This window comes from Antechinus flavipes, chromosome 5 (assembly GCF_016432865.1).
Source record: "Antechinus flavipes isolate AdamAnt ecotype Samford, QLD, Australia chromosome 5, AdamAnt_v2, whole genome shotgun sequence".
In the NCBI taxonomy this organism is placed as follows: domain Eukaryota; kingdom Metazoa; phylum Chordata; class Mammalia; order Dasyuromorphia; family Dasyuridae; genus Antechinus; species Antechinus flavipes.
Window position 1 is genome coordinate 246,375,308 of NC_067402.1, and position 288,358 is coordinate 246,663,665.

At 34.1% G+C, this 288,358-nt stretch overlaps 1 protein-coding gene across 6 annotated transcripts; it reads right to left on the reverse strand.

The window, feature by feature from the left end:
- Window positions 1–72,532: 72,532 nt before the first annotated feature.
- On the reverse strand, window positions 72,533–235,224 carry PPP1R12A (protein phosphatase 1 regulatory subunit 12A). Of its 6 annotated transcripts, none has more exons than XM_052000376.1 (26): window positions 234,958–235,220; window positions 172,832–172,962; window positions 153,712–153,830; window positions 144,786–144,945; window positions 141,988–142,132; window positions 137,068–137,142; window positions 136,393–136,481; window positions 136,104–136,261; window positions 130,999–131,123; window positions 123,063–123,275; window positions 119,658–119,752; window positions 117,772–117,891; window positions 116,429–116,596; window positions 115,822–115,998; window positions 109,873–109,963; window positions 107,662–107,862; window positions 107,364–107,535; window positions 102,624–102,742; window positions 100,857–100,919; window positions 94,761–94,777; window positions 82,728–82,863; window positions 81,484–81,588; window positions 80,560–80,607; window positions 78,009–78,021; window positions 77,165–77,215; window positions 74,657–74,757 (listed from the first exon to the last, which is right to left on the reverse strand). In XM_052000376.1, the coding sequence occupies exons 1-25, from the start codon at window positions 235,192–235,194 to the stop codon at window positions 77,184–77,186; spliced, it is 3,009 nt and encodes a 1,002-aa protein (XP_051856336.1). In that variant the 5' UTR covers window positions 235,195–235,220; the 3' UTR covers window positions 74,657–74,757; window positions 77,165–77,183. The 6 variants fall into 6 exon arrangements, with proteins under 6 accessions (XP_051856333.1, XP_051856332.1, XP_051856337.1 ...); XM_052000374.1 differs by having other exon boundaries at window positions 77,991–78,021; XM_052000373.1 differs by lacking the exon at window positions 78,009–78,021 and having other exon boundaries at window positions 72,533–74,757; window positions 116,429–116,554.
- Window positions 235,225–288,358: the final 53,134 nt, after the last annotated feature.

A 288,358-nucleotide genomic window follows, 5' to 3' on the forward strand; every position in this document is an offset into this window, starting at 1 on the left:
TGAGAACCTAAAAAAAGAAATTAGTGATTACTGGAATTTAGCACAAATTCCCTAAAAATTACATCTTGGAAGATAGTCAGATATAATGATTATGATCTTAACTTTCTGTCTTTTTGAAGGTACTAGATCACCAAGTGGTGCAGTGAATAAAATGCTGGTCCTGAGTTCAAGAAAATTAATCTTCTTGAGTTCAAAGGTGGCCTCAGATATTTACTGGCTGTATGATCCCATATAAGTCAATTAACACTCTTTGCCTAAGTTCTTCACTTGTAAAATGAACTTGGAGAAGGAAATGGCATACCACTCCACTATCTTTGCCAAGAAAGAACCAAATGATTTTATGAAAAAGAGTAAGACATGACTGAATTGATACAACAATAATATTAACAAGATCACAGAAATAATATTCTAAATGTAATTCAGCAAGGCATTTAACAAAGTTTCACATAGTAACCTTGTGTACAAGATGGAAAATGTGGTTTAGAAGGTGATACAGTTAATAGAATTGATGAATAAATAACCTTATCAGTCAACCAACAAGTATTTATTTAGCACATTTTGGGGCACTAGAAATAAAAATTTTAAAATGAAAGAATTCCTGCCCTCAGGGAACTAACATTCTACTAAAATGATACAACATTTTCAGAGATAAGAAAGTACAAAAGTACAACAAAAATTTAAAAATAAAAACATGGGGTTCAGTAATGTTTATTTAATACTTTTATAAAAAATTTGGTGGTGCATCTGGCACACGTATGTTTTAGAGCTGAAAGGAACTTAATTCTTATCACAGAAGATGAAATAGGGAATAAAACAAAATTACACAAAAAGCCTGAAGGCATGAGCATAGGTCATGAGGAAACAAATCTATCACCTTTTTTTGCAGATGATATGATTTACTTAGAAAATTCTATTGAGCCAAATAAAAAAACCACTCAAAACAATAAGTTCTGCAAAGTTGGAGGATATGAAATAACCCACATAAATCATAAACATTTCTGCATGTTACCAACAAAACCCAGCAGGAATAAATAGAAAGAGAAATTCCATTAAAAAAAAAAAAAAAACTATAGACAGTTTAGAATGCTTGGGAATCTACCTTCCAAAACATACATAAAAATATTTTTACAAAACACTCCATACCAAAAAAAGACAGTTCTAAGTAACTGGGGAAATATTATTTGCTCACAAGTAGGTCAAACCAATAAAATAAAAATGACAATAATATATAAATTAATTCATTTATTACAGCTATGCCAATCAAATGACCAAAGAATTAGTTTATAGAGCTAGAAAAAAATTAAACTCATATGGAGGAGGAAGAGTCCAGAATATCAAGTGAATAAATGAAAAAACAACAACAAGAAGGAAAGTAGTTTAGCAATACCAGATCTCAAAGTATACAACAAAGCTATAATTAGCAAAACAATCTGGTACAGAATAAGAAATAGAGAAGTTGTTCAGTGGAATAATTTAGATATGCAATCAATAGATGCAAATGAACACAGTAATCTAGTGCTTGATAAATACAAAGATTCCAGCTTTTGGAGCAAGAATTCACTACCTGACAAAAATTGAAGGGAAACTTGGAAAGGAGTCTGGCAGAAACTAGGCATTGATCAACATCTTATACCAAATACCACCAAATTTGCTCAAAATGGATACACAATTTAGACACACAGAGTAATATCATGAATAAATAAGTGAATCTCAGAAGAAATTAACTTTTCAGATTAACTTTTCAGGATAAGTGAGGAACTCATGACCAAACAATAAGATAATTCTAATTACCTAAAGCTAAAATATTTTGCATAAATAAAATCAATGAAATTAAATTAGAAGAAAAATAGAAAATGGGGTGGAGCTTTGTTGTAGGTTTCTCTGATAAACAGCTCATTTCTAAAATACATAGGGAACTGAGTCAATTTACAAGAATTAGAGTCATTTTCCAGATGACAAATGTACAAGGGTTTTGAACACACATTTTTCAGAGGAAGATATCAAAGTTATCATTAGCCATATGAAAAAGTGCTCTAAATCACTAATAATTATAGAAATGCAAATTAAAATAACTCCAAGGTACTGCCTCCTACTCCTAGATTGGCTAAGATGACAGAAAAGGAAAATGACAAATTTATGAGAAACAAGTAACCAAACCTTTTAGTGGAGCTATAAACTAATCCAAGAAAGGAATTTGGGACTATTCTCAAAGAGCTATTAAACTACATACTAATACTGCTAATAGGTCTATACCCCAAAGAGAGCAAGTAAAGAGAAAAGGAACAAGCTATGATATATTAATCTTATGACTATTATGCTGTAAGAAATAATGAAGAAGGTGGTTTCAGAATTATATGAATTGATGTAAAATAAAGTTAGTAAAACCAAGAGTGTGGAATGCACAACCTGTGAAAATGCCAGAAATCAGGCCAGCTGTTGTGGCTCTCACAAAGACCATGAAAAGCGAGAGAAAAGAAAGACAAACAGACACCGGTGTTCTTTCAAAGTGAAGTCATCACAAGAATAAAGTCGAGCTTTTTATTATCATTAATTGTACCCTTAAATGCTTTCTAACCACAATGTTTCTAAGGAAACACAAATGTAAACAAAAAATAGATAAATCAGTCAGTGTATGAAGGGACTATGAGAAAGCTAGGTTCAAGGAGAAACTTTAGCACTCAGACAAACTGTCTCTTCTCCTATCTGGGCAGGTGGCTTATCATTCCTGCAAACTCTGTTCTCATAACATCTCAATACTCCTGAAGCTTCCCGGCCTCTGCCGGCCAGTGAGCAGACTGAAATGGGGATTTGTGCCAGGTCAGAATGACAAGAATTACTGCAAACTGAGTGCAGATTGAGCAGGCCAGAGATGCCTGGGAAAGTACAGCTTGGAAATAGCAAGCTATGCACAGGCTAGGCGGGTGTGATGAAATCACTAAGGCAAGTATGATTACCTGGGAGGTCACACAAGAGCACTATACAGTAACCATAATATTATATTGACAAATATCTTTGAAAGACTTAGAAACTCTTATCAACACAATGAGCAACCACAATTTCAAAAGTATAAAAAAGAGGGGAAAGATATTTTCAGAGAATTATGGGAATTAAAACTGATTCATAGTAATATAAGGAAAAAGAAACATGCTATCCACTTCCAGAAATAGAATCAATATACTCAGAGTGCAGACTGAAGTATATTTTCTTCTATATTTTTTCTTTTTGCTTTTTGGGGGGACAGAAAGGTGGAGAATATGGTCAATGCAGAAATTTGTTTTGCACTTCTATACATATTTGTAATGGATTTTAGTCTTCTTGTCTTGTCAATAGGTGGGGAAGGAAAGGAAGAATGAAGAGATTTTTGGAACTGAAGGTAAAATAGAATTTAATTTTTAAAAAGTGAGGTGAGTAAGAAGAGCAAACAAACATGGATAAGGAGATGAGGGGACTTTGAATCATCTTACTCTTATGTAAACCTGACAAAGAAGAATGGAAAACATACATATGGACAGAGTTTTGTTTAGAAATGCATCAAACTCAGTAGAAAAAACAATTGAAGATATGGAGAGAAGGTGCTAGTAGTAAATATATTACCAGGGAGAGAATGATCACAATTAAAATTTCCTAAATTTGGAAAAGAGATTAAAAAGAAAGAAAAGGGGGAAAAACTGGAGTCTAAAAGGGTGCCTATTTAATAGAGGAATAGCTGAACAAGTGGTTATTTATGAATGTAATGGAACATTATTATAGTATAAGAAACTAGGGGAAAATATTTTCAGAAAATCCTGGGAATCCTGAACAATTCATAGTGAAATAAAGAGAATCAGGAGAACAATTTATATAACATTGTAATAGTAAAAACAAAACAAAACAAGACAAAACAAACCCTAAAAGACTTAAGAACTCTGCACAGCAATGACTCATCATGGTTTCTGAGAGCCTGTGATGAAGTCACCCATCTTCTCACAGAAAGAGGTAAAGAAAGAGATTTTTTAAACATGATCTGTTTTACTTGACTGTGCTAATTTTTTCTCCCCTCTCCACCACTGCTACCCTATTTCTAAAGGAAGGAGGAAATTTGGGGAGAGGGAAATACTTGTGATGACAAATAACAGGAAACTGAAGGGGTGCCTATAAGTTGGAGAATATCTGAACAAATTATAGTGAGTAAAAATAATAGAAGAAAGCAGCTAAATGGTTCGAAAACCTGAGTTCAAATTTGGCCTCAGACACTTACTAGTTATATGATCTTAGGATCTTAGTCAACTCACTTAATTTCTGTTTATCTATGAGGTAGCTAGGTGCTCACTGGATAAAGAACTGCACCTGGAGTCTGGAACACCGAAGTTCAAATCCAACTTTAGACATTTACCAGCTGTGTGACCCTAAGCAAGACAATTAACCTGATTGCCTTAACGCTTTACTTCCGAGAAAGAAATGATAAACTACTCCAATATCTTTGTCAAGGAAACCCCATGGATAGTATGATTCACAAAGTCATATAGAATCAGACATGACTGAAAAATGGAAAATTAATAACAAAATATAACAGAATAATTGTGTATAAAATATGATGCAGTAGTTATGGAGAAGCCTAGGAAAACTATATGTAAACATTTAATGTAAAATAAAATGAGCAGAACCAGAACAATAGCACATACAATAACATTGTAAAAAATGAACAATTTTGAAATCTTTAAAAACTCTAATCAATGCAAAGATCATCCAGAGGACGGATAAGAAACATGCCATCTACCTCTTAATAGACAAGTAATGGACCACATATGCAAAATAAGACATTTTTTGACATAGCCACAGGAGGACTTTTTTTAAGTCTATATATTTTTTAACAGGATTTTTTTCCCCCTACTGGGAGAGGGAAGCAGGAGAGAAAAATGAATGTTTGATAATTAAAAACAACAACAACAACATTAATTTTAAAAATTAAGTGATAAGAATGGAGACTTATAACTTCATATAAAACTCTCTTTTGGATCCTTCTATGTATATAGAAATGCTCCTTTTATGGTTTTTAAGTTCAGAATTTAAAAAAAATTTTTTAAAACAAAACAAGTCATCTGTGTGATCATAATCAAATCAATTAACCTCTCAGAGTTTGCTTCTTTAACTATAAAAGCAGCACAATAATACTATACTACTTATATCATAGAATTGTGAGGCAAGCTCTTTATAAAATGGAAAATATCATGTAAATGTGAGTTATTGAATTTATCAATAGACTGAAGAAGACCAGTCACTGAAGATGTGGGAATGATCCTCATGCTGATTCAGGAATAACACAAATGTCACAGTGATAGGGGCTCAGCCACAAAAGAAGAGCTTGGTGGTACCCTTGCCTAAGCATAATGAACTAAAAGGTAGTGTAGAAAGCCATAGGCATGACCATCAGCAGTCCCAAAATGCCTTGAAAATAAAGGATCATCCAATTCTCCCTGTGTAGCGGGAGAACTGTTCGGTTCTGCAAATGTGTATTGTATCTAGGATATACTGCAACATAATTAACATATATAGGACTGCTTGCCATCTTGGGGGGGGGGGAGGGAGGGAAGGGAAAAAATGAAACATAAGTGATTTCAAGGGATAATGCTGTGTAAAAATTATCCTGGCATGGATTCTGTCAATACAAAGTTATTATTAAATAAAATTAAAAAAAAAAAAGCGATTAGGAGAATAGGAAGATAAAAAAAAAAAAAAGAAAATAAAGGATCATAAGGATAGCAAGTGAAACAAAGTTTCACATGACAGCATCAGAATGTGCAGTATTCCTAATGATTCTAATTAGACTGATCATTTTATTCAGAAACAGCCAAAGTAAGCTAGTAAATTGATGAGGTCACATTTTAAAAAAGAAATTGGTAAATTTGGTTATGAAATATGGACAATATGAATAGCAAGAGGATTTGAAGTCCCAACATAGGAAGAATGACTAAAGAAACTGGAACTTTTTAGTTCAAATATGAAAAACTTTAAAAAGATGTGATAGTTCTTTTTAAACATTCAAACAGATTTAGAACTGGGAGTAACTTTAGATACCAGCTAGTCCAATCCCTTCATTTTACAGATAAGGAAACCAAAGACTCAGAAAGATCAAAATATTTGCCCAAGGTTATACAAGTAATATCTGAACAGAGTTGAGATTCATATCCTGTTTCTCTGATGTCAAGTTTAGCCCTTTTTCCACTATATCGTTTGCTACAATGGGCAAAAATAGGAGCAATGGATAGAAGGCATTGTGTTGTAAGATTTTGGCACCATGTTCTTTATATATCATTCCTAACCTTATGGGTTTTTTTTTTAACCCCTTAAAACATCAATCACTGTGAATTATGGGATTGTTATGTTTAGGAAGGAGGGGTTGCCTAATGAAAGAATTCCTAAAACTTAAAACTGTTGAAATGGATTACATGCATTGTCTTCTGTAAGAGGGAGTTCCTGTTACTGTAAGGTGTTTAAGCAGAGGCTCCATGAAGGAGAAAAATTTGGAACACAAGGTTGAATGGAACTGATTGAATGAAGTATGTTTTAGTATTGAGACTAAGTCACATGATCCCTGTTCCCAGACCTGGGAGATCGGGTCTTGGACTCTGGGTCTGAGAGGAGCTCTGGGGGATCACATGATCTCTGGAGGGTCAGGCCCTGGGTTGCCGGAAATGACAGGAAGCAGTAAATGACGTGACCTGTGGGAGGCAGACAACATTGGTGACCACTGGTCAAGGACGGTTACTTCCTTTTAGTCTATCCAATGAAAAGGCTTGGGTCTTTTGTTATTTAAACCTGAGAAGGCAGAAGCTGGTCAAGTTCAGGAGCACTTGGCAGGGGTTAGGATTGCTCCTAGGTGTGTGTCTGGGCCTCTCACTGCAGGGATTAAATAAATGCTTTCTCTTTGTACCTGAAGTTACTTTGATTAATTAATTTGGGAAAGGGGATCAAGCACCCATCCCACACAAGGTTTTTCAAGAAGTACAGTTGAAAATTATCTTTGCATGTGTTTTGAAAAATAAAAACCTATCATTATAAAAAAATAATATTTTATTTATCCAAATATATGTAAAGGTAATTTTTAATATTCCTTTTTTTATTCAGTGACTATTTTATTTTTCCAATTACATATAAAGATAGTTTTCAACATTTGTTTTTGTAAAACTATGTGTTCCAAATTTTTCTCCCTCCCTCCTTTTTTGACTCCTTCCCCTAGACAGCAAACAATCCAATATAGGTTAAACATGTGCAATTCTTCTAAACATAATTTCACATTTGTCATGCTATGCAAGAAAAATCAGATCAAAAGGGGGAAAACAACAACAACAACAACAACAAGCTAACAAACAATAACAACAATAAAAAAATGAAAATATTATGTTTTGATCCACATCCAGTCTCCACACTTCTCTCTCTGGATGTGGATGGCTCTTTCCATCACAAGTCTATTGGAATTGCCTTGAATCGCCTCATTGTTGAAAAGAGCCAAATCAATCACAATTGATTATCACATAATCTTCTTATTGTGTACAATGTTCTCTTACTTTTATTCACTTCACTTAGCATCACTTCATGTATGTCTAATAAAATACTATTAAAAGTGAAAAGTGGTCCCTACACCAAAAACTCTGACAATCATTGATATAGGGAAGTGCCAGATTAAAAAAAAAAAAAAAAAAAAACACTTCTTTTTACTAAAAACAAATTAGCACCTTTTCTGCAATTTATCATCTTAAAGTGGTTAAAGCATTGAAAAAATTAAGTGATTTGCCTGGGATCACATGTCAATATATGTTAGGCATGGACTTTGAAATCAGGAGTTTCTCTTCAGGATCACCACTCTATCTACTACAGCACACTGTCTTTGTATTTATAGTATTTATAGAAGGCACTCAATAAATGTTGATGGATAGATATTTGCACTGAAGGGAGATGCTGTGATGTTATTTAAATAATGAAAAGATTTTGGTTTGGTTGACTAAAGCTTCAAATATATACAAAAAAGAAGAGATTCTCTTTAGTAGTTGGGGTAGTGGCTTAGCCAGGGTTACACAACTAGTAAGTGAAAAGTGTCTGAGGACTGATTTTAATTCAAATATTCCCGACTCCAGAACAGCGTACTTCAGAGCCACCAACTGCCCCAAAGTAATATCATTGTCATGTACATATTTATAGATGATTATCAATGGGATTTTTGAATTACAATAATGAATGACTAAATCCCTAGGCAGGTAGGTGGTGCAGTATTTAATGTGCTGGGTCTACAGTCTGGAAGACTTGTCTTCCTGAGTTCAAATCTGTCCTCAAGCACAAACTAGCTGTGTGACCTTGACCTTAACCCTATGTGCCTCAGTTTCTCAACTGTAAAATGAACCAAAGAAGGAAATAGTAAACCACTCCAGTATCTTTGTCAAGAAAACCCCCAAAGGGGTAGAAGGACTGAACATTTTTCTCATAGTTAAATTTCATTCTATTTCCCTATCTGTTTCATAAAAATAAATAAATAAAATTTAAAAGTTGCTCTTCAAATATCAAAAAAGGCATTGAAATCTTATTAACTAACTGATGGGAAGACTATTTCAAGTGCCCAGCGCAAAAACACTGACATTCAGCTATTTGCATTCCAATGGAATCATTATTTATTCTAGATGGAATTTCAGAAATAAAGTACCAAATAATTTACAGTATCATTTTACATAAATTGAGAGAAACATAACAACCTTGAAAATGTTTTTAACATATCTTTTCTGACTTACTGAACTTCTTAAAAGTCAAATACTTTCTAGACTTGAAGATGCATTGCTTTAAGGAAGTCCTTGCCAACAGAGGCTAAACATTATAGAATTCTGGAACTTAGTGAGTCCTTAGACATCCTGAGTCTGGTGCTTCTTAGCACCCCCCCTTTTTGGGAGGAGGGGGAGATACTACAAACTCTTTGGCAATCTGGAAAAATCTATGAAATCTTTCTCAGAATAATATTTTTGAATGATTGAAGGAAAGGTTGAAATTTCAGTGAGAAGATAGTAAAAATAAATTTTCTTTTTTTTTTTTTTTTTTTGCCCTTGCAAGTTTATGGATTATTTGAAATCTATTGACAAATTTCTTAGAGAGGGTGTCCTTGGATATAATCTCCCTCCTAATTTCAGATGAGATAACAGGCAAAGATGACTGAAGCACCTGTCCAATGGCAAGGATCTTGGGCTCCTAGATTAGCTCAGTGCCCCTTCCATAATTTCTCCAATCCTAAAAACATGAATTATGTGTAATTCATTATTATTTCAATATGTAAAGTCATAGAGTAGGATTTTAATACTTTTTTAAATAAATGATTGAATTAATGTGAAGATCAATTAACTTGACATACTTTTAGCTAGAAAATTTAGTTTTTCCTATTTCATTATAGAACTCAAACTCAGTAGCTTCTCCTAATCTGATTTGATAATTTAATACAACTGGCAATGTAGGTACTGCTTCCAATGGAGTGCAACTCATCCTATCTTGTAGTTAACATTTAGGGTGTGCACAATTCTTTATATCTGTCATTTCCTCCTGCCTTTCCTTGGGCATAAATTCTTAAATTCTTGCTTAAATTCTCCATAATGGGACCACCCAATGTGCTGAGAACCTGGCTAGGTTGCTAATGTATGGATACCAGTGGAACAGACAAGTTAACCATTGGTTATCCCTTATTTCACTACAGGACTGGTCCACCTTCTTTTTGATTTACTAATGTCTTTGATGATCTCTTTGATTTCATTCGCTCATATCTTCATTGATAATATTCTACAGCTTATTTAATGTCAGCTTAGTGGTATAGTAATAGTGTTGGGCTTGGATTTAGGCAGTCTTAACTTCAAATCCTGCTTCAGTAAATAGTAAGAACTAGTTATTTGATGCTAACAAGTCATTAGGCATCTGTCTGTCTCAGTGTCCTCAGTTGTAAAGTGAGGATGATAATAATAGCACCCACTACTTAGAGTTGTTTTCAGGTTCAAAAGAATTAGTATTTATAAAGCATTTAACAGAGTGGTTCCTACATAACAGGCATTCAATAAATGCTTGTACCAAAAAAATCTGCATCACCTTTCTTTAACCTTGCAACGGTAATTCTTCCAAGATTATAGCATTCTATTTGCAGTCATGCAACACGCAGGAAAATATTGTTAAAAATATAAGTCCTTGTTTCAGGGAGGAGCTGGGAAAGAACCTTGCAGAGTCTCCTAAATCCCAGCTTTTTAAACTGTGGATTGTGACTCATTTGAGATCTTCTAACTGAATATGCTAAATCATGATTTATTATTAACAAATGTTTTATTTGCATACCTATTTTATATACCTATATACCTAGAATCATGTAAAAATTTCTAAGATGATAGAGTAACTAGTAAAAAAGTTTAAGAAGACCTGTCTTAAACGACAATCAAAATTGCCAAAAAAGTCTTTTCCTATTTACTCTTATCTCTAGCTTTACTTCTTGATTTAAGATTTTGTGATGGAGCCAGGAGCTCTGGCACTTTTAGATGGAGTAGTCTGTTTGATCTGACCTTACTTTCCTGAGTTCCCAAACATTGGCTTCCAATTCTGCTATATCTGCTTTCAGAATACTGGTAGACTTCAATATTCCCAATCAACTCTAGAGTTGACTGTCTATGGTCAAGATTTTCACTCCAGCTAGAAGTTCTTATATAAGGTGCTGGCTGATTTGTTGCCCCTGGATCTTACTCAGTCTGTGTGCGGGGTAAGGTTCTATCATCCCTGGGACTTACTTGCTCAGAATATTTCCTGATCTTCTTTGCTATTGTTGTTGTCGTCCTCCTCCTCCTCCTCCTCTTCCTTCTCCCCCTTCTTCTTCTTCTTCTCCTCCTTCTCCTTCTTCCTCTCCCTCTCCTTCTCCCTCTCCCTCTCCCTCTCTTTCTCCTTTTCCTTCTCCTTCTCCTTCTCCTCCTTCTTCCTTCTTCCTTCTCCTGTTTACTACTCTTTGTCTTTAGCTTTCTTGATCATTATTAAATTTCAATCACTATTTATTAATATGTGCCAGACACTGAGATACATTTAGTGATCTTTTTGGATCATCAGGAATAGAAACTGGACCTCTGGTTGTATTGCTATAGAGAATTCTAAGGTAAGGAAACTCCCTCTACCATTGCAGATTGGTATCTTCTCTGCAACATTTGAGAGTTACTTAGTGCAGGTCGGGTGTGAAGTCATACAGCAAGTATGAATTAGAGATAGACTCAAACCTGTCTTCCTGATATACTATATACTATTATACTATATACCGTGTGCATATATATATATATATACATATATGTATATATGTATACTATCCCTATATACACATTATATAGACACATATACTTCACATGTGTGTAAATGTGTGCACATATATGTATTATATATGATAGATTGCATATATGCATGTATGAATATATATACTCTGAGTTCATGTCTATACAATATACTGTATGTACCATACTTTATGCATACACTCTATATATGTATACTTTACACATATATATATGTTTGTGTATATATGTTTACATATATACATGTTTGTATATGTATGTAGTACACACATTTATATATATACACACATATATACTGTAATCATTAGTATGTCTTTTAGATCAATGATGGAGTAAAAGTGGGAGTGTTGAATTTCCCTATGATTTTTCATACTGCCATCTTAACTAGAAACCTACCTCATTGAAAAGTTTTTAAGCTAATTACACACACAGGGAAAACAAAGTGGATGAAGAATACCTATGATTCAAACAATGATATGCAGCTAAATGAATGATCCATAGAATTGATTCATTTGTACATCTCTTCAACAGAATTTGAAGATGGACAATGATCTGGGCTCAGAAACAAGGAGAGGGAGAGTAGAGTAGATTGAAATGAAGTAATAAGCTTCACTTTTTAATAACCTGATTTTAACTCAGTTAAATTCACAATAAGTGTGTCTATTCCAATGTCTCTTGTCACAAAAGCAACATCTGTCTCACACAGGCTGGACTGAATTTTCCAGAAAAGTATTGAAACCATACTTGAAATTTAATTAGTGCAGGGAGTTAAGGCTAGAGCCACTGAAGTGACTTTTCAGTCTTAAGTAAAAGTAATTAGTGCCCGATGAGTCAGGAAAGCAAAAACAAAAGAAGGGCAGCTTTGCCATGTTGAATCGATGTAGTAGCCCTGATGAATATCCTTTCTGTACTATGGCTAAATAAACTTCCTTTGGTTGAATATTAGCTAGTCCATGAGAATTTCATTTCCTCCCAGTACCAATACCAAAACCATAAGATCAGCCTGAGTCAGGTCTGTCCATCACATCTATGTGTCAGGGACTGTGCTAGGCGCCAGATAGATAAATAGATATAAATTACCATGCACACCTTAAATGTGATATATAAGCCAATATAAATATGAGCTGCTGATGTGTTGTTGTAAGATCCACTAGGTGGCATAATGGAGTAAGTATTCCATGTGGAGTCAGAATTAATTTTGAATTCTTGTCCAGTGTAACCCTGGGCAAGTTATTTAAACTTTCTCAGCCTCAGTTTTCTCATATTTAAAATGGGGATAAGTCACAAGGCTGTTGTGAGGATCAAATAAGTTGACATGTAGAAAACACTTTGCAAATCTTAAAGCACAATATAAATGCTAGATATTGTTATTATCATTATTAATATCATATGAAACATTTGTCAAGCATTTAGCACAGGGCCTGGCCCTTAATAAATGATTGTTTCTATTTTATTATTTTTACAAAGTTAAATAGTCTGTTCCTTCAAGGAACTTAGACTGTATAATGGTAGAGAAACATTTACAATAAAGTTTTATTTAAAATAATACACATATGTGTGCACATAGTTATCTAAGTAGATATTAGATAGATAGAGAGATGGCTAAATACATGGATGGCTAGATGAATGGATAGATGGATAGTGGACAGATAGATAGATTTGGACCTGTGATTTCATCATTATGCATTACTCCTAACAAGGAAATTCCTTTTACTAAAATGAAGTGGCAATGACCCTACAAGTAATAATTCTGAAGAGCTGCCTGGAGCAATCTTGAGAGGCAGAGTTATATAATCAATATGTACCAGAGGCAGGATTTAAATTCTAGTCATTTAGATTTGGAGGGAAATTTTCTCTGCACTATACCAATCTGCTTCTCCTTCTATTTAGTAAAATTTATTATTGTTCAGTAGTGCCCAGCTCTTTATGACTTCATGGACCATATTGTCCAGTGGGTTTACTTGATAATGATATTAGAATGGTTTGCCTTATCCTTCTCCATTATAATAATACAGCAAATAACATACAAATAAGTATTAATGTTGAGCTTCTGAGTTATCTTAAGAAAGATAAATTCTAATTTGAAACTATGTCCAAAGGGCAATCAAAGTGTAATTCAAAAAAGCCACTACTAGATCTGAATCCCAAAGAGACCTTAAAAACCCAGGGAAGGGGAGATGAGAATTGAAGGACTATGCATACAAAAACATTTATAGGGACTCTTTTTGTAGTGGCAAAGAATTGGAAATTGAGAGGATGCTCATCGTTTGGAAAAAGGCTGAACAAGTTGTAGTATATGATTGTGATAGATTATTGTCCTTTAAGAAATAATGAGCATAATGATTTCAGAAAAAACATGGAAAGACTTATATGAATCGATGCGAAATTAAATGAGAACCAGAAGAAAATCATACACTATAACAGCAATGTTGTACAATGATCAACTGTGAATGACTTGGCCATTTTGAGTAATACAATGATCAAAGAGAATTCCAAAGTACTCATGATGAAAATAACTATTCACATCCAGAGAAAGTATTGATGGAGTCTGAATGAAGATTGAAGCATGCTATTTTTCACTTTTCCCCATTTTTTTTGTTTTGTGTTTTCTTAAACATCATGACTAATATAGAAATGTTTCACATGACTGCACATGCATAACCTATATCAAATTGTTTATTGTCATAGAGAAAGGGCAGGTGACAGAAAGAGAGAGAAAATCTGTAATTAATTTTTTAAAAGATTTAAAAGAAGATTAAAGAAAGCAGAATCATGAGAACAATATTTCCACAGAAATCATGGCTTCAACTTCTGCCTCAGTTACTTACTAGCTAGATAATCCATTATATGTTAAATATGGCAAAAATATATGTTAAATCCAATATATGCATACATATTTATACAATTATCTTGCCACACAAGAAAAATCAAATCAAAAGAAAAAAATGAGAAAAAAAATGCAAGCAAAATCCATATTTAGTTCCCCATAGTCCTCTCTCTGGGTGTAAATGGCTTTCTTCATCACAAGATCATTGGAACTGGCCAGGCTTTGTTGAAAAGAGCCACATTCATCAGAATTGATCATTGTGTAATCTTGTTTTTTGTACAATGATCTCTTGGTTCTGCTCATTTCCCTTAGCATCAGTTCATATAAAATTCTCCAGGCCTCTCCAAAATCATCCTGTTGATTGTTTCTTGTAGAACAATAATATTCCATGACATTCATATACCATAACTTATTCAGCCATTCTCCAACTGATGGGCATCCACTCAGTTTCTAGTTTCTTGTCACTACAAAAAGGCCTGCCACAAACATAAAATTAATATTTTAAAAACATGGAATGTTTAACAATTATTCTTTGAATTTGGCCATCCAACCAATTATGAATCTATTTATTAATATTATAACCTAATTTGCATCTCTACATATTCTTTTCAAGGAGAGCATGAAATTATTTGTTAAAAGCTTTGCTAAAAATCCAAGCAAACTGTTCCTAAAGCTATATCCCCCCTTACATTTTTAACTGATCCTATCCAAAACAAACAAAAAAAAAGGATGTGAAATTAATTTGATATGACCTGTTCTTGTCTTTATAACTACTGTAGCTTTTACTAGATGTAGACCAATGATCTCTTAAGTGATCTGTTCTAGAATTTTCCCAGGAAATTCAAGAACCCCAAAGTTTGATCATTTCCTCTTTTCATATTTTTTCTATTTGTAATTTAGTAATTCTTAAAGATTAGCCATTTAACTATTTCACCAGCCTGAAAAATGCCTTTAACATTTCTGAGAATGTATTTCTACCTTTTTTTCCTTTCCTTCCTTTCTTTCTTCATAATTATTTGAAGTTACTGTCATGTTTCCTGCTATCTTTGCCAGTTGATACCTTGCTAACTTGTTGAATTATCCTTGGGCTAAGGAGTCAGTAGAGCTGAAGTCTGAAATGTTACATCCTTACACGACAAAGAAAGCTCATCCAAATGTCTGTTGAACCACATGCAGAAAATTAGTTTAGGGGTTCCCTCTTCCCTCAGAATAATGGTTTATTTTTTCTGATAACTACTATACTTGTTATTTGAATTTAGCAAAATAGCATTTAGTTTAGCTGACAAAAATGGTGATTTTTTTTTATAGGACCTATCTGTTATCAAAGTTTGGACAGAGAAACCTGAAGGCAGGGACTGTCCTGGTCTCTACTCCCTTTATAATTACAGCCCTTTCAGATTTCCTATAACAGTTTGTTTCATAAACCATTAATGCATTTCTCACGCAATATCCTGATACCTATATTATAGCTATTTATTATGGTGTTTCAGATCCCAACTAGACTGGAGCTTCTTGAGGAAAGGGAATTAAATCTTACTACATTTTGTATATCTGTCAGTACTTAGCATGGTATAAATATGTTTGTGTATATAGGTCCTATTTTAGATATTAATCTATCACAGTTATCCTTATTTCACACTCTTTAATTTAATTTTTTTTAGATATCATTTCATCATAGTCAACTCACAGCCATGCCCTCTGACTATTCTCCTTCTAATTGTCCTAATAATGAGAAAGTTCTTAGGAGTTATAAGTATCAGTAATATAAATACTTTAGCCTTATTCAATCTCTCATGATTTCTCTTTCCTGTTTTCCTTTTTAATGTTTCTCTTGGGTTTGTATTTGAAAAAGTCACATTTTCCATTCAACTCTGGTCTTTTTATCAGGAATGCTTGAAAATTTTCTGTTTCATTAAATATACATTTTCTCTCCTGAAGGATTATACTCATTTTTTTCTGCTTAAGTGATTCTTTGTTGTAATCTTAGCTCTTTTGCTCTCTGGAATAATGTATTCTGTCTCTAGTCCTTTAATGTAGCAGCTGCAAAATCTGGTGTTACACTGATATTTGAATTTTTTATTTTTGGTTGCTTGCTTGACCCAGGAACCCTGTATTTTGGCCATAATATTACCAAGAATTTTCATTTTGGGATTTCTTTCAGGAGGTATTCTTTCAATTTCTATTTTACCCTCTGGTTCTATAGTATCAGGGAAGTTTTCCTTGATAATTTCTTCAAAGATGATGTCAAGGTTATTTTTTTTTATCATAACTTTCAAGTAGATGATCAAGAGATCATCTCTCTTCAATCTATTCTCTAGGCAATTTCTTTTTCCAATAAAAATATTCCATGTTTTCTTATTTTTGTTGTTCTTTTAATTTTTTGGATTGTTTCTTGATGTCTTATAAAGTCATTAGCTTTCATTTGTCCAATTCTAATTTTTAATGAATAATTTTCTTCAGCGAATTCTATCTTCTTTCCCATGTCACCAATTCTACTTTTTAAAAGGTATTCTTTTCTTCAGTGAATTTTTTTGTACATCTTTTTTTTTTTTATTTGACCAGTTCTGCTTTTTAAGGAGTTCTCTACTTTATTGGGTTTTTATGCTTCTTTTACCATTTGGCCCAGTTTTTTGTTTTATTGTTATTGCTGAAGCAATTGGGGTTAAGTGACTTGCTCAGAGTCACATAGCCAGGAAGTATTAAGTATCTAGGGCCACTTTTGAAATCAGGTCCTCATGACTTCAGGGCTGGTGTTCTATCCACTATACCAACTAGATGTCCTAGGTCCAATCTGTTTTTAATGTGTATGTTTTTTAAGATGTTTTTTGACCTTTTATTAGATATTATTATATGTCTTAGTATTACAGAGAATCTAAGTTTTCAGTTCTTCCAACATGGTTGTTGGAAGAAATCCAACTTGGTATGATTTAAGGAGAAGTATGGTCACTGTTCTCCTGGCCTGTCCTCTAATCTGTTAAGCAACAACAAATACTTTTTTCCATTCCAGCTTTTTTTTTTTTCTTTTTTGGCCAAGGCATTTGGGATTAAGTGACTTGCCCAGGGTCACACAGCTAGGAAGTGTTAAGGGTCTGAGACCAGATTTGAACTCAGGTCCTTCTGACTTCAGGACTGGTGCTCTATCCACTGTGCCACCTAGCTGCCCCTTTTTTTCCATTCTAAAACTGGTTGACCAGGACCTGTGTTCTCTTGTACCTAAAAGCTCTAATGTGCTAATTCTCTTCCTTGTCCTGAGACCTGCAACCAAGAACCATATACGGGCAATGCAATTGAGACTTGCCCCCAATGCCAATAATTTGGCTTCTATAACGTATTGACCAGTTATCTTTTGTCATTTACCATTTGTGAGCTGAGAGTTTTGGAAGCTACCACTGCATTCTCGAAGTCATTCTCTAAGCTTGTGGGTTCAACCTGAGCTGCCTTACATTTCATTCTCATCCCAATGAGACAAATCTTTCTTGTCAACTTCTAAGTTGTCTTAGGCTGGAAAATTATTTTAGTCTATCCTTTTGTTAGTTCTACCACACCAGAATTTATTTTGAGAAATTATTTTAAAGTTGTTTGGAGGGGAATTTGGGAGAGCTCAGGTAAGTCCCTGCCTTTACTCTGCCATTCTGTTACCGGAGGCTTTTTTAAAACACTGTCCTCCACTCCCCACTTCTGATTTAAAATTTATATCCAAAGAGGCTGCCATTCACTACATTGTTAGCAGGATAAAACCAATCATAGACTGTTTGTTTTTGATAGCTTTCCAAGATACTTCAATTACACAGTCATTATGAGTCTCCCAGAAGATTCCCAGCCTCTTCCATATGAGATGGCTATTAGTCCTTGTTAAACAAGGTCCTGTTGGTAGTTAATAAATGTCAGAAGATGGATTTGAACGCACATCCCTTGATTCCAAAGCCAGCATTTTTTCACTGTATCTACCACATCATCAACTTAAAATGAACAAACAAAAAAATTGGCTATGGCATTTCATTTGACAACCTACACCAACGAGTTTATCCATCAATAGCACCTACCTTGAAACTGGTAGAGTTCCCTAGACTTGTCCACATGTAATAAAGGAAAACAAAATAGAAGAGGTAAGGCCAAGTTTTCCAAACAGGCTAGATTGCTAGCGGTGCATGGACAAAGAGATACTTTTCTTTATTTTGTAAATTTGGGCCACACCACACACAGCCAGGTACCCCATGGGCATCAAATACATTGTTAATTGAATAATGTTGAAAGGACAAAACCACTTGGAAAAAATTTCCAAACTTCAACTTTGCCTTGGGCTGATTTCTTTCAAAAATTGAATAAATAACGGAGGGGGAAATACTCATTAGTTTCTGAAGAAGTCAGATCATGACTGGGTTCTCTGTTGCTCAATATTATTATTACCTTTAAAGAGTATTATTAATGCAAAAGTGTCACTCAACAGGTAAGGCTGCAGATTACAGCAGGTTCATGGGATAGAAGGTGAGACCTAAAAATCTAGACATTTCATACAAAACAATGATTTCTGCTGAGTTAGAGACTGAGGTCTAGATACCATAGAGGGTCTTGGTGTGAGAAGGAGGAATGAAGAAGAGGAGGAGGAGGAGGAGAAAAAAGGGCAGGAATTGACCTGGTGAAAGAGACCATGCACAATGCTAATGGGAATAAGGAAGACAAAAGGAGCTAAGATGAGCCAAAGCAAACAGCAGGGCTGTTTTTAAAAGCAAAAGATTCAGGCTTAAATAGGTGAAGGAACCTTGAATTTCAAAGACCAGAGCAGAAAGAAATTAAGACAACATGTTTCCATCATTCAGAAAACTGAGGAGATTCCTGACTGCCAAGATTTCAAAAAGAACATGTAGGATAAATATGCTCTTAGAACTTATTTGTATATTATTATATTATATATTTATTATAAGTTATATATTTATAGCTTACTAATTATTAATCACCTGAGGCATTCTGGATACTATACATTTTTTTAAAAATATTCTCATAATTGCTCAAGTCACAGAATAGTGACAATGCTGTTTGTTTCAAGTACTTATTCCTGTTCCCACAAGTAAGAAACTAACATAGTATCTTGTTGCGTATTATGTTGGTTAGCTTGGCTGAACGAATTTTTTTTATTCTTTTAGTTTTTTTGTTACAAGAGAGGGCTTCTTGGGAGAGAGTGAGGATAGGAAATGTCTGAAGATAATGGTGATACATCCCGAGGCAGAACTATGGAGACTGAATGCAGATTGCATTATACTATTTTCACTTTTGTTGTTTTTTGCTTTAGTTCTGATTTTTTTCCCCGCAACATGCCTAATATGAAAATGTCTTTAAAATGATTGTACATAAATAGTTTATATCACATTGCTTACAGTCTTAGGGAGAGGGAAGAGAAGGGCGGGAAGGAAAAGAAAACTTGGAACTCAGAATTTCACAAAACTTTATGTTGAAAACTATCATCTTTATGTGTAATTTTAAAAAATACTGTTAACAAAGGAAAAAATAAAAATAAAATAAAAATTATATAAAAAGAAAAGATGGTAATACAATTTTCAAAGAAAATATTTTGAATATTTAGATATAATATAAAAATATATAAATTTTTTTGAAATGGAACTTTTCAGAGAATTTTTGCCCATTTATTATGGCTTTACAGTTAGATGATCTGACTTTGAACTCTAATTGCCATTTTTAATCTGTGAAACCTCAAACAAGCTACATCTTCTTTCTGGGTCTCAATCTTTCTATCTGTAAAATGAACACATTGGACTAGATGAACTCTAAGGTTTCTACCATCTTTCCGTCTATGCATTCTACAATCCAGGTACCCTGAACGATTTGCTGTTCCTTATACAAGACACTATCTCCTGACTCCATGCATAGACATTGGGTGGCTTTGTCCCCTGTTCCTTGAAAATTCTCATTTCCCCCTTATAACTTCTAGCTTTCCTGAATTCCTTCAAGATTCATCTCAAACTGACTAAATCTTTCATCCTATATCAATTAATTTTTTTTCTCAATGGTATTTTATTTTTCCACTTAAACATATAAAGATGGTTTTCAACATGCATTTTTGTAAGATTTTAAATTCTAAATTTTTCTCTCTCCTTTCCTTATCTCCCTAAGACAGCAAGCAATCTTAATGAGCTACCAAATATTTATTAAGTGCTTACCCTGATCAGGAACTGTGAAAAGCCCTGGGAACATCAATAAAAGGCAAAACTGCCTGCCTTTAAGAATACCAGTTAGAAGGAAATTGCAATAAAGATGGAGAGAACATGTACTTGGGTGGTAATTGGATGAGTGGAGAGAATAAGAGAAATGAGACAAATGTTATGGAGCTAGAAATAAAAATTTTGGGGAGTAATTTGGATATGAGAGATGAGTGAGAAGTAGAGAATGATACCAAAGTTACAAACACGAGTGAATGAGAGGTTGATTGTGTCTTTGGGTGTAGAGAGCCAGAACTTTGGAGAAGTATACTTGAAACAAGGTGTTAACTCAGTGGGATTGATAAAATCATGGTTCTCTAGTTCACATGTATATTTAGTACTTAGTATGGTGATGTATTAATTCTCTAGTTCACACATATTCAGTATGCTCTAATGATGTAAATGTAATAGGGTATATAAGGGGCTAAGAAGGCCTGGAAAAGGGACATTCTATCTTTGACCATCCTGGTGGCTCTCTTGCCTCCTTTTTTGTTTTGTTTTAGATGAAACAAGTATTATATTTACATCTCCCACATAATAAGTAAGAGCTAGCATGATTACATACAATTTATTCTGCTGAGTGGATTGAAAAGAAGTTCTGAATATATATACAAACTATATATATATACCTGTATATATCAGACTGGGAATCATTTTCACAGAGATTATAATTGAACTCATGAGAGGTTGTTGAATTGTTGTTCAGTTATATCTGTCATGTCTATATTTCAAATGCCCTTTCCTTCTTATGTCTACCTCCTGGCTTCCTTCAAATGCCACCTAAAAATTTACCTTTTATAGGAAACCTTTTATGACAAAGTTAGTGCCTTCCCTCTGTTGATTATTTATAAGTTATACTGTGTATAGTTTGTTTCTACATTGTTGTCCAAGGTTACACAACTAGAATGTTTCTGAAGCTTGTGAGTTTACCAAGTGAGATAACATGGAGAGACAAGGGAAGAAGATTCAGGATTGAGCACGGGAGATACCCACAATTAATAGGCATGACAGAGATGGAGATCGAGAGAAGGACAGGGAAGGAAGCTTCTGTCATATAAGAGAGAGCAACATATCCAAGGAGGAGAAAGTGGTTAAACGTGTCAAATACTGCAGATAAATTGGTAAATATGACAAATGAAGAATGAGAAAAACTATTAAATTTAGTAATTGAAAAATTGTCAGTTGAACAAGTGAAATGAGCAGAACCAGGAGATCATTATACATGACAACATCAATATTACATGATGATAAATTCTGATGAACATGACTCTTTCCAACAATGAGATGACTGATGCTAGTTCCAATGATCTTGTGATGAAGAGAGCCATCTATACCCAGAGAGAGGACTTTAGGAACTGAATGTGGATCTCAACATAACAATTTCACTCTTTTTGTTGTTGTTCACTTTCATTTTGTTTTCTTACTCATTTATTTTCTTTTTTTTTGATCTGATTTCTCTTGTACAGCAAGAGAATTGTATAAATATGTTTACACATGTTGGATTTAACATATATTTGAACATGTTTAAGATATATTGAATTGCTTGCCATCTAGGAGAAGGGATGGGGGGAAAGAGGAGAAAATCTGAAACATAAGGCTATGCAAGGGTCAATATTGTCAAATTATCTATGCATAGATTTTGAAAATAAAAAACTTTATAAAAAATTGTTGGTAATATTGGAGAAAGCAATTTCACTATAGTGATGAAGTCAGAAGTTGTATTGCAGAAGGTTTAGAGCAGGAGAGGAAGTGCTGGCACCTAGTATATATATAACCTCTCAGAGTTTAGTGGAGAAGAGGAAGAGACATGTAGGATGATAGCTATTAGGGATGATGGGATCCAGTGGAAGTTTTGCTTATATCTAGAGGGAAAGGAGCCAGTAAGTAGCAAAAGACTAAAGATTTAAGGAATAGTGTAGACAATAATGAAAATACCTCATGAAGAAGAAAGTAGAGGATAGAAACATGGATATATGACTCGCTGTTGTTGGAAAAACTGTGTTTGCTGGGAAATGAATATAAACTGCTTGCATTTTTGTTTTTCTTCCCGGATTATTTCTACCTTCTGAATTCAATTCTCCCTGTGCAACAAGAAAACTGTTTGGTTCTGCACACATATATTGTATCTAGGATATACTATTCAACATGTAAAGGATTGCTTGCCATCTAGGGGAGGGGGTGGAAGGAGGGAGGGGAAAAATCGGAACAGAAGTGAATGCAAGGGATAATGCTGTAAAAAATTACCCTGGCATGGGTTCTATCAATAAAAAGTTATTTAAAAAAAAAAAAAAGGAAAAACTGTGTTTGTTGTTGATCATCATTCTCAGTGAGGACCTGTCTTGACTTGTAAGTGAATTGGATTTAAGTGAGGCAAAGCAGAATCACTCTCTCTTCCACAGTCATCAGAGTCTATTATTGGCCAGTCATTGAGAGCAAGAATGATTTGGATTTAAGTCAAATAGCTCTAACTGAATAATGGAATTTCACAAAAAACTGATTTTGCAGAGCTATATTTCAAGAATCGTAAGTTAAAACCACAGAAGATTAAAAAAATAATTATCCCAGTTTTTGAACTCCCCCCCCCCCCAATTGAATAAATAAATAGGGAAGAAAAAAAAATCTAAGTCCAAGGTATCTTGAGAAATAAAAGAGATCAAAATTTGATTGTCGTCCATTTTTGAAGAGGACCAAAATGGCATCACTATGTTAGAATTGACTTAAGAGTGTCTGACTGTGGCTGATCAGACTAATATGAGCTTGGAATGCTCTGCCACAGTTCGGATATAAATTTGGGGTAGTTTCTCTAATTTTGCATACTTTGGGTTTCCTTTGGACTAATTCAATTCTATGTTGCCCTGTCCTTCTCTCGATCTCCATCCCTGTCATGCCTATTAATTGTGGGTATCTCCCGTGCTCAATCCTTAATTTTCTTCCCTTGTCTCTCCATGTCTTGTCTGATGTGGGCATATTGTGTTGGGTGGTCTTGTGCCTGTGTCTCCCATGTCACACAATCGATTCTAAAGTTCTTAAGAGATACTTTGAGAGTGTCTTTGTATTGCTTTTTCTGACCATGTTGTGAGTGTTTGCCCTGTGTGAGTTCTCCATAAAATAATTTTTTTGATAAGTATATATTTGGTATTCAAACAATGTGGTTAATCCCACAGAATTGTGCTCTCTGCAGCAGAGTTGGAATGCTTTGCAGCTTAGTTCAAGAAAGGATCTCTAGTGTTTGCTATCTTACCCTGCCAGATATTCTTCAGAATATTCCTAGGATCAAAATTTATATTCCTTTGGACAGAAAAGCCATATATAAAGGCATGACTCCTTACATGGACAGAGGGAAAGGAGGAGGCAGAGAAGGAAGATCTAGAAAAGAGCTTCTCTTCATTAGACACTAGAATGAAGAAGAAAGCAGTAGAGGATTATATCGGAAGAATTTGAGATGAGGAGAGAGAAGGAAGAGCTGTTGGTTTATGTGCAGGATAGGGCAAAATGAAGAGTGTGGTGTGTGTGTGTGTGTGTGTGTGTGTGTGTGTGTGTGTGTGTGTGTAAGATGAAAAGAAGAGAGAAAGTTTGAAAGGGCTTCTATGGTAAGTGAGATGGTGAATTCATTAGACAGGAATAAAAAGATTGTCTTGCTGTGCTGATGGTCCTGATGAAATTAGATAATATAAATTTGTAGTGGACTCAGTTAACATAGTTATGAAATTTCCTCCAATTCCATTCAGCAGCCCATGAATAGAAATGAGGGAAGCAGATGTTAGGAGTAATCGAGATTTGGAATTTAGTAAAGCATCCCCAACCATAGAATAAGGGAATGAAGGATTTGAATGTAAAGCTTAGTGTAAAGTTGAACTGGTTTGGCATAGAGTTAAGATTGGGAAAGTAGTAGACAGAGGAGGGGAAAGTAGAGTACTTGGAGGCCATTATGAGAATAAATAGTAGGCTTAGGAGACAGGAGGACTAAGGAGAGATGGAAAGATAAAAGATAATGATCAGATTAAAAAATTTCAGAATTCTTTATTGTGGAAAAACAATATTTGTGTGAGTGACAGCAAGATCAAGTGTATGACTATCCTTATATATAGTTGAGATGGAGTGAAGATTAACTCATAGAAGCTGATTACATTAAAGAACTTGGGAGTATAAGAAGGCATGTCAGTCTGTATGAAGTATCCTAATATGAGCCTAAGAGTTTGTAGAGAAAAAACTGAGCCATGACACTGAACTTACTGGGAAAGAAAAAACATTATGGGAGAAGGGAAGAAGTCAATAGGGAACAACTAGTAGATTGGTTGATAATTTGGATTTCATGAATCTCAAATGGGGAAAGATTACTGAATGGTGTCAATATAGGAAAAATCTGGAAGCAGGAAGAAAGCAAGGAATATTCTAATAGCTCTACCACTAATACATGTGTAGTGATGGTGATAGTTGTGGTGGTAAAGGAGCAAAAGGAAGATTAAAGAAAGTATAGCCATTATTCAAAAGGTTGGTCAGCCATTCAGTCTTATGTAGAAGAAATCAGATTTCAGTAGGTGACGCAAATGAGATGAACAAGATAGTGGTTTAGATGAAAGTTTGTTAATAATGGAGTAGAAGGTCTGAAGTAGGACACAGGATGGGAGGAAGGTTGACTTGAGATGGAAAGGGAACAGACAGCTGGAGTTGGGGAAAGCAGTTATTCGGTAGTTGTGGTTTTTGTAACACTGACATGAGAAGAGTAATAATAGGTGACTGTATACTAGCCACTAATGAATAAGTATAGGAAGACTACCAATGAAGTCCACTGAGGGAATTAGATGATTAGCAAGGTCAAGACAGAGATCATGGGTGAGAATTAGATGAGCATTTAGTTTCCACAGAGTTAAGAAACTTAAATCAGAGAAATGATGAAACCTAAAGGTTACAAAACTTATAGAGGGAAGCTATAAATCAGAATTAGAAACATGCTATAAGATATAATCAGAATGGGAACTCATAGCCATGTGAGAGAATTGGGTATTATTGATAGGCTATAATCTCTATAGTATATAATCAATGGGGAATCAAGGAAAGGATTTGCATTTGAGGACAGGGCATAGAAAGATATGTTTTATTGATTTTAAGCATGCTCATTTCCAGATACCTGGTGTTGCTAGCTATCCTTTCTTGCCTTGATCACTGGGTCTGTAGAGTTCTTGGTAAGATACCTGTCTCTTACAGTGTTATAATTCAGAAAAAGAAAAAACAAGTTTTCTGGCAAAAATCCAATAGGTCAAGGCATAATGAGGCACAAGTTTGTTTTTTTCCTTCTAATTTCTTTATCACTCAAATCTATCAACAAATATTTTTAAGCTGATTCGGCCTTCTTCCCGCCATTCTAATGACTCCTAACTTCTTAAACTGTATTTCTCAATCCCATAATTCAGTTGTATAACTGAATGTGAAGGTCACAAAATTATGATTTATTATTGCAAGTATTTGATTTGTGTATGTATTTTATATATCTATAGACCCTGGGTCACATAAAAATTTCTCAGGTGAAAAGCAGTTGTGAGTGAAAAAAATTTAAGAAGCCTAACAATGAATTCATCTTGGAATTATAATTCAGCAAAATACTCCTAGGTCATAAAATTCAATAAAATAAAAGATTAGAAAAGAATAATTAATAACAACTAATACTCATAATTAACCCTTTCATTGTGCCAACTTCTTCCAGGGTGAGCTTTTTGTAATTGAGGAGACAAAGAAATCATACTAATGGCTCACCCAAGTTTTCTGAACCAACTAAATCATGAGGACAACCCAGAAAGAGAAACCAACTCAGCCAAAATCTTTCAAAATTGTAATGTTCTCTCTAAAATGTAATGTTTTCTGTTGAGGTTTTCTTGGGATCTCTGGAGCAGCTTTAGTTTCAGTTCAGTAATCACCACGGGTAGGCAGGGGTTAAAGTCTAAATTCTTTATTGTCTCTTTCAAAGTCTTGTCTCCTTTCCTGGGACCTGGTTAACTTTCTTAGAGGTCTATCTCTCTTGTTGGTTCCATGGGCTTAAGCTCTTGTGGCCAGTCCTTTGTCTTCTCTGCTTCTGCCAGCTTCTTGAGTCCTCCTGAATGTGTCTTGGTTTCTATGGGGGCGGCAGGAGGACTGCCACCACAGTCTCTGTCTTCCAGTTCTGATTCTGGCTGAGTTTGTCCTAACTTATATGCTCTCTTATCAAAGATGTGAATCTTGTAGAACTATAGTAAGTACTAATTACATGTACTGAACTAGAGAATTGTTGAGCACCATGCTATACAACCATTATCTTTATCAATTCCACTGACTTAGCACCTTGTTTCAAGTTCTGGCCCATAACACAAAATCAGTCTTAGAACTTAGTTGCAAGATTCTTTATTCTTTAAATCAACTTTAGAGTACAATAATAGAGCATGATAAAGTATTGGACTTTGAGTCAGGAAGAACTTTCTTGGATTTCTGTGTCAGACACTTACTAGCTCCCTCACCAGTTTCCTCATTTGTAAAAAAGTAATCATGTGAATCATGCATGATGATGTATGATCAAATGACATAACATATCTAAAGCACTTTTTCAAACTTAAAGTGATATCTAAATGCCAGATAATACTAAAGTTTTGCTTTGGGGATACTATTTTGTCACTTTCTTTTAAAGAAGGACCCCAAAGATGAAAAATGAGGCAAGAAAAAGAGCATTTTTCCTACCCCCTTCTCATATTTAGTGAATGGAGGGAAACTTGACTTAGATCCAGGTGTAATTAGGCTTATTTTGGCTGGATAAGTGGGAGGAAATCTTGGCAAAAGAAGATTCCCTATCCTGGTGGGTGGAACAGAAGGCAAAAGAGAAACACAGCTGGGCTAATTTCTATCTAACTCACTTTCCTCCTTCTTTTTGACTGCTTTGTCATCTTCCAAGTTTCTGTAGCAAATCTTTTCTGGTACATAAGACCAGGGGCATTCATGTGACCAAAATGCCTCAGGCCAGGAAGGACACAATGCTTTGATGAAATCAAACAAGATTTGCCATGGGGGAAGTAACTAGAACAAAGAGGCACAAAATAGTGAGAGTGAGAAATGATTAACTTGTTCATAAGAGCAGCCAGGGCAAGAGAGAAAAAGAAAGAAAACTTCTGGGCTTAGATTGCATAGCCAAAGAGAAAAAAAATGAATTAAAAAATGATATCATTAGTATGCATTTGATTAATGGAAAGGACAATGGCTTTGGTTATGGGTTTTGGTTACTTGAAAAGTAAAAATTGATGCAAAACTTCAGAACATTTCATGAACTAAGAATGTGTTTTCCCTGAGGTCTTAGACTATTAAAGCCACATAAAATATTTTGTCTGGTGATTCATAATGTTGGCATATCATAAATGATATTCAATTAAAGAATAGCTCCTGCTTCCACATACCTCCTTCCCACAGAGAAACTGAGGCAAGTCTCTGTTAAAAAAATAACAAAGTTTCAAATATAATTAGTGACAGATTGGAGTCAAGTAAGAATTTCTATATCCCTGCTATTATCCCTTTATCCCTGACTTACCAAGTCCAATCCTACCTGATTTTTCATTTCCATCTCTATGGCTACCATATGCTCCCACTTTCCTAGATACTTATCAGTCTGGAACAGTTTAGGTTAGGTTTGGACTAGGCGGATGTAGCCTAGAGGCCTCTTCCAGCTGTATTCTATTGTGATTTTCCCCCCAAAAAAATGAGGTATAATTAGCTCTGATAGGCTTTCATGAAACCTAATTTTCTGAAAGAGCCCCTCCGTACTTTTATGATGGTGTTCTCTTTGAGAATGAAGGACAAACAACAGCAATAACTTAATTGGGAGAGAATGCTTTTTTAAAATGGCTCCCCTCTATCATGGAGACTTCTCAGCACACAGAGCTTATATTTCTTCCTTTGACTTGGTATTCAGTCAGATACTACTTTGTGGGATTTCCTATACTGTTATCTTATGGTAGCAACAGCAATTAGGGATTGGACCTGAAATTTCAGTTGACATATGGCACTCACAAAATATAAAAGTTAGCACAAGTTAGCACACTTCTAAAACTTAATAGTTTTAAAGAATTGCCTTGATCACTGAAATGTTGTGATTTGTCTAGGGTAATACAACTAGTGAAAACTAATTAGTAGCTCAGTAGAGTCAGGAAGATCTGAGTTCAAATGTGACTTCAAATACTTACTGGCTATTCGATCCTGGACAAGTCATTAACTCAGTTTGCTTTGATTTCCTCAATTTTGTCAAATGAGTTGGAGAAGGAAATGGCAAATCACTCCATTATCTAAGAAAATCTCATGGGCAGGACTGACGTGATATGGTACACAAGGTTAAGAAGAATGGGGCATGATTTTTTTTAAATTTTTATTTAATAATTACTTTATATTGACAGAATCCATGCCAGGGTAATTTTTTTTTTACAACATTATCCCTTGCACTCGTTTCTGTTCCGATTTTTCCCCTCCCTCCCTCCACCCCCTCCCCTAGATGGCAAGCAGTCCTTTATATGTTGGATATGCTGCAGTATATCCTAGATACAATATATGTTTGCAGAACCGAACAGTTCTCTTGTTGCATAGGGAGAATTGGATTCAGAAGGTAAAAATAACCCGGGAAGAAAAATAAAAATGAAGATAGTTCACATTCGTTTCCCAGTGTTCTTTCTTTGGGTGTAGCTGCTTCTGTCCATCATTTATCAATTGAAACTCAGTTAGGTCTCTTTGTCAAAGAAATCCACTTCCATCAAAATATGTCCTCATACAACATCGTTGTCGAAGTGTATAATGATCTCCTGGTTCTGCTCATTTCACTTAGCATCAGTTCATGTAAGTCTCGCCAGTCCTCTCTGTATTCATCCTGCTGGTCATTCCTTACAGAACAATAATATTCCATAACATTCATATACCACAATTTACCCAGCCATTCTCCAATTGATGGGCATCCAATCATTTTCCAGTTTCTAGCCACTACAAACAGGGCTGCCACAAACATTTTGGCACATACAGGTCCCTTTCCCTTCTTTAGTATTTCTTTGGGATATAAGCCCAATAGAAACACTGCTGGATCAAAGGGTATGCACAGTTTGATAACTTTTTGGGCATAATTCCAGATTGCTCTCCAGAATGGCTGGATTCGTTCACAACTCCACCAACAATGCATCAGTGTCCCCGTTTTTCCGCATCCCCTCCAACATTCATCATTATTTTTTCCTGTCATCTTAGCCAATCTGACAGGTGTGTAGTGGTATCTCAGAGTTGTCTTAATTTGCATTTCTCTGATCAATAATGATTTGGAACACTCTTTCATATGAGTGGTAATAGTTTCAATTTCATCCTCTGAAAATTGTCTGTTCATATCCTTTGACCATTTATCAATTGGAGAATGGCTTGATTTCTTATAAATTTGGGTCAGTTTTCTATATATTTTGGAAATGAGGCCTTTATCAGAACCTTTAACTGTGAACATGTTTTCCCAGTTTGTTGCTTCCCTTCTGATCTTGTTTGCATTAGTTTTATTTGTACAAAGGCTTTTTAATTTGATGTAATCAAAATTTTCTATTTTGTGATCAGTAATGGTCTCTAGTTCATCTTTGGTCACAAATTTCTTTCTCCTCCACAAGTCTGAGAGATAAACTATCCTATGTTCCTCTAATTTATTTATAATCTCGTTCTTTATGCCTAGGTCATGGACCCATTTTGATCTTATCTTAGTATATGGTGTTAAGTGTGGGTCCATGAGAATGGGGCATGATTGAACAATACAACTATTATGTGTCAAAGGTGGAATTAGAACCCGTATTTTCCTTATCATCCTCCCATGGGATGATATAGTTGCTGAATATTTGACTTCCTGTATATTTGTAACTTGTCTTTCCAACTAGAATGTAACTCTATAAAACTTAAAACTATTATTTCTCTGTTCATATCCTACAACATGGTTGGGTACTCAGGAAAAAAATACATGCTTAATAAACATGTGTTGATTCATTGAAATAATATTTGGAATAGTATCATTATTAAATGAGGTACATAGATATCCTTTGATTCAGAAAGCCCTGGATTTATGTTTTGTTTCTAAAGAACATTAGCTGTATGACTATGAACAAGTCACTTAATCTCTTAGTGATCCCAGATAATTCTCTACAATTGTAAATTACAGACAAATTGTCATTAATGCACTAGTGTAGAGAGTTTTCATTTTGGAAGCTACCTAAGCCAATGAAACCAAAGATCCAAATATGCCTTCCCCACAACTGATTTACAGTCATGTCACAATAAGATAGCCCATTCTATGGATGGAAAAACCGTGTCAATACATTTAAAAGAAAAAAAAAAGTATTGTTTTAGTTGTTCTGGCTTATATTGGATAAGAGAGATACTGAGGTTCCTTTCATATCTGCAATTTTGTGACCTTGAAATGAGAAATAAAGGCCCAATCATTAACCAGATAATATAGGCTATAAGAATGTTCATTTTAAAGTCAGTTGGGAAATGATTTATTTTTTTAAGAATCAAGACCCAAAAGGTGTGAATAGAGATTGAATGAAATGTTCATATATTTGTTTTAGTTGAATTCAACAAGCATTTCGCAGAATCAGGCAGAATTGAAGAGTTGTTAGGGTTTTCATCTTTGATCAGCTTGTCTAACTCATATTCTCAAAGAATCCTCACTATTACATACCAGACAAGTCTCTGCTAGCAAACTGCCTGCAAGGGGGTTTCCACTATCTCCTGAGGCAGTCCACTCCACTTGTGAAGGAGTTTTAGGTGTCAGGTTACTTCCTGACATTGATTTTACATTGGTTGGGTTATATTGGCAGGGAGACCACTCAGCAATCCTATATCCTTCTGTCTGTTTCCCTGACCATACTGTAAGGAAGCTTTTGATGTGACTTGAAGAACGTCCAGTTTACCCTGTTAACCTTTGGTTTCAAGGTGAAGGTGAAGTACTCCAAGAAACAATAGCCGTGATGGGATTTGCTAGATGCTGAGCACTAGGGAAGCAGACATTGTTCCATATCATTTTATAAGCAGTGACAAATACCACGGCAAGTTCTTTGGGGCCCTGACTAGAAGGAAAAATGATTTCAGTTTGTTGATCAAGAATGGCAATGCTTTGAATTCCTCTTAAAATCCTTGGGGATTTTATGGGTTTGGGGCCCAAGTTGTTTTTAAATATTTGCCTGAGACTACATAGTTTTTAAATAGCTATAGACTCAAGGGGGTCCATGAAAACAATCACATTTAATATGCTCTTATTGGAGCTGTGAACTGTTCCAACTATTTTGGAAAACAATTTGAAACTTTTCTCCAAAGTTACAAAATTGTGCATACCCTTTGACCCAACGGTACTGCTACTAGGCCTGAGAAAAAAGGAAAGGGCATATATACAGATAAAGTTATTTATAGAAGCTCTTTTTGTGGTGGTAAAGAGTTGGATACTAAGAATGTGGCTGAACAAATTACAGTATTTGAATGTAAAAGAACATCATCATTCCGAACAAAATAACAAAGAAGATTGAAGAGGGCCACAGACAGTAAGGGAACTCTGGGTGAAGTATAAGACCCTTCAGCCCAGAGGGAATCTGCTAAGAATGTCTGGGTCACAACTCCCCCACCCCCTCCCCTAAGGGCTCTTGGCTTTCCTGAGAAGTCAGAGGGGCAGTGACAACCTGTGTTGGGATTGAAGCAGAGGGATATCAGGTGGCAAAGAGTGATACCACTTGGCAATTTTTATACAATAGCAAGTTGTTTATGTGGTCCCATGTGAGCAATATATATTTAGTGCATGCCCAGTGTTCTTTTGGTTACATAAAGGTATGAGGGTATATAAGGGTGAAAGAACTGGGAATAAATGGGTTCCATATTTCTGCCATCCTCAGGAGTCCCACCTCATCACTTTTCCACTAAGACAGTATGTTTTAATCACTTTGGTATGGGGGCTCTAGAAAGCATGGTATGTTTTGTCACTCCAACTTGGGGGCTCTAGAAAGCAGGACACAAGAGAGATTGTTTTCAGTCTTCCTGGTATGAGCAGATTTGGCTGAGTCTAGAATGAAGGGAGAAGCGATAGTTCAATTTATACTATAACTGCAATATTGTAAAAATGAAAAACTTTAAAAGATTGAAGACCATCCAATACAATGATCAACAATGATTGCAGAGGCCTTATGATAAAGAATATTACTCTCCTCCTGATAGACTCCTGATTGATTCAACTTACAGAAAAAGACACATTTTTGAACCTGGTCAATGAGAGAATTTGTTTTGCTTGTTCATGTATATTTGTCATAAATTTTTTTTATTCTTTTATTTTCAGTAGTGGGGGAGTGGGTAGAAAGATAGAAGAAAGGGGAAATAAATTCTCGTTCACTGAAAAAAGTTTCAAAACTAGAAAAAATAGCTGTAGGACTTTTTGTATGTGAAAATTAATTTTTACCTTTTGTCCATTTCAAGTATTTCTTTGATCCTTTCTTCAAGATCCAACCCAAATCCCATCTACCACAGGATAGGGCATTATTCCAGATTTTTTTTTTTATCTCTCTCCACAACCACCCCCTCAATTTGGATTGTATTTATGAAAGACAAAAAAACCCCAAAACCCCAAAACCATAAAACAACAACGAAACAAAAAAATAAACAACAACAAAAAAAACCTAGACATTTGAGAAACTAAAAAATGTACTCAGAGAAAGTAGTCCAAAGTGTGCCTTAATTTAAAAGCAGGGGCTATAATATAATAACAGCAATATTGTAAATATAATCAACTTTGAAAGACCTAGTCATTTTGATCAACACAATTCCAAAAGAATTATGATGAAACACATTATTAACTTCCAGATAGAGAACTGATGGATTCATCATGGAAACATATTTTTTCCTCTTTCTTTTCTTGCTTTTTGGGGAATAGAAAGCAAGGGGGGAGGGGAAGCATGCATAATGCAGAGATATTATTTTTTTGCATGACTATAAATATTTGTAAAGGATTTTGTTTTTCTTGCCTTTTCACTGGGTGGAAAAAGAGGAGAGAGAAAGCAAAGACTTTGGAACTGAAAATAAGACAGAAGTGAATTCATAAGAAAAAAATAAAGGAAAGGGCTGGGACACTGTTCAGTGAAGGGGTAGTCTGAGACCATAAGACTTAAGAAGTCACTATACTATCTGAGGAGAGGGCCAGAAAAAAATGGCAGAGAGAAGGACAAAAGAGGAGCTCACTTCAATTTAGCACTTGGCAACTTCTTAGTTTAATAAAATTTTAAAGAAATATTTTATTTTTTCTCCAATTACATATATAAACAATTTTTTAACATTCATTTTTTAAAATTCTGATTTCCAGATCCTCTTCCTCCTTCCCTCCCATCTCCCTCATTGAAAATGCAAGCAATTTGATTTAGGTTATACATGTATAGTCATATAAAATATTTCCATATTAGTCACATTGTGAAAGAAAAAAAATGGAAAAATGAAGAAAAAAAATTTTTTTAAGTATTCTTTGATTGCATTTAGACTTCATCAGTTCCTTCTCTGGAGATGATAGCATTTTTCATCATGTCCTTTAAAATTGCCTTGAATTATTGTATTCCTGAGAAAAGCTAATCATAATTGATCATTATACAATATTGCCATTGCTGTATACAGTTCTCTTGGTTATGCTCATTTTATTTTGCATCAGTTCATGTAAATCTTTCCAGGTTTTTCTGAGAGAATCCTGCTCAGCATTTCTTATAGCACAAAAGTATTCCATCACAATGATATACCACAATGGTACAGCCATTCCCCACTTGATAGGCATCCACTCAATTTCCAATTCTTTGCCACTACAAAAAGAGCTGCTAAGAATATTTTTGTGCACTAAAGTCCTTGTTCTTTCTCTCTCTTTTTCTTTTAATCTTTTTGGGATAAAGCCCTAGTATGATGTGCATGGTTTTATAGCTCTTTGGGATGTAGTTCAAAACTGTTCATCTCTATCTATGAGATCCACAAGCTACCACTGAAGATGTTGCTTTAACGTCAAGACTTGAAGTAGATTTGCTGGGGTATGGCCTGCACTGACACAGCTTGCATTGGAACTGAACTGTATTCTACTCCTACACTACTGAGACAGACCTTCCCTGCCTTCCTTCTAAGTTGTTGTGGGCTGGAAAATTGTTTTACCCCAACCTTTTGCAAGTTCTGCTTCCCCAGAATTTGCTTTGAGGTGAATTCAGGAGAGCTCTGTTGAATCCCATTTTTTATTGGCTCTACCATGCCAGCCCCATTTTTGTTTAATTGTTTAAAAACTGAAGTTTTATTGACGTCTTTTGTTTTAGAATAATTATATAATTCAAATAGACCTACCTCTCTCTCTACTTTCCCTTATACCAGGTAAACACTAGCTATTTATTACTGATAACTAGATGCTAAACTATTTAGAAGGTAAATTCTATCAGTACCTTTTAAATGTGAGACTAGGGAAAAAGGTCTTATCACCCTTTTACAATTCTTACTTTAGAGCTCTTAGTTACAAAGGTAAGAAGAAGCCTTATGTTTAGTCTAGTTCAACTTCTTTTTATATTTTTCTATATTTAAAATGTTTCTCTTTAGAAATGATGAGCAGGCTTTCAGAAAAGCTTGGGTAGACTTATATGAATCAATGCTGAGTGAAGTGAGCAGGACCAGGAGAACATTGTATGCAGTAACAGCAAAATTATATGATTATCAACTATGATAGACTTAGCTCTTCTCAGCAATACAGTGATCCAAGACTATTCGAATGGAAAATGCCATCTGCGTCCAAAGACAGAACCACGGAAACTGAATGTAGATGTATTTTTACCTTTTTTTTTTTTTAGTTTTTTTTTTTTCTCTCGTGATTTTTCCCTTTTGTTCTGAGCTTTCTTTCACATGTTCAGTCTGGAAATGTGTTTAGAATGATTGTAGATATATAACTTATATGAGATTGCTGAACTGGGGAGTGGGGAGGTAAAGGAGAGTAAAGGAAAGGAGAAAAAATTTGGAACTCTAAATCTTACAAAAATGAATGTTGAAAACTATCTTTACATGTATTTGGAAGAACAAAATACTATTAGTTTTAAAAATGTTTCTTTTTACATACAATTACAAGCAATTTAATAATAATAAGTACATGTGTAATATTATAAATATTATATATTTATATGATAATATATAAATTATATTACATATCATGTACACAATATATTATATATTTATTAAGATATATGACATAAAATTATAAATACATATAATATACTCACTATATATTTAATATATATAAAATATTTTAAAAATGTGCACTCATAGAAGGGACATAGCAAGATAAGGTGGGAAGTGTTCTGAATTTGGTGTCAAAGGAACTGGTTTTGACCTTTAGCTTTGTTGTTTATTCTATACTGGGCAAGGGGCAATTGCTGGGTCTCAAAATTCCTCATTTGTAAAATAAAAGGTCTAGACTAAAGATGATATCCAAGGTCCCTTCAAAGTCTAAATCTATAATGTGAAAAAAAAGAGAATTGCCCACAGAGAAGCTCCATGTTCATCTGTCAGCTATTTATACCACAGAATTTCTAGAAATAAGGCAACTAGTCCAAGATACTCAAGGATTAGGGGTATTTGTTTTCATTTTCACTTTTTCATCTACAACATATTATATAGTAGCAATTTATTTTTCTTTTTGGGTAGTTTATTATTTTTTTTGATCTAAAATTTTCCTCAATGATCTTATATTTTGTTTTTCATTTATTTTTGTGAGACAATTAGAGTTAAGTGACTTGCTCAGGGTCACACAGCTAGCAAGTGTTTGAGGCTGGATTTGCATTCAGATCCAGATTCCAGGACCAATGAATCATCTAGCTGCCTCATATTTTAATTTTTAAAAATTATTTTAAAATTATTGATATATTTGTGCTTTTGACATAGCAAGTGTTTTGCACTTTTGCAGGCTTAATACTAAAAAGGAATTTTAGAGATTATTTAATCCAAACCCTTCATTTATAGATGAAGAAATAGAGAGGTTGAGTCTCATAGATCATGAGATAGAATTTTTACCCAAGTTCTCCAAACTCCAAAACTAATACTATTTCTCTAGCATAAACCCTTTTCCCTTTTCAAAGGATAATTTCTCCCCTAAAAAGTCAACATATAACTTCTGATCTCTCCTTTGCCAATTCTTTCAGCAAATCCCCCCCCCATTTCTCAGATTCAGTTTATTTCTATCTACAGACTTAATCCCAACTGTCTACACCCCAGTTCAATTTTTTCCTGCCCATAATCCTCACTTGACCATATCATACCTTCACATTATTATCCTTTTCTCTTCCTTTTACCCTAAACTCCTAGGAAAAGTTAGTCATATTTGTTCCAAATATGAAAATTTATCACACAATTGAACCTCCTCAAATGATTTCTTATCTAAGTGCCATAGCTAACTAATGACTTTTTCTCCACCCTCATCTTTGCTGAACTTTAAGCAGCACTTGATACTGTTAATCATCTTCCTGATAATTCTCTTAAATCTGAATTTTCATGACATCCTGACACTATTTTCTTGGTTCTCATCCCACCTGACTGACCTCTCTCTTGCAGCTTTCTTCACTAGATCATTCTCTATATCTTGCCTCATAAATATAGTTTACTCCAAAACTCTCTCCTGGACCCCATTCCTTTCCTTTGTTATATATTCTCTTGGTGGCTTTACCAGCACCAATTGATTCAATGATCATCTCTACAATTTCGTCTACTGGACATTTCCAGCTGAACAATCCGTAGTTGTCACAAACTCTTTGTGTCCAAAAGGGAACTCATTTTTTCTATCAAATTTACTTCTCTTCAGAACTACCCTTTTACTGTCAAAAACATCACCATCCTTTCAGTCACCCAGATTCATAACTCTGGAGTCATTGTTAATTCCTCACCCTTCCACATTGCATATATGCAATCAGTTGCTGATGCTATCTCTGTAAGAGTTCTCATATTCATCCTCTTGTCTTCACTCATACAAATGCTCTTTTTATTAGAGATTTAGAGCAGGGCTTCTTAAACTTTTTCCACTCAAGTCCCTTTTTCACCTGAGAAATTTTTACATGACCCTGGGTATATAGATATATGTAATAGATATACAAATTAAACATTTACTGATAATAAGCTATAATTTTGCAATCCCCACATCTAGTTATGAGGCTTCATATAGGATTGTGACTCAGTTTAAGAAGCTTCAGTTTAGACTATTACCAGTCTCCTAATTAGTCTCCCTGCCTCAAGTCCTTCACTTTTCCAGTCACACAGCTACTAAAATAATAATTTTTTACCTTATTTTATTTTCAACACAAGGAACAAAAACAAACATTTCCACAACACAGTACAATACAAAAGATGATTGTACAGATATAACCATATCACTTCACCTTACTGATGCGGGTTGTGGTCCCTTTAAGAATTGAATCCTTTTTTCTGATTCCCAACCCCTCCTAGCTGATAGATTATCAATCCAGGAAGCTAGGACCTTTGATTCACAAATCCTGGTCCCTTTGAATTCCAATAGAAGATCCACCCAGATCTGAGCCAATTTGGGCTATCCCAGCCCCCATTCTAATGATCTGCTCAGGTTTTCCAACCCCCACCAAGCAAATTCAAGCCCCCATTGAAAGCCAAAAGGAGCTAACCTGGGACTCCACCCACAGGCCCTTTTAGCTAAATTTCTCATTATAAAAGAGCCAAACTGGAATCCTCTCTTTGCAGAGGTTCCGAACATGCCAATCTTACACCTGGCATGCCAGGACCCTCTGTCCGCTGAAATCCTGTTTCTGGTCCCCTTCTTATCTCTTTATCCTTACCTTTTTCCTTAACTATACTTTAACCTTACTTCCAAAGCCCATAATAACCCTCTTTTATCAATCTAGCTTTTCAGGCCAATAAATTCCTTTATTGGGGACTCGTGCCACCACTAGGCCTCAATTAACCCTAATTTCATTTAAGTACCCAATATCTAGATTACTACCATGTATCATATGATCCAGTGTCACTAGCCATCTTGGTCTTCCTCACACAAGATATTTCATCTCAACTTAGTGTTTTCACTGGCTTTTCTCAATAGCTAGAATGTTTATCCTTCTCATCTCTACTTCCTAGCTTTCAAGTTTCACCTAAAGTACTACCTTCTGCAAGAAGTCTTTCTCAGACATCTTAACCTCAGTACCTTTTCTCTGAGATTATCCTCAAGTAAAATGTCTCCTCCATTAGACTAGGTGCCACTGGAGAATGTGTACCACTTTTTGGTCCTTTTTTCTATCTCTAGTGTTTAACACTGCCTAGCATATAGTAGGTGCTTAAAAAATTCTAGTGGATTGATTGCTCAAATAGTCCTAGGAACTCAGTACTTCAGAACTCTATAATCAAAAGCAAACTTTGGAATTAAAAACCCTTCAACAAGTACCAGCCTAATTTTCTGTCTTCTTTCCTTCATTCCTTCGTTTGTTCATTCATTTCTTCCTTCCTTCTCTTTTTTCTTTCCTTTCTTTCTTCCTTTCTTTTTTTTCTTTCTTCCTCTCTCCATTTTCTTCCCTTTCTTTCCCTTCTTCTTTCTGTCTTTCTCTTTCTCCTCTCTTTTTTCTTCCTTCCTTCCTTCATTTTCTTCCTCCCTTACCTTTTTCTTTTTTTCTCTTTCTTTTTAACAAAAATCATCACACATTTATTTTATTTTAATAAAATTTTATTTTTCCAAATACATGTAAAGATAGTTCTCAACATTCATTTCTGCAAGACTTTGGGTTCCAAAATTTTCTCCCTCTTTCTTTTACCTTCCTTCCCTCAGACAGCAAGCAATCTCATATACATTACATACGTACAATTCATTTAAGCATATTTCCATATTTGTCATGTTGTGCCCAAAAAAACCTCAGATCAAAAAGAACAAAAACCATGAAAAAAAAAAAAAAACAAGTAAATAAACAACAACAAACGGTGAAAATACTATCCTTTGATCCATATAAATACTCCATACTTCTCTCTTTGGATGCAGATGGCATCTATTGGATTTGCCCTGAATCACCTCATTGTTGAAGAGCCAAGTCCATCACAATTGATAATCACATAATCTTGCTGTTACTGTGAATAATGCTCTCTTGGTTTGCCTCACTTCACTCAACATCAGTTCATGTAAGTCTTTCCAGGCTTTTCTGAAATCAGCCTGCTTATCATTTCTTATACAACAATAATATTCTATTACCTTAACTGATGGGTAGCCATTCAACTTCCAGTTCCTTGCCACTATAAAAAGCCAGCCTATCTTTTCCAGACTTGGTATATGTTAGTTTTCTCTGTGCACAGTGTGATATATTCAAAGTTGTCTGATAAATATTCCTCACATATGATACTCCCTCATGCTTTTGCTGTTCAAGTGATGCCAAACTACCATGTCTTTGTTTATATATTTATATACATTATGTCTAAATGTCAATGGTTTGCAGCTTAGATATCTCTTTAAGGAAGACTGTGGTTTTACCTAGAGAAAATAAAAAAGAGCTTACTTGCTCCTTGTTTGTCCTCTCTCCAAGAGAAATATTAGTATAGAATTATCTATCTTCTCCCTCCCTGATTCCTACCCCTAAATATTTCTGGCCCAGGGGCAGAATAGGTCCAGAAATCCCCAGTTGATCTTTTTGGTGAGAATAGATCCAAGTTCATAACCTCAGGCTTGGTTCTTTCCCACAAAATGTCGATTATACAAAGATCATCACAAACAGCAAAAAGATTAGAATATAAAAGTAGAATTAGATTGCATATTATTAGCTACAGTAGGCACAATGGATAGAGTGCTGAATCTGGTGTGAGAAGACCTGACTTCAAACCTGGTCTGATTAGCTGTGTGATCCTAGGCAAGTCACTTAATTATTAATATATATATATATATATATATATATATATATATATATATGCTATTATTATTGATTATAGATTGTCATTTATTAAGTGCTTACTATGTGCAAGGAATTGTGCTAAGCAAAACAAATCCAAGAAATTAATAATACACTAAATAATATTAATAATAAATATAAAAATATGCAAGATGAATTAATTCATTAGAGGGAGCAAGGGCCTGATCTCAGTCACAGGATTGTCTCCAAAGTCTCTAGGAAGGCAAGTTGGAAATCAAAGATATATAGAGGAGCTGGTTTCTCCTGAATATCTTCAGCATCCAAAGCCTTTCTCCATTTTTTTTTTTCTAAGAGTTTCTCTCTTCCAAGAATTTCTTGCTCCAACCTATCCCTTTATGCAGGTACCAAATATCATGTTTGTGCTGAAGATTCTCTCTACCAATCTGCCACCCTTCTGCATAGATAGCAGCCTATAAAAACATCCCAATCCAGGATAAAAGCAGGGAGAGGAGGCTGACAGCAATGGTGATAATAAAACCTTTAGTGATGAGTTTAGAAGTGATGAATTTATCCTGGGAAAGACATTTTGTTTTATGAAGTTGAAATCAGGCAAAGGAGCAGATGCAAAGTAGAGTGATTTATAGATGAAGAAACTGAAAAACCAAGTTATGCTGATGCTTGCTTGTACAAGGTCCCACAAATAGTATGAGTTGAAGCTGGATCTAGATTTTAGAAATTTCTCTTTCCTAGATGAGCATTCCTTCCAGAAGATCAAGATCACTTTCTTTGTGTCTTGGATACCTTTGGTGGTCTAGAGAAGCCTATAGGTCCTCTTCCTTTGCAGAATCATGTTTTTAAATGCACAAAATAATGCACATAGAATTACTGATTATGCTGCAAGATAATCACCAAAATATAAAATATGGAATTTTAAACATTTAAATTAACTTAATTTCTTTTGGCAAGGTAATTGCAATTAAATGACTTGCTCAGGGTCACACAGCTAGTAAGTGTTGTGTCCAGACTGGATTTGAACTCAAGTCTTCCCTAACTCTAGGGCTGGTGCTCTATCCATTGGGCTATCTAGTTGCCCTTAAAATTTAATTTTAAATAAATATAACCTTAATCTAAATTAATTTAATATTAATTAAATGTAATTTTGAAACTAAGCTAATTTAGTTTTAAATTAGTTAAATGATAAACTAAACTAATTTAATCTCAAATAAATTTAATTTCATATGTAACAAATTTTAAATATAACATTTTAAATATAATTTTATTGTAATGAACTTAATAATCAACATAAGTATTTCAACATACAAAAAATGAAAGAATGCATATGAATTTGTGAATTCTTGAATCAAATGATTTTTTTCCCTTTTGATCTGATTTTTTTTTGTGCCGCATGATCAACGTTTAGAAGAATTGTACATGTTTAACCTATATTGGATTGTTTGATATTTTGGGGAGGGGGAAGGAGGAAGGAGAAGGATAAAAATTTGGAACACAAAGTTTTGCAAAGATAAATGTTGAAAACTATCTTTGCAAGTCTCTGGAAAAATAAAATAAAATACTATTAAAAACTAAAAGTTATGTTTTACATTTAAGAAGTTTGCAACAAAAGTACCTTATTTGTGTGCTCATGTATGTGTACACATAGAACATGCTCATATATACATGTATGCATATACATTATATATGTCTATAGCATATTGTGCACCCATGTGTATGTACATTCATACACTCATAATGAGCTTACTTGAATCTTAGAAAGCTTGTTCTCACTAAAAGTATAAAAGTACAGGCTAGAATATTAACAAAGGGGATTCTTACATTGTGTGGGCTGCAGGTTTGAAAGTCCATTCTTAAACCAAAGAATGTTGAGATAATGAGTGTCCTGGACCTTATACTGTCTTCTGAAGCAGGTCTGTAGATTTTAGGGCTGTGGTATGTTTTTCTGTCTGAGATTTCAGGTGAACATATCTTCAGGAAAAATCATGAGCCACTAAATGTATACTGTCTTGAATTTCTGAAAATGCTTGCCACCTGGTGCCATCTAGTGACTTTAGTGTTAACAATAGCAGAGGTGCCAGTTTCTTAATTGTGTGGCTATTGTACCCTAAAAACAAATAAACAAAAAACTGAAACAAAACACATAACTAGAATACACACATTCCTTTCTTCAAAACAGTCATCTCAATAGCATTATTTTAAATCACATAACTGAATTTCTTGACCATTTTTTCAGGATAGGAATATAAGCAAAAATTCTTTTCTGTATAGAATAGTTTTTATTTAAGGTATTTGAAAACATAAAAAACAGTACAATTTTGATGATAGACTTCTCTAATTTGTTTATCTAAAATTTACTTTTGTTTACCAGTTGAAACTTTTTTTTTTAATTTAATTTTATTTAATAATAACTTTGTATTGACAGAATCCATGCCAGGATAATTTTTACACAGCATTATCCCTTGCAATCACTTATGTTTCGTTTTTTCCCCTCCCTCCCTCCTCCCCTCCCCAAGATGGCAAGCAGTCCTATATATGTTAAATATGTTGCAGTATATCCTAGATACAATACATATTTTCAGAACCAAACAGTTCTCCCGCTGCACAGGGAGAATTGGATTCAGAAGGTAAAAATAACTCGGGGAGAAAATCAAAAATCAAATAGTTCACATTCATTTCCCAGTATTCCTTCTTTGGGTGTAGCTGTTTCTGTCCATCATTTATCCAATGAAACTCAGTTAAGTCTCTTTGTCAGAGAAATCCACTTCCATCAGAATACATCCTCATACAATATCGTTGTCGAAGTGTAAAGTGATCTCCTGGTTCTGCTCATCTCACTTAGCATCAGTCCATGTAAGTCTCTCCATGCCTCTCTGTATTCATCCTGCTGGTCATTTCTTACAGAGCAATAATATTCCATAACATTCATATACCACAATTTACCCAGCCATTCTCCAATTGATGGGCATCCATTCATTTTCCAGTTTCTAGCCACTACAAACAGGGCTGCTACAAACATTTTGGCACATACAGGTCCCTTTCCCTTTTTTAGTATCTCTTTGGGGTACAAGCCCAATAGAAACACTGCTGGATCAAAGGGTATGCACAGTTTGATAACTTTTTGGGCATAATTCCAGATTGCTCTCCAGAATGGCTGGATTCGTTCACAACTCCACCAACAATGCATCAGTGTCCCCGTTTTCCCGCATCCCCTCCAACATTCATCATTATTATTTCCTGTCGTCTTAGCCAATCTGACAGGTGTGTAGTGATATCTCAGAGTTGTCTTAATTTGCATTTCTCTGATCAATAGTGATTTGGAACACTCTTTCATGTGAGTGGTAATAGTTTCAATTTCTTCATCTGAAAATTGTCTGTTCATATCCTTTGACCATTTATCAATTGGAGAATGGCTTGATTTTTTATAAATATGAGTCAGTTCTCTATATATTTTGGAAATGAGGCCTTTATCAGAACCTTTAATTGTAAAGATGTTTTCCCAGTTTGTTGCTTCCCTACTAATCTTGTTTGCATTCGTTCTGTTTGTACAAAGGCTTTTTAATTTGATATAATCAAAATTTTCTATTTTGTAATCGGTAATGGTCTCTAGTTCATCTTTGGTCACAAATTTCTTTCTCCTCCACAAGTCTGAGAGATAAACTATCCTATGTTCCTCTAATTTATTTATAATCTCATTCTTTATGCCTACATCATGGACCCATTTTGATCTTATCTTGGTATGTGGTGTTAAGTGTGGGTCCTTGCCTAATTTCTGCCATACTAATTTCCAGTTATCCCAGCAGTTTTTATCAAATAATGAAATCTTATCCCAAAATTTAGAATCTTTGGGTTTGTCAAACACTAGATTGCTATAGTTGACTATTCTGTCTTGTGAACCTAACCTTTTCCACTGATCAACTAATCTATTTCTAAGCCAATACCAAATGGTTTTGGTGACTGCTGCTTTATAATATAATTTTAGATCAGGTACAGCTAGGCCACCTTCATTTGATTTTTTTTTCATTAATTCCCTTGAGATTCTCGACTTTTTATTGTTCCATATGAATTTTGTTGTTATTTTTTCTAAATCATTAAAATATTTTCTTAGAAGTCTGATTGGTATAGCACTAAATAAATAGATTAGTTTAGGGAGTATTGTCATCTTTATTATATTTGCTCGGCCTATCCAAGAGCACTTAATATTTTTCCAATTATTTAAGTCTGACTTTATTTGTGTGAAAACTTTTTTGTAATTTTGCTCATATAATTCCTGACTTTCCTTTGGTAGGTAGATTCCCAAATATTTTATGCTATCAACAGTTATTTTGAATGGAATTTCTCTTTGTATCTCTTGCTCTTGGATTTTGTTGGTGGTGTATAAGAATGCTGAGGATTTATGGGGATTTATTTTGTATCCTGCTACTTTGCTAAAATTATGAATTATTTCTAATAGCTTTTTAGTAGAATCTCTGGGGTTTTCTAGGTATACCATCATATCATCTGCAAAGATAGTTTGGTTTCCTCATTGCCTACTCTAATTCCTTTAATCTCTTTCTCGACTCTTATTGCAGAGGCTAGTGTTTCTAATACAATATTGAATAATAATGGTGATAGTGGGCAACCTTGTTTTACTCCAGATCTTACTGGAAAAGGTTCCAGTTTTTCCCCATTGCATATGATGCTTACTGAAGGTTTAAAATATATGCTCCTAACTATTTTAAGGAAAAGTCCTTTTATTCCTATGCTCTCAAGTGTTTTTATTAGGAATGGCTGTTGGATTTTATCAAATGCTTTTTCTGCATCTATTGAGATGATCATGTGGTTTTTGTTTGGTTGTTGATATAGTCAATTATGTTAATAGTTTTCCTAATATTGAACCAGCCCTGCATTCCTGGTATAAATCCTACTTGGTCATAGTGTATTATCCTGGGGATGATTTTCTGTAATCTTTTTGCTAATATTTTATTTAAGATTTTAGCATCAATATTCATTAGGGAGATCGGTCTATAATTTTCTTTCTCTGTTTTCAGCCTACCTGGTTTAGGTATCAGTACCATATCTGTGTCATAAAAGGAGTTTGGTAGGACTCCTTCAATCCCTACTTCTTCAAATAGTTTATTTAGCATTGGAGTTAATTGATCTTTAAGTGTTTGATAGAATTCAGATGTAAATCCATCTGGTCCTGGGGTTTTTTTCTTAGGGAGTTGATTGATAGTTTGTTCTATTTCTTTTTCTGAGATAGGAGTGTTTAGGATATTTACTTCTTCCTCTGTTAGTTTAGGCAAGTTATATTTTTGAAGGTATTCTTCTATTTCATTTAAGTTGTCGAATTTATTGGCGTAAAGTTGGGCAAAATAACTCCTAATTATTGCTCTAATTTCCTCTTTGTTAGTGGTGAGTTCTCCCTTTTCATTTTTAAGACTAACAATTTGATTTTCCTCTTTCTTTTTTTAATCAGATTTACTAAGGGTTTGTCTATTTTGTTGGTTTTTTCATAGAACCAACTCTTAGTTTTATTAATTAATTCAATAGTTTTTTTTTTACTTTCAATTTTATTGATCTCTCCTTTTATTTTTTGAATTTCAAGTTTAGTGTTTGATTGGGGGTTTTTAATTTGTTCCTTTTCTAGCATTTTTAGTTGCAAGCCCAATTCATTGACCTTCTCTTTCTCTATTTTATACAAATAGGCCTCTAGAGATATGAGATTTCCCCTTATTACCGCTTTGGCTGCATCCCATACATTTTGGTATGATGTCTCATTATTATCGTTTTCTTGGATGAAGTTATTAATTATGTCTATAATTTGCTGTTTCACCCAATCATTCTTTAGTATGAGATTATTTAGTTTCCAATTATTTTTTGGTCTACTTTCCTGTGGCTTTTTATTGAATGTAATTTTCAATGCATCATGATCTGAAAAGGATGCATTCACTATTTCTGCCTTACTGCATTTGAGTTTGAGGTTTTTATGTCCTAATATATGGTCAATTTTTGTATAAGTTCCATGAACTGCTGAAAAGAAGGTGTACTCCTTTCTGTCCCCATTACATTTTCTCCAGAGATCTATCATATCTAATTTTTCTAGTATTCTATTTATCTCTTTGACTTCTTTCTTATTTATTTTGTGGTTTGATTTATCTAATTCTGAGAGTGCAAGGTTGAGATCTCCCACTATTATAGTTTTACTGTCTATTTCTTCTTGCAGCTCTCTTAATTTCTCTTTTAAGAATTTAGATGCTACACTACTTGGTGCATATATGTTTAATATAGATACTTCTTCATTATTAATTCTACCCTTTAGCAAGATATAGTGCCCTTCCTTATCTCTTTTGATTAGATCAATTTTTGCTTTAGCTTGATCTGAGATCAGGATGGCTACCCCTGCTTTTTTGGCTTCACCTGAAGCATAGTAGGTTTTGCTCCATCCTTTTACCTTTAACCTGCATGTATCACCCCGCTTCAGGTGTGTTTCCTGTAAACAACATATTGTAGGATTCTGGCTTTTAATCCATTCTGCTAACTGCTTCCTCTTTATAGAGGAGTTTACCCCGTTCACATTTATGGTTAAAATGACCAATTCTGTATTACTTGCCATCTTGTTAACCCCAGTTTATGCTTTTCTCCCTTCTTATTCCCTTACCCCCCTTCCCAGTATTAAGCTTGTGAGCACCACTTGCTTCTCACAGCCCTCCCTTTTTTAGTATCCCTCCCCCCCTTAGAGTTCCCCCCCCAACTTACCCCTTTCCCTCCCAGTTACCGTATTCCCTTCCACTTAGCTTATTCCTTTTCCCTTTTCACTTTTCCCTTCTCACTTTTCAATGAGGTGGGAGAAGTTTCACCATAGAATGAATATGTCTAAAATTCTTCTCTTAATGCCAATTCTGAAAGCAGTAAAATACTCACTATATTCATCCCTCTCCATTCTTTCTCTCAGATATACTAGGTTTTCTTTGCCTCTTCATGAAATGTAGTACCCCCACTTTCCCTTTTTTCTGGTACAATGTCCTTTCCACATCTAGTTTCTAGAACAAGGTATACATGTATTCTTTATACATCTTTATAGCCGAAATATAGTTCCCAAGATTAATCTTTACCTTTTTAGATTTCTCTTGAGTTCTGTGCTTGTAGATCAAATTTTTTGTTAAGTTCTGGCTTTTTCATCAGAAATAGATGAAATTCGCTTATTTCGTTAAATGTCCATCTTCTTCCCTGGAAAAAGATGCTCAATCTCGCTGGGTAAGTTATTTTTGGTTGCATACCAAGTTCCTTAGCCTTTCGGAATATCATATTCCAGGCCCTTCGATCCTTTAATGTGGATGCTGCCAGATCCTGGGTGATCCTTATTGTGGCTTCTTGATACTTGAATTGGGTTTTTCTAGCTGCTTGCAGTATTTTTTCCTTCGCCTGAGGGTTCTGGCATTTGGCCACTATATTCCTTGGTGTTTTGATTTTAGGATCCCTTTCAGTAGGGGATCGATGAATCCTTTCAATGTCTATTTTACCTTCTGTTTCTATGACTTCTGGGCAGTTCTCTTTGATAATTTCCTGGAAAATAGTGTCCAGGCTCTTTTTTTCATCATACTTTTCTGGAAGTCCGATGATTCTCAGGTTGTCTCTCCTGGATCTGTTTTCCAGGTCTGTTGTCTTCCCCAGAAGGTATTTCACATTCTTTTCCATTGTTTGATTTTTTTGGATTTGCTTGACTGATTCTTCTTGTCTCCTCGAGTCATTCAATTCCTATTGTTCGACCCTGATTTTCAGTGAGGTATTTTCTTCACTCACTTTTTTAAGATCTTTTTCTAATTGTCCAATTGAGTTCTTTTGTTCTGTGGAATTTTTTTCCATTTTGCCAATTTTGTTTTCCAGTTCACCAATCCTATTTTTCAAGGATTTGGTTTCTTTATCCACTCTCTCTTTAACTGACTTCTCCAGGCTCTTTTGCCAAGCCTCCCTCTCCTTTTGCAGAGCCTCACTCTGCTTTTGCCAAGTCTCCCTCTCCTTTTGCAAAGCCTCCCTCTCCTTTCCCCATTTTTCTTCTAGCTCCCTTGTGAGAGCCTTTTTAATTACTTCTATGAGGTTCATCTGTGCTGAGGAACATATGATCTCCTCCTTTGGGGATTCACCTGGGGACTGTTTGTTTTTAGTCTCCTCAGGATTTGGAGTCTGCTCTCTATCTGTATAGAAGCTGTCAAGGGTTAAATTCTTTTTCAGCTTCTTGCTCATTCTGTCTAATAATCAAAGACAAACTATCAAAGAAACAGAAAAAAAAAAACCCTTGAGTGGAGGCTGCTTTCTTTGGGGGAGGGGGAGGGTATTCGTGAGGCACGGGTCCTACTGTGCTATGGCGCCTGGGCTCTGAGACACTGTGGGGGAGGGGTGGTCAGGTCCCGAGAGACTCCAGCTGTTTGGGGTTGTATTCTTCACCCTCAGTGTTTTTAGCTTCTCTGCTGGGCTGCTGACTTGCTGCCGGAGCAAAGTATCTAATCCTGTAGCGACGCTCTCCCCTCAGAGACAGCTGCGATCACGCCCCACCCGTCTCCGCTCTGCTCGGCTCTGAGCTGCTTTCTGTGCTCTCGCTGCAGCTGCTGCCCGCAGACTGCTTCCGATTTAAATACCGTCCCCACCCTCGCGCAAAAACAGACCTTTCTTGACGAGTCTCAAGGATGGTTTCTCTTGGTAAGTAATTGTATGTTTTTTTTTCCAGTAGAGCATTAATTCAGAGGCATGAAATGAAATGGATAGTGAGAGAAAAACACGGAGGTTACACAGCAGTGTATTTCCTCTCCGCCATCTTGGCCGGAAGTTACCAGTTGAAACTTAAAAGATAAATGAAAATTAGAGAAAAATTATTTTCAAACATTTTTAACAGGGATTCTTAATCTGAACTAAAAAAAAAAAAGCTTTGATAATTGAATTTCAAAATAATTGGTCTTTATTGTAATCCTATTTATTTAATTCATTAAAAAAACCTCAATTTAAATGAAAACAAATTTAAAACTTCTTCTGAGAAGAGGTATATGGGCTTCAGTAGACTATTAAAGGGGAACATTCATGACATAAAAAAGTTAAAAACTCTTTATAAGTACTCAATTACACAAGACATTGGTAGAGAAACCATATTATATATGTGTTTGTGTGTATATGAACATAACAATATTTCACTTTTCACCTTCCAAAAGTGTTCTTTTATCCAGAGTAAGTAAAACATATGGTAAGACAGGAAATGGTCCTTCTCTAAATCTTAAGATATAAATGCTTTAAATAAAAATGGAACATAATTTTGCTTTTTAAATCATAAAATATTCTTATCTATTCATTTAGCAGAACAGATTCTCCATAATTATTTGCCAATCTAACATGTACTATGATGTATCTAAAATAATATGGCCATTTATTATCTATTGAAGAGGGGACCATGAAACTCTGAAAATCTTTGAACGAGAAAATCCCCTTCAACTCTGCCTCAGTGAGGGACCCTGCCCCAGGGATAAACATGCTTACTGAGAGAACTGGAAGCTGCGGCTCCTTTAAGAGCCAGGCAAAGTTTCTAGGAGGGGTGTGGCCCGCTTGTCCAGAATACCTCCTTAGTTTAAAAGTTTGGTGGAAAACTTTTCCCTGAGATTTGAGAAGATAAGATTGAGTCCCCAATCTCCTCACTGTATAGTACCCCGATAAGGGGACAGGATAGGAACATTTAAATGACAGGTTGCCAAGCCATATGGGAGAGGTCTGAAAAAGGCCTTGAGTTCCTTTGTGATCCCCACTCTATGGGGGAGGGGGAGGAAAGACCAAAGGTGCCAGCAAGGTTGGGGGAGAAAGAAAGGCCATCTTAACCAGCTTCCTGAATAGCGAGGGCTCCTCTGGCATTTCCACATTAGAACTTGAGGGAGGGATAGCCGACCAAACCCCTAAATCTTGCTGGGAGAGTAAGACCTGAAGGAGACAGCCCCTTCCTGCCCAGGGAGTAGCAGCCAAGGGTAGAGAGATGTTCTTCAAGCTTACCCAATTCAGTGACCTTTCTCCTCATGGCTAAAGCTGTTTAATCATTAGAGACTCCATTGTATTTAACAGTGGAGTGGGAGAAGGGCTCAAACACAGCTTCTTTTAAGTTTCTCCGTTTATCTCCCCAGACAGATCAAAGACAGTTCTGGCCTTGGACCCCCAAGAGCGGTCCCCAGCGGGCCATGTATCTCCTTGGTCAGGGGGGGAGAGAGTGGGGGCAGTGTAACACTTCCTTTATTGTCTCCTGCTTAAGGGCAGGGCTTTATGGTGAGAGAAAAAGGAGTTTAGAAGTTCCTAAGGATGCAAAAGAAGGTCCTTTGTCCCTGGAAGGGCTGGGCAGAGGGAGTTTCCTCAAGCCAAGTATCTCTGCTCAAGGAAGGATTTTTAGAGGTGTTTCTAGATTGTGGAAAGGTAAAAGCTTTTAGTTTTCCCAGATTCTTGCAGCCTCTCTCATATCTCTAGAGACAGAACATGAGTCAAAAGGAGGCCTTTTGTCAGTCCACAGCAATTCATAAAGAATTGTGCACAAGCATAGAACTCTAACAACGACCCAAGGCTGACCCGGGTGGCTTGGGTGTCCACTACAGAACAGGGAAAGAAAAAAGATCTTTTACCTTGTTCAGAGTTCTGGATTTCCTGGTCCCACTATCTCTAAAAATAGAGTATGACAAAAAGAGACCTTTTTGCCTGAAAATGCAGGTACTCTCCCCAGGAGAAAATTGCCTACTACCCAGATCTGGTCTGGGTGCCCAAAACCTTTTGAGATAGGGTGAGACAAAAAAAGGAACGCAGGTATTCTTCCTGGAAGCTCATTGATTTTGAGTGTCCAGAGTTTTAGGGTTCTGTTCGGTTGCCAAATGGTGTCTAGTTTTTGGGGTTCCTGGTTAGGGAACCAAATTATGTGGTTTAGATTTAGGGAACCAAAATTAAATGAGGGTTTCTGGTGGTTAGGGGGTTAAATAAGGTCTAGTGGCAGGTTTGGGGTTCAGGGAACCAAATGGAAAGGTTTGGCTCAAAGATAGGGAGTTTTGGGGCCTCCCTTCTGGTGAGGTAAGAATTTACAGACCCCAAAACTTAGATTGATAAAAGAGGTTTATTATGGGGATTGGAAGTAAGGTTAGAAATCCTGACAAAGAGGCATAAAGTCTGGTTAGGAAATAGGTGAGGATAAAGAGAGGATGGCGGTGAAAAGAGTATTTCAGTGGACAGAGGTTCCTTGGCATAGCATGGCATAGCATAGCTGGCATGTTTGGAACCTCTGCAAAGAGAGGGTTTTAATTTGGCTCTTTTATAATGAGAGCTTTGGCTACAAGTTGAAGGGGGCTCATGGGTGGAGTTCCAAGTTGGCTTATAGGTGGGCTTCAGCTTGAGCTGGAATTTGAATTGAATTCAATGAGTTTCAGGACTGAGCTGACCTCCCCTCAGATAAAAGGATGAAACTGTTTGTGCCTCAGGGCAGGGTACCTCACTGAGGTAGAATTGAAGAAGATCTTCTCCTTCAAGGATTTTCAGAGCTTCGGGGTCCCCTCTTCACTATGACATAGTATATATAAAATGCTTTTCTTTGAAAAAGTTCTTTAACTCAAAGCTGTTAGATAATTATTGCAAAGCTCAGAAAAATAAGAATTCTGAGTTGGACTATTTAACAATAGTGACCATTTAACTAATACTAGAACATAAAATATATACATGTACACTGTGAAAAGGACCTACACAAATGTTGTAGCTGGAAAAAGAAGTGGAAACAAATGTGAGAGATGTTATAGGGATGTCATCAACAGAAGTTAGCCATTGATCAGATTTCACTAAATTAGAATTGAAAGGGGCTTCCAAGGCTATCTATCCCTAGTCTTTGTGTGAATAAAAGTTCCTGTACAACAGAAAGATACATCTCCCTTCATTCTTCTTTTGAAGAATTCTAAGTGTTAGGTAAATGTAGGGCTAATTAGGGAAATTTTTTTTCTCTAACCAGCTCCAGTTGGTTCTTCCCTTCTTTCCTTCTTTCTTCCCTTCTGCTCCTTAGCTAGCTTTGCTATTATTTAACCTCCTCTCACCTAATTATCCCTTCCTTTGTCTTCTCTCACTCTTTGTTTGCCCAAAGTTTTGGGGTCATAGACTAGTCTGAGGTGTCTTAAAAGAATTTGCAGGCTTGAATCCAATTCCTAGTCAAGGGACAAAGTTTTGTTGTAATTGTAATGCCATTACAAGTTCCAAAAGAAGTTAGCAAAGAAACAGAAGCAAAGAGATACATTTATTTGGCTTTCTATCATGCTAATTCTATGGTGTAGGGGTAAGTCTCCAAAATTGGTTCTCACTGACCAGATTATCAGTCCCCAATAAATTGAGGAATGGTTTATTCAGAATCAGACAGATTGTTGTTCTTAGATTGGAAGTGTGGAAAGTCCCTGAAGATTACTGACTTACTGTTAGAACAAAAGCTCTCCCTAAAATCAGGGGGCTTCAAATGCTATGTTACATTATTATTCCCTATTATTATTCCCCATTTCCAATGTGAGTAGGTTTTCAGAACTACGAGTCCTCCTCCCCTCTCTTAATTCCTCTGAGTCTATTCTTCCTCTGTATGTCATTTGTATGATATAAATACTTTACTCTGCCAATCTTTTTTTTGAGCTACCTTATTATTGATATGAATCTTAAACAAAGTATATATTTCTCATGTTAAAAAAAATTGTCCATGTTGAGTTCTTTGAAACTGATGTTTGATAGAGGCTCTTAATATATTAAATTCTCTGTTAAGTTCAGATTTGGTTGATAGAAAGGCATGAAAATCTGCAAATCATTGAATTTTCATTTTTAATATTGTGAATGATTTTGCTGGATGTGATATTTTTGGCCACAGGCCTAGTTCTTCTGATTGTTGGTAGATATGATTCCAGGACATGCAGTCTTTTATTGTCACTATTGATACAATTCTATACAATTCTAATTGTAGCTTCACTGTATTTGAATTGTTTTTATGTTTCTTGCAAAATTTACTTTTTGATCTGGGAATTTCAAAATTTGGTAATAATATTCCTGTGTGTTTTGCACAAAGGATCTCTTTAAGGTGATGATCAGTGAATTTTTTTCTATTTCTACTTTTCCCCTCATGTTCTATCACTCTTGGATAATTTTCTTGAATTATTCCCTGCATTATTGTGGCAAGATCTTTTTAGTTACAACTTCCACACAGTTTAATTATTCTTTTATTTTCTCTTCTTGATGTGTTCTCCAGATCTGTCATTTTTCTTATGTTTCACATTCTGTTCTATTTTCTCATTCTTTATAATCTGTTTGTTATTTCTTGGTCTCTCACAGCTTCTCCAGCTTCTCCTTGTCCAATTTTTAAAGAATTAGTTTCATCTTTGAGACTCTATCTCCTTTTCTAGTTGGTTAACTTTGTTTTTTTTTATAATCTTGTTTTTCTTGAAAGGTTTTTAGTTTTTCCTTAATATTTCTTATTTGATTTTTAAATTCTTTTTTAAGTTCTTCTCTCTGGGCAGGGAGCCATTTCACAATACTTTTTGGGGTAGAAATTTTTTTTACTTCAGTGTCCTGCTCTAAAGATTAATCCCAGTTCCCTCTTCTCATAGTAAATTTCATTGGTAGGGTTCTTTCTTTGCCAGTTTATTTATTTATTTTTTTTCATAAGAGATATTAGTGTAAGCACCTCTAATCCTGGGGTGGAGAGAATGGTGTCTCAAGCTTCCTTCAGCTCTCCACTCTGACCAGGAATCTCAAACTTAAGAGCTCCACTTTCCTGCAAGCGCCCACAGCCTGCAGCAATCCCTACCCCAGGGCCTCTGCACTCCCTCACTAAGTGCTGGTTTCTTTTCACCCATGCCTGGGGCTCTGCAACACACGTGGATCTGGTGTTTCTAATCAGGTGAGTTCCCTTAGTCTTCCCAGACTCAGACCCTGACTCCACAAACAATGGAGGTAAAAGTCTCTGTGGTTCCTGCAGAAGCTCCAACCACACCCACTTAGCCTGAAGTATTTCTGCAGGGCTAGCTGATAGTTATTTGCACTTCACAGGAGTTAATCCCGGCTTTGGTCTTTCTTCAGATTTTGTGCGGTTGTACCTGGAGGACCTTTGTCCTGCAAATCTTAATTTTTCATCAGTCTATGTTTGCCCTGAGGCTCTAATTTGTTCTATTTGTGGGGAAAACTGGAGAGCTTGAAATTTACCAATCTATTCCACCAATTTCCTAGAATCCTCAGAATATAAATTTTAATCACTGAAGCTTTGCAAACTATCTTTGGATTTGGGGGCTAGATTTTTTTCCTCTTCTCTACTTAATTATTCCACCATTAAAAAAAGAAAAAAACCCAAACAAACCTTGGACAATTCACTCTTTTGTCTCAGTTTCATTTATGATTTCTTGAAATAGAGATGTCTTACTAGACACCACTCTCCTGATGTCATTGATCCTTTTTGAGAAAAGACAAACAACAGTGTTTTTTCTAGATCTGCCTTCTGTAAATAAGTATACCTTTCTCAACACTGTTATATTCCTTCTGGGCCTTTTATTTTCTCTGATAAATATCTCCAACTGATCTTACTATGACATATAAGTCTTTTCATGTTCCTGAATTTCTCATATATATCATCTTATAGGAAATAGTTTACATTTTGTCATATGTTTTACATGTGATAAAAATATAAGATCATATTATACAAATGGTATATTTATATATTATAAAAAGTATCACTATATATAGAATAGTGATTTATTCCATTTTAGAGAACATTTCCTTACATTCATGTTCCATAATTTCTTTAGCCATTGCCTCATTGATGGACATCCTCTTTGCTCCCAGTTTTTTGAGTTTCTTTGGGAGGATTTGGTATCCAAAATGTTTGGGACAAAAAGACCTACCCAATTTGACTACTACAGAGATCACTCATAGAAAGCAGTCTATTGTTCCCCTAGCTGGTCAGTGGAATGTAGTAGACAAAGTGATATATAGTTTCTTCGGCCACTCCCTTTGTTGGACAATGGAATGTAGTCCAGGCCTTATCTAAAATCACATGACTCCAAAGAAGCTGAAACTGAGGCCTATAAGGCTTGATCTACTTTAGAATCTGTAAGTTCTTCACCTTTTTCCCCCCCACAAAAATAATTCTGTTATTAATATTATGAACAAATATTCATGAATTGAATTAATAAATTACATAAGTGTAATTTTCTACTCAGGGTAGGGGACAAAAGGTATGAACTTTTCTTGCATAATAACAAATTGATTTCCAGAATACTTAAGGTCAACTCATAGCTCTTATAACTGTGGATTAGCATGCTTGGCTTCCCAAAGCCCTCCAGAGTTGGAAATTTATGATTTTTATCACTTTGGAAAAACATTTTTTATCATAGTTTTCATTCTACACTTGTAGAGTTGACATGTAAAGAAGAGAGAAAAGCCATGAGTCAAAAATTGAGAATATGTCAGAGTTAATAGTAATGTCATAAAAGGAGCAAAATGTGGAGAAGGAAAAGTTAAGGAGAAAATATTTAAGTTGGTTTGGGAGGCAACATGGTATGGTGGAAAGAGCATTGGTTCCTGTTAACTTGAGTTCAAATTCCAGCTTACCACGGAGAGATCAGAAGTTACTTGACTTCTCTGGATCTCAGTTTCCTCTGGTGTAAAATGGACTGGACTTGAAAGCCTCTAAGGTACCTTTCCGTTAAAGATCTATGCTCCCATGAATGGAGTTTGAGGTATCCACAAGCCACACAGATGGGGAAATGAGTCTGCATTTCAAAAGAGATTAGGGTTGGAGATTGTCTTTGAGAGTCATCTGCATAGAAATGTTAGTAGTGACTGCAATTTCTACTACCATAACAATGATGATGATGAGCAGCATTTATATACTGCTTACGCTTGATGTCATGGTTCTTTGAGAACAAAGGACAAACAATAACAACTATGTGCCAGGCACAATTCTAGATACTTTACAAATACTATCTCATTTGATCCTCACTACTACCCTGGGAGGTGGTTGATGTTTATAGAAGGACACTAAGGAAGACAGAAGTTAAGTGACTTGTCTAGGATCACATAACAAATAAATGTCTGAGGCTCCATTTAAAATTCATGTCTTTCACTGTATCATAAGAGATCTTTAGCAGTGCATTTTTCTGGGCTGTTTCACTTTTTTTATTTTTTATTTTGCTGAGGCAATTGGGGTTACGTGACTTGCCCAGGGTCACACAGCTAGAAAGTATTGAGTGTCTGAGGTTGGATTTGAACTCAGGTCCTCCTGACTTCAAGTCTGGTGCTCTAACCAACTATCCTATCTAGCTACCCTAGTTGTTTCACTTTTAAAACCATTCCCCACCCCTGTAGTAAATTTTCTATCCCTCTTGAACTTGTTTTGTAATTATTGTTTTTTACTTATATGTTATCCTTCTAAAAGAATGTAAACTTCTTGATATTGAGGAAATTCACTTTTGTTATTGGTTCTCCACCTCCCCTACTCTCCACCTAGCATAAAGCCTTTGTTATGCCCTGAATAAAATTATTATAGCCACTCTCCCCCTCCCTCCCCCCTCTTCCCCCACCCTACTTTCCTTGACATTAGGACTGGGAGAATTGAGTCAGGAAAAAACTTGCAGCTCTGATCACCTTTAGATACCCTTGTCATAAAATCCAGGTGCATTATCTTGATCCTTGCTAGGATAATTCCTCTCGCCTTGCTATCTTCTGCCATCTTCTGCCCTCAACCTTCTTATCTTAACTCCTATCCTGTCAGGATTACGTTATGATCCTTTCTTGGAATTATGGCTTGTCCACCCACCCAGTGTCCTTGACTCTTTTATTTGTCTTTGTTTCCCCTATAAGATTGTATTCTGTTCGCAAATCCTAGTTAGCTAAAACACTATATAAGAGTACCCTGCCTCAGTTCCTCCGGGCTGGAAAGATTTGGACATGAGTCCCATCCAGGCTGCTAGCTTAAAATCTCCACATTAAAAGATTAAAAACCAATCTCTGTCTTGCCTCGGTTTCTCTAGTATTACATCTTGTAAAGTATTTAATAAATGAAAATGATTCATAATTTGAACTTAAAGGGGGAGTTTAGTAAATTTTTCACAGACTTAACATAGGCACATTTGAACATATTCTAATGATTATTTCTGAATGAGTACAAATTCTTATAAAATAGAGCAAGAAACATTTATTTTCATGTTCCTTTTCTTTTGAAAGTAAAATTAAATTTAGTTTAATTTTTGTACATCAGACCCGTTAGAAGGGGGATTAAATATGCCCATGAAAGCTATTTGGCACAGAAGAAAAGGGAAGTTGTAGCAAGACAATGATGAAAGCCATGATAAATTTAAGAATGACAGAATACAATAAGAGCTATTGAGAATAGGATGAATGGTATGCAAAGGAAGGAAATGAGGGTTGAAAGAACAAGGTAAAAATCTTTGTACCTACTGTGTAAAAGGGAATTCTGTTTAGATTAAGGGAAATGATCAGTGGAACTAGCATAACAGCAAAAAGACAAAGAAAAAAAAAAGAAAACATACTAGCACCAGAAATGGAGGGTTTAGGTTAGAAGTGAGCAATTCAACTGATACAATAGCAGCAAGAAAACAAATGAAAAATACTAGCAGACTTGGAAAAGTTTGCCAGTTGTTAAAATTTTTGTTATTATTGTTGAGTCATTTTTACTTATGTTTGACTCTTCATGAGTTGGTTGGGGTTTTCTTGGGAAAAATACTGGACTGATTAGCCATTTCCTTCTCCAGCTCCTTTTACAAATTAGGAAACTAAAGTAAAACAGGGTTAAGTGACTTGCCCTGGATCACAAAGCTAATAAGGGTTTCAAATGAGATTGAAGTCATGATAAGTCTTCCGGACTTTAGGCCCAGCATTGTACCTACTGTAGCAGTTGCTCACCACTTAGATATTCTCTGGCAAACTGAAGAATATTTCTTCTTTATTAAAACTGTAAACTGTAGGTTAGCCATTAATTTCTACAGTTCAGTCTGTCTAAAAGTTTATAGTATGATTAAATATGGATTTAATCCACATTTAATGGATTGTTTTGAAATGTGGATATAATATAGGAAGTACTTTGACACAATATTCTTAATAGTACTAACAATATTAGACAAAATTTGGTGCAGCAACCAACAAAATACTTAGAAGTTCTTTCATTTCACTGAAAGAACACAATTGCAAGGGAAAAAGATACGAGTTGATTATAAAAGTTTTGCACATAATTCTTAATGACTAACAGATATTACACAAGTAATAACAAACATTATGTCTTATGACATGTGGTTACACATTTTCTTTGCATTGTTTGTGGTGGCAAAATTATGAGAACACAATTTGTGCAGGACGAAAGAATGCATGAAGATGGACTATATGAAGAAGCCACTCTGTCTTGGGAAAGAAGAAAATGTGTTCTATTACCCTGAGTTTCTGATCTGAGAAATAAGGTTAATGGGCTTTTTGAAAATCTGCAGCAAAATGTTAAAGATGTTTCTTCAGAAGGATAGATTGATTCAAAGCTTCTTCCTATTTAATTACAATTGGTGAAATCAAGGAAATCCAAAAGGACTTTAGCTACTTCATGGAACATTCTTAGAAATAAGCTTCTTTCAAGGCTATGCTCTTATCTTTTTAGCTGATCTTTCCCAATTCCATATTTGCCTTGTAAAAAATAAGGCAAAAGAAACTTAACTTTTCTGTGAGTTGGTACTGAAAGACTTAGTACTTCAGGATGAATCAGTAATCCCTAAGCAATCATAAGAGCAGCAGGAAGAAAAGGGGTTATGTCCAGGATTGGCCACTGTAGCAGGAAGAACTGCCTATGCAGAAAACCTCAAGACAGGAGACCCTAATCAGGGGATCATGAACTTGTTTTTTGTAGTTATTTTGAAAACTCTATTTCAACATAATAGATGTTATCTGCAAACCTAAGAATTTTGTATTGAGAAACATGAGTAGGGATTCATAGAATTTTCCATGTTGTCAAGGACACTGACAGAAAAAAGTACTGCTAAGTAATTATACATTCCTGTGGGTTTTCTTTCTCTTGCATAGGAAGTCCACTTTCACCTCAAGCACTTATTGGGAATTCAAACATGATATTCTAGGAAAGCTTGAACTTGTACTTCCAGCTTCCTCCTTAGCTTTGTTTCTTTCTCTGATTACACTGAGATACTAAAATGGATGCTTCTAGTTTTGAAGGCGATCTTGTGAGTTTGAGAATTGAGGGTCCTCTGAGTCCTTACATTGGGAGATATATCTTCCCAGTGTGATTACAGTACTCCTTGGAGAAGACCATGACCAACAGGAAGAAGATCTCAATCAATGGCTTGGCCTGTCAGAAGACATGGATCACAGCAGATTTAATGTAGTCATGTCAAAGGAGAAATGCAATCAACTCTACAGCAAAATACTTGTCTTGATAGTTCAAGTAACAAGTTATTGTTCTACATTTAAATCTTTGTTAGTACATACTTGTGAGTCTTTTGTGTTTTAAACAGACTTTTCTTTTGTGCAGATCTCTTTCATGTTGTATCCCTATTCCAGTTCACAAGGAACCTTCTCACCCTAAAGGAATAGAGAGACATCATTTCTTTCTACTCCCTCCATCTATTCTGGTTGGCCTTATTGAAGGGGTAGAAGAGAAATATTATTGCATCAGCTACCCTCAGAACTCAATATCCTAAGGGAATATAGTCAAAGTCATTCTTGTATATTTGGATTCTCCTAAAGTCATTAGCTTTTACTTGATTCAGTCCAACTTTCAGGGACTGTTGCCTGGCTTTGTACCTCATATATCAAGCAGTTAAATTTCAATACTTTTTTTCATAGATTTCATCTCTTTTCGTATTTATTTCTCTTCTAGTGCTCTTAATTTGTAATGGGCTGAGGCTCGAGTTGATGCACTGAGGTCCCAAGCATGTGAGGCTAAATAGCAATTGGACCATACTCTATAACGTATAAGCTTGAAGAAAGAATGGCCCCCACCCACTCTTTGTGCAAGTCCTGATGTGTTGTATAGGAAATGACGATTTTGGTGGGAGGAGGCAGGGGAATGGAAAGGGAAGCGGAAGGAGAGACTGCTGGCTGGCGTCTTGTCACAGCTGCTCGCATTGCTATTGCGACCGACCTTCACCTCCAATCCCCCTTTGCTAGCTGGCTTCCTGTCTACTCATATTGCTATCGCAATCCTTCATCTCTTCACTTCAATAAAGATCGAAGATTTTCCCTTAACCTGTATTTCTGACTCCGGCTGATTTTAAATACGTGGTCATCCCATTTGGCGCCCAAGTGTGGGAATCAAGGAACCTACTTTCACTGAAGAAGTCTCCAGTGACCAGGAACTTAGGTGAGTATTATAGACAAACAGGAAACTTATTTTCTTAAAGACTAAACTAGTAACCTTTTTTGGCTGAAATGAGGCAGATCCTAGCTAAAGATTCTCCACCCCTCCCACCCCCCCCTCCCCCACTCCCAGCCCCACCCAGGAGTGGTGCTATAGAAAGCCTGCTTAAACTGATAGAAGATCAAGGGCTACTTATAACTTGGGAACAGACAGCTAGACTTCTGGGTACATTAAAACGCACCTCCCCTTGGTTCTTAGAGGAAGAGCAAATCTCTCTAGATAATTGGACATTAATTGGGCAACAGCTCTCTGCATATTACAACGAAAATGGTCCTCATTCAATTTCCATTGAGGCATTCTATTTATACAATATAATACAGTTGGCCTTAAGATACTGTATAAGTTATAGAAAAAAGGAAAAGGCTCTAGGAATAGCCAAATGGGGAAGCCTGAGATAAAGGAGGAAGACAAAGAACAGATTAATGACCATATCCCCACAGGGCATGCAGACTTAAGTGAGGCTCAAGGGTGGGGTGAATCTGAGGCAGCTTCAGCCCCACCTAAGGAGCAGGAAATTGACTCTCCTCCATCTACTCCACCCTCTGGGATGGAGGGAGGAAGGGTAGTGGGGGGGGGGCAGTGACAGCACCAGCACCTCCCCCCCAGCATCCAGCCACTCCTATGACTAGATTGCAAAAGGGACTAATTAAGCCCAAAGTGGAAGGGAGAAATGTATTGGAATTTCAACACCACATTTTCCCTGTAATTCAACAGTTTAATTCTTCAGGTCAAGAAAGTAGAAGATATGCTCCTTTTGACATAGAAATCCTCAAAGACGTGAAAAAGGCTTGCACTCTTTATGGGGCTACATCAGCTTATGTTAAGATGTTATTACAGAATTTGGCTTTTGAAATCTTGACCCCTAATAACTGGAAATCTATAGCAAGGATATGCCTAGAACCTGGACAAAACTACTTGTGGCATTTTGAATATAGTGAGCTCTGTAGGATACAAGCCCAACAAAATAGTCAAAGTGGAGTTCATGCTGCAATCACCTGTGACCTGCTAACAGGTGTAGGTCCTTATGCAGATGTCGCAGTATAGATTAATTATTCTATAGCAGCATATGAGCAAATTGCTGCTAATGCTATCAAAGCGTGGGCTTCTCTCCACAAGAAAGATGGCAAGGGTGGGGCCTTCACAAAAATAACACAAGGGCCAAATGAACCCTTTGCTGACTTTGTGGGACGTTTGCAGACAGTTATCACAAGAACAAATGGGGAAAATGCAGTAACAGACATTTTGATAAGGCAACTTGCTAAGGAAAATGCTAATGAGGTTTGCAGAAGAATTATACTAGGACTGTACAAGGATGCTCCTTTAGAGGAGCTCACAGATGCCTTTTATAGCCAGGCTGTGATGCACATTTCCCAAAATCCAAACATGGGAAGACAGAGTCCCTCCTGGCAAGGGACTTCCAAAGAGACTCATAGATGCTTTCAGTGTGGAAAAGTAGGGCATCTGAAAGCTCAGTGTTGGTATGGAGACAGAATGGGAAAACAGGGTGGGAGAACAAGACCCAATACCCTATGTCCAAAATGCAACAGAGGCTTCCATTGGGCCTCAGAATGTAGACAGATTCAGGGAAATGGGATGAGGGGCCCAAGGCAAAAAACACTTGGGGTATGATGGCAGCCAATGGTGCATCCAGAGAGTGCCTAGAAGTCCAGTATCCAGACATGACCAATCAGCCAGAAAGCCATATGATGGGAGAAGGGGATTACACAATCAACCAGCCAGGAAGCAACCTGATGGGAGAAAGGGATTACAATTGGGGAGAATAGAGCTGTATGCAGCTGGGACAACTGAGATACCCCTGGAGAGGTGAAATCTTTTCCTCTCCTGCCTATGGATCCCTTGCCTCTAGGCACAATAGGCTTGACCATTTCACCTCCTTTTTGTATGTACAAAACAGTATCCATCCACACATTGATGTGGGAAACTGGGGAATGTGTAGATAATATCCCAGTCACTAATGCAGGTAGACAATGTGTGACTTATCACCCAGGAGAAGTAGTAGCATCAGGTTTACTCATACAGAATCCCAATAAGCAACCTGGTGATAGTCACCCAGATTCTGACTCCAGACTACAAAATCCAGAAATATACTAGACAGCAGCTGTAACACCTGACTGACCTATGCTCACGATCTATATAAATGGCCTACCATTAGAAGGACTGGTAGACACAGGTGCAGATCGTACAGTTATTAGAGGTGTCAGTTGGCCCAGTCACTGGCCAAAGATTAAAGCGGACACCTACATGTCTGGAGTAAAAGGATCAATAGCTGCTGAAGTTAGTGCTGCCCCTATGAGATGGATTTTTGAAGGCAAAACAGGAGTTTTTACTCCTTTTATAGTTGAAAAATTCCCCATCATTCTGTGGGGAAGAGACATTTTACAGCAATTAGGGTTAAAAATGAGTACTTCGGTTTTTTAAGCAGGGCTGCTGCTGAAGGCCTGCCAACACTTTCACCTGTTCCTATCCAATGGAAAATTGATACACCAGTGTGGATAGAATAGTGGCCCTTAGGTAGGGATAAAATTCAGGCCTTATTAGATATAGTACAGGAGCAGCTTGAACAAGGGCATTTACAACCTTCTCTAAGTCCTTGGAATTCCCCAGTGTTCGTTGTAAGAAAGAAATCTGGAAAGTGGAGGATGCTCACTGATTGAAGAAAAGTGAATGAACAGATGGAAACTATGGGAACTCTTCAGCCTGGACTTCCATCTCCTACTCAATTGCCTAGAGAGTGGCCTCTTTGGGTCATAGATATTAAGGATTGTTTCTATTCTATCCCTCTGGATAAGGAGGATATGAAAAGATTTGCCTTTTCAGTGCCCAGCGTTAACTTAGCTGAGCCTTATAAAAGATATGAATGGACAGTTTTGCCACAGGGAATGAAAAACAGCCCCACTATGTGTCAAATGTATGTTGCTGCTGCTCTTGCTCCAATAAGAAAAGCATTTCCAAAAGTTATGCTATTACATTATATGGATGATATATTGGGATGTGCACCTGAGGAACAAATGCTAGAAGCATGTCTATAAAAGATCATAGAAACACTAAGATACTACAAATTGTACATAGCTCAAGAAAAAATTCAAAGACATGCTCCTTTTCCATATTTAGGATATGAAGTATACCCTAAGAACTGTCCTTAAGAACAGAGAAGCTAAACACCTTAAATGATTTTCAGAAATTGGTAGGAGATATCTAATGGATGCGACCAGTGTTAGGCTTGACTATCTATCAGTTACAACCATTATATGACATTTTAAGGGGAGACAGTGCTTTAAATTCACCACGCCAGCTTACAAAAGAAGCTCAAGAAGCTTTGAGAAAAGTTGAACTGGCTTTATCCAATGTGGTTGAAAGAGTCACTCAAAAACCCTTGGAAAATCAGTTTTTGCCACACAAGAGGCACCCACAGCAGTCCTTCATCAGGGAGACAGTGTGATAGAGTGGGTGAACCTCCCGGCACAACCAGAACAAAGCCTTACTCCTTACCCAGTGCTTGTGGCTAGAATTTTATTAAAGGCCATTAAGCAAGCAGTACAATTATCTGGGACAAGACCTGACAAGATATACACCTTTTACACCAATACACAAATTAATGTGTGTTGTGAGACCATCCCACAGTGGCAAATGTTATTAGCCATGGCTCCAAATTTTACACATGGGTCTCCATTAAAGATAACCAGACTTTTACATAATTGGTGATGGATTCTTGAAGAAAAAGTTTCTAAAGTTCCTCTTAAAGGAACAACTATCTTTACAGATGCATCCAAATACAATATTTGTGCTGTATACTCTCATGACTTAACTATAAAGAGAGTAGTCAGAACTCCTTTTTAGTCCACTCAGCAGAACTAATTATATGAGATCATGCTAGCTCTCACTTATTACTCAGGAAACATAAATATAATATCTGATTCAGCCTATTCAGTAGGTGTGGTACAAAGAATTGCCACAGCCCAAATAAAATTTGCAGCTTCTAATATATATCAGCTCTTTAAGGAACTTCAGGAGCAAGTGAGAAAGCATCCAGGAAAGATTTATATCTTGCATGTCCACTCACATAGTGGACTCCCAGGTCCTATTTTTGATGGAAATTCAAAAGCAGATAGCGTTTTAACTATGTTAGCCAGTACGCCTTTATTTCAGGAGGCCCAGGAATCCCATTCTAAATACCATTAGGCTGCTTGAGCTTACACAAAAGATAACAAAAGGGATATCAAAAAGAGGGCTAACAAAAGAGGAAGCTAGGAGCATAGTAAAAAGCTATACAGCTTGCCTTCCTTTCCACCCTCTTACGCTAATGAAATCTGGCAAATGGATGTGACCCATTATAAATCTTTTGGTCATTTGTCTTTTATCCATGTTGTGTAGACACCTTTTCAGGATTCACTTTTGCCATACCAGCAGCAAAAGAGACAGCCCGAGTGGTCACTGAATTCTTCACACAAGCATTTGCCATTATGATTGAGCCACAAGCAATAAAAACAGACAATGGTCCTGCATATGCCTCCAAACATTTTGCACACTTTTGTGCACAGTATAAGATTTTACACACCACTGGCATACCCTTTAATCCTCAAGGACAGGCAATAGTAGAGAGGAGAAACAGAGACATTAAGACGCTGCTCCAAAAACAAAAGAAAGGGTGAGCCACAGGTAACCCTAGAGAACTTCTAAATCTAGCACATTATACTATTAACTTCTTGATTTTTGACAAAGATGTACTGGCTCCAGCAGACAGGTTTTATAACCCACTGGAAGGGCAGTGTCCAGTGCGAGCAGCTCCACTATCTTTAGATAATTGCCAGGTGATGTGGAGAGACCCAGAAAGTGGTGAATGGAAGGGACCAGATAGGCTAACTGCTTGGGGGAGAGGGTTTGCTTGTATCTCTACAGATGGAAAAGGAATCAGATGGGTGCCAACGAGCCATATTCGCCTTGTCCATCGCAGAGAGACGGAGCAGACCCTTGAAATGAAGGACAAGACCCAAGAAATATCGGGTGGTTCTGTTGCTGGTTATGCTCACCATTGAAAGAGTGTGGCAGTTATAGCATTTGACTCATGGACATAGTAAGTTGTTGGACTTCAAAACCCTCAAGATCATTGGATTCTCTGAGACATGATAAGAATGTTGTAGGACTTGAAAACCCTCAGGAATCACTGGAATCTTTGAGACATAAGATTTGAAAGCCCTCAGGAATCATTGGATTTTCTGAGAAATGATAAGACTGTTATAGGACTTCAAAATCTGCTGGAATCATTGGATTCCCTAACACATAAAAAGACTTTTGCTGAACTTCAAAAACTTGGGGGGAAACATTGGATTCCCTGATATGTGAAGCAATGGACAATAGATTGGTTTTGGACTATCTCTTGGCTGCTGAAGAAGGCGTATGTGTGACTGCTGTTTACATACTCTCCTAGGATTTCTGGCAATCTTTTAAAACACCATGTTGATTTATATTGTTTATTATACCGTTACTTGCGTGTACAATTCATGTTTGTTACACCACATCAAACCTGCACTAATAGCCTATATGTTATTGCTATGTGCTTGTGTAATATCTCCCATGCTGATGGGTTTGTGCATACCTGTTTCTAATAAGACCCTTCAGCCCAGAGACCCGCTAGCAACCCCCATTTCCCTTTGGTGTTTTTCATCTCCCTTCCTGAGATGTCAGGGAGGCTGTAATTATCTGCTTTTTAGTGCTTTCACTTCCCTTACTGAGAAATCAGGGGGGTTGTGATCACCTCCTTTTCGGTGCTTTCACCTCCTTTTCAGGTTTCACCTCCTTTCCTGAGAAGTCAGGGAGGGTGTGATCACCTTCCCTTAGGGGTCTGACCTCCCTGAGGAGTCAGGTACGGCATGACCACCTGTGTTCTAAAACAAAAGAAAGTGGGAGATATAATGGGCTTGAGTTGATGCACTGAGGTCCCAAGCACATGAGGCTAAATAGTAATTGGACCATACTCTATTAATATATAAGCTTAGAGAAAGAATGGCCCCCGCAGGGGAGTGGAAAAGGAAGCGGAAAGAGAGACTGCTGGCTGGCGTCTTGTCACAGCTGCTCGCATTGCTATCGCGAGCGCCCTTCACCTCCGATCCCCCTTTGCTAGCTGGCTTCCTGTCTGCTCGTATTGCTATTGCAATCCTTCTTCATCTCTTTACTTCAATAAAGATTGAAGATTTTCTCCTTAACCTGAATTCCTGACTCCGGCTGATTTTAAATACGCGGTCATCACATTAATTTATAAAAATAATTAAAAATTCTTGTTTCCTTTCTTCCAGGAATTTTAGCTAAACTTGTCTCTGCTGGTTTTTCTGTGTGTTTTTAAAGGCTTGGTTTATAGAGATGTTTTAGAGCCTTTTTTTTTTTTTTTTGGTCTGGTTTGTGTCTTGACAGTCTGTGAACCCAAACAACTTTTTATGGGTGGGATTGTTTGTTCATTCTTCCAGTCTTATTTCTAGTTGGTATGTTTTGCTAGGTCCAGGCTCTGTGCCTTTCTGAAGTCAAGACCTCTAGACCATGCTTGGTGCTGCTTTTGGTTCTCTTGGGTTCTTCTGCTCCTTTTTTTTTTTTAAGGATTTGATTGCTGTTTTTCAAATATTTCATAGATAACTCAGAGGTTACAGACATGTAAGATTTTGGTGAGCCTAAATCAGTCTGATACAAGGAAAAGTTTGAACACTGTGAATTTCAATCCTAGGTTTGGATCTGAACAATCTTCTGGGATTACCCCTGGTTGGAACTCAAATAAACTACTAGACTCAACTATTGCCAGCCTGTTGGAAAGTTCTTTAGAGTCTGATCTTTGGTCTAATCTTGCTGTCCTGATTCTTTTGCATGCTTCAGAATAGGCTAGCAATTGAATCTGAGACTTTATTCTGCTCCTAAGGTCAATCACCTAACTGCTTCTTGTTTCTGTACTTGCTTCTTGTTTCTGTACTTGCTTCTTGCTCAGTACACAGGTGATCCTGTCTTTCCCTCCTATTTTCAGTCCACACTGAATCCCATTATCAGAACACACTAATAAGTCTAAACTTTTACCTGCAGCATTAAAATTATTTCCAGTAAATCTTGAAAAAAGGGTCACTCCTTACCTATTTAAAGTGTGACAGAACTGTCAGTTGACATTTGTGGCTCTTTCTTGTACAAGATTAGGCCCCTTTGTGATAAACATTCTCTTTTTGTCCTGGTAAAGATACAGGCATACTAACTAAGCCAGGTTCCACATTTTTTTTCCCTATGGCAATTAGACAGGGAAGGTGGATTTCTGACCACAATGTGCTTTGGTGAATTCTATTTTTGTGGAAAGCTGAATATTGCTACCCTTATCATCTTGGCTATCCTCCTCTTCAGAAGATGTGGGTTCCAAAATGCTCACTCACTACGTGAACTTTGGATAAATCACCGAATCTTTCTAGGACTCAATTTTCTTATCTTATTTTACAAGACAAACTAGATTTCTAAGGAAATTCTTGCAAGCCGGACATAAATTAGGATACTTTCCAACATTTCCTTTGATAATCTTAAGCCTATATCTAGCAAAAAATTATAAATTAGTCTTTCTTTTCAAAGTCAATAAACAGAAAACTGCACTTAGTTATGTATAGATCTATTTTAAAAATCATGTAGAAAAAGCATTAAATATTTGCTAGATTACAGTGAAAAGAGGACCGCATTTGGAGTCAGAAGACAGTTAAGATCCTGTGTCTTCATTACTGGTTTGGCCTTGAGTAAACCACTTCCATCTCTATTTTCACTTCTCTAAAATAAAGGGGGTTTGAACTAGATGACCTCTAGAGATCCATACAGTGCCAAATTTATAATTTACTTTAATTGTACTTGTATTGTGTAGAAATAGAATTGATTTAGGCTAGGTCAGGCTGGGGGCTTCTTTTAATAATATATTTTTTGACACTGAGAAAGTGGAAGGAGGATTCTGGGAAGATGTGAAGTAGGTTGGTAAATTTCAAGCTCTTCAGATTTCCTGCACAAATAAAACAAATTTGGGTCTCAGGGTAAACATAGACTGGTGAAAAATCAAGATTTGCAGCAGATCCTTCAGGTACAACCCAACAAAATCTGCAGACAGACCCAAAGCTGAGATTAACTCCTGTGAAGTGCAAACAACTCTCAGCCAGCTCAGAAACATCATGCAGGGAGCCCTAGGGCTAGTGTATGTGGCTGGAGCTTCAGCAGGAACCACAGACTTTTACCTCCTTGACTATTTTAGAGTTAGAAACTGAGTCTGGGAAGACTGAGGGAATCTCACCTCATTAGGAACCACAGGTCCAGGTGTGTTGCAGAGCCCTAGGCATGGGTGAGAAGAAACTCAGTGAGTGAGTGCAGAGGCACTGAGGTAGAGATGCTTCAAGGCTGTGGGAAATTGCAGGAGGGTGCAGCTCTTGGTTTGGGGTTCCTGGTAAGAGTAGGTTTGGGGTTCCTGGTAAGAGTAGAGAGCTGAAGAAAAGCTTGAGACACCATTCTCTCCACCCCAGGATTAGAGGTGCTTACACTAGTACTTCTTATTTAAAAAAAAAAAAAAAGCTGGCAAAGAAAGAACCCTACCAATGAAAGAGGGAACTGGGATTCATCTTCAGAGCAGGACACTGAAGTAAAAAAATTCTACCCAAACCCAAAGTGTAATGTGAAGTGGCTCTGTCCAGAGAATTTATAGAAGTTAAAAGAATTTTAAAATCAAATGAGACACATTGAGGAAAAAAATAAAACGATTATGAAAAAAAAAGTTAACCAACTAGAAAAGAAGACAATCTCAAAGATGAAAACAATTCTTTGAAAATTAGAATTGGGCAAGGGGAAGCCAATGAAGCTATGAGACCAAGAAACAGCAAAAACAGATTATAAAGAATGAGAAAACAGAACAGAATGGGAAACAAAAGAAAAATGACAGATCTGGAGAACAGATCAAGAAGAGAAAATAAAAGAATAATTGAATTGTATGAAAGTTGTGACCAAAAAAAATACCTTGACACAATAATGCAGGAAATAATCCAAGAAAATTGTCCTGAAGGGATAGAACATGAGGGGAAAATAGAAATAATAATTAAAAAAAAAATTTACTGATCATCACCTCAAAGAGATCCTTTGTGGAAAACACACAGGGATATTATTACCAAATTTTGAAATTCCTAGATCAAGGAGAAAATTTTGCAAGGAAAAAACAATTCAAATATACTGGAGCTACAGTTAGAATTGTATAGGACTAATCGGCAGCTTCAATAAAAGACCATAGGTCCTGGCATTGTATCTACTGATAATCAGAAGAACTAAGCCAAAATATCATATCACCAAAAATATCATATCCAGCAAAATCGTAATATTGAACAAAGAAAAAATGGACATTCAATGAACTTGCAGATTTTCAGGCCTTTCTATCAACCAAAGTTCAGACTTAAGAGAGACTATTTGAATATACTAAGAACCAATATCAAGGATGAATTTCAAGGAACTCAATATGAACAAATTGTTTATGGGTTTCATGTATACTATATGTTTAAGATTCACATCAACAATAGGGTAGGTCAAAAAGACTGGCAGAGTTAAGGTAAAAATAGTAATTGTTATACAAATGTGGTAGATAAAGAATAGACACAAAGGCCTTGGGGGGGAGGGGAGGGCTAATAATTCTGAAAACCTACTCACACTGGGAATGGATTAAATAGGCAACACTATATAGACACCATGAAGAGTATAGTACCTTCCAAATTCTATAAAGAAATAAGAGAGGAGAGGGAAACAAAGGGTGAAAGAAGATAGGGAAGAAATCTATGGGTGGGAGGAGATTAAGTAATAGCAAGGCAAATTAAGGAGCAGAATTAAAGCAAAGAGTCAGCAGGGATAGGAAAGATATGAATATAATATCTTCAACTAAAATATTATACTTTACTGAAATGGTAACTTGTTTTTATATTATTTTCAATCTTCTCTGATGGTCTGCTGGGCACATGACAATGTTCTATTTTGTTTTGTATTTCTTTTTTTTTTCTTTCCTTATTCTGTTTCTTTAAATAAAATAAAATTTAAAAATAAAGTCTTAAGTTTTCTAAAGCAATGCCATCTGTAAAATGGATTTCTTCTCAGCACTACAATCCTATGACTTAAAAAATGTCAATGGAACACACAGAAAATGTGAAGACAAAAATTAGGAATTTCAGATATCTGGATCAAACACCTCTAATAATTGGACCACACACAGAGACATCCAAAGGAGTTAAAAGTCAAAGACATGGAGAAATAACTAACATTTCAGGGGAGTAGAGATAGGGGTGTCAAAAGTAGCTGAATTGTTAACCTTTAGGATCTACTCTAATAATGTTATTCTAATCAGAACTGTTTCTCACAATCTTGTCTGATTTGAGAAGACATATATAATGTGCAAATCTGCCTTGCTCATAATCCTAATTTTGCTTAAGGTAATATGAAAAAAAATTTTTTTTAAACATTGAGTACTGATAATAGAAGTAGGTGAGGAATGGGCAAAGGCAAGAATACCTTTTGGTCCAATAGATTATGAAGAATTGATTCCATTTCTTTTAATTTACTTAATATGACAATCTTAAAGGTCTTTAAACAAAAACATAGGAATATTTAATTTTTATCTAAATATGTTCCTTTTAATGATTGTCAAATCCATAACAAATATGATATTAAGTTGTTTGCAGTATCCATTATCCCTAGTGTCTCCATAAAAACCCTTCTTCAGCTTAGAATACTGGTGGTCAATATCTGTTGTGGACTCAGGTATTGAATTTTCATTCAATTAATTATAAACAATAAAACTAGAATTAGGTTTCAGATAGTGTAAAAAATGATTTAGATGATGCTGATTCTAGTGCTTCTGGCTATGAGACATGAAATACTACAGGTTCTGAAAAAATTGAAGATGAGGATTATCCAAAGATAGATTAGTTGCAAAGGAAGAATTAAGATAACCAAGAAATATAGTCCATATGTTCCAATGATAACCTCAGGATGTCAAAAGCATTCGAGGAAGACTTCCCTCCTGCTGGACATAGTCCCCAGTCCCAAAGAGATAGAAGATACATGTAAGCAAGGCTGTGGGATGGGTGGTGATCTGTAGTATCAAAGAGATACAGGGATGGGTGAAATCAAAGATAGTGGAGAACTATAGACTTTCCAACATGTTTTAATCTGTGTGGACTTAGTATGAATAGACTGTTCCTAAGAGAACTGTCTTGTATAGTTTTTTAAAATTTTGTATTAAAAACTATGACAAACAAGCCTATTAAAAATCTATAAAACGGTTATGGTTTCTTGTCTTCTAAAGTAGCTATTTTAAGGAACTCATTCCTGTATCCTTCTTGGAAAAACCCCATCCTTGTTTTCAGATTCTGCAGACTGATATGCATAAAATACACAAAAATTTCCCCAAACTGATATGTGGATTGCAAAAATATAACACTACTATTATAACTTACACATGCATGTAGAATAAAGTGCAATTTACCAAAATATTACCATTTCTGAAAATTATCCTCGCAACCATGACATAATGGATAGAAAGCTGGCTTTGAAGAAAGAAAAACTTGGCTTCAAGTTATGTTTCTGACACAGAATGGTTATGTGATCCAAGGTTAAGTCACTTAACCTAGTCACTTTCTAAGTTTTCTCACTAGAAGTTCCCTATACCAATGCTATCACAGATCTGACTAAACCAAGAAACCAAAAAAAATCCCAACCCTAAAACAGCTCAATAACCTAAAAATTCCTAACATGGATCAAAAAAGAGAAGTTAGAAGAAATCAAAAAAGCTCAAGCAGGATTAAATACTAAAGTCAAAACAGAATTTAACATGTCTTCAGAAAAGTTTCAGACATTTAAAATAGTTTTATTTATTTTATTTGTATATGTCAAAATACATTTTTTTCCAAAATAGTGGGTTTTGCAACTAGTTTCATGCAGAAACAAAGTCTGCGCAGTACTACCAATAAAATCAATATAGCACAGTAGCTGTTCAGTTTTAGATACAAAGAATAAATAACCTAAATACAAAACACTAAAATATTAGAAACACGCATTTAATCATTCTTCACAGGCATCCAAACATCACAAAATATAATCCTTAGCATGCCTTAACTGTTGTGCAACACCTTAACAGGTTGCAGCCATTCAAACTGCATATTTTACCTTAGTCCATGGAAAGTCTCTATATTCAGACCCACCTTTCATACAGTTCAATTATGACAAAAGAAAAATCCCAAAACTATCCTTGTACCTTTAAAAATCAAGAATCCTGAGCTTGGTAGTAAAAGCATAACCTTGTATCTTCACAAAACCAATCAGCAAAAGACAATGTCTTGCTAACCAAAATACCTACCCTCCCACTCCCCAAATAAACTGAATTAGGCAGTTGAATGCGATGACCTTTTTAAATGAAGGGGTACAAATTCACATTTAATATAGTATACAATATAATCAATACAACAGCTACTTCAAGCTTTACAATATACAATTTATTTTAATGGCTGAACTGTTCAGTGGTTTTAGGAGACAGATTATGTGCCAGTAAGATGTCATATTTTCACATGGTTAAATGAAAATATAAAAGCTCTTTGTCTCTTAACAAAAGACATCTTTGCTTAAGTACTCTTTTTTTTCCCATTTTTTTTTTTTTTTTGAAAAAAGGCCACTGAAATGTACAAAATGGTCTGACATGATGGTGATGGTATCAAATTAGATGCCCCTTCACATGGCAACAACAGTGCATATAAACATTTCTATGAGTAATGGATTAGGTTTGGAAATGATTTAATAACATTACTTTGGCTAGCACAACAGTTTTGGACAGCACTCAGATAAATACAAGAATGTGAAATGTAGTGAAGCAATTATATTTAAGCAACTTTAAGTATAGTGAACACTCAAATGAAAACTGGAAAAAAAAATTACTTTACAGTAGAAACCTTTTGTAAAGATAGGACTCCATAAAATGCATAATATTTAAATTCTTGATACCACAAAGTTTGTAAATTTCAACACTATTCTGGAGTAGCCTACTTTGTATGAACAGACATTTGCAATAATGAAAAAAAGTCAAGCATGCCATGTGGTGGTTTAAAAATTCAAACAGTACACTATTGATATATACAGCATCACTCAGTACCTGCTAAAATAATCGTGAAGATTACAGTATCCAACATCTTACTCTACAATTAAAACAACAACAACAACAACAACAAAAACACCCCAAAACAACCCCCCCCCAAAAAAAAAACACATCACTAATGAAAGCAGAAAATAGGATTTGTGGAATTCTAATTTGAACTGACATTAAAGCATTTCATATATGAAATAAATGCATATTGCACAAACAGTGAAAGCAAATGTTCCACCTAGGATTTCTGTTCCAGGTGATTAAACAACACAACACCATATCACTATACAAAGATGTAATTTAAATGTGTTCTTTGCAAACAATGAAGCTGTGAAAACACTGTACAGGGGGTTGGGGGAAGTCTGGCACATGACTAGTTAGAAGAGAAAAAGACATCCAAACTTAAGCTTTAAAACAACAACAAAAAGTGGAATATAAGAAAACTGGAAGCTGTGGCACAACATCAAAAAAAATGTTTTGAGTAACTGTCTTCTGTGAGAGCTGAAAGCTTTTGTTGATGCAAAAGTGTTTCTGTACAACTAAGGCTTACTGGTTAAATATCTGAGGCGTATCTGGCCTTGAACACTTTCCTTATGTATGTTGTAGCTGTAAACAAGATTTCTCAGTCATTTTCATCTTCTCAGCAGCTGCATTAACATGAAACAATGGTCTTGGTGCAAAAATGAAGCAAAACCAAAAAACCAAAACCAAAAAACCCCATAAAATAACCCATAGGTAAAAGGGCATTTGGCAGGATATTTGAAAATGACAGTTCTGCAGGATTCTTTCCCCATGAATCCAGTGACTGCCATATATGGTCCACTGGGGTTATTAGTATGTGCAATATTGTTACTTGCTGCTTTTCTTTTATTTGGAAAGTTTGCTTATAACTCTGATCAAGGCCCCATTTTCATCTTTTAGCCTCTGGTTGTCTGCTTTAAGGTCTGGTAGCATCTGAAAGTAAAAAAAGAAGCCATGGTTAACTATGGGAAAGCAAGAAATTTAACAGTGGGTTAAGATCTCAATGTAACTGCCAATACTGCCAATACCAGGTATTTGAACAAATTGTTCTTTTGACAAATGTTATACTTTCACCACAAACAAAAAGCAAGCTGCGTCAGATAAATATATTTTAGTGGCTAAATCAGATGGAATAGGAGGACAGCATGAAAAGTTATTTTTGTGAAGACATTTCTAGTTTGTTAAAGAAATCACTCAATCAGGTTCTCTAAGGGCAGAGAGTGAAATTTATTAGACTTTCTGGCATCAAGATTAAGATCCAGTCTATACTAATACTATTCTATTACTATTAAAAGAAATTACCTTAGAAGCAGCTTTCTGGTTTTTAACGAAATCTCAATTTTTAAAAAAAATTTCTTGTAAACTATAAAGCACTTTGCATTATGTGTGTAATTGTGTGTGTATATAGTATGCTCAGTTTATTACCTCTTTTGAGAAAATATAACATTTAAATACAGTTCTCACTGGTTTCCCCAAGGACAAATACTAGTCTCACCATTGAGAAATTATACTTTCCCAAGTTCTTATATATTTGCTATGTTATTCTACTAGCTAACAGTAAAAGACTGATGAAATGACCTATTAACTTGAAATGTAATAGCAGTGTTCTGAACGTAATTTTCAAGCAAGCTTTGAGAGAAAAAAAGGTTTGATTGTAAGGAATGACCTCTAATGTACTTCAACATAAAACAAATTAAATAAAGTTCAGTTGTCATTAAGATGAAAACAGGCATAATACAAAAAGTGGATGAATCAGAATGACTGAATAAAAATTAATTTTGGAGGGACATAGAAAGACTACAATAAGAGGATTGGACTAGATGACCTCCAGAGTTCCTCCTGTAACTTATGACATATCAATTTAAACTTATTACTATCTTACAAAGGTGGATGTGTCTGATAAATTCAAAACCCACACTTGAAACTATTTAAAAAGATAACTGTGAAATGAAAAAACTTAACCCCCCCCCCAACCCAACAATCTCAAAATACCTATCGAGAGTAATTTTGAAGTACATATTTATACAACTAACAAAAATCTTTCATTCTATTCCCTGACTAATGTGACTGCATAAATGTGACTGTTTTAATGTGACTGCAGCTTATCAGTGTCATGTATAATTAGTGAACACTCTCTAAAAACTCCAAGCAGCAGCATGCAGAATTAAAACAGTTACATGACAGTCTTTAGACACATAGGCATTAATTGTAAAAGCAGGCCCAGCACACTAACACTACAACAGAAAACACCTGCCTGGCTCTATCAAGAAGAAGTGTAGCAAATATAAATTACAACTTGACAGCCTGTGGTGGCCTACAGGACCCTGATCGCTTGGCTACCACTCTGGCCAACGCCCTATTCTCAGTCACCAGTCGCTCATGTAATTGTCTTAGACTTTGAATCTGCTTTATTTGATGTAGGGTCTGTAGGAATCAGAACAATAGAGAAAAATGAATGAGAATGGAAGAGTAAGAAACAGCCTAATAGGTACAAAGAAAGTACAGGTGAATAGTAAAAAAATTAGTCTCAGAAAGAAGTCTTGCCAAGTTCTTTAGAAAGGAAATACCTTCTACACTTCAGAAAAGCAAATGATTAGTTACTTGTAAAACTATTTAGTCTACATTGAATAAAAAAATTTTATTAGACAGAATAAATACTGTATTTGGAAGTTAAAATCAAAATCAAAAAATGAAGTCTAAGTACACCTTTCAAGTTTCCCCTGTAGTAATTTAAACATTACTATTCTAGTATTTTATGCCTGACTACTCCCAGAGGTAATGCAGATCCTCATCCACTTTTCTGCTACTCATCTTTAAAAAGATGGGACACATCCTTTCTTGTACTTCTACTTGATTTTTCCTCCCCCTTTACATACCATATACATAAACCAGTATTTAAAAAAACCCTCAAAAACAAATAAACCAAAACCAAACAAAACAATAAACAAAAACAACAAAAAACTAGGTTATAGAGAAATCCTATTATTATAGTCAATCTTAGGAATAATTTCTATACCCCAAAATATAGAACAATTTCTGACTTAATAATGGTAATGGAGGAACAAATTTATAGCTAACCCATGGAGAATTTCCAAATCTTATGTGATCATTATTTCCCATATTCATAGTTCACAAGTATTGTAAAACTATTATAATTAATGAATGAATTTCAGTTTCTTGGTCAGCTTAATTATTTTAGTGGTCTGGGTACAAGCTAAGAGGTAGCAGGAAAGAAAAGAGATGGCATAGCAATCTGGAATCTGAATTATCAACTTAAATGTTTTTTACTGCACAATGGAATTAAAACTTGAACTCATTTTAAGTAGCATAGCTTGCTTACTTTGAGTTCTTCTTCCATTTCAGATATTCTTCTTTCTAGAGCTCTTCGTTCCTAGAATCAAACAATGTGTTAGTATTAGTAATGACAAAATAATTACACTTTTAAAGCTTTTATATATACACTGTGAAATAGTGATACAGAAATTAAAAAAACAAATCAGGAGCAGTGTAGATAGAAAATGTGATGCAGGTGATGTGTAGAAAGCTTTCTAAAGTTTGAAAAAACTAAAAATCAAGACCTGTTTTTACTATTTTTCTATTAACAGATAATCTTTTCATTAAAGGATTGAAATGCTGATAGGCACAATGCTTCATACCATGTCTATTTAAGCTGTTTAGATAAACTACTTTAGGTAAAACTATGCAATAGATTATACCACGCCAAAGATGAAGAAATTCATATGGAAGTTTAAGTTAACCAAACCCACATATGCACACACAAAAAGAAACCCAAATAATTATGCTAAAGTGGTATAAGCAAAGAAGCAGACAAGCAAATGTGAGTAAAATCTATACTATGCTTAGAAAATTTGAGCACTCTATGCTATTCATTTCTCCAATCCAATTATTTTTCCTTAATGATAATTTAAGCAAAAATTTGGAGAGGCTTACTTCTAAGTTGATTTCTCTGTGTAGCATTAATGCAGTGGATCTAATTTAAAAGCAGTTGCATTATTTTGTTATCTTTTTTCAAAGAGTGATATGCAAAAGCAGCATACAGTATATTATGGCAGCATAGGTTTGTTTTTTGAATTAGCATACTGAGGAGTTATGCAAAATGCAAGCAACAGTAACTGATGTGCTATAAAACTTTGGTTAGGTCATACCGCCCAGAAGATACTGACTCTTGCCGGTCACCTTTCAGATACAAACCATTTGAATTTAGTTTAATCATAATGAAGCTCTTTTTATGACAACCTTTTCCCAATTAGTAACTATTGTCAATCTTTATTTAGTAAAAGCGTTTACTGCCATTGTTATTGTCTCTTATGATTTTATTCAACTGACTTTTAAAACCTACTCTAGCAGTTCACAAACATTCTTACAAGCAACTTATTTCAATATTGGAATGCTCAAGAAACTTCACACACACAAAAACTTTATAAATTACAAATTATATTAATAGCACTGGCTCCTGGTAAAGAAGACCATCAATTCTTTGCATTTACCTAGATATTTACTGTATATACTCGAGTATAAGCCGACCCTAATATAAGCCGAGGCCCCTAATTTTAACCCCCAAATCTGGGAAAACTTATTATATCAGTAGGTTTAGGTAGCGCACCGGTGCCCGCAGAGGAGGAGAGCGGTTGCCAGCATTAGTATACAGTCCGGTTACCAACTGTGATACTACAGGAACAGAGGCATCACCGTAGCAATGATGGCCCGCCCTGTAGTATCACAGTCGGCACTCGTGCTGTATACTACACAGCAGGGGAGAGGGGGCATTCAAAGGGATATTTACACATGTTTTATCTAGTGATTCGAGTATAAGCCAAGGAGGGGATTTTCTGCCCAAAAATTGGGCAGAAAAACTCGGCTTATACTCGAGTATATACGGTAAATGGTTTTCAAAATTTTCACAAATATCATTTCATATATTTTGAAAACCACTTTATAAGTTAGAAAAACATGTTTTATTATTCCCATGTAACAAATTCAAATGGTGCTGCAATGACAAAAACATTAAATGGCCCTAGAGCCTGTGATCTGAAACTTTTTTGTGTCATGGACGCCTGCCTTGGGAAGTCTGGTGAAGCCTTATGGGCTCCTCAGAGTAATGCTTTCCAAAACAAAGGAAACCAATTATAGTAAATTACCAATCATAATTAGAATGACCCTATCCTAGAGGGAGGTCTCTTCTGTGAGATATAGATCCTGTATGAAGGCCAAAGTGAAGAATCCAAAATGATAAGTCATGATTAGGTTCTGACTTGCATCTGAAAAAACACTAACCACATCAAAGAACAATTGAAGTAACATGACAAATAATGAAAGGACAAAGTGAATTAAGGGACTTTTAAGTGACTAGTCGAGCTTGGCAGGTACAGTAGAAAGCTTCCTGGTTAAAAACTAGACGTCCTAGGCTTCCTGGGTGGTTGCTCTCCCCCCTTCCCAGCCCACCCATTTACACCTTGCTTTATCTATTAACTTGGATGGACAAGATGCTCTTGAATATCTCTGAGTAAACTTGACATTTTATTTAATAAAATGCGATTTTTTATTTCCTCTTTATTACAAATAAAAACAATTAACATTCTTATTTTTAAATTAAAAGTTTTGAGCCCCAAATTCTATCTTTCTCTCCTTTCTCTTCCCCCTCCCTGAGATAGTAAGTAATCTGATAGAGATTATACATGAGCAGTAATGTAAAAACATTTCCATATTAGAACTCAACATTTTATAGATCATTTGTAGTAGGAGGTCAAGAGATTTAAGTTAGTGTCAGTGTGTGAATTTGTGTCTCTGTGATTGCCACGAAAACACAGGTTTTGTATTATTTGTAATTCTGAGGTATCTATGTCTTTTTTTCTTATCTTGTTCAGTACTGACAAATATATAACTGATGACTATATTAATTGTGTTTCAGAAATAAATAAAACTTAATATTAGTTAAACTATTGAAAGGATACAAAATGGATATTAGCATTAATAAGAAATTTATATTTTTTAGAAACTATTAAAATAATACTTTTTTCATTAATAAAATAACCTGATTATACAATTGTGTCTCCAACCCCTTTCAAATAATTTTATTTACTAAAAGTTAAAACTCTAATATAGCTAATAATTTTAACATACAGGATACAATTTTTGCATATAAAACACATGAAAATACTACATTTAAAGTTTATAAAAACTTTAAAAAAACTTTTGTTTTTATATTTCTGTTTCTACAATAGAGAAGAGAAAAATTACCACTATTCATGGTTACTAAATCTATAAATAAAGAGAATACAGCTGCTACAGTTGGAAGAATAATTATATTTTTCAATTTAAAAAAATTCCATTTATCTTTATGAAAGTTTAACATAAGGTAGTCATAATGAAAGATTTAAAGGCTGTTTCTCCCAAACCACATAGTTTAAGGGAACAGGCTTTGAAAGCAAAGAATGAGCTTTAATTTTGAAGACAGTAGAATTACATCAAATTGGATATTTAAGTACACTACTATAAATGGTATGAGATGATAGTATTTAAGAACAATCTTTAATTCACTAATTTTGGGATCAAGAAGAAAACTTCTTTTAGTATGTAGTATAGTATTTTAGGCTACAAATCACTACAGATTTTAAAGGGCTAATGAATTTATAGGGTTTACAAACTTGAGATTCAATTTCATTGGTAGTCAAGAGGAAAAATAATTCTCATTTCATCAAAAAATCTGAAACTTACCCTTTTTTCCATTTCCAAAAGTGACCTGTCAGCAAATCTTTCTTGTCTCTGTAATGTAAAGTTAATATATTAAAAAAAAAAAAAAAAAAAAAGAGGAAATGGGACCAGCTGTGGGACAGCTAGGAAGACTCATCTTCCCAAGTTCAAATCCTAGGGGAAAAACAGTATAACATAATAACTATTAAAAGAAAGCACAACTGCAATCCAAGCACATTATCTAAAAAAAGTTAAAAAAATTAACCAAACATACTTACTGAACAACACAATTGTTTTTCTTTTTCTAGATAGGTAGTGGAAAGAAAGTGACTGAGGACATTTTTTTTGTCATAACTTCTATTGCTAATTCTTCTGTTTGCTTTTGAGTAGGTAATAAGACTAGTAACACCTAACTTTTTTTATATGGTATTTACTAGGAAGTGATTTACAATTATGTTCTTTCATCATCCTAACAATCTTGTAAAGAGGAGAGTTTGAATAAAGAATTAGCCAAGTATAAAAAACAAAGTTAATAGGGAAATATCAAAAAGTACACTGAAATGAATAGGAAAAATGGTATCAAACTCTCACATTTTAATCTGACTCAGCAATTGATAACTTCAGTCCTAAGGACAAATATTAGCCCACTGGAGGCTACTTAACTAATTCCTATGACTCTGTCCCCAACAACACTTTGAGCTTAAAGAAAAAATACTGTGAGAAGATAGGCTCACAATTTCATTTATTGCAGCAAGAAACAAATGTGGTACTTCCTGTATTATCTCTGAATTATTTTCTAACTTTACCAAAAAAGGAATCTATTGCATCAAGATCCCACAACTTTAGTCAGAACAATTGCTGGAGACAATCCCAATTCTATTTTTTAGAATGCCTGAATGAAAATGACATTCACAGTCATTTAGAGATGAAAAAGAAGAAAGAACAAACCTGGGTGGCCTTTTCCAATTGCAGTTTAAGCTCTGTCAGTTCCATATTTGTATCATGTAGCTGTGTTTTCAGTTTTTCATTTTCAGCTAGAATTTGTTCATAAAGCTAAGACCAAAAAATAGGATAGAAACTAATTATCTTTCTGATTTATTATTTCTGTCTAAGCATTAAGCATCTCACCCTCATAACTGCTCTGCTATATTAGAGGAGAAAAATAAATAGAAGACATGGTTACTATAAAAGTTTAACTTAAAATTTCCTTTCTTTGTATCCAGAGGTTGTCAATAATTCTCAGATCAAGTTATTCATATTAAAAAAAAAAAAAACCACCTTACATGCCACCTTACACAAAATGGGCCTTTAGTAAATATTTATGACATAGTTTGTTTAAACTTACTGATAATACAATACTTGGTGAAAACAGCTAGGAAATTTAGTAAATAGTTCCAGGCTTGGAATCAGGAAAATTCATCTTTTCAAGTTCAAATCTGGCCTCAGAAACTTACTAGCTGTGTGGCCCTGGCAGGTCACTTAACCCAATTTGCTTGTTTCCTAATGTGTAAAACAATGCTGGAGAAGAAAATGGCAAACCGTTCTAGTATCTTTGCCAAGAAAACAAAACCCAAAAGGGGGTCATGAACAGTTGGACACGACTGAAAAAAGTAACCATAGAATATCTAAGCCTTAACTAACTTTTGTACTGTATTTAAAATATACACAATTTATAGTACTGCTAGAAGGGTGAGGAGAAATAACCATCAAAAAACTTAAGTTCTCCCTTCCCTTATATTTGATTGAGAAAGGTATAGATTATAACTCAGAATTATCTTTTTCTGTTGACCATCCTCAAATTTTGAATTTAGTTACTTCCTAATAGTTACTCCTTAGGTGCTTTGTACCATTCTTGTACCTAGTTTCTCAGCTCTTACCATTCCTTGGGAAAAATTTATACACTATAATCCTTCATTAATTTTCTTATGCTGGCAAAGACACTTAAAGTCTACTTAACGGCCAGTACCACATAATCATGTCTATTTATTTTTGCCTTCTTATAGCACCTACCCATGTCAGGTAGAATCAAGGTCATAGAGGGTAAGGGCCAAAACCCATGCTCCTGTCACTCACCAAAATGTCATGTGTTCTCCTACATCCACTATAAAATGCTTATATTAGAAGGCAAGTATTATTCTCAATAGCAAAAAATGATTTGACTTTACTTAAGAGAGATCAGATGGGCAAAATACCTTTTTAAAATCAGTTGAATCTTCTCTTTCTAGTCTACTAGAATAAAGTTTTCTTTCTTCCAAGTAACTGTAAGACCCAGATCGACTCAGCAAGGAATCACAACGCTCGCTAGATGATGTAGAACTTGTGTCATGTCTTCAGAAGGAAATAAACTGATAAGTTAAAATTATGATGACAACTCCCAATGTTAATATATAAAGATATATTTAATTCAAATATATTCACAAACAAGACCACCACTAACTAAATGTAAACAAACTTGGCAAACCAATATAAAATGACAAAATTAAATCTGTTGACTCTGAGCTATTAAAAGTTATCGTCTCAATACAGAAATTAGTGTTTTTGAAAATTATGCTTAAAGTAACCAATAAAACCAAATATCTTCCTTTTTAAAAATATTTCAAAACACAAAAATTAAAAAGCAAAATATTCAACTATATGACAAAAAATCCCAAATAAAACATTTTTATCGTTCATTTTGAATTCTGGTCATTTTCTCAGAATAACTTTCTGGGCTAATCTAACAGTTACTAGCAGGAGGATTTGCTTCTGAATTTGAACTCTGTCTTACAGACAAAGCATTGAGATTTATTTAAGCAACTGTAATTAAGATGTGTGAATAAAAAGTTTTATTTCTCTTGGAATGTGGTTTTAGACTACAGGTATGAGAGCCTTTGCTAAGCACTGTGATAAGTGCTCAAGAGATAAAACAGTTCCTGTACTCAAATTCAGTCTAATCAGGGAGACAACATGTAAATGATGAGGTAAATACAACACACACACACACACACACACACACACACACACACACACACACACGATGGAAAGTAACTTCAGAGAGAAATCACTAACATCTAGGGAAGGTATGGACTTAACTTTTTTTGTCATAGACTCCTTGGGAAATCTGGTGAAGCTTATTTCCTTATCTGTAAAGTGATCTTGAGAAGGAAATGGCAAAGACACACACACAAGTGTCTTTGCCAAGAAAACCCCAAATGGGGTTGCCTAGAGGCAGAGATGGCTTAAATGAGTGATCAAGAACTGAGAAACTGACAACAGAGAAATGAAATTCTTTATCTACAGACAATTCTTAAGTTACATAAATTCATCTCACATAAATTTGACTTGCAGTAGTGTTTCTGCAACCATAGGCAAGGGGTCCTCCTGTCCAGGCACTGAAATCAGCCTACAGAGCCCAGAAGGTACAAGGGCCTAAGGAGTTTCAAAGAGTAGAGGGTGAGGTCTGAGGAATGGTCCACTCATCCTAATCAAGAACTGTTTTTTTTTTCTTCTGCTTACTTTGGTGGTTCATGAAGGATACAGATGGTAGGAGTAATCTACAGTTTAGTAAAGTATGATAAGCAAAAGGACAAGGCCCAAAACATTTCCTAACAGAGGACAGTATTGAAATAATTTAACAAAAGTTAGGAAGAGGAAATGGAGATTGATGGTGCTAGTACAAGGGTGATTACCTAAAGAAAATAAAGTACAGAGGAAACAGAGGATGAAAAGTATATCAAAAGAGAGGGAAAAATGAACTAAAATGATTATAATTATGTAAAGCAATTTACAATCACTAAAGTAGAACACTTGCAGGAGATGGCAAGAGTAAGTCTTTCTGTATAGTAGAGGTAAAAAGAAAAATAGATTATGGGAATTGTATATTAAAGTTAAATAATTTCAAAGTGCCTTCCCTAATGTATGTTTTTTTTGGTCTTATAACTCAAATTTAGATAGCATTTTAAAAGAAAACAAAAACAGAAAAGAAAACAAAAAAAAAAATCTCAAAATAATTAAGTCTTTTGTGACTTCGGGCAAAAATGGTACTCTGTATAGAAATAGTCCTATATTTCACATACAATGACACACCCAAATTTTGTATCAGATCAAATATCAAGAAGTAACTATTTCCATTACTGAACCACATGCAGTCAGTCCAGATAAAAAGTTAAGGTGGCTGCCAGGAAAACCAGCCCCAAAGCAGACATGAGGTTCAGAGAACATAGAAAGCAGGAGAAGGTTCTTCCAGAAAGACACTTAAGTCAGAAAGGCCCACTAAGGAGCATTGGGGCATACCCTGGAAGCCATGTGGAGGAGCAGTGACTATAGCAACAGAGAACATTTAGACTGAGATAGTCCAAGTCCAAAATCTCCTAAGTAACTAGCACTCCACCTTAAAAAGCCAGATGGAGCCGTGAAGAGCTAACATTTTGATCCTCAAAGATCTAGGGATGCAACCAACCTTAGGAGGCAAAGCTCAGCAGAGGAACCCAGTGAAATTAAGGTAGAGACCAAACACCCCACCCAACAGTACATCTGGAGTGGAACCTGGCCTGGTTGAAGGCCCAAATTAATCTAAGAATCCTCAAAATAATAAGTATTCTGTAACAAGTGCAAGCAGAGATTCAAAGGGAAGAACATGCTTTTTCACAAGGGCATAAATACTGAAAAGAATAAGATTTTTAAAAAATGAAATAAAAGCTCTGGAGAAAGAATTAAGAAAATAAGTAACTCAGAAGAGAAAGGGGGAAAACTTACCAAAGAAGACGACTTCCTGAAAACTAGGATAGATCGAACAGAAATTAATAACAAGAAACATTAAACAAAAATCAAAAGATTGAAGAAAGAAAACTAAGACATCTGATATAAAATAGATCAAAGAGATAATTAAAAAAGCAATGGATCCCTGAAAATCATGATTTATTAGAACCACAAAGGAAAAAACTCATATATATCATAGCCAAATTCAAGAGCTCCCACATTAAAAAAAAAAAAAAAAAATTCTGTAAGAATCCAGAAAGGAATTCAAGTAATAAGAAATTATAATTAAGATCATATAAGACCTGGCAGGGACACCTAGGTGATGAAATGGATAGCATGCCAGGTCTGGAGTCAGAAAGACTTGAGTTCAAATTTGGCCTCAGACACTAGTTGAGTGAACCTGGTCAAGTCATTTAATCCTATTTGTCTCAGTTTTCATATTTATAAATGAACTGGAAAAGAAATGCTAAACCACTCTAGTATTTTTCCAAGAAAACCCCAAATAAGGTCATGAAGAATCACCAGGTCATTGAATTTGACTGAAAAATGACTGAAGAAGACCTGATATCTTCTATGAATGAGAGAGGAGACTCTGGAATATAATGTTCCAAAATGCAAAAAGAGAAGAGCTCACAATGAAAAACAGCTTATCTTGTGTCCCATAAATCTAAATATGATTTTAATGGAAGAGAGGCTTTTCATTTCTGCGCAATAGATGGGAGCCAAGCAAGAATTTACATACAAACACCAGACTTCAGAGAAACTGAAAGAAAAAATTTGAATAGAATATACCTCTAAAACTTTAATGAATTCAAAGAGTATTGAGGAAGCTAAGAAAAACAAGGGGTATGAAGGAGGATTGGTTCAGTTCTAAAAGTTTTAAGATGAAAAAATGAAGAGAAGTAACAAAACAGAGTAAAAATGTAGGGTAGGGACAAGGAAAGTGAAATTATTTCTTTCTTGTAATTAGTGTGTATGAGACAAATACCATATGTACATAAAAGAAAAAGTTAGGAGAAACTGGCCTTAAGTTGAATTTCATTCTTTTGGTGCTAGACTGTCTATATGCAAATGTTCTTCTTTGTTAGCCTTTATATTCAGAATGAAAAATGAAATATATCAAATAAGGACTGGCCTGCTACTTTAGGTGGAGGAACCTAAATAGATAGCAAATGTCACTGTCATTTTAAAGATGAGGAAATTAAAAGTCATTAAGTTCAGAGGGCTAGCAAATGGTCTTAGATTCAGATCTTTTTTTCTTTTTGGTTTGGTTTGATTTAAAAACATTAGACATGATTATCTTCTGTTTTTATAGAAAAACAAAATAAAAAAGAATTAGCCTCTTGTTCAAAGGGGAGATCTGGCCTGAGCTTAATTCCTTCTAATTCAGAGTTAATACCAACTATTGATCAGAAAATAAAAATTCTAAGTTTTTTTTTTTTTTAAACTCTCAAGGTTTAAAAAATAGAGAACTGTTAGAAAAGGGGATAAATGCCAAAGGCTGCTATTTACCTTTAGGTTAAAAATATATATAATCCTATATCTGGCTTAAAAACCATCATAACCTGATACCTTCCAACCTTTATAATGTTCTTTCACTTTACTCCCTCCACTCATTTGGTTATATAGAGAAGTGGGCTTTCTTGTCCTATTTTCTACACTTTCACTGTTTGGTTTTCAGAACTAGAATATTCTCCCTCCTCCATTCTCTATTTTCCTGGTTTCCTTCAAGTGCCAGCAAAAATTCCACCTTCTATAAAAAAGTCTTTCCTGATTCCATTTAGTGCTAGTGTTTTTTCTCTGCTTATGATTTCTAATTTAACCTGTATATATCACATTTGTACAGAGTTGTTTGCTTATTTTGAAGATTGAAAACTGGGAGAAGGGAATGTCTTTTTTTCTTTCTTTGCAACTTCAGTGACAAGCAGTGATTAGCACACACTAGGCATCTAACACATGTACATCCTTGTTAACTTGATTTGCATCCCCCCTTTGATAGCTGATAAAACTAATCAAATTTTAAGTAACTGAAGAAAATGCTAAATTTCATAGGTTATTGAAACTATTTTAGGGCTCCCCCAACCCCCCTATTCAGGTTCAGGGATCTAATGTATTACACCAGGGGTAGGTGTAATTTTTCTTTTTTCTGCCAAGGCCACTTAGATATATAACATCATTTGCGGGACCATACAAAATTATCAATTTAAAAACTCAAGCAATGGGAGGTTATTGTGAGAACTTTATGCTCATCACCGCTTGTGGTTGCTTTGGTTAGGACCACATGAGGGGTTTATATGGTTATTCAGTGGGATGTTCCCTATCTCTGTACTAGAGTGATTTTAAAATCTGAAACATCTAGTAGGGCAGAAAAGGAGAAAACAGATTTTCCTTCTCTTTTTTGGATACAGTAAACAGGATCTTTCCAGATATCTATTTCACTGGAGAGCAAAAAGTGCTCATCCTTATATATTTGCTGACAAAGGCAAAATGAAATTTTAATGTTTCCTACAGAAAAATCTTTTAAAACATATACAATATTTTAAAATATACAGATATGCATCAGATGGAAATTCAGTAAAACCAACAAAAAAACAAGGGCAGAATTAACCCTGAAATGAGAAGAGGTAAATATTTTGTAATATGAAAAATATACACATATACATTTAATGCATGTGTACATGTCACAATACATATATCCAAATGTACTATTGTCAAGTTAACCTTAAATTAGCATAATATCTCTTGTCTAACAATATAAACTTCAAATAGGAATAAAAAGAGCTATGTTTCCCCCCCTTCCCCAATTACATGTAAAACATATCTCAATATTAATCTTGTTGTGAAAGAAAATACAGAATGAAAGGGGGGAAAAAAGTTCAAGGAAAAAAGTGTGCATCAATTAATTCTCTAGAAATGGATGGCATTTTAAAAATCAGGCCCTTTCAGAATTGTCTTGGATTATTATATTGCTGGAAATAGCCAAGTCATTCACAATTGATCATCATATAATACTGTTGTCACTGTGTACACTTTTCTCCTAGTTCTGAGCAGGCTCATCATTTTTTATAGCATAACAGGACTGTGGGCTATGCTCTTGTGATAGAAGAATCACACAAATGCTGATGTACAAATGATGCTTTGAGAGAAATAATCACACTGTGTTCTGGAATTGAAATTCAATTCTCTGGAATTGATATAGTCTATGCATTTGGAGCTTTAGTTTCCTATTATTTAGTGAATCTTACTAGGGACAATATATAGAAGTAGATAAAATATTTTAAGTTTTAAACTTTTATGTAACTACTCTGGCATAGATCTCACAGTCCCTTGTTTTTTATTGAATATTATTTAGTTATTTTTGCACATATTCCATTCCCTCCTACATATTCTGGCAGGTGTAGAATAGTCTTTTATTATACAATTTTATTTCCTTTGTATTTGAAGATCTTTCCCCTGGTAACTTACAGAATTTGTTTCTAAAATAAATTGTTTTTAACTACTGTGTGTTTTGGAGTCTTATTCCCCCCTCCCTCCCGAAGAAATGGGTAAATTCTTTCAACTGTCATTTCATTTTCTAGATTCAGAAATTCCGCGAAGTTCTCCTGAATTTATGGCATTAAGGTTTTATTGTCCTGTCACATTCTAATGTGAACGTGAATTTTTTAAGGCTGTCTTTTGAGATCAGTATGTTCTTACTTACACAGTGAGTTTATTTTCTTTTAAATTTTTGTTTGCCTCTTCTAGATTGTTTTTCCCATCTGTGTATTTGCATTGTTGAAACTTGCCATTGCAAAATCTAGTTTTTCCCTCTGCTATTTCTGCTGTGCAGAGATTTTGCAGCAATTGTTCTCACAACTCTCATTTTTTTTTAAAACCACTCAGACATGGTATGTTGCAATTCCATGTTCTCCTTAAATTCCAAAAGGTCATCTGTCTCATCAAATGTTGGATCATTTTTGTTTTGCAAATGTCTGAATTCATTTATAGATTTAGGGCCATGTTTCTCTTCCCTGTTGATTTATCTATTTGTGTCTGAGGCCTTTTAAGTTTTCTTTTTCCTTAGAACTCTTAATAATTTCAAACTTTCCCTCCCCTTATTTTCTCCTATTGCTGCTCACTTTCTGACTTGCTGATTCTCTTCCTCAAATGGTAGTACCTTTGGGGGCTGAATCTCAAAGCATCTCAGCTTCCTCTCACATCAGCTTAGGTTTCTGTCTCAACTGATTTTAGGGTGCATAGAACTGTTCCCAGCTCTCCCCATCTGCCTATGTCCTACACCCCCATTCCTCTTTTCATTGATTGGGTAATGGCAGTTCAGTTAACTGCTGTATTGGTGCTAAGAGGTTAACTTTTGTTTGAATCTGAGGCTCTGAAAGAATAGGGGTGAGAGGCAGGATGTCTGCCCCTTTCACTCTGTTCCTGAAGCTCCTTAAGAAATTTTTTATAGCAAAGGATGTGGCCTGCTACATGGTCCCTGTGAGCTTCCACTGTCTAGAGTGCTATAGAAGTGTGCTGACTGCCTGCTGGTCTGAGGGGGGATTCAAAACTTAGAGCCAGGATCTCTAAGCTGCCAAAAAGAGAAGGAAAAGTTTTCTTTCAGGTGTTCTGTGGGATGGCTAGTCCAGCCTTGCCACTGTAGCTTGAGAAATGGGGAGAATTGCTTAAAAAAGCTCTACATGTTTAATTTTTTTCCCTTAAGCTTTCTTTTGAATCTAAAGAAGCATGGAGAAAAGGTTTGTTTTTTCCTTTGGTGCAAAATGTCTGTTTTGGAGAGGTCTGAAAAGTCAAGGGAAATCAGAGAATAGGCTTTATTTATCTTGTTTATTAAGTGACTCAGACGTATATTTATTTATCCTAATATTAAGCCTAAATATTAACTCAACTCATTTGCTGTGATATTAAAGATCATAATATGACATCAAGGAAGTCAGTTCACTTCTCTGAGCCTCCATTTCCTCATCTGTAAGATGGACATTGGAGGATGAACAGGCCTCCAACAGTCCTTCCAGACTTGGAGCTTCGATCTCCATTGTTTGTCTCAGTTAATATGTTAAATATGGAAGAAAACCTGTATTACTCCCTAACATTACTGTGGGGAAAAGACTGTAACCAACTTTAATAGACCAGAGAAATGAGTTATTTTGTCAAGAAATCTTTCACATAAAAGTTCATGAATGCTATCATTCTATTCTTTTAGAAGTAATGATCAAATGGGCTATTTTGGGGAATTTAACAAATGTATTTCTTATAACTCAACTGTATCAATTATGTTTTACAAATTATAGGATATACTGAAACTTCTTTTTAAAAAAGTACAGGGGAATGAGTTAATAGCATCTATTTTTGACTACTCTGAGATAATGGTAAAGGGAAAAATGATAGGTTGCTCTTACTTTAAAAAATGTTTTTTAATGAGAGAAATATTATCAAACAGGGAAGTTCATCAAGAAAAAAGGTTCAAAGTTCAAACTTCCTTATAATTTTTCAACTTAACCCATGAAAAGTTGAACACCTAAGAAGTTAAAAATAGTAAATGTTTTATTAATATTAATAGACATATTGGGTTTTTTGAGGGAAAACTTACAACTGGTATAGTTTTTTTGCTGTCTGTATAGAATTCCAGGTCTCTTGGAGCTTTTGACCAACGTAAAGTTTTAAAAATGTCTATTTTACGAGAGACTGGTGCACAAAAGGGCATGAACTTAAAACATTGCAAATCCATGATATGACTTCTTCCCCCTCTTTCCCAAGGAAGCCTTGCAATTCCTGATCTCCACTGAGAAGGAGTTCAATGGATTACTTGTACCTGTCATGCAAGGCTGGACATCTAGAGGCTTCCAAGACCTGGTGTTGCTCTAACCTGAGAATCAGCCTAGAACAGGAAACAGTACACTTAACTTGGAGCCACCAACATGAAGTTGCAAGTTACTACCTTAACCTGAATGTGACAGCAGAAAAGGTATCAACCTAAATTGGGATATAGTGTTTCCTCATGTGAATATTACGCACTTAAGGCACAGTCCCTCCCCTCCATATTTTTAAGAGTTAAAAGAAAAAATATGAATGATCTGGAATATTAAGTGCTTTGTATTTTCTATATCTTTACCAGAAGGGCTCTCCTCTGGAAGATCTTCAGGAGACTAAGGACAGAGTGAGAAAGCATGGATAAGCTGTACTATTAGAGGAAATACCCACATTGATTAGATAAGAGATCCACTAACATAATGAATTGTATTGTTTAGTCTTTGTCTTTAGATGGTAAATAATGAGTTACAAGGATTATACAATTTCTAATTCTGTGTTCCTACAGGAAAAGTAGGTCTGTTTTACTATTATCTCTTTCATGATACTACTCAAGGAATGCACTATATCAACTACTGGGGATCATTTCCACATGAAAATATCTCTGTATTCTGAATATCTTTTTTGCTCTAATCTTTCAGAGAAAACAGAGAATGATGCAGTCTTGAGTCCCAGAACAATCCAAGGCTGTGTTCCAGAACTTCCCATATAACATATGTAGTTGGGGTAACCAGAGAGAAATCAGAGGTTCTGATACTTCTTTCCCCAAATCATTTACCTAAATATAATTTGCTTTAGCATATATGTGAATGCCCCTTTATTATTATAAAATAAATTACAATATAAGCATTACAGAATAAAATAGTAATATTTGTATTTTTGCTTGAGGTATCAATTGCTAGAAATTCTCTTCAGATTGAGCATTCTTTTTAGTTGGTTCTCAATTTAACAGTTTCCTTTGCAGATATTAATTTTTAATGAAAGAAACAAGGACGCCTTCAAGGTTGGAAAAATTTACCTGGTCCCTTACACCTAGAATGCATACCTTTCATTACTGTTTTCTTAGAATTTTTTCATTTAAAAGTCTGGGGCTCAGACTTATAGCTGTGGGATTCTCTCAGCAGATAGGGCTTTTTCTCATGTCACATTATCTTGTATTTTTGTTTTTTACATGCTGTAACCTTCAAATTGAAGAAAAACTCTAAGGGAAGAGGCAGGTTTATGTCTTTTTATCCTCTTTTCACCTAGCACTTTGTCTAAAACTATCATGTGATTAATAAATGCTTACTGAACTGAAATGAATAAGATGTAGGCATATAGAAGGTCAATTTAGGGTTATGCTCCAATATATTTTAGCTATATTAACTGACTTTTTGCTGTGCTAAGCTAACAAGAAAAAAGAAAAAAAGAAAAGTAGAAAGGATCTTGGGGAGAAAGGGAGAGAGATACCTAGCACTGCCAAATCTGCAAAGTAGTAGCAATCACCAAAACTATTTGATATTGGTTAGAAAATAGAAAATTAGTTCAGATGAAGAGTCTATACTAGAAAAACATACAAAAGATAGAAATCAAATATTTTATACACACAAGAACAAAAAGTTCTAGAGGAAGGGTATTTTATTTGACATGAACTACTGAAAACCTAGAAAGCAGTTTGGCATAAAACAAGAATAGCTCAACATCTTATAGTTGTTCCAATTGGACTACTAAAAGCAATCTGACTGTAAATGGGTCTTTCACAAATAAATAAATAAATAAAAAGCATAGGAGTGATTTGAATAATTTGAACCAAAAGGAAAAACAAGCAAACAAAAACAAAGGTGATAAAAAAAAATCTATATTGTATAAAAAAATTTAAAAATATTTACACAAAATAACAAGGATTGGGGAAAAGGAGACTTTTCACATCAAATGTTTCTGATAAAAGCCTGATATTTCAGCTATACAAGGGAACTTAAACAAATATAAGAGCTATTTCCTAATACCTCAAAGGATACAATCAAAACAAAAAATATAAACTATCAATAATCACCCAAGAGAAACACAAATCAAAACAATCCTGAAGTTTAATCTGATATATATCAAATTGTCACTAGTGAGGTCTTTTAAGGATATACTAGATATAGTGTATATTCTAGGAATTAATTGTATAAAAAAGTCAACAATAAATCAAAAAAATTAAAAGAAAAAAAGCTTCAAAAAGATCATTAAACATTTCAGTATGGTATAGTGCCCGGTTTTAAAACTGTGGTTTGTGACCCCATATGGCATCTTGTAATAACTGAATGAAAGTGTCGCAAAATTGTGACATATTATCAGTAAATGTTTGATTTAGATGCCTATATTATTTGTGTATCTATATACCCAGGGTTGTGCAATAAATTTTGGGGTGAAAAGGGATTGCGAGTGGAAAAAGAAATGCCTTATGACAGTTTTAACACTAAAATAAATCCCATGGGAATTTCTCTTAAATGATTATTACATATTTTTTAAAAGTAAGATTTTTACATGGTGGGATTTTGTTTAAAGGAACTTTTTTTTTTTTTTTATTAAAGAATGTTCATGAAAATCATTAAAAATGAAAAAAAGACAACTATATATACACAAAGATGGGTCCTCTGCATAAAAAATTCAGCCTATCATGTAAGGTCTAAATATAGATTCCTAGTGAGAATACCACCAATATTTGATATGTATTATGTAGTACTATAAAAATGTACTCTGTAGTATATACATATGTGTATTATATAGTATATACATATATATTGGTGACAACTTTTCATATGTAATAGATCTTGAAAAAGACTATTTTGGCAGGCAGGAAAGTCTTAAACTAGTGCACTTTGAATGATGGGTCATTAATAAAGATATTCCATATTATGCAAAATTTCTTAAAATTCAGTCAGTCTAGTCAATGATGTTTATATTATCTCTAAAGATGGGACTCTTTGAAACAGGTTTCAAGTATTTATTCAAAATATCCAAACTATAACTATTAGAACTTCAATTACATTAAGTTGTGATGTTATTTTATGATCCAATTGTATCAGGCACTGAGAATACAAAGATACAAGAGAAAAAGTCCCTGCCCTCAAAAGACTTAACATTTTGCCAGGAGCAAACAGCATGTTTTACAATAAGTAAAATTTAAAAATGCAAATAAAATAATTTCCAAGAGGAAGAACATAGATGTATATGAAGGCTAGTTTGTCAATGAGGTTCCAAAAGGCAAAATGGAAGGAAAACAGATAGTGGAAAAATAAGGCTGAGAGGGAAGAACAGTGGAAATGGAACACTAGTCCAGGAAAGGAGTTTTGGCCTAGGCAGCCTATCATTCACAATCACAAGAATTTCAGGTAGAATAAGAGGATAGTTTTAAATCACTATACCTTTTAGTTCAACAAAGATAATATTAAAAGTAATCAATCCCTGAGAAGGATTATGGAAGAATACAGCAGATCTCATCTATTGTGGTTACACTGCTGAAGTTAAAAATGAAAAAGTAATTCTCTATTGTACAATATATTCAGTTCAAAATGTCTAGACTTTTAAAAAAACACATTTACAAATATAATAACCAAATATTAAACTTTAAACATTTGAATACATGAGTTAAATAGGGCTTATTTCTAAAAATGAAACATACATACACACACACACACACACACACAAAACCCCAAACGTACCTTGAAAGGGAATCAGTCTAAAAAGAAGGGAAAAAAAGAAAAAGATTAATTTTTATGCTTTCACAGGAAAGCAAACTAGTTACAACTAACTGTAATATGGCAACAATCTAGTTAAGGTGCACGCACACACACACAAAAAGGCAAACCATTTACTAGCAATAGACTAATGCATCTGAACAACATGTACTCTTTCAACATTTGTTTTATCTATTATAAATAAATAGCATGTATCAAAATATATTGCCAGGAAGCAGCTATACCCAAAGAAAGAACACTGGGAGATGAATATAAACTGATTGCATTTTTGTTTTTTTCCCGGATTATTTATACCTTCTGAATTCAATTCTCCCTGTGCAACAAGAAAACTGTTCGGTTCTGCACACGTATATTGTATCCAGGACATACTGTAACCTATTCAACATGTAAAGGACTGCTTGCCATCTGGGGGAGGGGGTGGAGGGAGGGAGGGGAAAAATCGGAACAGAAGTGAATGCAAGGGATAATGTTGTAAAAAATTACCCTGGCATGAGTTCTATCAATAAAAAGTTATTGAAAAACAACAACAACAAAAAAAACCCCAAAATATATTGCCAGAAAAACGGCTTATAAAGGTAACTCTTTAGATGGTTTAAGAATTAAGATTTTTTGAGTTCTTAGTAAATTTATATGTTTATACAGCTGAATATGCTGATGTTCATTATTGCAAACACTATGATGTATCACTATTGCAAATTTTTAAGGGACATTTTAAACTTGCTTCCAATTTCTTCCTTTTAAAACAAATCAGAACATTTTAATGATTTAAGTGACTCAATGATTAGCTCATAAATTCATGAAAGATTAAAGCATTATGCCAGAATTATCATTAGAGCAAAATATTTTGAGAAGGATTTTGGAAAAATGTCAACTATTTTCCATTTTTTTGTTGTTAAGACAGCAAGAGGCAGCTAGATGGCACAGTGAATAATAGAGCACCGGCCCTGAAGTCAGGAGGACCTGAGTTCAAATTCAACCTCAGATACTTAATATTTCCTAGCTGTGTAACTCTGGGCAAGTCACTTGAGGCAATTGAGATTAAGTAAGGGGAAAAGAAAAAGCAGCAAGACAAATTCATGTGCAATCACAAAACATTTCACAAATACTTAAGAGCAAAGAGATATTGATTAAAATTTATTTTTTGGAATTCAAAGTAACTTTTTTTTTTCTGAGTTAATTGGGGTTAAATGACTTGTCCAAGATCACACAGCTCGGAAGTATTAAGTGTCTGAAGCCAAATTTGAACTCAGGTCCTCCCAACTTCAAGGCTGGTGCTCTATTCACTGTGCCACCCAAACAAACATCTTCTAGTAAGGTATATTGCTAAATGGAAATGAGAGCCTGGGAAATCTGCAGTTGTAACTGCTCTCTTAAGGAAATGATATGCTATGTAAACAATTTATTAACAAATATTTATTGAGGGCCTATTATATATCAGGTACTGCATATGGAAGTCAGAAGACCCAAGTTTAATTCAACTCAGATATTTGTGGGATCCTGAAGAAATTATTTTACTTTCTGTGAGATTTCCTTACCTGTAAGAGATGTAAAATATAGACCTCTCAAGTTCAAGTCTATAGAGACTTATGAAAAATTTTGTTTATATCACCTGTTATGTGTAGAACAGTGTACTACACAGCAATGTATCTACACTGATTTATTTGTAACTTAATTTATAAAGTATATACAAAATCCAGTTCCATCCTATCTTTCCAGCCTCAGTCCATTACCACTTTCCTCCATGTAAATTATCTTTTAGCTAAAATGAAACTCCTTTGTCACTGTTTATTTTTATTCCTCTCTAAGACATCTTCTAAGATATTTCTCTCTAAGACATCTAATCTAAGACAAGATTGCTCACCACAAAAATGTCCCTCTCAAAGTCTTTTTATTTAAATGCCCTCAATTTATCTTTTAATTGTCAGTTCAAATACCACACTCTAATACAAATCCAAAACATTTATTAAGCAACTACTCCATGTAAGATATAGAAGTTAAAAGGTACAAAGACAAAAACGGGAAAAAAATTCCTGCCCACATGAAGCAACTATTCAAAAGGATCATGGAAAACAAAGTAACAAAACATATATATTCTCTCTCTCCTTTATGTTATTCAATCAACCCTTTTTATGATTATATCACTGGGAACTCTCACTCTTCTCTGGCCTGAAATGGCATTTATGCAAGTCATTATTTTACATTATAATTACTGGTATAACTATTATATCATTAATTTCTTGAAGAAAGGGAACATCTAAATAATGATTCTATGTTCTAGTAAAGATTGACATATGTTTATAGACGTCCTTAAAATTCAAATTTAGTGGGAAGGATGGTGCCATTTACAAAAAAAGAGACCATTTAGAGAAAATAAAAATCATGGATCAAATGTTTTAAATATGAGTTTAGTTGCCTCCAATTAGCAAAGGGTTGGAAATGTAGAATTAAGAGTTTGAGAGGCATATCTGTAGTCAGGAATAAGGGGGGAAATCAGACAAAAATGTGAAAGTGAAAAATCTGAGCCAATTCAAGAGCCAGAGAAGGAAGACTGAGAGTCATAGGAGGAGAAACATTTGAGTAGTATAGAGAAGCAAAGGGAAGATATGAAGCAATAGGGAAGATTAAGTGCCAGAGAGGGTGAGCATGATAAAGACTTAGAAAAAATGACTGGATTTTGGAACTAGGTTATTAACCACTGAGAGTTTTGGTAGAATAGTTGAAAAGGAGTTTGAGAAGTGCAAGAATAATGGGTAGACTTCTCTTTAAAGATTGCTAGTGAAAATAAGTGTGATAAATTTTGTTCATTTAAAACCATTTACTTAGGATTTTAACAAGGTTTTAAATTTAACTATATTTTATTTTCCTTGATATTTATACTATGCATTGTTATGAACTTAAAATTTAAGTGTTTTGATTTGAGACCTAAAAATTTTCCACCAGGATAATATAAACACTTTACTATTTTTTTCTTTTCACTATTAGAAATGTTAATAAGCTGTTTAATAGATCACTATTAAAAAGAAAAGTTGAGAGGAAAAAAATAAGAAAAGGAATCTGACAGGTGGGACAAAATACCATTTTACTAAATATAAGATTTCTAACTCTAAACCAACTTTTTGTTGGCTTTTGTGAGATGTTTAATAAAAAGCAGTTTTTCTTAAGAATAAAAAGTTAATGCACACATATATTGTATCTAGGCTATACTGTAATCTATTCAACATGTAAAGAACTGCTTACCATCTGGGGGAGGGGGTGGAGGGAGGGAGGGAAAAAATCGGAACAAAAGTGAATGCAAGGGATAGAACCCTGGCATGAGTTCTATCAATAAAAAGTTATTAAAAAAAAAAAAAGAATAAAAAGTTAATTATACTTGGTATCAACAGGAATTATGTAGTGTTAAGAGGCAGTTGATGTCAGAGAACCTAAGTTTTCTCATCTCTAAAAAAAGAAATGATTGGACTAGATCAGAGGTTAGATTAAAATAAGAGTTCCCTGGGGAGTGGCATGCTGACTTAAAAAAAATACTAATCTTATCTTTGTTGAACTTTTAAAAAATTTAAATTGGTTTTTAATTAAAAATTAAATTTACCAATAGTACTATAATCTGATTTGAACTAGTCTTTGATATCTAGGAACTGGGTTCCTTTCTTAAGCTTCAATTTTATGATACTATGAAAAAAATCAAGCTGCTGGATTTCTTTAAATCTGTAATCAATTACACGAAAGACTTTATCTTCTTGTTTCCAAGGTTCAGCAGTCTATTATCTCATGCTGTCTCTTAATAGACAAACTATAAGGGTGAAAATTTCTGTGGGTTAAGCCAAATGTTTTATTGGAAAATAATAGGAAATACATTATACAATACATATTGTTAACATGGATATCTGGATTTCTCAAAACACAGTACAATGATCTAGGATTTTAAAATATTTGACAAAGTGCCATTTTCTTTTGTAGTTAACTGAATTCAATAAACCATTTCTAAATAAAAAATTGTGCAAGATATTTAGGAAATTCTAAGACTAGTTAAAGTATGATGTTTGCCTAGGAAAAATTCAGTTTGGAGAATTCAGGCAGTTGCGGAAATAACTAAACATTAGAGACAATAAGTGTGATAGAAGAAACAATAAAATAATAAAAGATATATAAATATAATATAATAGATATAATAGAATAGATGATAAGAAGTGGGGAGAACCAATAAATCAGCAAGTACTTATTAAACAGTAGTAGGCACTAGAGATATTACAAAGGCAAAAATGAAACAAACCTTAAACTGGAAAGATTTAAGAGATAATACATCTTATATCAGAGATAATATGTATATAGAGGTATATGTATCTGTATGCCTGCGCACATAAAGAATACATACAAATACATATATATGGTCATTTTGCCAAGGAGGGCATTAGAAATTACGGGGGTTGGGGGGAGAGGAGAGGATAGTTTGGGGAGGGGAATCAGCAAAGGCTAAAGGTAGTGGTGACGGATCTTAAAAAAAATTATGAATTTATTAAGTACCAACGAATCTCAAGAAGCCCACTAATAATAGGAGTTTCTACTTTCTTCCTTCTCACTGTCTTAACTGTTTTTGATATGGTTTCCAATCTCATCATAGAATCGAAACTACTTTCTCCAAAATTACCAAATATTTCTGAATTGCCAAATTAACAGACAATTCTCAAATTTCAATGTTTTTGAACTGGTTTCAGCTTTGACACTGTTACTTACTCTCTTCTTGAATTCAAGTTTTTTTTTTTTTTTTTAAAGACAATGTTCTCTTCAAGTTTTCCTCTTACTTCTTTGATTCTTCCTCTCTATTTTTCAGGATCTTCATCAAATTCATTACCTGAAAACTAGGTGTCCCACAAGTCCATCTAAGGTGCTTTTTTCTTCTCCCTCTATTTTATTTCACTTGGTGATTTCACCAGCTCCCATGAATTCAATTATACTTTAACTAGCCTTAACTCTTCCTAATATCTAACCATACAAGTCCAAATTATATAGCATTATGTGAAGCTCTTTATGAACCTTAAAAAGTGTTGCATAATTGTGGTTAAAATACAAATCTCATTATGTACAGGATTGGATTTATGATCAATCATATCATCTACCTTCTCAGAAAGAAGATGGACTCAAAGTACAGGAAGTGACATACTTTTTGGACATGGCCACTGTATGAAACCATTTTGCCTGACCATACTTATTTGTTACAGAGGTAACAATTTTTTTCTTCTCACCACTGAATTTTTTAAAAGGAAAAACTACAAAACAGTAGTTATCAAAACAATGTAGTTCTGGTTAAAAGTCAAAAAGCTTAGATAAATGAAAATTACAGCAACTCTGCTACTGGCTTACCCTTATCAGACTGGTAAAGTTTAAAAAGAAAATGTTGGAGAGCATATGAAAAAATAGACATATTAACTCCTGGTGGTGTTGTGAATTGGTCCAGGAATAGCTATTTGAAACTATGTTCCCCAAATTAATAAGCTATACTCTTTGATTCAGAAAAAAAAATTCACTAAAGACCACAGGCTAAAGTTGGGGGAGGAGGGAAAAAGAAGAGAAGGAGGAATAGCAACTCTTTGGTGGACTCAAATTATCCAGAGCCATCCAACTAAGGCTGAATTTGAACCCATATCCTCTTCTCTTGACATTGTGGTGAACTCAATCCACTATAACATAAATTGCCTTCTCAACTCTAAATGTCACCTAAAAATTGTTTAACAATGTATTCTAAATAAAAGACAAAGCTTCATAAAACCAATTCAGTAACAAAGTTGCATCATCAAAATCTAACTTCAGAATGTCTTTTAACATTCAAAATTTAAGAAGAAACAAGAGAGAATGATACTACCAAAGTATCAATAATTGGTGAAACTTTTGACTTTTCTTTAAAAACATGCTACCTTTCTTTAGAAACAAATCCTGCTGAGAATGAAAATACAAAGTCATGAATCAGGCAGAATTTAATGAATTCAGATAAATAAATCTAATTGCAATGAAAGTTATATTAGCATGCCATTTGTTCCCCTAAAAAATCTGAATAATGAAATTTACCTGAGTGATTTTATTTGATCCTTCTTCTAAATCAGACTGTTGCTCCTGTTCATTTTCATCACTCTGCAATAGATTTTTAATGTTTTTAGATAACCAAATTAAAAAATTAATAGCTGGGCTAAAGAATTTTAAAACTTGTCTTATTTAAAACCTCATCCGAGAAAATTCTAACACAAAGGAAAACTATTTTAAAACAGGAGTTAAAAGAAGAGTGTATAAAGTTGCTTTAAAAAATTTTTTTTTAAAAAATGTTTTTAATATTGAAATATACGAGTTACATAGCAAAATAGCTGGAATAAATTATCAACAATAGTTAATAACAACAGTAGAGAGAAAGAACAAGCAAAGAAGGGAGAACAGATAAACATATCATAATTTATGTTAAATAATCACATAATTCAGCAAACAAAATATGGCTCTTCAATGAGAAGCTGAATGGCTTCTTGTAGAGTATTTATGTTTCAGAAAGGGGTTAAAGTAGATAACTCTTAAAAATCCTATGGAATTCTATGAATTTCAATGAGGAAGAATAGAAACTATATACTTGATAAAATGAGTTTCATCTCCTCCTTTGCTATAACCGTGAAATCTTGGGCAAGTGTTGGAATCTCTGGGTAATGCACAATGAGTTGAATGGATTAAAGAAACCAGCAGAGGAAAACAACTGTTGGTATACAACTGTTTGCATTCTTTTTAGGAGGTTAGCTGCAAGGTTGAAGAAAGACAGTTGATGCAGAAAGCAAAATATTTAATAAAAACAATATAGATTTAGAATTGAAAAGAAGCTTACAGATTAGGTTTTAAGGTATTATAAATTTTCAAACCTAATACTCATAGCTAAGAAAATGACTTCTGAAATTGAGGTTCTAAGTCTTGCACATTTATTAAATTTACTAAATAAATATATACATAATGGAAATTAATGCATTACAGAAAAGAAACAGCTACCTTAATATTATTAATAAGTAAAATTAATATTATTAATTAAGAAGGAGTTGTGAGCCTCTGAAAATGCTAAAATACTTAGGCCATTAAAATTTGGACTTAGGAATGCTTGCAGATGCTGTTCATCTTTTTATCAACTGTCAGAGAGTATGTTTTGATTTAACATCCCAATCTTTTAGCTCTTATCTAGAGCAAAAAGTATACTGATAGTCTAGAGAATGAATTATTTATATAGGATCAGTTGTTGCAGAGAATTTTTTAATAAGACAAAAGAAAGCAACATTTTATAAACTATATACTAGGATTCAACTTACTACTACAGAGATCTTTGTAACAGCATTTTGCCTATGAGACCTTTCTTTTAAGAATATCCAAAATAAATGAGAGAAACAAGTAAGTGCTTATGTTCTAGAAAACCCAAATGAGTTGTTTTGGAGGCATTAATATTTTAGTTTCTTATTCAAACAAAAAGTGGAGTTTAACTCCTAACTTACCAGAGGACCAAGATGGATGCTAACTATTTTTGTACAAAGAAGTGCTATGGTTTGTTTAAAAAAAAAAAAAAACACACACACACACACACACACACAAACTCTAAACTATAGAACTGGTTCAAATGTATATTCTGACAAATCCTTTTAGCTTCTTCAAGTGCAAAAAATATTAGTGAATACCTCTCTGCACACAGCACTGTTATATATACTGCTAGATGTGGTCTTAACATTTACAAAAATCTTGAAATCTAGCACTTTTTATTAGTCTACAGAATTATTAACATGTAAGGAGCTTGAAATGAGTCACTTCAGCAGTTTTTTCACTCACATCTTGTGTCCAAAATGAAACTCCAGTAGATCTTCGTTTTTCTCTTGGTCGTCGTCGTTCTCTTATTGATTTTGTTTGTGATTTATCTTCTTCTTTTTCTTCTTCTTTTTTTTCACCATCTGTTAAAGGTAAGTGACTAATATGGTGACTAGGATGTATTTTTTTTTCTTGTACAATGACAGTAATAAGCAGGATATGCATAAGAGAGTGTAAGTAATCTCAGTTGTAGAAATATCTTCAGTTGGCAGCTAGTAGGAGCACTCTTGCTAAACATCACTTTTAAGTAAGTGTTTGTTCTCAAAATTATCTACATGTCCTTTCAGCTTTCAGAGGGACAGTGCTCATTTCAATTCCTAAAAACATTACTTAATAATTCTATTACTTGAGATTCTAGAAATAATTGTTTGCCTAGAAAATGATATACAACATTAAAAAATAGAACAGTGATATAGCCAGAATGGTGGAGTGAGGGTCAGAAGTGCAGCATATCAGCAGAGTGCTCAGGGATGCAAAGGGAACTAAATACCTAGGCTGCTACTAGAGCAGGAATGAGTGCCATTTAGCAACTCTGTTGCCCAATACTCAGTTCTTGGTCACAGTCCCAGGATAGTGTGGAAGAAGAGGCCCTACTTTTTAATGACCAAAGAACATGTTCCAGAAACACAACTGTGGCTTTGAGGCCAAGAGCAGAGAGAGGAATTAGCTATAACCTTTAGGCCTTCACATAAGCCAGGAATGGAATAAACCAGGACAGGAGACCAAAAACAAGGGAAAACCAACAGTTCAGTCACTTTGAACCAGCAGACTAACAGAGTCCAACAGCAGTATACAGAAACTTTCACAGGCTTAGAAACCTAAAGTGGATGATGAATTTAAAAAGTGGAGATCAGAAGGGTAATGAACAAACTTATTCCTAAATTATAGTACTCTGGAAGCAGAGAAAAGTTATAGGTCCACAAAATGAGCTGTCAAAGCAGCAGAGCATAAAAGACAGAAATTTAGGATTATTATTCTCCTCCATCACCTCATAAGGCAAGCAAAGTTCAACAATAACACAAAGCCCAAAGTTAAGAAGTAGGCTAGAAAAATGAGCAAATAAAAACCTGACCATAAAAGGCTACTATGATAACAAGGAAGCTTAAAACACAAACAGAAGAATACTAGACTTGAAAATGTATAAGCAAAACCTCAAAGAAAAGATAAATGCAGCCTGGACACAAGCCCAACAAAATTTCCTAGAAGTGATAAAAAGAGATTTTAGAGAAGGGGGGGGGGGGATTTTAAAAATCAAGTAAGAGCAATAGAAAAATTAAGAAATGAGAATATAAGAAAATCATGAAAAGAAAACAGTTTGGTAAAAGAGGCAATAACTTCTTAAAAATCACAATTGGCCAAATGTTAAAAGTATATAAAATTTTACTGAATATAACAACTGAAAAATTAGAAATTGCCAAGAGGAAGCTAATAACTACACAAAGCATTCAGAAACAATATATTTCTCAGAAAAAAAGAATTAATCTAGGAAAAAAAGATTGAGGAGAATTAGTTTAAGAATCATCAGTCTTCTTGAAAATTATGAGAGAAAAAAAAAAGGCCTAGGGATTATACTCACATGCTATATAGAACCATAAGGCAAAATAGAATGTGAAAGATTCTAACAGTCACTTGAAAGAAATACCCCCATCCCACTCTAACCCCACTCCAGAAAATCTCCTCCAACTCCCAGGAATATCAGAGCCAAAATCTAGAACTCCAAGGTCAAGGAGACAATCTACAAACAGCTAGAAAGGAAGAATTCAAATACTGTAGAGTCATAGTCAGGATCACACAAGACTTGGCAGCTACCACAATAAAGAGCGTAGAATATAATCTTTCAGAGGGCAAAAGAGAGATGAATAACCTATCCAATGAAACTGAGTATAATATTCCTAGGGGAGAAGGGAAAGGAGACTATTTAAAGAAATAAAGTATTTTCAAGCATTTCTGATAAAAATACCAGAGCTAAATGAAAATATTATATTTCAAATGATCATAAAAAAATGCAAACATGAGATAAGAAATCATAAGAGAGTAAACAAAGTTAAACTGTTTAAATTTATCCATGGAAAGATAATATATGTATGCATCATGATTGATTTGCCAGAACTTTGTCATCACTAAAGCTGTAAGATGGATAGATGGAAGGCATGAGTTTTGAGTCTACTATGTATGTGTATGCCCACATACATGAGTTTGATCTCAAAAGAATAATGGGAAAGTAACAGAGGGATGTCTTGGGAGTGGGGCGGGGGGAGGGTGGAGGGGAGAAAGAAGGGAATGGGGAAAATTATGTCAAATAAATGAGGCACCAAGGAAGAGTTTATATAATAGAGGGGAGAGTAAGAGTGAGGGAGAAGGGAGAGGAGTAAGAAACATAAATCTCATTCTCTTCTGAACTGGATTCAAAGAAAGATATGCTGGGTAAAACAATTCATCGTACTCAAATGGGAAACAGGAGGGAAAAGGGTTAACCTAGTGTTTGATAAACCCAAAGATTCTAGTTATTGGGATAAAAAATATTTGATAAAAACTATTAGAAAACCTAGAAAATAGTCTGGCAGAAATTGGACACAAACCAATCTCATATTATATAACCAAAAAACAAACAAAAAAAGCAAGCTCAAAATGGGTTTGTGACTTAGACAAAGTATGATATATGCAAAATGGAAAAAAAAATTTCTTTTTATCAGATTTGGGGAAGGGTTTATAACCAAACAAAAGATAATGGTTCATGGGAAATAAAATGGATACTTTTTTTGATAATTCATGAAATATTTTTTTTTGATACATTCATAAAATAAAAATTTTGTATAAGCAGACAAGAACCAATGCAACCAAAATTACAAGAGCAGGAAATTAGAAAAGAATTTCTGTGCAGAAAGATCCTAGGATCTCACTTGTCTAATATATAGGGAACTGAGTCAGTTTTTATAAGAATTAGAGATATTCCTCAATTGATAAAGTCTTGGGTAATTTTCAAAGAAAGAAAACAAAGCTATCACAAGAAGGATATGAATTACTAATTTACTCTAAATTACTAATAATTATAAAAACACAAATTAAAAATACTCCAAGGAACCACCATCATACCTATCGCATTGTTTAAAATGACTGAAAAAGAAAATGACAAATGCTGGGAGAGATATGGAAAAATATATATGACCAGCTACTAGATTCATACTTCAAAGAGGTAAAAGGAAAAACAATCCACACAAAACAAAAAAGTTTAGAGCAGATCTTATTTTCCCCTTAATAGTATTCTATTTTTCAATTACATGTAGATAATTTTCAACATTGATTTTTGTAAGATTAAAGCTCCAAATTTTTTTTCTCCCTTCTTCACCTTTTCTCTCCCCAATCAAGACAGCAAAAAATCTGATAGTTTATAGGTGTAATCATTTTCAACATATTTCTATATGTCTTGCTGTGAAAGAAAAAACAATACAAAACAAAAGGGAAAAAAGCCAGGAGAAAAAGCAAATAAACAAAAAAAGATGAAAGTTGTATTCTCTGTATTCAGTCTCCATAGCTCTCTCTTTAGAAGAGGATGGCATTTTAAGTCTACCGTAGTCGATCATCACATAATTTTGCTGTACTGTGCATAATGCTCTCCTGGTTTTTCACTCACCATCAGTTTATCTAAGTCTATCCTAGGGTTTTCTGAAATCAGCCTGCTCATTATTTCTTATAGAATAATATTCCATTACATTCATACACCATAATTTATTCAATCATTCCCAAATTGATGGGCATCCATTCAATTTCAATTCCTTGCTACTACAAATAGTTGTTAAAAAACATTTTTGGATATGAGGATTGTTGTCCCTTTTCCTCTCTTTTTCCTCCTTTCTTTATCCCTTTGGGAATAGTTCCAAAACGAAGCAGGTCTTTTTGTGCTGGTAAAAACTGGAAATTGAGGGTATGCCCATTGATTGAATGGTTGAACAAGTAATGGAATATGAATTTAAGAGAATATTACTGTGCTATAATAAATGATTTTTTAACAATCTGGGAAGATTTATATAAACTGATACAAAGTGAAATGAGCAGAATCAAGAAATTAATGTATACAATAACAGCAATATTAATCAACTGTGAAATATTTAGTAATCTTGATTAATAAAATAACATAATTTCAAAGAACTCATAATGAAAAATGTTATCCACCTCTAGAAAGAGAATGGATGAATGAGTATAAACTTTAGTATGATTTTTTCCCCACCACTGTTTTTCTTTCTTACTTTCTTTTGTGTGATATGGCTAATATGGAAATATTTTGCATGACTTCACATGCATAATTGATATCATATTATTTGCTTTCTCAGTTAGTGGGCAGCAGCTAAAGAGAAGGAGAATTTACAGCTCAAAATCTGAAAAGAACAACAAAAAATCCACATGAAAGCAGACCTTGGTATCAAATGTCTTTTCACCAGAAGGCTAAAAGCCAAGGCTGGGTGAATACCTTTAAAAAAAATTCATAATTCAGATATAAGTTAGAAAAGATGATCTTTGTGATCCCTCTTAAGTTTGTAAATAGTTGGTCCCTCTTTACATTCAAAGGTCTGTAAGAAAAGATGGTATTTTTTGACCAGATTGTACTACTTATTGGAAAGGATAAATTGAATCTACTTTATAGTATTTTCCTAAAGAATAATGAGCTACAGGAGGAAAAAAAATCCTAATAAGGCAATGTGTTCTTACCTCTTTCATTATCTTTTGTTAAACCTCTGGAATAAGCAGATGTTATACCTATAAGACTATTTGGCCTGTTTAATTGACTTGGAGTATAGAGAGAACTGCTGATGGTGGAAAGTGAAGAGGATGATGAAGAAGTTGAGCTTGATGTTGACACTGGTCTATAACGCTGATAGGGCTATTGAATAGAAAATTTAAAAAATATATAAGCAATTATTATATTTCACTTTAAAGAAAAGCTAAACATTGTTTTACAAGTGTTAGAAAAATGAAAACCTTTATTTCAAGAGAAATTATTCATTACCTCATCATATGTCCTGGAGTATTTCTGTTTATATTCATCTTCTCTAGAAGTGTCTGACTCCTTTTTGTCGTCTTGCTTTTCTTTGTCTTGTTTTTCTTTTTCTTCTTTCTCTTTTTCTTCACTTTCTTGTTCTCTGGATCGTGTAGATCGACTTCTTACTATAGTTTTCTCAGCTTCTTGAAGATCAGTCAATGTCACTCCCTATGGGCAACAACGGTAAATTAAGTTGAAATATATATAGTCCATTTTATTGACACACATATTCAAACAAAGTAATCCTCAGAATAAAGTAACTGATGAGACAGTGGTCTGAGTTAAAAAAAAAAAAAAGTTAAGTTCATTTAGAACAGGTTTTGAAATTGAGAAAGTTTATATTTCAGTCATGCCTTTCAATGAACCAACCAAATATTGAACAGAACAGCGAACAAAGATCTTTTTAAAATGTTAACAACGACAACAAAAATAAAACCTTAGCTGTGATAGGGAAATAAGGAAACACAAATTCCTCCTTTCTTCTCTTCAGCCTAGCACTAAGATGTTCTCTACAAAGAAAAGGGCAATGAGATCTTCTGAAAGAGAAATATTTTCAAAGTGAATTATCTTTCAAATTAATGGTAATGAAAACAATCCCTTTGATTTTTCCTCTTTCACAATTTCATATGGATAACTCAACTCTTTGAAAGTGGGTCATTGTTAGAAAAATTCTATTAATTCATTATTGATAGCTTTATTTGAAGCAGGCCTGGAGGTCTAGATGAATTTTTTAAAGTGTACATTCTTCAATAAAAAAGTATACATACACCATAAAAATTTTCTAGGTGGCAAAATTATACAAGGCCCTAAGTATGCCATACTTATTATTGATTAATGGGGCAGTTTTAAACTCCAGTTAAGTGCTCCTGAGTATCTATGTCTACATAGCTTCCAAAATATAGGGGTGCAGGCAAACCTCATAAAGTCGCATGCCAAGCTCCTGACCCTTTTTCCTTTTAGCATTCCAGAGAAATTGCTCACAGTGTCTGTCCACAACCCTGGGAATAAAAGGGTATGCCAGCAGGTGATGAGCACTGGCTTCCCAAAGTAGAAGGAAGGGACCTGCAGAGATGTAATGACCAACCAGTATTTGTGAAGCACCTACATATCAGATACTCTTCCCAAAGGACACAGTTCCTACTCTTAAGGAACTAACACTCTAGTAGCTCATATATAATACTTGCACCACAGATTCATGACATCTGATAGAGAAAACAAGACCTGTCTCTTTATCACATGGGAAATAGTTTATGAATCATGATTTAATCTCAATAATAGGAAAAATGTCTGAAAAAAAAGAGCATTTTAACAGGGCAATATCAACAAATTAATGCGAGCACATTTTAAACCTTAATTTTTTTCATTGCTAACAATTTTTTATATGTAATACTTCTAAGGATAAATAAGAACTATAATGATGATTCAAAACTTAACATTGCCTTACTTCTCACTCGGCTGCTCTACTCTGAGTTATTTCTATCAAGCCCCATGTGACGCACTTTATTTGCTTCTTCCTAACTCCCCATACATAAAAAAGCAGGGGCTTTTAAAGCTTCTTTCTGTATTGCCTTTTTCAATATCTGTATCCCCCCCAGTACTTAGTACTATATAATGGCTTTTAGCTGGCCAAGAAATGTTTAATGACACTTTATTATAGCTATTTTAGGTCTTTAAAGTTCAATTTTAAAATTCATTTGAGCTTTACATTAACCCTGTTAAGTCAAAATTGGGTAGATATGACCCAATAAAATAAGCTGAAAAACTAAAAAAAAATTTTTAAAGTGATTTGACCATAGTTACTTATAGTAGAAATTAAACCCTGGCCTTCATGATATGAGGTCAAGAAGTCTAGTCATTGTGTTTATGTACTTACATCAATAAAATCAAAGTCAATGAAAGAGTTCAAAATAAAAATTACTGATCTTTTGCTTTATGCTTTTAAGTTCAATGTAAGAGGTATGATGGTATAGTGGATAGAGTGAGAATGCCTTGGAATGAGGTTCCCATGACCTGGCAAGTCACCAGGAATTCAAATTAGCAGTGCTTCAATTTCCAGACTTCTCTTCTTCAATGAAATTATAGCTGCTCTGATAATTTTGTGTATTTGCATGTGTGTCTCCTACCCCCTACCTCTGGGTAAAGTTCAATGTATTTGTATATTTAGTATATTAAACACACCTGGGTTGATCTTCTAGACTGTCTTGCTTGTCTTGATCTTGCTTTTCTTTGGGATTCAGACTCTTCATCCCTAACTGGAGTGAGGTATGATCTATAGTGGAAAATAAAAATCATTAGTCAGATATATGACATGTTAAAAGAAAACAAGAAATTATTGAATGGAAATGAAAGATTTACTTTTTCATTAAAAAAACATTGCACAGAAGTGCCACTATTGGGTCTGTATCCCAAAGAGACTATAAAAAGAGGGAAAATGCTTGTAGCACCTCTTAGTGTATGCCCAACATTGGGGAATGACTGAATAAAAGTTATGCTATATCAATGTAATGGAATATTATTGTTCTATAATAAATGATGAGTAGGCTAATTTCAGAAAAGTCTAGAAAGACTTACATGAACTGATGCTGAGTGAAGTGAGCAGAACCAGGAGAACATTGTACACATTAACAGCAACACTGTGTGATGATCAACTATGACAGATTTAGCTTTTCTCAGCAATACAGTGATCCAAGACTATTCCAATAAACTTGGAATGAAAAATGCCATCCACATCCAGAGAGAACCATGAAGACTGAATGCAGATCAAAGCATATAATTTCACCTCCCCACCCCCCATTTGTTTGCTTTTTCTTTCTTGTGTTTTTTTTTTTAAACATAGCAAACATGGAAATATGTTTAAAATGATTATACATTTTAACCTATATGAAAGGGAGGAAAAAAACTTGGAACTCAAAATCTTACAAAAATGAATGTTGAAAACTATCTTTACAAGTTATTGAAAAAAATGTTGCTGAGAAAATTCTTTAGAAATTAATGGTATGTATTCTGAAATGCCAAAATATGATGTCTCTATAACAAGATTAATTTTTGAAATGAGTTACTTTTTAAATGTGAAAGCTAAATTTCGTTACTTTTCCTGTTTCAAATACCATTCTGAACACTGGAGCTCATTTCCAAATTAGAACCAAATTTCTAACCAATTATAATCTCTTAGGTGTTCCTTGCTTCCTTTCCCCTCAAATTCTGAGGAAGATTTGGTTCTGGTGAAGAGAAACATATTCCATACATTAAAATCTTACGTCAGTGAGAAAACTCAGTAAATGGAAAGCCACTTTGGTTATGCTGAAAAAATGTCTTTCAGTCTTGGTGCTAAGAACGCTTTTACTGTATGTAATCACAACAACGAAGTTCATATGGACCTAGAAAAATGAAAAAGGCAACATCCCTTCTTTTTTGAAGAGATGAGGGATAACAGATGTGGAACGAAGAGATGAGGGATAACAGATGTGGAACACTGAATATATTTGTTAAGAGTTGGGTGATGTGTTCACTGAAGTGCTTCCAAACCATTTTCTTAATTCTACTTTATAAGGGATCATTCATTAGAGGGGTTAAGGGAAAGGGATGCATTTATAAATGAAGGTAACAATGGGGAAAAATTGTTCTTCAATTATTTATTATTAAATAATTTAATAATTATTTAATTATTAAGATAATAGTTTTCTGCCACTGTAGTTGGAGAGCAAATCCACTTTCACTCAGTCACCATGACTTAAGCATCTTGTAGTGCTTTGAAGACCAATATCTTGAATATATATATATAGCAACTTTTGATTAAATAAGCACCAAACTACAAGTGTCAAACACACTATCTTAGTGCTGCCTAAACCAGATTAAAATGTAATTGAAAAATGCTTATAAAAGATAATTGATTTCTGTGGATGTTTCAAACTCCAGACTTTATAAAACTAAACATTAGATTAAATTTGTGCTTGCTGTATTTAGGAGAAGAAATTCTAAAGACATTCAAGAACATATTATTTCCTTAAAATTATATGCTATAAACTATTTCCCTGTCACTCATTTAGTAAGTCTATACTTTAAACAAAAAAATGGCTTAAATGAGAGGTTTACTTAAAAAGTGGTGGAGATTCAAAGTTTTCATTAGAAATGATCATTGCTTTAGATTTTAAAAATTTCCCTAACATGAAACCACTCAATTCTGACTATAATTTATAAGTCATGACTTGTGTCAACTTTTTCCTTAATATATAATTTCTAATAAATAAAACAGTCATAAAATCTTATCTCCTTCAAAAATTGTGATTGTCAGTCTAAATTCAAGTCCACATTTCTTACCAGAATTAAATCTGGTTCTTTTTGGACAAATAATGCAATTGAAAAAGCAAAGTGCTGAAGCAAAAATAATTGAAAATGATATAACTTCCTAGACCTCCACAGTGCCTCCCTTCACCATCCTCAGGCTATTCCATTGGTTATTTTAAGATTCTTGTACAATTGAGAATCACTTGGACAGGAGACAACCCCTAAAGTCTTCAGCTAATCTGACAAAAAAGTTTCAAACTCTCAGAATAAAAATGACTATCTTAGACACTTCCTATCTGGCCCTAAATGAAGGCAAGAAGAATAAAAACAAAATAAAACAAAACAAAAAACCTATAATGAGAATGGGACTACACAGGCACTTTCATCACAATTTGGGTTCAACAAAAAGAACCAGGACAACTAACTAAACTAGAAAATTATTGCCTTTTAGTAACCTACTGTCACACTATTACTGGTGTGTGTACACAAATATACAAAAAAGTAACAAAGAGAATGCAATTATATGTACAATTCCATGACTGTAATATTAAGATTTTTCTTTTTAAAGAAGATTTTGTATTTAGCAAAGGAATTAATTTCAAAATTTTCAACATTCAGATTCTTAATGTAAAAAAAATTTTAGGCATTGATGTTATTGAAATTTTCAATTGGAGGGGCAGCTAGGTGGCGCAGTAGACAGAGCACCAGCCCTGAATTCAGGAGGACCTGAGTTCAAGTCTGGTTTCAGACACTTAACATTTCCTAGCTATGTGATGCCGTGCAAGTCACTTAACCCCAATTGCCTCAGCCAACAAACAAACAAAAAGAATCTACTGTCTTTGTACCTACCTACTTCAATCTTTTTCCATCATAAATCTTGAACTACTGTGGAATAAAGGAAAGGGAACTATGCCCAATGTAAGATTCTTAATCCCACACAAAGCTGGTGATCTTAAACAACACATAATGCAAAAGCTAATCATATCAAAGTGGCAGTAAAAAAGCTTTTTTGCTTTCTTTGTTTTGACATTAAGTTAGATCCTTTAAAAAAAAATCTGTGTAAAAAAAATTACTGCTCAATGAAAGTTTTTTTGAGGGGTTGGGGTGAGGCAGTGGGTGAATAATACTATGATTTTAATTAAAAGACAAGCAAAAGATAACAAAACAGTTACTAAAAATAGCAAACAATTATTTCACATGGAACAAAATGCAAGCACTAAAATTACTGCAGACATATTTAAAACAAAGCCACAAAATTTCTATAATGAAAATGGAAAAATTCTTGACACTTTAAAATTTTGTTTTGTATTATTTGGTAATGCTTAAAAATTTGATGACATTCAAACAACTTAAGCAAATACCATTAAAGGAGACTTTCAAAAACAGTTTTAACTGTTTCTGGGAAAAGAAAATCTTGATTTTAAAAGAAAAAAAGGTTTTAAATTATAGTATTTATGATTGACATGTTTAAAATTAGGCTTAGGGTTAAGACCCAGGATTTTGCAAGTCTAATTTCAAACAACAAAAACTCATTTTTAAAAACTTACATATGAGCTAAAAGTTTAGTCAGATTTCTTGGTGCATGAATTTAAAAAGATAAATAGCAAATCATCTGCCTTTAATTTAAAAACAGTAGAAAATAAAGTTTTGATTATGTTTCCTAGAATTTGCTCCTTTAAAGAGCACAAAAGTAGGCAGGCAAGGTTCTCCATTCAGGCTCTAGCATTAATTAGCTCTGTGGTCTTGGACAAGTTACTTGACCTCCCTGAGTCTTAATTTTCTCATGTCCTCATCTGTAAATTAAGTAATTAATGACTTCTAAAATCTGTTCCAACTCTATAAGTATATATCAAAATATATACATCAACATAGGAGACAGTGTTGCTTTCTTCAGGCTGAGAAGAATTCCTTTCACCAAAGCATATTCCATCCATGTTATAACTTTTTTTTTTAATGATGAAGTTTTTATTTATTAAAAAATTAAGAACATATAAGTTCATACGTTGTTCAAAAGCTGAGTAATATAACATTAACCTCTGTGGTATGCAAAATAAGGGTTCATGAAGGCAATTTGGTTTTTATAACAGAAGTTCTATTATAATTTCATAAAATGGTACATAGGACAATTTTACAGAATTAAAAATCTCCAAGACAAGATGGAGACAGTTGAGTTACCATTGTGCTACTCATAATTTGGGAAGCTAGATGGCCGAGTGGAAAGGGCACTGGGTTAGGAAAATTCATCTTGATGAGTTCAAATCTTCCTCTCAGATACGTAACTAGATATGTGTCTTTGGGCAAGTCAATCCTGTTTGCCTCATTTTCCTCATTGGTAAAATGAATGTTGGAGAAGGAAATAAATATATAACTTTTAAGTGCTTGGGAGCTGCCTGAGATATATAGAGACATACTGACAAGGCTTGTCACATATCTAGTAGATGTCAGGGTTATGACTGGAACAAAGACCTTCCTTGGTTCCAACCAAGAACAGAACCCAAAATTATATCATACTATTTGCAGCTTGATAGGAGTTGATGAAAGAAGAGGGAGTAAGGCAAGGGAATGATGCTGTCAAATGCATTTAATAATGAGAGGAAGGGAAATAAATGCAGGTATGTATGTTCATGTAAAATTAAATAGTGGCATATACAGATATAGCTTTGTTTTATCCAAGGTGATTTTAAAATGAAATTTTCTTATAAAAATCCTTTTTTCTTACTAACGGGGGAAAATGATGAAGAACAAATAAGAAACTAACTTTTGGGACAGTAGCATAAACTGAAATGTCAAATATTTACTAATAGTCCTCCTGTTTTCTCACACTCAGTACATTTGTTATAAAGGTAATCTTGCCTGACTTCTTAAAGGCTACGCTGAAAGAGAGAGAGAGAGAGAGAGAGAGAGAGAGAGAGAGAGAGAGAGAGAGAGAGAGAGAGAATGTGTATGTGTTTTTAAAGTTCTGAATAATGGCTATCATGAAATGAATTAATTTATGGTTACAGCAACACATGGAATTAAATATTAAGAAGTTGAGAATTATCAAAGATAGCAAAGATTTTTTGGACATATTATTGTTGTTAATAGTTTTTACATTTCCAGAATCCTTAAGTTGTTATACTGCTTTGGTTTCTTTTATAATTTCTATATAATGTTAAAATTTTGGAATTCAAAGGGGAAAAAAAAAACTGATTTAAAGAATTATACAGCTAAACTATTTATATATAAAAAAATTTTTGTTCACAAATAAAAACAGCTTGAAAACATCTAAGAGAAACAGTTGTTAAAAATAAGAGTAATAACGATACCAGACTAAAATCATTTTAGCTATATCAGCTGCTGTTTACAGGTTAAATAAAGCAGAGTTAAGGCAGAAGGAACCTTAAGACTCAGAGAGGTTAAGTCAAAAATGAATGGACCATAAATATCAGTGTAGGGAATCTTAGAGACATTAGTCTAGAATATCATATATACATATAAACATATACAGATATATCACTGCAAGAGACTTCTTTATAATGTGTCTGACTTGTCTTATGGACCAGTTTAAAAGGACTAGAGCCAAAATGGGAATCCAGGTAGGACTTCTTTTTTCAGTTATTTTCCTAGTAAACATTGCTATTTCTTTGCCTCTAAATTTTAAGAGCCAATTAGACCTTAATGGGTTGATAGTTGTAACTATACAATTTCTAAGGAAATAACTTGCATCACTTCATTTATCCTAACAGAAAAATAGTCAACTAGACAAAATTTCAAAACAAAACAAAACAAGCAACCTCACCCACCCTTGCCCCAAAACCATCTATCCCTGGGTATGCTCTCCCAGCATTGGGTCCTTTTACACACCTGCGTCTCTCCCTGACCTCTGCTGTTGAGGACACAGTACCAGCAGTAGTTGTAGTCAAGGCTGTGGTAGAAGTGGCAGCATTTACAACAGTTGGTGCAACAGGAATGGTCACTGCTGTGGGAACACTGTCCTTGTCTTTTTCAGCACTATCCTCAGCCCACAAACGATGTGAGGTACTATAACATTATAAGCAGCAACACAAAAAAAGAGAAAAGGAAACAGCTAAACACCGAAAGCACTTGCTAAACAGCTGATAACATGTAACTCCAGGGATGGATTTTTTAAAAACACAAAGTGAGAAATCTCTCAGCTATAAACAATAAAGCTCACTAGAAATAATCCAAGGTAAATTCACATTTAAGAATTTAATTAGCAAGTAGTTAATAATGACTAAATTTAATGTTTTATTTTCCTTCACAGAGACATGCATAATTGTTACTTTAAGGCTAACTTTTTGCACAATATTTTTTCTGTCTGTGAAGTAGCCAAATAAGTTTAACAGAGTAAATGAAAAAAATCCAGAATCCCAGTACCTACTAAACAAAAATGCATGCACATACAAAAGCACACAGTAGAACTGAACACAAAACACAAGTGTGAACTGACCTGCTCTGTGTCCCTGCTGGAGAGGAGGTGGTCGCAACTTTTGTGGTAGTGCTTGCACTCGAAAGCAGGCTTTTCTGGAGCCCGGTGGCAGAGGTAATTGTTGGTGTTGATGTGGTGCATGGAACACTAGAATTAACCAAATCATCTTGTCTTCTACCAAAGGAACAACTGAAGGAAAGAGTCATATCTATATAGAATGTGTTTGAATATGGACACTAAAGTTACTATCTACATGTTAACCAAGTTGGTAAGGCTTGGAATCATCAGAAACACTAAATACTCCACATACCATCCGAGTTGTACCCACTACTTGCCACCTCTCTAAGTTGAGAATATAATCTTTTATGAATAAGTACCTTAATTAAAATAGTTTGTTCATCTGGCATACTTTTTGAAATGTCCCAGATCTATACTTTAGTCCATGGTATCACTCTAGGATAGGCTAATACCAATCATATTAGTAATCATAATAAGTCATTGTTAAGATCTGAAGAAAGCCATTTTGAAAACCCTAGACTGAATCTTAAACCCTTTGGGGCTTTCAAATAGATCTAGTATCCTTCAGAGGAATCAATCTACTTATTCTACTTCCCAAGTATAAATACTTTAGCCCATAGTCCTGGCATAGTCCGAAAAACAGATCAAGGAAATCTAAAGCTCAAAATTTCACTCATAAATTGATTATAAATCATTATGAATTGAGATTAAAAACTGAAGCATTGTATAATTTTGCATTTTATTTAAAATAGGATCTGCATGAAAAAATAAAAACACAAAATATTTTTACACAAAAATTTTCCTTGTTTCCTTTTTGAAGGAGAAAGTAAGAAATGAGAATGAAGCAATTCTGCTCCATGACTGTAAATAGGCAGAGAATTCAAATATTTCCCCAAATATTGCTTAATATTTTTTTCCTTAAGCCAGTATGAATACTATTAGAGCAGTTGACATCCTATTTTTAGCATTCTAACTGACTTCAAGTTAGTGGCAGAGGCAATTAGACCTCAATGGTCTACTATGCAGAATTCTGGACTACCTACCACATAATCAATTATCTGGTTATCATTCAGCTCCAGTTCTACCCATTTATAACTGAATACATTTTTTATTGTACAGCAAATTAATGCAATGTAAATGAGGAAGTCATTGCTGTGGACAAATATTTATCAATAGTAGCTTGAAGGCTAAAAATAGAAAAGCTAAGTTTGCCATAAACAATGAGAGAGATTCTTTTGAGGAGTACTTAATTCTAAAAACTCCAAATAAATGCCTCTTGTTCAATAAAATGTAAATTAACTCCCAAGACATCTAAATACACACAATAAAGTTTTTAGTAATAATACCTTTTATGATAAGATGGGCCAAGTGATGATAATCCTTCATTAATTGAGCTATTCTTTTTGATATCATCTTCCCATTTTCTTCTTGTATATGAACCACTTGTTCGTAAGCTTGAAGAATCTCTGTGGAAAAGATCATATTAGAACAAAAAAAAAAAAGGTTAAGAAACTCTGCATTAAACAGTGTAAAAATTTATCATCTGATCAATGAAAAATTTTTATACTTATCACTAAAAAAAAAATTCAAAGTAATATGAAGATATCAAAATTGAAACATGGACATAAAAATAAGTATTAATGAAAGAAAGCTGTTGTGAGGAAGTGAACAAGAAAGAAAAGTACCTCGGATTCATACAGTGCATACTACATTCGGAGGTACTATAAATTCTATTTTGGTAGACTGTAAATAAAGCTTTATCATCCAACACACATACTGATTATGCAAAAGATATTTCAAATGCCATAGCTTCTCAATTTTTAATAATGAACATTTCCATGAACACTTCACATTATAAAATGTGAAGAATTCCAATTAGTAGAAACTTCTAGTTGACAGTATACTGGTTAAGATTGCGTTTTTATTAACTGAAAATTTTAATTTTTTTCTGAATAAATGTCAGACTATAAAAGCAATAATGTTATGCAATTGAGAGTGTGCACAATGAAGTGTATTGATGTATGAGGGAATTAGAAGATAGAAGAACCTATACTCTATGAAAGGGTATACTTATTTAGGATATTGTACGTATTCCATGGATCTGTCTATCCTTCACACATCTAGCATGTGCTGAGGAAATAGACACCACAGGCAACACACTGTGCTCTTGGAAGATGATAGGAGGAAGACAGAGAAAGGTCATACAAAGAAGGCAAGATCATTAGCCTCAAGAAACTTGATTTTCAGGAAAATATATTTACTATCCTAACTCATGTCCTTAATGGAAGTATGTAAACCATGCAAATGTAGCTCTGGCATTTGGATTGTTTGTTATATTGTAACACATGTGAAGGACTGAATTATTCACAAGATAACAATGGAAAAAAAATCCTCAGACTGATGTCTCCATCAGCTCCAGAGCGTATCTTTTCTAATATTCCATCATATAAATTCTGAATATATATAGTGATGATATTAATAGGAAAACTAGAAGACAAAGTTCAGGAGTATCCTGAAACTGGTTTGTATTGGCTTACGAAGAACAGTTCTTTATTTTCAGCATAGGTATTTAAATTTTGGGAAGTGGCCAATGCTGCAAATCAGGGTTTGAGTTATTGTTTTGTTCATTGTCTAGACTTTAGAAAGTAACAGAAAAAAACGTGAATAATGCAAATTAAACTTAAAAGCACGTGATGTGTACATTAAAAAAAATTCCAGATAGTTAGCTATGAAGCATTTGCCAAAAGGGGTTAATGTACAGGTCTGCAGCTACTATCAACAGAATTATAGCTTTTCTATTTGGGGGAAAAAAGGAAACACAGATCATTCTGAGCTCAATTAATTAAAACGGGTAAATGTGCCTTCTGACCCAGTTTTGAATAAACATCTATATTTCTTTTCACTTGTTAGATCTGTTCAATTGAGATATAGCCAAAGCTTGCTCTGTTATAGCAAGTGATATAGCCAGTGTTTAAGTAAGGTAGGAGAAATCTACTAACTTGATTTATAGACGCTTAGTCACACATGACTTCTGATCATTGTTTTATAAATAACAAATACTGCTTTTTCATTCTTTTAACACATTTTAGAAAGACAAGGAAAAGGACTTGGCCATTTAAATGGACATTTTAAATAAAATGGCACATTTACTTAACTACACAGAGATTTTTTTAAAAAGCTTTTATTTTTATAAAATTAAAGCAAATTATTTAAATTTTTATGGGGAAGTCACCTGTTTTCTTTCTCTTCGATGTCAGATGTACTGGCTTGACGCCTAGGTATTGTAGGTGTAACATATGCAAGTCTAGTTCCTTTATTATCTTTCTCCTGCAAAATATGAAATATTTTGAAAAATACAATCAATATTTATTCAAAAAGGCAAAAGCACTCAGCTACTGAAATTTAAAAGAATATTATTAGGAAACATGTTATAATCTTAGCTTTACCATGGTATGATATTGGGTAAATGATAATGTTAGGCCCTTGGTTTCCTCAAATGTAAAATGAGTAATTAGAACTAGATAATTCCTAAGATTTCTTCCATCTTAAATGTCTATAATGCTATTATTCCTTATTGTTCAATCCTTTTACTTTTATTAAAAGATCTGCTAAAGTTTAGAAATGAGAAAATGAAAATTCTTTTATCATTCGGTGAAATTCCCTAAAACTGGTAAGTTACTCAAAGTAATGTAATTTTATAGTTGGAAAATTATATTTATTAATTTCAAAGCTACTGATAGCTCAAAAATTCTATTTCATCTGGTTCAACAAAGTTCACAATATTTAGGTAAAAACATAAGTTTATTCTCAATTTTTGCTACTACTAAATCACTATATAACTGATTTTAAATTAGCTCAGAAAGCTGTATTATTAAAATAATTAAATACTGAGCCTTTCTGTCTGTCTGAAGGGCAAATTGTTCTACAATGTAATCTTTATAGTTTTTGGTCAATATAGTGTTGTGATTTCTTTAAATAATAAACTCTTGACAAACAAACAAAACTAAATTAGCTTATAAGCTACAAGTTGGAAGGGCAGCCGCCGAATTATTCCCTCAGAACATGTATCTTGGCCAGGCATCATATATAGACTCTAACTATAGGAGGAAATTGAACTGGGCATACAACTCATTTAAAGATCCCAAGTGTCTCTGTGATATAAAAGTTTATCCTTTTTAAGACCACCAGTGCTCATTCTTCTATGCGACTGTCAATCACTGATCATAATTTGCAAAATATCAAAATTCAGAAGTGATTTAAAAAGAAAATAATGAATATACATATAATATAAGGTAGGCTATAGTCTGGCTCTGAAATCATAGAATCTGAGGCTCAAGTTACTTAACTCCCCTGGACATCAATTTTCTCATCTGTGAAAATGCATCTCACCAGAGATTCTACTAAAAAACTATTAGAAATAATCCACAACTTTAGCAAAGTTGCAGGATACAAAATAAATCCACATAAATCATCAGCATTTTTATATATCACTAACAAAATCCAACAGCAAAAGATAGGAAGAGAAATTCCATTTAAAATAACTGTCAATAGTATAAAATATTTGAGAATCTATCTGCCAAAGGAAAGTCAGGAACTACATGAGCAAAACTACAAAACACTTTCCACAAAAATAAAGTCGGATCTAAACAAATGGAAAAATGTTTAAGTGCCCTTGGATAGGCCAAGCAAATATAATAAAGATGACAATACTACCTACACTAATCTATTTATTTAGTGCTATACCAATCAGACTTCCAAGGAACCAATGACTTAGAAAAAAATAACCACAAAATTCATCTGGAAGAAGAAAAGGTCAAGAATTTCAAGGGAATTAATGAAAAAAAAAATCAAATGAGGTGGTCTAGCTGTATCTGATCTAAAACTATATTATAAAGCAGTAGTCACCAAAACCATTCGGTACAGGCCAAGAAATAGACTAGTTGATCAGTGGAATAGGTTAGATTCACAGGACAAAGCAGTCAATAACTATAGCAATCTAGTGTTTGACAAACCCAAAGACCCTAGTTTTTGGGATAAGAATTCACTGACAAAAACTGCTGGGAAAATTGGAAATTGGTATGGCAGAAACTAGGCATTGACCCACATTAACACCATATACCAAGATTATGATCAAAATAGGTTCATGATTTAGTCATTAAGAATGACATTATAAATAAATTAGAAGAACATAGAATACCTCTCAGACTTGGGAAGGAGGAAGGAATTTGTGATCAAAGCAAAACTAGAGATCATTATTGATCACAAAATAGAAAATTTTGATTATATCAAGTTAAAAAGCTTTTGTAAAAACAAAACTAATGCAGACAAGATTAAAGGGAAGCAATAAACTGGGAAAACATTTTTACAATTAAAGGTTCTGATAAAGGCCTCATTTTCAAAATATATAGAAAATTGACTAATTTGTAAGAAATCAAGTCATTCTCCAATTGATAAATGGTCAAAGGATATGGACAGACAATTTTCAGATGATGAAATTGAAACTATTTCTATTCATATGAAAAGGTGTTCCAAATCAATAATGATCAGAGAAATGCAAAATAAGACATCTCAGAGATACCACTATATACCTATAAGATTGGCTAAGATGACAGGAAAAGATAATAGTGAATGTTGGAGGGAAAGTGGGAAAACTGGGACACTGATGCATTTTTGGTGGAGTTGTGAACGGATCCATAGTTGTGAACTATTCTCAAAAAGTTATCAAACTGTGCATACCCTTTGATCCAGCAGTGTTACTACTGGGCTTATATCCCAAAGAGATCTTAAAGAAGGGAAAGGGACCTGTGTGTGCCAAAATGTTTGTGGCAGCCCTTTTCGTAGTGGCTAGAAACTGGAAATTGAATGGATGCCCATTAATTGGAGATTGGCTAAGTAAATTATGATATATGAATGTTATGGAATATTACTGTTCTGTAAGAAATGACTAGCAGGATGAATACAGAGAGGCTTGGAAAGATTTACATGAACTGATGCTAAGTGAAATAAGCAGAACCAAGAGATGATTATACACTTCAACAACAATACTATATAAGGATCAATTCTGATGGAAGTGGTTCTCTTTGGCAATGAGGGGAACCAATTAAGTTTCAATTGATCAGTGATGAAGAAGTGTGGACTGCTTACATTTTTGTATTTTTTCCCAGATTATTTTTACCTTTCTAAATCCAATTTTCTTGTGCAACAAGAGAACTGTATAAATATGTACACATATATCGTATTTAAGATAAGACTGCATTTAACATGTTTAACATGTATGAGACTGCCTGTCATCTAGGGGAGGGGATGAAGGAAAGGAAGGGAAAAGTTTTAACAGAAGTGTTTGCAAGGGTCAGTGTTGAAAAATTACCCATGCATATGTTGTGTCAATAAAAAACTATTAAAAAAAAAAAAAAAGACAATGAAGGGGTTGGAAAAGGCAACTTCTGAAACCCTTTCCAGCTCTAGGTTCATGATCCTATAAGAATTTTAGCCAATTATTAAGAGAGAATCAAATAAGATGATGTATATCAAAGTACTTTGTAACACTGACGTACTAGAGGGATTGAGGTACTACTAATTATTATTATTAGGTACAGAATTATGGGGAAAACAATTAGGTACAAGTGTGAAAATTTACCTTTTCTTTATTATCCAATGAAGAAGAAAGCCTGGGGCTGGATGCTGAGCGCATAACCCCTGTTGTGTCCTTCTCTTTCTGGGCTTCTTTAGAGGCTGTAATTTCAGCAAGGGCACCATAGCTGCCTGTCTTCCTAAGACCAAGCCGCCACGAAGCTGGGGATTCATCTTTCCTCTCTTCTTCTTTTGGAGAAACTTTTGTAGAAGTTGGAAACTGTTTTTGTATATAAAAAGTGGGGAGGAAGAGGGACGGAGAGAGAAGTACATCCATCATACTAGAACTTAGATCAAAATATCATTTGTAGGCAAACAGGACATAAAAAATATGATCATATATAAGAAAATGCTGTTTTCCTATGTTAATGACTTCATCAATAATGAGGACATCCATAGCTGGAAAAATGGAATAGAATTTTAGAAGTTAGACTTACAAAAATGCACTCCACACATTTTAATCACACAGAGACACCAAGATGCAAGTCTAGACAAAGCAGAAGTGACCACACAGTAAAAATTTAAAACCATGCAAATGTAGTCCTGGCATATGGATTAAGTTTGTTATATTATAACCTAAAACAAATTCTTGTACATACAAAATCCTCACCAGAAGTTTTTCACCCTTACTGGGCACAAGAACAATGCCAGTTTTGCGTAACCCCTGCCTCCATGACGCAGGATTTATTGATTCCGCCACAGGAATGATAGGAGGAATGAAATCATACTAAAGCCAATTAAAACATGACATGTAAAGAAATGAAGATTGAAAGAACACAAAAAAGTTAAGAAAGGACACAATATTCATTTGCTCATTTAAGATCAAAACTAGAAATTGACCTTAGTCTTTAAAATAATTGAGAATAAGCTTTAATCTTAGCACAGAAGAAGCACAATGAAAGAAGCTGTTAGAGAAATAAGCTGTATTCCCAAGACAGTTAAAAAAAAACAATATTCGTTATAATAGCAAGCCAGAGTACCTAGTGCATAAAGGTAGCCCAATCTAAAAACATAGACTAAAAGAATACCAACCATTATGAAGTCAACAAACCTTTTGGTGAAACCTGAATTTTGGTTTTTAACAAATCATATAGCTTGCTTTAAAAATTTTGTTCTACAGATTAAAAAAATGGGAGGAAAAAAATCTTCTGATCCAAATTGAATATAAATTAATTACATGAATCTTCAGGGTAATAGAAGCTAGATTATTTTAAGAGATGATAAAATTGGTTTATTCTTCAGATTTAACATTTTTATTATCTTTTATTAACATTAAAAACTTTTTTTTGTAATTCATCTCAGGAATGATTTTTAATTTATGATTACTACAAGAAATTTGAGCTTCATAATTAATTGAGAAAATCATTCAATTACATTTGACTGTGAGCTCCAGAACAGGAAGCACATCTTACTTTTAATTCTGTATTTCCTTCTTACAACTCCTTGAACAATATTCTGCACAAGTATTATGTTTACTAAAAGTTTGCAGGTGTTGGAAGATAATAATGTATCTTCAAATTAGGAATAGAGCATCAAATTAAAATGAATAGTTTGGTATTAATTTCCTGTGGAAAAAGAAAATTCAGACTGCCCAAGACTAACTGAATTGCTCAGAGGAGTTGTTTATGAAGCAAAAAAAAAAAATGACACTATTATATAGGTATACTTTGTTATACAACGTAGTACTGCCCAATATGATTCTCTGCAGCAAAAATCAAATGATTTTTGGCTGCATCTAATTTAAATTATTTTCTTCTCAATGAATGAAGATTTAGTCATTCAAAATGGTATTGCAGTTTTTGAAGGCAATTTTGAAAAAAAAAATTAACAATGACATCATTATAATACGTATATACTCTCTTCCTAAGGTGACTAGCTTTGAAAATGATTAGTTCTTTGAATACATTAGTTTTGTTGAACTTGTTAAGAAGTGAGAAGATAGTATTCTGCTGAAATTTGTACTGAGTTTAAAATTCCTCTTGCTTATAAAATAATTACTTTATAAAACTTTGAGTTCAGTTTTTAAATTACAAGCCAAGCAAACAAGAAAAATTAAATAAATAATTGCCTAAAGTGGACCACTTACAAAGAAATAAGCTGATAAGTCTTATTTAATTTTGCATTTAGTGATATCTGTACATACAATTAACCAGAACATAGTACTGGAGAATTCTAGTTAACTGAGGTTTTTCCTGAACATTGAACAGAAACTATGTTTGAAATAATACAATTAATTTTTTATGTGTGAGATATTAAACAAATGATCCATGCACAAAAATATTCTGTATTTATTAGAGGACAATAGGCATTCTAGAAACAGAAATGGAAAGGGAAGAATAAAATAGGTGGACACATATGTTCTACATGGTGCTATGTATTAGTAAAGAAATTAAAATTTAATAGAATGAAGATGGAAATATGATTTAGTAGATTTCCAGAGAGGCAAATCAAGGAGGTGCCAGAGATGGTTCTAATACACATCAAAAACCAATCAGATATTGTTCATCTTCCTACACTCAGTGCAGAAAGGACCAAAATACCAAACCAGCCACTCTGAAAATTGCAACAGATATGCCAATATAACAGAGGTTGAAAAACTTGATGTTAACACTCTTTAAATTAAATCAACATAGCCACTGATGCTTTACTGGTTTCAATACAATGCTAAACAAAAGGAAGAATGGCACTTTCTAATGGAAGTAAATGCAACAAAAGTTGGTGGAACAAATAAAAGCAAAGTAAAATCAAATTGCAGAAGTACTAAATGCCACTCCCAAAGAAGGCATGGTTCTCCAAGGTAGCTTTGCATTGCTTTGATGGATTCTGGTCCTATAATCATTGATTTTGGCAAATAAAGATTTAAAAAGCAAGCAAACAAACAACAACAAACCTGAAGAAAATAATGAAGACCACTGCTATGAATATAGATCGAAAGTTCATTGATTGTTGAGAAAATTGTACAAAGCTCTTCAAAGACTTGGATACTTGGATACTTTAAGAATATGATTGAAAAAGGAATAATTGATTCAGCTAAGATGTAAGATCTATTATGTTTTATGCTTCTGATGTGGCTCCTCTGTTCATTATAGCAGACATTACTGTCACCAGAAATCTTTTGAGAAAGAAGGCATATGTGACATGTTTTAATTTCCTAAGATGGTGCTGAAAGAACATGAACTGTGAAGTAAACAAGACTTAAGCTGTGATCCTTGCTAACTTCAGTAGCCAGGCAGAGACAGTGACTCAATTAAAAGTTGTTATTCAAGAAAATCATTTAACGATCAATCATTGGCGACAACTGACAAAATGTCTAATGGTTTGTTATTTCCATCACTAATGCCAAAAGATTATTTAGTTATTATACTAAATCAGAATTTTAATGTTTGCCATCATTACAAAGTTCCAAAGTGGTGCTCCAAAGATTATGTACAAAGTAGAAGATATCCAATTATGAAACAATCTTTGTGTAATAAAATTCTTTGAAGTAACAAACAGAAAAATGAGGTGAAGGCAAAAAAGGAAAACAGACACTATATATATAATTTTCATACCTAAATTTAACTGCTGTGAAGTTATGCTGAAATGATTCAAGAATATAGTCTGCAAAACCTTTTAAAATTAATCTTTTTTTACCATCATATTTGGACTCAAAAATCATAGTATGCTTGGCTTAAGAAAGAAAAAGATGTTGGAAAAAAAAAGATAAAAAAATTAGCTGAACTGGAAAAATGAAACATAAGGAAGTCTGTGCTGGAAATTATAATCTTGAGGATACAAAGAAATCAATCCTCAGAAAGGAAAAGAAACCAAAAGCATGGACAATCTCTTAAACTTAAAAAAGGGATGAACCTCAATCACTCTGACTCAAATGGCTACTTTACCACCTAAATAAAATTTTTAATAGAACTGATATTACTTCAACAATGTTACTGATGAGGAAAATAGAAAGTACTAAGCAAGAAGGCTTTCACAAGTTATATTCCATAGTGGAATCTTGTATAATTTTGACTGCAATGGGAGATAAATTTTTGAAGAGCTTTTAAGATGATAATGTTTTATTCTATTGAATCAAAATCTTTTAAAACCAAAAAACAAGTATTTTGTATTCTATCCATTTCTTTGACACTGACACTCCCTGCTGTAGCCCTTATCACCCTGACTTTAAAACATTACTGAACAAAAGTTTTTTTTAGGATACAGTTCACTTTGGGGTATAAGCCCAGTAGAGATACTGCTGGATCAAAGGGTAGGCACAGTTTGATAACTTTTTGAGCACAGTTCCAAATTGCTCTCCAGAATGGCTGGATTCGTTCACAGTTCCAGCAACAATGTATCAGTGTCCCTGTTTTCCCACATCCCCTCCAACATTCCACATTATCTTTCCCTGTCACTTTAGCCAATCTGACAGGTGTGTAGTGGTATCTCAGAGTTGTCTTAATTTGCATTTCTCTGATTAATAATGATTTGGAGCATATTTTCATATGTCTATAAATAGTTTCAATTTCTTCGTCTGAGAATTGCCTGTTCATATCCTTTGACCATTTATCAATTGGAGAATGGTTTGATTTCTTATAAATTAGAGTCAATTCTCTATATATTTTGGAAACGAGGCCTTTATCAGAACCTTTGATTGTAAAAATGTTTTCCCAGTTTATTGTTTCCCTTCTAATCTTGTCTGCATTAGTTTTGTTTGTACAAAAACTTTTCAATTTGATATAATCAAAATTTTCTATTTTGTGGTCAATAGTGATCTCTAGTTCTTCATTGGTCATAAATTCCTCCCTCTTCCACAGGTCTGAGAGGTAAACTATCCTATGCTCTTCCAATTTATTTATAATCTCATTCTTTATGCCTAGGTCATGAACCCATTTTGACCTTATCTTGGTGTACGGTGTTAAGTGTGGGTCAATGCCTAGTTTCTGCCATACTAATTTCCAATTTTCCCAGCAATTTTTGTCAAATAGTACATTCTTATCCCAGAAACTGGGGTCTTTGGCTTTGTCAAACACTATATTATTAAAGTTATTGGCTGTTTTGTCCTTTGAACCTAACCTATTCCATTGATCAACTAGTCCATTTCTTAACCTAACCTATTCCATTGATCAACTAGTCTATTTCTTAGCCAATACCAGATGGTTTTAGTAACTGCTGCTTTATAATATAATTTTATATCTGGTACAGCTAGGCCACCTTCATTTGATTTTTTTTTTTCATTAATTCCCTTGAGATTCTTGACCTTTTGTTTTTCCACATGAACTTTGTTGTTATATTTTTCCAGTTGGTTAGATCAGACTTAATTTGTGTGGAAAGTGTTTTGTAGTTTTGCTCATAAAGTTTCTGATTTTCCCTTGGCAGATAGATTCCTAAATATTTTATACACTCAGTAGTTACTTTAAATGGAATTTCTTTTTGTAACTCTTAACTGTTGGATTTTGTTAGTGATATATAAGAATGCTGATGACTTATGTGGGTTTATTTTATACCCTGCAACTTTGCTGAAGGTGTGGATTGTTTCTAATAACTTTTTAGTAGAGTCTCTGGGGTTCTCTAAGTATACCATCATATCACCAGCAAAGAGTGATAATTTGGTTTCCTCATTGCCTATTCTTATTCCTTTAATCTCTTTCTCAACTCTTATTGCCAAAGCTAGCATTTCTAATACACTATTAAATAGTAACGGTGATAGTGGGCAATCTTGTTTCACTCCTGATCTTATTGGGAATGGTTGTAGTTTGTCCCCATTACATATGATGCTTACTGTTGGTTTTAAATAGATGCTCCTGATTATTTTAAGGAGAAGTCCATTTATTCCTATACTCTCAAGAGTTTTTAATAGGAATGGATGTTGGATTTTATCAAATGCTTTTTCTGCATCTGTTGAGATGATCATATGGTTTTTGTTAATTTGATTATTAATATGGCCAATTATACTGATAGTTTTCCTACAGGACTTACACCCCAAAGAGATACTAAAGAAGGGAAAGGGACCTGTACGTGCCAAAATGTTTGTGGCAGCCCTGTTTGTAGTGGCTAGAAGCTGGAAAATGAATGGATGCCCATCAATTGGAGAATGGTTGAGTAAATTGTGGTATATGAACGTTATGGAATATTATTATTCTATAAGGAATGACCAGCAGGATGAATACAGAGAGGACTGGCGAGACTTATATGAGCTGATGCTAAGTGAAATGAGCAGAACCAGGAGATCATTATATCCTCAACAATGATACTGTTTGAGGATGTATTCTGATGGAAGTGGATCTCTTCGATAAAAAGAGCTAATTCAGTTTCAATTGATCAAAGATGGGCAGAAGCAGCTATACTCAAAGAAAGAACACTGGGAGATGAATATAAACTGCTTGCATTTTTGTTTTTCTTCCTGGGTTATTTATACCTTCTGAATTCAATTCTCTCTGTGCAACAAGAAAACTGTTCGGTTCTGCACACATATATTGTATCCAGGATATACTGTAACCTATTCAACATGTAAAGGACTGCTTGCCATCTGGGGGAGGGGGTAAAGGGAGGGAGGGGAAAAATCGGAACAGAAGTGAATGCAAGGGATAATGCTGTAAAAAATTACCCTGGCATGAGTTCTATCAATAAAAAGTTATTAAAAAAATATATATATGTAAAAAAAAAGAAAAGAAAATAAAGAGCTCTTATTAAAAAAAAGATTGCAACACTTAAAAAAAAAAAAAAAGGATACAGTTCACGTTGAAGATTGCCTATAATTGATGAGGTCCTTCTCCAGATGCTCTTCTAGAATCTAAGTGATGTAATAAAGGCCAATTGTGTCAACTCTAAGAACACTGAGAAACCTCCTAAAATGAGACCCATAATCACTCAAAAGAATGAAAAATCATGTAGAAAGGTGAAGGCCTATTATCCAAATGCAATTCAGTGAAAAATTCTTAAAAAGTTTATATACATATCATACAGGAAAACAAACAGATAAGGAAGGCCCAGAATGGAGTATCTCACATGAAGACAGTGAGAGTAAAGGCCAGTATTACTGGATTGTTGAGAGTATGGAGCAGAGAAAGATTTCAGCAGACAGGAGACAATGTGTTTGACATTTGAACAGTCTATAGACGATTTAATATCTGATCTTGGAAGTAACTGGAAGTCACTAGAATTCACTGAATGAGAGGTTAACAGGGACATCTTTGTACTTTAGGAACATCAATTTGACAGCAAGTTGGAGTATAGATTGGAAAGGGAAAAGATTTATGGCAGTGAGAACAACCATCCAGCTATTGTAATGTTCTAAAATCAGGTTGATAAGGGCTATAGCAGGGAGTGTCAATGTCAAAGGAAAGTAGCACATATATAAGAGATGTTATACATAGAGAATGAATAGGTCTTGGCAACAGGTTGGACAAAGGGCATGAGTGTGAAGAGTTGAGGATGAGCTTGAGCTTGATGGCTGCGAAGAGAGTAGTAATCTTAGCAAGAAGATCAGAAAGAGGGGAAGATTAGAAAGGAAAGAGTGTATGACCATGAACAAGTTCTTTATGAGCAGCTTCCTCATTTTTAGAGGGATATAATGACAGCTATATAGTACTTATCTCACATGGTTAAGAGAAAGACATAAAATAAACTAAAGTAAATAAAAACATTTTATAAATACCAAAGTTTGGATGAATGTCAGCTATCATGCAAATATGGATAGTATTAGTAAAGTTTCCAAATCTTCTTACATGTAAACTTAATCTCCATAATGCGATTTGTTTTATTACCAATATTAATTTTTCTTGGTCCTGTTACAAATAACTGAAATAATGAAAATGAAATTGCAAAGTATCGTTTCCAAAACATTTTATGAATAAAATATTTTTAACTTAAAATATGCCAGAAAATGATCAATGTGTAATTGTGAATAATCCATTTCATTTCTCTGAGCAAAATGCAAGTTTCAATGAACTGATTTTCTTACTTACCTTTTTAATTGGTGATGTAGGTGTCACCTGGCCAGAAGACAAAGTAGGTGTTGTGACAGCTATAGGAGCTGCTGGGACATTGGAGGTATTGGTGTTAGCAACAGATGCCATAGGTTTTGTTTTATCTTAAAGACACAAAAGTAAAAATTTGGATATTAAGAGACAAGACTAAAAATATTTCTGTTCAATTTATATGACATGAAAGGTAGGATTTTAAAGTCTTCTTTTGAAATTATTTTTCTAAAAACAAAAACATTAAAAATGATGGGAACTTTAAATATTTCAATATAATGAAATAAATCATGAGAATAAATTGGAAGATTCAAGAAAAAAATCTTTTACAAAAAAGAATATAGGTCGATTTTTTTTCCATTTATAAATAAAATTTGATAAAAAGTGGATGTGTTTTGTAGAAAAAATAAATGTGATGACCACATAGCTTTCATATTGACTTTCTATTTACATCATAAAATTTTAAAAATCATTAAAACAAGCTTGAAGACTTTGTTGAACTACTAGGACTCTATGAAATGAGTCCATAAAAACTAATTATATCTCTCTCTGCAAATGATGAGGAAAAAAATCTGATCAGACAATCTTTATTGCAACTGAAATCAAAATATGTTTTGGGGGTCCAAAAAAAAAAAAAATTTCCTGGCATGTCCAGGTATGCAAAGAAAAAAAGGTAGAATCCTTATTGATATGGGGAAGAGTTGTATATTCCAGATAAACATGTGTTACTATATCCTACTACTCTCCACTAGTTTTCAAAGGAATCTTTCATTTTAGTATTAATGTATATTATCTTCAAAAAGCATAGCAATATGACATGGTACTTTGTTTTTTTTGTATTCTTTCTGGTAATGGTAACAGATTTTTAATGATTTATTGCCTTTTTTATCAAGTTCCCATAGTAAGTAAAAATAAATGTTTTCTGAAGTGGATAAGAAGGGGTAAAAAGACGTGAAATAATTATCAAATTTGGAAATCAATTAAAATTTCATTAGTATTTACCATGAACTGTAATCTAATTCATTCTCTCTTAAAAGTTTACATGACTCTAATTTAATATGGACTTTAAAGAATCTAATTTATTAATATTGATTGCAATAAAAAAGGGACACAATTAGAATTTTTATTTATAAAGAAAATCAACCTGCTTCCAATAAAAAAATATGAATTTAGAATTTAAAAAAGATTTTTACAAATCATTTAGAAGAAAAGCTTTGTCTTGAACTTTCTTTTTTGGTTAATAAGATTGTTTTTTCCCCCTAACTAGCAGGTAAACTATTCAAAATAACATAGTTAAAAAAAATGATTTACTATAAAAGCTTAAAAAAGACAAAAGTTTCATAAATTAAACAGCTTTTACCAAAAAAAAAAAGCCCAAGTTTTAATCTTGCCAAATGAAAAGACAAGTTAGATTTTTTTAAAAAAGGAAGAAATCACATGGATATTGATTTCTTGTCAAGATATTTTATATATATATATATATATAGTAAAAAAGAGCAATAAAATCATTACTATGATTCTATACTTAGAACCTGAAGAACTTTACAAAATAAGGCATAAAATGGGAACATGCTTCAAATCATGGACTGTGTCTGGTACAAATAGAAAGATTCCTTAATGCTGATGATGTTCTTCAAAGCTTCCTTTGTACATGGCATTTTGTGGTCTGCATCAAGTCCCAGAAAATTAACAGGGTTTCTCCAAGTGAGATTCAAGTGTTAAAATGGCTAAGGGATAAAATTTGCTCCAAGACTAAGGCAAAGGCAAAAAAATAGGAGGGAGCCAAAGGCTACTCCTTCCTCGTTTCATGTTCAAAATGTATTATTTAAAAATATACAATGTTTAGGGGAAAAAAAAAGGAGGAAAAAACAATTAAGAGAATAAGGTCCTATACCATAGAAACGGTTATATAGAGTATAACCGACATCTGCAAGAAAAGTAACATTGCTGGAACTGAAGATAGCCAGAAAATTAACCAATAATAAATGATTGAATAAGCACTTAATATATAAAAATATTGAGGTAAGTATGGGTTATGAATATGAACAGAAAAGTAAAATGTTACTTGCTGTCAAGAATATCACACATTTTAGCTGTAAGGCAGATGGAAAGATCCCACATTCGTTAGGTTTATGCCAAAGCAGATGGCAATCTACTTTCCCTAATGTCATTTTTATTTATATAATTCTATCCATTTCCAGTATTGAACAATTTGGCTACTGCCAAGAGCTTTGAAGGCAAATATTTTCCCCCTTTTGGGGATTCTTGAGTATCTAAAGTTGCTGAGAATGTAAGAGTTTGCAGTAGCTAGTAAGGAAATACCACATCATATGTCCACTTAGATTGCTTTCCAAACATTGGTCCCAGGACCAGGCTGGTCAAGAGTGAACCAAAACAATGATATATATAAGAGCAAAAGAAAGGTTATCAATACAACTGAGTTTGGATTCAGATGGGACATATGCATTGATTTGCAAATGAGTGAATGAGGGTGGGGGAATGGCTGGCCTCTTCACCATGACCTTTTATGAATGGGATGGAATCAGAATATGAGTTAATAAATATAATGATGTGTTTTCAGCGATGTAAGAATTTAAACTTTATCTATATATACAGAGCAAACTCTCACTCTGTAAGTTGAAGACACATAAGATTGATAAAGTAAATTTTGTTCCAAGATACTGTTAACCTGAATATGGGGATTCAGGTACATTAAGTGAATTTACATTAAACATACATGTATGTCTGTATGACCTTCATGAGATGGAAAATGAGAGGGGCACAGAAATTAAAAGGAGAGGAAGGAAAAAATGGCTTAATTTATAATGATTTTAATACTTTGTCTTTTTTATGCTATAAACGCTGTTTAACATGTAGAATGTCACAATTAACAAAACATCAAAAGAGCAGGTATGCTGAAAGACAAAGGCAGATTAAGCAGACTGTAGTATATTAAGCAAGAATTTGCATAAAACATATCTTAAGGTTTTCTACAAAGTCTTCATTTCTCAAAGAAAGTAACAGCAGGCAAACAAACAAACAAACACACAAATAAATGCCATTTTCCAAGTGATAAATAAGCTGAAGTACAGCAGTAGGATTTCAGAACTATATATAATTTCAAAAACTTGGCAAAATAGTTTAGAACCTGACTGATTAAGGCCTAATAGAAAAGTTTAACAAAAAAAGAAAATCTGATAAATTTCTAATTTGAAGTAGACTTCAAAACATAAAATGAAAACTATGCCACATGCTAATTTCTCCCCCCCCCAAAAAAAAAGCAGAAGCAACTAATTTAATTTTTTTTTTTTAAATTTTGCTGAGGCAATTGGGGTTAAGTGATTTGTCCAGGGTCACACAGCTAGGACATGTTAAGTGTCTGAGGTCAGATTTGAACTCAGGTCCTCTTGACTCTAGGGATAGTGCTCTATCCACTGTGCCACCTAGCTGCCCCAACTAATTTAATTTATATCTCAATAATTTTAACAAAATGTGCGTTGTACACATCCAAAATTTAGTTAGAACACTCTGTATATAATAAGTGCTCAAATAAAAGCTTAGAAAATGAAAACCTATTTATTCAACTGCATGAAGCAATATTTTAAAAATTAGTTAAAAATAGCACATAATTAAGATTTGGTCAAAAAACATTAAACATCTACTATCTGTCAGATACTATAAATAATCCAGTTTGTACCTTATGAGCAAATGTATGAAAACACCTTTTCTTACTTTAAAAAAAAATTAGGTCCACAAATATTTATAACAGTATTATCTATAATTGAAAAGAACTGAAAACAATTCAAATGAACAATAGCTGATAAATGACAGAATAAATCCTGCTAAGGAGCAATAAGGGACATATATCTTTGGGTTTAATGTCTTCATTTTTGTTAGAATGAGGGTCACCTTAAAGGTCCTCTGAATATCAATGTAATGGAATATTAAAATGCTAATGAAAATAACATGAAGATTATGAGAAAATATGGACCTTTACAAAGCAATGCTAAGTCAAGAACACTGGACAAGAAAAACAATACACACAATGACTGCAGATATATAAAAATAAAAATTCATATATACAGAGATAACCAGTGAACTGAAGGAAATAAAAGGAAAAGCCACTATAATGCTTGATAAGCATTTAAAATATATTTGAACTAGTTCAATGTTATTTTATATTGGGATGCTTTATGTGCAGATTATATACGGATTGTTCCAAAAGTTTTAGTGCACATTTAAGTTTTTGTTGTGATACAGGAGCCACCTGCCAGTGGCTGCTGGAGGTCTAACTCAGACCTGTAGAATGGACCTCTTCATGTGAGAGGATGATGATGATACAAGGAGACTGAGAGGCAGTAGAGTTCTCTGACCTCTCTCTTAAATTAAACCAAAATTAATCAGATAGTCTTCAAAGTTCCTTTCAGCTCTGAAACAAGGAAACTAAGAGGCAGTTGCTGTTCTCTGACCTCTCCACTGAGAGGCCACTGTATTGTCTGACCTCTTTCCTCTTCCCTCTTGCCTCTAATTTATTTAATTCCCAATCAATAAGGAACATCTACATCAAAGGCTGCTTTGCAACTCCTTCAAGTGTTATGATTCACAGCTGTGGAGGCTCTCAGAGAATTGACCTTCCCCTTCACCTAGGCATGGTCCTTAACAAGTTTTAATAAGCTTACAACTGCACAAATTTAAAATTAGAGGGATGAAAATTCTTCAAAAGGTTAAATGACTGTAACTAATGATATTTTTAATACAGCCATCTTCTTTTAGAATTACAAAATGGCTTTGTGAAAGGATGAAAATGTTACTGGAGGCAATTAGGAAAAATGTTAGGGAACATCAAAATCTGTTCTTTGGATGGCATTACAATGTAGTTTAGTTAAATTATATTAACAATATTGTCAATCATTGCTAATTAAGGCAACATTACACAGGCTTTGCAGTCAGAGTGTAACATACAACACTTTGTTCAGGAAATGACTGCTGAATTAAGACTAAGAACAACTGTTAATCTTCCTATACTAATAGGATCTCACTCTACAATACATCAGAAGTCTACAAAGCCTCCTGATTCAGAATTTTTTTTTTACCTGTTTCAGCTTCTGATTCTGAGTCATCTTCCTCATCTTCTTCACTAGAGCAACTAGATTCATCTTTCTTGCCTTCTTCTTCCTCATCTGCTTTTTCATGCTCCAGAGATTCAATACTGGTTGCATTTTTATCTGGCTCAATAATTAATGTCTCTTTGCTGTAGATGAAAAACATGCCTAATCACAAAATGCTCAAATTTTGCAAAGGCTAACTACATTCCTGAAAATCAAATGACTTTATAAATCCCCTACCCCCCAATAATGAAATTCATCAGAATATTTTACTTACTTTTTAAATGATTTTTGTGATTGGTTATTATCCATATTGGCTGTGGATTCAATTAATGGAGACTTCTTTTCTCGCTTTTCACTATGGAGCTTCCATAAAATCATTATTGGGAAAAATTATTAAAACAATATGAAGCAATAACATGTATAGTTGCATGTATTATGTATATGACCTATCAATCTTAAGTCATTTGCTTAAAAAAAGATTTATTTTACCTTAAACATAAGCTCTAAGGGAAAGGGCATAGTGACAACATAGACAACTATCAAACTCATTTTCAAGGGCATAGAGTTCGACTGAACTACCTAGTTATTCTGTACTTTTAATCCCATTTAAAGCCCCAGTTCCCTACTTAGATAAGCATGAAAAAGTTAGCAATGGGTATTCTGGTCAAAGAGTAAAATAACACAGTATAAGCTTTTTTTGAGTTCTTTTTTAAAGAAGTCAAGAGATTGTAAGAACATACGTTTAACCATACTGACATATTAAGCAATAATCAAAATGCTAAATTTGCCCAGAAAAAACAAAAATCCCTTGACAACCTTTTCCTGACAGGGGCCAAAATTAATTTGACTAAAAGAGACACACAAAACACTAATGGAAAGAAAAACTGTTAACATTTAAAGTTAAAAATCAAGCAATTATCTATGTGTTTTATATAACTGTTAAACATACCAGATTTTGTTTCTTTTGCAGTTCCTCTAAATATCCTAGAATGTCTTCATCTGCTACATCAAAGGCAGTCTGACCCTACATGGGGAAATTTTTTTTAAGTTTTTTTTTTTTTTTTTAAAGTTAACATAACATTTTATAACATTTTCTCTATTCTTATACCTCCTCCTTATTCCCACTTAACACCTGCTATGTCTATTCGGCAACTAGAGAAGATTTTTTTTTTTTTTTTTTTTTGCTTTTTGTTTCTGCAATGGGTAAGGTGAGCATATTTATTTTATAGTAAATTGTCAAAGCCACAATAAACTTAAAAATGAAAATTCTAAAAAATGCAATTTATAGCAGTTACAGGACAGTTAACAGGCCTGCCTTATTCTTCATTTTATAAATAAGCTCTAGCCTCAGGAACCATAAATCATCAAGTTTTTGGCTTTTCAAAAAAATACTCAGAAGGATATTTGTCATTTTATCTCTGCTCACTGACCAAATCTTTGATTTACTGTCCTGTATTGTCTCTATTTGCTACCTCCCTAATGCAAGTTTTTGGAATGACAAAAATTCATTCTTTAAGAAAATCAATATGCTATATAACAAGAATATGTATTATATACTGACAAAGACATGATCAAGTCTTAGAACCAATTCTTTTTCACATGGAAAATAATACATGAAAAAGCAGTTCAAACTTCAAATATATAAAAAATGAAAACTGTAATCAGAACATGAATAAATAGTCTCAAAATTAATGTAAATTTGGAAATATATATATATGTAAACAATAATTACTATTTTCAAAGAAAAAGCTCCTGGTCTTTAATTTTACCTAAGGAACAGGATATCTTCTAGAAGAAAGGTCATACATTTCCTATTGTGGTCAAAATAAGAGTATGCATAAATATATCTCAACTTGTAAGTTAAAATTTCTGCTTATATTTCATAAAAGTAACATTCTATCTTCATTTATTCTAAAACATGCAAAATATCTATCTAAAAAAGATAGAAAAAAAATGAATTTGGGTTAAAGGGAACTTACCTATACATAGCAAAAAGCATCTTTTGCAAATTTCACCTATAAAAACTGCTCTTGAATTTTGTTGTGCCAGATGAGCATACTGGTTTAACCAGCATTTCTCCTTCCTCTCTTGGCCCAGAGTAAGAAAAGTGTTGGCTGAAGTAAGGAATTTTTTTCTTTTTCAGTTTCTAGTACTGAAAGTCAAAGGTAGTTCCCACATAAATGGAATATTCTTGAACAAACTGAAAATTTCAATTTGGGCCTATAGTTATTCTAGATAATCTAAATATAATGCTTTACTTTGACTTACAAGTTATTGTACATTTTCCCCATAGATCAGTGCTACAAAAAGAATGCTTTTTAAGGCAGCTTTGTTTCAAAAATTCTATTCAGATATTGATTTTTCAAATTTGGCTTTGTAATGAGCTTGGTAAAATAAAGGGATTATTTGTGCAAAATAGTTAACAGAATTAGAATCAGAATATTCCAGAATTGTCAGGGCTTTAGAGATCACTTAATTTTCCAGAGAGTGAAAATGAGGTCCAGAGACTTTTCAAGATCAAATGTAACTGAACCTGAACTAGACAGAATCCAAAGTTGTTGATCTCCAGGATGCAATGGAATTTTTACATCACTAATAATAAGAGTTTGAAGCATCTTTCAACACTTCTATTTTAAAATAAATTAAGCAAATCTTGATAATTTGAAGCATCAATTAAATAGAAAGCTGTTCTTTTATTTACTAGGGGTTTTCCTTTTTAAGGATACAAAACGTGGTCACCTTACTAACCTTTCTTTTCACTTTCTCCCTCGACAAATGAGTCTACTTTGTAAACAGCAGCTGATAGAGAATAAAAACTAGAGTAAAATGTAGGCTGTGAACATGGAAAAATTAAACCTATCAATTTAACCTATTAGCCCAGACATACACTCTAAATAATTATTAGTAGTTACCAAATCACACACATCACATGATTCTTAACCACCTTTTAAGGCTACTCTACTCTAGCAATTAAACACCATATTAAAGGAATCACATTATGGAATGATTCACTAATATTCAAGACTATGGGGAAGATAAATCAGGAGGATATATTAGCCTTGAGAGAGAAGATAAAAATTAATTAATTACTACATAGAGGTGCCATCTTAAAAGTGAGACTGCTTAAAAGAAATTCTAATTACTTAACATTAAATGATAGGTATTAAAATCTACATAGTCTAACTATATTTTAATTCTTTTATTCTTAATAGCTGCACATTTTTACATTGCCTTGCACCTTTTCAAAGTGTTTTCAAATACATGACAAAATTCATCTTGTCACAACAAAACTAAGCAAGACATGGTTTATACACTTCCAGCTCAGTCAAGGATTTGCTCAAGGTTACAGTACCAGAAGGCTAGTCAAAAGTAAAACTCAGACCTCTAAATCTAACACCTCTTAAGAAAAGTGGAATGATTTTCTTTTAATTTAAAAGAAATTAAGTTCCTCATTAATATACTATTAACAAAGTAATGCTGCCAACTAATTTAAACTTTTGTAACATTATACCCATTCATTTTTATATAATTTTATTATGTATTGAAAACAAAAATTTGTAGCAAAATGGGACAGTAAACATAGCAAAATAATTCTATTTATTAAAATTTCAAAATAATCAACTGTGATGCCAGCTTTAAATTTACATTAAAAACCGTAATAAGCAAAAGTATATCCACTTACAAAAAGTGATTTATAAGTCTTATAATGTTTGGTGTTTTTTAATGGTTTCTAAAACTCATGATCCTCAAAGTAACTTACTTTTGTTGTTGCACAAAGATTTATATAAACTTTTCAGAGTTCATGTATTTTAAAAAGAATTGTGGCAAAAATGATATAATTAAAAAATATAGATTGCAAATTCATATGAAGCATCCAAAGATGACCTTATCATGACACAACAACAAAAAAAAATTATGTTTTGATGATTACAGAGTATTATGGAAACAAATCTTACTGTTATAATACAAAATTTTCTTTATAGACCACAAAAAAAGCTCAATTGAAAATTTAAAAACTGAAGTGATTAAAAAGTAAATAAAAACAGAAACTTATAAACAAAAAGAATTTGAATAATATGAATTAATGTGAATGGTTCTAAACTTCTCAATGCCTCAGTTTTCTCATCTATAAATGGAGAAAATAATTAAGATCATCTACCTCAAATGGTTGTGAGGAACTCCTTTGTAAACCTTAAAACACAATATTAAAATGTGTTACGATTATTCCCAGTTATACAAAATGACTGGTATTATTGGGGATGAGGGTGAAGTTAAGGATCATAAACTCCTTGAATTCAAGTGTTATGTGCTTCTAATCCCTTAATCCTTATTGGTAAGCATCATATTGTAGACACGATATGTGCTTAATAAGCAGTTAAGAGAACTACCTTTATAGAATAGTATGATGTGCCTATGACTTTTTTGTCTCTGACTTTTCTAAAAGACCCTGATAACTCCCTATAATTCTCCATGTTTTATATTACCCAAAGAATCCATGGGTGGATGAGCAGCTCTTTAAGTGGCACTGTCTGGGACAGGGAGAAACAAGAGGTAAGGTAAAACTGTCTCTGCTGAGTCACCCTTACCCTATCACTGCAGCAGAACAGGCAATTCCTATTTTGAAAGTTGTAGGATTAAAGACAGTTCAGTTCAATTCAATAAAGAGTGAGTATTGGTGCTCCTGGTAATTGATAGTATAAAAAAAGGAGCTGGTAGAAAGATAGTTCAAATGCCACATTTTTTTTTCAGTAATGTGAGCCCCCAAAATGAAGAGAAGACAACAAGAGTCTGCAACCCAAGGAATGAGCTAAATAAAATATGTGTCTGTGTATGTGTGTGGGGGGTGGGGTGTGGGGGTGGGGGGGTGGGAAAGAAGGGGGGAAGGGAGGAGAAAGAGAGGAGGGGTAGCAAATTAAAAATTTAAAGGCATCTAAAAAATTTCCATTATTATTTGAGGGATATCAACTTATTAGACAAAATCTCAACACCAAGAGAACACATCTACACATACAAGTACACACAAAAGATCTCATCCATAGCAGCCAGAAGGCACAAGAGAGAAAAAGCTGTTCATTCCCCAACTACACACTACACAACTAACCACAAATGTGATTTAAGGTGATATAAGGCAGACTATAATATAACACTAATATTTATTCTAATAATTCTATAGCACCTGCATATACATTTTTACATCTGAGCTTCAAAGACCATTGAAAATTAGACATATATTTCTGTTTTTTAAATTGTAGCAAATGAGGCTTAGAAATGCTAAGTAATGTGTCTAAGATTCTATAACTAGTAAGTGGTTACTAGTAGTAGAGTGGGACTATAATGGGTGTTTTACTTAGGTGGGCTGTGATAATATTTTATCTTACTACTTAGTAACTAGAAATAGTAATAATGCCCATCAGGAAGCATCACTGCTAAAATGCTAAGCATTTAAATTAACAGAATATAATTTTTGTCTTCTATGTAATCCATCTTAAACCAGGAACAATTTGGGAGTTAATGGTGATAGCAAGTGAAGAAATGAATCACTTACTAATTGCTATGTTCATAAAACATCTTTAAACCTCTCCCCTAACTTCATTCTTCGTACATAAGAATATTGTATTAATGAACTTACCAGAAACTATCATGAATACTGATCTCAAAATAAGGTTTCTTTTTTCTTCAGAAAAAGATCATAAAAAGTACTTCAAATAAATACAAAATTAGGAAATTTATTTTCACTACCAAAAAATGGCTAAATACTTATGATCATTAATTCTAAAAATGAACTGAACTACCAATGTATTTCTGTGTATCATTTGAGAGGTTACAATTATGTCTTACACTAAAACATGTACGTGTTTGAATAGCTTACCACTTTGTTGATCATATCCATATCACAAAGATTGTCCACCAAAATTCGACAGGCTTCTTCTTTACCCCAGTGAGCTGCAGCATGAAGAGGTGTCCAACCATCATAATCTTTAATATTTACATCATAGCCTGCTTGTAGTAAAAGCCTAAAGAAATTATATAACAAATTAGGCTAGGCAGTAAATTAACCTTAGGAATTTGTAAAACTATTCATCAATTTAATTTCATGCATATTAAGTAAAATTCGGGCAATAGGACATGGTCAACTATTTTGTTTTTCATGTTTCAACATTTTTTCCTGTGATGTCTAAAATGGGTGGGATAGGTAGAAATTAGTTAAAATACAACCCTGGAAGAAGAGATTCTAAATTAACATGACGAAATACTGTCCTGTGGTGGGTACAAATTCATTTTCATTGTCTCCTAGTTCTGTCATGTAAGTTTGGTATGAAAAATTTTATTATTCCTATGATTTTAATATGAGAATTTTCTTAGGATGAATCTAGTTTACCTAGTCTAAGCCAACCACTGAATCAATCTTATTTACTACAAGGCAAACTTTGTAATTATTTACTATTGATTATACACAATTAAATACTGTTTTCTATATACTAAACAATTATTTATTATAGAGCAGTTAGATGGTAGAAAGGATGGAGTGTTGGGCCTAAAGTCAGAAGTACGCATTGTCCCAAGTTCAAATCTTGTTTTCAAATATTCTGGACATGTCTTTAATCCTGTTTGCCTCAGTTTCAGTTCTTGCCTAGTTTTCCTTATAAGAAGCCTCTTATTTGCTCCTTTGGCTACCTTCACTTGATGGTCTTCACCACCCCCTCCTCTAACTCTTATGATATTCCTGCCTCAGTTTCTTGAAAAAGTCAAACTAATATCTCTGCCAAGTAAACTTCAAATGGAGTCACAGAGTCAGACATGACTGAAAAATTACAAATTTTATTTTACATGCTAAACACATATTGGAATATATACTTTGGGGGAAAAAAAGGCTTGATATGGTCTTAAAGGATAATAGAAAAGAGTTACATTATACTATATAGTTGCTTGTACAATTATATCTTCTTTTACACAGGAAAATTTTAAGGGGAAAATGACAATTTCTTCATATAGTTTTTAAAAATGTGAAAAGATCTTGATTTTACTTTATAGAGTAGTAGTAGAAAGCAAGAGATTCTAACCAACAATACTAGAATATCAGTAATAATTTTAATGAAATGCAGAGTTGCAAAAATTGTTAGCATGCCCTTTTAATTGTACATAGGTATTACTCTTACCTTTACTTAGAATGTTAAGTCCCTAAAAGGCAGAGAACAGGCCTATAACTTGCAGGCACAGCGCAGCCCAACACACAAACACTAAATTTAATAAAAATAATATTAAAGAAAACTGATAAACCTTTACCTCACTTTCCATGCTGTGAGCTTGAGAAGTCCTTCTTTTTACCTACAGAAGGTGGCAGTGATATCTAATGTATAACCCTTCATTCACATTTCAAAAACTTAAACTTATGGCCTAATAAAGCCCTTCAAATAGTATAGGCTTAACAAAAGACTATTAGATTACTGAATAACCCCTTCCTATCTCTTACTACATATAACCAACAAACATCAAGTGATGAAAACAATCCAGTAAATCACATTTCTTTGTTGGGAACTCTATAAGTGGAGAGAGAAATCACTTAAGAGGCAAAAGCATATACCAGAAGGAAGGTTAAAGTACAAAAACCCCACTAAATATTAACTGAAACAAGATCATCCTCACCAGGAAACTTAAAATATGTGTCTGGGGGAAAAAGCAGGACAAGAGTAAAGGCAAGGTTGTATAGAGAAGAAAGGGCTTTGGAAAGAAGTATACAAAGAAGAGACTACTACTTCAATAGTCTAGAAAAGAAATGAGGTTAAAAAAAAAAAAAGCCTTGGAATGAACTAAAACTAGAGAATATATAGACCAGAATCCTCTTTTTGAGACAAGAGAAGATGGTAAAAGGACAAAAAGGGCAATGAAAATGTTAAGTATTAAGATTTGAATGTGCACAGAAACATTTGGCAGAGGGAACCATACCCAATTCTACCTTAAATTGGGCAGAGGCAAGGAGAATCTATGCCGAGTTCCTTCTGTTGTGCACCTATAGATAGCTCTGCATCACATGATTTACCACTATTTTAAATGTGGCTGACTTTACATGAAGAAGTTTCATTCTCAAGGATTTCTTAATCAAGAAACCAGTTTCCAGTAAGCTCTGCTATAGGCTTTCTGTAAGGACTTAAGTAAAAACTGAACTTCAAGTTTCTTATTTATAAAACAGAAAAAAATACCTATTATGTCCATAGTACAGTACTATAAAGATCAATTGATAATTTCCTAAACATAATGTCTCATATCTTTACATAAAAGTTAACTCTTTTGTCTGATAAGTCAAACACAACAGTTATAAGTGATGGATTCGTGAAATTATCAGTAAAATTTCCTCTCATAATATATTTTTGTTCTCACTTTCAAGTGACTTTCACCTTAATTTAAAAAGGCCAAAAATATATGAGAAAATTTTAACTAGAAACTAAGAAATAATACCCATACACATATACGCATGCATCTGAATATGTGTGTTATGTGTAAATTTCAGAAAAAAGTCACATCAAAATAAATTTGTTCTCCAACTTGAGTTTCTTCAGAATGACTCTTGGAGGAAAACGATACCTGGAAATCTCAAGATCAAGTAATAAGACGATGAAAGCATTATTAGCATATGAAAAAGTACCCTAATCTCAAGGAAACATTACTTACTTTAAAACTTCTGTATAGCCTTTAGCAGCTGCTACATGGAGTGCAGTTCCACCAGACTTTACATGTCTAACATCATTAATGTGGCCACTATTGAGCCACTGTCTTGCATCCCGAAGCATTATCCGTTCTTCTTCCTTACGGGCTGCCTCTATATCGACCCCTAAAGCAAAGAGGGAGGAGAGAAAGAATGAAATAATTTTGCTTACATTAATCGTTTTTTTTTTTAATGCTGAAGTAAACCCAACAAAAATGTTTCAAGCTTTAAGAGACATCAAGTTGGCAACTATAGTGAAGAATTCAGAGACACTGCAAAATTACTTATAGGAAAATGAATCATTATCCATTCCTTCCCATCTTTGGTTTTCTCTGACAAGAAACTAGTTTTCCTTACAAGAAGCCTCTTATTGTTCCTCTGGCTGTTTCCACTTGATGGTCTTCACCATCCCCTTCCCTAATTTTTATAATTTTCCTACAAACACTTAATACTTTAACCAGATCTCACTCTTCTCAAAGTATACTTTAATTCTACTATCCCCCTTTTACAATGCTTAATGGTGCTCTGTTTTGTATTATAATTATGTATGGACCTTATTTTCCAATTTTATTCAATGTTTCTATGTAATTTCTCCTTTGATATCATACTTTGTCAGTATTCAACAAATATTTGAATTGTTTTATGCAAATAATTATATATATATGTATGTATATATATGTATGTATGTATGTATGTATGTATGTATGTATATGTGAAATCATCTCCCTATGTCAGATTGCTTGCTGTCTTGGGAAGGGAGGAAGAAAAATTTTGAATACAAAGTCTTACAGAAATGAGTGTTGACAACTATCTTTACATGTATTTGGAAAAATAAAATACTATTGAGGAAAAAAAATCTCAGTTCTTCTTAAACTATGTGATGATGTCACTCATTCTTTCTGCACCTCAAATCTTTAAATAGCAAATTGAAGGAGTTGTAATGTATGATCTAAGTTCTCTTCCAACTCTTGACTCTCTGACGCTCAAGTAGAAGACATGAGAACAAAAAATTTAGACCTTGTACATATTGTTCAAGGTAATCTGAAGACATAAAACCTGTTTTCCCCTAATACTTGTTCTGAAACACAATGTTGCTTAGCAAAAGAACATAGACCTCTGCCTAGGGATTAAAAAAAAAAAAAAACAAACAAAAACAACAACAAAAATAAACTAGTTTTGGATGGTAGACGGAAGAGGCACGACAAAAAGATAGGGTGAACTAATCTCAAGAATTTTCAACTACTAGATTAGGAATACAAATAATTGAAAGGAAGCAATAAAAACATTTTTAACATCCATGGATCTGATAAAGGCCTCATTTCTAAATAGAGAATTGACTCAAATTTATACTAGTTCAAGCCATTCTCCAGTTGATAAATGGTCATATGAACAGACAATTTTCAGATGAAAAAAACGAAACTATTTGTAGTCATATGAAAAGGTGCTCCCAAATCATTATTGATCAGAGAAATACAAATTAAGACAACTCTGAGATACCACTACACACCTGTCAGATTGGCTAATTTAACAGGAAAAAATAATGACGAATGTTGGAGGGGATGTGGGAAAACTGGGACACTTAATACATTGTTGGTGGAACTGTGAATGAATCCAACCATTCTGGAGAGCAGTTTGGAACTGTGCATACCCTTTGATCCAACAATGTTTCTACTAGATTTATATCCTAAAGATATCTTAAAGAAGGAAAGGGAACTACATGTCTAAAAATATTTATGGCAGCCCTTTTTGTAGAGGCAAGAAACTGGCTGCCCATCAACTGGAGCATGGCTGAATAAATTATGGTATATGGATATTATGGAATACTATTATTCTGTAAAAAATGACCAGCATAATGATTTCAGAGAGACTTGGAGAGACCTACACAAACTGATGCTAAGTGCAATGAACAGAACCAGGAGATCATTGTACATGGCAACAAGACTATACGACAATCAATGCTGATGGACATGGCTCTCTTCAACAATGAGATGATTCAAACCTGACTTGTGCAGCGATGAAGAGAGCCATCCATACCCAGAGAGAGAACCAAGGGAACAGAATGTGGAATACAACATAGGATTTCCACTCTCTCTGTTGTTATTTGCTTGCATTTTGTTTTCTTTCTCGTTTTTCTTTTTCTTCCTTCTTGATCTGATTTTAAATATGTATACATATATTGGATCTAACATGTATTTCAACAATATTTAACATGTATTGGTCTACCTGCCAGCTAGAGGAGGGGATGAGGGGAAGGAGGGGAAAATTTGGAACAAAAGACTATGCACAATGTTGGAAAATTTATCCATGCATACATATACTTTGTAAATATAAAGCTTAAAAAAAGGAATACAAATAATCTTTGTCACACTTTGCTTTAAAACTTTGGTAAGTTTTTTAAGGAGTATGCTTTAATTTTTAAAGGAAAAAAACTAATTCTATGCTTTGGAAAATGAGTGTTATAGGTAACAACTTTTATCTGCAGAAAATATTAATGCTTTTGCATCTAAAAGCATTTGATTAATAAGGTTTTTTAACTATGAGATTTGAAATCCAAGATTGCTACTTTCCTACTATAAAAAATAGGACTTTTAGTAGCTTTTTAGTAGAACTTTTATTTGGTATACCTCAAAACCAGATTATAACATTTAAATAATTTAATTATAAAAATTAAATCTTCCAATTACACATAAAGGTAGTTTTCAATATTCATTTTTTAATAAGACTGAGTTCCAAATTTTTTCCCTCCCTCTCTTCTTCTCCTGCAAAACAGCAAGCAATCTTTATAGATTATACATGTGCAATCATGTTAAAAATATTTCCACATTAGTCTTGTGAAAAAAAAAAAAAGAACTAAAGGAAAAAACAATTAAAAAACCCCCACCACAAACAAAGAAGATTCATTTCTGTAAGAATTTGGAACACAAAGTTCCAAATTCTCTCCCCAAGACAGCAAGCAATGTGATAAATTAAATAATCTGATATAGGTTAAATATATGCAAACCTTTTTAAATATATTCCTGTATTTGTCATGTTGTGCAAGCAAAATCAGACCAAAAGGTGAAAAAAACACAACAAAAAAAACCCCAAGAAGGCGAAAATAATATGCTTCAATCCACATTCAGATTGTAACAGTTCTTTCTCTGGTTATGCATAGCCTTGGAATTTTCTTGGATTATTGTACTGCAGAGAAGAGCTAAATCTTATCACTGTTGATCATCACATTCTGTATTCTGGTTCTGCTCACTTCGTTCAGCATCAGTTCATAAATATAAAACTTAGTTTAAATGCTGTAAGGTTGCTTTGGTCATATGAACCAATGTTTTAGAAAAGTTGCAAATCTCAACAATTTCTCTTCTAACTTCAAAAATAATGCTTTACCAAAATAAATACTAAATGTTTTGGTACATAGAAAGCTTTTGAAAGAAAACATATATGTAAGTATATTTTCTGAGTAAAATAATGTTTTACTCCCAGATTTTTATTCAAGTATTCTCTTTAATAGAACTTTAAATCCCAATTTAAGAATCCATTAAAGATTTGAAGAAATAGTCCCATCCTCTTGGATGGAATTATAAGTTTCTTTGACTTGAGAGGGCAGACATTTTTTGTCACAATCACCCTTATTTAGAGCTAATTAAAAATCTTAGTGCAAGTAGCTTCCTTTCAACCTTTCTTAGATTTACATTTATGTTACATCCAGCTCATTCTGGAAAGAAAAAGAACAAAGACACTTTAAATAGTAAAATGAAGAATGTTATCTATGAAACCAAATACTTAATTAACACTTTGATAAGCCAAACTCAGTGGGGCTCTAGAAGGGCCCAGCAAGACCAGACACCCAGTGGTTTTATTGCTAAGAACTCGAGATGTGCCCTAAGGCCCAAATAACCTTCCTAAAATTCCCCTTTTCTCCTTTCTCTCCCATGCAGATACTGAAATGTCTCAAAAACTGTCCATGCTTCCTCATTCTCCTGAGAGAACTCAGATCAATTTCATGGTGACCTTGAGGTCCATTATCTACTTCCCAAATGTTTGAATTTAGTCACTTTCAGAACTACTTTTCCTCCTTGGCCATTCTTCTCCATTGCCCACCCAAAGGCACCCAGATATGCAAATAAGTCTTCAGCAACAATCTTTCTGATAAAATAGATAAGCATAAATAGCCCTACCATTTGCACAGTCCACTACGCCCTTCAGCTCATAGAGCTACCTATTCTGCTGATACACGCTTCAGAAACCTAAGCACTGCCATCTGCCCTTAAGTTGTATTGTAAAGGCCACTTTGCTTTTTCAACTGGCCTTCCACTGCGATTTAAATAAGGATTACTGGATCTTTCCATTTGTGGTTAAACGGAATTTTATTTTAGATATGCTATTCTTTTTCAGCTCCTTGTATATCTATTTCCAGGGCAGTGTCAAGCACAGTCCTTGTACATAGCAAATAGTTAATTTGTGTGTTCTGAGGTTTCTTCCAGTTCTAAATAAACAATCTTATGACCATTTATTCAGCCAGCATTTTCTAAGTATTTACTATGTGCCAAGCATTGTGCTAAGTACTGAAGACATAAAACCAAAAAGTGAAACTCTTATTCTCATGATCTTTCATTCTAACAAAAGAGACAGTATGGTCAGAATATCTATAGAATGAATATAAATAAAAAGTAGTTTTGGGAGAGCGGGTATGAACATTTGTGGAATAATGAAAGTTGACCTTCACTTGTATATATATTAATTCTACTACTGCAGATCAAGGACCTTAAGACTCCTTAACTCTTGAGTCTTGTTCATTTTTTTACCCAAACTCTTGATGGACAACATACTAGAATTACTGGAGTAGTTCTTCTGGTTCTTCAATACCTTTGACTATAATTGCTATAATTTTCCTGGAGAAGACCATTTAAAAATCATTGGATTACTGAAAAGTCATGCTAGAGGGTTGGATATACTAAGAGGATATAGGGACTAGATATCAGAAATCTCAAAGAGTAAAAATGTCTAGATCTTTAAAAGCCAGAGGGCAAAATCAAATTAGAAACCACCTGTACCATCCTGAAATTCCAAAATGAAAATCTGTAGGAAAATTATAGCAACAATCCAGAGCTTCCAAGTTAAGTCACCAGAGATAAAGAATTTTAAAACTGAGATAAACAGAATTTAGCAGACACTTCTAGAATACTTCTGGGGGTTCAGGGAAGGAAGAGGAAGACCAGGGAAAATTATTTCACAGAATTCAGTGTGCAAGTAGGTCAAACTGACATTCTATACTATGATACTATTGTTTTGTAAGAAATGACAGAGAAGCCTAGGAGATATCCTAATCTTCAACTATCAGTTGGTCCAAGTATCTGCCATCATTAAAAGCCTTCACTAGATCCTACTATCCCCTCAAATTAGAATCCTTTGTTTCTACTCCCTTTCTTACACAAACTCTTAAAATTATTGCTTATACTCGTTGTATCAATGTTATTTCCTCAGCCCATTGCAAATCTCCCTTTCCCCAAAATAACCAACGATCTTTTAACTGCTAAATTGAACTATCTTTTTCAGTCTTAATCTTGACCTATTTGCTTCAACAGATGGTGAATAAGTGAATAGGACTGGAGATGATCCTCTCCTCCTAAATATTTCAGTTTTTATAACAGTTCACATATTATAAGTCTGACTATAACCTAGTTTCCTCATCTGGCTGATTATCTATCTACATGATGGCATTCAAAAGTGGGAATTGTCCAAGATTCTGTCTTTGACTTTTTATACTCTAAACAATCACCACTATGCAGATGACTCTCAGATTTATATATATACATACGCCAGTCTCTCTTCTAAGCTTCATTTAAGACCATCTATTGATTACTGGATATCTTTAACCCGATTTCTTAGAATTAACTAAACTTTAATATGTCTAAGACTGAATTTAGAATATTTTCTCTGTGTTCTAAACTTTTCTATGTCTGTTAAAGGCACCAGCATCTTGAATGTCTCAGGTTCATAATCTCAGTACTAACCTGGACTCCTTACTCACTGTACTACCCCCCTACCTTCCAGGCTAGAATGAGTTTTCTCCTTCTCTCTCTCTTTCAGAGTCCCTCTTTTCCTTTAACATAAAACAAAAGTAATATTTTTTTGCATGAAGACTATATTCTGACCTGTTGTTAGAGAGCCTTACCTTTGAACCTATTTTATACAACTCTCTTTTATACTGTCTGGTACATAGGAGGCACTTTATGATAAATATTTGTTGACAGCTAAGAGAAATCATTGTATATACATTTCTCTTACCACATTCATTATTTATTTTACTGAATAAATAGAAGTGAAATAACCTCTCTGTAGATGAATTCAAAACTTCAATCTTCAAGTTCTGGAAAGACTTACACGAACTGATGCTGAGTGAAATGAGCAGGACCAGGAGATCATTATATACTTCAACAACAATACTATATGATGATCAATTCTGATGGACCTGGCCATCTTCAGCAATGAGATGAACCAAATCAGTTCTAATGGAGCAGTAATGACCTGAACTAGCTACACCCAACAAAAGAACTCTGGGAGATGACTAAGAACCATTACATTGAATTCCCAATCACTATATTTTTGCCTGTCTGCATTTTTGATTTCCTTCACAGGCCAATGGTATAATATTTCAGAGTCTAATTCTTTTTGTACAGCAAAATAACGGTTTGGACATGTATATTTATTTTGTATTTAATTTATACTTTAATATATTTAACATGTATTGCCTGCCATCTAGGGGAGGGGGTGGAGGGAAAAAGGGGAAAAATTGGAACAAAAGGTTTGGCAATTGTCAATGCTGTAAAATTACCCATGCATATAACTTGTAAATAAAAAGCTATTAAAAAAAAAAAAAACAAACCTTCAATCTTCTCAGGTGGTATCTAAATCAAATAAAAATCTTCCTAAAATATTTATAATCATACAGTAAAATGAACATAATACATTGTCATACACTTCAGTTCATATTAACACTGAACAAAAGTTTCTGACCAACTAGCCGTTTAGTTTTGTTTTTAAAGGGTTCTTTTTACATAAATAAAAAGCAAAGAGAAGAAAGAAAGAATAAGCAGATGATTACTAGAAAAACTATTTGGGAATGGGAAAACAAAAAGACAGTTTTAGATTTTAAGTAGTAAAGGAGGCAGAAAGAGCTGTTATTTAGAATAGAAACCTATTTATAGTTATATTAGTTTCCAAAGCCCTATGTACCAAACTTGAAAGAAATATTGCAGAATGTAAGAGTCTGTATAGGTCTGTAATGCATTAGATAGATTTTTACAAAACCATAACCATGCTTTCCTAGCAATTATTTTATCTGTCTTTCCTTCTATCTTTTGAAGGTATTCAAACCTTTTTTTCCACTCAATATTTTTCACTCTACTATTTTGCCCTACCCATTCCTGTTATCACACAAAATATCATCAGAGCCACATAGGCAATAAAAAAAGGTAAGGACAACAACCTTCTGAGCTTTACTCTGTAGCCCTATAAAATTCAGGTCATTTCTAGAGAATAATTTGGAACTATGACCAAAGGGCAATCAAACTGTACATGCCCCTTGATCCAGCAATAACACTAGTAGGTCTGCATCCAAAGAGATCATTAAAAAAGAGAAAAGAACCTACAAGTACAAAAATATTTATAACAACTCTTTTTGAGGGGATGCCCATCAAGTGGGGACTGGCTGAATAAGCTTTGGTACCCAAATGCAATGGAATACTACTGTGCTATAAGGAATGATGAGCAAGTAAAAGAACCTACAAGTACAAAAATATTTATAACAATTCTTTTTGAGGGGATGCCCATCAAGTGGGGACTGGCTGAATAAGCTTTGGTACCCAAATGCAATGGAATACTACTGTGCTATAAGGAATGATGAGCAAGTAAATTTCAAAAAAAAAAAAAAAAAAAAAAAAAAACCTGGAAAGACTCATATGAACTGATGCTGAGTGAAATGAAATGAGCAGACCCAAGAAAACATTGTACACAAAAACAAGTGGAGTGATCAAACATGACTGTCTTAGGTCTTAGCTCTTCTTAGCGATACAATGATCCAAAACAACTCTAAAAGACTCATGGTGGAAAATGCTATCCATATCCAGAAAAATAACTATAAAGTCTGAATGCAGATCGAAGTATATTATTTATTTTGACTTTTTAAATGTTTTCATGGTTTTTCCCTTTTGTTCTGATTCTTCTTTGAAAAAATGATTAATGTGAAAATACATTTTTATGATTGCTTGCTGTATTGGGGAGAAGGAAAGAAAAGGGAGAGGGAGAAAAATTTGGAACTCAAGACTTTACAAAAATGAATGTTTAAAAGTATTTTTGCATTTAATTGATGGGGCAGGGGGAGGCACTTAAGTGTAATTACATTAGTCAATCTAAAACAAGAAGGAAAATGTCATCGTATCCCTTCTGAGGAATAGAAATCTAAGAATCAAATATTATATCTTCTGTCCACTGAGATCACAATGATAGAATAAACTTATACTTATCACTTTTAATAGTACAAACTGTAAATGATGTAATGATTTTTGTTTTTCAAAATTATTTGGACTAAGAAGAAAAAAATAAGATAGAGAACATGACAGGAAAAAGAGATAATGAGGAAGTTCAAAAATGTTAAGATTACACATGTACCAGAAATGAAGTATTGTTAATCAAATTATGGTTACTAGTTGGGTAATCAGGCATAGCAACTACAGAAGAATTCTATCCTTTGTAATTCATTGGCTATGAAATCATGGAATGATATACATGAGTTAGCAGAGACCAAAGGGATGACTACACTACCTCTCAGTTTGTCTTAAAAGAGTTATAATATGGTCAAGCTTAACAAATGGTTTTGAAAAAAAAATTATTTTAAATTACCTTGTCGATTAACTTCATTTTGAAGTAACTCTTCCATTGCTTCCTCTTCAGCAATATCTAAAGGTGTATCACCTTCACTATTGACAGCTCCTACATGGGCTCCTTGACCAATTAAAAACCTGCAAAACAGATTATCAGTTAAATAATATAAAGATAAAAAACCAGAAGATGACAAACAAAATAACCAGAAAGAATTTTAACTGGTCAAAAAGGGAAATATAAACACACACACAAAATATATATATGTATATGTGTGTAGATATGTCTTCATGCATGTATATATTCAGCTATACCTACATTTTATGCACATGAGTAAATACAAACACACATACATATAAGCATATACATGAGTGTATATGTGTGTAAAATGTCCCAGAATCTTAGCATAGCTTTAATTTTAATTACTCTTAAAGCTTAAAACTACTGGTGCAATGTTGTACTTGGAGTCAGGAAGACCCAAGTTCAAATCTGGCTTCAGATACTTCCTAGCTATGTTACCTTAGGGTAAATCACTTTACTCTGTTTGCCTTACTTACTAATCTGTACAGTGAGCTGGAGAAGGAAATGGTTGAATCACTTCAAGAAAATCCTAACTGGGGTCATGAAGAGTCAAGACACAAATGCAAAACTACTGAACAAAAAAGTTTAAGGCTCTGCTAAGACTTGTAGGACACTTTGTCTAGATTAAAAACCCCTTAAGACTCAGCAATTGTATTAGAATATTCTATCACTACTTTACCATATTGACAAGTCTTTCTAATAAACTTGTCTTTCTGGATTTTTATTAGTCTTTTCATCTTCTTTTCTACCTAAAATGCCCTAGCAGACTTAACTAAGAATACATTTAGATGAGATAGTACTAGTGTCTTCAAATAATTTAATCTTATCTTTGCAAGAAGGAATGGATCTAGTTTAAATTATTCTAGATGGCAGAACTAGGACCTATGGGGAGGTTAAAAGCAGACAGATTGAAGTGCCACAAATGGAAGAAATATTTATGGATATGATGGATAAATAAATTTACTTGCAACCAAAATACTTCTTTTTATATACAAATAGGCATTCCAAGGCAAATATACAAAAAAGACAACAAAGTGCCTTTAAAAAGAAAATAATAATAATGGTGGTAACTCTATGAAGCCCCAATAGCTTTTTCCCATTGGGTACAGGATTACAATGAGGTCATCAGATTAAATGTCTCCTGGGAAAACAAATGTCAATTGATCCTGAGTAGATAAGGTGCAAGACAAATATAGGTGGGAAAGAGATCAGATGGCAGATTAGTACAACAGTGAAGGGAAACAGATGAAAAAGCGTGGGGGGGGGGGTAGTCTTCAGTTGTCCAAAGGTTTTTAAAAGTCCATTAAAGTACAAGTGCAAGAATTGCTTTGACTCAAAGCTCCCACTAACATATTTTACCCAGAGCTTCCTAGATGATCTGCTGACTCCTATTCTAGATTCAGGTTTCTGAATTCAGTTCCCTGTCCTAGTAGGGCAGTTCTATATATGTTCAAGAGCCTGCTTCCTTTATCAGCACGTTAGCTAAACTTTTCCTACTTGAATGGTTTCTTTACAATCTATCCTATCCCACTACTATCCATACTGAAAAGTGACAAAGTATAAGACTAATAGAAACATAATTCTTTAGAAAGTATCCATCAACTAACCAATAAGCACCTGTAACTATCTACTATGTTCCAAACACTGTGCTAGGCACTTAAACAAAATTGAGATACTTCCTAATTTCAAGAAATTTAAGAATCCCTTAAATGATATCACATGCACAATGGGATTGCAGATCATACGGTTTCACTTTAATCAATGTGATGGAACGTAAGTCACAGTGCCTACTGAGTGAAAAAATACTTGCAAATAGAAGCATAAAGCCAACAAAAAAGAGAACCTCATATCTGTTGATCTTGAAAGCGCATCTAAAGATGTCGGAATTCTTTTCATACAAAGAAAAGCCTATTTTAAAAAGCTAGGATACTTCCAAAACTTTGATTACTATTTCACAAGATCTTTTTTGGAAGTATCTTATGAATATGCATACTAGAATGACTCTAAAAGAAGCTTATAATACTGAAGAAAACTGAAATAGAGGGAAAAAATTAGATTTGGTTCTGTTGTTAAATGATGTGATACATTCTAGATATCTTTCAACATTTTGAACCAGGTAATTGAGGAATTGTAAGCCATGCTCTTTTCTTCAATATATAGCTGGAAGAAACCGCAAACATGCTACAAAACAGTCAGCTCTTTGTTTTTGTTAGCTAATATGTAGCCTGAAACCAAGAAAGAATTCTTATTTTTGAGAGTCGCTTTTGGAGACAGTAAAAAGTTTCTTTCCCAAACAAACTTGGATGGAAAAGAAAAACTTTATATTCTGTATCTGAGAAGAAAGCTCCAGGAATGCTTGGTGGTACATCTAATTTTGCTACTTTCATGAAAAAAGAAAGCTCCCCATTTTGGTCATAGCTCATGCCTTCCAGGGAGATACACACTGGCAAGAGATTCACAAAAGTCTCCAATTTTATCAGAAGCAAATCTTTTAATCATCACATTTTAAAAAGATTTTGTCAAGAAATGGGAACAGAATGTCAAAGCTTCCCTAACACACAGGAACTTAAGAGAACAGGTCTTAGAAGAAAAAGAAAAACTTACCCTTGAACACTGAAAGAAATGGACTTTGACTAACATGGCAGATTATTTTAATCATATGAATGAGATAATAAATCTTTCAAATCAAATGATATTATTAAAAAATTGTAAGCTTTCTTGACAAAGCTGCCAATATAAAAGAGAACAGAAGTTATCCATTATAAGTGCTTTAACAAGATGCGAGCAGAGACACAAAATTCTTTTTCAATTTCTTTTAAAAGAGAAATCTGCAAACACCTGAATATCCTTCAGGACTCTTTCACAAGTTATTTCTATACTGATGGGATTAAAGTTGAAGCAAGAATTAATAATTGTTTTCTTTCTGACAAACTATATAAAAAAAGTTGACCTAGACAGAAATGAACTCATTAATTTTAGGGAAAAAAAATTAAGACAACTAAAGTTTAACTCAAAAGAAAATTCTGTATTCTTTGGGAAGTCCAGCTTTGCTTTGTAAAGGGAACTGTGGAAGCTTTAATTCCAGTTGCAGGCACACATCTTTACAAATTGGGATTTTTAACACTTTTAACCAAACAAATAATTAAAATAAATGGCAATCTCAGTTTAATGTTCTCATTCAAACTAATCAAAATTTTCAGTAAAATATTTAACTTCAATATACACATACATCACCATGTCACAAAACTGTTTAAGTGAATTTCAATATAACTTACTGTTATTTATATTATTTTATGTAATTAAAAGCATTTTTTTCAGAGAAGCATCTAAAGGCATCATTAGAATGTCAAAGGAGTCCATGATACAATAAAAAGTCAAGAATCTCATTGTAGACAAGAAACACTAGTATTTGGCAGCCCACTGAATGTGAAGTGAATAAAAAGGAGCATTTAAAATGACCAACGTCATGAGACTGAGCAACAGAAAGAGTGATAGTCCCCCCACAATGGTAAAAAGGAAATTTGGAGGTTTTTTTGTTGTTGTTGTTGTTGTTGAGATTCTGAGTATTGAGGAAATAGGAAAAATGTTGAGTTTTATTTTGGACATGTTTAAATTTGAGATATTCATTAAGATGATGATGATATGGAGTATGAGTTTGGGGGCTTACCAGGACTTTATTTATAAATAATGGAAGTCACCTGCATAAATATGATAATTAAACTTAGTTTAACAGCCACCAAGTAAGAAAGTAGTGACAAAAATAACATTACAGATCAATTATTTAATTCAACATAAAATCTCTTGGATCAGTCCAATTTGTAAGATAGTCCCATATGTTGCTTGTCATCCTTTGCTATATGAATCACTATGCTCTCTATGATAAATCGTCTCCAACATATGCACACTCATAACTTGCCACATGACTGTGCAGAAAAATTCTAGCAGGCCAGCATATTAAATTAGGACCTTCATTTTGTAAATGAAACTAATGCCTTTGCCGTCTTTCCTAGAATTTTATTACTTGCATATGTCAATGTTCCAGTATACATTAATATTACTGTCAGATTTTTGTTAGATAAAGAATCTTTGAAATGATTATGGGTAAAGAAAAGAGGGGAGAAGAAATGGACTAATAATCAGGAACAACAGGAGTAAAAAGAAATTTTTTAACACCAGGTCAGAAGATTGTGTAGAAAAAGGGACACCACCCTCTTCTCCCCCCCAGCTTCTGGAGATATATTGATTTTCCCTCAAATACTCTAACCACTCAGTGCCTCAATTTACTCAATAATCCTGTCAAGATAACTTTTTCCCTTACTGATTACTACACCATTTGAAACTCAAAATGATTAATAGGACAAGTTAAGACGTTATTAGCTGCTCTGCTTTTGGGGGAGAAGAGAGGCAGAGACAGAGACAGAGACACATTGAGTGCGCAGAGCCTCTGGATAAATGAAGTCTCCCCCCTCTTTTATTATACTATGCTCTGTACTAGATTTATGATGGTTCCCTAAATACTCATTTATGTCCACAAATAGAACCCACTCTCATAATAGTTGAGCAAAACAAACTGATGGGTCAATAGTCATCTTAGTCTCACATTTGAAGCATTAAGTTACCATATCCTTCCTCTCTCCTTTAAATCTAGAGAAAGGAAATAAATTAAGCTGTCATTTAGAGATGTTTTCATTTGTTTTATCATGCCCACTGCTGATGTTCCCTTGATCTGTCTTTTTTTGGGGAGATAGAGGTGGTGGTGACAGCTCTGTATTCATGGGCACTGTTCATAGTCTGTGTTTCTTATAGGGTCCTGGTTTTGTCACATTTTCTTAAAGAAAAGTGCTACTTTATTTCCAAGATTTTCCCCTCTAAGATTCTTCCACAGTATATAAAGTAGACATTCTTAGGAAATATGCCTTGATATGTGATTAATGGGTTAGAGAATATGAATAGCTTAATCACATTGTACTCAACTGATTACTAGAATAGGTGAAACAATTCATGATTCAAATAACAAAGCATTAGTGTTGCCCATCTTTCTAATTTCATCAATAATGGCTATTTCTTTTATATCTTTTACCATCTTTGCAAATTAGGTGCAAGGTAAAACCTCTAAAAATGTTATCTATTTAAAGCTCCAGTTGATCAAGATAAAATATTTCGTCCTCAGTTTATTGTTTAAGGAACAGCACAATAATAAGCAAAATGTTACAGAGTATTGCAATTATGTTATTTTCTCAAAGGTTTCATTGAAGATATACAGCATTTAAGTTATATTATATACTAAACAAGTGTTTGTAAGTCAGTCAAGAAAATCAATTCTCTTTTATAATGATATATCTAGAATAAAAACTGTTGAGTTTTCAGCTACTGAGTCATAAGTTAATCTTAAGGAACACTACTAATTTATCTATAAAGGTCAAATACTATTTACTAATTGCTGTTTTTTTTTAAACTGCTAAATAGAAATAATGAGTTTACAGATGTGTATTATATTCTGCTATTTTAATAAAATCGCAATAGTTTCTTTTTAGGCTTGCCTTCATTCTTCTTCATAGCCAGGTGAGCAGCATCATGAAATGAAATCTTAAAGTCTGGTCCCTATCTCAATTAGCTCTGTTAGTTTTTCTTTGGATATTTTTGGGGAGGTTGGGAGGGTAGGGGGTAGTAGTGGTGGTTATAAATAAGCCAATTGCAAATAAGAACAATTTTTGTTTCCTTTCTGGCAAGTTTTATAGTTTAATTCTACATAATAGCATTTTTTAGAATTATGTCAAATAACACCTGAGAGTGGAGTCTTTTTAAAAAAAACTTTTGATATTTCTCTATTACTTTAATGCTAGATTTTGGTTTTAGACATAAACTTTAAAATTTTTTATTCTGAAATTGCCTTTATATACATCTATGTCCCCCCCCCCCCGCCAGATTTTGCCAAAGCACAAATTTGACACTCCCCCCTCACCCCCCTCCCCCCCAAAAAAAAAGATTTGGCAAAAATAAAAGATTGTGACAAAATCTTTTATCAAAAGTTTTTAATGGCTATATTTCAATCATGGCTTTGATTATTTTCATTTTTAGTATGAAGGAGGTAGAGATAGAAGGGTGGTTTGGTCCAAAGATTTCACTGGTACGTGGAACTCTGGGCTCATAAATTACTTTTACTAATAAAAACTGACAAGTTATCAGTTTTGATTTGAAGCCTTAATTTTTCCAAGATCACATAACTATTTTGTCGTTGGAAGCTGAACTTGAATGGCAGGTCTTCTGAATTAAAAAAATTCAGTTGTCTAGGATCAAAAAGTATGAGTAACTGCTGGCAAGGACACAAAAAAACCAAAACCAAAACAAAAAAAGGAGCTTAATGTGAGCAGCATTAGGAGCTTCTGCTGGTGTGCGCACATGAATCTAGTTCTTAATCTCCCTCCCTTATATTGCACAAGATGTTCCCACCCATTTTACTTTGTCAATCATTTTCTTTTCCATAACACCTCAGAGTAGTGAAAAATGGAGGCTAAAGGAATGGTAGAAATTCAAACTACAACATTAATGTTGATCACTTTAATAGCTGTTATAATGCACATTTTCTATGTTATTTAAAATTGCTAACAGATCAAAGGTCATTAAAAAAGTTCTATAAAGGATTATCAAAGAATCCTGTAACTTCAAGGAGGATTGAACCCAGAGGCTATCTCATCAGATCCATACCCGGCAATGTGTCTTGTGTTATAGACCATACTTCACAAGTGATCATCTAGACTTCATTTCAAGGTTTCTAAAAAATAGTTGAATTTTTGAGTCCCTTGCTTGGAGGACTAACAAAGTAGCTTCAAGTATGTCAATCAATCAAAAAACATTTATTTTGTGCTTATTAGACATTCACATACACAAAGGCCCCCAAAAAAGAAAAGCAAAAAACACGATTCCTGAGTTTTAAGGAGGCACATTCCAATTCAGTAGGGCAACAAAAATCTGGGCAAGTGAAAATATACAGTATTTACAGTGTAAACAGAAGATAATCTTAGTAAGAGGGCAATGACAGTACTAGAGTAGAGAAAATAAGGAAAATAAGTACAGAAAGGTCTCCTGTAGAAGTAAGTCTAAAATAATATATATTAGATCTAAGAACATTATTAAATCATTATCTACTCAATCATATTTTAAAATCTAAAATCCAAGATACCATTGGGGAAATTCTATATATATACTATGAAGTCCAGATCACAGTAGGCTAAGTGTAATCACTAAATAGAAACTGATCAACTAGGATTATAGCTCCTCTTTTACAAGTCCATGATGACTTAAGATAAACTGCTGTCAATCAATAAACATTTATCAAATGCCTAATATATATCAGGTCTAAACTCTGAGATATAAAGAAAAGGAAGAAAGTTCCAACAGAGAAAACATACAAACAATTAAGTACATAGTACAAACAAGACATAGCAATAAATAGGAAAGAATTAAAAGAGGAATGGCAGGGGAATTAAGAGGGCTTAGAAAAGTCTGTGAAAGGCAGGATTTTTAATTGGTTTGTCTTCAAAAAGAATAACAAATCATAATTTTACTGATTATTAAAATATGGGTGATTTTTATTATTACTATCTCTCATCTACCCTGCTCTTCTTCCCCCTCCACCCCTGCCCCCACCACCCACAATTTGGCCTTTACTTAGGTAGATGTTACTGGAATACAGGAAAGGAGAGAAACAAAAATGCGTAATCAATTTTGTAAACAGGAAAAAAGAACAGTGCCTTAGGATTAATTACTGACAGTTAAAAAGAAATGAAAAACAAGTGAAATAACATGTGAAATGAAAATTTAAAAAGACAAAAAAGGGAAAAGGCTGATTAAAAATGGTAAGTGTTTATAATCACAGTTAAATATTCCAAACCTAAATTATATTTAAAATAATTTGATTCAAGAGTGGACTGATGAATAAACACAGAAGCATGGCACAATAAATGCCCAGTTTTACTAGAAATATAAGAGTATGAATAATAATTAAAATTCCTACCAAGAATCTACTCAATTGGATGTTTTCTCATTGATGTGGATATTTCCATCAATAATGCAATTTGATAGTTGAAAATCAAATGTGACTCTTTTTGTGTTTTCCCATAAGAATACCTTATAATAATTCACCATCAGCAGAGATTTTTCTTGAATTCTTCTTAAAATATTTTCAATCTAAGATTTCTTTATGACATTATTTACATTATTTCTTGCTTCTAATTTTATATAGGCCTGCTCCTGCCCACCAAATCTCCAATGATCCTTGAATGATCCTCAACCTCAATTTTCTAGAGATATAGGGTTCCATGACTTGCAATCACTCAACATTGCTTGCAGAACAGAAAGGAGTATTTAAGGGAGAACCCTGAGGCCCACTAAAAAAACCTTTGCAGTTTACCAGTTTAATGCATGCTTTAAAGCATGCTGAGTCCTGGATGATTTTTGCAATGTTTGTACTAGATATGTTTATGTGCATATACATGTGGGCTAAGCTCCATAGTTTAATCTACCTGCAGTATCATGCAAAATAAGAAGCATTCTTCAAACTCTTGGTTTTGCTTACACAGATAAGTCATTTTAGATCTTATTTAGAATGTTTTTAGAAGAGAGGATCTAGGATTAGAAATGTAGAATAAAATGTGCATTCTCAAATAGACCAAGACATTAATTTGTTTTCTTTAAACTATGCTTAATTTATCTAACTGCAGTTTCTATGAAGAGAGAAGAGTTGGGCAGAAAGTGTCACTGATAATAAACGACAAAAATCAACAAAACTCCTTAATTTTTTATTGAAGTTTTTTATTTTCAAAACATATGCAAGGATAATTTTTCAACATTAACCCTTGAAAAGCTTTGTGTTCCAATTTTCTTCTCCTTCTTCCCTCCTCCTTCTCCTAGATAGCATGTAATCCAATATATAAAACCCCTTAACAATTAAAGTGGCATTCTCTAACAATGGCATGGACTAATTTCCACAGTGAATGAAAGAGAATATACTTATATTTAGATCATTTGAACTTTAAAAAAAAAAAAAGGCTAAATCTCTACTACGAAGAACTAATTCAGGGGAAGATAAAAATTCTTAGTCAAGCATTTATATTATGTTTTTTAAGTGCTGTAAGAACTCTTATCCCTCGTCATTTATGTTCCCAATTATGCTGCAAGATCATAACTTATTCTCTTTCCTCCCAAGAGAAGATAGTTGCTTTGAATTAAAAGCTGAGGAAATTAGTATGTATGGAGGGTATCTCAAACTGTCTTTTGTGATTCCTGGTAGGCTTAGGGCCCACTGGATAAGTGGTATGATATCAGATATCAGATATCAGAAAGCACTATGTTTAAAGGGAAATAAACTCAGGCATTATCATTATTAAAAATGCAGTCATTAAAAGAATAATTAATTGCACGTAATTTATTCATTTATAATTTTAATATGAGTCATAGTTCTTGTTTTCTTTCCATTATTTCCAAAAACAAGGTTTGCTGTTGCAATATAAAGCCATATTCCTATCAGGAAGATGGGGAAAAAAATCAAACTACTTCGAATAAATCATGGTTCAAATAGCCCTCAAAATGTTACTACATAATTTAGAGGTAATTTGTGAGGAACTAGTATATTACTTAGGGTAACGTTAAAGGCCTGGCAAGTACACTAAAATGCTGTTAAACTAGGATTTAAATATTATTAGTTGAATTAAGCATCTAGTTCAATAGTGTGGAATTACTTCTATAAATCAAATTATTAGTTGAATTAAGCATCTAGTTCAATAGTGTGGAATTACTTCTATAAATCAAAGGCACAGGGTTGAATATGCTCAAAACATTTAAGATGATTAACTAGAAATGGATGATTAGAAAAGGCAAAATACACCATGATAAAAAATACCATTACCCTGTCTGCTGGAAATGCTTGGTATGGATGGTGCTGACTATCAAAACCACCAAAAGCAGCAAACCATTTATGCTTGAAATGAACTGGAGACAGGAATATATTATAAGTATTATGTCAGAATAAAATTGGAAACAGTTCTACTCAGTTACAGGCAAAAGTTTTATGATGTTTTTAGTCACTGATACCCTCAGCTCCTAGTCATACATATTGCTGAGAAGTGCAAGATAATCCTAAAGAACAGTTTCATTCCTAAATCTAAATGTATATAAAATAAGAAATAAGGGAGTTAGTAAAATATGAAAAGAAAAATTTAAAGAACTTGAACTCACTGACAATTTTCACTTAACACAAATTGAGAAATTATACCTAATAACAAAATGGATAAAATGTCAATGAATCAATTGATTTGGAAAATAAGGCAGATATATTGTTTATTGTTGTATATTCACTTTGAATATCCTTTTTTGAGTCTGATATTATAAATACAATTGAAAGAATAATTATACCAGAAAAAAGGTTCAAAAAGGTTAATAAGTATCCTGACCATCATCAATCAACATATTCTCTTACAATACATCACTTGGCAATCTATAGAAATATATACACAATTAAAAGAAAACATTATATTGGCTGTAGAGTAAAAATTGTGTGCTCTCCCCAAACCACAATTTTGTAGTATTGTTCTTTTTTCTAAAATATGATGGTTCTCTGGGAGCAGATTTCTTGGGGAGGTTTTCTGGAGGCAGCCTTAGTTTCAGTTCCAAGTAATAATCACTTCAAATGCAACCAGCTGATAAAAGTTCAAATCTTTTATTGTCTCTTCCAAAATAGCCCAGTTAGTTTTCTTAGAGGCCTATCTCCCTCCTTGGTTCCAAGAGCTCTTGCAGCTTCTGCCTCTAGCTCAACTCCGACTCCAGAAGCTCCTTATATATGATCTCTTAAAGGTGTGAACTCAAAGATTGACTCCTCCTCTGAGAGAGTGGGATTGTGGGTTTCTGACTTGTGAATCTCCCGAACTTGTGAACTCTAATGTGTAAACTCTCTTAAAGGTGTGAGCTCTAATGTGTGAATTCTCCCAAAGGTGTGAACTCCAAAGGTGTAAACCCAAGCACATAAGCACTGTTTCTATCAATTCCATTGAGTTAACACTAGGATTCTAACACAATTTAATAACCGTATTCAAGAAATTACTTTAAAAATGTCATAAGGCTTATAACTGCCTTTATTAATGCAAAATCTTTGATTCCATGTAATCTTCAAAAGTTGTTCAGTGCAAAAATGCGGTAAAAATACAAAATAGATCCAACTATAGGGGGAATACTAGATTATTTTATATCTATACTTTTAAAAATGTCGTCAACTTGAAAAATGCCACCAACCCAATATCAAGATCAATACACATAAAACAGGGCATTTTCCAGGAAAACAATTTAAGCCCAATGTGGTTCTTTGTTGTTGGTTCAGTGAATTAAATATGGCTTTCAAATTAAAGAGGAACCAATTCAAAAATATTAAGAATTATTTGATATACATGAAATCAACAAGGTACAGAGATATAGTGAATGATGTTATTTTAATTTTGTTGAATCTCCAATATTAAAAATTCATCTCAATTTGATTAGGAATAATAGATTCTGAAGACAAGCTATGGGAAACCTTAAAACCCTTAAAAAAGAAATTTACAGCTAAATGTGCTGAAAGACTCAATAAAAAAAACTTATTTAAAGCAACTAACACTAAAGTACAATCTTAATTGTACACTTTCCGATCTTCTAGTCAGTCAGACAAATATTTATTAAATGATTACTATTTGCAAACTAAATGCTGGGATGGAAAAGGCAAAAACATAGTCTCTATCTTCAAATTTGTTTATTTTAATGGAGACAACATTGAAATAACTGTAACTAGGACTGTGTGTATGTGGGTGCAGTACAGAAATGTTAAATCCATATCTGAGTTGAAATTCCCCAATATTATACAATTATTTTTTAATTTCATAAATTAAAAACCTGTTATATGAATGTAATAATTATTCTGTAAGAAATGATAAGCAGGCTGACTTCAGAAAAGCCTGAAAAGACTTGCTTGAACTATTGTTGAGCGAAGTGTGCACAACTAAGAGAATATTGTACACAATAACAAGAAGATTATGAGATGATCAACTGTGATAGACTTGGCTCTTTTCACCAATAAAGTGATTTAAAGCAATTCCAATAGCCTTGGGTTAGAAAAAGCCATTCTTAACCAGAGAGAGAACTATGGAGACTGAATGTGGATCAAAGCATAGTATTTTTATCTTTTCCTATTGTTGCTGTTGTTTGCTTGTTCTCCCCCCTCCTCCGCTTCTTGTGTTTTTTTGTGTGTATGCTGCATGATGAAAAAATGTTTAGATGAATTACACATGTTTAATTTATATCAGACTACTTATCCTGGGGGAGGGGAGAGGGAAAAAAATTTGGAACACAAAGCTGTGCAAAGGTGAATGTTAAAAATTATCTCTGCATGTATGAGAAAATAAAATAATGTTTTAAAATAATAGTTGTGGCATATGATTATGATGGAATATTACCATGGTATAAGAAATGATGAACTAGTTTTTGGAAAAACATGCAAAGACTTGAAAGAAATAATGAAGAATGAAATGAGCAAAACCAAGAGAACGTTAGATCCTCCCTACTTTTAGAGAAAGAAATTATTATGTATAATATCATTTTATATAAATACATACATACATATGTCTAATTATAACCACCTCTAGAATACAGTAGGGAAGGAGAAAAAAGTTCATAGCAGAGAACAAAAGAAAATTTAGAAAGGAGGCTTTGAAAACAATGTGCAGGGTGGTGCAGTGGATAGAGGAAGTCAGGAGTTCACATGTGACCTCAGACACTTCCTAGCTGTGTGACCCTTGGCAAGTCACTTAACCCTAACTGCCTCAACAAAAACAAAAAACAAAACAAACAAAAAAAGTGCAGTATTAATATAGTCTGTCAAAAAAGCAAACAGTATGAAATGGAAAATTATGGCTTTATATTGAATCCTCTTTTTATCTTGTGCTATGACAAGGAAATAGTCTTTTTTCTATTTTTGTATTTAAATTTGGTATATAAGAAATGCTCTTTTGGGGGGTTTAAATTTATAGTAAAATGTTTTCTGATGCTAAAACAAATATTGTTTTATTTTGTTAGACATTTATAATTACCGTTTAATCTAGTAATCTGTGAGTTTAATAATTTTGTTATGTAGACAGCAATAGGTTCAAAAGTAGGTCTGCAAAGTGATGTAGGTGATGAGGGAACAAAATTTTGTAGTGTATCTGAATGTGGCAGGGGCCAAGTTATTTAAGCTCTTTCTGCCTTTGTGTCTTTACCTGTTCAAATGAAGATAGTAACAGCACCTACTTCAAAGGATTTTTGTGGGTCAAAATTATCTAGTGCACATTGGTCCAACAACCAGTTAGTCCTTGTCAGAATAACCACTTATACAGCACTTACTATGTGCCAGACCCTGTGCTAAATGGCTCATTTATTATTATTTTTTTTGAGAATATGATTACATTTGATATTTGAAATTCACAACCGGGAGAGTTAATTGCTATTATTATCCTTTTATTGTGGAAGGAACTGAGGCAAACAACTTAAGTGACTTGTCTAGGATCACAAAGCTAGGAAGTAATCGAGAGAGAGAGAAAGAGAGAAAGAGAAAGAGAAAGAGGAAGAGAAGAGAAGAGAAGAGAAAAGAAGAGACTAAAAGCTGGTGGACTGAAAAAAGCCTGTTGCAGAAGGCTTGAAGATAAGGAAACTAAGAAGCAGAAGTGAGGATATATATATATTTATCCCACTAGGCACTGGGGTCAGCCAGTCCAAAAACAAAGAAATGGGATATTTTTTAAAGTCCATTGTATTTTTTTTTCTTTTCTGAGAGGCAGTTGAGGTTAAGTGACTTGCCCAAGGTAATATTAACTAGGTAATATTAAAAGTCTAAGGTGAAATCTGAACTCAGGCCCTCCTCACTCCAGGGACAGTGTTCTACCTATTGTGCCATCTAGCTGCCCCATCATTGTACTTTTTGCAAAATATTTGGAAAATAGTTAAATATTTCTAGAGTTATTTGATGCAAATAATTAAGCACAAAATATAATATTTCCTTCAATATGCTTAAGGACACTTAAGTAACAGTGGAAAGAGGACTCAGTCTATAAAAACTGGAGAAGGAAAAATGGCATTGCCATTTTAGCATTGCCAAGAAAATCTCAAATGGATCATGAAGAGTAAGGCAGGACTGAAAGGTCTTTGAAACAACTCAATCCACTTAAAAGGACATCCACTCAATCTGCATATAAGCGATTTTTCAGCTAATCCTGTAAATAAAGGAATCCTTTAAAAAAAGGATTAGTTCTACTCAACCTACAAAAAATTATGGTGATGCAAAGTTTAGAAAGAAAGATAAGGGAATTGTTTATGTAAAGACACAGCTCCAGAGTCATGTTTCAAGTGATAAATGGCCAAAGAATAGACTATAAATAGGTATTTTCAGAAGAAATCAAAGCTATCAAAATCACATGAAGTAAAAAAAAAAAACAAAAAACACCCTACTCCTACTCTAAATCACTAATTATTAGAGAAGTGCAAATTAAAACAATTCTGAGATATGATCTCACACCCATTGACAGATTAACATATCAGAAAAAAAGACAAATTTTGGAGAGGATATGGAAAAATATGTATATATGCCCTACTGGTAGAACTGAACTAGTTCAATCATTCTGGATAATAATCTGGAACTATGACCAAAGAGTTATAAAATTGTGTATACCTTGTGCCGCTGAGATATCCTTACCAAGACTATGTACCACAAAGAGATAGATCAAAGAAAAAGGAAAATGACTCATATACAAAAATGTTTAGCTCTTTTTCGAGAGGCAAGAAGTGGAAATTGACAGTATGTTTTTGAAATGGGGAATAGCTGAACAATTTATAATAATATATAACAATATATAATAGTATAATATATTATATATATATATATATACACACACACACACACACACACACATAAAACAATATAATAATGATTAAGGGCATGGCTTCAGAAAAACTTGGGAAGACTGATATAAAAAATGAGCAGAACCAGAAGAAAAATGTACACACTAACAGCAATATTGTAAAGATGATTAATTGTAAAAGACTTAGAAAAGTTGATCCATATTGTGATCCATGACAATTCCAAAGGCCTCTATGCACTTCCAGACAGAGAACTGGTATTAGTGGAGAGTAAAGTGTACTGTTTTCTCCTTCTACAAGTCAAAATATATGACTTTTACATACACAATGGGCATCGTAATTCATGCTTTTTGTATATAAAGGATGAAATTTGAACTGAAAAATAAAAATAAATCTTAAAAAAAGATGAGACACATAAGTGAATAATTTGATCATGTAAACACATTTTAATTCCTTGTCTTAAACAAAAGAAAAAAGACATTACCAGAGCAAGGCCACAGAAAGAATAACATTTAAAAGGATGGAGAATTTGGAAATAGACCACAGGAGTATCATCAGATGATGAGCATGTTCAATGCTAAAAAAGTAGGACAAGAAGGTTAGAAAGGGAAGCAAACTAAGGCCAGAATGGGAGTTGAATAACATGATTAAAGCAAATCTGTGTATATGTTTATACCTAGTAAAATGTAAACCTCTTTATGTCAAACTTTTTTCTTTGTATCTCCCAGAACTTTTGTATTACACAAAGGGGTTCAACTGTAAACAAAAGTTATAATTAAAGAGAATTTCAGATTAAGGTACAACTAAACTAATTTTTCTGAACTAAATTCATTTGTGTATTATTTAATAAGTAATTATGAAAATGTTTTGTGTAAATTATTTCATATATTCTCACTAATTTATTGGCAGTTAGGTGGGGCATGTTGGAGAGAGGGAAGAGTCTGGAATCAGGAAGACCTAAATTCAAATAAATTTCAGACACTTAGAACAATAACAAAAATAATTATATGTGTTAGAATATGATTTCGATAGGGGCAGGAGATCAATTTTACTTAAAAGTTTATTCCTCAATAATGTGGTATGAGAAACACTGGAATGGAGTTGAAGATCTGTTTTCTAGTAGCTCTGACATGATATTTACAAATCTATAATCTCTGAATGATAGTTGCTACAGAGGTAGTAAGAAAACAGGCATATTATTGTGTTGTGGTAGCTGTGAATTGCTAAAAACCTTTCTGGAAAGTTAGGTTAGGAATACTGTTTCTTTTAGGGGTGAAAAAAAACCCCACTAAAATAATAGCAACAACCCAAAAAGGAAGGCCAGAAGGACCACAAATAACTAAGACAACTCTAGGAGTAGTATGTACTACCAGGATTTATTGGATACTTAAAAAAAAAGCAAGCTCTATGTAATAAAGAATTGAATTTTTATGTACAATCTTCGCTCTTCAATGTATATAGAAATGTTTTATTTTATTTGAGATTTGTTAATTCCAGATTAAAAAAAGAAAACAAACAAAAGTAGAGAAAAGAAATTGAAATCTTAAGGGCCATGTCCAAAATCCCACAGGTAATAAGTAGCAGAGGCAGAATTTCAGTCCAGATTCTGAGATTCTACATGCAGCCCAATTTCTACTACATCATGCTGACTGATTTTTTTTTTTAAATAAGAAACACTGTCGTTAGAAGAGAGATGGTTCAACATGATTTTCCTTAGCTATACATCATATTAAATTCATTTTCTTCTCAACAGCTAAATGACACTAGAGTGAATTTATTATTTCAATAATGATTCCAAAGAATATTGAATAACAGATCAATATTAATCCAGATTACATCACTAGTGTTTTTGTTTTGGCTTGGTTTTTAAGGCAAATTTTAGATGGTATAAAGTTCAGAGCAATAAATAATAAAAGACATAAGAATGATATCAACAAATGTCAGACCATAACAAAATAAAATTTATGTTAGTCTCTGTAACTCCAGACAAGTAAGTCTCTTAACCTCCCAATGTTCAAGCAACTCTCCAAGACTAAGCTGCAGAAGAGTTATTGATCTGTATGGCAAGAGTTTCACAACTGATAATTTCCTAAAATAATGAAGTCACCTATCTGTTAATCTCCTTTAGGAAGTTGTCTATTTGGGGCAGCTACGTTGGGCAGTGGATAGAGTACCAGCTTTGAAGTCAGGAGGACCTGAATTCAAATCTAATCTCAGGAACTTAACATTTCCTAGCTGTGTGACCTTGGGCAAGTCACTTAACCCCAAGTGACTCAGCAAAAAAGGGGAAAAAAAAGGAGGAAGTTGTATATTTAAGTTGTAAACACCCATTCAGTTCCAAAGACTGAAATATGCCTCCTCTGCCCAGAATACTCTTTCCCTATTGCTTCCTGATGAACTTTATTTTAGTTCAGGTCCTATGTAAAAGCATTTCTTGATTTCCTTTTCCCATCTAAATTGTTGCCACTCTACATTCCCAAAATTACTTTGTATTTTTGCAGCCTTGAACAAGGAATATTTCCTAAACTGTATGTAAGCTCTCTGAAAGAAGATACTTGCCATTTTTTATTTGCAGGGACGGAGCACTGTGCTGTGCCAGAGTAGAAACTTATTTAAGTAGGAAGTATTTATAGAATGTTATTGTTTACAAATGGACCCTATGAATGTATTATGGTTTTTTAACAAAAGAAATTAAGTTACATGTTAAATAACTTATTCAAGATTAGAAATGAGGTTCAATCTCCTTTTAAAAGCATTCTATTCTTATTCCATCTTACATCAATCTCCTTTTGTCTAAAATTTTACAAAACTTATCTGTAACAAAAATTGTCAAAACTCAACCAAACTTTCAAACCAGATTCAAAGTGACCTGTGTTAAGAGTGACATGACTACTAAAAAGAGGATTTGAACCTAAGTTTCCTGAATCTCATCATTCTAGGAACACACCATCTTTAAAAAAAAAAAAATTTAAACAATGCAAAATTTAAAAAATGCTAATTTTATAGTGCTTCTCCTTGAGAAACTTAAGATTACATTTTTACACTGCCTTTACTGAGCTCCATAACTATAAATTCAAAATGAGGCAGAAATAATCATAAATTTGCAGAAAATTTCAGGTAAGGATAACCCATGAGAAATGAGCAATTATTATTTGTTGATTTGAAATATATGACCATAATCCAGGGAAATGAAAATTTGGAGTTTTGCTTTTTGGAAAAAAAAAAAAAAGCATATTTCTTTCTTATACTAGGCTGCATTAATTTTGTCTATGCAGAAGCTTTTCAGTTTCATGTGATCAGTTATATTTTATCTTTTACAATTTGCCTTTCTGGAGGGCTAATTTTGTATCTAAAAATTTTATGGTAGCACTTTTTGTGACAGCAAAGAATTGGAAATGAAGTAAATGTCCAATAATAGAGGAATGGGTAAATTGTACATGAATATAATGGAATATTACTGTGCTGTGTAAATTATATAATACAGAGAAGCATGGAAAAATCTACATGAATTGATACAGAGTAAAGGAAGCAGAGTCAAGAAAAAAATATACAAAATAACTACAAAAATATAACTGATAAGATATCAAACACATATTATAAAAGCAAATGTTACAAAATTATTATTAAGAGAGAACTTCTCTTCATGGAGGCGGGAAGGCACACATGCATTACATATTATATGTTTGGGGTACTTTTTCAATGTATCAATCATTTTCAAATCTAGATCACTTCTCCCAAATAGTCTAGTTAAAAACTGATAATTAAGTTCCTCATTAATTCAGGGATTATAGACGGGCAAGTAAATCAAGAACTGAAAAGATAAAATAGGTAACATTATAGTTTTCAGAAACAATTTAAAAGAAAATATATAAAATAGTTAATATTAACATACTAAGTTATATGTAAAGTACATTCCACTTTGTGAGAAAAAACACTTCACAACATTTGAGAGATGCTGAAACTAAAATATAAATCTGTTGATCTAAGAAAATTCTCAATTCAGGAGAGTTAGCTCCCAAGATCAAATTAATACCAAAGAGTACAACCAACTACCTTAGATTACATATGGATTTCTATGAAATCTCAGGTGGCCTTTAAAATATCAACAATATATACATCTCAAATTAACATAAAGAACACAGAACTAGCTTACTCTGCTATATCAAGATATCCACAGGAAGCAGCTGCATGAAGTGGTATCCAGCCCTCGTTATCAGGTTGATTAATATTTGCTCCATTTTCCACCAGAAATTTCACCATATCAACATTATCATCAATGCATGCCTGAAAATGAAACAGAAAGCATTATTAAAATTCTGTTTCAGATGTTAAAAAACAATGGTTTAGATACTACACCCAATTCCAGAAATGACCTCCAATCACTTTTTTAAATCTTTACCTCCCTTACCTCTATTTGTAATAATTAAGGTTATCATTTTTGTATCCTTCTTCCTACTAATCTTGCACCATTCTTTAATCTTTAATCCTTTACACAGTAATCATAATAATCTAATTTAATTGGTGTTATTCCTAACCTAAGATGGAGTTATGACTTATTGAATTAAGTAATGAAATCATGCTGGTTTGAACGAATAATTTTATAATTTTAGTTGAGTACTCATTAGGCAATTCTTTCCTCATTTCCACATTAATTGTTCCAAATCTTCTTCTCTATGTTCAGCTTCTTGAACATAGTTCCCATCCCGCTACAATGACAGCACTCTCCTACTTCACTGAGGATACTAGACCCATACAGTTAGAGATCCTTTAAATCCCTGTCTCAAAATGTCCAAACTTTCTTTTGCCCAAACTCAGAGGAGAAAATCCCATACTCTGCCAAGGCTGCCTCCTATTTTATTCCAAGATCATGCAATTTCCATCCACTTTATTATTGCCAAAATAACCTTCCTAAAGCTCAAAGGGAATTTCCCTGATCAAAAACTTTCAGCTACATATACGACTGACCCCATATCAAACTTCTAAGTTCCTCAAACATTTTTCTGCTTTGTTTTTATGTTTACACCCTTTTAAGTAGCTATTACTGTGCAATTGTTTTTCAGTTATATCTGACTCCATTTGGGGTTATCTTGGCAAATATACTGGAGTGGTTTCTCATTTCTTGCTCCAGTTCATTTTACTGAAGAAACTGAAGCAAATAGATTTAAGTGACTTGTCCAAGGTCATACTGCTAGTGTCTAAGGCCACATTTGAACTCAGGAAGATGAAGTCTTCCTAACTCTAGGCCTGACACTTATCCTAGTTGCCCCTTCATATATAGCTGACATTTCATTAACATTTATTGAATTGAATTTCCTAATCAAACGTAATAGTCTACTTTTATTAGCAAAGTGATCCCTTGGAGACAGAATGAGAAGGGGATTGGAGCTAAGGTAGCAAGCAGGAAGCCAAACTAATTATGACAATGGTCTTAGTCTTTTTTGACAGGCTTGCAATTTAATTTCTAAAATATGAATGCAATATTTTATATTTATCCCTGTTAAATTTGATCTTTTTCTAGATTATTTTGGTTTTGAAGTATTCCCCCTAACCTTGTGTTATTTTTAAATATGATAACTGTTTTTGTGTCTTCATTTTAAATAGAATCCCAGTAAATATTACTGGAGGCCTCCTGATTTTTTTCTAATAATCACTCTTTTGGTCATAATGAACCAATTGTTAATATTGTCATGAGACCCTGACTGAAGGGACTGAAAAATGACATGCCCAGGATCACTTGCCTTTTATACAATTCTGTATTGACACAAAATCTGGCAGTAGCTCATGTTAAAAATTCCTGGGGCTTTCATTTAATCAAATGAATCGATGTAGCATGGTTGCTAAAAAGCTGCATCAGGCTGCATAAAGAAAAGCAGGATATTTCAATCACAGGAAAACAGTCTTATTGTATTTCATAATGTTCAAATCATTTTTAAAGGGGGAGTCCTGACAAATTAGAAGTAATCAGGATAAGGGATCTTAAAATGTTATAATGTAAGAAACATGTGAAAGAATCTTAACTGGCTTGGAGAAAAGAATAGAACTCCTTGGATATTTGAAGACCATTAATATGTTCTTTCTAGCACTTGGGGTGTAGAAGGTGGGACTGATTTAAGGAAATTGCCCTCTTTAAATTTGTCAATATTATCAAAGGGGATTGCCCCCTGTGATTTTTGTCAAAGTCATCTTGTCATCCATTTTTTCCCCTTTCTTTGTCTCTGCTCATAAGTCCTAAGAAACCCTTGATGAAGTCTTTGGTCTAAAAGAGCTAACCAAATGACCATTCTTTTAAACAACCTGCTGGCTTTCTTAATAAAACAACTCAATTGCCCTCTACCACTCCTCCATATAAAGGATGACATAGTTCAGATCATAAGAAATGAAGAATTTCCCAAATAATGAGAAGCTTAAAAATGGTGACTGCTGTCTAACTAAATAGTTAGCTAGTAAGTCAACTAAAAAGTACTCAAGATTAGATGACCATCTATTGTAGATATTATTAAAGAGATTTCTTCAGTTTTTGGAACATTAGACCAAAAGACCTCCAAGATTCTTTGGGATTCTACAGTTCTAGGTTTGGTCTTAATTTTATATAATTATTTCTTTTGTAAGAATTCTGCTCCTGAGGCACCCTGAATATATCTTCTAACTCTTTCATTTTTTTATACAGCATTTTGTTTTTTTCTCAATCACATGTTAAGAAATTTTTAAGCATTCATTTTTACAAGATGGAGTCTCAATTTTTCCTCCCTTTTTCTCTTTTGAAAGTGTAGGCAGTCTAATAACAGTATAATAGTTTATACATGTGCTATCAGGTAAATATATATTTTCCTATTAGTCCCAGTTGTGAAAGAAACAGATCAAAAGAAAAAAAAATTCTTCCTCTTTCAAAAGTGTTAAGCCTTTATTGCTAAGATTAGTTTGGGCCTGGTCATAGGATTTACAGTAATAATATTATTTCACATTATGTTACTGTTTGCAAAATATTTTCCTCATAACAACTCTATATACAAATATTCCCATTTTACAGAAGAGGAAACTCAGACTTTACTAAAAAAGCTGTATGCTAATTACAGTAATGTTTTTGTAAAAACAAAAATGAGTATGTCATAGTCAAATTCTTCAAGATTTTAAATAAATGTGAAAAAAAAAAACAAATTACCATCATAAAATGTACTATTTCATTGATAAGTAATATTATGTTTTTTAAAAATCTAAAAATATTACAATGTATAGACAGAAGATGGTGCTCTAAACAAAGAGCAAATGAGACAACTCTCAAAGTTTCAGAGAAAATGCACTGATATTTGTATATAACACTCATAAAAAATTCTAGCTCCTATCCTTCAGCCAGCTTAAGAAATAAAGATCACTTTAATTTTCTAATGCAGTATTGTCTATGCTTAATTTCCTTGTCATCCCTACATGTAATCCCAGAATTGGTAGGAAAAAAAGGACTTCGGTGATTATGAAACCCTCATATGTCAGGAATGATAAATATATACACATACAGACACACACCAATACCTTTCTGACCAACACAGTGGGGCTGCCATAGATTTAAATCCTAAGTCAATATTTGGGGGTCCAGGGCAGAAGAGCCTTATGCTTTGTCTAAAGCATAAAGCTATGATGCATGAGAGATGGGGGATAGCAGGGAAAAAAGAGAAATCAAAGGGAGAGGAGAAACTCAAAAAAGCTTGGTCCCCCCCTTTTGGTCACTGTTTTCCACAGCTCAGGCTATGATAGAAATAAAAACTTGCAGTACCAGTTGCTAGTCCTTAAATTCCAAAACTACACCAAAGGAACATGGTTGAGTTAGAAAAATGAATTTAGCTAACAGATGAGACTGGAAAGGTTGTTCTGTATTTTGAGTGAAGGTTAAAATTATAAGGATTTTTGGGGAAAGTTTGTATTAAGCAAGTTAGCTGTTAACTTCTTATTTTAAGTTTTAGTTTCCTTCAATTTATAAAAATGTCCCCCACTGAGTATTCATTAACTATTCACTTTTATAAATCACATAAAATTCCATGAGTGAACACCCTAATGAAACATGCTATGTAGGCATAGAGTCTGAAACCAAGGACACAGACATTCCTAATCCTTAGAACTGGCTATCTAATGAAACCATAATAGACATACAACTTTCTCTGCTTTGAATGAAAGATATTTTTATGTTGGATCAAAAATAAAAGATAATTTGCATTAAGATTTGCAAAACACTTTTGTCATAATAATCCTGAGAATGAGACAATGCAAGTAATCTATCATTTCTAAGAAACTTAACAATACAGAGACATCATTGGTACACAGGAAAGATGTAATATTCTCTGTTTCAGTTTTTGTTGGGGTCTCTGGGAGCAGCCTCGGTTCAGTTCAGTAATCACCAAAGTACAGCCAGGTGTTACAAATCCTTTATTACCACTTTCAAAGTTTTGTCTCTTTTTCTGGGGCCCGGTTAGCTTTCTTATAATATAGATCCTTTATTCTCTCCTTCCAGGGGCTGGGCAGCTTTCTGGAGAGCCTTTCAGTCTGGCCTTGGTCTTAGTAGGGGAAGTGAAGGAGTCCAGGCCAGCCACCAGGAAGATCAAAGATGGAACTGAATTTCTCCCCTTGGTTCTGAGAACTTAAGCTCCTGCCGCCAGTCCTTTGCCTTCTCTCCAAATGTTTCTGAATCTCCCTGGCTGAGGCTTCTAGCTTATATGCTCCACACTGAGTACAAACCAATTATTATATGACTAGGAAACCATTATTGTAGTATTAAATCAATGCTAAACTATAATTAACCACTGTCTCCTCAATTCCACTTAGTACCTTGTTTCAAGTTCTGGCCCGTAACATCTCCTTGTAAGATTAAATCAATCATAATGAACCATGCTAAATTAGATAACTATTGTTTCTATCAATTCCACTGACTTGGTACCTTGTAAGAATCCTTGTTTCAAGTTCAGAGTTCTGGCCCATAATAGAAATAGTATTAACTTTGAAGTCAGAGGGAATTGCTTCTGAAAACAATACTGTTAGAATCCTTACAAAGTAGTAAGTCAGTTGCCTAATTTAGCATGGTACTTAGCAAATTCTCTAACTCACAAATGTATTTAAGTACTCATTGGAGATCACAAGTACGGGAGATTCACAAAATTAACTTTGTAACTTTGTGAATTCATACCTCCCATAATCCCACTCTCAGAAGAGGAGTCAATCTTTGAGAGAGCATAAAAACAGCTGAGCTCAGTCAGCAGGGTCAGTTGAAAGAATTCAGAGTGGAGGAGAGTCAATTCAGAAGAAGCCACAAGTCAGAGTTGAGCTAGAGCCAGAAGTCACTTCGGAAGATTAACAGAGTGAGAGTTCAGTTCGGGAGATTGAGAAGCTAATCTGCAGTCGGGCAGAACCAAGATTCAGAGAGATGCTGAAGCTAGCAACAAGAGCTCTCAGAACCAAAGAAAGCTAACTGGGCTATTTTAGAAGAAACAATAATGAACTACTTTAACACCTGGCTGCATTTGGCGTGATTATTACTTTGAACTGAAACTAAGGCTGCCTCCAGAAAACCTCCCCAAGAAACCTGCTCACAGAGAACTATTATATTATAAAAAAGAAGAGAACACCACACATTACCAATATAATTTTGGACAAATCATGTAGCCTGAGAATCAGTTTCTTTATTTGTAAAATGAGGGGGTTCAGTTAAATGGCCTTTAAGATCTGTTCCAGATTTAAATCTGATCCATGATCTGGTGAAGAGAATTGCATAGGACCATACAGACTTGTGTAAAGGAGCACACATTTAGAGTTATGGTCTTCCAACGTACTTATGCAATAGGCAGGAAAGGGCCAGACTAGAGAAAGGAACTTTGGAAGAGCTAGTTTTATTGGTTCAATCCACAAATCTAATTAAGGATTCCAATGAAATAATAAGACAAAGTAAACGGGGCCAGAGTGGGGAAAAAACAAACAAGTGTGGCAGTTTGAAAGCATCGCTCTTTCAATGCTGGGGGGAAGAGGAAGGAAAAAAAGAATATATATTTAAACAGTGCCTTCACATATTTCTTTTGCTAGGTATTCATAAAAAAATGAAAATCCTGGCCCTCAGGGAACTTAAAATTTAAGGGGTGAAAGTGAAAAGAGAAAGAACATTCATACTTCAAAAATATAACAATTTTTGTCATTGTAGTACCTTCTTTATCAAGGCAGATATATAACCTCTTTTAACTTAGAAAATAGTCTTTGAAAACCAAAGCTTAATGAACAGAGCAGCTGACATAATGGCGAGTCTCCCCAACTTAGCTAGGCTGCTCAGAAAATAGACATGCACATCACCAGATCCAGAAGATGGAAAAAACCTTCCAATTTGATAATGATGTCAATAAGAATAACAGGTTAATAAGAAAATTTAATAAAGTAACTTTCAAGTATTTTGGTTTTATACTATTATCATTTCTATATACTCTTCCCTTCTCTACTTTTCAGACCTTCATCTTATGAAGTGAAGTAAGTAGTTTTACAAAACAAATTCACCAAAAATAAAATAAAGTAAAATAAAAACTCACCTATCATGCCTGATAGCAAATACAACATTCTACAACCATTAATGTAAAGTGACACAGCACTTTTCAACTCTCTTATAGAGTCTCTTCAACTCTTGTATAGAATAATACCATGATCTGAAAAATGGGGTAATTCTATATAAATTGTAGTTACCATTATTATTACTTGAATAAAGTACTATAAATTCTAGCTGTTATAATTATTATTTGAATAACTCAGAATTATAGAATCAGTCCAAAGAAAAATCACATATACATAAAAAGTGACACCAAAGTTTGTATCTCAAGAATGTAACATAAAGTCTGAAAGATTTTGAAACTGGCCGGAGAAAGAGAACGAGGACAAGAAGCAGCAAAGCTTCTTAATTCTTAAACTGTGGGTTGTGATCCCATGTGGGGTCACTAACTGTGTGAGATCAGGAAATTATGATTTATTATCAGTAAATGTTTGATCTGCATACCTACTTTATATACCTATATGCCTTGAGTTACATAAAAATTTCTTGGGCAAAAACTTTTCAAAATTTTAAGAAGCCTTAGGGTAGAGGAAGATAACTCTGCCTTCCTGACTTAAGTTTTTATTATAGTCTAACTTCACTGAATGCCAAAGACAACACTGAGGGCATTTTGGTAACTTGGTCTCTATTCAACTTTTGGTTTCCCCCCCCACCCCTTTAAAGGGACAAACCCATTTAGGGAACATAAAATCCTAATCAAACCTATAACAGTTGTTAAAAGAAATGTCTAACTTTTGAGTCAGATGTCGAGGACCATAGATTTCAAATATGCTTAAGACATATCAATTAAAAGAATAAACTATTATCTTAGGTATGCTCCCTGGCTCACTGTGGTAGTTCACAGCACTTGATAATACAAGAAAAAAGATGTAGTTTTTCTTGTTAAAGAGAAACTTTCTAGCATTTTGCCTCAGCAATTTCAAATAGAGAATAGAAGAGGCGAGCCAGCTTTATCCAACAGTCTCATACATGCAACAGATGATTATAGACAGCAGCTAAGTAACCACAAAACAAAACAAAGATACCTCAAAGGAGTAAGTGGCAGTTAGGCAGAGGCTTTGCAACATTTGGGGTACGAATTGCTATTCCTATATGTACACTATCCATACAGATCCCATGATAGTTACCTCTCTATTCATGTTCCCTATTCATATCTTTGGTACCATAACACAAGAGCAAATAGATCCTATATATACATGGATTAGTGAAACTGAGAGATCTTTTTCTATCACTTTATCAGTTATAATCTTCAATTAAATGTAAATGTGTCCTCTGGCTGGCCAAAGTAAACATTGACAGAGGAGGTCCCACTTCAAATATCATTTTATGTTCATAACTCTCAAATCTTTGACTTGGAGTATTTTCAACTTAAGATAAATTTTCCAAGAATTCAGAGGGGAAAGAAGGAGTAATTTAAGTGCTACAAGGTTTAATTAAGTATCCATATACATCAAGTTATATCATGATCAACTAGTCACGTCTTTATTTTAGAGGCAAACATCATCATTTGTTCAGACATTATTCAGGGGAAAGCAGAAGATATTATTCTGAAATAATCACATGAGGATGTATTTGGTATCTCTGACTGAAAGAATAGAGTGATCTAAAGCTTAGTCTTCAGAAAGTACAGTATTGTGAAAAAGAACAATGCAGATGGAATAAGAAGACTTAGCTCCCTTACTTTTTATTACCTGTGTGAACTTAGGTAAGTCACTTTCAGTTTCCTCATCCATAAAATAAGGGCACTGGACAAAAGTGGCCTCTCTGGTTTCTTTCAGGCCTATATTCCAACACCACCCCTAATACAATTCACCATTAGCTCCTATTGTTTAAAAATACTTCCTTTCTGCAGCTTCAATAGTATAGATTCTAGAATTCATAGGATTCAAAGGATCAGATTTGAAGTTGAAAGCACTTCTCCTTAGAATCTAACAGAAAAGCAATTTCTTTTCCATAATAGTTTTCAAAATACTTAAAGGCCATAATATGTCTCCTCCCTCATTTTGTCTTCTCTTTTCCCAGTGAAATAGTCTTAGTTTCTACAACTGATCCTCATATGAAAAAACTCAATGACTCCTACTAATCTAGCTATGCTCCCTTAGATAGATCCCAATTTGTTAAGATTCTTCCAAAAATGTGGCATCCAGAGACAGAAAAAACACTCCTGATGGCATTGGGGCCTACCTCTCTCTCACTATATACTGAGATTGTGGTAGAATTTTTTTAGCTTTAAGCCCTACTACTAAATCACACTAAGCTTTAGATTTTTTCTTTTTAGTGCCAAATAAACTGTCTACCCATACCTCCCCCTAATATGCAGTTAGTTTTTTTTTTTTTTTATCCAAGTGAAAGCTTTTTACTTTTTCATCAACTTTGTTAAATTTTATTAGTTTTGGCCCAATATCGTCAATTGTCATTTTAGTGATACCTCTTACCTACATGTCATTTGTAAATACAAATGCTGTTTATGCCTCTGTACAAATCAGTAAAAATGTTAAGACAACAGAATCAAGGATAATTATTGAGTATTCCACCATAGATCTCCCTCCAAATTGGCATCAAGCCAACGATTAACCTTTGTTGGTTGCAATAACAGAACCAGTTTCAAATTAAGTCTTTCCATCTTACCACAAGATAACATGCTATACTTGGTTAGATAGTTTGATGAAATCAGGTAAAGTCTTATCTAAAACAATCCTCTTATCTCCAGGTCTAATAACTATAAAAAACGGAAATAAAGCCAGTCTGGCATGATCTGTTCTACATGAAGTCATATTACATCTTATTGACTACCACATCCCTTTCTAAACATTTACAAACTGTTTTTTATCTTTAATATATCCTGTAATTAAGATTTTTAAAAAGGATATTCTGTATAACTATAGGATGTTGGGGTAAAGTTGGCTAAATGCTCATATGGAAAGGAAAGCAAAAATCTAAGAATCCTGAAGGTTCAACAGGAGTCAGCATTATGACATGACCTAAAAAAAAGCTAATGCTATCTCATATAAGAGCAGTTAGTTGGTGTAGCAAATAGACTGCCAGGCCTGGAATAATGAAAATTATTTCCTTGACTTCAAAACTGGCCTTAGACACTCATTAGATGTGTTACCCTAAGCAAGTCACTTAACATTTTCTACCTGTTTCCTGATTTATGAACTAAAGGAAAAATGGCATTCCAGTCCAATATCTTTGCCAAGAAAACATCAAATGGGGAATATGAAAAGCCAGCCACAATTGAAAATCTCATATAACATAAAAAAACACTTACTAGAAAAGAGGTGTGATAATTGCAGCTTTTAGTCAGCTGTCCAACTTTTAATTATGTTCTTGTTATACCACATTCCAGATGGTATATTCCAGTGTCACAAATTTCAGGATGGACACCAATAAACTAGCCAAAAGAATGACCAAAAGAGTCACAATTAAGAATAAAACAGAATCTATGCTATATTAGCATTAATTGAAGGAACTGACAAGGGAAGATTTGGGAGACTTTTCACTGTTTTAAAATAGCAGGTGAGCTATCAAATAAAAAAGTTGATCTAATTTCAGAGGCCAGAATAGCCCAAAAGGGTCACCTAAAAAAAATTCATAAGTTGCAACTAAACTATGTTAAGGCCTTTCACTTTCATGATTTTATACTTTATACTGTCTGAAAAGATTTCCTAAATTTTTAAGTCACAGCACCTAGAAATATGCTTGACACTTATGTTTAACTATCCTTTCTTTGAAACAACGCAGAAGAAATAGTTGTTTTCTAGGAAAAATAGAATTTGTAACATAAAGCTAGTTAAAAGAAAAAGACAACTCAGTTTCCTTTCCTCCACTGATGGTATAGAAATTTTATTCTGTCCCTCTCCAACTTTATAATTGAGGGTGAGGGGGTGCAATGTAAGACCATGATCCTGAAGACAAAATAATATTTTCATAACCATTAAATGTAGTTTAAAAAATAGATTCTGTTAATGATTATTTTGTTTTTTAACAAGTATGCTTTTAAGAACTTTTAATAGAAATGTTAATGACCCCAACAGAAAACATACATTGAGCCTGTTAGTATTAATTGTTTATAGAACAATCCTTTTGCACATTCTTAAAGTATACACAAAAAACTGGCAAGACATACCCATAAAAATATCGTTGCTAAGAGAATCAAAAGCTTACACATGCAGCACATTAAGAGACACATGACTAGTTGACTTAAAATATTTGACCAAATTTGGTCACTTTATTGTGCTGTATATGGAGAGAAACAGAACAGCTAAAATATACTTGCAGGGTCTGAGTTTGTTTGTTTTAAGTTTCTCATGAATCTGTATGAGTTATTAAATATAAGAAGAAGTTGTATGAAAACAGTTGCAATTTATTTCCAGGTACTATTGATGAGTTTTTGCTTTGCCAATTATAGTACTGAAACTAATGTAAAAAACTGACTTCATCAAACAGATAAGAAACAACTGTTCTACTTTAAAACTTGCTATTTTACCAGCAAATTATTTCAAGGCTGTTCAAAATATTTTCTTTTCACCTCTTTTGGGATAAAAATCAAGAAGAATGGCATGAAACTGGAGAAAATAAAAAGAAAATAAAAGTATAAAGTCATCATATGAAATAAGCATTATTCACTTAACTATTCACAGTTGAGTTGGAAATTTAAGAGAAGAAACATGTTCAGACACTGTAAAAACTCAACTTTAAAGGAAATAAATGTTTGATCCTTACAAACAAGTGAAATAAGTAGAGCTGTATATTTTTTCAAAGCCAATACCGGTTTCTTATGTTAAGCCAAATTAAAAAAAATTCATTTCAAATGTTAGCCTATTAGAACATAGATTACCAATAAGGCTACCAGATTTTTTAGGGGGAGGGTAAACAGACTCAAAACCTCACATGTCTATCGCTAATCATATCTGTTAAAATGACTCTGCACTACATTTCCCATTCTACCTTCTTTAATATAAAAATATTTTTAAATTAACAATAAAAATACATCAAAAAAATCAAAAATTTATGAGGGGGGAAAACCTTTTCTATCTAAAAGTCATCTTCCTAGTTCTCTTCCCATTAACTTCTTTCAACACATTAAAAAAAAAAAAGACTAGTGAAAAACAATGGAATTGTAAGAAAACAAATACAGCGGAGAGGACCAGGAAACATGGTGACAAAAAGAATGGGGTGGAGAGAAATACTAAATTTTCTTTTTGCTAAATATCCCTATGAACTAGGAGCAGAGTGCTGGAAAATAATGTTATGCTACAAAAACAAAAACAAAACAAACAAAATTTGCCAACTTCAATTCAATAAGCATTTATTAAACACCTACAAGTATTGGCAACTACTGACTGGAGAATTTATAAATTCTAATTAACTACAGTTGTCACAGTGCCTGGCATATAGTGAGTAATAAATATTTGTTGATTTGACTTGACCATAGTATATATAGTAAACAACTAAACTCTAAACTAAGTAGTCCAGACAGACTTAAACTCAGATGAATCTATGAAAACAAGATCAATGGTAAGGATCCAAAGCCCTCTTTTATTGACAGTCTCAATGTCAATTAGCTACCAATGTCCTCTTGGTATGATGAATCAGTACCCTCCATCCCAGGCCTATTTTTTCCTGGTTCCTATCCTCAATATCTAGTCCTAATTGACATGTATATATGAACACTGCAACCCCCCCTCTATATTCCCCACATTGGTCACCTAATGACCATGGCTCCCTGACTTTCTCAGTCCCGTGTATCTTATCCTCACTAAAGTTTGTGGCCTATATTTTCAGTCCGTATCATCTCATATTGCATGGGGTTTGTCGTGGGACACATGCCTCCCAAACCTGTCAGTGCAGTCCTTAGAATTATTAGTTGTCCTCTAAAACCACGACTAAGAAAATTTAGTGACCATAGTACCTAATTTACAAAACTGACAAATATAGAAAGCAAAAATTGTGAAACACTTGATACAAAAGTAGCCCCACCCCAAACTTCTGCTCCTCAATTATCAACATAACTGGCAAGTTAAAGAAAATTAACACTTTTTCTGATACAAAACTTTGGTATTCAGAATCTTTCTGAGCCTGCATTTAAAACAACAGGTTCTTAGCATTTAGGGCTGCTAAACTTTTAAGTTATCTAATAGAAACTCAGTTTAAGAATGAGAAAAGTGAAGTCCTAAGAAATGACTGATCTCATGACTCTAATTCTAGTACTTTCCCCACAATATCACACTGAAGTGGCATCATAGAATATATGTAACTTGTTTTCACCACTAGCTATGATACTGGGCAAAGCAATTACTTTTAGGCATCCATTTATTTACTTCAGGTATAGATTATCTGAATGCTGTTTTCTCAATTATATCACTTAAGCTATTTTAAGAAACTGGTTCAAGCACATAAGAAGGATACTGCTGTTCTTTAAATCACTTCCTCTGCTGATAGTCTGTTCTTTTATGATAAAGTCAGTTTACTTCTTTAAAAGCATTATTAAAGTAAACTTATTAAAAAGGGCCCATTCAACCTTTTTGCTTTAGGGGACAAAGAGGGCAGAGCAGAGAAATCCTTCCAAAACTTTCATTAAAAAGGGTAGCCAGGGAGCCATCTCTACCCATCTTGCTGCACTCCTTTAGAATTTCTCCTTATGCTTCCTCCCAGGTTCTTTATTCCCTGACTTTTTGCTTTTCAGCTTCTTTTTATGGATTGTCTTCTCCACTAGAATGTAAGCTTCCTTGAGGAGACAGTTTTTATATTTTGTATTTGCATCCTTAGATTTAGCACAGTGCCTGGGGACATAGTAGACAATCAAATGTTTGACAAAATAAAGATAAATAACTGTGGAAGATTTACCAACCCTGATGACCAAAAACCATTCCAGAGAATGATGATGAAGCTTGCCACCCACTTACTAATAGAGAGGAATGAGACTCAAAATACAGAATGAGATATACATTTTTGGACTTGTAAATGTAGGAACTTGTTTTGCTTGACTACATTTACTATACAAGTTTTGCTTTTCTTGTTTCACCTAAGGGAAAATAAAATGGGGAGAGAAAATAAAACTTAAAATCAAAATGAAATATTTTAAAGAGGAAAACAAAATACTTTGAACAAATAAATATAGTCAAAAGAAAACACTTTCACATAGTGGTTTATGTAAAAAAAATGTGTATATCTGTGGACTTTGAGCCTGTCAAGAAGTAAATAACAACACTTTCTATCAATGATTCTTTAGAATCATGGCTGGCTGTTGAATTGATCGATTTCTTAGCCATTAAAAGTTATTTTATAATGTTATTGTAGCCCTGTATATTGTTCTCTTGATTTTGCTCACTTGACTCTGCACCAATTCATATTACTGGGGATTCTCTGAAATCTCTTTCATCATTTTCTATGATGCTGTGATATTCTATTATGTCAAAATAACAATTTGTTCCCTTACGCCCAAACTGATCAACAGTCCCCTTATGTCCAGGTGCTAAATGTTTTGTTGTTGTTGTTGTTCCCTCAAAAATCAGGAAGTCTGTTTTTATTCGCAACTTTCTTCTTCCAAAATTCAGAATTATTCTCTCTTTTTATGTATTTATCTATTTCTATGTATCTATCTAATTCTTTATCTTCTAATGTTTATTTATCTGGCCTAATTCTTGAAGCGAGGCTTTGTGCTGGGGCCAAGTTTTGTTGTTTTTTTAGGGGAGGAAGGGGGAAGTTTATGTGGCAGGGAAGAAAAGAGTCAGCCCTTGCAGGGATCTTAAATAGAGACACTTGGAATCTGCTCTCCTAGGGTTAGCACCTCTCCCTCCCAATCTCTGAGCTTCAAAGCACTAGATCTTTGAGGTTTTCTATGACTGCTCAACAGAGAGTAACTGAGAACTAAAAAGCCCACAAACCTGGATGTCTTGCTCTGAAGGAGCCAAACCTATACTGATTACTAATACTCCCAGTACTTTCCAAAGTTCCCAATGTGGATTTCCTACCTTCCATGCTTTCTTAGGAGGTCTCTCTGCTCTTGCTGCCTCCAGATATAGTCTTGCAGACTACAAGTATTACTCGACCATTACTATTTATGCTGAGGAGATGCTAGTTTGTTTGCCTGATTACAGATACTGACTTTTCATGACAGTCCTCTTTCCTATGGTCCATAAGTTTCTGACTTATTATCTATGAGTTCTAGGATGGAGAAATTTACTTATTATTAGATATCTTAATATTGGGGCTGCTATGATTTTTAGATTTAGGTTTGGTTTGTCTTCCTTCAGGCAGCTATACTGATAAAAAGAAGCATGAGCTTCTGTTATAATTTTATGACATATACTGATATTATATAATATATATTTATATTTTATAATTATAAACACTATCAGACAGCATACTTAAAGCATTTTCAATAATATTAAAATATTTCAAAATTTGGAATCTTAACAACGGCATATACCATACTACCCTCCTCACTTATACTTCAATAAGTGGATTAAATATAGATGTTGAAAGAATAGACATAAATATATAAATGAGGGTTAAAATCCAGCTGATCATAAATCATAAATAAAATACTAAATATCAACTTATTGCTGAAAATCTGGATCTTAAAAGAGTTAAAGAGTTAAAAATCCTAGAAATGACAAGTAAATATATAATTCAGGGCTTCTTCCCTTACATTCAAAGGATTCCAAATGGGTCTGTGAATTTGGGTGAGGATATACATGCATGTGGAAGAGATGAGATGAGATTTTTAAATATATCCATATATCTGTATATATCTTTATTTTCATGAAACCATGTAACATTTCCTTCAATTATGAATGTAAAAAACAACCCTAATTCCAAAAACAACATTATCAGGACACAACATAGCTTAAGACTCTAGATCCAATTCAACTCTCATTTTACACTCAAGGAAACAGGTGGAAGGGTGGTATTGGGTTTAAGTTATTTGCCTACTGATCCAAACCAATTAAAAGTACAGTAAAAATTTGGAGGCCCAATGAACTTTCTAGTAAACTATCTTTCTTCATCTGGGGGAGGGAAAAAAAAAAAGAGTCACATTCTATTCATCAGTAGTGGAATCAGTATCTACTTTAAGACATTTTCAATTCTCATGTAAATGATAAGAGAATTTCTTTGTCTGAATATTCTACTTCCCAACTGTGAAAAATTTATGCATATTGAATTGATTGTCTTATAAGTTTCCGTTATACACTCAATACAATAAATTCTTCAAACACAGAAAACCAACATAACAGAAAAAATGAGGATGAGGTAAAGCACTTACTATTGTAACTCAAGGTAAAATCCTAGCATAATAAACTCAACAGGTATTCAAATTAGTAGTTTTACTTCCAGTTATTTAGAATAACAGAATGCTTATTTAATCGACCCAATATTAGAGCAAATAATATACTAGCAAACATAATAGCTTTTTGGATGACTTTTGTTTGAGAGTGAGAGCAAAAGGTAAACAAGGTCTTTGGATGCCCAATCAGGTCAACCTGTTTATTGAAATTATAAGGCTCACCGCAGAGAAACAAGCCATCCAATTTTCCTGCAAGACCAACTGCAATTTAGAAGATATCATATTCCTCAATGTAAAAATAGTTAATTTATGCAGTTTCCCCAGAATCCTTATTTCTGAATTACAAATTCCTAGGACTGTGTTCTTTTGCTTTCTGACAGTATAGGATGAAACATTTTCCCTTTCAATTGACTTTCTAACATTTTATATCACCAGAATTCAGTATCACGGCTATCTCCATGTAGCATAAGATTTATAAAGTGCAATATCCAAGATATGCATAAAGCTTTCTACTCACTTTCCTCCACTCCTAACTCCTTCAACTTCAAACAGATCAAAAAGAAATGCAACAGATCAAATTCTTATTGGGGAATTAAAACAAAAGTAACAGTGATTTGATTTTTTCAGATCAGCTCAACACAGCAAGACAGCGAGTTTGGTGGACATTGGGTAAAACACTGAAATCCAATGAGATCTAAGATGATAGGAGGAGTTCTAAGTAACGGATTCAGGAAGAATGGAGGAGGTACTTATACTTAAAGATGGCAGGACAAGAGAAAAAGAGGTATTGGCTGTATACTGAAAGAAGACCAACTAGAAGCAAGCAAAGGCACAAGAATGAATCAAGCTCTCAGTTCCAACATCTAACTCAGCTTGCCAAGGGATAATCAGAACAGGAATCCCAGACACTAAGAGGTTCGGAACCTATAATTTCATCATTCTGAACAAAAAGTTTTTCAAGCTGATTGATAGGGGCCAAATATAGTAGCATTCTGTTTTTGCTCAGCAATAAACCTAGATTATAAACTTTCAGAAATCAGACGAGAGAGGCAGCAATCACTTTGTCCTGGATTAGACTATTCTGGAAGCAATGAAGGATTGCAGATCCCAATCTGTCCCTAAGATCACAAAACTCATTCTTTCAGGAATGACACAACAGAACAGGACTAGACTTTCCCTCCAGAACTACACAAAGTCAGGCTCTAACAACAATTCTGAAGTCAGAAAGTAGGTCAGAAAACTGAGCACATAAACATTTCTCACAATAAAAGGCTATCAGGGATATTCAAGACAAAGCACCTTTGGGAGGGAGAGGAGAGTAAGAGAGAAAAAAATTATTCCAGAACACTAAGAAGCAAAACCTCAAAGCAAAGTATAGCTTGGGGGCAGCTAGATGGTACAGTGGATAGAATACCATACCTAAAGTCAGAAGAACCTGAGTTCAAATCTGATCTCAGATACAATACTTCCTAGCTGTGGGATCCTGGGCAAGAAAGGAATAAAGTAAAGGAGGGAGGTAAAAGAAGGAGGTAAAGGAGGGAGAAGGGAGAGAGGGAAAGAAGGAAGGAAAAGTACTGAAAGAGATAAAATAAGAGTTTGTAAGTTTAAAAATTAAAAGAGAGAGAGAGAAAGAGCACTTAGAAGAGGAAAACTGGAAAAGAAATGAGAGCTATGGAAGAAGGAATTGGAAAGAGAATTAATAGCTTGTTATAAGAGAGATAGAACTTTGCACAAGTAATAAAATTTTGAAAATTAGAAGAGACCAATGGAAGACAGGAATATTAAAACAAAATTAAAAAAAGAATAAGTAAAAGAAATATAAGATAGCTTGGAGCAAAAACAAGTGATTTGGAAACAGAATCAGGAGAAATAAAATTAAGAGTAGACATTCCCAGGAATATTATAGCCAGATCAAGGAAAAAAAATATTGCTTAAGCAGTCAAAATGAAAGAATCCAAGTACCAAAGAGTCATTGTCAGAATCACACACAATTTAAGTTCAACAATGTTAGCAAATATTGGGTTAAAAACATAGATAATGTAATCATGAAAATGAAAATCATGCTAATGGTTAAAGGTTAGAAGATTTAGCTGATACTAGATGATGTAATAATGGCTTTCTCCTTTCTTTTCAGGAAGGTTTTCCTTTCTAGAGAGTCTCCTTGAACATTAATTAGTCTATTAAAATTCTGCCCATAGACACATTGTTGGTGGAGTTGTGAACTGATCCATCTCATTTTATTTATTTTATATAGCTTTTTATTTACAAGATATATGCATAGGTAATTTTTCAGCACTGACCCTTGCAAAACCTTCTGTTCCAATTTTTCCCCTCCTTCCTTCCATCTCCTATCCCCAGATGGCAGGTACATCAATACATGTTAAATATGTTAAAGTATATGTTAAATACAATATATGTATACATATCCATACATGAACTGATCAATTTTAAAGAACAATGTAGAACTATGCCTAAAAGGGCTATCAAATTGTGCATAATCTTTTATCCAGCAAGAGCCTATCCATCAATTGGGGAATGGCTGAATAAGTTATGCTATATGAATGTTATGGTATATTATTGTTCTATAAGAAACAATCAGCAGGATGGTTCCAGAAAGGTCTGGAGAGACTTACATGAACTGATTCTAAGAGAAATGAATAAAGCCAAGAGAACACGGAACACAGCAATAAGAAAATTATGTGATGATCAATCCTGATGGACTTGACTTTTTCATCAATGACGTGATTCAAGGCAATTTCAGTAGATGTATCATGGAAAAAACTATCCACATCCAGAGAGAGAATTATGGAGAATGAAGGTGGATCAAAGAATAGTATTCTCACCTTTTTGTTGTTGATGTTTATGTGCTTTTTACCCCTTTCACCTTTTGATCTGATTTTTTCTTATGCAGCATGACAAATATGTAAATATTTTTAGAAGAACTGCACATGTTTAATTTATATTGGATTGTATGCTGTCTAGAGGAAGGGGGAGGAAGAAAAATTTGGAATACAAAGTTTTGCAGAGGTAAATGTTGAAAACTATCTTTACATGTATTTAGAAAAATTAGAAATCTATCATAAAAAAAAATTCTGCCCATAAACTAGAGATGGAAGCTTAGTATACTGAGGATGAATTTAGAACCTTGCCAAAAGAATTCCATACAACGAATCTTCCATGTAGTGAGTGACTAGGACTATGAGACTGACATGATTCTCTAGGTTTCAGTCTTATTGAATATTCTCAGTGTAGATCAAACCACAGTGATACCATATGATTCTCACACCCAGGGGGCTCAGCAGTTTTGTAGAAATTTTGCTGCTACTTTTCCATACATCTTTAAAAGTCCTTTTTGGTTACCACATTGTAATTTTCATCCTAGTCCTCTTATTCAAAACCCAGGTGGCCACAGACAAAAATGGGAATAATTTTGATCCAAATATGTTATGGAATAGTCACTATTAAAAATGGAACTTATAATTATTAGATCTTCCTTAATAGTAATTCTTCAAAAATACAGAGGAAGCAATGCAAGAAACGTTGTTCTGACTAAAAAGGCTGTTGAGGTTAAAAAAAAAAAAGTGAGGGGAACCTAAAGAGGAAGTAAATTCTCCATCAAAGAGTTAAAAAGGTCTTCCTACCCTAAAATCAAAACAACAACAACAAAAACAAACCCTTCACTAGATGCAACTATCCTCTCAAGTTACTATCCTATATATCTTTGTAAGACAAAATGCCTAACAGCCTATATAAGACTTTGTCTTCTTCCAAGCCTCAATCTTTGCAGAATGGCTTCTGTTCTCAATGGTCAATTAAAACAATCTTTTCTTCAAACGTCTATTAACAATCTTCCTAAAGAATAATTTCATTGAAATATTTTGTTTTTACATTGTTTATTTCCTAATGTATCTCTCCCTCTTCTACCCCCAGATCCTCTCATGACAAAGTAGTGCAGCAAAACTCACCAACCCATCGTTTAAATCCTAGGTTATATACAGTATTACACACTCGGAACTACCTTCACTTGTACCTCTCTCCCTGGTCTTTCAATACCCTACCTTTTCCTCTAAATGTTGGGGGGAGGGGAGGAAGGAAAAGAGCAAGCTTCTGTTCCCCTTTCTTCCAGGATAATGACTCTCAAGTAGAATACATATAGAGCATTCAACTTTTGGGTTTTGTTGGGTTTACACGATTGTAGTCATTGTTCCCATACTCTTCTGGCACTTTTCATAGTCAATATTCTGTATGGTGCTCTTAAGCTTGTTAAGACATTTGAATGTTATGCTATTCAAATACCATTCAATAATATTCACTGGCATTTTCCAGTCTGAATATTTTCCATAGGCTATAGTTTGTTGTGCTTATTACTAAACTAACATCTCTACATAAAATTTTTAAACCTATAAGTAAAATATTATGAAAAATATGGAAAACTCAGTGTCTAGGGAAATTCCAGGAATTCTTGATTAAGAAATCTCAAAGATTAATCTGCACTTTTTGTCAATCTTCATCCTTAATTTCTCTAGTTTTTGACACTACCAACTACTCTCTTTTCCTGGATATTCTTTCATTCCCATATTTTCATGACATTGCTCTCTCTGGGTTCAAATGAATTTTATTTTATTTATAAAGCACTTAGAAGACTAGACCACTCCTTGAAGTTAGCTAAAACACTATCCATACACTCTGTCACCTAACAGCAGGTTTTTGACTAGGGTTCTTCTCTCTAAATGATATCAATACTTCCTATGCATGGTGTCATGAAGAATCAGACACAACTGAACAATAATATGCCCTTTCTAATTACTCAGATTCATAAATCTTTGCCTCTTTCATCTCCCTCACCCTCTTATCCAATCCAATCATTTCTTCCCCTTTCTCCACTCATAATATCCTTAATTCAATTCAAGCCCCTATTATCCTCTTGCCTATACTATGGCTATAGACTACTCCTGCCTCTATGCTTCCAGCTACTAGTCCCTTCTCTCTCCAATCTATCAACTAGACCTAGTACCAAAATAATCTTAGAGCATAAATATACTCCTATCACAAACTACTCTGCCCTTTAAAGCCTTTCACCTTTTCAGAATTACAACATACTACTCTCCCATACATACTTTATATCGTAGCCCATCTACTATTTCCCTTTGAACTTCTATTTTCTATCTCTAAGGCTTTGCACTGGCTATCTCTGAGATCTACCTACATCCTTACCTCTGAATCTTAGAATTTAAAAGAAGTTCATGTGACACCTCCTCTGATACATCCCAGGAAATTCTGTCTCTGTCCTTTCCCTCTCCTTCTCCAATATGTACACAACTTATCTCTTTACAGGTTGTAACCCTTCAATGGAATATAAGCTTCTTAAAAGGAAAGACATTTTTTTTTGGTTTGGCCTCTGTAATCTAGGACCTAGCAGACAGCCCCCAACATAGCAAACTCTAAATAAATGGTTACCGAATTAATTAAATTAGACAGAAAGTACTTCAGAATAAAGAAAACAAAACCAGAAAAACAAATATACACAACATAAATAAGACAACATTAAAAGTCAAAATACAATGAAGCATGTTTAATATCATACTCCCCATTTAAGGAATATATTCTTCTTTTCTAGCAATTAACTGGTAAACTATAAAAACTGCAAGTAAATGAATCATCAGTTACAAAGACCTTACTTTTTTAGAGAATGGGAGAAACAAAGGAAAGGTGTGAGAAGAAGGTACAAATATTACATGAATATTTTGTTTTCAAGTATCCACTATATCAAAACAAAATGTAGCAAATAAAATGCCTTTAAAAAAAAATCAATGAAGAGATGATAAATAGCAAAGAATACAGGAATACCATTATACTAAATCTCAGAATAATATGAAGCTGGCAATGACAGGTAAAGAACAAAAAAAAAGGGAGGGGGGGTATGTTAAGCTACAAAAACTGAGAGCAAGAAGAAAATCAAAGGCACAGAGTTGCAGATGCTCCAACATATTTTGCTCCACAAAATTTTCAGTTATTTTCTCTCCACTTGTGACTTGGGTCGCCTGAATCTGATAAGTTTATGAATTACTGTAAATTAAACTAAAGGCAAAGAACAAAGATACCAAATCAAAGTTTTGTTCAAAAAGAGGCTTCCATAGTGATATACCTCATTAGGGACTTAGTAATATCTTTCAATGAAGTATTATTTTATTATAGTTTTTGCTTTCACTAGTGTCTAGCATATAGTTGGCTTTCTGAATAATATAGAAAAAAATAATATTTTATCTGTTCCTGGCACAGAGTAGGTATTTTTTTTTCTTTTTTTGTCCCCCTTTGCTGAGGCAATTGAGGTTAAGTGACTTGCCTAGGGTCACACAGATAGGAAGTGTTAAGTGTTTGAGACCAAATTTGAACTCAGCTCCTCCTGACTTTAGGGCTGGTGCTCTATCCACTGCGCCACCTAGTTTCCCACATAGTAGGCATTTAATACAAGTTTACTAACTTGTTCTGACCTGACCAAAAGTAGGACAAATCAATTAATAGAGGTAATACTATTTTAAGGCACTTAGGATTACCACCATGTTGTCTGAAAGGGGAATGCTAAAATAATGAAAAAGATGACAACATTGCTTTTGTCCTTCTTCCCCACCCAGGAGAATGGGGGATCAAGATGACAGCAGCAACTCAACTCATAATTCATTATCAGTCCCCAAGAATCTGTAATTTGATTAAGATAAGTACATCTCTTGTGTCTGTTATTTGTTCCTCACCCACCTACCCAAAGTCACATCATAATGCCTCCATAAGCTCAGTACATGGTCTTCATCCATAGCCAACCTGAATAACCTCTCTGTTCTAAGGTGAAGCAAAGAAGACAGAGCAACAATGCTGTGATTTCTATACATGCTGAAAACTGTCAGTGTTATATCAAACCTAGAAGCATTAAAATTTATTTGTTCTACCACTCAAGTGTATGTGAACAAGGAAAGAGACAAGCCAGTAGCTATCTTCAGGTTGTCAAATCCCTTCCTGTTTACAATGCTTTCCAATTTTAGCTTGCTAATTACAAGGAATATATGATTTTAATAAAGGAAGATAAGTAAGTGAAAGGTCAACACAACAAACAAGCCATTTATACACATATCAAACACTATCAGTGAGGAGTAAGGTGCTCCACTGTATTTGGAAATATAATGTGCTATTGTATAATAGCCTAACCTAATTGTCAAATAAATATTTAGGCCTGTGTATCTCTACAGAAAATGGCCCCAAACTGTTGAGTATTTTAATTGAAGTTTAATAATAATTCTTTTTGGAAACCAATGACCTCTAGTCTTCATTGTAATGACTCCTGATCAAGAAGTCAGTCTATTACCTACCTAGGTGATCAAATCTAGTCTGAAAGTTTTCCACCAGTGAAATACATTATATAGTCTTATCTTATCAAAAGGGAACAAATATGAAAAAATATCAAATGTCTGCAATATTTACAAACAAGAAGCCACAGAGGAAAGTTTCCAGTATTGTGGATTTTGAAGCAAAATGTATTGGCAATGCTTCAGCCATTATAATTGTTGGGTTTTTGTTGATGTTTTGATGAGGACAGAATGGGAATGAGGAAATAGTCAAGTTAAAGTAGTAAGAAAAATCTCTTCTTGGTGCAAGCATCCAAGCAGGGTTTAAAAACACAAAACTCTCATTACCACAAGGTGGCAACAAATGGAAGCTATTAGAAGGAAATATTGGGCTACCATTACAATCGCTTTTTTTTTTTTGGGCTGAGGCAATGGGGTTAAGTGACTCACCCAAGGTCACACAGCTAGTAAGTGTTAAGTGTCTGTGAGGCCAGATTTGAACTTGGGTGTTTCTGACTTAGGATTAGGTGCTCTATCCACTGTGCCTAGCTGCTGCTCACCATTACAATCACTTATAACTTCTTCATCCTGAAATCTTTGAAGACTTCTATGACACGTTAAATTGCAATTCATTCTGCAAATACTTTCACTCATTTAGCTATCCTTTATTTTTTACCAGCAAATTTGCAGGTAGGACAGAGGATAACTATACCCAAAGTAACCACTTCCCCATCACATTCTTGAGCTTCAAAACCTTTGTTATATGGCTTCTTTTCTATTCTACTGAAATTGCTTGAGGACTGTCAAAACCAACCAATTTTTCAGTGTTTCTAGACCTACCTGTCAATATGGAAAACCCTTTCCTTCTAGGGACACTCTATTTCATACAATGGCCCAAATCTCCTAATTTTTTCTTTTTGCTATATCTTCATCCTTTTGCTCCTTAAAGTTGTCCAATGTTCTATCATTTGAGCTGCATCTCTCTTTATATTCTGTCACTTGTAATTCTTGTTCAGTTCCATAACTTCATTGGTCACACATCATCAATGATTCACAATTCTCATTCCAGACCTGATTGATCTCTTAGGAACTTTCCAGTTGAGATTTCTTAACTATCTAAATATTATCTCTTGACTGTTTAGCTAATAATAATTAAATTCAACATGTTCAAAACTAATCTTTTTTTCCTTTTGAAGCCAATTTTTAAAAGATTTTTTAATAGATTTTAAAAAAATAGATTACTATAATTTCCATTCAAGTTGTATATTTGAAGATGTTATTTTCCATCAGATTCCAAATTCTATCAAGTTTACTTCTATGGTCTCTTGCAACCCTTCTTTCCACAATCATTACTCCAGAAGCTAGGGATTCTGACGCTCCCAGTTTTGACTACTAACAACTGTAATGGGCTAAGGCTCAGGTCGATGCACTGAAGTCCCAAGCACATGAGGCTAACTAGTAATTGGACCATACTCTATTACTATATATACTTGGAGAAAGAATGGTCCCGCCCGCTCTTTGTGCAAGTCCTGGTGTGTTGTATAGGAAATGACGATTTTGGTGGGTGGAGGCAGGGGAGTGGAAAGAGAGACTGCTGAATGGTTTCTTGACACAGCTGCTCCCATTGCTATCTCCACCTCCCTTCACCTCCAATTGCACCTGCAATCCCCTTTCACTCTGCTAGCTGGCTTCCTGTTGCAGCTACCCATATTGCTATCGCAATCCCCTTTCACCTCAAAAGAGAATAAAAATTGAAGATTTTTCCCTTAACCTGAATTCCTAATCCGCCTGATTTTAAATATGCGGTCATCACAACCAACATCAGCTTCTAAACAGGTCATCTTGCCTTCTATAAGAAAGTTTCCCCAGTAGTTCAATTGTGTTTTTTTTTTTTTTTTAATGCCCAATTCTTTGTGATTCCACATAGGGTATTCTTGGCAAAGACAATGGCATGGCTTGATATTTCCTACTCCAGATCATTTTACAGAGGAAAAAACTGAAGCAAAGAGAATTAAGTATTGTGCCAGGGTCATACAACTAGGGAATGTCTGAAATCACATTTGAACTCAGGAAGGTGAGTCTTTTTGACTCCAAGCCAGGCACAGTATCTACTATATCAACTAGCTGCCCCTTTCCTCTGCAGCTTGCTAAAAATGAAATTCCTTTTGGCTGGTGGGAAAATCCAACAGCAATATGACATTATCCTACCTTCCAGGTTGTTCTCATATTATTCTCTCCTTCTCCTCCATCTACAACTTCCTCAAAATGAAGAACTTTCCATTCACTGAACATACTTCTCTGCTTTCTTATCAATCAAAATAATGCTCTCACACATAGTCGTTCAAGCCTGGAATATCCTCTACCACTCTTTGCCTACTGAATCTCCAACCTAGAGATTTAAAGGTGCCCAAGATTGAGAATTAGGACTGGAACTGTGCTTTCTTTTTTCTTTTTTTTAAATTTGATTTATGCATTTACTATTTTCCTCCAGGTATACTCAAAACATTTTTTCACATTTGTTTTTAAAATTTTTGAGTCCTAGGTTCTCTCCCTTATCTCCACCCACAATTAAGAAAAAACATGTGAAATTAACCAAAACATTTCCATAAAAATTAAGTTGTGAAAGAAAATATATTCTATGCTAAGGAAACTAAAAACCCTCAAGAAAAATTAAGAGGGAGAAAGGGAGGAAGGGAAGGAAGAAAGGGAGGAAAGAAGAACTAAGTGAGAGCGGGAGAGAGAGAGAAAGAAAGAGAATGCTTCAATCTATATTCAAACACAATCAGTTCCTTCTCTGGATATGGATAGGGTTTTTCATCTAAGTCCTTCAGAGTAGTCATGGATGAGAATAGCAAAGTCATTACAGCTGTTCATCCCAGAACATTCCTATTACTTTGTATATAATACAAAGTTCATGGAGGACTGTCCAAGTTATTTTTCTTTTCCTGAGAGCATTCTGCTCATCATTTCTCATAGAACAATATTCCATTACAAACACATACCGCAGTCATTCCTCAATTGATGAGCATTCCCTCAATTTCCAAATTTTTTTTGCCTTGAAAAGAGAGCTACTATGAATATTTTTTTTGTACATATAGGTAATTTTCTTTTCTTTTTTTTTGGTATGGCTTTTGATATTAATGCATAATAGTGGTGTTGTTAGGTCAAAGGATATGCATGACTCTATAGCTCTCTGGGCACAGGTCCTATCTTTTGATCATTTATCAGTTGGAGCAATTTTTTTTTAAAAAAACAAATCTGACTCAATTTCCTCTTATGTTTGAGAAATTTGCTTCAAAGTTCTTTTTATAATTACTATTACTAAGTGTATTTCCCCCATTTATTCTTTCTCCTTTACTGACCATTCCCTTCCACCAATATGCCACCCTTTCTCATATTCCATTCCCGTATTATTTTTCCTGCAGGGTAAGATAGATTTCTATTCCCATGAGTATGTATGTTATTTTCTCTTTGAGCCAATTCTGATGAGAGTAAGGTTGACTCCCCCTTGTCTCGTCTCCTCACCCTCTTCTCTCCCCCTCCTCTTTAAAAACTTTTTTTTTTAACCTATTTTTATGACAAATAATTTGCACCATTCTCGTTTCCTTTTCTCCCTGTATATTCCTCTCACTCTTTAGTTTCATCATTTCTAAAAAAGATATTCCCTTCATATCCAATACACACACACACACACACACACACACACACACACACACACACACACTCCTTCTAACTGCCAAAATAATGAGAAAATTCTAATGTGTGACAAGTATCATCCTCCCATGAAGGAATGTAAACAGATAAACCTAATTAAGTCCTTCATGATCACTTTCCTGATTACCTCCTCATGCTTTTCCAGAGTCCTGTATTTTCTTTTCTTTTCTTTTTTTTATTATAGCTTTTTATTTACAAGATATATGCATGGGTGATTTTTTTAGCATTGACAATTGCAAAACCTTTTGTTACAATTTTTCCCCTCCCCGACATGGCAGGTTGACCAATACATGTTATATATGCAAAATACAATATATGTATACATGTACATAGTTATTTTGCTGTACAAAAAGAATCAGACTTTGAAATAATGTACAATTAACCTGAAGGAAATCAAAAATGCAGGCCGACAAAAATGGAGGGATTGGGAATTCTATGTAGTGGTTCATACTCATTTCCCAGAGTTCTTTCACTGGGTGTAGCTGGTTCAACTCATTACTGCTCTATTGGAATTGATTTGGTTCATCTCATTGTTGAAGAGGGCCAAGTCCATCAGAATTGATCATCATATAGTATTGTTGTTGAAGTATATAATGATCTCCTGGTCCTGCTCATTTCACTCAGCATCAGTTCATGCAAGTCTCTCTCCAGCCTTTCTGAAATCATCCTGCTGGTCATTTTTTACAGAACAATAATATTCCATAACATTCATATACCACAATTTATTCAGCCATTCTCCAACTGATGGGCATCCATAGAGTCCTGTATTTTCAATGTATCAAAATTTCCCATTCAACTCTGGTCTTTTCATCACGAATGTTTGAAAATCCATTATTTCATTGAATGTTTATCATTTCCTCAGAAGAATTATAGTCAGTTTTGCTGTATATGTGACTTTTGGTTGCAACCCTAGCTCCACTATTCTTCAGAATATCATATTTCAGGGGCAGCTAGGTGGCCTGATGTATGGAGCACCAGCTCTGAAATCAGGAAGACCTGAGTTCAAATTTGATGTCAAAACACAAGTGTCTTGACCCTGGGCAAGTTACTTAACCTCAATTGCCTCAGGAAAAAAAGCTTTCTGAACAGATTATCATATTCCAAGCCTCTCCTTCTTTAATGTTGAAGCTGTTAAATCTAGTATTATTCTGATTGTGGTTCCACTATACTTGAAATTGTTCCTTTCTGAATGCTTGCAATATTTTCTCCTTGACCTGGGAATTCTGGAATTTAGCTATAATATTCTTGAGAGTTTTCATTTTGGGATCTCTCCCAGGAGGGAAGATTGGTAGATTCTTTCAATTTCTATTTTACTCTCTGGTTCTAGAATATTAGAACAGTTTTCCTTGATAAATTCTTGAAAGATGATGTCCAAGCTCTTTTTGATCCTGACTTTCAGGTATACCAATAAATTTAAATATATCTCATGGATCTATTTTCCAGAACAATTATTTTTCCAATGAGGTATTTTCAAACTTTTTCAATTTTTTTCATTTTTTAAATATTTGTTTTATTGTATCTTTATTTCTCATAAAAGTCATTAGCTTCCATCTGCTCAATTCTATCTTTTTAAGGAATTATTTTCCTCTGCGAGCTTTTGTGCCACCTTTCCCAATTGGCCAATTTTGCTTTTTAAGGCATTCTTCTCATTAGCTTTTGTGATTTCCTTTTGCACCACTCTCAATTCTTTTCTTAATTTTTCTTCTATCTCTCTTACTTGATTTTCAAAATCCCTTGAGCTATTCCATAGCCTGAGCCCAATTCTTATTTTTCTTGGAGACACTGCATGTAGGAGCTCTGACTTTGTTATCTTCGGAGAGTGTGTTTTGATTTTCCTTGTCACCATAATCTCAACAGTCAGAAACTTTTACTGTTCTCTGCTCATTTTCCTAGCCTCTCTCTCAACTTTTAACTCTTTGTTAAAGTAGGACTCTTTCCAGGGTCCCAAGCTTCAGTAGTTCTAGGCAGTTGTTTTCAGAATTCCTTCCAGGAATCTGACCACAAGCACTCTTTTCTTCCCTGGAGCTGTGAGGAGTATTCCCGCCCCACAATGGCTGTAAAATCTACTGTGATAATTCCAAGAGTTCAGCTTTGCTGATACTGGGGCCAGAGTTGGGGCTGGAGCTTCACTGATGGGGCTTGAACTGAGACTACAAACCATACCTTCCACCCTGTTGCCACAGACCCTCTCTCCTGACCTTCCCAAGTTCTCCCTGGAATCCCCAGGCCAAGAATTCCAGAAACCTCTAGCACTGTGGCTGATTCAGAGGTCCTACCATGCTGACAATGGGGTCTGGGCTGGGATAGGGTTAGATTTGGGCCTTGGGACTGGGCCTATCTGGGATTGCATACTAGGCTCCTACCCTGGTTCCACAGACCTTTGCTGTTGACCTTCTAAATTGCCTTCAGCTGAAAAATGTTCTACTTCATCTTTTTGGGTGTTCTGATGCGCTAAAATTTGTTCGGAATCATAATTTAAAGGAATTAGGAGTGGTTTAGAGGAGAGGTTAGGCAAGTTCCTGCCTTTACTCTGCTATCTTGGCTCTGCCTTCTTGAGAAAAGCTGGAACTTTACTTTCATTGCTACTGAGAATTCCAAAATGAGGAAATTTTCCCCTATCGATGCAAGTGGACAGAGGTGTAACTTATACCCTTAGATGCACTTGTATTCCCACTCCTAACTGATACATAACAATCTCCTGGGAATCAAGGGCAAAGTGCTCTACTCTGGAAAGCTCCAAGGAGTGAAACTTGAACTCAGATCTTTCTTATTTTGAGGTCAACTCTCTACTTATTGTCTGCATATATGTATGTAATAGTAAGTACATGTATAGCTGAGAAATACATCTCTAAAATACTCTTCAAGTGTACATAAATACACTTTTACATGAACAGATTCCAACCAAATCACTGGCAAAAATCACAGGGTATGCTTTGAAAATATTACCCATGTGTATGAAATATTAATTAGTTGCTTTATATAGAGAGCTTCTGACCACATTCTCCTTGTAAGTTACTTAAATCTCAGCAATCTCCTGATAATCAAAACCAAGCAATAAACCAGAGATGTATATTTTCAAAACCACGTTCCAATAATATCAAGTAGATGATGGTTTCCAGATGAGTTTGCAAATGATATATTTCTGACTCAGCTCTGTACAATGAGGGGCATCCCAACTGGAATCCAATATCACTCAAAAGTTTATTAGCCACAAAACAAGAAAGAGAGGTAGGTTAATGATGTGATAAAAACAAAGGATGTAAAGTGCAAATGCTATTATTCACTAAGTCTAGATACCTAGATTAAGTTCTGGAGTTCACTGGAGAACCTGTCTTTAAATTAAATTTGTTAAAAGAGAATGGATAGCCTCCTCGTTAAAAGAAAGTAGTATTCCCTGCTTTAAATATAATATAAGCTTCTTTCTTTAAACCAAGTTCTCATTCTCTTGTATTATGGCACTAGGTATAGGTAAGTGAAAAATAGGGGAGAAGCAGCCCGAAAAAACAATGGCAGATATTTATACTTCCCTATGAGAACTGAGGGAACTTTTAGGTCATATGACTGCGCCCCCTCTCCCCCAAATCAAACCAGATATTTTATCTGCTAGTCTTAATTAACATCTCAAACTCTAAAGCAAGGTAAAATTCTACAAAAAGTTACAAAACACCATTGACACTTATTGACACCAAGTTCATTTCAGCATCCATTTCCCACCTTCCATACTGCTTGGCAAACAAGATGGCAAAAGGCTACAGTAGTAAACCCAAGGACATGACTCTAGACTTAAGAACAAAACTCCATCCCATACTTTAGTCCCATGAAGATTTCACTGTAGAAGTTTACACACAGATCATGTGTGCAACAAAAGCTGGCCAGAGATTATAACCCTGTAGCTTTAAGGCTGCAAATCTCTGAACTGCATAATAAAAGGTCAGAGAACTAAGGAACATTTCACCAAGCCTGAGAGAAAGAGCACAGCATCTGGGTGAGGTAAGTTCTAACTTTCCTAAAGTCTTCCTTAAGACAGAGAACTAGGCTGATGTTCTAACAATTGTTCATTAGAAGGTAGCTGAGAAGCTTTGAGATCAAACTCCCAAGAAAACCACAAGAGGGAACAAAAGCACAAAAAGAATAAGGGAAGTCAGAGTGGAAAAGAACAAAAGATCTCAGGAAGAATTAAATTCAAACACCTTTAACTTAATCAGATAAATCAATAGAGAAAACATAACATGAGGAAATGTGACCTCTAAATCTAGGAGAAAAAAGTGAATTTCTTGTCATTGTGAGACAGAATAACTAACACAGAGAAGCAGCATAGTATATTAAGTGATACTGACTAGCTTAGGTGAGATTTATTTGGCTTTTTATTCTACCTCAAACACTTACTAGTTGTATGACAATGTAAACAAGCTATAAACCTCCGTTTTATGTATAACATATTACAGTACCTTCACAAAACTTCAGAAATCACATTAGAATATATATGTGTGTATGTGTATGGGGGAGGCATACTTCTTGATAATCCACATATAAATCGGTTAATAATAATAATTAGCCAATCCTCCCATTTTCCTTATAAAAAAAGTTGTTACTTTGATCCTTGACCCAAATTTTATTTTGTAGAAAATGCTTCTGCAACCTTATATGATTCATTAATGCTGGTCACTTTGGTTCACATCTACAAAGGAAACCAAAAATATCAATTACAGCATGCACTAAAAAGATGGACTCACCCACACTGACTGAGTAGGCTAAAATATTAGCCAGTTATTTTCAGTGATATAACACAGATGGAAAGCTGAGTTTGTCATTGCTATGTTTGCAAAGCCTTTGTTAGTGATCTAAAATGCAACTGAATATTTATAATTAATAATTCATCATTTTAAAACAGAAGGGAATAACAGTTAAAATAAGACAAGATCCAGATTCACAAGACTGGAGTATGTACTATTTACTACCACTATAACCTTTGGCAATCTTTGTACTTCAGTTTCTCCATCAGTAACATAATGGGGTAAGAGACTAGATGATTTCTACTCTCTTTTTCATCTCTAAACCTAAGCTCTCTGTAATTTCCTTTCCATACAGTAGAAAAATATACTACTGATCCTCAAGTTTTTAAAAAACATTTTCAACTCAGTCTAATGAAAAAAAATTAACACATTAGAGAAAATCAGAACTTATCCATAGTAGTAGATTCAAATATACTATGTATAGCATCACAGATTTTAACTGAAAAGGCATGTAGAGGTCACTGAGTCAAAGTCCTTCAAGTTACTAAAGAGGAAAATGAGGCTCTAAGGCCTTAAGGCCTAGCCTCAAACCTCACAGATAGTAAACAGAAAAATAAATGGAAAAAAACTGTCCTCTGTCCATTGTATCACACTGGAGCATTCATTGTCTTTATTCTGTAATTATCCAATACACATCAGACTACCATCTACTTATGAACACCATGAATTCTGTAAGATTAGACATGACCATTCAATCAAACAACATTCAAGGAAAACAGGCTATGGTTTATTGTGTTTTTTAAAAAACCCAGTTGCCAAGTCACTAAAATGAACCTGAAAGTAAATTTAAATCTTAGCCATTACACTATAATTAAATAATTCTGTCCCTGTACTGACCTGCCCTATAGGCAATTTATTGCACTGTCATCACTGAGTGACAACTGAAGTTTCATTACTGGTACCTTCCTATCCTCACTGTATACACAGATAGTAACCAGAGAAAATACTTTGTCAATTAATAACAAAAACTAACATTTACATAACTTAGTTATATATAAATTATGTGCCAGGAACATTACAATGAATAGAGTACTTAATCCTCACAATAATTCTGAGAGGTAGATTTTACATTATCCCTGTTTTACGGATGAGAAACCTAAGGCAGATGGGTTGTGATCTTCCTAGGAACAGAGTTAATACGCGTCAAAGATTAGATCTGAACTCAAATCTTCCTGACTCCAGGCTCAATACTCTATCCACTGTGCCACCTAGCTGCTCACAGCTGTTTTGGATTACTATACAGAGGCTGAAAAGAGGTTAAAATTTCTAAAACATTTGACTTTCTTAGAAAGTGATGCTATCTACCGTGTTTCCCCAATAATAAGACCTATCCCGAAAATAAGCCCTCCCCTTACTGTGTAAGACTCCTCTAAAATAAGCCCTCCCCTGAAAATAAGCCCTATTGAGATTGCTACTGTAGTGAAGGTGATCCCCTGCGCTACACGCTACATTAAGGTACCCTCTGTATGCACCGTCCCCTGTCTCCCCCTCCCCTCCCCCCGTGAAATGCACGCTATGCTCCGAGCTGCATCCAATCAGAGCTGCAGCAGTGAGCGCGTCATCCTGTTCTTCCTTGTTTTTTTTTTTAAAATAACTTTTTATTGATAGAACCCATACCAGCATTATCCCTTGCATTCACTTCTGTTCCGATTTCCCCCCTCCCTCCCTCCACCCCCTTCCCCAGATGGCAAGCAGTCCTTTACATGTTGAATAGATTACAGTATATCCTAGATATAATATATGTGTGCAGAACTGAACAGTTTTCTTGTTGCACAGGGAGAATTGAATTCAGAAGGTATAAATAACCCGGAAAGAAAAACAAAATGCAAGCAGTTTATATTCATTTCCCAGTGTTCTTTCTTTGGGTGTAGCTGCTTCTGTCCATCTTTGATCTATTGAAACTGAATTAGCTCTCTTTATCGAAGAGATCCACTTCCATCAGAATACATCCTCAAACAGTATCATTGTTGAGGTATATAATGATCTCCTGGTTCTGCTCATTTCACTTAGCATCAGTTCATGTAAGTCTCGCCAGTCTTCTCTGTATTCATCCTGCTGGTCATTTCTTACAGAACAATAATATTCCATAACATTCATATACCACAATTTACTCAACCATTCTCCAATTGATGGGCATCCATTCATTTTCCAGCTTCTAGCCACTACAAACAGGGCTGCCACAAACATTTTGGCACATACAGGTCCCTTTCCCTTCTTTAGTATCTCTTTGGGGTATAAGCCCAGTAGAAACACTGCTGGATCAAAGCATCCTGTTCTTCCCCAGTGATTTGCTTTCTGGTGCCATTGAGAGCAGTGCCGCGGAGGAGAGCTGAGGCAGGACAACATAAAAACCTGGTATGTAAGTGGGAGTGAGGGGGCATGATGGAGGATAAAAGAAGAACTCAGCCAGCACTCACCATGCTAAAGAAATGAAGAACTTCCTTGCAGAGAGAAGAATAGATTAAGTAATGATTCCTGCAGGAATGACTGCCTATCTCCAGACCCTTGATATTGCAATAAACAAGCCATTCAAGGACCATTTGAGCATGGAAGTCAATGACTACATTGAAAATAGAATGGAAAGAAATCAGCGTGGAAATTTTGTGAAGCCCTGTCTGCAAGAAATCGTGACTTGGGTGAAGAAGTCATGGGATCAAATTACTGACAGCTGTGTCGCCAAGGCACTACGAGCAGGTTACCTGGACAAGACATGTTCATTTAAAGAGAGTTACATTGCTGGACATGACAGATTGGGTCCACTTCTTCTGAAGGAAATAGAGGCACAAGACATCCAGGATGGAATTCAGGGTATGGACACTTATGACGATGTTGTTGAAGAAGATGACATGATCATTATTGAATAGAGGTACTTTTTTTGGTTCATATTTACCTGTTTATTAAAATTGCTGTCAATGTTCATTAAAATAAGACCTCTGGTGTTTTTCTGTCCAAAAAAAAAGACATTGTCTTATTATCGGGGAAACACGGTAACTACATGATATTCTTATGATTCCTAAAGGCCTTATATTGGAAACTAAAAACTAATTAAGAATTAGTAAAGATAAAGAACGAACATATGCTGAGACCAAAAGTGTAAAGTGGCAAAAATCAATCATGCTGGAATGCTCCAAAGTTCCTATTCAGTAGTGTTTTTTTATATTCTAGGATATTGAGGTGAAAATTGGATAGCAGGTTCTGATTCCCTGCAAGTCACTCCTGACTTGCTATCATTAGTGGATGGCATATTATTCTGTTACATAGCACTTATAGCTTTTAAATTTTTTTTTCACTCATTAAACTTTGCTTATGCCACAAGGGCACTAAAAAAAAAGTACTAGGAATTAAATCTCTAGTATGTTTCCAGACCTTTTTTTTCACCTTTCTACAACCCTCAACTATCAGGAAGAACAATTACATCCGACTGATTCACATATGAACACAGGAAAACAACTAATATGGGCAAATTACCTGGTAAGGAACTGTTTTAAAGTTGGTTAAAATAAATTTTCATATAAAATTAAGTTTTATAATCAGAAAAAGTTTTAAAATCAGAAAATAAATTAAAATAAAATTAAGATTAGGATGAAACCATTGCCTCAAAGAGATTTTTTTTTAAGCACTTGTGGTAGACTTGATGTATGTGCAATTTAGCTACTGGACTAGTGAATGACGCAAAAGAGATTGGGATGGGGGAAGTATTACAAAATTAAAGTCAAACCAGAATGGATTTAGGTATTGCTTATTTTTTAGATGTGTGCTTTTGAATTCATCACAAAGCTAGAAACTAAACTCTGCCCATATAAAGCTTTAGGACGTTCACAGAAATGCCTAAACAATAAATCAGATCCATATACTGTTAACTTTATACATGAAGCACATTTACCAAACTTAGAATGAAAATCATTCATTGGTTACCATAGCATCACACATAGTTCCAAAATTCCTGCTATATATGTATAACGAATATACAAATATTTAACATATAATCTTATGGTGTTTTCAAAACAAATTATTATGACAAACTTTCTGCTTTTAAATAATAGTCAACAAACATTTATTAAGTAGTTACTATGTGTCAGGCATCGGGCTAAGCACTAAGGACACAAAGAAAAGCAATAGATAATCCAGCAAACAAACTATGTATGTGACAATTTGGAAATTATTCAGAGAGAAGGCTTTCTATAGAAGTACTGGGACTTGATAGAAGTCAAAAAGGTAGAGATGAGGAAGAACAACATTCTATTCATGGAGCACAGTCAGTGAAAATCCCAGAAATGAAAGACAGAATGTCTGGCTTGAGGAATAGCAAGGAGACTATTAAAGGGTATATGGTTATGTGTCTAAACATAAGAAGTTGAGAAACTAGAGATGAGGGCAGGTTACAAAGAGATTTTTAATTCCAAAGAGAGGACTACTTTTGTAAAATTTTATTTTAGGGATGACAGGAAACCACTGGAGTTTATTTATTGAAGGGAGACATAGTCAAATCTACACTTTAGGAAAATAACTTTGACAACTGAGTATAAATGTATTGGAGTGAGGAAAGGCAAATCAACTAAAGTTACTGCAATAGTCCAGACATATGGTGATAAATGCCTGCACCAAAGTGGTGACAGTATCAGATGAGAGACCCAGAAGCATGTAAGCAATGTTTCAGGTTTTAGCAAGAAGTCAGAGACGGGTGAGGGAAAGTGTGTGTGTGTAGAGTGGAAGAAGACATCTAAGTTGTGAAAATGGCCTGATGTCGACAGCAGTAGGGAAACATTTGGAAAAATGTTTCAGTTTTAGACAGGGTGGAATTTAAGATGTTAAGGTGTAACAGGCAACAACTTTTCCAACACTGATGGGAAATGAGGTAGCTCAGATGAAAATTCACTTAGGTGGACTAAAAAGGCTATCTAATACAATCTCATTTTACAGATGTTGGAAATTGAGACCCAAAGAAGTTAACTGATTTGTCTCAAGTCACACAGGTAGTAAGGAAGAGAGGAATGCTGTGAATCTAGTTCCTGATTTTTATCTATCATACCTTCCACTACACCAAGCTGCTTTGAATAGATGAAACTACAGATACATGAAATACTGAGATAAATTAGTAATGAATAATGCGCTAGCACATCACAAGTCAATTCTGTATCATTATGGATCAGAAAAAATTGGATATAAATAAAACAATAAACAAAAACAAAGTGTTTCATTTAATCTGCCACAAAAATGATTTTTTTCCTTCAGCAAATTTTAAGATATTATTGCTTAATTGCTTGCCCCACTCAATGCTGTTAAATAGCATTTTTAGCAAGAAAATCCCATACAGAATAGAAGACAAAACAAAGAATGTTAATAAAATTTATTCCATTAGTATCTCTTCTTTACTGTGGCTATTTATGTTATGTTAACATATGTTAACTATATGTTTCCTATGTTAGGAAATATTTTAGTTTTTACAATATTTTTGAACAATTTAGAGTTGGATATGGAATCTTTGCTTTCTGAACTTAGGAATAAAACAAATGGCTAGAATTTACAAATCCAGAACCAAAACAAAACTTTATTTCTTAAAAAGGGCATGCAAAATTTCAATAAGTTAGAGAGAAAATCATCAGCAGATAAAGATAAAAATTTTAAATGTCAGCATTAAATAATACAATGTGTAGGATGCCTACTCTCAATCAGGACTACTGGATTCAAATCTAGCCTCAGATAAATACTGAGCAACTCAATATATCTGCCTCAGTTTCCTCAACTATAAAATGATTATATAAGAAGAACACTAAGTTTAAAGGGCTGTTTGTGAGGATCAAATGAAATAATAACTAGGCATATAGTAAATGCTATATAAATGTTAATTATTATTATTTTTGTTGTTAAATTTTCATTTAAGAAACTAAACAATATGTTGAATGGGCAGCTAGCTGGCTGATAGATAGAATGCTAGGCCTGGAGTTAGTAAGATCGATCTTCCTAAGTACAAAACTGACTTCAGATACTTATTACCCATGGCACCCTGGGCAAGACATTTAATGCTGACAGCCTCAGTTTCCTCATCTATAACATAAACTGGAGAATGAAATGGCAAACCAGTATAACTGCCAAGAAAAGCCCAGAGTCACAAAGAGTTAAATACAATTGAAAAATGACACGACAACAAAAACAAGTTGAATAAGAAAAACAAGTTGAATAAATGTGATGTTTTTGTTTTAATTCAATGTTTTATGTTTGGCACAATTATTTTGATAAAAAAAAATAGGCATAAAATTATGCCTTAGCAATGAAATGTTTCTTTGTGAAGTATTTTATTTTTTATTTTTATAATGGTCTTTTATTTTTCAAAATACATGCAAAGATAGTTTTTAACATTTACCCTTGCAAAATCTTGTGTTCCATATCTTTCTCACTCCCTCCTTACCTTCCCCCTCCCTATATAGCAAGTAATCTAACATAGGTTAAACAAGTGCAATTCTTCTAACATATTCCCACATTTATCATGCTGCACAAGAAAAGTAAGATCAAAAAGTAATAAAAATGAGAGGAAAAAAAACAAGCAAACAACAACAACAAAGGTAAAATACTATGTTGTAATCCACATACAATTTCCATAGTCTTCTTTCAAACAGATGCTTTCCACCACAAGTCTATTGGGAATTGGTCTGAATCACCTTATTGTTGAAAAAAGCCAAGTCCGTCACAGTCTATCATCACATAATCTTGCTGTTGCTGTGTACAATGTTCTCTTGGTTCTACTCACTTCACTTACCATCAGTTCATTTAAGTCTCTCCAGGCTTTTCTGAAATTAGTCTGTCCATCATTTTATACAGAACAATAATATTCCATTACATTCATATGCCATAAGTTAGTCAACCATTCTCCAACTGATGGATATCCAGTCAGTTTCCAATTCCTTGCCAAACAAAAGGGGCTGCTACAAACATTTTTTGCATATGTGGGTTCTTTTTCTAGTAGACACCACTGCTGAATCAAAGAATATGCACAATTTAATAGCCCTTTGGGCATAGTTCCAAACTGCTCTCGGAAATATTTTAGATATACTATGTGAAATATAAACTCTTCACAGAGTTGATCTGGATGGGAAATGTTATTCAGAAAAGGTAACAAAGTTAAATGAAATTTCAACCAAGCTTTTGGAATTCTAATTAAAATTCTTTAGTTTCTTTCTATTAACAAGAGTCTGCAAGTTGCCAGACTTTTATTAAAGTTAATTTAGTACATAATTGAAAAAATACTTTTAAAGTCTAAGAATAAATTATTGAATTTCCCAGTGAAATTAAATTCATTAGGTCATGCCTCTACTCTTTTACTATCAATGTAGACATTAGCATCCATAAATTTTTTACATGATATAAATTAGTTTTCTAAAAGGGTTGTACACATTAGGATAACATTCTTGCTTCAAAAAAAAATTTAATATATATATATAGAACTGAGAATTAATGTGAGATAATTTTGTTTGCCCATCCAAGATCACCCCAAAATAATTAAAGATTTAGCTGGTGGGAAGAACATGGAAGGGAAGAACATTAAAACAACAACAACAACAACAACAACAACACCATCAACACCACCACCACCACACACACGGGATTTTCTTAGTAGGGGTTAACACAGGAAATTCTCTAGTAAATAAATCAAAACATAGCAAAGGAAGATTAACTTTTACAATAAGCATACCTTTTCACTAACATGAGAATAATGTTCTGGAAGGTGATAAAACTCTTAAAAAACATATAATTCAAGTGATACAACTCAGTCCCTATTAATATAATTAATGAAGTTTCATATTAGTTAAACCCCAACATTATGAAATGATTTATAGAGTCATAGAGAAATAAAAAAATCCAAATATTTTTCTTAAAAGAACATGAACATTGATCAATGATGAGAAATGTTTTGCTATAATGAGTTTAGTTCACAATAGATTTTTCCTATATAGTTCTCTTAAAGATATTTTGCAGCAAAGTATGGAAATCTCTAAATCAAAAGGCATTTTGTATAGCCAAGATTAGATCAAAATTGGTGGAAAAAAGTTATACTCTGGACAGGATGAAAACCTGAGCAATTTGTATTTTGGGATTTCTGATTCTCAAAATGGAATAGTTATATTAATACTGTTTTTAAAGGACCTATGATATTATTGTACTTTGCAAAGCCCAGTCCTACTATCTTTATTTTTATTCCAAAATAAGAATATCATGGTTAATGTAGAAAAACCAGAGATGATAGAAACTTTGTTGCAATCAGGAACTGCTTTTCTAATAGTTCTTATCTCTCTATCACCCCATAGTCCTATAAAACATAGATGTTCTAAACTTGGAATGAACACATCCAATAAAAAACAACTGAGCTTTAAGTCATGTCCAAATATAGAATCTAGCAGAAAAGTAGGTATATTATCACAAATGCATTTAACCTAGATAGGAAACAGAAGCATTTGTTTAGCTTTTATGTCTTCTGCCTTTCTTCCTCCCCAAAAGGTTGCTTTTTTCCTTAAGGTTTAGTACTCAATAACATAATTACAACTTCAAAAATTTTCCACCCTCCCTCATTTCGACTACCTATAAAAAAAGTTAAAAAGAAACTTTGTGGGTACTTGATTACATTAAGAAAAGACAGTAAGAGTGAGGAGCTGAAACAATAAAAGTATATAATACTCAAGCAAAAATCTAAATTTCTGTTTCAACCATACTAAAGAGTAAGTCATTGGGTTAAATAGCTGCCACAATTTCCAGGCAACAATAGGCTGACTTTTGGGTATATTTTAGTAAGGTATTTTAAATAACAGAACATTTGGTCTAGCTGGAGGGAAAATAAAAATCAGGATATCTAACAGACTAGCACCCAAAATTTCTTTCTTTTTAAAACAGCTTTTTATTTACAAGTAATATGCATGGATAATTTTACAGCATTGACAAGAGCCAAACCTTTTGTTCCAATTTTTCCCCGCCTCCCCCCCATCTCCTCCCCTAGATGGCAGGATGACCAGTAGATGTTAAATATATTAAAGTACAAATTAAATACAAAATAAGTATACATGACCAAACCGTTATTTTGCTGTGTAAAAGAATCAGACTCTGAAATATCGTACAATTAGCCTGTGTAGGAAATCCAAAATTCTGGCAGGCAAAAATATAGGGATTGGGAATTCAATGTAATGGTTCTTAGTCATCCCCAGAGTTCTTTCGCTGGATGTAGCTGGTTCAAGTTCATTACTGCTCCATTGGAACTGATTTGGTTCATCTCATTGCTGAAGATGGCCAGGTCCATCAGAACTGATCATCATATAGTATTGTTGTTGAAGTATATAATGATCTCCTGGCCCTGCTCGTTTCACTCAGCATCACTTCATGTAAGTCTCTCCAGGCCTTTCTGAATTCATCCTGTTGGTCATTTCTTACCGAACAATAATATTCCATAATATTCATATACCACAATTTATTCAGCTATTCTCTAATTGATGGGCATCTACTCACTTTCCAGTTTCTGGCCACTACAAAGAGGGCTGCCACAAACATTCGTAAGCACCCAAAATTTCAACTAACTCTCTTGAGGACAAACAAATCAAAAATCACTTATATACTAGACATTCTTGATATTGTACTACTTACAAAGACAAAAAATAAAAGTTTCTGCCCTTGAGGAGTCCGCAATACTAATAATATTCATTGCCACTAAGGAAAGACAGCATGTATTCAAATAAATACCTACAAAACAAAAAAGCAAAGTAATTTGGAGGAGTGGAAAGGAGAAACTGGGGGTGGGAGAACCAAGTAAAGTTCATACATGGATAGTAATACTTGAGCTGAACTTTGAAGACAAATGGGGCTTCAAAGAGGTAAAATTGAGAAAGCATGGGGGAAAGCCTGTTTAAAATGATGGAAGAAGGCCTGTTTGGTTGAATTACAAAGTGTAAAAAAGTCTTGAAAGATGTACCTCCACCAGGTTTGGAAGGGCTTTTAAAATGCAAAACAGGAATCCTAAAGCTTGAACTTCAATAAGAGCAACAGAAATATCATGTTGGCAGTTCTAGGTAATAAATTGTAAAGGGGAGAGAAGGAAGGTAAGATCAATTAAAAAACTAGCAACAGTAGTCCAGGAGAAAAGTGATGAAGGCTTGATAAAAGAACAGATGCAAGAATTGTTGTGAAAGAATCCTTAGTAAAACTCTGCTCCCCTGAGAGTGGAAAAAGGTTTCTTTCCTCCCCAACCCTGAAAAATAGTTTAATGTATGAATTATATCCCACCAATACAATAAAAATTGTAAAAATTTATCATTAAATTATTAAGGGAGTGGTCTATTATAGCTTAAAAGAGAAGCCTGTGAACACTATCATTCAACATTGAATTCTTTTCATTGAATTCTCAGCATCATTCTTTTTAAAGAAGTCACATCAAATTAAGCACCTTTGGTAAGTGGATCAGAACAATACTATTGGACACCCCCTCCCCCCCCAAAAAAAAAACTCTAGAGATTTAGAACTGCAAAGAACCTTTAAAAAATAATCTAGCTATTAGATTATATAAGAGCTGAAAGAGATCTGAGACCCTCTACTGGATCCCCACCCCCCATTTTGCAGATGATGAAATGAGGCCTAGAGATTTTAAATGACTTGTCCACTGTTAGGGAGAAGACTCTAAGAGACAGAAGCAAAGTCTGAATCTAGGTCTCTGGACTGCAAAACCGGTTTCTGACTTTTGACTATACCATGTATTTCAACAAAACATTCAGCAAGGTCTTTCATGATATTCTTCTAGACAAGAGAAAGATGTGAGGGCCAGTGACACATATTCATAATTTACCAGACAACACAAAACAAAGTAGTAATGAACTGATGCTATAGAAAAGATTTATATTTAAGCACAAGTTAGATGACTTGTAATTAATTTTCAACTCTTGAGATTATGTCAGCCCACTGACAGAAAGGTTGACAACTGTCCCAAAGTTCTACCTTTGGACCAATTCTGTTTAATATTTTGATTAATGGCTTGAAGGAAGATCTAGATATCATACTTATTAAATATTTGAATGATAGGACATAACTAACATGTAAGAATTCTTCTCATATGTTAAGTTGGCATATTTTGGAAAGGAAGCTGTACTGGATCAACAAGATTGACCAGGATGGTAAAACAAAGCTCAAAATCATGCCATATGAATAGTAATTGCAAAAAGAATGACTATAAGTTAGAGAAAATATTACAATTAAAGGAGACACTAGCTTTATGGAAATTGCAGGAAAAGCAGGCTTTTGTTCAACATAGGGAAGTTCATATCAGTCATCAAAAAAATATATATATATTAAAAAAAAAATGATGCCCCTGAGAATTAATGAGGCTAGACATTAAAAATTTCCAAGCAAAAGCTGGATGACCAATAATCAATAATATCATAGAAGATTCATGCTTCAGTTAAGCAGTTATATTAGATAATGTCTGAAAGCCCTCAAAGCTCTGGTATTCTATGATTCTATTCTTTCCATTGTATGTCCTCAGACCAAAATATTTGAACTGTTAACAGATCACTTCAGAGAATGACCATAAACAGTTCAGATTACTTATTATATAAATTCTATGCTTCACACCATCACGCTAAAAATAAGAAAAGTTTCTTCATAAAAGTAGAATACAAAATTATTTTATAGTACTTTGCTTAGCTCTTTACAAAGCAAAAGCTTTCCCTATTTCTTATTTAGTTTTAAAATAGAAAATATGAAAATAACACATATACTTAGACCTAAGGACTCTTTTTAAAAAGCTTGTACTTTAAGGTCTCTTCTGAATAAGTGTTTCTCATATTCTGTCTTAAATATAGATGTTTAATTAAAATGTTAAATATATATGTATATATATATGTTGAAGGGGCTGTTACACGGTACAGTGGATAGAGTACTTGGCCTGCAGTCAGGGAAACTCATCATTTCCCCATGTTTAAACACTACTTGTGTGACCCTGGGCAAGTCACTTAAATCTGCCTCAGTTTCCTCAATTGTAAAATAGGTATAAGAGCATCTACCTCGCATGGTTGTAGTGAAGATCAAATGAGATAACAACTGTAAAGCACTGAGCACAGTTCCTGGCACATAACAAATGGTGTATAAATGTTAGCTATCATTATTATTAAATTTTTGTTTAAGAAACCAAGTAATATGTTGAATGAGCATCTAGTGGAGCAATGGATAAAGTGCTGGGCTTGGTTTCAGGAAGATTCATTTTCCTTAGTTTAAATCTAGTCTCAGACACAAGTTGTGCGATCTTGGACAAGTCACTTAATCTTCTTTGCGTCAATTGCCTCATTTGTCTCATTTGTAAAATGCACTGGAAAAGGAAATGGCAAATCATTTCACTATCTTTGACAAGAAACCCCCAAATTGGGTAATGAAGAATCAGACATAACTGAACAACAACAATGATGTTGGGAGGCAGACCTTAGTTTATAATGTTGTCTGTTAATAGTTAACGACTCAGTTTTTAAAAAACATATTGAAGTGCCTACTATGAGAAAGATATGTTGTTGCAGGCATGGTAACAGTAGATGTTGTTGCACCAGGCCTGAAGTCAGGAAGATTTAATACAAAACCAGTCTCAGATACTTAATACCTGTGTAAACCATGGGGCAAGTAACTTAATCAGTCTGCCTCAGTTTCTTCCTTCTTAAAGTAGAGGACAATTATTAGCATCTAACTCCTAAGATTGTTGACAGAATCAAACGAGATAATAAAACTAAAGTGCTTAGTACAGTACTTAGTACATAGTAAGCATGATTATATCCAGTGAGCTATGAACTCAAATGGTTAATGTTCATTATGCAAATGAACACCAAATTTTATTATTTTTTTTTAATAGCAAATGGACTTGGAAAGCTTTACAGAAACCCGGTCTTTTTTTTCCCCTGCAAAGGCTACTTTAAAATTTTTCTACTTCACCTAGATTCATATAGAATCTTGTAAAGTTTTTTTTTTTTTAAAACAGATTCAATTTCAATAAACTTTGTGATAATTCTTAATTTCATTATCTCATGTTATTTATATAAATGACACTAAATACAAAGATATTAAACCTAATGCTTCCCAATGACAAAATTCTTTACTTTCCTAAACATTAAAATAGTTGAGCATTAATTTATCTGATTTAAAATGTGGCACAGTGAATATAATACTTCAGTATTGTGTAGTCGAATCAATTATATAGCATGAAGAAGCTATTATGCTTTAGGACCTAGCATTATATTTCTGTAGTCTAAGATTTTATTTGCTATTTTCTGACAGTTTTGTCACATAGTTGGTATATATAATTCATTTTAAATATTTACAAGAAATTATTCTAGATTCAAAATAGTAGAGAAAATAATGACAAAAATACTCCATCCCTGCCCTCAGGAAGTTATATTCTAATGCAGTGATAATGCATTTCACAGGTGAGTAAATACATAATTTCTGGAGAGGACACTAACAACTCCAAGAAAACGAAAAATAAGACTTTCATGTAAGAAGTAGAACCTGAAAGGAGCTCTGAAGGAATAAAGTTAAGGATTTTAAGACATGGAGAGGTTGAGGAAGTGGGAAAGCAGACACTGATAAATTTAAGTCCTCCAGGTAGTTTCACTTGAACTACAGAAAATATGGGTTACCCCCTAACTAGTATAAGTGGATTTTCAGAACTTAAATGTACACTGTTCAATCAATATTGCAGATTTCATTTTATTCTTTATAGATTGGAATTATTACAATTCAGTTGTGCTTATTACTTACTGCTCCTACTTATGTAATCTGCAAATTGTACAAATTGATATGAAAGACAGAATTATACAAAGAAAAAGAGAGACTAAAGCCTGTGAGGCAAACATCACAAACTAATACTCTAGGTTGGCATCTCTTAGTCAACATTCTTTGCATAGCTGTTCAACTAGTAAATCCACTTCACTATCTAATAGCAGCTGAGGGGAAAATGAGCTTGCAGTCAACTGAATATGAGATCCAACTAAGGAAGATTTCCTTGAGAGCATTTTATAAAAGAAACTTTAGGGAGTCAAGTTTGTTACAATAGAAAGAGTACTGGACCAGAAATTAAAGGCTTGAATTCAAACACTGTCATTACCTGTGTCAGCCTCCTAAACTCTAAGATGAAAGGGCTGGACCAGACTTTTTAATCTATGATTCTATGAAAACAATATATGAGAAATGGAAAAGACAAAAATACTTCAATATATATTTTCATCAACACCAGGACTCTATCATCACTTCAATACTTAATAAATTGCATGAGTAAGTGGCAAGAGCACTTAAAAAAATGAATCTCAAATAAATCAGAAATCCACATAAGCCATTTTTAAAGCACTTGAGTAAGAATCTAAGAACTCCAAAAGGATAAAATTTCAAAGGAAAACAAAAGAATACAATAAGTACTTTTGCCACTGAAAAGAAAACTAGGACTATGCTATGTTCACTTTAAAAAAAAATTTCTTCCATGGATCTTTTCCCTTTTTGCTCTGATTTTTCTCTCCCAACATGATTCATAAAGCAATGTGTATTAAAAACAAATTTCCTGGGGAAAAAAAAATTGCAAGATTTTATAATGGGCCTCTATAATCACTGAATTGTGATTTTAAAAAAGCATTTCAAAGGTGCATTCCATCATCATAGTAGATATCCCTTACTACTCTAAATGGTGAATGGGGATAATGGGTTGATTACATTAAAATTGGAGACCACTACAGGACTTATTCAGTGAAATCCACAGTTCCTCAAAAAATAAACAAACACACACACAAACAATATGAGTTTACCTATCTCATACAGATCTCGAGATGATCAGTGAGCAGAGCCTCTCTCGTAACAAAATCGTAATGAATTTGGAGGCATAAAAGACCTGGGTTAAAATTCCTCTTTTCATACTTACTAGGTACATGGTCAAATGCAAATTACTAACCTTCCAAATCCTCAATCTGCTAATTTGTAAAATAGAGATTTTACTTATAGAATCTATTTCACAGGATTGGTGTGACAATCAAGTGAGACAATGTAGGTTAACTTGCTTAAATGAGTTACACTCTGGGGAAAGACAAGAGGTATGACAGGGCAAGTAAAACTACTACCCACCACCATCTTTAATGTCTACTATCTCCTGTAGAACTGGAGAACTCTGGGCCCATTAATCTTGGGAAAACCAGCACTCTCAAGAGCACTGGACCTGCTTCTAGTACAGCCCTTACAGTTATCATCCCAGGAATCAATTGATAACTACTTCATAAGTGTTTTATTCCTGCCTCCTCAACAGAAGATTTGGGTGGAGGGAAAGGTTCTCACCCAAAGTCTTTGGCACTATCAAATAGTTCAATATCAGAAAGTGTTATGATTTAATCAGCAGAAATAATATTAAAGAAGAGGCATTACCATCTGCTTTTATGCTACACCCTAAGAACTCTGGCATCTTTCAATCTCACCAGTAGCTGAAAGCGCCTATGTGTGTTGTCTCCCTTGTTAGATTGTGAGCTCCTTGGGAGAAATCCTGCTTTTCTATATGTCTCCTCAATTCTTGGCACATAGTAAGAGTTTGATATGGTTTTTTCCTCCATTTGTTCACTGCATCTCTAAAAGTTCTTTGTGACATTATATATATGATTATTATATGTGACAGATAATCAGTGCTCATACTGATCCGAAGTTGTTTCCTATCACCAAATCCCATTATTAGATCAGTATTTTCCCTGTGATGTCATATGGCTATAATTCAAGGAACATCTTGCTCACTACATTCAAAATTTCAGATGAACCAAAGTTTAACTACTGCTTAGTGGTTATATATCTGTAATGATTATTTGCTTCCAAGAAATAACACAAACAGTATCATCAAGTACATGTAAGATCAGGAAAAAGGATGAGCTGGTGTATAGGAAGAATGAAATAACATATGGATAGTCTAAGAATTACACTGATGCAGTCACTGTATAGTTATTCTCTATAGAAGATTTATAAGATCACAAAGGAAAAGATTAAGAAAGATTCGCAATCAGCAACTGTAGAAGAATTATAGAATTTGAGAGTTGGAAGAAACATCAGTGACCATCTCCAATCTGTGCATCAATGAAACTCCCACTCTAACAAACCTGAGAAATGGTCACCCAGGCATTGAAAGACTTTCAAAAAGGGAGAAGCTATTACCCTGAAATAGAGGCATATATTTTTGGACAACTCTAAATGTTAAGCTTTTGTAGACATTAAATGTGAATTTTTCTCTCTGCAACTCCCACCAAATAAGTTCTACCTTTTCCAAGACAAAAAGAGAAAATCTAATTCTTCTTTTATATTATAGCCCTTCAAATATTTGAAGGAAGGTATCAAGTTCATTCCTGAGCATTCTATTCTCCAGATAAATATGCTCAGTTCCTAGCTTAAGGTCCTCCTGGCTACAGGTATTATCAATGGCATTCTTAAACTGTAGTGCTCAAAACAGAATACAATAATCCTGATGAGGGCAAATGATGAGATGCTGCTTCGCTTGCTTTTCAAACAAGGCAGCCTAAAATCGCATTATTTTTTTCCTACCATATTACATACCTAACTCAACCAAGCACTTTCCCAGAATTGCTTCCTAATCATTCTTTTTTCATCCTATATTTGTGAAAGGGTGTGTGTGTGTGTGTGTGTGTGTGTGTGTGTGTGTGTGCGCGCATTTTTAGTTTAAGTACAAGACAGAACAAATATTCATTTCTATAGAAGTTCATGTTATTAGATTCAGATTCAGCCAGGACTGTCAAGATCCTTTTGGATTCTAACTCTTATCCACAGTTACTATAATTCCAAGTTTTGTGTCATTTGCAATTTTCAGGAACCTCACACCATACTATCCTTTCCTTGGTCCAAGACATTAATTAAAAAAAAAATCAACAGTCTAGGGCCTTCTAAGCACAAATTCGTGGGATAATTCACTGATTATCTCTGACTCTTTGACACTGAACCATTAAAAACTAGTTTTTTTGATTCTGGGAATGTAATCGTCTCTGAATTTACCTGATTTTATAATCATTTACATCATTTCGCTCCATCTACTCCTCAACAATGTATCTTAAGCAAAAGTTTTTTAAACATCTCTGTAAACTATTCTACATGGCATTTCCTTCATGCATTTAGTTAATACTCCTGTCAAAAATTTAAGATAGTTTGGCATAACTTGTTTTTAATAAAGGTGGGCTAAGCTCCTTGTAATTCCCCTTTTATAGATGTTCACAACTTTCTCTTTAATAATCCATTCTATTAGTTTATAGAGTGTACAGACTTTCCCACTTTTTTGAAAATCAGTAAATTTGTCCCTTTCCAAACAATCACATCTGCTAGGTCTTTCATATACAAGGCTGTAGTTGATCTGGAACAAGTGATTTAAATTCATTATGGGCAACTAGGTGGATATTTACTATCTTATTACTTACTTGAGGATTCAATTAGCTGTTAGCAATTTGTTTTTCTATTGTTTTCAGTACAAATTTTATTCTTCTTGGAAGAAAAAAAGTGAGGCAAAATAAATCAGCAACATTGCTATCAGTGATCATCATGCTATTTTAACCCAAAGCAAAGGGTTATTCTTTTAAAAATTTTTCTCAATTACATATGAAAATTTTAACACTTTTAAAAAAATTTGAATTCCAAAATCTCTCCTTTTCTCCCTCTTTGCACACCAAGATAGTTGGTATGTATTACACATGTGAAATCAAGAAAAACATTTCCATATTAGCTATGATGCAAAAGAAAACAGACCAATAATAAAAAAGGAAAAGTATGCTGTGATCTTCAGACATTTATCAAATTTCTCCCATGAATATGGACAGCATTTTTCACCCTTAAAGAGTTGTCTTGGATCGTTATACTGTTCAGTATAGCCAAGTCATTTAGTTGATCATCAAATACCATTGTTACTGTATACAATATTCTCATAGTTCTGCTCACTTCACGTTGCATCAGTTTGCATCAGTTAAGTCTTTCCAGGTTTCTTCTGAAACCATTCTGTACCTAATTTCTTATAGCACATCTTGTTTTTGACCATTCCTCAGGTGATGGGCATTCTCTCAATTTCTAATCTTTGCCATCAGAAAAGAACTGCTATAAATATTTTTGCACTTGTATTTCTTTTTCTTTGATCTCTTTGGGATACAGACCTATATTTGTAACATTGCTGGGTCAAAAGGCATGTAGTATTTTATTGCCCTTTGGACACCATTCCAAATTGTTCTCTAGAATGGCTAGATCAGTTTACTACCCCATCAATTGTGCAACCCAATTTTTTCATACACCCTTCACCATCTCATTTTCATTTTCTATCATATTAGCCAATCTGATAAATGTTAGGCAGTACCTCAAAGATGACTTATTTGTATTTCTCCAATCAAAAGTGATTCTACATTTTTATATGATTATAAATAACTATGATTTTTTTCTTATGAAAACCATTCATATTTTTTGACCATTTCTCAATTGGAAAATGACTCATAATCATATAAATTTGACTGAGTTCTCTATATTTGAGAAACAAGGCCTTTATCAAAGAAACACAGTAAAAAATTTATCCCAGAGTTTTCTGTTTTTATTCTAATTTTGGCTGCATTTATTTTGGTTGTGCAGAAATGTAATCAAAATTATCCATTTTATATCCTTGTAATGCTTTCCTCGTTTGGTCATAAATTCTTCCCTTATCCCTAGAAATGGACAGGTAAAATTTTTTATGCTAGTCTAATGTGCTCATAAAGGGTGATCCCTTTATGTCTAAATCATGTAACCATTTTGACCAAATCTTGTATAAACCGTGACATGTTGTCCTACAACTACTTCCATACATACTTTCTGCCAAACTGGCTTATAATTTTCCTAATGATTTTGTCAACTAGTGAATTCTTGTCCAAAAACCTTGGATCTTTGAGTTTATCAAACACTAGATTATTCTGTTCTTAATCTTTTCCAACCCATCATTCTAATGTTTTGATTGCAACTTTGTAATACCGTTTAAGAGCCGGTTTTACTTGGCATTCCTTCTTATCCCCCCCCCTTCCCCCCTAATTTCCTTGATATGCTTGACCTTTCATTTTTCCAGATTAATTGTTATTATTTTTTCTAGTTCTATGAAAGAATTTTTTGGTAGTTTGGTATGGTACTTAATAAGTAAAGATAGGATTGTCATTTTTATATTGGCTCAGCCTACTCAAGAGCAACCAATATTCCTCCAATTATTTAGATCTGAATTTATTTGTGTGAAAAATGTTTTGCAATCATATTTATAGTCTTTAACTGACATTTTTCTTTGTATCTCTTCCTGCTGAACTTTGTTGGTAATATATAGAAATGCTAAAGATTTATGAAGGGTTATTTTATATATTACAGCTTCGCTAAAACTATTTATTTCAACTAGTTTTTAAATTGATTCTCTAGGTTTTTCTAAGAATAATACTATCATAATATCTGCAAAGACTGATAGTTTCCTCCATGCCCACTCTTAATTCCTTCAATTAAGTATCTTCTGTTAATCTGGGCAATTTATATTTTTATAAACATTCATCCATTTCAGTGATTGCTAGATTTACTGGCAGGTTTATTTTTTATTCTAAACTCATCTCCAGCCCCTAGCCATAAACCTTAAAATGTTTATTGTTGTTATCCTTAGCCTTCCTAGGCAACTTTAAATTCATTCTAACTTTTAACACTCCTGATGCTGTTTTAGAGGAATTAACCTCACACTTATAATCATCCTTTTTTTAACCAGTTTTGCTTCCATCTTCTGTACATTTTTTCTTCTTTCATGCTCTTCTTTAAAAATATCATTTGGTAATAAGTTCCCTGAGCATTAGGGTATTCAAGCAAATTTCATTTGTCCTCATTGGAATTTCTTTTAAAAATTTGCTTTCAAAATTTTATTTGTTTACATTTCCCTTTCTCTCTTTAGAAAGAAAGTAACCCCAATAGTGAGAAAATGAATCTGTCTTTGTGTCAAATTCTGATAGTCATCAAAATGTAACAAAACTTTTGATTTAAAAGTTTCTAAAAGGGGGCTTCTCACAGATTTCTAAGTTCTTTGCATATAAAAAGCTAGATTATTGAAGATATCTTGTATTTTTTATAAACTGAAACAAATACATTTACACATACACATTAACAGTTATATATGGCTAAATTTCAAGGATATATATATATATATATATATATATATATACACACACACACACACAAGCCAGTATATGTTGCCAAGGTTAAAATATAAGCATTTTATTTCAGTTTAAGCAGAAACTAGTTTAGTATGGATCTTTACTACCTAAAACTCACAATTTGGGGAGGAGAGTACATAATAGTTACTTCAGCCAAAAAAAAAAAAAAAGATACATAATTTTACTTATATTGTATCTGAACATATTCACTCTACAAAACAGCAATAGCTTAGAAGCCAAAGTGCCATTTTATAAAAATTTTCATCTCATTCAAAAATATATATTTAGATTAGTTTTCCATGCTAAACATGCAAAACTATTAAAGCCATCTTTTATCTGGGTGTCTTAAAACTAAATTGCCCCATGGGACAAGACTTATTTTCTGAAAACCAGAATGCAAAAAACACATAGTCAAAATTTCATGTTTTCAAAAACATTTAATATAGCTTATTACTGAAATACATCATCAAATGATGCAATGTGATCCTGTCCCTCCTAGTTGGAAGATACTTTAAGGATCATTAAGGATTCCTCCCCATCCCCAATTTCTGCAGATAGCAAACTGAAGTCTTAAGATACATTTACCACAATTTATACAGTATTATTTGCAGAAGCAAAACCAGATCTTTAGTCCAGATCCAATGCTTTCCAAAACCCCCCCACAATGAATGAGTATTTTAGTTGGTCAAAGGGAAGAGAGTATCCTTGAAAGCAATAATTTGTCAATGACTTAATTTGTGTCAATTCAATTCAACTATTATCTAAATACCAGCTATTTCCAAAGTTCCATGCTAAGTGGTAAGGATATAAAGACATAAATGAACAAATAGTTCCTGGTTCCTTTCAAGTTTACTGTGGTCAAACAATATTTACAGAGAAAAGTAAATAGAAGATCATTTGAGGAGGGAGAGATCACTAGTAATTCAAAAGGATCAGGAACATTACATCCAAGATATCTTTGAAGGAAAAAGGATTCCAAAAGATGGAAGGGGGAGGAATGCATTCTCAACATGTAGGTAAGCTTAGAATTGGACACATCAAAGAATTGGATGACAAGAGAAGGGAAAACAAGTACAAGGAGAACATGAGGGATAAAGTGAGTAGTCCAAGGGATGCACTGATAATAGCAAAATATTATGAGAACCATGGAGCTATGCTTTCAGATTTGCATGATTCCAAAATGGAATAATGCAGGACAATAACAATCAGATGTTTGGGCTATCTCATCAGTTTTTCAATCAATACAGTATACTGATACAGTTTATAAGTAGAGAATAACAAAGTTTATTGCTTGGTAATGTTTCAAAAACCTCTTTTTCAGGAATAAATTTTCTTGATTATGTTCTTATTGTTACATACATAAAATATTTTAAGGGCTACTAGAAAGTTAACTGCTGAGAAAGTTTTCATTCCTAGGCCACAGTTTCTATCAACTACCATTTCAGGAATGCTTATAGAAACTCAAGCCAGAAAGGAAGACATCTACTCATACAAATGCATAAGGAACAAGTACTATTGTTACAAGCACAGTTGCAAGGTAATGTAATACATTTTATTTAGAAAAAGCTGGACATTCAAAATTATGCAAATATATTCATGTCTCAAACCTCAAAATATCAATTTTCCCCCAACTTTTTTTCTAAAGAAATAGTTATATGCAATATAATAAAATAATACCAAAATAGTTATATCCAATGATATCAACAAGTAATTCTGCTAATTACAATACTTTCTGTTCCAAAATTAAACTATAGTATTGCTAAATTTTAGCAAACCTTTAAAAACTCTGCCTCCTTATATTTTAAATATTTCAAAAACCTGGTTTAAGTTTAAAACATAGGACATCTACTCAGCTCAGTGACTATTTCCAGACGTTTTGATTTTCTATGCCAAATTTAGTCTTTTCTCAATCAAGAAATATATACTAAATGTACTTTAAAGTACAGAATGTAACATTATGTATAGAACAATTCATATTCTCTGTTCCTCAAGAGTTTACATCCTTCTCAGAAGACAGCACCACATAGCCAATGAGTAGCATATAAAAAGATATGGAAGTGAAGTCTGAAGGTCTAGATACTCAAAATGTTGGTCCTGGGTCCTACTTTCTGTGTGTGGTGCTGGGGAAAGCCAACTACCACCTCTGTGTCTGTTTCGTTCTCTGTAGCTCCCCTGAGTCAGGCTCTAAAGATTCTAACCCTAATAATACGCAATATTCCACAAAGGAAATGCAAAGCAATGTTAAACTTCCAAATGCCAACTTGGACAAAAGCATATCAGCTGTACTGAGCAGAGAACAGATTGTGCCAAATGTGGGCTATTAGGAAACATTTCATTAAAATTACTATACATACATATATATATATATATATATATATATAGAGAGAGAGAGAGAGAGAGAGAGAGAGAGAGAGAGAGAGAGAGAGAGAGAGAGAGAGAGAGAGTCAGTCAGTCCATATATCAGTTATCTCTTTGAGGATAGTCACTCTTTTTGTCTCATACCTCCCAAGTCCCTAGCATTAGTAGATACTTCATAAATGCTTAATTGATGAGTATGTTTTGGATAAAGGGAGAATTGAAGGCAAAGTTAAAAGTGGGATCAAAGAAAAAGAAAAGAAAAAGTCTGATTCACTTTCAAGTCCTAGCTCTGCCACTTCCTATGTAATCCTGACTGTCTTTCTCTCTAGGGCTTAATAATTTCTAAAAAAATATTGGGGAAGAGGAGAGATTGTTAGCCTAAAGAATTTCTAAGATGCCTTCCATCTCCACGCTCTTTGATCCTAGCATCTATAAAGTCTCTTTTTCCAACTGAAAAGTTTTGGGATTTTAGATTTGGAGTTAAATATGGATGGAGACTAGAATATAGGAAGGGAAGAGTGGGATTATAGAATAAAGACAGAATATCTATGTTAGGTTAAAACCAAATCCTGAAGAGTCTCAAATGCTATGTCTTTAAAATATAAGAGATTTGCAAGAGCTCTTTTCCAGTCTCATCTAGAAAGCAGAATAGTTTTAATAAGAATACTAATAGGAAGTCAAGAAACAAATTGAATCTCTATGTAACTAGCTGTAGAAATGAGACTTAAAAGAAAAGGTAAATGTCTTGGCTCAAAGTTTCATTATCTATAAAATGAGATGGCCTTTGGCATTAACTAAACAATAGGTCAACAAATTGTTATGTAGATTTAATGAAATATTATGCTGTGAGTAATGAAGGACAAATTTAGGTGGTGGGGGAGAATGGAAAGACTTGTACAAATTGACAGAGGAAAGAAAGTAGAACTAGGAAACCATACATGTCTGTAATAATGTAAAACATTCAAAGACAGCTAAATTCAGATTAAATATATAATCTGTATCTAATACTTTTATTAATCAACACTGCTCCCAGAATCCAGATGATAAAATACACTTCCCTCTTCCAAATAAAGAGGTAGGGACTATAGATGGAGAATGTCTTGTTTTATTTAACTGCATTTCTTTGTCCCATGAGAAAGGATGAAAGGTTAAGAAATGACTTATGTTGTAAAATAGAATAAATTAAGAAAAACCTTAATAATAAAATAAGAAAGTTAGGTTAGAAATGTTTTCGAAGACCCATACTAACTTAAAGAAGCCAATAATTCTAAATATAGCCAATTTGTTTTATGTCCTTCATGTGTTAAGGTTAAGATCATTATTTATATAGACTAAATATAGTTCTATAAAGTCTAAATTCCATTTTAGAAATAAACAGCTAAAACAAGAGACTGAAACTTACAAAAAAGAGCCCACATGGCAAGCTTCTGTTCTGGTAAGGCCACTATGGAATAGAAAAGTGGTAACTTCATTGAAAACATGGCTGTGGACAGCAGACACCAAACCAAAATGCTACTGAATTTTTCTTAATGTTAAAAATGTTTAAAATCACCATACTGGACATAATTTTGGAGCAAATCATTAAGTGTTTTTTTTTTTTTTCTATGAACATTATTTCCAAGATTGGGAGCCTAAGATAATGTTTTTGCAAGTAAAAAATCAGAACACATGGACTGATAAAAGACATTTATTTTGCAAATCCTTATTAAAAATACATTTGAATATCTTGAAATGAAGAGTGTCCCAATTTGAGATTGGTATCACATATGGCTAGTCTCACCTATGTGAAAAGTCCCTTCCCTGTGTCATTTTTTGCTTACTTAGACACACAGAAAAAAGACTGCTTGGAATTATGCTTTGGCTATTCCAACTGAGAAAGGATTTAGTTATGCCACTTCAAAGTCAGACCACAAAGTTCTTGCCAAGAAGTCACAGAATCATAGAGCTGTCCAAAAATGGAATGGGGCTGCCGCTGGGAGTACAGAGCTCTTCTCCACTAGTTTCAGAGGCTAGGTGAAAACTACTTGAGAACTTTCTAGACAAGATTCATGATTTTAGAAGTTAGTCATGATTTCTCGAAATTTCACTCAATTCTCTAAATCTGGAATTTTTTTTTTTTTTTTTTTTTTTTAGCAGAACACTGTTTAGAAAGGTGTTGATTCTTAGTTCGTTACTGCTGTTTCTATCACATCACAATGGAGAAGAACAAGGTGTTTGCTCTTTACTATTAAAGAGACAACATATGTCAAGTTAGGGCTAAGAAATCATTAAAAAAAAAAAAGACCAGCTCAATTTAAGACAATTCAAGTTATGTTCTAAAGGCAAGATGCCTTTGATTTCTAAAAATTTAAAATTTTAAGTCAAATGTATTCTTAGTCTAACCTTAATCTTCACAACAGTTTCCTAATTTATATATATATATATATATACATATATATATATAAATTTAAAAAAAAATTTTTTAAAGATAACATTCCTCAACTAACAATTAAGTAGAGAAAACAGTAGAGTACATTACTTTCAATAGCCAGTTTTAGTATTAAGATTAATAAAATACCCATAAGCCACAGATTGACTTTGATTTCAATCCCTCAGCTATAAAACCTCAGTATGCCAACAGACTAATGTAGAATTTGCAAACTACTGGTTTCATCAACATTTTCCCCAGCTTTCAAAACTCCTATCTGTATATTTGAAAATAAAATAATTTAGGAATTATCAAAGGTTTGTCTGCTATCAACTATTTAGTACTTTTCCTTTTGCTAACAGAAGGTAAAGAAACCAACACTTTGCATATAAGTCTACAGAACTGATAACATTAAATTTCTTTTGTATTTTCATTCAATTCTAGCTACCCACGTTTTTAATATAAAATTTCAAAAAATAAGGCTAACTTGTACTTAAGTGGAAATTTATATTACTGTTCTATTTTAAAAGTTAAATGATCAAAAAAAATTCTACTTAGGAAAACGATGAAAGGTAAAAAGTTCAATTAGAAATATTCTTTCTAGCATATAATTTAGGATATAGGCTGGTTTATTTTATCATTACCAGGCAAAGGAGGAAAGGAGATTGGTGATAACAAAAATAACAGAAGCAACAGAAAATCATGCACAGCAAGAGATATATGTCTGATTCACATAAAATCCTAGGTAGGAAGGATAAATAACTTCTGGGTGAAGTCATGAGGAGGGGTTTCATGATGGACATGACATATGACATGGGCCTTGGAGTACAGTAGTCTTGTTTTCAGAAGCAAACAAAGGAAAAAAAAAAAAAAAAAGATTGCTTAAGCTAAAATAGAGAACCATAGAAGCAAAGACTGACTTGACAGACGTTTAAACCAAGGGTGAGACTATTGAATGTTAAGGATGCTATGTTCAGATGTTATTCTTTGGAAAATGATACTGCACAGCTAGTAGGTCTGGAGTCAGAAGAGCTCAAAATCTTTCTCAGACATTAGCTTGTGATCCTGAGCAAGGAACTTGACCACCTCTCACTTTCAGTTTTGTCACCTGTAAATAGGGATAATAACTAACAGCATCTATCTCAAAAATTTGCATCAGATTATAACATTTATAAAGCAGTTTGAAAACCTTAAAACACTCGATAAATGCTAGCTTTTATTAAAGTAAAAAACTAATGGAAGTTTTTGAATCAGAATGTTAAAATTCTATCTTAGGAAAATTAAACTGGTAGAAGTATGCAGGATGGACTGAGGCAGGGAGAACAATTAGCAGTCTTGGCAGTAGCCCATGCATGTGGTAAACTGGGGCTTCAACTAGGATGGGAGCATTGAAACTAGAAAAAAGAATACAAAGAAACTTGGCAACTGAATATTTGGGGTCTCAAGGATTCAAGAAAAAAGAAACTTCTAGTCTGTTGACACCATTAATGAAAATAGATAATAAGGATTGCTACATTTTTATTTGAACAAGTAAGAAAGGTGAAAGGATAAACTGATGAAGTCTATTTCTTACCAACTGAATTTGAAGTTACTGTAGTATTTCCATATAGATGGTAGAGGTAGTTGGAAAATAGAAAAGCTCAGAAGAGGTGTGAGGGTTACAGCTATGGAAGGCAAGAGGAATGGAGAAGTAAATGAGATTTCCAAAGGAGTAAGTGTAAAGAAAAAAGAGGGGGCCTGAACACATGACCTGATACCTAGATCTATGAAATGGTAATAGAAATCACAATCTTGCACTGAGTATATAATGATACCAGAAAATGTGTGCATGTGTGTGTATATGTACATGCACATCTCACAATAAATTACAAATCTTTTTTATCACTTCAAAATGATATTTATTCCTAAAAGAAAAATATCTAAAAAGTCCTGCTAGAATTACCAATTTTTCTCTTAAGTAAAAAAATATGACATTTCTATTCTAAGTGGGGTTTTGGCTAGAAAAATGGAAAAAAAAATTTTCTTCAGGGAAGAGGTTATATCTGCACTAACTAATACAATGCCAGACACATAGCATGCACTTAATAAATAATTATCTGTTGACTGATATAGATAACAAAATTTATTTAAAGATGGCTTTTGCAATTCATAACAAAATAAGTACATTATGACCTCTTTGAATCTCATTTTATCTATAAAATAAAATTATCTTGGATGATTTCTAAGGTCTCCCCTTTCACTTCTAAACCTGACCTTAATTATTTTAAAAAATTAAAATGTACCAGAGAGAAGACTGTGGGAACTGAGTACGGTTCACAATTTAACATTTTCATTCTTTTTGTTGTTGTTTGCTAGCATTTTATTTTGCTTCACTTTTTCTATTGTGTGGCACGATAATTGTATAAATATGTATGCATATATTGGATTTAACATATTTCTACCATGTTTAACATACATTAGACTACTTGCTATCTAAGGGGAGAGTGTGGGGGAAGGGAGAGGGAGAGGGATTGGAACACAAAGTTTTTGCAAGGACTAATGCTGAAGAACTGTCCAGGCATATGTTTTGAAAAATAAAAAGCTTTAATAAAAAAAAAAATTAAAGTGTAATTATATGAGCAAACTGTCAAACAATGACTAATGATTACCAATCAGTGGAATAGGAAGTTCTTAAAGACTTTCCATATCAAAGTGAAATCAACAATTATTATTATTTTTTTGGTTTGGGGAAGGAAAAAACAAAACAATATACTAAAAACAAACCAACATTTAATCCAGTAAGAATTTCTGCAGTGCAATATGTTTTAATGTCCAATTGACATAAGTCATTTAAGATATAAACTATCAATTATATTCAAGTGGTTTTTTTTTTAATGGATTAGTACAAAAAAAAAAAAAAAAAGCCAACACCGAATTGACATCTTTCTTATAACTTGTTTGTATTGCAGAAACTACAGTGGTTGATAAAGCATGCAGTGGAACTCTCTTAAAACCTTCATAGATCAATTTTTTTATTTCAGTCAAATGTCGTTTGGAACCTACAGATATTTTATTCTTATATTTCACTTTTCTAAGAAGTGCCTACTTCCCTCACCACAATGGCAAAGTATACTGTAACTAGGTCTCCAAAAAGATTGGTAAACAAGAAATACCAATAAAGAAAAACACATGACAAAAAGAAAGTAACCTTTAATATTTTAAAAAATGTGAAATTTCACTAGTCTGAAAGTTGTACAAATGAGATACTCCAAAGTTCTTACGCAAACAAGTTGTTCTAAGAATTATTTACATGCTGACATAAATTATATAAATCAGTTAAAATAAATTAGGTTTACAGAATGTCAAAAATTCAACTCACTAAGTCCAAAATAAAAATCAGCCAAAATGATTGCTGTGACAATGTGTAGACAACATAGTGACTGAAACACTGCGTTATATTTATATAACACATAAAATAAAAATGGAACCAAAAAGGCAGTAAATACAAATTGTGCACATTTTGAACCAATATGGTCATTAATGTATCACAAATGACACCTTTTCTTTTCCCATTCAAATATACCGTGGTCACAATTACAACAAATAAATGAAATAAAACATTTTAAAATATTAAAATAAAAAATAACAAACCAATCCTTTAATGTCTTAAGGTCTGCTCAATTATCTTTTGCCTTTTCAAAAACCATTCTTTCTTAATAAAATAAACAGCATGTAAAGACTTATAAAGTTTTTCTCCCTCAAAATAAAAATACAAATTATTAGGCTTGATCATATTTAGGATTTTCTACCTTATTTTAAAATGAATTAATTTATTGAAATGTCCTTTCATTCTTAGCACCCCAAGTTTTAAAAATTGAGTGTTATAAGCTTAACCATAAAATAAACCACAATGATCATTTTGCAGGTTAAAACATCTAGATCAAATGATATGAAGACAGTGATGTCCATCATATTTGACTTCCCTTTTACACCCCCCAACTGTCAGTAGTTTCAACTCACAAAGTTAAACTTGGCAAAGCAAAGACTTGCTAAATTCGATATCAAGCTTGAGTCAATGAAATAAAAATTTAAAATTTAGAGCTTTCACTTAAACTGAAAGCAGTAAAATGGGAAATGTGATCACATACCTCTCTCGAAAATATGAGGCAAACTAATGTGCATGAAATCTAAGCCCTAAGTTTCACCACCCACGGACAAGTTTTATCTCCATTGTATTTCTCAAAACAAAGCCACAGCCTTCCTCATACACCATTTTCAGTTTTGAAATGTGGAAAGATGAAATAGGTTGTCAACTACAACCACTCAAAAATTTGCTTTCAATTTGATGAACTCTCTGAAAGTACCATTACTTTTGGCCTGTTCAAGGCAAAGTTCCACATTATCTCTGGATTGCCAATAGTCTCTCCTTATTTGGCTAACATTGAGAGATCCCAATCTGACTCTACTATAAAACTTTAACATGCACAAAGCATCCATTTTGAACAAAGTTCCTAGTTTCCTTTTCCCCACTTCTGGGGGTTGGGGTGGGGAAATCACGTCTAGATAAGTCCATCTTAAGATCTCTAGTTGTCCTCCACCCTTCTCCCAGCCCTATTCAAGAAAATTTTAATGCCACTGATGTTAAGTTTCGCTAAAACCAACACCGGGGAGGGAAGAGGATGACTAGGGATAAAAGGTCCCTGACACTGCGGCAAAATCCTCACGTAACACAAGACTCCCAAAACAGGGAGGTAAGGAAGCATTTGGTTCTCCCCCCACCCCCGTTCCATCTCCACCCCAACAAGGAGAAGTGCAGACCGGGGTGGAGAATTCCACCCCCGCGCTCGGGAGAGGCGGCAAGCAGGAAATAGCCTTAGGCGGGAGGCTCAGGATGCCGGGGACTCAACCCCGCAGCTGGTCCAACCATCAGGCCGATGCCAGCTTGGTGCCCCCAGCTCCCAGGGAAAGCTTCTCCTCTCTTCCCGAGCATAATCAGACCGAGCTCTTCGAGCGCAGGAGTGCTATTTTGCCTCCTTTGTAACCTCTGCGCTTAATGCAGTGCTTAGTACGTAGTAGGCGCTTATAAAAGCTCCCAGACTAAACTACATCAACACCGGGTGTTGCAGAGACGGGGTAGGTAGAGAACTGAGATCCCCAAGTGCTAAGCACTGATGAGGGAGATGCCCAAGTGCTCCCACCATCCCCTACAGCGCTCTCACCATCCAGCTCATAAAGCAACACTGCCTGACACATAGTAGGCATTTAATAAATGCTCTGTGACTTGACTAGACACCAGCTGGAGGAAGGAGGTGGGATCCCTAAGCGCTTTCGCCATTCCCTCCCCCTTTTCTCTCCACTTCCACGCCCCGGACCCACCCAGGGCCCCCCCAATTCTAGGTTCCGAGCCGGCCCGGTGGTGGCCGTCTCTCTCTTGGTCAGTCCAGGGTCTCTCCCTGGGGAGGTCGAAGCTTGGCCCCTGGAGGCGGTCAATGAGCCCAGGGTCTCACTGAGGCCCCCGGGGGTGGGAACTGGAAAGGGATGAGAGGGAGGGGACATGATCGAGCCCAGCCCAGCCCAGCATGAATTAGGCGCCTACAGTGTGCGGGCGCCTCCGGCGGGGCCTCCCCGGCGGCGGCCGCTCAGACAGACCTGGTGCAGAGCAGTGAGTCCGTCCACATTAGCGTAGTTGATGTCGGCGCCGCGATGCAGCAGCTCAAGCACCTCGTCCGTGTCTCCACTGGAGCAGGCTGCCAGGAAGACGGCGCCATCGTCGAACTTCACCTTGGTCTTCTGGCGCTTCACCACGGGAGGCTCGAGGTCCGTCTCGGAGCCGATCCAGCGTTTCAGCTGCTCGTTCCGCTTCTGCTTCGCGTCCGCCATCTTCATCCCCCACTCCGGCCGCCGGGTCTTCTTATCGCGAGGGGAGGAGGGAAAGAGGGAGGGAGGGAGGGAGGGGGGAGAGGGAGAGGGAGGGACGGCGGGCGAGAGGTGGAGGGGGGCGCGGGCGCGGGGGCGCGCGCCGGAGCGACGAGGAGGAGGAGGAAGAGGAGGAGGAGAAGGAGGAGGAGGGTGTGAGGAACTTAGAGAGGAGGCGGGAAGAGGAGACGCTGGTCCGGGACTTCCGGTATCCCACAGAGCACTGGGGCGGCACGCACCTGGCGGGCGGACCGAGCGGGCCTCTCTGGCTCTTTCCTCACACAAACACTCCCGCCGTCCCCACCCCCGCCCCTCTCAGGGCATGCCGCTACCCGTCACCCGCGGCCTCTGTAGCGTAACATCGCGAGAGTGGAGCGGGGAGGCGCCCTTCAGCCACTGCGCATGTTCTGCGACTCTCCCTCCCCACGCTGAGGAGGAAGAGGAGGAAGACGCAGGAGTAATCACTGAGGCCGGGCGAGGTGGTTTTCTGAGGGAAGAGGGTGGGGCTTCGCGAATCTCCGGAACCGAGGCCTAGGCGAGGAATGGAAGGAACGGGGGGAAGGAACGGGGGGAAGGAACGGGGGGGGAAGGAACGGGGAGTTGTCCCTGGGGAACGCCATGGGTTGAGGATAGACCGTAGTAGCTTTTTCTTAATCCAACCTTGAATTTGGTGTTAGGAAGGCCCAAATTCGAATCCTGAATCGGACACGCTTTGGTTGTGTTGACTCTTGGAAAAAACTTGCCCAGTTTTTTCATCTGTAAAATGAGGGAAATACTTAAATAGGGTAGAAAAGTAAAATAGTTTAAACCTCTGTACCTCAGTTTGTGCATATGTAAAATGGGGGCAATAATAGCACCTCAGTTTGTGCGTATGTAAAATAGGGGCAATAATAGCACCTACCTCTCAGCATTGTTTTGAGCATCAAATGTAAAATTGTTTGTAAACTTTGAAGCGAATGCTAGCAATTATTCTTATAGGAAGATTTGGGTGCGAATTCTGTTCTAATAGCACTTAACTTCACTGAGGTGTTGTAAAATCTTAAGTCACTGTTCTAAAGTTCAATTACCATAGCCGAGAAGCCATAACTGTGTGACCTTGTAGAATGAGGGACTGGACTAGATGACTTAGGTTCCAACCCCAAATCTGTGGTTATTTGTAAAGTGCTTTTCTGCTTACAAGGTCACGTCCCTGTGATATAAAGGAAGATATATTAAGTTCCATTTACAGATGGATGGTCCAAGAATTTAATTGTAAACGTGGGCTTTTAGGATAGAGCCTTTAAGGCCTACGTAGATCCATTACATACATGAATCTCATTTGGTTATGTGGCCCCTTAGTGCTTTATATCTATAATTCTATTTCATTTAAACAATATTAAGTACTGTGTCTCAGGCACTGTGCTAAACAAAAATTCATCGAGAATTATATTTATGAGGGATCATTAGAATGGGGAGATTCAAATTCAAATTCTCCCCCTCTGACTTACAAGCCCTTGTGACCCAGGCAAAATCCCAACCATTCTCTGTGCCCCTAGACATTTTAAGTTATTGGATTTATGTTGAACAACTTTGGTTAGAGTTTATTCTCTAGAAATCACAAGTCCCACCTCATCAAAAACATTAAGTGCCTCTTATTGACAAACTTTGAGAACTCTGCCCTCTAGGTGGGAGAAACATAGATAATCAAATGTAGAATTGATATAAAATAGATAAAAAGTTGGGCTGGGATTAACTATTGGGAAAGGTAATAAGGAAGTATTCATATTCAGAATAGACTTTTCAATGTAAAGAGTCAAGTAGGTCAAATAAAGAAAGGCATTAGGTGGCCCAATGGTTGGAACTCTGGGTCTGGAGTCTTAGATGAATTTGGGCTTAATTTTTGTTTTCCCTAATCCATTGGAGAAGGAAATGCCAAACCAGTATTTTTTTCATAAAGTCCCAATACTACATCTCAAGTATAAGTGCTTTCTCCTTAAGTAATACCCATCCAGTTAATGAAATAAATTTAGTGGCTTTTTTCTAATCATAAACCAAGATAAAGACAAACCTTAAGCCTGGTCAAGGAAAAGTGAAATTCCTAACTTGCTGAAACATTAAGACCATAGACATAACCTCAAAGGTGTACTGTTTCTTTTAGAAAATAGTGATATCCTACTGCAACATATCTAACATATATAGGACTGCTTGCCGTCTAGGGGAGGGGGTGGAGGGAGGGAGGGGAAAAATCGGAACAGAAGCGAGTGCAGGGGATAATGTTGTAAAAAAAAATTACCCTGGCATGGATTCTGTCAATATAAAGTTATTATAAAATAAAATAATATATACATGTATATATATATATATATATATAAAAGAAAATAGTGATATCTATACTTCATGGAGTTATGAGAATTAAGTGAAATAAAGTACTAGAAGTGTTTTGAAATTATTCTCCCCATTGTATTTTATAGACACTCAAAATTGGAAAAGACCTGAGAAATAGTTTTTGTCTTATACATATTAAAACAAAATCCTTTATTTTTCTTAAATAATTATTAGCATATAGTCTTTACAACATTCAGATGCACTTATTTTATTTCATAGCATCTTCTTGTCCTGGGTTCAGCACCAGCCTCTGATACACTGTAATCCAGGGCAAAACCCTCTCAGTTTTTTTAGGCAACTTCTCTAAGACTCTTAAGAAACAGAGAAGATGATAGTGTGCCTGGGTCCTGAGTTCTTCATATGGGAATGAAGTTATAGGAATTCCATCTCCTTACATCAAATCTGGGAAGTCAATAATGCAAGTATTATTGGTTTATTTTTGCCCAGATGGGAAAAATGAGGGATATAAGACATAAAAGCTCCCAGAATCTGTTCTGTGATCTCATATCTAGGAAATTGCAAAACTAAGATTCTAATCCAACTCTAAAAGTGGTACAGAGGAAAGCATGATGGATTTGACATCAAAGGCTCTTAGTCTGCTTTCAGCATTGCCACTTATTCCATTTGTGACTTTAAGAAAGTCATTTAAACTCCTTGGACCTCAGTTTCCTTTTCTGTAGTTAGATTCCAACACTCATCCTATGACTAGAAGCCCAAATCTAATGATCTTGGCTCTGCACTATTGTTTTGTTATATGTTCCTTTGTTCTTTAAACGACACAGTGTTATTGTAATAATAAAAATGTTCACATTTAGAATTAGCACTGACATATTGCTATGTCACACAGAGTGTTAAAAGAATCCCTAAAGGCCATGCCAGGACATTTCCATACCTTCAAAAGATTTCATCAGCTCTGAATCAGAGAAAGGAATTGGAAAAAGCCCTGTCTTATTGGGTACTCTTGTCTCCACCTAAAAAATTATTGCAGGGAAGAGCCAAGGTCTCTGTTTTCGAAGAATATTTGAATCTGTTAGCTCTTAAAGAGCAAAAAAGAGATTAAAGGAATTAGAGTAGGTAATGAGGAAACCAAATTATCACTCTGATGATATGATGATATACTTAGAGAACCCCAAAGATTCTACTAAAAAGCTATTAGAAATAATCCACACCTTTAGCAAAGTTGCAGGATACAAAATAAACCCACATAAGTCATTGGCATTCTTATGTATCACTAACAAAATCCAACAGAGTTACAAAGAGAAATCCCATTTAAGGTAACTACTGATAGAATAAAATATTTAGGAATCTATCTGCCAAGGGAAAATCACAACAGAAAAAGCCAAACACCTTGTTTGAGTCCTACTTCCTAGTTGTATCATTGTGGTCAAGTCCCTTAATCACTTATTTTCTTCATCTGTTCAATGGAATAATACTTCTTTTATGTAATTAATAGTTTTGTGAGAAAACTTTGTGAGAAAAGTCCTTTTTAAACTTTTATGGCCTTATAAATATGGTTTTTAGTAATAAAATATAAACAACAACCCTGGATAATACACACATAGATTTTGGTTTACTTATATTTTAATCCCAATTTCAAAATATATTTCATGCTAGTCCAGTGTATATATTGGAACCATTTGTATATTACCACTTAATCTTATATAGATGGTACAATGGATAGAACACTGGGCCTGGAGTTAGGAAAATCTGAGTCCATATTTGGCTTCAGATACTAGCTATGTGATCTTGGGCAAGTCACTTAACTCCTTTGCTTCAGTTCCTTATTTGTGAAATGGAGAAACACTAGAATAGGAAATGACAAAGCCCTCCAGTAACTGCCATGAAAACTCCATGAAAAAAGCCCATGGGGGCACAGAGTCAGACACAACTGAACAGCAACTTTATTACAGCATAATTAAATTAAACTTTACATAAAGGTAAGCTGTTATTATTACTAAAAGAAATATTCTTCATTGATGCAAAATAATTAAAGAATAGCATTCCTTCATGGGATTTACACCTAGAAAAGACCTTAGGAATTACTACCTAGTTCAACATTTTCTTTTTTTATAAATAGCTTGTCTGGGCCTTAGGCATGGCTCTAAATCATAGTGGATGATTTAAATCTACTATATAGTAGATTTAATTTTCAATGAGTAGATTCTAGTATTTCGATTTGATTGTTTTACTGTTTTTCAGTCTACCCATATTTTGTAACATGAATAAGTTACTCATATCATCTATACTATCATGGTGCTCTATTCCCATTCTACTCATTCCCATCTTCTTACCTTTGCTCATGCCAACTCCTAAGGCCTGGAATAGATTCTCTCCATTTTAGCTTGTGGAATCTTTTTCTTCCTACATGATTCCAATCATAAGTGAATCATAAGTAGAATCAGAATTAAAATCTCATATCTTCAGGTTTCAAATTATTGTATACTGCTGCCTGTCATATTTTCTATGTAGCAGACCTAGGCTATATCTGCAATCTCATATCTTCAGGTTTCAAATTATTGTATACTGCTACCTGTCATATTTTCTATGTAGCAGACCTAGCCTATATCTGCACTTTTCCAATCCCTACTCAATTGAGTAAGGTATCTAGAGCAAGAATATTATTTCCTTCAAGGTTAAAACTCTGAAGAGCTGGGGAATAATTTTTCTATAGTAATATTTGCTCATGAGCCTTTATCCAGTATATTCTTCCCCAAGATCAGTTCCAGTGATTATTGCCCCCAATATCCTTTAGATTAGTTGGTATTCCTTCTATATCAGTAATTAACCAATTAAAACCAATTAGCTTTTACAAAGGAATATTTTTTGAGAAGTTATAGTAAGTACCAGAACACAAACTCTGAAACCAGGAAGCCCACTCTTACAAACCAATTCGATTGCCACATAACACTGTCTCCTGATAGCATATTCACTACTAATACAAGTCAAGCAAGTGTTTAACAATTTCTAGATGTTTCTGATAGCGTATTCGCTACGAGTACAAGGCAAGGCAGTGTTTAAACAATTTCTAGATGTCTGGTGGCTCTTTTAATCTTTTCAAGCTCACAAGGTCATAACATTCATTTGTTCCTACAATCATTAAAGAATCCAGAGAAAAAAACAATGCAGTGAGATGATTCCAAGGTCCTTTCCCAATCTGGAGGCCCACAGCAGTTCCTCAACTGCTAGCAAAGAGAGTTCTTATGTTAATTTAAACTGTTTGGGTGCTCCTTCTCTTCAAGTTCAGCTGCAAATTAAAATACTTTTCATCAACATTGAGAAGAAATTGTCACATTTTTATTTTCTAATAGTCTTTAATGCCCAATCGTTTTCAAGGATACTTTTAAGTTTTCATGTAGAAAACAGTCTGGTATAATTTCTAGAGTTCAAATGCTATTTTAAGCATTGTACCAGCTAAATGACCTTGGACAAGTCACTTAACCTTTTTTAACCTCAGTTTCCTCATCTGTAAAATGAAGAAGTTGAATTTGGAGGCTTTTTCAGCTCTAAATCTATGATCCTAAGAAAGGTTTGGAAGAAAAGGAAAAATCATCTAAAATAAAGGAGAGTCAGATGAGAAAGAAAAAAAGAAAACCAAGCTTCTAATGTTTTTGCACATGACTTAAGGGCTAGAAATTAAGTGATTAGAGTTCTATTAACCTATATGTTTTCCTTTTATTATTTTTCCCTGTATATTCTTGTCTTAGTGGGCTATACGTTAGTGAGTTAATAATATAAAACTGTCAAAAAGTCTTATTTGTTTTAGTCTCAAGAACAACATTTTTCAGGACTAAAGTATACCTTAATCTACCTTTGGAGGTTTGTTTCTGGGATACCCGGTTTTAGAAAGGACATAAATAAACTTGAAAATATCCTAAATTACAAGTAAGCTGAGGGCCTTTGAGGTAATGCCAAGTTAGGATCATTTGAAGAAACAGAGGATGGTTAGCCTCAAAAGGAAAAAAAATGAGGTTTTAATTATTTGAAGGGCTTTCATTTAAAAGAATGATTATCTTGATTTACTTAGTCTAAGAGGACAAAACCAGAAAATAATTTGTAGGGGTGACAAAAAGGACCTCATTTATTGGAAAAAACTTGCAAACAATTAGAGTTGTTCAAAAGAAGAATGGACTACTTCAGGAAGCAGTGGATTCCCTATCACTTCAAGCAAAGGCTGCTTGACTACTTTTCCAGTAATATTATACAGTAGATTCTTATTTAGGTATGAGTTGGACTTGATGAACTTTGATATGCCTTGCAACCCTCAGCTTCTGTGATGCATTTTGCCACCATAACGTACACAGGTAAACTTGTGTTATTTTAGAAGATCGGGTCAGGAAAGAAGAAAAAAAAATATAAATTCCCTAGCAGTTGAAGTTGAATGACAAAATTCAATTCAACATCTTAATTATAATAACTAACATTTATATAATGCTTTAGGATTTGCAAATCTGTGAAGTCAGTATTATCTTCATCAAACAAATGTGGAAACTGAGGCCAAGAAGTTGAATGACTTACCCATGATTACATATCTAGTAAGTGTCTCAGGCAGAAGTTGAACTTTTCATCCAGATTTCAGACCTGTTCTATCTACTCCACCAAGCTGTCTGATAACAGTGATTCTTATTAAAACAAACAAACAAACAAAACTATGCTAGAGTTTATGGATAGAAAGATGAAATTTGAAATACTTCTTATTTTACATTCATTTTAAAATAAGAACACAAGAAACATTCATATAAAGTGTTTTAAGAAGTTTGAAGAGGGAAAGAGTACTTCCATCTGGGAAAATTAGAGAAAGTTTCATGGAGGAATAAAATATCTAGAGGTGAAAGAGACTTATGAAGTCTCTTTGGCCATTGAAGACCCATTCCCACAATGAGGAAAGGAAACCATGAAAATTGACTGGCCTAAAGTCACATAGTTAATGTTAGATGAGATCGGAGCCATGTAGGAAGAAAAAGATTCCACAAGCTAAAATGGAGAGAATCTATTCCAGGTCTTGGGAATTGGCATGAGCAAAGGTAAGAAGATGAGAATGAGTAGAATGGGAATAGAGTACCATGATAGTATAGAAGATAATATGGGTAACAATCATGTTACAAAATATGGGTAGACTAAAAAATAGTAAAACTGAATCAAACTGAAATACTAGAATCTACTCATTGAAAAAGTTCAAAATGAAAATCTTGCAGTCTTTCATCCTTTGAAATCATATCCTGATTACCTTTATTAGACCTGCTTTAAAAACTTACTTTTTGCAATTTGATAAGAATTTTTAAGTAATAGGAAGCAGCCGTGAATTGCAAAGAAAGTGAATTGAGTCCCTTTTCTTGTTTCTTAATAGTTTATGTAAATCTTACCTGTAAAACAAAAATAAAGGTATTTTTCATTGTAGTAGATGAATGTAACAAAATTTGCAATAGATCAGTAAATCATTCTATAAACTTTAATGTGAAATTGGATATACAAAAATAGCACCATCTTGCCTTCAAAAACCTTATAGTCTATTTGGGAAGATGAATAAGTGAGCAAAAGTAATTACAAAACCAGCTCCCCCTCCCCATTACATTATTAGCATTGTTTAATCCATTTCCACATTCACAAAGTACCTATTCTGTTCAAAGCACTGAGGGTAGGTGAAGATAATGACTTGGCTATATGGTCCAGTGTAGAATCCAACCTAAAAATTCAGTAAACATTTTGAATATTGTTTTTGTTTAGTTTTTCAGTTGTGTCTGACTCTGTGAACTGTTTTTGTGGTGATGAGGGGAGGAAAGGGCTTGACAGAAATACTGGAGTAATTTGCTATTTCCTTCTCCAGGAAGAAAATTTTACAAATGACAAAACAAAAGCAAACATGGTTAAGTGACTTGCCCAGGGTCACACATCTAGTGTCTGAAGTCAAATTTGAATTCAGGTCTTCCTGACCCCAGTCCCAGTGCTTGATCCACTGTGCCCCCTAGTTGCCCTTTTTTGGATAATATGTTTTAAAATAAATTTATAATGATCCTTTTTGTTTTTTACATCATTTGCATTTCCCACTATCTCTTTTATTCTGAGGGAAAACCAAAGTATAATTAATTCCATCAGCAATGCCTTTATATGCTAAACAGCACACTCTATCCCCTAACTGTTCTCATCTTTGTTATCTTTGCTAATATATAACATTTTTTCATATTGTTAATAGTTTGCAATTCTTTTGAATAAAGTTCAGATCCTTAACCACTATTGGGAAATGGCCTTTGGTCACATATAATTCTATTAGTTGTTTATACATCTTGGCTATCAGATTCTGCTTGCCCAGGGATCATCTCTTCTGGGGATCATTTCCTCAGGAAACTTTCCTTTATGATAAAGATTTTTTTTTTAAGTTCAGCAAAACTAACCAACAGATCATAAAAACAGATTTGGCATTATATGATGTAGTATTCCATAGCCAAAGTCTCGCAAACTTTTCAAAATGAAGGTCAGTGAAAGAAGTATTTTCTTATATCTCTTCTTTGGAGCCAGTATTGGTCATTATAATATTATATACATATATGTCTAATGTTATATTATGCATATATATACAAATGTATATAAGAAATATAACAAATATTTTTAGTTTCAATTTTTTCTTGTTCTTTCATTTGTACTATTATAATCATATATGCTGTTTTCTAGATTATGCTTATTTCACTGAGAATCAGTTAACATAAATATACATTTCTCTACAGTCATCATAGTCATCACATCTTACAGTACAGTAATATTTAATGGCATTATTGTTACAGAATTTGTTTAACCATTCCTTGATAGATGGTTAGCTTCTTTGTTTCCAGTTTTGTTATTAAAAAGAAGTGCTGCTATGAATTTTGGCATAAATGGGGCTTTTCTTTTTATATTTAGAGTATTGGGTTAAAAGATATTGACATTTATTCACTTTTTCCCACATAATTCTGTATTGCTTTCTAGACTGATAAAACCAACATAGTTCCACAAACAATGCATTTGTATGCTAAACTTAGCACAGTAACTTTTATCATTGATAATTCTCATCTCTTGTTAGCTTTTCTAATATATAACACATTCACATTGTTGTTAATAGTTTATAATTCTTTTAATCTTTTTGTTCATATCCTTTGACCACTTAATTATTGGGATTTGGCTTTTGGTCATGTATAGTTCTATTAGTAGTTTATATCTTGGATATTAGACTTATATCAAAGATTTTTGATTCAGAGATTTTTTTCCCCTCTAGTTTACTACTTCCCTTCTTACACTGGTTCAATTAATTTTGGTTATGCAAAAGCTTTTCAGTTTCATGGAATCAAGATTACATCTATATTATCTTATGTAATTGCCTCTATCCTTTATTTAGTTAAGAATTCAGCTGCCAGATATTTGTCAGTTGGGGAACCACTGAATATATTATGGTATGTTAATATAATGGGCTATAGTTGTATAAGAAATGATGTATAAGATTGTTTCAGATTTGTATGAACTGATGCTGAGTGAAGTAAACAGAACCAAAAGAGCAATTTATATTATAACAACATTGAAAAAACAACTTTAAAATGCTAAGGAACTCTTGTCAGCACAATAAACAACCCATAATCCATCAGAACTGATGACAATAATAATGTAAAGAAACCTACTTTATGACAGAAAGCTGATAAACTAAATATGCAAAAATGAAACACATTTTTGGACATGGCCAGTGTGGAAATTTGTTCTACTTGACTTTGTATATCTGTTTTTGCTTTTTTTTCCCCTCTCGGGAGGAGAAAAAATTGCTTGATAATTGAAAAAAATTAATTAAAAAAATCACATCCTTCCTTGGAGTTGTAAAAAGTATATGATCTATTTATCCTTAGATAATATTTTAAAAAGTAATTTTGTGTAATGTTAACTTGATTAACTATTTTAATAGACTAAAAAGCTACTGAAAGAACTAATTCACATACCTCACATTTATATAGCTCTTAAGGTTTAGCTCTTCCAATCAGTCTAAATATTTATTAAGTGCCCATTATGTCCCAGACATTGTACTAAGTTCCATTGATTTCTATCCTTATTCATGGTGACAGGAACACTTAGTTTTGAAGGCTATGGCAACTGAATAGATCTTACCAAACTGGAAAGATTTTGAATATGGGTAGTTGATGGGCTGCCAATCTGGTTTTGGGGAATCACTCTAAATAAAACCAGAAAGGTTTATCACCAAGTTGACTACATGATGATTACTTTTTCAGCCACATAAAACAGTTTAGCCAAATCATATCTGAAACTCTTCACTAAAAAAGTTCTTAATATAAGATCCAAGGATCCCAAAGGAGTCTGAATAAATTTCAGAGTCCATGAATTTAGTTGGAAAAAAATCTAATCTTATTTTTACTGATAAATAGCTGAAATTTAGCATTTCCTTCAGACATATTATTTATTTACTTATGCTTCAATCTATATTCAGGTACAATCAGTTTTTTCCCTGGGTGTGGATAGCATTTTTCATCATAAGTCCTTCAGGATAGTCCTGGATTATTGCATTGCTGAGAATAGCAAAGTTATTCACAGCCAATTATCCCACAACATTACTATAACTTTATGTACAATACATTTCACTTTGCTTGAGTTCATAGAGGACTCCTCAGATTTTTCTGAGAGCATCTTCTTTATCATTTTTCATAGAACAATAATATTCCATCACAATCAAATACCACAATTTATTCAGCCATTCCCCAATTGATAGACATCCCCTCAGTTTCTGATTCTTTGGCCCCAGAAAAGAGCTGCTATAAATATTTTTTTATACATATAGGTTGTTTTCCTTTCTGTTTTTTTTTTTTTTCTCTTTGGGGATACACACATAGTGATGATATTGTTACATTAAAGAGTATTCATGATTTTATAGCCCTTTGGGATACATAGTTCATATATTTTGATCACTTGTCAGTTGGGGAAAGTCTCTTATTTTTTTAAAAATAAATTTGACTCAGTTCCCTTTAATGTTTGAAAAATGAGGCCTTATCAGAGAAACTTATGAATTTCATGAGAGAAATGAGACTTTCATTAGAGAAACTCACTTCAAAATTCTTTTCCAAATTATTATTGCTAATTGTATTTTTCTTCCCCACCCCCATATTTTATTCTAGTCTTTCTCCTTTTACTCTGAACCTCCTCAAACATGTTTTCCTTTGGATAAACCTTTTTAAATCTATCCACCTCTCCCCTTCTTGTCTCCCTTTCCCCTCTCCTTTCCAGCAAGCTAAGATAGATTTCTGTACCCATATTGAATGTGTATGTTATTTCTTCTTTAAGCTAATTCTGGTGAAAATAAGGTTTACTCACTCCCCTTCCCCCTCCCCACCTTCTTTCCTTCCACTGTAAAAGATTTTTCTTGTCTCTTTTATGGCAAATAATTTACACCATTCCAACTCGCCCATTTCCATTCAGAGTTCATTCTTCTCTTATCTTTAATTTTGCTTTTAGATATTATCCCTTCATATTCAGTTCACATGTATGCCCTCTGTCTATATATTACCCTCTTAATTGTCATAATAAGGAGAAAGTTCTTATGAATTACAAGTAACATCCTCCCATGTAGAAATATAAACAAATAAACCTTATTAAGTCCCTTATGATTCCTTTCCTAATTACTTCCTTGTGCTTCTCCTGAGGCCTGTATTTGAAAATAAAATTTTCTATTTAACTCTGGTCCTTTCATGAAGAATGCTTGAAAATCTTTTATTTCATTGAATTTCAACCTTTTCTCCTGAAGGATTTCCAGTTTTTCTGGATAGGTTATTCTTGGTTATAATACTATCGCTATCGCTCTACAGAATATCATATTCCAAACCTTGCAACCCTTTAATGTAAAATCTTGTGTTATCCTGACTTTGGCTCATCTATGCTTGAGTTGTTTCTACATGCTTGCACTATCTTCTTCTTAACCTGGGAGTTCTGGAATTTGGCTATAATATTCCTGGGAGTTTTCATTTTGAAATCTCAGGAGGTCATTGGTGGATTCTTTCAATTTCTCTTTTACCCTCTAATTCTAGAATATCAGTACAATTTTCCTTGGAAAATGATGTCTAATCTTTTTTTTTTTAATCATGATTTTCAGGTAGAACAATAATTTTAACATTATCTCTCTTGAATCTATTTTCTAGGTCAATTGTTTTTCCATTTAAATATTTTACATTGTTTTCTATTTTTCATTATTTTGGTTTTGTTTTATTATTTCTTGATTTCTCATATGTCATCAATTTCCATTTGATCAATTCTGATTTTCAAGGAATTATTTTTCCCAATAAATTTTTGTTATTTCCTTTCCCATCTGCTTTTTAAGGCATTATTCTTCTCATTAGCTTTTTGCTTTTCCTTTTGTGCCACTCTTAATTTTCTTCCCAATTTTTCTTTTTTCTCTCTTACTTGATTTTCAGAATTCCTTTTGAGTTCTTTCATGGCATGAAAGCAGTTCTTATTGTTTTTGGAGCCTTTGGATATAGTAGCTTTGACTTCATTATCTTCTTATGAGTGTGTGTTTTGATCTTCCTTGTTACTATGATAACTTTTTATGGTCAGATTCTTTTTCTGTTGTTTACTCATTTTCCCAATCTATTATTTGGCTTTTCACTCTTTATTAAAATAGGGCCCTGTTTCCAATTGGAGGATGCACTATCCCAAGCTTCAGGGGTTTTGTGCAGCTGCTTTTAGACATTCTTCTAGAGAAGATCACTCTTTTGTTGCCTTGGACCTGTGAAGAATGACCCCACTCCACTGTGGCTGTGTAAGTTCTAATGTGTAAAAGCAATAGAGTCCTTCCTTAGTACTAGTAAAGAGACCTCCTATGAACTGAGGCCTCCAGAAGCTGGTACCACCGCCACTGCCCCTGTCCAATCCTGGTTTGCTAGTTTCCAAGACCTTCTCATCCTACTCACACTTTTTCTGCTGGATTTCCAAGTTATCTCTGAGAGGTTTGGAAACCGCCAACACTATTGCTGATTTAAAAGCTGAGGCTGGGGCTCAGCTAGAACTGTACACTGGATTCCCATCCTGGTGCCATAGATCTTTCCTGCTGATTTTCTAAGTTGTATTTGATTGGAAAGTTACATTTTATTTATTTATTTATTTATTCATTCATTTATTTATTTATTTTTGTGGGTTCTGATACTCTGAAATTTGTTTAGAGTTATTATTTAAAGGAATTTGGAGAGTTTGTGGGAGAGCTGTATGAGTTCCTGCCTTTACTCTGCCATCTTGGCCTTCATTTTTCCTTCAGGTATTTAAAAGCACCATTCTGACGTGTCCATCAGACTGCCAAAATGTCTGGGATTTATAATCCTTTCCATGTCCAAGACCTGCCAAAATGGTCTTGGACATGGAAAGGATTATAAATCCCAGTACAGTTTAAACATTTTGTATCAGCAGAAGGAATTCCTTCAAGAACCTACAAATCCTTGTCATCTTAAAAGACTGAGGTTGACAGAGTGCTGAAATAAATTATATATTTATCTATTTCTATCTATATGTACATATATTATGTATATATCATTATTATATAAATACTCTAATATGAGAAATGGGTATCTCCTAAAGTTCTTTTTTTTTTTTCCTGAGGCAATTGGGGTCAAGTGATTTGCCCAGGGTCACACAGCTAGGAAGTGTTAAGTGTGAGACCAGATTTGAACTCAGGTCCTCCTGACTTCAGGGTTGGTGCTCTATCCACTGCGCCACCTAGCTGCCCCCTAAATTCATTTTTAATATATTTGGGACTTGGATTGTGTTTCCCTCAATAGAAATAATATTATGAATGAAGATTGGATTCCTAAACCAGCCAACAAACTCTCCCATTTAATATGCTATGAAACTGAAATGTAGTGGACTTGATGACCTCTAATGTCCTTTCCAACTCCCAAAATTATCTAATTGTATTTGTTTAAACTCTGACAATTGCTAGTCAGTCCTCTTTGATACAATTACAAGCATTTGTATTAGCTTTCTTGAATCTGGGAAAGAGAATATGTATCTGTTAATTTTCATTCTCCAAGATCTATATAAAAACAGGGCAGAAATCAGTATCTACTTTAGAATTGCTATGTGACTTAATTATGCTATGAATCCACCCAAATCCTGAATTCCTAGTTCAAATTTTATTTCCAAGCTATTTGCTTTTTTTAAAGATCCAGCAACTATCCTTTTTTTTTTTTTTTTTTTTTTTTTTTAATATATATAACTTTTTATTGACAGAACCCATGCCTGGGTAATTTTTTTACAGCATTATCCCTTGCACTCACTTCTGTTCTGACTTTTCCCCTCCCTCCCTTCACCTCTTCCCCTGATGGTAAGTAGTCTTATACATGTTGAATATGTCTCCGTATATCCTAGATACAACATATGTGTGCAGAACTGAACAGTTCTCTTGTCAGCAACTATCCTTGATGTATTCCTATATGCACAGATTTTCTATACCTTCTTATCAGACTTCAACATCTTCCTACTTAGCCCATATAATCCAAACCTCTGTTTATCCCTTTGCGCTTGGACCTCTGAACATCCAACCGTCACTTGCCTACTCAGACACCAGACTCCAGACTCCTCAGCACAGTTGGTATTTCAAGCATATCTAGCCATTCAGATAACTTTGTTTCTTTGGGGAAATAGGGGCACTAAGAAGTCATCATCCATCAAGGACAAGAGCATTGTCAAGGAGTCAAATGAGATACTCTTGAACGTCAGATTCATACCAATGAAACGTGATTAGAGTTGGAATGGATCTTAGAGGCCATCTATTTCATCCCTTTGTTTTGCAGATAAGGAAATTGAGGCTCAGAGAGGTTAAGTGACTTAACTAAGGTCACACAAGTAATAAGCAACAGAGGTGAGATTGGAATCCAGGGCCTCTGATTATAGTTATAGTGTTCTTTCTATTCCATCTCTTGTAATTTCTTTAGCTCCAAATCCATGAGAGAGCATTTTGCATCTTTACATCTATGTATTAGAATGAATTCTCTACATAACTACATTTCTGTATCTGCATAAGAGAAGGCATATGTATACCAGTCTATATGAAAGTAGCTATCTCATATTATTCACAAGATCATCAGATCATGAGATTTTTGATATCAAAGGGAACTTAGATCTAATTAGACTTTTGTATTTTTTTTCCAGAGGAGAATTCTATGAAGGTATTTTTAGTCAAGACATAAAAAAATTTGGCTAACTCCAATCCAGAATATCTTTATATGCAGAAATCACCTAATAGAAGTCTAATGTTGCATTAGAATTTTCTTAAGTTATGTTAGAACATCATTTGAGAATCCTTAACTAGATAAGAAGGAATTTGTTAGAGAAGAGAATATCAATCACAGCTAAGTATTTAACAACCTCATACACTCTTGCTAGTGGTCTGGTACCTTTGGCATAATCCCATGAAGCAGAATTTTGGTAATTCCATATTCCTCCTGATTCTGTCCATCTATACCTAGCCTTGCTTTGGTTACATGGGATAGACCTTCTGTGAATTAATATATTTTATGCCAGTTTAATATATTTTGCTAATGGATTCTATGTGTCTGATTATAGCCCTATGAACCCATGATCCAGATTTCTAATTGTTTCCTCTGATTACTGTTGAGTTTTGGTATTTTTTGCTTCTAGCCTCCCCTAATTTAATCAAATCAACAGTTGGGTGATGGAGGTGAAGCCAAGATGGTGGAGTGAAGCCAGGAAGCTTCCTTGAAAAAATACAAGAAACCAAGCCTCTAAACAGAGTCTGACAAAATTAAACCACTTTCCAGGTCAAGATAGATTGGAAGGACTTCAAGAAAGGTCTCTGGAGTGAAAGGGGGGTATTCATCAACTAGATGGTGTCTGGGAAAGCCATTGGAAAGAGTCTTAAATATGGCAGATCAGCAACTGAAACCCTTGGCCCTGGCTCAGTAGTGGAGCAAATCAGTGGGACAGTCTCCAGTCCCAGCTCAGAAGATGAATTGCCAGCCTGGGAAACCGTTTCCTGGAAAGAGCAGGTAAGTGTACCCCTTGTGAGCAAAACATCAAAGAAACACAAGGGGCTCCTGTACTAAAAGTGAAAACTCAAAGATGCACAGGAAGCTTGGGACAGAACTCCCTTTACCCCACAAGCAGAGTTCAACCATAAAAGTCACAAAAAGAGGAAATACAAAAAAAGAAGGAAAGAAAATGAGCAAGAAACAGAAAAGAACTTTAAATATAGAAAGCTACAGGAAGACCAAAACACCAACTCAGACAAGGACAAAATATTCACAGAGGAACTGTCAAAAGAGTGATGCAAATTGGTGTCAAAACCCCAAAAGGTTTTTTGGAAACACTCATAAAAAGATTTTAAAAGACAAGTAAGAGAGGTAGAAGAAAAAATGAGAAAAGGAAAGAGGCATACAAGAGATTCAACCACTTGGAAAATGGAGGAAAAAATCCACTGAAGAAGACAATTCCTTAAAAAACACAATAGGCCAAATGCAAAACAAATAAACAAAAAACACTGATGAAAACAACATCTTGAAAAGTACAATCAAATGGCAAAAGAAATATGGATTATTTCTTTAGTTAACTGAAGAAAATCACACATTAACAACTAGAACAATGAGACATCATGAATTAGTTAAATGAACTAAAAAGAATGAAAAAAATGGAAGAAAATGTAAAATACCTCATTGGAAAAACAGCCAACCTAGAAAATAGGTCTAGAAGAGAAAATTTAAATTTGAATTTGATTTATCTAATATTTTTCTCCAGTTACACTCAAAACAAAATTTTTAACATTTAAATTTTTTGAGTTCTAGGTTCTCTCCCTTATCCCCTCCCACAATTAAGAAACCACATGTGAAGTTATATAATAGATTTCCATAAAAGTCAAGTTGTGAAAGAAAACAGATCTCCCATCCTAATGGAAAAAAAAAAACCCTCAAGAAAGATTAAGTTCAAGAAACAGAGATAGAGAGAATACTTCAGTCTATATTCTCCCACAATCAGTTCCTTCTCTGGGTATGGATACAATTTTCATAAGTCTGTCATTCATAGCTTGTCTTCCCAGAACATTGCTATTACTTTAAATATAGTACATTTCACTTTGTTTGTGTTCATGCAGGACTTTTCAGGTTTGGGGTTTTTTTTCCCTCCTGAGAGCATCCTGCTCATTATTTCCCATAAAACAATATTCCATCACAAACACATATCACACTTTATTGAGCCATTCCTCAATTGATGGGCATCCCCTCAATTTCCATTTTTTTTTTTTTTTGCCCTGAGAAGAGAACCATGGATTTTTTTTTTTTTTTGGTACATATAGGTAATTTTTCTTTATCTTCTTTTTTAAAAAATCTCTTTTAGTATTCATGCCTCTCAGTAGTATTGTTAGATCAAATGATACGTGTGAATTTATAATCTTTGGATGTGCAGATATATTTTGATCCTTTACCAGTTGGGGCATGACTTGTACTTTTTTAACATAAATTTGACCCAATTACCTTTAATATTTGAGAAATGAGCCTTATCAGAGAAACTTGTTTTGAAATTCTTTTTATAATTACACCTCTAACTGTATTTTCCCTCATTTATTCTCTCTCATTTCACCCTGTTGTTCCTCAAAAGTGTTTCAGTACTGACCACTCCTTACCCAGTATGCCCTTCCTATATCCCATTCCTCTCCTATTTAAAAATTTTTGGTCTACTTGCTGGCCATGACCAAAGAAAGAGCCTGGATAGCAATCTTCAAGAGATCATCCAAAAAAAGTGCTCTAATATACTAGAACTAGAAAGGGAAATAGTTATTGAAAGAATCTATTGATCACCTCTGGAAAGAGATCACACAAGAAAAATCCCAAGGAACATTGTTGCAAAACTCCAGGAAAATATACTCAAGGTGCTAGGGAAAAAATTCAAGTATTAAGGAGCAATAGTCAGAATTATCCAGGATCTGACAGCTTCTAAAATAAAGGATCAGAGGGCCTGGAATACCATATTCCAGAAGGCAATGCACCTGGGGATACAACCAAGAATTAACTACCCAATGATACTGAACATCTTTCAGAGGAAATTTACTTCAATGAAGTAAGAAACTTTTAATCATTTCCATTGGAAAAATCAGAACTAAACAGAAAATTTGATCTTCAAACACAAGACTCAAGAGAATCATAGAAAGGTAAACAGGGGAAAAATATATATTATTTAAAGGTTAAAGTGTCTACATCCCTGGGTGGGAAAATAATATCTGTAACTCTTGAGAACTGTATCTGTTATTGAGGCAGTTAGAGGGAGTATATATGGATAGAAGGTGTGGTTGTCAATGGACTCTGATGTGATAGCAAAGAAAAATATGTTAAGGGGTAGAGAAAGGATTGTACTGGAAGAAGAAGAAAGGGGAGGTATAATGAGGCAAATTAGATGACATGAAGAGGCACAAAAGACTATTACAATAGAGAGAAAGAAGGGAAGGGGATGAGCATTATCTGACTTGAAACTCATCAATTTTGACCCAAAGAATAACATAAATCATTCAACTTGTATAGAAATTTGTTTCACCCTATAAAGGAGTAGGAGAGAAAGGGGAAAGGGGAGGAAATGGATAAAAGGGAGGGCAGAAACACTAGAAGAAAGGGGTAAGAGAAGAGAAGAAAGGTAATAGAAGATAGGGCAGGTAGAAGGCAGGGTGGTTAGAAACAAAATAGGACTAAGGAGGAAAGAGAACAAAAGTATATACAGAGGAGAAAATAGGGTAGAGGGAAAGACACATCTGGTAATCATAACTGTGAATGTGAATGGAATGAACTCTCCCCCAAAATGGAAGCAAATAGCATAGGGGATTAAAAAACTTACAATATGTTGTTTACAAGAAACACATTTGAAACAGAGCAGTACATACAGATTAAGGACAAAAGGCTGGAGCAGAATTTATTATCCTTCAGGTGAAGCAAAAAAAAAAAAAAGTAGCAATTCTGATCTCAGATAAAGCAAAAGTAAAAATAGATCTATTTAAAAGTGATAAAGGATACCATAGACAATGAAGTAATACTAATACTAAATATACATGTACAAAGTGATACAGCCTCTAGATTTTTAGACAAGTTAAGCCAGTTACAGGAAGAAATAGATAGCAAAATTATATTTGTGAGGGATCTCAACCTCCCCTTCTCAGAATTAGACAAATCTAACCACAAAATAAGCAAGAAAGAAACTAGGGAGGTTAATAAACTTTTAGAAAATGTAGATATGATAGATCTCTGGAGAAAACTGAATAGGGACAGAAAGAAAGATACCTTTTTCCTCAGTACTATCTATATGAATTTGATTATTGTTTATTAAAAAAATGCCTGTGCTTATTCAGTCAAAGATCAAAAAATGAAATTCTATATCTTATTTAAAAAGAAAATCAAATTACATGTGACTGAAAGAGAATCAAAATCATAAGTTGGTTTTTTTTAATGTGATGCTGAAATGCAAAAATATAAAGATTTCAAAGATATCAAAAATTTTAAAAAGGAAATGAAAAAAAATTAACCCAGCAGAAGCTTTCTGCCCAGTCACTGACCCTTTTTAGTTGTGAGGGTATAGATCCTATCAATTACATTCATCTCTTTGGTTTTGTGGGCTCCACCCAATACCAGGAGCACTCAGGGAGAACTCTAAAAATTATGTAGTTCTTAGAGAGCTCCTATTTGTTGTCCACTAACAGCAACTGTTAGTATGGGAGTCTATGGTCAGTATGGGCTTTCTGAATGAGATCTTGGTTTTATGGCCTCATCCACTAGGAAAACTCTACTCTCTTCTTTACTGTGGGAACTTTAGAGTTCAAGTGAACTCTGGTCATAATAATATGTCATAATGGAATCATCATAAACATAACTAAACTCAATACAATTTTTATTTATGACCACCAAAAAAAGAAATATAATAAAAATATCTTAACAGAAGAGTGTATAGACTGCTTTTCTCCTCAGCCTCTTAAGGATAATTATTGTATTATTTTCCTTCCTTCCCCAACCCTATCTCAACACAATTTTTTTTTTCCATTTTCTGAATTTACTACTCTTTTCTCAGGAATATGTAGGTTAGGAGTGCTTAACTTTAAAAAAATGTCACAGAACCCTTTGGTAGTCTAATAAAGTTTATGAACCTTTTCTCAAAATAATTTTTTTAAATATCATAAACACACAAGATTATAATGGGAAAAAAAAAAAAAAAACAAGTTTACTGATCCCAGGGTAAGAATCTCTATCTTATATTACCAGAGCACAGGATATGAGTAGGAGGTCTTTCAGATCCAGCTCCAACCCAAATCTCTGACCTAAGAACAACTTAGATCTGGTTGTAAACACTTTAAACAAACTTTGTAGGAAATGCTCTGTCCATCACTTTGGGAAAAGAGGCAATGAGGATCAGAAAAAACTCTTCTGCACCAATCTGTACCATGACCCCAGTTGAAGGAAGGAAAAATGGAAGTCTTCAATGAATGCCTAAGAGGGAAAACTGCTCAGAGCCAATGATTGAATTGGAAGGAGAGAGTGGGCTGGATTGCATTTGGGAACACTTGGAATGAATAAATTTCTGCCTCAATGAAAAACAGCAACCCCCCCCCCCAAAAAAAAAAAAAGGTGAGAATACTATGATTTGATCCACATTCAGTATCTGAATTCCAGCTTTCTCTGGATGGCTCTTTACATCATAATTCTAATGGAATTCCTTTGATTCCCTCATTGTTAAAAAGAGCCAAGTCCATCACAGCTGATCATCACATAACCTTGTTGCTCTGTATAATGTTCTTTTGTTTCTGGTCACTTCACTTAACATCAGTTCATGTAAGTGTTTTAGGATTCTTACAAGGTGCTAAGTTGGTTGTCTAATTTTAGCATCGTGCTTAGCAGTTCTTTGGTTCATAAATGTATTTAGTACTCATTGGAGTTCTACAAGATTCACAAGTCAGAGAGGAGTCTAGGAGATTCACAAGTTCAGTGGAGGAGATTCACAAGTCACAGCTGCCACAATCCCACTCTCAGAGGAAGAGTCAACCTTTTAGTTCACACCTTTAAGAGAGCATATAAGAGGAGGAGCCCACTAGAGACACTGGGGAGATTGAGAAGCCAGGATTCAGTTGGGAAGAAAGAAGGATTCAGAGATTATTGGAAGCTGAAGCTGGCAGAGGCAAAAGGACTAGCAACAGGAGCTCTTGGAACCAAGGAGAGAGATAGGCCTCTAAGAAAACTAACTGGGCTATTTTGGAAGAGACAATAAAGGACTGGACTTTAACTCCTGGCTGCATTTGAGGTGATAATTACTTTGAATTGAACCTAAGGCTGCTTCCAGAAGCCACCCAGGAAATCTGCTCCCAGAGAAATATTCCATTTCATTTATATGCTATAACATATTCAGTCATTCCCCAACTAATGGACATCCATTTAATTTCCAATTCCTTGCCACTACAAAAAAGGCTAAACATTTTTGCATTGGGATACAGAACCAGTAGAGACACTGTTGAATCAAAGGGTTTTCACAGTTTTATAGCCCTTTTAGGCATAGTTCCAACTTATTCTCCAGAATGGTTGGATCAGTTCACAACTCCACCAACAGTGCATTAGTGTCCCAGTTTGCCTACAATCCCCTGTAACATTCATCATTATCTTTTCCTATCATTTTAGCCAACCTGAGAGATGTGAAGTGGTACCTCAGAATTCTATTAAGTTGCATTTCTCTAATCAATTGTGATTTAGAACATGTAAAAACAATTCTAATATTCTTTAAAAAATTTTTTGAGTTCCAAATTCTCTCCCTCAATCCCTCTTATCCCTTAACCCCCTCATTGAGAAGGCAAGCAATTTAATATGTTATACATGTGTAGTCTTGCAAAACATGTTTCCATATAATTCATGCACTTTTGAAATAAGTACATAGTATTTACGAAACTATTGTTAATATTTCTTGAAAACTGGAGAACTTTCAGAAGAGAAAAACTAATATTTTTGTTTATAAAAAGAATAATAAATTACTATAATAGTGCCATTTATAAAAAGTTCTATGTAATCTGGTTTAAAATATTTTACTCTACAATTCTAGATGAAACATGTTAGTTATCCACCTCCTGACAAAAAATAAACACAAGATAAAAAATGAGACATATAGTTTTGGACTTGGCCAAATGGATATTTGTTATGAGTTCAAATGTTGGAGTTCTTGTTCTTCTCAAAGCACAGCCGATTTAGAGGCTTAGAGCCCTTCGGATGTCTCCAAATCCAAAGGTTCTGTCCTTCAGCCTCTGCCTCTGCTTTCTTCAGCCTCCAACCAACACAGAGATGGAATGTCTCTCTTGACTCCTTCTGGGGAGCCCAGACACCAACTACAGTGGTGTGAGATGAAGATGAATCTGGTTGTCCACTGAACTCTCCACTCGTAGCTGTATCCTCTGAAAACCCTTCGTCTGCCACCAGAGTCGCTCCTCTCGAGTCCAGCTGAGCTCTCTTCTGCGACCAGCCAGCCAAGAAGAAAAATGTATTCTGCCATAGATCCCTCATCGCTGGCCTTTTATCTGACTCTTCTGAGAGAATGGGATTATGGGTTTTCTCCCATAGTGCTCTCTGGCCCAACGAGCTTTAAGGGAGGTGTGTACTCCCTTGAAGTTAGAAAGTGTACTTTGTGAAGCTAGCATACTTGTGGACTCCAATGAGTAAAGGTGTGAACACAAGCCTTGTATTAATTAGTTCTACTTAGTACCTTGTTTCAGGTTCTGCCCAAAACATCTTCTTGTAAGATTAGATCAACTCTAATTAGTTAGCAGTTAGTAAGGATTCCAACAGATATTTGTTTTATTTAGTTATGCATATTTGCATATGCATATTAGTTATGCATATGTAAGAGTTTGGGGTTTTCTTTTCTTTTTTCCAAGGAGAGAAGAGAAAGGTGGGAAAACAAAAATGGTATTAATTGAAAAATTAAGTACATTGCTTTTTTCTTTGGTAGGTATAACAGTAATATGGAAAAAGATCTATACAATTTAAGAAACCATTGGAGAACTTGAATAAATGAACTAGCATCAAGATAGAAATGTAGGGAAATGAGTTGCCACATTTTGAGAAAGGGAATTGAGAGACTTGTGATACAGTGGATTCAGAACTCCAGATGATAGGCCGACGACAACATTGGCAGAGTGACAATCAGAACAATGAGCAATTGCTGAGAAATCGGGAGGTAATTAATACTTTTCATATGAATAGCAGCCAGAAATAGACAAGGCCAGGACCTATGGAAAAATCCTTAGGAAAAGGAAAGAGAAAAAATGGGTTTCCTTTTAGGTGCAAAGGATATGGAAATCTAGGTAAATGCAACTAAAAACAGTAAAGTAAGAGAAAACACAAAATTTGTAGTTTTGGTTTCATATTTCAGCCCTTGCTTTCTGTGGTTATTTTATTGCCCAAAGTACCAACTAGAAATTTAGCAACCTGCATTTTTTTAAAATAAGGAATTCTGGTTTTATGGGGAAAGCATAGGTGTCTGAAATGTGTTTTAATCCTGCTCTTCTCTAAAACCCTGAATTGTAAAAAGTCAACAGCTTTTTAAGCAGTTACTATCTTTTCATGAAGCTACCCAAAATATAAGCTTATAATTCTTAGGAAGTATTATTTTACGTTTATAGGAATAGGCTCTAAAACATTAATTCTGTTGTAATGTTCCATATTCTGTTTAGAACCATCCTCTTCTCTTCTTTCTCTGCATCTTTTTAGTAATTGATTCGATTTGATTCATTCAGTGATTGTCTCTATGAATTCTTAAATCTATATAAACAATCCTAATATTATATCAGAAGGAAAATATAGGTGATAAAGATGATTGAACTGTTACTACTCATTGTTACTTTCAGCATCTTCATTAAGCCTATGGGTCATTGAGCAAGAAGACAGATCTTATTTTTGCTTTCCTCAGTGCCTTAAAACCAGTGGTAAGTGACCTTTATAGGAAGTTCAAGACCAATTCAATCAAAGCTAGAGCATGTCATGGCTACACCTAAGGATGAAACAACTCCCAGTAGTTAATTGGATAAGGAAAAAGAGATAGAGATGAGATAATGGTACCAATGGTAGACCCCTAGTGGACTAAGAAGTCCTGGATAGAGGCAGATCATGGAACCGAGAAATTAACATATACAGAAGTGAATAAACTGTAAAAAAAAAAAAAAAAAAAAAAAAGGATCGAAGAAAGTTGTGAAGAATTTTATATGAAAAATGACTGTAGATGGCTCTAAAGGGTAAATCAGGTATCTCAGTGAGACTAACCAATCAAGAATTAGCAGCTGAAAGCTTCTTGTCAGCTGGTGACTCTTCTATGACTTCTTCAAACAACTACCTCATTGATAACTTCCCTCCTTCTTTTAACCTCCCTTTTTTCCATTTTCTTTGGCTTATTCTTGTCTATTTTATATATATATTACATATATATTGCATATATATAATGTGTATATATATTACATAATAATATTATTGTAAGACAATATTATTATTCTTTCCCCCTTCCCCAAATTACTCTAATTAGTATCTTACTTTTCCTTATGAAGTAAAAAAGTGAAATAAAAAATCACAATCTTTTCTTTTCTGTTAGTTACAAACCAATAGCTTTTATTTAATCATCTTGTAACTTTTGAACATTACATGATTAACCATTTTATGAGTTTTAACCTTTGGGGCCTAAAAACGGTAACGCAAATACAAATGCCTTGCCAGTTTCAACCTTTCGGAAGTCTTCAGAATGGACTTTTAACATTGTGTCTCTGAAAACTACATTCCTCCACATTTCATTTTTATGTTTTCATTAAATTAAAGGGGCAGCTAGGTAGTCCGTGGATAGAGCATCAGCTCTGGAGTCAGGATGACATGAGTTCAAATCTAACTTCAGACACTTACTGGCCATGACCTTGGGCAAGTCACTTAACCCTGTTTACCTCAGTTTCCTTCTCTGTAAAATGTAAAAAATGCGAAGAAAAAATATCCAGTATCTTTGCCAAGAAAATCCCAAATAGGATCACAGGAAGTCAAACATGATTGAAATGACTCAACAACAAACAACAATTATATAAAAATTGTTTTTCTGTCTTTTCTCAGCCACAAAACTTCACGTATGAAAGGATCACATATATATTCACATAGTCTTCACAAAGTGATTTATGTCTCATCACTATGATTTAGTTTTTGAATCAACAAGTCTTTAGTTATTTACTCTACAGTTGATTTAAAATAATTGTTAATTGTAGACTGAGTTAAAATAATTTGTTGCAGTGTGATCATTAAAGGACATATATAATGCTTCTGCTTTTTTGAATGTCTGTGAGATTTTTATTTCCTAAGATATAATCATGTTGTGTAAAGGTGCTATGTATAGCCAAGAAATGTCTGCTCTTTTCTGTTTACATTCAGGATTTATCAGAAGTCTCAATTATCTAATTTTTCTAAAATTCTATTCACATCCTTAAATTTTTGTTTGTTTTATTAGATTTATCTGAAAAATAAAATTAATAATTATTTCACTGTGATATTATATTCATTAAAATGTCATATGTCTGCTGAAGAAAATTGTCTTCAAAACCTTTATAATTTCTCATGTTTTAAAATCAAGGATACTCTTAAGACTCTTTTCACAAAGGTTTCATGGTCAAAGATATCCTAAAAATGTGTTTTAGATCTCTGTAGCAAAAACTTGGGAGAATATAACATATACAACATATGAATGTAATATTTTTATGATCCTCATGCCAGGAGATGAGCCTAATATTTGTTTTATAAACTATTTTTAAATTCATACCTTGCTGTTTATACATGTATGTATATGTATTTTGTCTTTCAGAGGACTTGCTTTGATTTAATATTGATTTGAATCTATGAAATAACAAGCTTTGTTATGATGGAATTTATGCTATAATTTTTAAGCAAAGTAATTTGTTTTTATATCTGGGAAATGTTTATTGAGGGGGAATATTTTATATAGATGAGAGAATAATCAAATGAATTGGTATGTTATTGGCTTTTTTGTTGCATTTCTTTAGTAGAAACACTATTTATGCTTTGGATTCTTGTTCCCTTTGAGATATCTAATAAATTAATCTCTGAGTGACTTATAAGTTTTCCACGAAGGATCTTTTTTGAGGTGGTAATCAATGGATTTTTTTTCTATTTCTACTTTCCTCTCATGTTCTTACTTCAGGGCAATTTTCTTGTAATTTCCTGTAATTATTATTATTATTATTATTATTGTATCAAGGTTCTCTTTTTGTTCAGAACTTTCTGGCAGTCCAATTATTCTTATATTTTCTCTTGATTTATTCTCCAGATGTCATTTTTCTTATGAGATGTTACATATTCTGTTCTATTTTCTCATTCTTTATAATCTGTTTTGTTATTTTTTGGTCTCTCAGAGCTTTACTGGCTTCCCCTCTCTCTCATTTCTAATTTTCAATGAAATATTTTCAACTTTGAGACTCTGTACCTCCTTTTCTAATTGGTTAGCTTTTTTCATAATCTTCTTTTTCTTGGATAGTTTTTGTTTTTCTTTTTAGTTTTTCCTCAATGTCTGTCATTTGATTTTTAAATTCTCTTTTGAGTTCTTGAATTCTCTCTGAGCAGGGAGCCATTTCATTTTACTCTTTGAGTTAGAAACTTTTTTACTAAGTGCCCTCCTCTGAAGATAAATCTTGGTCTTTCCTGTTTTCATAATATGTTTCAATGGTGGGGTTCTTTCTTTTTGTCAATTCATTTTTTAAAAGAGATATTAAGGAGACTTCCAGGGGTAGAGCCAAGGTGGTGGAGAGGACACACTTTTCTTTATGACCTTCTCTTATAACCATCAGAACAATTAGCAAATCCAGCCTCTGAATAAGCTCTAAAGGCAGAATCCATGAAGATTGGGAGTGCAACAAATTACCAGCAGAAGATAATTTCGAAGATTGCCAGAAAAGATTTGTTTCAATTGGAAATCGAGGGAGGTGACCAAGCACAAGCAGGCTGAGCACCAATGCCAGCACAGACAGCACAGAGTCGCTGGGCAGTGCAGACTTCGTGTGGTGAAGATTCTGCAGCAGTAGTGTTGGATACTCTGTCCTGGTTTTAAGTCAGTATGTCAGCAGAGAAGTTATAAAACATCCAACACAAATACAAAAGATAAATAGTGAACCCCAAAATGCCAGAATCTCACAGACCTAGCCATGCCTACCCAGCACTGGGAGAGAGTCAGCACTGGCTCAGCACAGTTGTGGCCACTTATAGAAGAAGCCTCTGCTTGTAGAGGAAGCTTGGAAAACCTCCCCCACCTTAAAAGCAGACCTTAACTTTAAAAAAAAAAAAGGAGTAAAAAAGCAAAGAGAACTCTGAAAATAGACAGTTTTGTGAAAGAGAAGAACAGATTTCAAACCCTGAGGAGACTAAGCATATAGTCTCCAGATAAAGCCTCCAAAGATGATATAACCTGATCCCCATCACACAAGGCTCTCTTAGAAGAAAATTTAAAGAATCTTAAAAGAGAGCTAGAAGAAAAATGGGTATAATATTATTTCAAAACCCCCAGATCAAAGAGAAAATTTTGCAAGAAACAAAAAACAATTCAAATATGCTAGAACTACAATTAGAATTTTACAAGACTTATTAGCAGTTACAATAAAACACCACAGGTCCTGGAATCATATCTACCTACAGTCAAAAGAGCCAGGCTTGTGTCCAGAAATATATTCAACAAAATTATAATTTTAAATGAATAAAAATGGACATCCAACCAACTTGCAGATTTTTAGTATATTCTATCAACCAAGCCCAAACTTACTAGAAAATTTAACATATAAGAACCAATATCAAAGATTAAGTTTATGGAATTTAACAGAGACAAGCTGTTCAAACATGAACAAATTATTTATGTTTTTTATATATATATATATATGTATATTATATCTTTAATATTCACACAAACAATAAGATATCTCAAAGGAATGATTGACAGAATTAAGATAAAAAAAGTCATGTTATACAAATAAGGTGTAGAGGAAGAATAGATGCAGAGCATCAGAGAAGGAATGAGGGCTCTTACATCTGAAAACCTACTCATATCGGGAATGTGTTCATTAGGCAACACTACATATATACATATGCAGGGTATAGCACCCTTCAAAATCTATAAAGAAATGAGGGGGAAGGGATGGGCAGGTGGGAAACAAAGAGTGAGAAAAGAAGACAAGAGAGGGATCTTTGGATGGGGGGAGGTTAAGTAATTGTAAGGCAAGTTGGAGAGCAAAATTTAATTAAAAAGTCAACAAGGAGAAGTAGAATAGGGTAAATTATCATACATAAAGGAGGCAAGGAAAAGCTTTTACAGTGGAGGGGAAATGGGGAGATAAGGTAGAATGCATGAATCTTACTCTCATCAGAATTTAAAATGGGAATATTATACATGCTCAATTGAGTATAGAAATCTATCTTATCCTACAGGATAGTAGGCAGAGAAGGGAATAAGGGAAGAGGGATGATGTGATAGAAGGGAAAGCAGATTCAGGGAAGGAGTAGTCAGAAACAAAACACTTGGAGAGACAGGATGAAAAGAGATAGGAAAAAATGGGGTGATACAGTTATCAAGAGTAATTGTGAAAAAAAAATGAAGTAAGTTTCTTTCATAAAGGTCTCATTTCTCAGACATAGAGAGAATGGAATCAAATTTTCAAAATAAGAGACATTCCCCAAATGATTAAAAGTGAAGAACAGTTTTCAAATGAGTAATCATAGTTATATATAGCCATATGAAAAAAAAAGTTCTAATTCACCATTGATTGGAGAAAGAATTTTGAAATACTACCACTAATTGACTAATAGAACAGAAAAGGAAAATGACAAATATTTGAGGGGATGTGGAAAAAAATAAGATATTAATGCATTGTTGGTGAAATTGTGAACTGATTCAGCCATTCAGTAGAACAATTTGGAACCATGCCCAAAGGGCTATAAAACCATGCATTCTATTTGACTTAACAATAACACAACTACATCTGCATTCAGAAAGAGATTTAAAAAAGGGATCTGTATGTACAAAACAGATTTATAGTAGTTCTTTTCTGGGGGCAAAAAATTGGAAATTGAAAGTATGCCTATCAATTGGAGAATGACTAAATAGATTGTGGTATGTGATTATGATGGAATACTATTATTGTGCTATATAATGATGAACAGGATGCTCTCAGAAAAACCTGGACTTTCATGAACTGATGCAAAGTAAAATGTACTATGTACAAAGTAAAAGCAGTATTGTAAGATGATCAGCTATGAATGACATAACTGTTCTCAGCAATAGAGTGATCCAAGACAACTCTGAAGGACTTATGATGAAAAAAATGCTAATCCATCCCTAGAGAAAGAACTGATGGTATCTGAATGCAGATTGAAGCATACTTATTTTTTTTTTTTAAGGATTTGAAGGCAAGTGGGCATCTGTTTTCTTTTACAACATGACTGTGATAGAAATGTTTTGTATGGTTATATATGTATAATTGATATTGAGGCTTTGTATTCTTAATGAGGGGATGGAGAGGGAGGAAAGATGGAATCTTGGACTCAAAGTTTTAAAAATGAATGTTAAAACTCTGATGAACTTGCTTCTTCTCAGAGGTTCAGTGATCCAAGGCAATCCCAATAAATTTTGGATGGAAAATGCCATCCAAATACAGAGAGAGAACTATGAAGATTGAATATAAATCAATACATATTATGTTCACTTCCCCCCTTTTTTCTTCTCTTTTTTTTCTCTTGTGGTTTTTCACTTTTTTTCTGATTTTTCTCTCCCAACAAGATGTATAAGAAAACATGTAAAAAAAATAAAAAAAATGAATGTACATGTATAACCAAAAAACCCCCAACCATTCAATCAACCAAAAAACAAACCCAAACCCCAAACTCTTGTTTCTATATGTAACTGAGGAAAATAAAAATAAAAAAATAAATGCAAAAATTTGTTTTTAATGTAACTAGGAACAATAAAATACTAAATAAAAAAGTAAAAGTTGTATTGACATTTTTGTTTAATATACCACAGACATTTTTCTGCTATTATTTCCCATTCCCAAACCTCTACCATGAAGATTCAAGTCTTTCTCATAATAAAGAAAAACAACGAAGAAAAACCAACTGACAAAATGACTTTGATAGTGAAGACATATGGCTCCCATAGTTTCTCACTTTTCTAGAAGGAGCAAGGATATGTGTTTCATCATTGATTTTCTAAGAACAAGTTTAGTCATAATTAATCTATTTGTTTATCTTTTAATATTATAATTTACATGATTATAGTTGTGTATATTGTTCTTCTGGTTTTGCTTAGTTATGTGATTTTTTTATTTCCAAATTTATTTTAATTAAAAAGAATAAGAAATAAAACTGAAAAGTAATACAAATCAAAATGAAACAAAACAAAAGAGAATATTGTCATAACTCCAGTAGAACATCAGGGAGGATTCAAAATATTCAACACCAGTTCAAGAAAGTATGTATATTTTAGTAGAAGAAATTCTATTCATGAGTGTCCATCTTTACTTCCTTGTAAATTGTTCTTTTGTTCTCTGCTGTACACCTTTTTTTTTTCTTTGTTCTTTTTAAAGGATATTTTTTATCCTTTTTATCCCCCCCCCTCCAAGCAAGCTATAGTTAAGAAAAGTAAAATTTTATATAAATATGTAGATATATACATTCACATACATTCATACATACATACATATGCACTCCCCATATACAGACACACGTGTCTTTCTTATCTCTGCTGACTGCTTAAATTCTGCTCCATTTGCCTTGCTATTATTTAACCTCCATTCACTCAAGGATCCCTCCCTTATCTTTTTCCCTCACTCTTTGCTTCCCTATCTGTCCATCCCTTCCCCCTTATTTCTTTATAGATTTTGGAGGGTGCTATACCTTTCATGGTATGTATGTAGTGTTGTCCATCAAATTCATTGTGACTAGATTTTCAGAATTAAGAGCCTTCCTTCCCCCCTTTAATATCTGTTTCTATTCTTCCTTTGAAACTCATTTGTATAACATGATTATTTTTACTTTAATTCTGCCAGTCTTTCTTTTGAGCTACCCTATTGTTGATGTGAATCTAAAACACATACTATACATTTCCATGTAAAAAAACAACAATTTGTCCACATTTAAACAGTTTGTCCATGTTGAGTTCCTTAAAATTGATCTTTGATATTGGCTCTTAAATGTTAAATTTTCTGTTAAGTTTGTGTTTAGTTGATAGAAAGTTCTGAAAATCTGTAAGTTCATTGAATGTCCATTTTTTCCTCATTTAAAATTTTATTTTTTTTCTGGATATGATATTTTTGGCCATAGCCCTAGTTCTTTTGATTGTTGGTAGATATGATTCCAGAACCTGTGGTCTTTTATTGTAGCTCCTGATAAGTCTTATACAATTCTAATTGTAGCTCCAGAGTATTTGAATTGTTTCTCATTTTTTACAAAATTTTTTCTTTGATCTGAGGTTTTTGAAATTTGGCAATAATATTCCTGTGGTTTCCACAAAGAATTTCTTTGAGATGGTGATCAGTGAATTTTTTTTCCTATTTCTGCTTTCCCCTCATGTTCTATCACTGCAGGACAATTTTCTTGGATCATTTCCTGCATTATTATGTTGAAGTTTTCTTTTTGGTTCCAACTTTCTGACAGTCCAATTATTCTTAGATTGTCTCTTCTTGATCTGTTCTCCAAATCTGTCTGGAGATGTTTCATATTCTGTTCTATTTTCTCATTCTTTATAATTTGTTTAATTATTTCTTGGTTTCTCATAGCTTCACTGGCTTCCCCTTGCCCAATTCTAATTTTCAATGAATTTTCAATGAAATTCAAAATTCAATGAATTCTTCTTTCAGATTCTGTACCTCTTTTTCTAGTTGGCTAACTTTTTTTTCATAATCTTCTTTCTCCTAGCTAGTATTTTTTATTTATTTTTTTCCTCAATGTCTCTCCTTGATTTTTAAATTCTTTTTTGAGTTCTTCCATAAATTCTTTCTAGGCAGGAAGCTGTTTCACCTTACTCTTTGGAACAGAAGTTTTTGTTTGTTTGTTTGTTTCCTTGTTTTTTTTTTTTTTAAACTAAAGTGTCCTCCTGTGAAGAACCCTGGATTTCCCTATTCTCATAATAAGTTTTTATGGTAGGGTTCTTTCTTTGTCATTTTTTTTTTAAATAAGAGATATTAGTGTAAGCACCTCTAATTTTGGGGTGGTGAGATGTTATCTATGGCTTTATTTTAGTTCTCTCTTCTGACCAGGAACCCTAAACCAAGAACTCCATCCTCTAGCAAGTGCCCACAGCCAGCAGGTGCCTGTCCCACTGCTTCTGCACCCAACTGTTGTGCTGGTTCCTTCTTATCCAGGGCCATGTTTCTGCAGTACAGCTGGGCCTGGCATTTCTAATTAGCAGAGGTTCACTCAATCTTCTGGGATTCAGTGAAAGTTATTATATTTCTTGCTGAAGTTGTAGCCATACCCAGCTAGTTCCAGGGCTCATCAATTGATATTTCTATGAGGTATTTATACTTCACACAGGTTAATTCTAGGCCCTGGGTCTTTCTTCAGATCTTCTCAGATTTTATCAGGAGGACCCCTGTTCTGCCCCAAGTCTTTTTGATTTTTCACCATTCTATGTTTACCCTGAGGTTCAAATTAATTCTATTTGTGGAGTAAGTCAGTAGAGCTTGAAATTTAGTCAACCAACTCCACCATCTTCCCAGAATCCTCCTCCAGTTATGTGATATTCTTGTGAGTCTTCCTATGTTTCTCTGAATTTCTTATATTATAATTTTAATCTAAAAGATTCAATTAACCCAATTTATTTGGATATTTCATAATCAATGGACAGCCATTTGTTTTTTATTTATTTATTTTTGTTAGCATGAAAAGTGCTGCTATAATTGTTGGACCTTCTTTTCTGTCTTTGATTTTCTTGGGATATATGCTTAGTAGTTTTCTCGTTAAATGTAATAGAAAACAGATCTGCCTAAGCAGAGAAGTATATACCATTTAAAATGTTCTCACCTATCAGAGGATTTATATTCTGATATTACTCTGATATTACTACTTTTATAAGATTTTGGGCAAGTCTCTATCTCTCTAGAATAAAGTTCCCTCATCTCTAATATAATGGGTTTGAGCTAACTGGCCTTTAGATAGCCACCCAGTTCCAGAACTATGGTCCTATTATCCTCTCACCTAGAGGGAAAAATTCTTCACTATATAATTTGCACCTCTCTTAAAGTATATTATTTGAAACCACAAAATGGTGGAGGTGACCTCAAGGGCCTTAGAGGTTACGTCTATGGAATACAAGCTCTGGCAGGTCAAAGGTTGGACCATGGTCTTAGCAGTATCTTTTTGTCGTCTGAGGATCAATCTAAAAGTGTGAGTGGAGAATCCTCATAAGGAGCCTAATCAGTTCATAAAACTCTACTAAATTATGAAGGAAGTGAAGAAAACACCCATACCAGTGTATAACTCCTAAACGTGTGTTTGGAAAAAGTGAACTTGCTTGAGAACCTTCTTTTTTATAGCTTCAGCATTCTTCCTTTAATGGAATAGCTTATCCAAATACCAGTTTTAATTTTTAAAAATGGGAGTAAATATTTTAATAAATTATTTGACTCCTCTTAAAAAGTCCACCTTCATTGTCATAATCTTGAAATGTTATATGTTTTAAAAATTGGAACATAATGTTAACTACAGCAGCTGACTGGTAGCATAGTTCAAGAAGAATCATAAATGAAGTTTTACTGAAGAAGTGCAAGAGACAAGAGCCCTGAGCTCCAGCCCTACCTCTGCTATTCACTATTCTCATGACCTTGGTAAGTCTTGTTGACATCTATAGACTTCATTTTCATCATTTCTGGCTGGACCATAAATGTTTCCTGGCTCAAATTATACTAGAGGACACTGGAATGACTATATTTGTCTATCATGAATTCCTTGATCCAACCTCAGGCTAGTGATTCTCATTGATACTGTGGGCGGGTAATAAGAGCAAAAGAAAGGTAGAAAATAAAAGACTTTGATAAAATAGTCTTTCAGATATGTAAAACTTTTGCACAGACAACTTGGGAAACCTTAACATAAATATATGAAATATGAAATAGAATAGCTAGGGATAAGAATAGACAAATAGACTGGAAGTTTAATTGTGGAATATTTTCATGATAGTCAATACATGTTTTGAGGGCTAAATTTATTTATTTTTTCAAATAATATCTTTTTATTTTCAAAATACATGCAAAGATAGTTTCCAGCATTTACCCTTGCAAAACTTCGTGTTCCAATTTTTTTCCCCTCACTTCCCCTCATCTCCTTTCCCAGACAGCAAGTAATCCCATATAGTTTAAACATGTGCAAATCTTCTAAATATATTTTGATATTTATCATTCTGCATAAGAAAAATCAGATCAAAAAGGAAAAACATGAGAAAGGAAAAAAAAGCAAGCAATCAACAACAAAAAGATGAATATACTATATTGTGATCCATATTCAGTCCCCATAGTCCTCTCTCTGGATGAATCTATTGGAACTGGCCTGAATCACCTCATTGTTAAAAAGATCCAAGTCCATCAGAGTTAATCAATACATAATTTTCTTGTTGCTGTATACAATGTTTTCTTGGTTCTACTTACTTCACTTAACATGAGGTCATTAAGTGTCTCCAGGTCTTCTGAAATCATCCTACTAATCATTTCATATATACATATATATATATATATATCTTATATATATAGAACAATAATATTCCACTACATTCATATCACTATAATTATTTAGCCATTCCCCAACAGATGGGCATCCATTCAATTTCCAGTTCCTTGCCACTACAAAAAGAGCTGTTACAAACATTTTTGCACATGTGAGTCCTTTCCCATCTTTTATGATCTTTTTGGGATAAAGACTCAGTAGAGTAGAGGACGCTGGAATGACTATATTTGTCTATCATGAATTCCTTGATCCAACCTCAGGCTAGTGATTCTCATTGATACTGTGGGCAGGTAATAAGAGCAACAGAAAGGTAGACAATAAAAGACTTTGATAAAATAGTCTTTCAGATATGTAAAACTTTTGCACAGACAACTTGGGAAACCAAGTTGGATCAAAGGGTGTGCATAGTTAGATAGCCCTTTAGGCATAATTCAAAATTGCTCTCCAGAATGGTTGTATCAATTATAGGCCAAATTTAAAATATATAAAAATGGGAAGATTGGAATTATTTAAGATTTTTTTATTCAACTTCTTGAATTAATTCAATTCAATTTTTAAAATCTGCTATGCACAAGAGCCTTTGTAGGTTTTGACAATATAGAGACAAAAAATGAAGTAGTCTCTACCTTCAAAGATTTTATGTTATAGTAAAGAGGTAGGAGAAAAACAGCAGAATACTGCATATAAGTACACAGATAAATAAATATTATAATTTTGGGAGGGAGATCTGAAAGTGACACCTAAGATGAGATTTGAAGGAAGCTAAGCATAAATTATTTGTTCCTCTTTGGAATTGAGGAGAGCTTAAGAAGAGATGTTAAAAGGAAAGAAAATTATAATATCTTTAGAGCTGTATGGAAATTTAGAGAACATCTAGTACAAGTCACACAAGCAATAAATAGCAGTCATGGCTCAAAAGCAATTACTCTGGTTAATTGACATTAAAAATTACAATAAGACTTATTTCCTACTTTAGTATGCTTTTGTTTCTTTTTGAAAAATTACACAAAATATGACACCCTATATATTTTATGTAGATAATCTCTCTTGGAAATAGACAGACCATAGAATGTTTTTCCAATTGTACTTGTTTGAAAAAGTTATAATTTAAATATTTATGCTAAAAATTAACCACTGCAAGAACTCATGATCACTATATATATATACATATATATATATGATTTAAGCAACAAACATGAAAAAGACTTTTTATGTTAACAAGGTTGTTAAAAGGAAGCATAACATATATTGATTTTAGCATATTCCCTGTGGAATGCACATACTTAGAAGGCTTTCTGAGAACTGTGATATTCATGTAAAATTTTTTCTAATAAAATTTAAATTGTACAGTAAAACAAATGAAAAATCACAATTAGGCCCTTGATAATATTTCTAGGGAATGGTCAGTCCATCTGCAAGATATGTGGTTTTGTAACATCTTAGTTTGGCAACATGTTCTGAAGAGGTATGGAAATTTCATCATTATGATCATTGTTTTAATTTTCTTGGAATCAGGCCTACAAGTCACTTACTGCCTCCATAAGTAATGCTGGTTCTTTATAAAGCTGAGGCTGTTTTCCTGAGGAACTGTTCTATGATATTGATTGCTATGTATGGGAACCAAGATTTGACTCTTAGGTGAACTGAGTTAATGATTTTAGGGGCAGATAACTTTAGAGAAGTAGTTCAGGAAAGATGGTTCAAGGTGGGTAGTGGGTAAAGATAAACTTTTGAATGGCAGATAGGACATCTCAGAACCAGCCCTAGTATGTGCCTTGATTCTTGCTTGGTGCTTGCTATCCTATAATACAAGAACTGACTGAGTTGGCTTATCCTCCTGCCTCTCTCCCCAATCAAGTTTGTTTTTTCCTAGGTTGTACTGAGATTTTTAGCTCATTTGCAATTCACAGAATTTAGTTACTATGCTGTACTATTTACTTTAATTATTTTAATTTCTTTGATTCCTATTTAGTATTTATTTTGATAAAGAGGTTTACTATATGGCTATCCTATAGGTAACCACCATCTAGAGAAAATGGGCTAAACTGGCAATAATAATAAGCTGTTAGTCTTACCTTGAGAGTGATCAAGGGAAATGATTTTTATTCTGAACCACTTTTCATATCCTTAGAATAGAAATATTTGGAGTATGGAGGCAAGACATCATTCTGTTCTGATATTCTTCTTGGAGATAAGATAATAAAGTAGAGCTTGCCCAGTGACAGTGATCCTCGATTCTGTTTTGCATTCCTTGATGAGATGTTGGCTGTGCTGATATGGCCTTCCTCCTCCTTTTTTTCTTTGTATTTTTAGCACTTATCCTATGCCTGGCACATGCTTAATAAGTGCTTTATGATTCATTTCTACTTTGTTTTCCAAAAATATCATTTTTGTTTTTTAAAAAACCTTTTATTAAAGTATCATTATGCAATACATGATATAGATTTAGCAAAATTGTTTCTACCCATTGATATTTGCAGATACATTAATTCCTATGTTATGAAATTATGAAGTAATGAATTTTCTTTCATGAGCCATTTAGTTTTCAATGAATTTGTAGTCACTTATATACAAAGGATATACAAAATGGCAGAATTTTTTTTCCTGAGGCAATTGGGGTTAAGTGACTTGCCCAGAGTCATACAACTATGAAGTATTAAGTGTCTGAGACTAGATTTGAACTCAGGTCCTCCTGACTTTAGAGCCAGTGCTCTATCCACTGTGCCATCTAGCTGCCCTGATGACAGGATTTTTAGAAGGAACCTCAGTTCACTATATTACAGGAATTTCCCCTTTAACATACCCAAAAAGTTATCTTCCTACCTCCACTTTAAGATATTCAAAAAGGGAAAACTACTCAAAGCAAGCCATTCCAGATTTAGACAACTAATTGTTATAAAGTTTTTCCTTTGTTGATGTTGTTGCTATTGTTGCATTCTTTCACTCATGTCTGACTCTCCATGACTACATTTGAGGTTTTCTTAGCAAAGATTCTTAAGACTACTGCCATTTCCTTCTCTAGCTCATTTTACAGATGAGGAAAGTTAGGCAAGGGTCTTGCCAAGGGTCATACAATTAATAAGTATCTAAGGTTACATTTGAACTCAGGAAGAAGAGTTTTCTTGATTCTAGGCCTGGACTCAATCCATTTTGCCACCTAGGGGCCCCATTTCATAGAGACTATGCTCCTCTTAATGCAAGCTAAGATGGTATTATCTTTTTTTTTTTTTTTTAGCATCTACATTATATTACTGACTCATATTGAGCTTGTAGTATACCATAAAACCAAGAGTTTTCAGAATAATTATTCTCTAACTATGAATCTTCTAGTTTGTACTTGTCAAATTAAAATTTTTAAAAATACTCAGCTTTTTAAATACTAAGATTTTATTGTTATCTTTGTTGAATTTTACCTTCAGATATTTAGCTCAGCCTGTCAACATTGTTTTGGACCCTGATTTCTGTTATCCATCATCATATTAGCCATCCCTCTTGGTTTTGTGTCTTCTGCAAACCTTATAAATAGATTAGCTTTATCAATAACTAAGTCATTGATACAAATATTAATCAGCACAGATCCTAGGATATTCATTAGAGACTTCCTGCTTTATTGACATTGAACCACATATCTTTTAGTCTGGCCATTTAAACAGTTCTATATGGATCTGACATTAACATGCGATCCTTATTTCTCACTTTTATTAACAATAATAATGTGAAAATTTAAAAAAAATCAGTATTCTTATTAAAATCTGTTTAAATAATATCTACAACATTCTCTTACTTACTAGTTCAGTAATTCTTTCAAAAGTGAAAATGAGGTTAGTTTGGCATGATTTATTCTTTTTTTTTTGGGGGTGTTTTATTTATTTAATATTTTTCCCCACTTACATTCAAAACAAAAAAAAATTTTGCAGTTATTTATAAAATTTTTGAATTCTAGGTTCCCTGCCTTATTCCCACCCACAGTTTAAAAAGCACTTATGAAATTATGGCATTATTCTTGATGAAGTCTTTCTAGCTTTTAATCATCACTTCCCAATCTGGGTTTTTGCCAACTAGTTCTTTAATAATCTGTTCCAGAACATTCCCATGACTTAAATTAAACTCACTGGCCTATAGTTTGCAGATTCAATCCTTTAAATGAACTAAGGTAAACATATATTCAGAGATTAAAATTGTATTTTTATAGATTTAAGCCAGAGGAAATTTTCTACCTAATTTCAATTAGAGCAGGCTTTATGGGAGAAGGAAGATTTTAAGAACTGCAAAGTTGAAGACAAGGAGAGGGCTTTGAGGTGTTCCAGGAACATAGTGTCTCTTGAAGAAACAAGTGGGATGATCAAAAAATGTAGATTTGAGTAAATTTACATGTGAGGGTACTATTGGGTAGATTAATGGAGGTAACCATAAGGTAAGTGGGTAGAAAAACTTTTTTTTAAAGAACAAATTGAAACAATTTAAATTATGCAACAGTATGTTTCTCCATGGCCTTCATGGGAAATGCTGTGGGTTGGCATTTTGCAAAGACTATGTAGGGTCTTTTATTGGCATGAAAGCTTTGCAAAGAAACTCAAATTGAAGCTTTGATTATGTCATTCCCTTGTTGCCATTGTGGTTTCCATCACATTGAAACCACATTTCTCTTCCCTCCTTTCAAGGCTCTCAAGAATCTTGTTATAATCTTTCTATCCAAGTTCTATTATTATGAACTATTATGCAAAAGACACTTCATTTTATCTAGTCAGCCCATACCTTGTATCCTTTTTTCTCTCTGTCCTTGCTTACTTTTTTCCCAGTTTCTGTACCTAACCTATTGTTTTATCTATTGTTCAAGGCTCAATAAAATCTTTTCCTTTTAAGAATATTCTAGCTCACTTTATTCTTTCTTTCCTTCAATATTCTATTACACTGATGATTAACGTGCAGAGTTTAGCACTGAGCTGTTCTACTAGGTTAGTAAGCAAACAACCATGTGTTATCCTTTTTTTTTCTTCATAGTGCCTACCATAGTGCAGAACCTCAAAACATGGCTTTCATATGCCTGCATAGTATACTTGTACCATGGTGACATTATCTAGCTTGAATGTTAGACTGAAGGCAGCTATTTTGAAGAATTGATACTAGAAATGCTTCCTACTTGATTTAATGTTTTGTTGTTTACCTTATCTTTTTTTGTTGTTTAAGTAGTTTTTCACTTCTCACTATAGGATAGGCTCTGGGGCTACTCTACTGACAGCCACTCACCTTGGCAAGTTGAGGTCCTAGAGGGTGACTGACTCTTCCTTCAGGGTTCTGAGGTGTAAAGCAAAACTAGTACTATACCTTATAAGTTCCCACTTTTATACTTCTCTTGTTGATTATTAATTGATCTAAATTAGACCAGCCAAAATTAATTAGCTTTACCAAATGGATATATACTAAAGTGGTCTACTTAGAGCATTTGATACAACCATTCCCCCTAAAGTTTGGGACATGCTTTCCCACAAGCACATACAAAGTTCAGGGAAAAGTGGGCTCAATCTTAGAGAGCAAATGTGGCAAAGAGTTAACATAGCTTTTGATTGCTTTAAAATCCTTTTCTCTACACTCCTACAGAGTCCTAAAATTGTCTTTCCTCAGTATATCTAATATGTCCTCATCTGCTATTCCAAGGATATTGCTAGGATACCCATGGGAAATACAAAATCTTTCCATTTTTCAAAGTTCAAAGGGTCATCCTGTTTCATTTTCCCATCCCCAAGTAGTCTTTCTTAGTAGCTTAGTGGGAATTGCTTCATCATTGAGGTGGCTTACCAATTAAATGCTGGGTTCTAAGTTGGATTGCTGTTCTACATAAGACCCACAAGGCATACACTTTTTTCATTGTCATTTCATTTCATTCAAAGGTTTGAGACACAATTTCTGATCAACTTAGTTTATGTGATTCAATAGAAGTATTCTTACTTGAGATAGTATCAGGCTTGTAGTACTTCATTCATTACCCTAAGTGAGATGCAATAATTGTAGAGGTAATCAACTTTTACCCTTATGTTATATGTTTGATTCTAGTTGTCAAGGTGAAATTCAGAGGAAAATGGCAGCATATGAGCAGAAACTCTAATAGATGATGCCACAAACAAATTAAACACTAGACCTAGGGATATACACATACACACACATATACATGCATGTATATATTTAATCTGTTGCAATTTAGTACATCAATAGTCCAAATTACAATGAGGTGAATTCTGCAAATAAGTTAAGTACAGAATTTGCAAGGCTCTTAAGGCAAAAAACAAAACAAAACAGAACAAAACTATGAGGTCATGCTTTCTTTTAAAATCTATATTTCTTCAAAGGGAAAGTGGCACTTTTGACATTACCTTCAATTGTAGAGGGCAATGATATTAAAAATCCAGCAGTGTTTTTGAAAGAAACTCTTGTCTGAGAAGTATGGAGATTCACTTATAATCAGAGGCTTTTTCTAAATAAAAGAAGAAACTGTTTTTGCCTAAATATGGTCATATTAGTTGCTTGATTCCTCTCTGATCCCTATTGCTGTTTGCTACATTAAGTTCTGATTGCATGTGCACTTGCTTCTTGGGCAATGAAAATAAATTAATCTTGAACATTTATCTGAAAACATTTCTCTTTAGTCTTCCAGTTGAGTTGCTTCTTGTTGATTCTGCTAAAGTGCTAAGACATTTTGGATCCAGATAAAGAAGTTTTTAAAAATCACCTTTGTTAAAATTCCATCCTAGGCTGAAATGGCAAAAAGTAAATGAATCTATCCTCCTTGGTTGACTCTTATCTTCTAAATAGGGGAAGTTAGTTGGACCTTTGTAAATGCCTTACTTATAAACAAACATTTATCAAGTATCTCTTATTTTCAAAACTCTGTTCTAGGCTGTGGATTCAAAAATTGAACAATAACAGGATCCTGCCCTAAGCGATCTTACTCTTATTAGCTATTTTTGGTTCTGTCTTTCTTTGTTTGAAGGGTTAGGATTTGGTCATCTTTGGTAATGAACTCAGAATCCAAAGGGAGTTAAATAGTTCTATCTTCTCTTTGATGCATGTTGTCATCATCATTTCTTGGACTTAAAGTAAGGATAGATTTGAGTTAAATTACTGCCAGTCACATAACCTTTCTTAGCGTCAATTTCTTTATTTGTAAAATGGGAATAATAAATAACATTTATCGTACCTCATAGGATTGTTTCAAGGACTAAGTGAGATAACATATATAAAGCACATTGTAAAGCTTAAAGAGCTATATAAATGCTACTCCTATTATTATTCCAGGCAGGGATTCTATCCCTTCTTTGATTTCTTTTGATCTATGGTTCAAGGAGAATAGGATCCAGACATGACAGAACCACTGAATTTTCTCTTACATGAGCCCTGAACCACTCTATTCCTTTCCTCTCAATTGGGAGCTATGTTTCCCCACTGGGATATAGTCATACTATAGTTAAATGCAGAGCCAAGATTAACTTCACTTAGCTTTTTAGTCATCTTGTATATCTTCATTTATATGGCTGTAGGCATTTTCAAGATATAACTACTAGAGGAAAATCAGGGAATTATTACAAGGAAACAAGATAGAGAGAGACTATTAGAAGAAAGGGGAATAATACATATAGAAGATTCAATTGGGCACAAATAGAGATGTAGGCTGGTCTACAATAAGCAATCCAGACAAATCTAGTGTTTCAGCTTTGTAAATTGGAACAAGACCACTCACAGACCACTCATCCATTTATTTATTTATTTATAATAGTATTTTAGTTTTCTAAATACATGTAAAGATAGTTTTCAACATACATTTTGTAAAAATTTGTGTTCTAAATTTTTCTCCCCTCTCCCTTACTTCTCTCCTCTTCAAGACAGCAAACAATCTGATATAGGTTAGACATGTGCAATCCTTTTAAGCCTATTTCTATATTTTCATGTTGTGCAAGAAAAATCACACCAAAAGGAAAAGGGAATCGTGATAAAGAAAAAAAACCCAACAAAAATGTGAAAATACAATACTTTGACCCATATTCAATCTTCATAGTTCTCTCTCTGGATGTGATCAGCATTTATCGTCCTAAGTCTATTGGAATCGCCTTAGGTCATCAACACATAATCTTGTTACTGTGTACAGTGTTCTATTGGTTCTGCTCACAGCATCAGTTCATATATTTCTTTGCAGGCTTTTCTGAAATCAGCCTGATCATCCTTTCTTATAGAATAATATTCCATTACTTTTATATACTATAACATATTCAGCAATACCCCAACTGATGGGCATCCACTCAATTTCCCAGTTCCTTGCCACTACAAAAAGAGCTGCTATAAACATTTTTGCACATGTGGGTTCTTTTCCTTCTTTTATGATCTCTGTTGAATATAGATCAAGTAGAGAAACTGCTGGATGAAAGAGAATGCACAGTTTTATAGCCTGTTGGACCTAGTTCCAAATTGCTCTGCAGAATGGTTGTGTAATTTCAAAACTCCACCAACAATGTTTTCCCTCCTCCAACATTTATCATTATCTTTTCCTGTCATCTTAATCAATCTGAGAAGTTTAAGGTGGTACATCAGAGTTGATAAACCATTTATTTAATGGTTAACCAAAGGACATTTGCTCAGCTAAAGCAAGGAAAGGATATTCAGCAAGATTATAACAGTGATGCAAGTTGAATGCACTATTCACTCTGTGCTGAAACTACCAGCATTCTGGTTAAATCTGAGGTAGGATCTACTTCTGGGAAGAACTCTGGCCATCTGAAAGTTATATCAAGTTTCCAAACTATAGTTCCCTGAGATAAGCCTATAGGATAATTTTTGACGTTTTAAAAGAAAAACTAGTCTACTCTATGTGACAAATATTTTTCCTACCACAAAAAATTCTTGAAGCCCTAATTTAGAGTAGAAAAAAACCCCATTGGTCATCTAGTTCAACCTTTTTCATTTAGAAATGAGGAAGTTAAGGTTCAGAGAAATCAAGTGATTTGTCCAAGGTTATACAGGTAGTAAGCAGCCCTTTCAGAGCAAGCCGTAGTTCAAATTGTTCCTGGCATTAAGTGTTCTTAATTTTTTGTACAGATCATGAATCCCTTATAACTATATCTTTAAGTGAGGTTTATGAACTCCTCAAAATAATTCTTATAAATGAATAAAATATAAACATACAGACTTACAAGATATATATATATTTTTTAAAAGTTCTGGGTTAAAGGGCAAGAACTCTTGCCTTAGGATAAGCAAAGTATTGCAATAGATGGTACACTGGACTTGAAATCAGGGAGACTTCAGTTCAAATCAGCTTTAGAAGCTTGTTAATTTGGGGGCATTAGGCAAGTCATGTAACTTCTATATGCCTGAGTATCCTCAGTGGTAAAAAGGAGATAATCATAACACCTGCTCCTGAAGGTTGCTGTAAGGATCAAATGAGAAATTTGTAAAGCATTTGTTACAGTGTCTGGCACATAATAGGTGCTTAATAAGTGTTCCCCTCCACTTCCTTTCCTTCCTTCTATACAAAATCTTCCTCTCTGTTCTGACCCTCTATTGCTTCTGGTTCTACAAAGTCTGAATTCAATCCCTGGACTTCTTATTAGTATAAAAGACTTTCTTCACATAATTTTACTTTAAAAATAAAAAATAGTTGCCAAACAAGCTTAATAGTGTAGCTTTGGATACTTTAAAATTTTAAATTCCAAAACTTAAAATGAAATGTTTGGTAAAAATTGGTGCATCTTCATGTTTATACAACAGGGCATACATGTATAACAAGTTCTCTGTTAACATTAAACAGCTCTTAAAATTAGATGTTGAATAAATGCTTTTTCTAGAGCTAAGTCTCCAGCATCCAAATAAGGGCAAAAATAAATGAATGAACGAATAAACAAGTAAATAAATGTACTGTTAAAAAATATATCCAGGACCACCCATCCTTGTGGGACTCTAGGTAACACAGTGTAAACATTTCCATGCTCAGCTTTATGCTATGGCATTTTCTAATTATCATAGGAAACTCTGATTAGGTGAAACTTAAAAATTAACAGAGTAAACTCATTCTTAGACAAATTTTTGCTGTTTATCTTACATATTTTTAATAAGAATTATTTTCATTATGCTAAAGAGTAGAATACACAAAGTACTGTGATGATAGGCCCAACAAATATAGAGCTATGATGGACAGAATCTTCTCCCCTTCCCATATCTAGTGTTTCCTAAGCCTGCTTTTTGGATTGACTTCTTTTATTGAAAAAGATTTCTATAAAAATTCTTTTTGTAGAACATACAGAATATCTATGACTATGAAGTATTTTATAATAACTTCCTTTCCATTCATGGAAAGTTAAATAACTCATGGATCTTGTAAAAAAAAAAAACATAGTTTCTTGGGGCAGCTGGATAGAACACCAGCCCTGAAATCAGGAGGACTTGAGTTCAAATTTGGCCTCAGATACTTAACATTTCCTGTCTGTATGACCCTGGGAAAGTCACTTAACCCTAATTGCCTTAGGAAAAAAGCAAAACAAAAAAAAGAACAGTTTCTCTTTTTTCAAAAACTAGCCAATAAAGATGACTAACATTTAATGTTGGTATTGCTGTTTTACCTTTAAAAACTCCTAATTCCTCCCTCTCTCTGTCTTAGTTTTTCTATTTCTCTCTCCTTTATTTCTCCTTCTCCCTCCTTTCTTCCCTTCCTCTCTTCTTCCTTTTCTACCCTCCCTCTTTCTATCATACTCTCTATTTCTGTTTCATCTATTTCTCTTTGTCTCTTGCTCTCTCTAGTTCTTTGTCTTTGTATCTCAATCTGTGTGTATGTGTCTGTTAGACCTTTAACTTTTCTGTATAGGGAACATCTAATATGGAAACTCCCTCTGATGTGATTTCATTCGTCTCATTGTGGAATCTCCCTCCACCAATACAGAATTGTGAACCCTAATACAACTAATATACTTAGATAACTGCCTGATGTCCTGTGAGGTTAGCTGACTTGCCTAAAATCACATGGTCAATATGTGATAAGGGCAAAACTTGAAGCCCTGTCTTCATGACTTTGATACCATCCTTGATATTACATGTCTCTGCCATATAACTTTGCAAAGATTTATATACATGCAAAAATATCTATTTAAGGTAAGGATGGCAAATAGGTTTTATGACATCAAGCAATCCACCAAGAAAACTCATAAAACATTTTTGTACAAAATACCTTTTTTTTTTTTTTTTCTGAGACAATTGAGGTTAAGTGACTTGCCCAGGGTCACAACTAGGAAGTGTCTTAGACCAGATTTGAACTCAGGTACTCCTGACTTTAGGGCTGATGCTGTATCCACTGCACCACCTAGCTGCCCCCAAAACACATTTTTTTAAGAGTCACAATGGTATGATGGAAAGAATGCAAGCCTTAGGATTGAGAAAGTCTAGTTTGGAATCTTAATTCCAACACATACAAGCTGTGTTATCCTAAGCAAGGAATTTAACTACTCTGAATCTTAGTTTGCTCATCCACAAAATGGGAATAAGAATATCTGTAGTATCAACCTTATTGAATTCTTGTGAGTATAATATCACTTGATCATTTTGAAACTTTTTAGATTTTCCAGAACATTTTTCTATATATTGTCTCCATAGCAATATCTTAAAAATTTTTTCTTTTGTTTTTCATTTTTTGCAAGGCAATTAGGTTTAAGTGACTTATCCAGGGTCACAGAACTAGTATGTGTTGGATGTCTGAGGCCAGATTTGAACTTAAGTCCATCTGACTTCAGGGCTGATACTCTATCCATCGCACCATCTACCTGTTCCTCCATGACAATATTTTGAGTAAGATATTGCAAATATTATTATTCCAGTTTTACAGATGAAGAAATTTAGGATCAGAGAGATTAAATGACTCAGGGTCATATGTTATTCAAGGTCATATAGTAAGTATCAAAAACCAGATTTGAAACTAGTTCTTCCTGACTCCAAGTCCAGCACTCTATTTGTTATACAACATTATCTCTATCAAATAATTAACTGCTGTATTCTAAAGGGGGAAGATAGCACATTAAAGAGATCCAAAAAGTAGATGAGGGTATGATAGAAAGTACCCATGTAGGAGTAAGGTGGAACAGTTGTCCAGAGAGTCAGACACTGACCCAGATTTGAGATAAGCATCACCCATTATGAGTATTTTCTAAAATGAAGGTTGCAAAGAAGATCCTGCCAAAAGGAAAGAAAAGTCAAAGTTGTGAAGGCTTTTCCATCATGACTATTGGCAGTAAGTAGGGCAGTATTGGAAAAATAGGTTAGAGAACTATGTCAGAGGCATCAGTGTATCTCTTTTCCCATTAGTTCTTGCATTTGACAATCACAACTAGGATTTAGAAAGACAGAAGTTAAGAGAAAGTTCATTTCGTTCATGGGGAAAGCCATTTGAAAAGGCATGAAGTTGGGATATTGGGCATCCTATATAGAGAACTGGCTGTACTGAAAAACATGTGAAGGGGAGTACTGTGTAATGAGGATAAAAAAACTGTGAAGAGATTTGAAAGCCAAACAGAAAAATTTCTATTTGTTCCCACTGGCATTTCAGAGTCATTGAACTTCATCAAGGAGGACAGCATCATGATCACTTTGATAGCTTTGTGGTGGATGAAATGAGACAAAATTTAAGGCAGTGGGGCAGCTAGGTAGCTTAGTGGATAGAGCACCAGCCCTGAAGTCAGGAGGACCTGAGTTTAAATCTGGCCTTAGACACTTAACACTTCCTAGCTGTGGGACCTTGGGCAAGTCACTTAATGGTATGCGCCAAAACTCTGTACTTAAAACAAGAATTCTTACAAGGTGTTAACTCAGTGGAATTGATAAGACAATGGTTATCTAGTTTAGCATGGTGATTAATAGTTCTCTAAGTTTACTATGATTGATTTAATCTTACAACAAATAATGGTTTCCTAGTGATATAATGATTGGTTTATACTCAGTATAGAGCATATAACTCAGCCAGGGTCAGAGACAGATTTATTCACTTCATCTCACACCACTATGGTGGCTGGCCTCCTGCACTTCCCCCATTGAGACCAAGACTAGTCTGAAAGGCTCTGCAGAAAGCTGCCTAGCCCCAGGCAAGGAGACTCTAAAGAATTTGGACTTTAACACCTGGCTATTCTTGTGGTGATTACTGAACAGAAACTAAGGCTAGTCCAGAGACCTCCAGAAAACCAACTAGAACATTACAACTTAACCCCAATTGCCTCAGCAAAAACAAACAAAAATTTGAGGCAGCAAGACTATATAAGAGGCTATTTCAATAGCCCAAAGTCTTGGGGATGAGGTTGTGAATCAAGGTGATTAGTTATGTGAAAGGAGAAAGGGGGACAAATGGAAGAGAGGTTATAGAAGTAAATTTATCAAGATTTGCCAACAGATTGTACAGAAAGTAGTAGAGAATGGTCAAGTATGACATGAAGGTCATAAAGGTGGGTGACAGAAAGGATGGTATTCTCAACAGAAATGTGGAATTTGGAAGGGATGAACTTGGAGAGGGGGAAGTGTAGTTTTAGATATTTTGAATTCAAAATGATTGAGACATACAGTTAGAAATAATAGTCATTTGATGATTTAGGACCAGAGCTCAGTGAAGAGAAACACAGATGTATTTATAAATCTAGAAATTATCTATGTAGAAATGTAATTAAAATCATGGGAACTGATGAAGTCACCACTAGAGATAGTATAGAGAAAGAAGAGAGCCCCAAACAGAACCCTGGCATATATTCACAGGGAGAAGGAAGATCTTGGAAGTAAGCCAGATTTAGGGTTTTGCAAGGCCAAAGTCATGGAAAAGGGAGAGATGAAATGATAGTTTATGTGTAGATAAAGTTAATGTCAGATAAAGAAATTTCAGACTTCTTAATCATGGAAGTAGAATACTTGAGAGTGTTGCTAATATCAAAACTGTCATTTTCCTGTATATAGCTGAGGTGGAGTTGAAAAATAGGTCATAGGAGTTGCATGGATTGAGAAATTAGAAGGTTAGAGTTTTCCCCATTTTCTAGGCCATCTGATTATACCTCTCTTCTCTAGACTTGTTTGAGAATTAGAATGAAATTCCTCTTTGAAGCACTTATTCCAGTTTTTCCATGAACATTTCTTTTCTCATGATTATCTGGAGAGTGTTGAAACTTTCTTTTACCCTTTTAGTTTCTCTATGAAGGATGTGTCTCTATGAAAAACTTTGGAATTGATTACATGACATGAGAGATACCGGAAAAGGACTGCTCAACATGGCACAATGCTCTATGAATAAAGCAGAATTAAAGTGGCTCAACAAAATCTGAGATGTGCAAATTTGGACAATCTACTCCCAGATGTTCACATGGATAATTTGTGCCTGACCTGTGATAGAGCAGTCCGAGCTTGTATTGGTCTGATCAATCCAGTGAGACACACTGTAACTTGTTTCTAGCAGAGTGATGGCATTTTGGTCCTCTTGGAGAATGTAGGACAACAATCATGTAGAGTCTTTGTGTTTGTGTTGTCAATATAAGTAATGTTTATCTACATGGCTTTGTCTAGCTGTGACTCCCAGAGAGATATCCTTGCTGTCCATCTTCCTCTAAGAAAGACAGATTCTTACCAGGAGGGAGAGCAGGAAAGTGATGCCATGAGATAGGCCCCTCTGCTCTTGTTAGAGAGGAATTGGGATTAGAATTATTTCTATCACTTTGTCTACATATAAGTCTATGGGAATTAATCTTTAAAGTAAAGCTGTACTCCTTTTTGCTATCACTTAGCAAGGAAGAAGCCCCAAGCTTGGACATTTTTCCCATCAAATGTTTGTTGCCCAAAGACCATACATAGAAAATAGCAAATAAATTCATTTATTCAGTCTGCACCAAACAGAAATCAGAGAAATTATACAGATGAGCACATATTAGACAATCCACAGAATGAAGCTCTTCCATTGAGAGAGAAGTATTTCAGTTGAGAGAGAGAGAGAGAGAGAGAGAGAGAGAGAGAGAGAGAGAGAGAGAAAGAGTTAGTTCTAGATCTTATCTAAGGGAAAATTCTGCAGTTTGTACATGGGGTCATAAGTGAGATCCCAGCTCCTCTACATATTCATTTCATCCCAGACTTTTTTTTTTCCCTTTTAGGGTTCTTTCCCTAAAGAGAATACCAGGTGGCGCAGTGAATAGAGAACCAGCCCTGAAGTAAGGAGGACCTCACTTCAAATCTGATCTCAGACATTTAACACTTCCTAGCTGTGTGACCCTGGAAAAGTCACTTAACCCCAATTGCTTCAGCAAAAGAGAAAGAGAGAGAGAGAGAGAGAGAGAGAGAGAGAGAGAGAGAGAGAGAGAGAGAGAGAGTGAATACTAAAGACCAGATAACAAACATCACCCTTTCTTATGCAGGAAACATCAATTAATCATTCTCCACCAACAAGGAGTCCTCAAATTAACTTTGAGCTTCAGGTTACATAGTTAGGATAGAATTTTGTGTTTGATAATCACAGTCAAGGAGAAAAGTCCCCAAGACTTCATTTCCCATAATGTGTGCGACCTAGAGAGAATTGTTCTTCCCTAGGAAACATTTTCCAAGAAGTGTGTTTATTTGGCTGTTAAGTAATGGGATCATTACATGGAGGCTGAATGAGCCTTCTAAGAAGAATCAGGGCTGTTGAAGTAGTTAGGAGAGGTTATAGGCTGTGTTCAGAGTTGGAAGGGGGAGCATGTAGACTCACCAGACTCAAATCCATAAACACAGGACTTAATAGAACCATTAAAACTCAGAAGTCAAGAGGAAAGGCTTCTTAATGTTGCCTGGAGCCTGGATGCAAGAATCAGGGGGCCCAGAAAGGCAAATCATCAACCTGGAATTTGGAAAGCATTGAACTTAATCGATATGGGGACAAAACAATCCTATTTCTTGAATCTCTTGTATTTACACTTGTTTTATGGCTTAAACAAATGATTTTGGCATTGGATTTAAGGCTCTTATGTAGCTTATAAATAGAAATGATGGTGAGTAGGTTGGGACCTGAGCCATGATTTGTAGAACTATTGAGTTTGGGACAAGTTGCAATGATTGCTAGATCTAGAGTGTTCAGGGGGACTTTGAGAATCCGATTATTTCAGGTGCACATGTAGATGCTACTTGTTATTGGTAAAAATGCACTTATGGGTCAATCAAAATTTCCCCTTAATTAAATATTTACAAGTGTATAGAAGATTTTTGGGACACTGTGTTTGTTGGACTAGAAATATTCAATCCTCTGTAGTTGTTTTTATTTCTTGTGGAAAACTGCTGTTGCAAAATGTCCTATACCTGGCTATACCAGCTCTTCTCTTGCTAGAGACTCCTGAATGAGATTTTATAAATAGCAGATTTTCCTGTTTGTTTTTTTTTTTGTTTGTTTCTGAGACTTTCCTAGCCTTTTCTACTTTCTGCCAAAGTTTTCCTACAAACAAGAACCACACTCAGCTATTGTCTTATATAGAAATCTACTTCCAATCACTTCTTATTTCTTCCTAGCTCTTTTCTGTTCACATTGTAGTACTGGACTTTAGCATCTTTTATTTGTCTTCTTTTTATTCTAGTGCCTTCAGTGATTAAAAGGCAAGTAACATGCAATTAACTATTGTTATATTTATATTTTAATTATTTATACTATGTTTATATTTGATTACTTGTTATATTTTATATTTCATTTGTCTTGAGTTAAAAGAAGTCATTTCAGCTTAAAATAGAAAAAAGTGTCCAAGAAAATATTTCAAAATAAAATAATATAAAAAATTTAAATTATCTTAAAAACCAGTAAGAATTCTAAAATCATAACTGTTTTTGTTGCTATAAGAGAAAATAAAGCCTACAGTGAACATAAAAATATCATAAACCAGACATTATAGAAGTGATTTGGAATTACATTCCAATGCTAGGTATAATTATAAGGAAATATGAATGAATTACTAACAAATTACAAATTTAATCATTTATTTTTCAAGGTTAAAATAAAGCCACAAAAAGATTGTATCTTAATGGACAGGCTAATTAAATCTTGTTCCTGACACTAGCTGTGTGTCTATGAGAAGAATCATTTAACCTCTTTGAAGTTATAGATTGTGACTTTTTGGAGGGAAATCTTGCACTGATCAAATCACAGATCCTTGTAGTATTGACATCAAACAAACAAATAAACAGAAAATGGAAGAATGAAGCAAGATAAAGGTGTGAACAAATTCCTTGGATTTCCCAAGTTGATAGGGCACCAAGATTTAGTGGGAGGGAATTTCCCTATAAGATAGGTCCATCTTGCTTTATTCCATATTCATTCTTTTTCTGATACAGTTTTCCTTTTAAATTTTATTCTTCCTTCTGGTTCATTTCTTAAAATACTAGCCTTTTTCTACCACAGGTTCAGATTGACTGAATAGAATGTATGGAGAAAGATACATAGACTGCTGTAATTGGGGAAAAAACTAGAAAAGAAAATGGATCTCTGGTTCTCTTACAATCATATATTCTTTTGGGCAAGCAACCCTCTGCTTGGATTTCATTTCTATGTCTTGCTAAATACAATGCCTTTTTCTCATTTCTCTTCCTCCTTGACTTTTCTGGAGGAGTCAAGTCAATCAACAAACATATAAAATATCCATTATGTGCAGAGCACTGTGTTAGGATGGAAATAGATATAAAATTTAAACAATACATGATCTTTACCTTAAAAAAGGCACAGTTTATTAAGGGAAACCTAAAAATATAACTAGCAGATACAATATTACATGATTAATAGATTGGTAAGTTTTGCTGTAGGTAGGAGTGTGGTGGTAATTATCTAATAGAGATCTGTATAGAAATGTACCTATGACATTCTTTTATATTTAATTAACAATATTGACAATTTCTCCATTACTTTTAAAATTCTAAACAATCATCAAAAAATGTCATGCCCTGATTCATAGAATTTGCTAATTTCCAAATGCTAACAATGAAAATTTAACTATCAGCTCTTTTGAACCTGTTTGAGCTGGTTCCAACACAACCCTGGC

Excerpts from the sequence above, each read along its gene's own strand:
- PPP1R12A (XM_052000378.1), bottom strand. The coding sequence starts at position 235,194 with ATGAAGATGGCGGACGCGAAGCAGAAGCGGAACGAGCAGCTGAAACGC. Across the intron at positions 136,262-136,392 it reads TCACAAAAATCATTTAAAAA|CAAAGAGACATTAATTATTG; the intron begins GTAAGTAAAATA and ends TTTCATCTACAG. Across the intron at positions 123,276-130,998 it reads CTACATCACCAATTAAAAAG|TTTCCAACTTCTACAAAAGT; the intron begins GTAAGTAAGAAA and ends ATACAAAAACAG.